General features: G+C 42.3%; 4 protein-coding genes, 2 long non-coding RNA genes and 1 pseudogene across 21 annotated transcripts in view; 3 read left to right on the forward strand and 4 right to left on the reverse strand.

The window, feature by feature from the left end:
• Positions 1 to 528: 528 nt before the first annotated feature.
• Positions 529 to 37,198, reverse strand: LOC105488925 (nuclear receptor subfamily 1 group D member 2). Of its 3 annotated transcripts, none has more exons than XM_011753438.3 (8): positions 36,889 to 37,198; positions 27,468 to 27,734; positions 26,178 to 26,266; positions 22,477 to 22,621; positions 18,811 to 19,439; positions 16,260 to 16,445; positions 13,420 to 13,630; positions 529 to 3,923 (listed from the first exon to the last, which is right to left on the reverse strand). In XM_011753438.3, exons 1-8 carry the CDS (start codon positions 36,902 to 36,904, stop codon positions 3,727 to 3,729), a joined length of 1,740 nt encoding a protein of 579 aa, XP_011751740.1. In that variant the 5' UTR covers positions 36,905 to 37,198; the 3' UTR covers positions 529 to 3,726. The 3 variants fall into 3 exon arrangements, with proteins under 3 accessions (XP_011751740.1, XP_070946924.1, XP_070946923.1); XM_071090823.1 differs by lacking the exon at positions 36,889 to 37,198 and adding an exon at positions 36,048 to 36,064; XM_071090822.1 differs by lacking the exon at positions 36,889 to 37,198 and adding an exon at positions 30,303 to 31,342.
• Positions 37,199 to 66,648: 29,450 nt separating this feature from the next.
• LOC105488924 (ribosomal protein L15) lies at positions 66,649 to 70,411 on the reverse strand. Of its 6 annotated transcripts, XM_011753437.3 has the most exons (5): positions 70,155 to 70,309; positions 69,424 to 69,605; positions 68,888 to 69,024; positions 67,967 to 68,277; positions 66,649 to 66,813 (listed from the first exon to the last, which is right to left on the reverse strand). In XM_011753437.3, exons 2-4 carry the CDS (start codon positions 69,593 to 69,595, stop codon positions 67,972 to 67,974), a joined length of 615 nt encoding a protein of 204 aa, XP_011751739.2. In that variant the 5' UTR covers positions 69,596 to 69,605; positions 70,155 to 70,309; the 3' UTR covers positions 66,649 to 66,813; positions 67,967 to 67,971. The 6 variants fall into 6 exon arrangements, with proteins under 6 accessions (XP_011751739.2, XP_011751736.2, XP_070946925.1 ...); XM_011753434.3 differs by lacking the exon at positions 66,649 to 66,813 and having other exon boundaries at positions 67,921 to 68,277; positions 70,277 to 70,411; XM_071090824.1 differs by lacking the exons at positions 66,649 to 66,813; positions 70,155 to 70,309 and adding an exon at positions 70,356 to 70,380 and having other exon boundaries at positions 67,921 to 68,277.
• LOC105488923 (NFKB inhibitor interacting Ras like 1) lies at positions 70,401 to 100,165 on the forward strand. Of its 6 annotated transcripts, none has more exons than XM_071090826.1 (4): positions 70,401 to 70,532; positions 80,038 to 80,148; positions 90,891 to 91,136; positions 98,906 to 100,165. In XM_071090826.1, exons 2-4 carry the CDS (start codon positions 80,055 to 80,057, stop codon positions 99,142 to 99,144), a joined length of 579 nt encoding a protein of 192 aa, XP_070946927.1. In that variant the 5' UTR covers positions 70,401 to 70,532; positions 80,038 to 80,054; the 3' UTR covers positions 99,145 to 100,165. The 6 variants fall into 6 exon arrangements, with proteins under 6 accessions (XP_070946927.1, XP_070946926.1, XP_070946928.1 ...); XM_071090825.1 differs by having other exon boundaries at positions 70,440 to 70,570; XM_071090827.1 differs by having other exon boundaries at positions 70,494 to 70,633.
• A 1,404-nt stretch (positions 100,166 to 101,569) lies between these two features.
• Positions 101,570 to 186,262, reverse strand: LOC105488921 (ubiquitin conjugating enzyme E2 E1). Of its 3 annotated transcripts, XM_011753424.2 has the most exons (6): positions 186,116 to 186,262; positions 184,779 to 184,963; positions 180,703 to 180,753; positions 104,945 to 105,077; positions 103,287 to 103,434; positions 101,570 to 101,690 (listed from the first exon to the last, which is right to left on the reverse strand). In XM_011753424.2, the coding sequence occupies exons 2-6, from the start codon at positions 184,928 to 184,930 to the stop codon at positions 101,593 to 101,595; spliced, it is 582 nt and encodes a 193-aa protein (XP_011751726.1). In that variant the 5' UTR covers positions 184,931 to 184,963; positions 186,116 to 186,262; the 3' UTR covers positions 101,570 to 101,592. The 3 variants fall into 3 exon arrangements, with proteins under 3 accessions (XP_011751726.1, XP_011751728.1, XP_011751727.2); XM_011753426.3 differs by lacking the exons at positions 184,779 to 184,963; positions 186,116 to 186,262 and adding an exon at positions 181,687 to 181,795; XM_011753425.3 differs by lacking the exons at positions 101,570 to 101,690; positions 184,779 to 184,963; positions 186,116 to 186,262 and adding an exon at positions 181,687 to 181,815 and having other exon boundaries at positions 102,299 to 103,434.
• Positions 108,132 to 115,282, forward strand: LOC139360780 (uncharacterized; annotated as a pseudogene).
• An 8,839-nt stretch (positions 186,263 to 195,101) lies between the features above and the next one.
• LOC105488920 (uncharacterized) lies at positions 195,102 to 255,207 on the forward strand. Of its 2 annotated transcripts, XR_011619326.1 has the most exons (6): positions 195,102 to 195,187; positions 210,324 to 210,387; positions 211,421 to 211,513; positions 237,688 to 237,747; positions 252,091 to 252,133; positions 255,023 to 255,207. It is a non-coding gene; the product is annotated as an uncharacterized lncRNA (long non-coding RNA). The 2 variants fall into 2 exon arrangements; XR_011619325.1 differs by lacking the exons at positions 195,102 to 195,187; positions 210,324 to 210,387; positions 211,421 to 211,513; positions 237,688 to 237,747 and adding exons at positions 242,674 to 242,854; positions 250,025 to 250,103; positions 251,109 to 251,204.
• Positions 255,208 to 284,351: 29,144 nt separating this feature from the next.
• LOC139361857 (uncharacterized) overlaps positions 284,352 to 288,358 on the reverse strand; it is a 19,613-nt gene continuing 15,606 nt past the window's right edge. Inside the window, exon 2 of the long non-coding RNA XR_011619639.1 lies at positions 284,352 to 284,867. This is a non-coding gene — a long non-coding RNA (uncharacterized lncRNA). The remainder of the gene's footprint in view (positions 284,868 to 288,358) is intronic.

A 288,358-nucleotide genomic window follows, 5' to 3' on the forward strand; every position in this document is an offset into this window, starting at 1 on the left:
ACTGCAGACAATGCAGATTTAAATAGTATCTTAATTTTGCCAACATGGGAACAGACAGGAAAGGAAAAAGAGGTTAGTAGTCTTGCTGAGGCACCCTACCCCATTCATGGCCAAGGGTGATTTCTGGTTCTATCAAGTACCCCATTCCTCTCTCACATCTCCTTCCTAGAAAGACTACCTTATTACACACAACGAACTGTTACTCAGTTGGCATTATAGAAAATAGCAACAGTCCTTGCTGGAATCTCTAAACCCTAAAATCTTTTTTTAAGCCCTTTGTGTGTGTATATACACATACATATATATACATATATGTATATGTGTATACACATACATATATATACATATATGTATATGTGTATACACATATATATACACACACATATATATCTATATATATACACACATTTCCCCAAGCTGAATCAGAGATTTACATAAAAGATCCTGCTATGCTCAGGGGATACTTGTAGTGAGTTAAATTATAGTTTTACAAAAATGGCAAGGTAGATTAGACACCAAACACCACAGTTGGTTAGAAATATTTATTATCCCCTCCCCCCACATACAGATCACTTCTCAGAAACATGAAGATATTATCCATGTCCTCATCAATTACAGTTTGTAGAAAATAAACTTAACTCATATCCCATCAACAATGTATTTCTATCATTTTTTAAACAATAGCCATTTCATTTTTCCATGTTAGTTCCAGAATAGCTTCAAGTTTTATCTTTTGGATCGAATCAAGTCAATCTTTTTTTATAGGTAATAGTTTCCTGACAGATCCCCTCCCCCCAACCCCTAAAAAAATTCTATATCCTAAGTGATAAACTCTTCTTGTACATTCAGCAAACTTTATATTGGAAAAGAAAAAGAGTAATTGAGATAGGTATTTACTTTCGTGCACAGTAATAAATCTAGCTGAGCTGCTACACCTTGCTTTGCAAAGATGTTTACATAAAATAAATCATCTCTTATCAAGTTTACAATGGTAATTTCTTGAAATGTAGATATGAAAGCTATACACTTAATCCACTGAAATTTCCTTCTAATTTTTAAATCTGTAATTAAACCATCACCATAAGAACAAGCTTCATCCCAAGATGTTTCCTCTTTTCCCCTCAGCTATTTCTATCAACTTGAATCCTCTCTCAGATCATGTAAAGAGATACATTAAAAGCACAAGAAAAAAAATGTTTTAGCTTGCTGACATAATGCCCTTAAGTTTGCTGACATAATGCCCACATTTTAACTTTAAAATGTAAAATCAAAGTTAAAGCATCACTTAATTCATACAGTACATTATTAATCAACAGTGTCCCACCAACTCGGAAGTTTCCTAAATTGGCTGTCTTCTCTGCATTTAGTACGTTTATAACCAATGACTCAATCAAAGAATGTGCTTGTAATAGGTTGCTGGTTTAATTTTAGAATCAGAAGTTTCATATTGGGCTACTTTCAAATATAGAAAAGCTATGAGTGACATATGAACTATTAATTTTGTTTCCCATTACCTACAGGAGGAATTTATTCAAATAAAATTTTACAAGACAAAATGCAAATCTATATACCTATATAGAGATGTATATATGTATATATTGAACCTAACTAAAGTTTTATAAGCAATACTAACATAGTTCTGGTTACACATTCCTAAAGACTTAATTGTTTTAAAGATACATGTTATAAAGAGGCTTATGCAAAAGGCAAAAATTAAGAATCAACATGATCTTTGAGGTTTTCAATATTACTTCAAAAAGCTGTTTCTATCCCCCATAGAAGAAAACTATGCATTTGTTTATCTTAGGAAAAAAAAATTATAAAAAGATAATGCTATCATGTAAAGATTCACAAAAACTATACTGTATATCCCATAAGAGTTATACCTACTTAAGGTAAATCACAATTATGGTTTATATTGTATTACAGACATCACCATTGCCTTTCCTCTTTAATAATGAGAGGGTTTAACTTTTTTTTAACTTACTTAACTAGTGCCACAGTAAATCAAGTCCCAGTAGCAACAAGTTAAACAAGATTACAAAATAAGGCATTCTGCTCACACGTCAGGAAAGTAACAGGCTTAGTACAGTAAAGCAGGCTCTTATCGTTTTTACAATTTTATATAATCCAAACATTATATAGAAGGCATTCTTTACTAAAAAATCCAATTAATTGCTGTTTTCCAGGGAAACAGAAAAACATACATAAAATCCTCAACTTTGGCTATTTCTCCTACTACCATAAACAGATGCTGATCTTATCTATTTAATCAAGTCCACTATTAGAAATGTGGATAAAATGTTTTTGACTATACCATTTCTAAGCCTGTAGGTCACACACTAGATGATTTTTCAAATTATAAGTTAAATCTAATATGACAAAATCCCTGTAGTGTTATTTAGGAAAAAAGAAGTGGACTCAGAACATACATACGCGCGCACACACACACGCCATCATATTAAACAGTTTCTTTAAACATTAAATAGTTCTTCTGAAAGAATAAAAATTCTTTAACATCAAGCTGCAGCATGTGTATAAGGGGCAGCAATGCAACCTTTTTCAGCACAAGATAAGAATATGAATCAACTTTTAAACAACTAGTACCCTGAACCAAAGATTTTGCCAAAGATGAACTAAAATACATGGGTTTTTTTTGTCGTGGAAATTTGGACTCAATTGCCTGTTGCACTTTTACATTAAGTGTTGCTTAAATAAACAAAAATAGAGCATAAATTCAATGTTCTACTGTCTAAACATTTTAAAGCAATGGTTATGCCATCATCAACAGGTAAAATGCACCTAATTTGGGTCTTTTGACACCTCTTGTTTTAAGTTTACTGTATGATAAAGTTCTTCACAGTTTAAAATATTGTGAAGAAACGTATTTAACTATATTCACATACATATTATGTACATGTACTATGTCTTTGTTATACCCATAAACTTCGAGTATGTGTGTATCAGTAGGATACCCCACACATATGCAGGAACCCTGAATAATATGGTTGGTGTGGACTGTGAAATGATTTCCCAGAAAGGCTTAGAAAGAAGAAAAGAATGTTGTTATGAATAATTATAATAACAAAAAATTTTACCTTATTTACATAGTGCCTATCTCCCAAGAGGTAAATATGCTTTACAGACATTTTTTAGTAACTCTGTGAGGTGGGGCATTGGGGACACTATCAATTCTCATTTTCCACAAGCAAGTAAACTACTCAGGACCACACACTTTAACAGTGGTAGAGTAAAATACAGACATGGAGATCTCCTAAATCCCAAAGTCTCCAATTACCAGATCAAATAGTCTTGTGGTAGTAATAAGATTTCCATCATTCAACAGAACTCCTACCACAAAGGATTAATTCCTAAGTCCTCATACACTTGTGATTGTGCGTCATATTTATACCACAGGGAGATCAAAATGGTTTTTGGTTTTGGCAGATGAAAAAGTCTAACATTCAGTGTGATTATACTTCAGTGTAACTTCTCCAGTTTAAGTGCGACACAGCTGATTGGTCTGTCAGGGAGATGCGGTCAACGTCTAATCATGGCTGAAGAGTTCTCAATCCAAACAGCTATTGCATGATTACAGAGATAGCCTACAATCTTTTATTGTCTTAAAGGTCTTTTCTATCTCCACATATGGTATACACATATAAATAAGCATTTTAGCACAAAATGTACAGTTACCATCAGTTCATGTTTAAATAAACAAAGGCCTTAAGGGTGAACTTTAAAGGCCAAGAGCTCCTCAGAGTGCATGTTGTTTAAAGATCGAAGATCTGGCAACTTTAGAAGCAGTTTTGTAAAAATAGAGGCCTCATTTGGATGGTTTTTCATTATTAAGGTCCTTAGTGCACGAATGAGAGTTTCCTGCAAAGCCTCCACAGAGTTGACGTTTTCTATTCCAGATCGATCTAAGAGAGATCAGGAATAGGGAAATATGAAAGACAGGATAAATTATTAACATTAAATATAAATAAAATTCTTGCTCATCAGTGTCACTAATGAATAGAAAACAAGGTTTTATACATTTGAATAAAGGCAAAAGTTGACACATTTCTCAGAATCTCAGTAACAAGTCGTTAGCTAGTTACTATATATTATAAAGCATATATATCACAAAAAACATTGATAAATCAAAATTCTTTACTGCTTAAGAATTTTTATTCACAAAAACAGAGGTTCTGACTTTTTAAAATTAGATGTCATCTGATTTCAACTGCTTCTAATTAGCAAAATAAAATAATGTAGTATATAAACATATTTTCAATACATATGGAATATACTTCCATTTGTATGTCACCACGTGTGGTAGGCAGTCCCTAAAATGGCCTCCAATGATCCCCTCATCCTGGTATTCACACCCTTGTGCAATCTCCTCCTATTAAGTGGACCGAGACTTACTAAATTCTAATGAAAAAAAGTATGGCAAGAGTGATAGGATGTCAGTTCTGAGATTAGCTTATGAGAAACTGTGGCCTCCATCTTAGGTACACTCTCGCTCACTTACTCTGAGAAAAACCGCTGCCATGCTGTGAGCCACCCTGTGGAGAGGCCCACCCACATGGCAAGGAACTAAGAGTGGGCTCTAGCCAACAGTCAGCAAGGAACTGAGGTGCTCAGTCCAACAGCTTGCAAGGAACTGAATCTTGCCGATAACTACATACAAGTGAAAGTAGATCCTTCCCTACTCAAGCCTTCATATGAGACCACAGCCCTGTCCTCAACTTAACCTCCTAAGAAACCCTGAGTCAGAGGCACGTATCATATCCTATCTCTCATATCATATCTTAACTCTCAAAAACTGTGAGATTAAATGTTTGCATTTGCAAGCCCCCGAATTTTGGGACAATTTGTGATGCAGTTATAGGTAACTAATACACTATGCAACTTTATTGCTATGTTACCCTACATTCACTTTCATTTAGCATATTGTGTTTATTAAATTTCTCATACAATATGTTAATAAACCAGTCATTTGGCATAAGCCTGCAATAAAGTATCTTAAAATTAGGCAAACCTATAAGTCACCCATAGACTTTTTCATCAGCAAAAGTATTTCTTTCCCTTTGTAACAGGAGGCAGGAGTACACAAAAATATTCAGTGGTCCCCCAGACGGGAGGTTGTAATTAACAAGAAAAAGACTTCTAACTTCTACAAGGAAGCAAAACTTCTGGCCATTCATTCCCTTTCGTTTTTTAACAAGGATATTGAGGAGGTCTTCCATTATAAGTGGTAGCTGAAAAAGGTCATTTGCAATGCAAGTATTTAAAACAAGGACTAAAATTTAATAGTAAAGGGCAAAAAAAGAAAGGTTTGATTAAATGCAGAAAAATGATAAAAAATAAGTTTATCTTTTTTTTTTTTTTTTTGAGATGGAGTCTTGCTCTGTTACCCAGGCTAGAGTGCAGTGGCGTGATCTCGGCTCACCACAACCTCCACCTCCCAAGTTCAAGCAATTCTCTGCCTCAGCCTCCTGAGTAGCTGGGATTACAGGCGCCCACCACCACACCCGGCTCATTTTTATATTTTTAGTTTCACCATCTTGGCTAGGCTGGCCTTCAACTCCTGACCTCATGATCCACCCGCCTTGGCCTCCCAAAGTGCTGGAATTACAGGCATGAGCCACTGCACCTGGCCAGTTTATCTTATATTTAACAAAATTTGATTATAACTATGTGCTAATTCTTTCTTGGAAAAAAAGGCCAGGCATGGTGGCTTACACCTGGAACTCCAGCACTTTGGAAGGCCGAGGCAGGAGAATGGCTTGAGCTTAGGAGTTTGAGATCAGCCTGAGCAACATAGTGAGACTTTAGTCTCTACTAAAAAAAAGTTAATTGAATGTGCATGATGACACATGCCTATAGTCCCAGCTACTTGGGTGGCTGAGGTGGAAGGATCACTTAAACCCAGGTCAAGGTTGCAGTGATCCATGATCATTCCACTGCACTCCAGTCTGGGTGACTCAAAAAACAAAAAGAATGTTGGGGCAGGACGTGGTGGCTCATTCCTGTAATCCTAGCACTTTGGGAGGCCAAGGCAGGTAGATCACCTGAAGTCAGGAGTTCGAGACCAGCATGGCCAACATGGTGAAACCTCGTCTCTACTAAAAATACAAAATTTAGCCAGGCATGGTGATTGGCATCTGTAATCCCAGCTACTTGGAAGGCTGAGGCACGAGAATCGCTTGAACCCAGGGGATAGAGGTTGCAGTGAGTCAAGATCATGCCACTGCACTCCAGCCTGGGTGACGGAGTAAGATCTTGTCTCAAAAAAAAAAAAAAAAAAAGTTGGATATTGGTTTGTGGGGGGAGGGGGAGGGTCACAATGTTTCAGACAAAACTACTGGCAGAGATCTCTTTCTCTTGACATTTAACTTTGGCCAATCATAAGTTATCTTTATAAAAATAAAGCCTTCAGTAATGCTTTGAAGAGTCTCTCTTGCCTTTGATAGTCAAGTAATTGTTTTTTTTAAATAACCTCCTTTCACTTGATGAAATCGTTTGCCCAACATTTATTAAATATATGTACTGGTTACTGTTCTAAGGTGCTTGAAAATCAGCAGTGAACAAAACCAGAAATCCTTTAAGGAGCTTACATTCTGACAGAACAAAATAGTCATGTGCCACATAACAACGTTTCAGTTAATGGCAGACCACATATAAAAGGGTGGTCCCATGAAATTATAACGTTGCTGAAAAATTCCTATCGCCTAGTGACATTGCAGCTTTTGTCATAACATCATAGCACAACACATAACTAACACGTTTATAGTGATGCTGGCGTAAGCAAACCTATTACACTTAATAATAGTAAACAACTATATTACTGATTTAAGTATTTACTATACTATACTTTTTATCATTATTTTACAGTATAGTCCTTCTGCTTTATTTTTTGTTTTTTTTTTTGAGAACTCCTGACCTCAAATGATCCACCAGCCTGGGCCTCCCCAAGTGCTGGGATTACAGACATGAGCCACCTCGCCCATCCCTTCTACTCAAAAAAAAAAAAAAGGTAACTGTAGAGCAGCCTCAGGCAGGTCCTTCAGGAGATATTCCTGAAGAATGCACTGTTATCATAGAAATACAGAAGGTGATAGATGGTGACAGCTCCATGCATATTACTGCTCCTGAAGACCTTCCAGCAGAACACCACATAGAGGTGGAAGACAGTGATACTGACGATGCTGAGCCTGTGTAGGGCTAAGCTAATGTGTGTGTCTGTCACAGGTTTTAACAATAACGTTTAAGAAGTAAAAAAATAAATTATAAATAGAAAAAAGCACACAGAATAAGGATATAAAGAAAATATTTTTGTATAGCTGTACTATGTATTGTTTTTAAGCCAAGTGTTATTACAAGACTCAAAAAGCTTTTAAAAATTTAAGTTTATAAACTAAAACGGAGTAAGCTAGGGTTAATTTATTACTGAAGAAAAAAACTTTCAATAAATGTAGTGTACCCTAAGTGTTCAGTATTTATTAGGTCTATAGTCATGTATGGTAATATCCTAGGCCCTCACATGCCCTCATCATTCACTCACTCATTCATCCAGAGCAACTTTCAGTCCTGTAAGCTGCATTCATGGTAAATGCCCTACACAAGTATACCAGCTTTTATCTTTCATATCTATTGTTACTGTACCTTTTCTTTGTTTAGATATGTTTAGACACACACATACTTATTATGTTACAAACTGCCTACAGTACTCAGCACAGTAACATGGTGTACAGGTTTGCAGCCTAGTAACAATAGGCTATACCATAAAACCTAGGTGTGTAGTAGGAAATACCATCTAGGTTTATATAAGTACACTCTATGATGTTCACACCATGACAAAATTGCCTAACAATGCGTTTCTCAGAACATATTTACGTCATTAAGTGACACGTAACTCTGGTTTCACTCATATGATTAGTAATTTATAATACCGAAAACTGAGAAAGAATGACAGTAATTCTCACAAACAAAATAATCTAGATGGGCAAAGAAAGAAACAACTGATAAGTGGCGAAGATACCTGAGTGGGAACTAGTATTATTAGTAGTTAGTTGGACAGGTGTAGGAAGTCACACAAAAAATTTAAAAATGTTTTTAAGTCGTTGGTCTTTCAGTGGCTATTTTGTGTTTACATGACCTATGCTTTGTTATACAACTCACAACTTCAGGGAAATCGATGCCTACATCTAAAACCATAGACTGTATTAAATTTTTCTAAAGTCTCAATTTCTAAAACCATGGTTTTTAAGATTTCCAGGCCAAAGAACCTAAGGTACATACCTGGTTGAATGGTAAATAATCTTCTGGAGACTATAATGTTAAGAGTACACATGTTGAAGTGGAAATTCATCTTCTAAATGGTGCACTAAATGCTACACTAGTACTGTAGAGTTTAACTTATTACATATCTATCTTCTCTCTCCTTTGCTGGTTCTTCATCACACTCCCAAGCTTGTACTCCTCACCAAATATTCTATTTATTTTCACTTCCTACACGATGAAAGTCAAACCTTCAACAAAAATCTCTATGAAGACAACTAAAATCTGTATGTAAATGAGCCTTGACCTCACACCTACATGCCAGTCCTTAACCTTCAACTGGAAGTAACTGCTGTTACTTTAAACAACCTGAAAAGAAACTTACCTTCCAGGTATAATCCCCCTTCCATGATATCGGGATTCTTCCAATCTTACAGGCAAACATCATGTTTGAGATTTTTCTCCCCCTTGGCAGCTAGAGCTATTCTGTTAACAAGTAGTATAATGGAAAGGCTTTGAAGCCAGACTAATGGGAGTTCAAATACTTGCTTAGCCAGTAATTAAAAATGGACGTTGGGTAAATTACTTAATCCCTCTCTTCCTCAAATCCCTTATCTGTATAACTGTGAATAACATGTCCCAGCTCACAGGGATCTACTGTGAGGATAAAATTATATAATGATACATAGAAATTAGCATTTCGTCTGACAACCCCAAAACAACAGAAGACAACTATACATTCCCAAAAAGAAAAAGCTATTTTAAAGATTAAAGCAAACTATGTTACTTAATTCTAAACAATTAATAGAGAACTGAAATAAACTATCCATTCATTCCCTGATACAAGGAACATCACCCTTCAAGGTGCAGAGGTTTGGAGAAGAGGTTTCCATTATTCTTTACCATTTCAACCTCACTGTGTGAACACTGTAAGCAGTATTTACACAATCATAATACTATAAATGCTGACTTCTGACTTTTCAACTTTGGGAATCAACTGATCAAACCACGACAAACAGTTATAGAACAAGATATAAATGTTTTAATTGACTATATAAAAGGAATGTTACAGCAAAGTCAGAGCACAGAGAAAAAACAGTGTCTCTGAACAATGAAGAGATTCTATCTAAACTATCCAAAAGATTATATATAAGGTCAAAAATTGTGAGTATATTAAAATTACAAATAAAATCATTAAAGTAAATTACAAAATAAAACATAAGAAAATTGAGAGGGAAAAGGATACTTTTATTTATAAGTTATACTTACTAAATAAAAAGAGGTATTGGCGTATTGGCTGGGCATGGTGGCTCACACCTGTAATCCAATACTTTGGAAGGCCAAGGAGGGTGGATCACCTGAGGTCAGGAGTTCAAGACCAGCTTGGCCAACATGGCAAACCCCCGTTTCTACTAAAAATGCAAAAATTAGCTGAGCATGGTGGTGGGCACCTGTAATCCCAGCTACCTGGGACGCGGAGGTTGCAGTGAGCTGAGATCATTGCACTCCAGCCTGGGCGACAAGAGTAAGACTCCGTCTCAAAAACAAAAAAAGAAAGATATACAGATATAAGCATTGTATTCAGAGTTGGGTGGTCAACAACCAGAAATTAAAAAGAAGGATGTTAAGAAATCCAGTTTTCTGAGGAATCAGGCTGGCAGTAGAGGAAAGCAGCAGAGACTTTTCATTTTAAACTCTTCTGTAGCTTTTGAATTTTATTTTCCTGCCTAGATACTGCTTAAAAACAGCTAGTAATTTATGCTGCTGTTTGGCTGGGCACAGTGGCTCATGCCTGTAACCCCAGCACTTTGGGAGGCCGAGGCGGGCAGATCACCTGAGGTTGGGAGTTCGAGACCAGCCTGACCAACATGGAGAAACCCCGTGTCTACTAAAAATACAAAATTAGCCAGGCGTGGTGGCACATGCCTGTAATCCCAGCTACTCTGGAGGCTGAGGCATGGGAACTGCTTGAACCTGGGAGTGGGAGGTTGTGGTGAGCAGAGATCAAGCCATTGCACTCCAGTCTGGGTTACAAGAGTGAAACTCCATCTCCAAAAAAAAAAAAACAAACAAACAACAACAACAAAAAAAGCTAGTAATTTTTAAGTGGTAAGGATTAAAATTTTACATGAAACTTCAAAAATGTGTACTTGTATATGTTCATATAGTGACCTAACAAAAGAGAGTTTTTTGCACTGTATTCTTTTACAATCACTCTTTTGCACTTAATATTTCCATTTTTAAAATATATCCTACATAAACAAATAGGTGAATGGATAGATGGATAGGTAAATGGATAAAGACGCCCAATATTAATAGTGATCTTTTCTGGTAGTGATATTATAACCTTTTTTTTCCCATTTTAATATTTTCTACACTTTCAAAGAACCCATATTAAATTTATAATCAGAAAAAAAAGGCTTTTTCAAAAACAGATTAAATCAAACTAAATATCATGCTCCTAGAGAAAATATAAATGAAATAACAAGGTTCCTGGCATAGAGAGTTTCCCTCTACCCCTCTGCTGTCATTTCTTTCTCTGAACTACCTCTGGGATGTTGGCCCTGCTACTTCATCTCACCTGCCTTAATTTATTTGAGAAGAGCTCACCCCACTGCCTCATACCTGGTGTCCTTTCAAAAGCTTCTCAACCTAACTCTCTAGCACTAATAACTTACCTATCTAATCCACCCACCACAGTAATAATGCAGAATTAATGCTAAACGTCACTTTGTTCAACCGGATCACTCTCCTACTTAAGAAGGTACACAGACTTTCTTCTGCCCCATATTTTGCTTAAAACCTCTCTGCTTAGTTCTCATAGCTGTTAGTCCATAAACTGGTGCTCCCCTAACTCTGAAGGCTTTTGTCCCCCTTCCTCCTTGATGTACACTCCAGGCTTTGGCCACCTAACCTTTCCCTGGCCCTATCTCGTACTCTCCCATGCATTTCCATCTCTTCTTCATTGGGAAAGCCTAATAATTCAACCTTCAAATTCCAGCTGCACTTCTATCTTTCCCCACACAGCCTTCCAAGATGATTTCATCTTCCTTTCTACAACTCCAACTTACCTCAGTCAGAACTACACGGTTTAGTAGCATAAAGCTCTTTGTGTAGTTCCATCTCTCCAAATAGAATGAAAACACTTAGCAAGCTTGTGCCTTAAAGCTTTTTGTCTCTCCCTGAGCACCTAGTAGGTAAGGCATATTCATCAGATAATTTAACAAGTATTGATTATCTTTGGTTTCAAAATAATCGATTTATTAATCTGATGTCAACTCAAACCAATACTAATGACTTATCAAGAGATTCTGCAAATGATAGGTAAAATGCAAGAAGCATTTTAAGTTAGCAATAAAACAGATATCCCTTATTGACATATTCTTTCATACTACTCCCATGTTATACACACATTTTCAGTTATCCAGGTAGAGCTGGTCAGAAAACGTAGCCAAATTATGTTACCAAATGGCATGTCTTTATTCTGCTGAGGTAAGGTCCTTAAAATTATACAAATAACTTGTTCTCTCTTTTTTTTTTTTTTTTTAAGACGGAGTCTCGTTCTGTCGCCCAAGCTGGAGTGCAGAGGCGTGATCTCAGCTCACTGCAACCTCCGCCTGCCGGGTTCAAGCGATTCTCCTCCTGAGTAGCTGGGATTACAGGCATGTTCCACCATGCCCAGCTAATTTTTGTATTTTTAGTAGAGATGGGGTTTCACCATGTAGGCCAGGCTGGTCTCAAATTCTTGACCTCAGGTGATCTACCCGCCTCAGCCTCCCAAAGTGCTGGGATTACAGGCGTGAGCACCCACGCCCAGCCACGAACTTGTTCTCTTTAAAAAGCTACTAATTTATGGTTTCGTCACATAATCAGAGGCCATAACTTATAACTCTCACAATGCCTAGCACCGTGCCCTTTACACAGTAGGAAGCAAATGGGAAACAAAGTCATAACCAAATACTAAAAAATTTCCAACAAATGTTGGAAATAAAACGATACCTAAAAATAGCTGGCACTTACTTAGACATACCCAGGAAAGTGTCTCAATTTCCAATTTGTTATTGGGAGTAACAATCTCTGCCTTAATGGGTACTGTCTGAATCAAAACACTTTAGGTCAGAAATAACTGTAATGTTAATGCAAGATGGCAGGGACATTGGGAAACATCATAAATGACTCATATAAATAAACATTTAAAAAGGCCGGGCGCGGTGGCTCAAGCCTGTAATCCCAGCACTTTGGGAGGCCGAGACGGGTGGATCACGAGGTCAGGAGATCGAGACCATCCTGGCTAACACGGTGAAACCCCGTCTCTACTAAAAAATACAAAAAACTAGCCGGGCGAGGTGGCGGGCGCCTGTAGTCCCAGCTACTCGGGAGGCTGAGGCAGGAGAATGGTCTAAACCCGGGAGGCGGAGCTTGCAGTGAGCTGAGATCCGGCCACTGCACCCCAGCCTGGGCGACAGAGCAAGACTCTGTCTCAAAAAAATAAATAAATAAATAAATAAATAAATAAACATTAAAAACTCAAAAATCTTGCTCACTCATTCAAATAGTGACTGAGTAGCTCTTCTATACCAGACACCATACTAGGCTCACATGGTACAACCCCTTCCTTTGACAGGATGAGGAAGGAATCCAAGACCCAAAAGAGTAAAGTTACTTACCCAAGTTACCCACAAAATTCAATGGCAGAGCTGGACTAAAGCCTAAAACTAATTCACATTTCTCTGCAACAAACCATACAAATACCTCTTGATACTTTTAATGTTTTCAAGTATCCCACATTGTATTTGAATAAAAACTGGAATTCATATTAGAACCACCTACCTGGAGATACATACTGTTCTAACAAATCCATGAAATAAAGATTTAGACTCATAAAAAAAATTATGAACAAAAAGCTAAAGACTAACAGTGGTAAATACAAGGTCTAGATATAAGTACTACTTTATTCCTATAGCACTTTGACATGTATTGTTATAATGAAAAAATTAGTTACATAAAAATAACAGGGCCATACAACTTAGCATCTTCCTTAAGGCCTTATTCCCTCCATATAACTTTCTGGAACCTGTTAAATGCCACCTTCTCCTGAGTTGGTCACTATATGCTAGGTGTGGCACAATTTTGAACCAGCTTGCTTACCTGCAGACACCAGGACAACAGCTGTAAACAAACTCATCTCTTCATCACTAAGTTGGAGGGCATTTAGCTTCTCACTAAATTCAAACATAGAGTTTAGCAGATCCCCTGCTCCCATTGAGTGTAAATCATCCACACTATATTTCTTTCCACTTAAAAAGGTGACAGTACGTTCCTTTGCATCAAATAATGATGCAAACCGTACCATTAAAACCTGTAAAAGGAAAAAGAAATGTATTTGGAGAAGTCTAACAGCAATAATAAATAACTTAGTATTCAAGTCAGTTATGAATCATCCCACACATATAAAAGAAAGTTATCAAAGAAAAACAGGGTTTACTTTTACTCAAAGCCATTTTATTTTTTTGTTTTATTTTTATTTTATTTTTAGACAGAGTTTCACTCTTGTGGACCGAGCAGGAGTGCAATGGCGTGATCTCGGCTCACTGCAACCTCCACCTCCCAAGTTCATGCAATTCTCCTGCCTCAGCCTCCCAAGTAGCTGGGATTACAGGTGCGTGCCACCACATCCAGCTAATTTTTGGTATTTTTAGTAGAAACAGGGTATCACCATGTCAGCAAGGCTGGTCTCAAACTCCTGACCTCAGGTGATCCACCGGCCTCGGCCTCCCAAAGTGCTGGGATTACAGGTGTGAGCCACCACGCCCAGTGATTTTATTTTTTGAGACGGAGTTTTCTTCTTGTCGCCCAGGCTGGAGTGCAGTGGTGCAATCTCGGCTCACTGCAACCTCTGCCTCCTGGGTTCAAGGATTCTCCTGCCTCAGTCTCCCAACAAGCTGGGATTACAGGCACGCACCACCACGCCCGCTAATTTATGTTTTTAGTAGAGATGGGGTTTCATCATGTTGACCAGGCTGGTCTCAAACTCGTGACCTTAGGTGATCCGCCTGCCTCAGCCTCCCAAAGTGCTGGAATTACAGGCATGCGCCACCACGCCCGGCCTATTTATTTATTTATTTATTGAGACAGGGTCTTGCTCTGTTTACCAGGTTGGAGGTGCCAACACAGCTCACTGCAACCTCAACCTCCCAGGCTCAAGTGATCCTTCCCACCTCAGCCTCCTGAATAGCTGAATACAGATAAACACCACCACACCCAGCTAATTTTTGTATTTTTTGGAGAGATAGGGTTTCACCATGTTGCCCAGGCTGGTCTCAAACTCCTGGACTCATGTGATTGGCCTGCCTTGGCCTCCCAAAGTGCTGGGATTACAAGGATGAGCCACCGCACCCGGTCCCAAATCCACTTTCTTAAGACAAATTCTCTACCAAAGCAATAAATACTCCAAGAAGAACATCAAAAGAAATTATAGCCACTGATGGCAAAGATACTCTGCCACTCTATTAACAAAGATTCTGAAATGCAATATAAAATTAGAGCAAGAAATAGTGCCAGTAAATTTAAAACTGGGCCCTGGCCAAAGGCATTAAAGAAACTCTTTAGGCTGCCAAGTATACCACATGGCCTCTATGCCTTAAGTAAAAAGAGCAAAATTCCAATGCAGCAACACTTCGAAACATCAACACATCAAATGCAGCCAAGGCAAAGGAAGCAGACGAAGTCTAACTAAACTGCTTCAAGAAACCATAACCCAAAGAGACTATCCACAAAGAAAGCTATCACAGTAAGTGTTCTAAGCGCCATGTTATAATTGACATCCAAGTTAAATCAGCTAACAATTATATTACTTAGTTACCTCACTCCCTCCGTTATACTAGATCCAGGGAGAAGAAGTGAAAATACAGCCCTGGCTCACTTCTCCCATCCATCAAAGGTTCAAAGATTTGGCCCACCGAACATCAACTTCCTCTCACCAACCCAATCTCAGAATTATCCTTAATTAGGTCCCAAGGCATCTCACACCTTGGCAGCAAAAGGGATGCCCTGGGGCAGACAGAAAGTGAAAGACACCTAATTAAGAACCAGGAGAGGCACTTCTGTAAGTTAAACAGTAGAGACTACCCCAAGCTCAGGCAGGATACAGTGTTGCAAGAGAAGCAGGACAGAAAAGTAGCCAAGGATCCTGAAGCAAGGTGAAGCCAGGAGGAGCTAAGGTGGCACACAAGAAAAGTCTGACATATCCCCCAAAATATTCTACAGTCTCTCAAAAAACAAAAACCACATTCTATTTGCCCTTCTTATTCTGTATCGAATACAATAAATGCTAGGCTAGGCTAGGCTTTCAGGAGGTGTCTAACACTGCAGAAACTTGTTAAGTCCACATCTGAAAGGAATACTAGAACTTAGGAGTTCATATGCTGGAGATACAGAATACCTATATTTCAAATCCTAAATAATAAGTAAAAAATAAACACAAAATCCTAAACAATTCTGGATTTACCAAGTCTCTTCCCAAAACCCTGAGATGATGATTATTTTGTTGATAGCTTCAGACTCTGGACTATAAATACTGACTTAGAAAAGAATGAAAACATCTGCCGGGCACAGTGGCTCACACCCGGAATCCCAGCACTTTAGGAGGCCAAAGTGCACAGATCGCTTTGAGCTCAGGAATTTGAGACCAGCCTGGGCAACATGGCAAAACCCTGTTTCTACAAAAAAAAAAAAAATACAAAAAAAAAATTAGCCAGGCGTGGTGGTTCACACCTGTAGTCCCAGCTACTCAGGAGGCTGAAGCTGGAGAATGCTTGAACCCAGGAAGCAGAGGTTGCAGTGAGCTGTGATCACGCTACTGCACTCCAGCCTGGGTGACAGAGCAAGATTCTCTCTCAAAAAAAAAAAAAAAAAAGAATTAAAACATCCATGAAAATAAAATACTACATGCCCTGCCTGCATCAATATTCAGGATAAATAAAACCTACCTCAAAAGTCCCAGCCTTTAAAAGGTTGACCTGGTCATGCTGAGAGAGATCTCTGAACCCAGGAATACGCTTTGCAAATTCCACCACTTCTTTCACCGCTGGAGTGAAGCTCATCGAAAATTCTTCCCAGATTTCATGTCCCGATTTATGAGGATCCACATAAGGAGACTTACTCATTGGACAAACCTGGTATACACAAAGCGGAAAAACTCTTAAATACTAAGAGGTGGTAAAGAAATGTCAAAAGCGGCATCTCAATTATCAGAAACCCCAACATGAATTTAACCCCCAAAACACAAGTAAAATCTACTGAAATATTAGCACTTTATCCATTTGCTGCCCACCACATTGTAGAAAGCCTCTTGGCAACCTAATATAAATAGCGATTAACTTATCATTAAAAAAACATAGCCTAAGCAAAAATACCATCTATATCAAGCTATTTCAAACACCTGTTGCACAGGTTTAAGAGTTTATTTTGTAACACTGCTGCCACCTTATGCTAGTATATGGTGTTTTATAATTTTGCAAACAAATTCACTTGTTTGATTCTCAATCTTTTATGGCAGACTGTAATTTCCATTTCTTAGGTGGAGAAATGAGACTCCGAGAGGTTCAGTGATTTGTCCAACACAGCTAGAAGTCACAGGTCTAGGCCCAAATTCACATTTAGTTAACATTTCAAAAATCCCTTATTTCTAAATAGGCAGAATTACAATGTTGTAATTTCCAAGAGGAAAAAACAGCAAGGTGTCTCGTTTTGTTAAAAAGGTCACTCACTGCCTGGCCGGGCGAAGTGGCTCACGCCTGTAATCCCAGTACTTTGGGAGGCCGAGGCAGGCGGATCACAAAGTCAGGAGTTCAAGACCAGTCTGGCCAACATGGTGAAACCCCGTCTCTACCAACAATTAAAAAAATTAGCCAGACATGGTGGCGTGCACCTGTAGTCCCAGCTACTCGGGAGACTGAGGCAGAAAAATCGCTTGAACCAGGAGACGGAGGTTGCAGTGAGCCAAGTTCATACCACTGCACTCCAGCCTAGGTGACAGAATGAGACTCAAAAAAAAAAGTCACTGCCCATTTGTTTCAAAAACAATGGTGTGATCACTGACTTCTACTTGTTCAATTAGGAAACAAAGACTGCACATACAGGTGCGCCTTCTAAATGAGGATTAGGTGAGGGAAAACAGGAAGCCAAGAAGTTATTTAAAAAACACCAAAAAGATGATGAAACACATTCTGTATATTCTATTAGTAAAATCAGCCTTTAAATTTTCACTAAATCCACACAAAATCTAGGAATGGGATGATTACAAAACCATGGAGAATATCATGAAATCATAACCCAAATGCCTACAGATTTTTCCTTCATTAAGGCAGCCACTTGGCTAGGCATGGTGGTTCAAGCCTGTAATCCCAGCACTTCTGGAGGCTGAGATGGGCGAATCACTTGAGGCCAGGAATTCAAGACCAGCCTGGCCAACATGGTGAAACCTGTCTCTACTGAAAATACAAGAATTAGCCAGGCATGGTGACACACGCCTGCAATCCCAACTACTCCGGGCATGAGAAGTGCTTGAACCCAAGAGGTAGAGCTTGCAATGAGCTGAGGTCGCACCACTGCACTCCAGCCTGGGCAACAGAGCAAGACTGTCTAAAAAAACAAAACAAAACAAAACAAAAAATAAAAAAGCAACTACTTAGCCTAACAAAAGGTCCACAGAATCAAATAACTGCAAATGACAACAAAAAATTTAATGAAGATTGAGGTAGAGTCAACTATTTTGAAAATGAAAAAGACGACTTTAATTACCTGTCAGTAGAAAATACCAAGTACTATCAAAGGACCTCATGGTTTAAACTGGAAATGGTGTGGTACTGTTGTTTTTGATGGAATTTTGGCTGAATATGAACACTGTACTTTCATGTAGAATGTCGTATTTGATGGAAAAATAGAAAAGCTTGAATGATATGACCAACATTAAGTCATCTCATAAGATGAAGTCTGAGAAAATCCTTAGAAACTAGCCTATGAAATTAAAATACTCCTAAATTTATCAAACAATAAAACATCTATGTTCTATACCCAAAGATCTTTTGGCATAAAAATGGTTTAAAAAAAAAAAAAAAAAAAAAAAAAAAAAAACCTCTTTCTATAGAAATCAAAGAATTTTTAACTATGGCAAGCGAAAAGTTCAGCCCTTTGAGAAAATTCCAAAGCTAGTAAGGTACTAATTAATCAGAATGCTTAAATTTTCAAAGGGATTTCCAAGAATTAAAGGACCAATTGTGCATGAATAATATTTTACATAAAATCCTAATCCCAATCCCAGATCAATCAAATCACATGCTTGTACCTAGCTGGGTGTGAAATTAGGTCATTCATCAAATGATGTTTATTAAAATTATTTGACCTAAAATACTGTACAAAATTAAGTCTGTAAATTCCTTAGGTTTTCTGACACCATCCCCCCAGGTTAGCGTATCTCCCAAATAAAATTTTCAAAGCTTTCCCTGATACAATGTAAGCAAAAAATTGATTTCACTATACCAGATGCATTCTCCCTCCAGTGTTGCACAGGTAACTATTCTTGTTCTCATTCTGAGAAAATCCATCTATCGGAACTCTATCACATACTCTTTGAGTATAAGCATTGGAGAAGTTCATACAATGTCCATTTGCAATACAAATGGCATGCCCATTTGGGTAATGCATTATGTTCCTCCCTTTAAACTGTCCATTGAGATGCTGCTGGCTCTCACTACAGGGAAAATGGCTGCTAAGCCCATTGCCACAATGATCATGATTTAAATTATATTGCTCCATGTTCTTGGGAATCCGTTCTCCTCTCTGGGGCTGCATGCTCTCAGCTGAGTTTTCTCGCTGCTCTTGATTATACATAAAGGTATCCTTGTGAGCTCTGGTCACCATGCCAATCACTTCTTCCTTTGCGAAATCAGAAGAGGGAGGAGAAGAGCTTTTGATGTTTTCTGGTTCCAGTTGGGGCTTGGGTCGCAGCTGATCCTGAGCTGGTAAGGCTGTCTGTTCATGATGTTCTACTAATGTGTCATTTTGCAAGTGACCACTGAATTGGCTGTTCATCATGGTCTTCATCGCACTTTGCATTTCAATTAGCATCCTCTGTTTTTCACGCTTAGGAATACGACCAAACCGAACAGCTATTGAAGAAAAAGATATTTAACATCTATATTCTAAATAAGACCTGTTTTGTATAAAAGAATAACACAAAATTATCCAATAGCTATGGCCTCTAGTCATACATATAAAGAATGAGTCTACACATTTCTGGTTCACATTTTTCTAAACTTGCTGGTCTTGATACACCAAAGGAAGTAGGAGAGGGAGAGAAAATTTTCCAGTTTCCCCCAAAACAAAGTTAAGGAAATGTATCTCCTACCTATTTTATAAGCAAAGTCTAAGAAAAGAAATAGGAAATTTGGACGGGCACAGTAGCTCATGCCTGTAATCTCAGTACTTTGGGAGGCTGAGGTGGGTGGACTGCCTGAGGTCAGGAATTTGAGACCAGTCTAGCCAACATGGTGAAACCCCGTCTCTACTAAAAATACAAAAAGTAGCCAGGTGTGATGGCGGTCGCCTATAGTCCCGGCTACTCTGGAGGCTGAGGCAGGAGAACTGCTTGAACCCAGGAGGCAGAGGTTGCAGTGAGCTGAGATGGTGCCAAAGCACTCCAGCCTAGGCGACAGAGCAATACTCCATCTCCATCTCAAAAAAAAAAAAAAAAAAAGAAAGAAAGAAAAAGAAAAAAGAAATAGGAAATTAGCTAATGAAAACCAGTTTGAAGCAGACCAGTATTACTACACAGCTCCTTACTAACAAAGCTGAGGACTGTTCCCAGGAAGGCATGTGATTCAGCTACATACATCCATTACCATTAATGGAATCTGGTAGGTACAAACATTCCCTGAACACCTGGCCCTTGTCAATTCATTTTTTGTAACTTTACTCTCAAGATTTAACTATTAAATTATCTGCTGTCTTCCAGCCTCTTTAAAAAAAAATCCTTAAAAAAAATTCCGCAACCAGTAGAAATGTACTTACTGAAAAATAAACTTGGTAGATTTTAATTAAAACCAGTGAAATAACTAAAAATGAGATAAGTCATCCTCTACTCTTTTAGAAGCTAGTCTTAGGTGTCTTGTCTCCAATAATCCTATTGGAGACTAGGAGAAACAAAAGCTTCCTTCTAGTCTAGTATTTATACAGAGACAATAAAAATTCAGTATACTTGCCCAGAAAGCCTTGTTAATCTAATCATAGGCTCTGACATTACTGCTTCCAAAAACAAACAACTTAATCATGTTTGATACTTTACCTCTACTCCTCCCTTCGCAAATGATTGTCAGTTTTATTCTTTTAGGACAATCACAATATCCATCGACTATTTTTATAGCACTAGTACTTTTAGCATTAAAAAAAACTTTTCAGGCAATTGAAAAAACATCAATTGCTGAAACTTGTTACTCAAGAAACCCTTGGCCAGGAGTGATGGCTCACACCTGTAATCCCAGCACTTTGGGAAGCCGAGGCAGGTGGATCACTTGAGGTTAGGAGTTCAAGACCAGCCTGGTCAACATAGTGAAACCCCGTCTCTACTAAAAACACAAAAATTAGCTGGGCGTGGTGGTGCATGCCTGTAGTCCCAGCTATTCGGGAGGCTGAGGCAGGAGAATCGCTTGAACCAGGTAGGCAGAGGAGGTAGCAGTGAGCTGAGTAGGCACCACTGCACTCCAGCCTGGGCAACAGAGCAATACTCCATCTCAAAAAAAAACACGAAACTCCTTATTGCAATATTCTATGTCTGTATCAGTAAGATACTAGAGTAACCTAAGGAATTGCTTAAGTGGGCCTTCCCTAGATAAATACGAAGTTCATTTTTAACAATTCTTAAATAACCCTCCTGGTCCCTCTGAAAACCTCATACCTGTTGTTACTTAAAACCACACACACACACACAAAAAAAAAATTATCCAAAAAATGAATAAGCATAATAGAAGAGTCCAATCTTACAATAATGTCATCCACAGATAATACTTATAGTCCCACAAATTACTCCAAATTTTATTTTGCATGAGAATAGATCATGCCAGAAGTGAGCAACTACCTCCACTCCAGACCCTAATGCTTCTTTCAATTTTGCATCTCTTTTCCATGTGTTCAGAATCTGTGCCCCAAAAGCACCTTACCATCTCAGAGCTAAGAAAGAGAGAGAATTCATGTAAGAAGAAATGAGATCCTCAGTAATGTTAAGAAATCAAAAACAAAGAGGAAATGATTGCTGTATCGAGAAAAGCTATGGTGAGGTTTGGGCTTCTGGTTAAAAACAAAATACAAGTTAAAAAACAATTTCTTTTTGGCCCAGCGCAGTGAGTGGCTCATGCCTGTAATCCCAGCACTTTCAGAGGCCAAGGCGGGCCGATCACGAGGTCAGGAGTTTGAGACCAGCCTAACCAACATGGTGAAACCCCGTCTCTCCTAAAAATACAAAAAAATTAGCCAGGTGTGGTGGCGGGCACCTGTAATCCCAGTTACTCAGAAGGCTGGGGCAGGAGAATCACTTGAACCCGGGAGATGGAGGCTGCAGTGAGACAGAGTCTCACTGTGTCACCCAGGTTAGAGTGCAGTGGCATGATCTCACCTCAGTGCAACCTCCACCTCCTGGGCTCAAGCTATTCTCCTGCCTTAGCCTCCCGAGTAACTGGGATTACAGGTATATGCCATCATGCTCAGCTAATTTTTTTTTGTATTTTTAGTAGGTATGGGGTTTCACCAGGGCTGGTCTGGAACTCCTGACCTAAAGTGACCCACACGCCTCAGCTTCCCGAAGTGTTGGGATTACAGGCATGAGCCACCATGCCCGGCCATACAAAAAATGTTTTTAAACTCCATTGTTTCTAGGAAAAAAATAAAAAGTAATCAAATTGCATAGAAAAAAAAAATGGCTCTTTTTAGAGGTAGTAACAACCACCAAAGTTTAGCCAAAAACTGTTTCTGGGATGATAATGCTAAAATATGACTTTAATCAATTTGGTGTCTTGTAAAGCATGAAAATGTGTTTTCTGCTTCACCTTAAACAAAAGAGGGTTCTTGGTAACCGGCTTATAGCTCTGGTTCATGCTGAGGAATAAAAGCCAAGCTCCACACACTTTAGGAACACTCTTTAAACTAGGTACATACCATCTCTCGACATTCCAACAGACAGACACTTTTTAAAGCGACACTGCTGACATCTGTTCCTATTCATTCTCATTATAGAACAGTTTTCATTCTTCAGGCACTTCTTGTACTGGATGTTTTGTTGAATACTTCTCCGAAAGAAACCCTAAGAACAAAGGAAGATTTACTTACCCATTTAAAAACACCCAAATGAACTTCTTATAAACACTGTTCCCATATCTATCTAATATACATGACGAACTACAGTCCATACCAGTGTATGACTCGCTATCTGGGAAACACTATGTCTTAGGATAGAGGGAAATACAATGTTGACACACAGAATTCAATTCCATTCTGATTGGCATGAGTAACCTAACACCTACCAACCAAACAAAATTCTTCTTCCCTTTAGAGATTCTTTGCCTTACCCAAAGCACCCCTTGCAACAACCACACTACCCTGTTAACAGACCCTGTCTGCAGTCTGCACATTTTCCATCTCATACTTTTATTCACTACAAATTCCAAAACTCTTGAAGTATGAATGACTTTTTTTTTTTTTTTTTTTTTTGAGATAAGATCTCGTTCTGTTGCCCAGGCTAGAGTGCAGTGGCATGATCACAGCTCCCTGCAACCCTGACCTCCCTGGCTCAATCAATTCTCCAACCACAGCCTGCCAAACAGCTGGGACTACAGGCATGCGCCACCACACCCAGCTAATTTTTGTATTTTTTGTAGAAATGGGGCTTTGCCATGTTGCCGAGGCCGGTCTTGAACTCCAGGGCTCAAGTGATCTGCTGGCCTTGGCCTCCCAAAGTGTGAGAATTACAGGGCATAAGCCACCACCACTCCCAATCTGATTTTTTGTTGGTTTGTTTGCTTTCTTGAGACAGACTCTTGCTCTGTAGCCCAGGCTGGAGTGCAGTGGCACAATCTCAGCTGACTGAAACCTCCATCTCCCAGGTTCAAGGGATTCTCCTGCCTCGGCCTCCCCAGTAGCTGGGATTACAGGCACCTGCCACCATGTCTGGCTAATTTTTTGTATTTTTAGTAGAGACAGGATTTCGTCATGTTGGCCAGGCTGGTCTTGAACCCCTGACCTCAACTGATCCACCCACCTTGGCCTCTCAAAGTGCTAGGATTACAGGTATGAGCCACCGCGCCCAGTCATTTTTTTTTTTTTTTTTTTAAAGAGATAGGGTCTCGCTCTGTCACCCAGACTGGAGTACAATGATGCAATAATAGTTCACTGCAACTTCGAACTCCCGGGCTCAAGCAATCCTCCTGCCTCAGCCTCCCAAGAGCTGGGACTACAGACATGTGCTACCACATCCAGCTTTTTCACTTTTTGTAGAGATGGGGTCTCCCTACGTTGCCCAGGTGGGTCTCACACTCCACCTCAAGCAATCCTCCAGCTTCGGCCTCCCAAAGAGGTAGAATTACAGGCCTGAGCCGCTGCACTCAGCCTGAATGACTGCTTAAAAGTTCACTGAGAAATATGTTTGATAACTACAATCCCCTCACTAGAATTGTGGATTACATTCATAGAAGTTGGTCTTCCTCGATCATTACCTGCTGACACTGGCAAGGCCTGTTATACATGTCAGAAGTCACTGACTACATGTCAGCAACAGGTAAGTGTTATACCACACACCAACAGAGTAGCTAACTATCCAAGGAAAGACAGTTCCCAACTAGATGGCTACAAACAGCTGCCTTTACTCCACAAACAATTCAAGTACATATTCTGTGATAGGTCTTCAAAGATCTCCAGTTTCATGGTACCAGGGAGGACAGAAAACTCAAGAATGCAATTACCAAAATTATTTTAAACTGCATTTTCCTGTTATATGACAACTAAACACATTTCCTGAATCTATGCTATGTAATCATGGGACACAACATTTTTATATTTTATTATTGTGTACTATACACTTGATTTAGATACAAGAGCTGAACTAGACACATTTAACTTTAAGAGTACTGCACAGATGTGTATTTATCAAGAATACACAATCAGCTCATTCAGTTTGTGCTTTTATTTTCTAGCTATAAAATAAGAATAATAATGCCTGCCCCAATATTACTTCACATTTTTGTTAAAAAAAAAAAAAAATATATATATATATAGAGAGAGAGAGAGAGAGAGAGAGAGAGAATTTTTTTTAAACAATGAAAAAAAATGCTACATCTATAAAAAATACTGACTCGTCTTACAAAGTTACCCAGCCATTAAAAGTTAGCAAACTTGGCAGGGCGCGTGGCTCACGCCTGTAATCCCAATACTTTGGGAAGCCGAGTCAGGCATATCACCTGAGGTCAGGAGTTCGAGACCAGCCTAATATGATGAAACCCCAACTCTACTAAAAATACAAAAAAGAGCCTTGAGTGGTGGCATGTGCCTGCAATCCCAGCTACTCGGGAGACTGAGACAGGAGAATCGTTTGAACCCAGGAGGCAGAGGTTGTAGTGAACCGAGATGGTGCCACTGCCCTCCAGCCTGGGCAATAAGAGCTAAACTCCCTTTCAAAAAAAAGAAAAACTGGCAAACTCACAATTCATTCAGAGCCACACTTGAAAATATTTCCTCTCCCATCATGTATATTCATTATCTTGTTTACTCATCATGTCTTGCCAAACTAGATTCCTGCTTGTGGCCTCAAGTCAGAGAACAGCAAGAACATGTGTCTTTGTCACGTTAATTTTTGATACTCAGGAGAAAAGATTGTGCCAAGTTTTTTAAAAAGAGAGAAAGACTCCCTGTATACAGGTAGGGAGGTAGAGACCATCTCACTTGGAATTATTTGACCAATACTCTAATAGCAATAACTAGAAAATAGTCAACTAAACTTACAAATAAACTAGCTTTCCCAAGGGCTCAACTTATATTCAGGATTATTTTACTCACTTGGCATTATTTCTTAAGATATCACATTTTTTTCAAGTATCTAGGAATTATTCCCAGCTCCCAGTACCTGATGTGTCATTAAGTCAAAGTATGTGATGAAACCTAATTCAAAGTTTGGTTTAAACTAAGTTCCAACAAGGCAGGAGTAGTGCCTGGTCTGTTTTGTTCCTTGTTATTTCACTACCACCTAGAACTGTGCTTGACACATTAATGAATGAGCATTTGGTGCACTTGGTTTAACACAATAAGTATGTTTAATTGAGACAGCAAATTTACTTTGTTCAAAATCTTAAAGAAAAAAGAAATACTTTCACTGAATTAAGACTATTTTTCAGGCCAGGTGCGGTGGCTCACACCTGTACAATCCCAGCACTTTGGGAGGCCGAGGCAGGCAGATCACAAGGTCAGGAGATCGAGACCATCCTGGCTAACACGGTGAAACCCCGTCTCTACTAAAAACACAAAAAATTAGCCGGGCATGGTGGCAGGTGCCTGTAGTCCCAGCTACTCAGGAGGCTGAGGCAGGAGAATCACTTGAACCTGGGAGGTGGAGGCTACAGAGAGCCGAGACCGTGCCACCTCACTGGGCAACAGAGACTCCATCTCAAAACACACACACACACACACACACACACACACACAAATATTTTTCAAAACAAGTTATGCTTATACACTACATAAAATGCTTAGAACTTAAAAAGAGCAGCTGACTTCTCACTCTCTCTCAGATTATCAATTGTGGAAATTGGTAAATCTAAACCCAACTTCTTATCCCAGAATCAGTTGCTTAAAGAAATAAAAGCATGCTTTACCTTACAGCCTTCGCAAGCATGAACTCCATAGTGGAATCCTGACGCCACATCCCCACAGACTTTACACAGTAGAACCATGCCACTAAATTCTAGGACACAAAAGGACATGAAGTAAAAAGCAAGAAGAAACACTGAGTCTGTTTTCTTTCCAATTAGATATTTTATTTCATTCAACTTGTAAGAGCTTTTAAAAGATATGTATCTACTTTCATAATGTAAAAGAAAAATATTTTCAAATCAAAAGTAATCATAATTTTCTTTTCTTTTTTTTTTTTTTAAGATAGAGTCTCCCGCTGTCGCCCAAGCTGGAGTGTAGTGGCGTGATCTCGGCTCACTGCAACCTACACACTTCCCAGGTTCAAGCAATTCTCATGCCTCAGCCCCCCAAGTAGCTGGGACTACAGGCACACACCACCATACCAAGCTTTTTTTGTATTTTTAGTAGAGATGGGGTTCTGCCATGTTGCCCAGGCTGGTCTTGAATTCCTGGGCTCTGCCCCACTCAGCCTCCAAAAATGCTGGGATTACAGGTGTGAGCCACCACACCCGGCCATAATTTTCTTTTAAACACAGCTTATGGCACTGACAAAAACACCTCACAGACCTGGATTTTTCCTTTCCTGATTTTAGAATTACACTGAAATTTTGTAAATTTATTTTTTTTCCAGACCTGTCAGCATGATATAAGAAATTTTGTAAATTTAGAGTTACTTTACATCAGACATGCAACCAGAACTAAGAAACCAATTCTCTGGATAACAATTAAGAATTCAGGCAGAGAAGTCAATCAATAAAAGGTGGAAAGGGATGTCTCTCCACAGGCAGCCGTGTCAGTTTACTTCACCTACAGGGGCCAGATAGGTCCAAATCCCACTACTCATTTGGTTATCCCAATCCAACATTTCCTAATCCCAAATGTTCCCAACTCCAGTTTCACTAATGTAACCCCTTCCCACAATGAGCAAGTACTCTGTTCTAGAAACAAGACTTAGTTCTAGTAGTCCAGAAGAAAAGTAACTGTGAAATGTAGTAAAAGAGGGTACCCTAGAGGGAGCAGGGCCAGGCAGAGTACATAACCACATATCTTGCTCTGAGGCAAGAATTTGACAGCCCCTAGGTTATAACTTCTAAAATCATCGCTGATTTCTTCCCTAACTACAGATGTATGATCACCCAGCAGGGAGCGAAAACTGTACCCAGAAATATAATGGCCCCCTATATGAAAAGCAGATAAAATAAGCCCCATTTGCAACTTATGGCAGCGAGCTTTAGAAAACTAAAGTAACTTACTTGTCACACCACTATGACTTTTTGTCATGCCAGGTGCACTCGATTTGCTTGTTTTCATAGAACAATCTATTCGATCATTCTTCAGGATGCCTTCAATATTGGAGAGATCACCATTCTTGGGATTACCATTGGTATCAGAATTAGAGCTATTTGGAGAAGATGGAACAGAAGAGGAGGAGGACTGGAAACTATTCTCAGAACCCTCACTGTGACAAGAGGCAGGGCTTGAGGCTGAGCTGGAAGAACTGATATAGGCAATCACACCTCCTAGAAAATAGGAGGAAAATCACATAATTAGATACAAGATAATATGTATTTTTTATTTTTGCAAATCTCAACAGCAAAGCCATTAACTTTAGAAATAGGATACTGATGATATGAAATGTTTGCTTACACCAAAAGCAAAAAGTAAAGTATTTCCTTATTTCCCATTATTCGTCCTGCTTCCACAAAGTTCAAAGCACGTGTGACTCCCACTGATTTAAAAAGGGAGATGGGCCCAGCACACTTGCTCATGCCTGTAATCATACCACTTTGGGGGCTGAGGCGGGAGGATTGTCGCTTGAGCCCAGGAATTTGAGACCAGCCTGGGCAACATAAGGTAATGCTGTTTCTACAAAAAAATTTAAAAACTTGCTGCGTGTGGTTTGCACCCAGCACCTCTAGTAGTCCCAGTTATTCAGAAGGCTAAGGCAAGAGGATCACTTGAGCCCAGGAGTTCGAGGCTGCAGTGAGCCATGATCATGCCACTGCACTCTAGCCTGGAGACAGGGCAAGACCCTGTCTCAAAGAAAGAAAAAATTGCTGGGCGCGGTGGCTCACGCCTGTAATCCCAGCACTTTGGGAGGCCGAGGCGGGCGGATCACAAGGTCAGGAGATCGAGACCACGGTGAAACCCCGTCTCTACTAAAAATACAAAAACTTAGCCAGGCGAGGTGGCGGGCGCCTGTAGTCCCAGCTGCTCGGGAGGCTGAGGCAGGAGAATGGCGTGAACCCGAGAGGCGGAGCTTGCAGTGAGCCGAGATGGCGCCACTGCACTCCAGCCTGGGAGACAGAGCGAGACTCCGTCTCAAAAAAAAAAAAAAAAAAAAGAAAGAAAAAATTAAAAGTGAGAAGGATTTCACTGGCTTGGATATTCTGAGCACATGCAGACCCCTCACACCTAAAGCTTTTCATTTTCCAATCTTTTCCTAAAAGGACTAAAACACGCTCCTAAGCAACTTCATTGCTTAAACAAACTGGTCACAAAGAAATCTGGTTCTGGTCTCTTCTTTGCATCCTCTGATCTGACACAATCCTAGAAACAATGAATTTATCATTTGCCTCCCCCAACACTTGGCTAAAAGCACAGGTTAATCCAGAACAGATGTAACATTTAGAATGGTAGATAAGGGATCCTTTCATAGCCCTTGCTCCCACACCTTTCTGTTTCGGTGTTCCCAGAAGACATAAGTGGCTCTACACTAACCAATCCCCAGTTAAATACTCTCCCTTCTCTACCCCATTCTGCCATTCATCTCTAAGCAGCTCTTAAGAAATCCAGACTCACTCCTTGTTCTTCTGACTCGCTCTTTATAAAGGTGTTAATAAAGATGCTGGAAGAATGTATGCTATACCAGAATAACAGTAAGGCTGAAGCTAATTCCCTCTACACAGACTTATTCTCAAAATGTGATTTGCAATTTTATATAACCTCTACAACCCCTCTGAAAACTGGCCTTGACCTTCCTTTTTTTTTTTTTTTGAGACCAAGTCTCACTCTGTCACCCGGGCTGGAGTGCAGTGTCACAATCTCGGCTTACAGCAACCTCCACCTCCTGGGTGCAAGCAATTTTCCTATCTCAGCCTCCTGAGTAGTTGGGACTATAGTCACATGCCACCACTCTCAGTCAATTTTTGTTTTTTTTTTTTTTTAGTAGAGACAGGGTTTCACCATGTTGGTCAGACTGGTCTCGAACTCCTGACCTCAGGTGATCCACCCACCTTGGCCTCCCCAGTGCTGGGATTACAGGCGTCAGCCACCATGTCCGGCCTATCAATCATTTTTAAACAAAAAATCCACATAGCAAAATGTTGAGGCCAAAACAATCCCAAAAAGATAAGACATTTCCATTTTCAGGCAATTAAAAAAAAAATTTAAAGTCATTTTCAGTTTGTTATGTATTAGATATCACATATGTATTTAAGCACAAATTATATATACTGAGGCTAAAGGAAAACACAATCACAGCTCTCAAGGGGTTTGAATGCAACCCAGAAGGGAAGATGAAACAGTTGCCTACTATGCCAAAAAACATACCATGTTTTTCATCAGACACAATTTTTTTTTTTTTTTTTTTTGAGACGGAGTTTCACTCTGTCACCCAGGATGGGAGTGCAGTGGTGCAACTTCAGCTCATTGCAACCTCCACCTCCTGGTTCACACAACTCTCCTCCCTCAGCCTCCTGAGTAGCTGGGACTACAAGCACCCACCACCTCGCTTGGTTAATTTTTTTTCTTTCTTTTTTTTTTTAAGTAGAGACACGGTTTCACCATGTTGCCCAGGCTGGTCACGAACTTCTGACCTCAGGTGATCCGCCCGCCTCCACCTCCCAAAGTGCTGAGATTACAGGTGTGAGCCACCATGCCCAGCCTAGACACAAATTTAACATGCATAAATTCAACGATATGCACTTGATTTGTAAAGACAAAAATATCACTAATGTAAACAATTCCATCCATTGTTTTATTCATGAAGCCTATGCCTGGAATCAATCACGAGGTGAGAGGTGCAAATCCGCTCTTCCCACAGTTAGACTCGCTGTCCATATGCTCTCTTGCTATGTGCATCTCACCTTAATTAATCCTGCAATTAATATTTTTCCTGCAGCGTGGTCCCTAACTAGAAACCAACGATCTCAAAGTGTGGGCCCTGGACCAGGGGCATCGGTATCACCCAGAATCTGCTGGAAATGCAAATTATCAAGCTCAGCTCCAGATCTACTGCATGAGAAACTTTAATAAGCCCTCTTGGTGATTCTGATGCACATCCAAGTTTGAAGAACACTGCCACAAGCCAACAACTTCATCTGTGCTCCCTGGAAGACAAAGTGACCAAGGGCAGTTTTCACCTACCGTTCATTTTAAAATCTAAAAACTCCAAAACTACCAACACAAGAAGAAAGATTCCCAACTTATTTTCATCACCCAGAGAAATTATGTAAAATACATATCCTCAAAACTAGCTGGTGCTTTTTCAGAATACATGTTTCCAAGGCCCTGCCCAGACTGGAGAACACATCCTCAGGAATGCGCATTTTTAACAAGCTCTCCAAGCAATTATTTGCACACTGAAGTTTAAAAATGGCTACAATCAGTGAATTCAAACCAAATTAGCCCAGTTTTAAAGACTGATATTTTCATCGACACAACCGCCAGAGTATCATTAATACCCTGTGAATCCAAAGAGAAACCAATTTAACCTGGAAACCTAGCCAGTGTCATGTTATTGGGTAAAACCATTGTGTTGTCTTTATAAAACTTTAGAGATCTTAAGTCCACATTAAAAATTCCAGGTATTAGCACACGGCTACTTTTTTCACAGTTGTCTCCACTCACAATAGGACACTTTACAAATATTCTTAGTCCTCAATGAAATTCCAAAAGATCTCACAGCTATTTGTCTTCTCTAAAATAATGTCTTAGGTACTAAATTCACACCTAACATCTCAGGAAAATAAAAGATAAGAAAGTGATGTTTTTGCTTGGAAGTAAGACTTTCCTGGGCCCGCATTTTCAGTCATTTATGTTCACAAGATCTGCTGACTACCTTAGCTAAGAAATTCACTTTTAGAAATTAGACCTGGCAGGGCACAGCGGCTCACGCCTTTAACCCCAGCACTTTGGGAGGCCGAGGCAGGCAGATCGCCTGAGGTCAGAAGTTAGAGACCAGCCTGACCAACATGGAGAAACCCCATCTCTACTAAAAATACAAAAACAGCAAGGCATGGTGGCACATGCCTGTCATCCCAGCTACTGAGGAGGCTGAGGCAGGAGAATCGCTTGAACCTGGGAAGTGGAGGTTGCGGTGAGCCAAGATGGCACCACTGCACTCCAGCCTGAGCAACAAGAGCAAAACTCTTCAAAAAAAAAAAAAAAAAAGGAAAAGAAAAGAAATTAGAGCTATGCAGATGGCTCAAAAATTGGTTGCAAGCATTGATGGTAATTAACTAAAAAACAATTTCCTTTGCAAAAGCTTCAATATCCAACCTAAAAGAAATTACTGGGCTATTATCAATCCAGTTAAGATCCAATTCCTGTCTTAAGAAAACAAGCATTTGTGCCAGGCACCAGAAAATCAAAGAGGATCCATCTAGAAACAGCTGCATTCTCCTCACAAGACCTTCAATATTGATTTAGTTGTCTTAGCATCTATTCTTGCTACTAGACACCCATCTATGAACCTGACTGATAGCAAACCAAATGGGTTAAATTTTAATTTCTTAGAAGATAAGGAGTACATCTAGTAGTTCCTCAACCTAATGAAGAAAGGAAAGTGAAACTATAAGTTACCAAGTACCTGCTGGATGTCAGGAATAAACGACACAATTTCATCCTCACAAGAACTCTGTGAATTAACTGTCATTAACTCATATTTGTAAACAAGGAGCTCAGAGAGGATAAGTCAGCCACTAAGTGGCAGGCCAGAGTTTAAAGTCAAGGTTGTCCAATTCCAGAGTACAAACTTATTTGGTCAGAAGAACTGAGCAAGCAAGTCACTTTCAATCTTTCTAAACCTAAGTCATCTTCTATAAAATTGGAACATCTGCCACTTACTACAAGACTAAAATGAAATGGTGTTCATAAGGATTATTAAAGTGCTTTTTTCATATACTGTTTTTGATGATAAAGTAAGAATAGTAAAAATCCCTGAACTAGCAAGTCCCAACACCTCCAAGAAACAGGCAGAATGTATGTACCTCTTTGAAACCTTGAGCTAAAATTAGCTGAGGCAGTCTTCTCTATTTTCAGTTGAAAGGGACCCTGGACCTGGGCCAGGTTCCCAGGCTAGGGCTTACCCAGTGGTCAACTTCAGACAAGCCAAAAGTCAATATCCAATTTTGTACTTCTAGGAAGCACTGATATTCCAGCAAATATTCGAGTCTTCTTACCCATCTTCTAGACTTGTCCATCATCTAAACCCTCCCACTCCCACTGTCCACCAACCTGGAGAGTATGTTTGACTTCAAGTCATGACTGTACTTTTTTGCCCTGTGGCTTAGAACAAAACATTTTATCACCAAGAAGCTTCAGTTTCCTCACTTTAAAAGTGTTACAAATAATTCCTACTCAAAGGGTGGTAGAGTAGATCTAATTGAGGCATTAAAATTCCAATTGTGTCCTGGGTGTCAGGGCTCCAGAGAACAGCACGGTCCTTTCCCTAAAATGCCTTATAAACCAACTGGGGAAACACCCATGTTATCAGGAGCAATGTTTCATACAAACAATTTATACAAACGATTGTGAACTGCCGAAGATCATACTAAAGAGGGCAGAGATCAACAGGGGTAAACACATCCAAGGTGGCAATATCTAAGTGGGGAATTGAAGGGTGTGTAAATTACCAAATGATGTTATCACATAAGAGACATTTTTTTAAATGGGGTGACACAAAAATAAATGGTGTGGGTGTTTTTTGATTTTTTGAGACAGAGTTTCACTCTGTTGCCTAGGCTGGAGTGCAATGGTATGGTCTCAGCTCACCGCAACCTCCGCCTCCTGGGTTCAAGCGATTCTCCTGCCTCGGTCTCCCAAGTAGCTGGGATTATGGGTACCCACCACACCCGGCTAATTTTTGTATTTTAGTAGAGACAGGGTTTCACATGTTGACCAGGCTGGTCTCGAACTCCTGACCTCAAGTGATCCGCCCACCTCAGCCTCCCACAGTGCTGGGATTACAGGTGTGAGCCACCGCGCCCAGCCAAATGGGTCTTATTTTATAAAACAGAGTTATTTTAATCTCCATGTAAATTACTGGAGAAGGAGGTCAAGGTGTAATCTGATGTCTGGAAATAAGCCAGCATGACTAAAGAAAGGACTGATGAAGGCCCTGCAGATGACTATCCTTTTCCACCAGCTATAACCTACATATATCACTGCAAATTGAGTGGGGATCCATACACATGCAGTATCTCCTTCACCCTCAAGAAGACAGGACACTAAGTTGTACATAAATCTTCAAATATTATGCAGGCTAAAATATATTATAGCACAGTAGTTAACAGTTTGTGTTCCCAAGTAAACTTCGTGGATTCAAATTCTGGCTCTACTACTTGCCTAGGTAAGTTATTTAGCTTCAATTTACTTAGCTCCTCATCATTAAGATGGTGGGAACAGCATCTTCCTTCATGGAATTAACGTGAGGAACACATGTAAAGGGCCTGGCACATAAGAAGAAGCTGATGATTTTTTTTTGTCATCATTATACTAGAAGAGGTCCATCAAAATGGTTCAAACCAAACTAACCCTCCCTACACATTCTTCACCTCATTTTTTAATGTGTCTTAAGGATCCAGTGGTTTCTTTTTGGTTATTTCCACACTCCTTTTTGAATCTCTTAACCGTACTGACCAGTCAAGCAACTTCTTACTTCAATTCTGGCTTTTCCTCACTCCAAGGAAAGATTTCTTTGCCCCACCTCTACAATTGTTTTCCAAGTTTTTCGCTCCATTGTTTTCACACATTACTCATGGGGCGAGCAGACATAGAGATGTCATGAAGGACAGTAAGATTACATGATCACTGGTTGAATGTTTGTCAAATGACACCAAACTAGACGGAAGGGTAGAGGTGTGCCACACAGCACTGAATCTGGCCCCACCTTGGTCAATGTTTACAAAAATTCAAAAGTTAAAAGGCTTTTTTTTTTTTTTTTTTTTTGAGACGGAGTCTCACTCTTGCCCAGGCTGGAGTGCAGTAGTGCGATCTCGACTCAACTGCAACCTCCACCTCCCAGGTTCAAGCTATTCTCCTGCCTCAGTCTCATTGAGTAGCTGGGATTACAGGAGCCCACCACCATACCCGGCTAATTTTGGTCCGTTTAGTAGAGAAGGACAAATGTTGGTCACACTGGTCTCGAACTCCTTACCTCAGGAGATCCGCCTGGCTCAGCCTCCCAAAGTGCTGGGCTTACAGGCGTGAGCCACTGCGCCCGGCCAGTTAAAGTGAATTCTTATTAGACCTCCCACTTACAGACAGATGGTAGAAACTGTAAATATGGTGGGTAGCAGCTTGTAACAGCTTTGAACTTAAGACCAAATGAACAAGAGTAATTTTAAGAACGATCACTGTAAATTCCTACACTTCAGGTCATGCAATTATCTGCACAATGAATGAAATCTAACTTCATAACAGTTCACATGAAAGGTCCTAGTTGATTGCAAGGTTACTGTGAGTCAGCAAAGCAATAGGCCAAAAAAACTAAGCCTGCCAGGGAATTCATTTGCAGCAGGATCCAAGACAAAGAGGGCAACTTGGAACTTGATAACTATCCAGCCACTTCCACAAGAGCCTGTTCACTTCTGGGTGCTCCATCCCAAAGGGCAACAAGGATGATGAGTGATCTGAAAAAACAACGCTGGGCAAGGACCAAGAGATGAGAACTGCAAATCCAGTAACTGAAGGGGGAAGGGGATGGTCAACACCCATCCGGAGGAATTTTTATAATGTGTAGCTCCACAAGGCAAGATTTTGAACAGCGAAGTACTGGAAAAGGGCTCAAACCAGAGAAAAACTTCCTAATTGAGCCAGCCCTCATGAGGCTACTAAAGCTACTAGAATTCATGCTAAAGGGTAGAAGAGGTTCACCCTGATCACCTCTAAATTCTAACACGTATAAGTTTAGTTCTATGATAAACTCGTAAAATTTTTAATAATGCCCTCAAAGACTAAGTAGGTCCGTTAGGTAATTAAAACACAATTAGATCCAGATTTTTGTGAGGCAGGTAAAAAAAATAAGTAAATTTTAAAAATAATTAAACAATTTGAAAATGACTATTTTTACTCTTGGTGAAAAGTTTACAATACACTTGTTATCGAGGCAAGATTCTTAGAGGCGCATTATAACTCAAAAAATAAAAGCTGGCTGTTTCCATAACCTCACTTACTTCAGCTCTGCTCCATCATTTGGGGCACACAAAAGGAAGGAAGGGCACCCTATTGTTCTGTTGCAATGTAACAAAATGTGACAAGAAAAGCATTTATAAAGCCAAATTCTCTTGATCAGATTCAGGAAAATTCAGCGACCCACAGGTTGTTTTGTTTTGTTTTTCTTAAATGAAGACTGGCCAGTTTTACATATAGTGTTGGAGTCACCTACCATCACCTGAGTCATCCTGACCATACGTGAGCTGCACGCTCAGCTCCGGGTATGACCCGTTTACAGGAAAATTTCAGCCCAAGGGGATCTGGAAGCAGTTTTTAAGACTGTGGGTGTGTGAGACAGGCCTAGAGGAAACGGGTTTTTTTGGTAAACAGTGAGGCGGCATCCTAACAAGGGCGGTGCTACCCAGTCTGCGGGGCATCGCTTGGGATCGAAGCACCTCGGAGCTCCTTCGAGCGTATCCCTCCGGGAAAGCCCCAAGCCTTCCCCGAGGCGCCTCCTCCGGCCTGCAGCACGCCCTCGCCCCGCACTTCCTCCTCAGAATCTGCAAAGTGTACAGCTACCAGCTCGTCAGGCGCCGGTTCGTTTGTTTCGCGCGGGGTCCGCGCCTTGGGGGTCACCTCGCGAAAAAAGCTTGCAGCGCCCGGCGCACTGCGGTGTCAGCGCCCGCGTCTGGGCCCCCTCGCCGCGGGGCTCAGCGGGTGCGCACGCGCGGCCTCCTCCGCAGTGTGCAACCCCGCGGGGGAGGAGGGAATCGCGGCGACGTCACTACCCCGAGGCTTCCAAAGGGGCGGAGCCTCCCGGGAGGCTGCGGCGCTCCCAGGCAGCGCGCGCGCGCGCGCGCGCCCGCCCCCACGTGTCCCTGCGGCCCCGGGGAATGTGGGTCAGGGAGCCGACCGGCCTCACGTGTCCCCGCCCGCCGCCGCCGCCTCAGCGCCCATTATGTAATGCCGCGTCACGCGCCCGCCCAGCCAACCGGCGCCCGGGCGCTGCCGAACGTAAACACAGGGCGCACGTGGCTCGCGAGGCCGGGCCATGTGAGGGGGGGGCCGGGTCGGGCGCCGCCGGGCCGCGCTGCGGCTTTGCAGGGAGACGGGAGGGCGGGCGCGGGGCGGCCAAAGGGGCGATGGAAACTGAGCCAGAGGCGGACACGCGGCGCGCAGCAGCCCACGCCGCCCCACTGACCCTGGGGACACCCCCTGCCGCCGCCCCCAGAAGTGCCCCGCGGGCTCCGAGCGCTCCCTCCGGCCATCCCCCACCCGCCGCAGTCCGGCTCTTACCCGCATTCACCTCCATGGTGCCCTCGCGGAGGGGGCCGGGGCCGCCCGCTTCCCGCAGAGGGGGCAGCGCCGCCGCCGCCGCCTCAGCGCCGCGCCGCCCCGGGCTGGAAGCAACGGTGGTCGCGGGGCCCCTTCATGGGCAGAGCGGGTGGGGCTCCCGGGCCCCAGGCCGCGCAGCGCACAGCAGGCTGCAGCCAGAGAGGGTGGCGGCGGCCGGCGAGCGGCGCTCCTCCCGGGGTCCCTGACAACAAAAGCGGCGGCGCGGCGGCTTCCTGCAGGCAGCGCACCGCGGCGGCGAGGGCGGCTGACGGGGAGGGCAGCAGCGACCATGTGACCCGCGCACACACCCCCTCCCTCCGCCCGCCCTCGGCCGGCCGCTGCGGCGACTCCGCCCCGCCGCTCCCCTCCCTTCCTCTCTCCCTCCCTCTCTCCCTCTTTCCCTCCCGCTCTCCCTCTCTCCCGCTTCCCGGCTCCCTTTTTCTCCTGCGCTTCCCCTTTCTCCCCTTTTACTTGCTTAGCCCCTCCTCTTCCTTCGTTTTTCCCCTCCGCGCCGTAAACCTCTTATCCGTTTCCCTCAGCCGCATATTCCTCCCCTCCTCCTCCTCATCTCCCCCCTTCTCCCGGCTGCTCTTCCCGCCTCTGGCCGCGGCCCCCTCCACGACCTGCTCCCCAGCCCTGCCCCCCAATCTGGTGGCTCCCAGGTCAGAGCGGTGGCTTGGCGCCGAGCAGAGGTGCTTCCCAGGAACCCGGCTGACTCGGGCTTGCTCAACCCCTGCGCCCCCCGGCCCCGCTCCCACCCGACCGACCTCCGAACGGTGGTCTTTGAGGGCACAGACCCTTCCCTTTCTCTCTCCACCCTGTACGTGATTTTATCCAATCTCATAGCTTAAGTAGACCTATGTTCTGGTGATTCCCAGATTTATATTTCAAGGCGAGACCTCTCCTAATCTCCAGATTCTTACATCCAGCAGCCCGTTTGATTATGCCCCTTTTTTGCATCTCAGATTTTAGACGGGTGTGTCCGAACTCAGCTAATGTGCAGTCAAGATCTGGGCATTTCACCTTGAATGTAAATTTCAGATCAAAAGAAAAAAGCTAGAAACAAATTGTATGCGTGCTGAGGTGAATTCTGAGGAAAGTGCATTGATGCCCGCAATTTAAACGCATTACTAAAGTAAGATGGGCTAATAGAAGCTTGAGTAGATGATATAGTAAGATGTTAAACTTAGGCAATGGGGATATGGATGTTCCTTGTAAAATTCTTTCGTTTTCTCTGAAATTTTTCAGTATAGAATGTGGGGGAAATGTCACGTGGAAGACGTAATTACATGTGCAACACCCTATTTCGCCACCCCCAGGTTTCTTCACCGTATCAATATTTACTATGTTGGTAAATCTGCACGTTCCTGAAGACAGCAAAATTATGTTTCTCTCCTAACACACTCTCTCACTGCCTTTTATTCTCCGTTCAATCCATTAGCAAGTCTGAGCTCTTCTACCTTCAAAATATGTTCAATCCGTGTTTCTCACCGTTGGGATTGCGAGAGCAAACCATTGTCTCTTCCCTCAGCTACTGCTCTGGTTCCCTAACTAGGAGAGTGCTCCTTGGGTCCTCCTACAGTCAGCGTGTTATTTTTAAAATGTAAATAAGATCTGATTACTCTGCTCAAAAGCCTCCAATGGCTTCGTGTTACACTTTGAAAAAATTCAGCCTCTTACCCTGACCTGCTTCGCCCTGCACAGATGTGGGTCCTGCTTCTCTTTCCAAGGCTTTCTTGATACCCAAACCCTTCTAAACACTGTTCCCTAACCACGTAGCCCTATATTCTTCCCTGCCTCTGGAATTTATCACCCTCATGTGATGCTGATGAAGGAGTTCCCCAAGGCCACACTTCGTAGCTTGCTTGCATTTTCATTTTCATGTATCAACCATCATCCACTTCTACACAGGTAAAATGAGGTTAATATGAACAGTCTAGAAGGCAGAAAAGAAATCATAAAAGAGGATACCACTCTAAAAAGGCTATGTAGTGTGTGATTGTAACTATACGACATTCTAGAAAAGGCAACTGGGCCGGGCGCGGTGGCTCAGGCCTGTAATCCCGGCACTTGGGGAGGTCGAGGCGGGTGGATCACCTGAGGTCGGGACTTCAAGACCAGCCTGACCAACATGGGGAAACCCCGTCTCTACTGAAAATACAAAATTAGCCGGGGTGGTGGCGCATGCCTGTGATCTCAGCTACTCCGGTGGCTGAGGCAGGAGAATCGCTTGAACCTGGAAGGCGGAGGTTATGATGAGCCGAGATCGCGCCATTGCATTCCAGGCTGGGCAAAAAGGGTGAAACTCCGTCTCGAAGAAAAAGAAGGAGGAAAAGAAGAAAGGGCAAAACTGGAGACAGTAAAAAGATCAGTGGTTACTAAAGGCTAGAGGGGAAGGAGGGATGAATAGAGCACAGAGGATTTTTAGGGCGGGGAAAGTATTCTGTATGATACTATAATGCTGAATACGTGTTTTTATACATTTCTCCAAACCTGTAGAACCTACAGTGTCAAGAGTGAGCCCTAGCTGGGCACAGTGGCTCACACCTGTAATCCCAGCACTTTGGGAGACTGATGTGGGAGGATCATTGAGCCCAGGTATTGGAGACTAGCCTAGGCAATATGGCAAAACTCCGTCTCTACAAAAAATACAAAAATTAGCCGGGTTTGGTGGTGTGCACCTGTAGTCCCAGCTACCCAAGAGGCTGATGCAGGAGGATCTCTTGAGATGGGAGGTTGAGGCTGCAGTGAGTCATGCTCTCCCCAGTGCATTCCAGCCTGGGTGACAGAGCGAGGAGACCCTGTCTAAAAAAAAAAAAAAAAAAAAAAAAAAAGTGTAAGCTATGGCTTTGAGGCCGGGCGCGGTGGCTCACGCCTGTAATTCCAGCACTTTGGGAGGCCGAGGAGGGCGGATCACCTAAGGTCAGGAGTTCGAGACCAGCCTGACCAACATCGAAAAAACTCTGTCTCTACTAAAAATACTAAATTAGCCGGGTGTGGCGGCACATGCCTGTAATCCCACCTACCAGGGAGGGTGAGGCAGGAGAATCGCTTGAACCTGGGAGGCCGAGGTTGCGGTGAGCCGAGATCGCGCCATTGCACTCCAGCCTGGGCAACAAGAGCGAAACTCCGTCTCAAAAAAGTAAAATAAAATAATAAACCATGAATGATATATCAGTGTAGGTTCATTAGTGATGACAAATGTACCACTGTGGTGCAGGATGTTTGATAGTGGGAGAAGCTGTGCGTTTGTGGAGGTAGGAGGTGCTTGAGAACTCTGAAGTTCACAGTTTTGCCATGAACTGCTCTAGGCCGGGCGCGGTGGCTCACGCTTGTAATCCCAGCACTTTGAGAGGTCAAGGCAGACGGATCTCTTGAGGCCAGGAGTTCAAGACCAGCCCGGCCAACATGGCAAAACCCCGTCTCTACTAAAAATACAAAAATTAGCCGGACGTGGTAGCGCACACCTGTAATCCCAGCCACTAGGGAGGCTGAGTCACAAAAATCCCTTGAACGCAGGAGGCAGAGTTTATTGTAAGCTGAGATCATGCCACTGCACTCCAGCCTAGGCAACAGAGTGAGACTCTGTCTCAAAAATAAGTAAATAAATAAATAAGACTATTTAAAAATGTGTAAGAGGTTACCACTATTTAAATTTGAAAAGAAGAATGTAAGTGAAAAACAGCCATTGCAAAGGATACAAGACCCTCTCTTCGATGATAATGCCTGTAAAATAATATCAGTGTCTATGAGCGTTTTTTAGAGGCTGTCTTCTTCCTATGAGACTTTGCAAGTAACTAGCAGAGGCTATAGAGCTATAACCCAAGTCAGTCACCAGCCACACCACTGGCCACTGGAAATTCGCTAGGCCCCCTAGTGCCAGAGGAGGATGCTCAGCAGCATCCTCTGGTTGGGCTGTACCCAGCGTGCTGTAGCTGCAGTGGAAATTGCATTGTGTTGCTGTCATTCCAAGGAGCCTCATTTATTAATCCTGTGGTGTCTATGGCTCAGTCTGTTCGGATTCTCAGAATATTCATAGTAGATTTCTGCCTACTCCACCTTCCTCATTCTGACCAAAATAACGTTGAATGAAGTGACTGTGTCTTCAAAAATTATCTGTTAAAAATGCAAATTACTTCCTGGGAAAGCTACCTCATTAGCCCTTACATACGATTAACAGAGCCTGCAAAACAACACAAGATAGGTCCATCTAGATGTGAACAAAAGGAAGAAGAGCCTAAATATTAGAGTCTTCTTATCCCAAACTCAATTAAGATAGGCCAAGTGGCGCACTGAAGTATGAGGACCTAGATGAAGGAGGGGCATTAGGAAAAAGAGAGAAAGACGAAGTCTATTAAAGATAAGGCCAATTAAAAACATTTAAGGTCATTCCTCATTTTAAAGTGTTCCAGTGAGTCCTGCTAGTTGCTAATACCGAAACATCATGCCGCTTAAACTGCCTTTTCTGTGCCCTAGAGCAGCAGTTCTCGAACTTTTGATCTCAGAACTCCTCTCCACTCTTAAAATTATTGAAGACCACAAAGTGCTTTTTTTGTGGACTATATCAAGATCTACTTATTAGAAATGAAAACAGAGACATTTAAAACACAAAAATTTCCAAGCATGTTTGTGTCAGAGCAGTGACGTCATCACATAGCAACAAATAGCTCTGGCAGTTTGCTCTGCCACAGCAAATTGCAGTTGCCATTCATCATGACATTTGTGCATACCTTCTTCCAGGCTATTTTTTTCTTTACCTTTCCATTCATGGTATTAGTTTCTATATTGCTCCACAATGCTGCATAATATGTCTTATTTTAAATTTAAAACTTTGTCTATACTTAATTTTTAACTAGAAAAGTGATTTTGTTATAACGAAATAATACAAATTTCTATTTATGATTTATGTATCACTATGTAAATTATGTTTTATTTGATGTCTTCATAAAATATTCAAATAAACATACTCCACTATTTCATCTGTGCATAGAAAAAACTCATTCAAACTGAATCAATCCATTGACACCAACAAGACCAGTGATGTGTTTATGGGCAATAGTGAAAACAGTGCACAACTCCAGCACACACACTACAATGCAGTAATAATAGGTTATGAGATGCAGTGCTTAAAGTTCAATACAGCCCAACCAAAACTGTCAAGTGGTGTTTAATGAAAAAAACAATTGCACGCTGTTGCAGTTTTTTTTTTTTTTTTTTTTAGAAACAGGTCTGGCTTTGTCGCCCAAGCTGTTGCAGTACAGTGGCATAATCATATAACTCATTACAGCTTCAAACTCATGGGCTCAAGAGATGCTCCCACCTCAGCCTCTCAATTAGCTAGGACCACAGGTGTTTGCCACCACACCCCAGCAATTTTTTTTTTTTTTTGTAGAGATGGGAGTCTCCCTATGTTGCCCAGGCTAGTCTTGAATTCATGGCCTCAAGCAGTCCTCCCACCTCAGCCTCCCAAAGTGCCAGGATTACAGGTGTGAGCCTACGCACCCTGTCGGTTTTTAAATTTAAATTTAAATTAGTTAAAATGAAATCAAATTCAAAATTTAATTCCTTAGTTGCTGTAGTCACATTTCAAGTGTCAATAGCCACATGTGACTAGTGGCAACCAAATTCGTCATTAAAGATTTTAGAGGCTTTCTTTGTCTTCCTGAATCAGTTTGATAAATTATTATTCTAGGATTTTGTCCATGTTGTATGAACTTTCACATTTAATGGAATAAAGTTGTATATATCCTCTTATGTCTTTGATTGATATCAACTCTGTAGTTTCCTTTTTTTTTTTTTTTTTTGAGACGGAGACTCGCTCTGTCGCCCAGGCTGGAGTGCAGTGGCACAATCTCGGCTCACTGCAACCTCCACCTCCCTCCGGTTCAAGCCATTCTCCTGCCTCAGGCTCCTGAGTAGCTGGGATTACAGGCACAAGCCACCATGCCCAGCTAATTTTTGTATTTTAATAGAGACAGGGTTCTACCATGTTGGTCAGGCTGGTCTTGAACTCCTGGCCTCATGATCTACCCACCTTGGCCTCCCAAAGTGCTGGGATTACAAGTCATGAGCCACTGTGCCCGGTCTAGTTTCCCATTCTTAGTTTTATTTATTTGTGCTTTTTCTTTCTTGATCAGTCCTACTAAACTTTTATCTACTTTATTAACTTTTTCAGTGGCCCAATGTTTTGCTCTATTGATTGACTAAATTTGTTTTGTTTCATTGATTTCTGCTCTTTATCTTGATCTCTATCCTTCCATTTTATTTTATTTTATTTTATTTTATTTTATTTTATTTTATTTTTTTTGAGACGGAGTCTCGCTCTGTCACCCAGGCTGGAGTGCGGTGGCCGGATCTCTGCTCACTGCAAGCTCCGCCTCCCGGGTTTACGCCATTCTCCTGGCTCAGCCTCCCGAGTAGCTGGGACTACAGGCGCTCGCCACCTCGCCCGGCTAGTTTTTTGTACTTTTTAGTAGAGACGGGGTTTCACCGTGTTAGCCAGGATGGTCTCGATCTCCTGACCTCGTGATCCGCCCGTCTCGGCCTCCCAAAGTGCTGGGATTACAGGCTTGAGCCACCGCGCCCGGCCCTTCCATTTTATTTTTATCTTATTTTTCTCATTTCTTGATTTGGACATTTATCGTATACATTTGTTCAATTAGACAGAGTCAGTTTCTTCTGTGTGTAACTAAGGAAACCTCACTGATAATAATTGTTTTGAATCATTCTCACCCGTTTTAGGGAACATTCCAGTCAACTACTGCAGTATAACAAATCACCTCATAACTTAGTGGCATATGATAACAGCATTATTTTGTTATCTCTGATGACATCTGTTGGTCAGGAAGCTAGGAAGCTCTTGGCTGGGCATTTCTGGCTCAGGGTCTCTTGGCCATCAGACAGTGGGTGGAGCTGGAACAGCAGGGGGATGGAGCTGCTAGGGGCTAGCTGGGCATTTCCCTCTTTAGGTAGTTACAGGGCTTGGCCACAGGCTCTCTACATGTGGGCTACTTTGGACTTCCTCACAACATGGCAGCCTCAGGGCAGTCAGACTGCTTACAGAGCTGCTTAGGGCTCCAATGCAAGTGTTTCATGGGATAAAGGAGAAGTTGCATCACGTTTTCTGATCATGCCTCAGAAGTCATGTGGCATGAATTTTGCTGCATTATTGGTTAAAAGGTAGTCACAAGCACACCCAGATCCAAGAGTAGGGGACATGGACCTCATCTCTTTTTTTTTTTTTTTTTTTTTCTCGGCTCACTGCAAGCTCCGCCTCCCGGGTTCACGCCATTCTCCCGCCTCAGCCTCCCAAGTAGCTGAGACTACAGGCGCCCGCCACCACCCCCGGCTAGTTTTTTGTATTTTTAGTAGAGACGGGGTTTCACCACGTTAGCCAGGATAGTCTCGATCTCCTGACCTCGTGATCCACCCGCCTCGGCCTCCCAAAGTGCTGGGATTACAGGCTTGAGCCACCGAGCCCGGCCGACCTCATCTCTTTATAACAGGAGCATCAAGGTCATATCTTGAATAGCATGAGAGATGGAATATATTCTTGCAACTATCATTTTCAAAAGGGAACAGTTTTAAAGAATCACACACATATACAGTGCACCCTGACTTGAGGACCACATTACTTTGTTAAAATTTTAAGATGGCTGGGCACGGTGGCTGACACCTGTAATCATAGCACTTTGGGAGGCTGAGGCTGGAGAATGGCTTAAGCCCAAGAGTTCAAGACCAGGCTGGGGAACATAGTGAGACCTCCGTCTCTATAAAAACTTAAAAAAATTGTTGAGTGTGGTGGCTCTCGCCTGAGGTACCAGCTACCCAGGCAACTGAGATGGGAGGATCCTTTGAGCCTGGGAGTTAGAGGCTACAGTGATTGGTGATTGTACTGCTGTACTCCATCCTGGGCAACAATATGAGACCCTGTCTCAAAAAAAAAAAAAAAAAAATACTGTACTTCTCAATGAGAGGTACCTGGAAGTATTTTTCTAAGTGTTAGGATAAGGAGAATGGATGCTCCAGAGAAAGGAATGAAAGTGAGATAAGAAGTAGGTACAGAAAAGGCCTCACTCCACATAATGGTTCCACTCTATTTTTGAGGAGCTTATTCTCTGTGGAGCTGAAGGTCAGCAAACTTATATTTCAGATATAGACCCAATCTCTTGCCTATTCTGAGTCTCTTATTGTCTAATCTTAATACTATCTAGTATCTTTTCATTCGTTTGGAGAAGAATCTAGTAGGAAAAAGGGTTATGTCTAAATGTAATGAGTACAGTCTACACAATAATGTATATATAAAAATCCAAAACAATCAACAACAGAAACCATCTGGCCAAGATGCTTCATTGAATAGAGTGGAAAAAATAATGCCATCTGGAAACCCCAGTTGAATTTTTTTAAGTGCTGCATTGATTTAATAACATACTAAACAGATATTTTTTTAAAAAGAAAGAAAATAAAGAAAAGTTGCATGACAGTTCAATAAATAAAAAATGCTATATGAAATGCCTGATTATTTTCAGTACTTTATTGGTCACAGTTAAAAAAGAAATCCTACTTTTTCACTGGGGTGAGGGAAAAAAAAAAAACCATCAAACACAAAACTTTCCCTAACAACAGGGCATGCTATCTAAAGGAACAATATATATTGCTGACTCACAGATTTTCCCATTCAATCTTCCTGTTTATTCTGTTGAAAACCCACTTCAATGAGAATTCCTCCCAGCTGTGCAATCTCTCCTAGTATGAGTTCATTAACTGACCATTCTCCTAAGTTTTCTTTTATTTATTTTTCTTTTCTTTTTTTCTTTTTCTTTTTTTTCCAGACAGAGTCTATGGCCCTCCATTCACTGCAACCTCCTACTCCCGAGTTCAGGCGACTGTCGTGCCTCAGTCTCCTGAGTAGCTGGGACTACAGGCACACACCTGGCAAATTTTTGTATTTTTTGTAGAGACAGGTTTTCGCCACGTTGGCCAGGCTGGTCTCAAACTCTAGCCTCAAGTGATCTGTCCACCTCAGCCTCCCAAAGTGCTGGGATTACACCGCCCCAGGCGTCTCCTAAATTTTCTATCCTACCTTGTCACCCATACTCAGAGGAGACTTAGAGACCCAGGTGGTTCCCTTTTCAACCATCAGCTCTTCACTCAGCTTCAGTTTATCAGCAACTCTCCTCCACTGGTGAATTCTCCAAGTGCAGTGCATTCTTCCCTCACTGGGAAAGTCACCTAGACCAAAAATTCTCCAAGTGTGGTCACTGGATCAGCACCAGTAGCATCACCTGAAAACTTGTTAGAAATGCAATTTTTCAGCCAGGTGCAGTGGCTCATGCCTGTAATCCCAGCACTTTGGGAGGCCAAGGGGGGCGGATCACAAGGTCAGGAGATCCAGACCATCCTGGCTAACACGGTGAAACCCCGTCTCTACTAAAAATACAGAAAATTAGCTGGGTGTAGTGGCACGTACCTGTGGTCCCAGCTACTCAGGAGGCTGAGGCAGGAGAATCGCTTGAACCCGGGAGGCAGAGGTTGCAGTGAGCCAATATCGTGCCACTGCACTCCAGCCTGGGCGACAGAGTGATACTCCGTCTCAAAAAAAAAAAAAAAAAAAAAAGCAATTTTTCGAGCTCTACCTCAGATTTAATGCATCAGAAACTCTAAGGGCGAGGCCAACAACTGGTATTTAACAAGCCCTCCAGGTGATTCTGAGGCACGCTCAAGCTTGGGAGAGCACCAGCTTAGAAAGCCAGTAGCCAGAAAATTGATCAGTCCTGTATTCCAGGGCTTACAGGCCAATGTGACTAAGTATATAAGATTAGTGGCTGCCTCCCTTCAGAATTTCTGCGCCACACATTCAAGCAACCGGTATTTCTGTCCCGTAATATGACAGGATAGAATTTTGAATGCAAAGAGCACATTGCTTGGGTTTGTGATTTCAGATCTTCTTCCAGGCCTGGATGGATTTCTGCCTATAGACTCTAGGACAAACCTGCTAGTCTCATAATAAATACTCCTATTACGCTCCCCAACCCCACAGTTTTTTGCTTTTTGTTTTTATACAGGGTCTCTCTGTCGCCCAGGCTAGAGTGCAGTGGTGTGATTATAGCTCACTGCGGCCTCAAATTCCTGGGCTCAAGCAATTCTCCCACTTGAACCTCTCAAAAAGCTAGAACTACAGGTGTACACCACCATACCAGGCTAATTTTTTAAAAATTATTTGTAAAGAGGAGGTTTCACTGTGTTGCCTGGGCTCGTCTTGAACTCCCGAGCTCAAGCGATCCTCTTGCCTTGGCCTCCCAAAGTGCTGGGATTACAGGCGTGAGCCATTGTGCCTGACCGTGAGCCTTTACTAATTATCTATCTATAGATGTATTTATCTACATTCTAGAAAACAAATTTACTTCCTAGGTGTGATGGCTCACACCTGTAATCCCAGCACTTTGGGAAGCCGAGGTGGGAGAGGATCACTGCAGCCCAGAAGTTCCAGACCAGTCTGGGTAACATTAGCGAGACCTCATCTCTGCAAATAATGTTTAAAAAATTAGCTGGACATGGTGACACGTCCCTATAGTGCCAGGTACTTGGGAGGCTGAGGTTGGAGGATTACTTGAGCCTAGGTGTTAGTGGTAGAGGCTCCAGTGAGCCCTGATCACACCACTGCACTCTGGCCTGGGAGACAGAACAAGACCCCATCTCAACAAAAAAAGAAAAAGAAAAAAGAGTTGATTCATTGATTTCTTTTTTTTTTTTTTTTTTTTTTTTTTTGCCAATCAGAGCCTCAGCCATTAACACCTTTCTTTCATGAACTAATTTCTTCCATCTGCCTTATCAAATTTTGCAGATTTTCCCTTGTGCTAAGATTTAATTTATTATTTTTGAGTTGGCAATAAATCTTACCATGTTTAGTTTTAGCCATTGTCAGGGGTTTTTTAACAATAATATTCATTATGAATTTGATATTCTTTTAAAGCCTGATGGTTTCTGCTGCTTTTTTATCCAATTCATGAAGCGGGAGGATCCATTGAGCCCGGGAGTTTGAGACCAGCCTGGGCAGCATAGCAAGGTCCTGTCTCAAAAATAAAAATAAAAACTGAAAAAGCATTAAGATCACCTTCAAGGTACAAAGGGAAAGAGAGGGTGGATTGTATTGGAGCAGGTCCTGCTGAGCAAACGTCACAGCCTTATTTTGCCATTCTTTCGGGATTTAGAAATCATTTATTGCATGGATCTCTTAGGCAATCTTCTATAGATTAAAAAAAAAAAACTCAGAGATAATAAGTCTTCTGATATTCTCTGAAAGTTCTTTTTTTCAAGAGAGCAAGAATGGATGCTTTCATTTAAAGGAGGGAAAAATACCTCTGAAAAAGGCTTTACTTTCTCAGAAGATGGGCAAGTTGTGAATAATCACCATTGTAGTTAGAGTTAATTCTTGCAGAGTTGGACCTTGTAGGTCAACCAGATCCCTTTCTTTTGCTTTATTAATTGAGTTGAAATAGTTCCTGCTGACCCGAGAGTGCTGCCAGCACGCCCAGAAGTGCCACCCCGGCAGGCACTGTATAATGAGACAATCCACAAGGCTGATCTCAGCATAAAGAAAAGTTCAAGCTGGGACTTAAATTTTTAACACATTTGCAGTATGAAAGCAAAATAGCCAGAGGAACTGCAACAGAATGACATCATTCAAATAACTGAATAATCAGTTTAATCATTCAAATTCCCAATATCACAAGAGACATATCATTATGACAGCATGGCCCACAGCTGCCTAAAATGTGTGCTTTTTTACTTTATACCCATGGCAAAGCATAAGGATACAATTATTTTTGGCTTTTGGTTTTGGTTTATTGGAGTGGTTTGTCTGGGGGTGAGGAAAGGTGAGATGACGTTTAGTTTTTCTTTATGGAAAAAAAAGTTTCCACATACATGTGAAGGAACAAAGGAAGGGAGGGATGAATGATAAACACATACAGAGAAACCTTCCCCTATTTCTTTTGAACTAATGTAAAGTTCAGTTCATTACTTTGCCATTCTTTGAGCTAAATTTAGAAACCTCTTGCTATGGTTTGAATGTGTTCCTCCAAATTAATATGTTGAAAGTTAATCACTATGTGATAGTATTAAGAGGTGGGTCATTAGGAGTTGATTAAGTCATGAATGATATATTTGTAAAAGATGTTGAAGTGTCCAGGCGCTTTTTGCTCTTCTGCCACGTGAGAATGCAGTGATCAAGGCGCCATATTGGAAGCCGAGACCAGGCCCCTCACCAGACACCCAACTTGCTGGTGTCTTGAACTGTCCAGCTCCAAAAGTGTGATAAATAAATGTTATTTTTTAAATTTTATTTATTTATTTATTTAGAGGCGGAGTCTCACTCTGTCGCCCAGCCTGGAGTGCATTGGTGTGATCTCGGCTCAGTGCAAGCTCCACCTCCCAGGTTCACACCACTTTCCTGCCTCGGCCTGCCGAGTAGCTGGGACAACAGGCGCCCGCCACCACGCCCGGCTAATTTTTTGTATTTTCAGTAGAGACGGGGTTTCACTGTGTTAGCCAGGGTGGTCTCGATCTCCTGACCTCGTGATCCGCCCGCCTCAGCCTCCCAAAGTGCTGGGATTACAGCCGTGAGCCTCCGCGCCCGGCCTAAATAAATGTTCTTTAAGCCACCTGGTCTACAGTAATTTGTTATTGCAGCACAAAGTGACGAAGACATCCCTCAAAAACCAATTTTTACCCCCTGAGGGGTGATGTTACCCCCTTGAGAATGCATGTATAAAAAAGCAGGACCAAAAAAAAAAAAAAAAAGGCGGAGGAGTGGGAGTTGGGGAGATAGGCACAGAAATTCTTTTCATGTAGACACTTATCCCCAAACTCCATGTGTTCTATAAGCTGATATATGCGTACAACAGGGTTTTCTCAACAGTGGTGCTATTGACATTTGGGGCTGGACAATTCTTTGCTGTCCTGTGCATTGTAGGATGTTTAGCAGCATCCTGGCCTCTATCCACTGGATGCCAGTAGCAATACCACCTACTTCCCAGTTGTGACAACCAAAAATGTCTCTGGACATTATCAAATGTCCCTAGGGGACAAAATTGTTCCCCTACACCATTGAGAACCACTGGGATAGGATAGAGTAATTTACAGGAAACCAGCAACAGTGAGGAAGAATTCTGGAGGCAGGAGGCAGAAGAGAAAATAACTTCTGTGTGTGAGATTAAATGACAAATGCAGACAGCAAAACAATATTGTATTTGTTTTCTATTACTGCTCTAACAAATTACCACAAACTTGGCACTTAACACAATACAGAGTATGATCTTAACAGTTCCCGTAGGTCAGAGTCTAACAAACTAAAATCAAGGTATGAGCAGGGCTACATTTCTTCCTTGAGGCTCTAGGGGAGAAGCTGTTTTCATACTCTTTGGAGCATCTAGAGGCTGCCCACATTTCTTGGCTTGTATTTGCCTCTCATCTTGAAAGTAATGTCAGTAAAGTCATCTCTCTCTGGCTCTCATGTTCTTCTGCCTCCCTCTTCCATACTCAAGGAGCCTTGTGATTACATTAGGCCTGAAGTCTCCTCATCTCAAAGTCAGCTGATTTGCAACCTTAATTCTTCTTTGTTTTATAATGTAACATATTGACAGATTTCCAGTATTAGGAGTGGACATCATCGGAAGGGCCATTATTCTGCATCCCACAAATACATATGGAGTGATTCTATTAATGTTAACATTGTTGACTCCCAGCATAGAGAAATCACCCAGATTTTGGAGGAAGAGGAAGAAGTAAAAGTGGAACACACTGCTAGTTTCTGCTCTTTCCTATGAGAGGCACCAGCGATCTCTGCCAGTTTTCTTTCTGAAACTATAGAAGTTAATTTTTTGTTTTTGTTTTTGTTTTTGTTTTGAGACGGAATTTCGCTCTTGTTGCCCAGGCTGGAGTGCAATGGTGCCATCTCAGCTCACCGCAACCTCCGCCTCCTGGGTTCAAGTGATTCTCCTGCCTCAGCCTCTCTAGTAGCTGGGATTACAGGCATGCACCACCACACCCGGCTAATTTTGTATTTTTATTAGAGACGGGGTTTCTCCATGTTGGTCAGGCTGGTCTTGAACTCCTGACCTCAGGTGACCTGCCTGTGTCAGCCTCCCAAAGTGCTGGGATTACAGGCCTGAGCCACAGAGCCCAGCCTAGAAGTTATTTTGTAGCAAACAATAGTAAATAGTCGTTATGCAAGATTAATTTGTTACAGAGGTACACTTCAGGTCATTACACCACAGGTTAAGTAAGGGACCTCTGCATATCATTTAGTATAGCAATTTATGCAAATCACTAGAATTTCATTATGTGATTTCTTTCTTTGTTGAGTCTCCTTTGATTGAGCCCTGTTTTCTAGGCAATCTCGCAATAACAGACGTTTAAAGGTTGCTTCCTGGGACTAACTCTAAACACCCCTGGCAAACTCTGTCACATCTATAATCACTTCTGACTTCCATTTAGTTGTGAGTTTTCAGTTCCATAATTATATACATCTCATTGGAAAGAGAATCAAACACTTCAAGTCACACTCCTTTCTAATCACTGGTAGTCAGTTGGCTTTGGGGTAGTATAGCTTACAGTTCTTCCCCATCTCTCCCCTCAAAATTAACCTCTCCATTTTAAAAACCAGCAGCAGGCCCTGCTGACTAATAATAAGCATCATTGCTCCAGACAGAGACTCGATAGAACACCCTGTCTCTGCCCAGTGCCCATAGAAAGGGGACAGCCCTTGGGGCAAGGAGCCGACAACCAATGCCAAGTTTCTGAAGTCACTGGGTGGTTGAAGGCAAGAAACCAAATTTGGGTCTCATGACCCTTTGCTACTTCCTGAAACCTGCCCTTCTTCTCCATCTTTCTTTTCTCTCTCTCTCTCTCTCTCTCTCCTTCCTTTCCATTTCTTTTTCCTCCCTTCCACTAATACCTATTGAGCGTATTGGTGGACAAAACAAACAAGAAAAGGGATGCATTAAACTTAAAACCTCTGGGGGTGGGAAGGTGGCTAGATAAACAGTAAGAAAACACAAGAGCATGTCAGATGGTGATGCTAAGGTGACAAATAAAGCAAGGAAGAGAGACAAGGAAGTGCCAAGAGCGAGGACGAGGAATTTTAAAATTTAAAGAATCCAGGAATATTTTACTGAGAAATGGATGTTTGAGGAAAGACCGAAACTAAGTGAGGGAGTGAGCCACGACTATATTTGGGAGAACAATGTTCCAGGTAGAACAGGCATTGAAAGAGCCTAAAGCTGAACATACTTAATCAAATTTGAGAGAGAGGAGGCCAGGATGGCTACAGAGGCAAAAGTAAAGAGAAATGTAGTAGGAGGCCGGGCGCGGTGGCTCACGCCTGTAATCCCAGCACTTTGGGAGGCCGAGGGGGGCGGATCACAAGGTCAGGAGATTGAGACCATCCTGGTGAACACGGTGAAACCCCGTCTCTACTAAAAATACAAAAAATTAGCAGGGCGTGGTGGCGGGCGCCTGTAGTCCCAGCTACTTGGGAGGCTGAGGCAGGAGAATGGCATGGACCCGGGAGGTGGAGGCTGCAGTGAGCCGAGATCGCGCCACTGCACTCCAGCCTGGACGACAGAGCAAGACTCTGTCTCAAAAAAAAAAAAAAGAAATGCAGTAGGAAATGAAATCAGAGACATAATCTTATGATTGAAGGGAAGATTGGTTGTTTTGTTTGAAACTTTACCAAGAGTTTCAAACCACTTCAGAAACCAGGTCAATGATGGAAACACTGTTTGTGGTATTAGAGCCACTGATAGCATACACAACTGTAAACAACTGTATCAGGCTGCATACGCAAAGATTCTGAATACTGGTATAAACACCATCTTACAACTTTATTATATGTTGTGATCGAATTGTATCCAGATATTTAAATACATACTGTTTTATCACAGGTTACCTTTATTTTGGCTGGGTGTGGTGGCTCACGCCTATAATCCCAGCACTTTGGAACGCCAAGGCAGGAGGATCAGCTGGGCAACATGTCAAAATTCTGTCTCTACAAAAAAAAAAAAAAAATAGCTGAACATGGTGGCATGCGCCTATAGTCCCAGCTACTCAGGAGGCAAAGGTGGGAGGATCACCTAAGCCCAGGAGGTGGAGGTTGCAATGAGCCATGATTGTGTCACTGCACAATTGTGCCTGGGTGACAGAGTAAGACCCTGTCTCAAAAAATAAAAACATTAAAGAGATTACTTTTATTTTTTTCTTCACATTACAATTTGGGCATCTTATTGACTTTTATGATCATTATAATTATGAAATTATATTTATAGATTAGTTATTGTCTATAAATTTAATTTCATAACAGTAAAGAGGTCATTGTAAATTTCTATTATGAAAAGGGAATGTTGGGTCATTTCAACCCCAAATAAGATTGAAAACTATTTGTATAGTGTAGACTTTTTGGCCTTTTTTGGGGGTCTTATTTATCTTTTATTCTGAGGTTCAAAATCAATGGAGGGTTTCAAGCAAAAGACTGCCATGATCTAACTAGCTTCAGAAACATCACCCTTGCTGCCTTTGGGAGAACAAATTGCAGGGAATCCAACCCAAAGTGTAGAGGGCTTAGCAGGACCTTCCCCCTGCACTGCTTATTCCACTACATTTTTATCCCTTTAGCCCACCAAGGCTGTCAGGGTGTTGCTCAGCCTCTCACATACTCAGCTACCCCTTCTAGAATCAGCAAATACCCTCCAGGATGAAGCAGCTGTGAATGTGACACTCTCTCTGGATTTCCCATGTTCTTCCAGCTCTGGGTTCTGTAATTCTTCATTGCTTATTAGCTCTCCAATGCCTTTAAGTAGACTCAATATATATGACATATTCTATATACTTATAATTCGACCTGCCTTTCTAGTTGTGCTTGGAGTGTTTGTTCAGATTATCCATTCCACAATGACTTATTCCATCATTATGAAAACTAGAAATCTTATCAGTTTTTTCCAATTAAAAAAAGAAAGACTGGAAGAAAATAAACCAAAATGATAATATGGTTCTCTCTGAGTAATGGGATTCAGGTAATTCTTTTTGTCTAGATTTTCCAAATTTCCTGTAATTCAAAACTAAAAGATCTCTTATGTGCTAGTATGTTTAAGAAGTCTGAGCATTCCACAAATTTTAAGTACATTGAAACATAGAGGTTGGGTGCAGAGGTTCATGTCTGTAATCCCAGCACTTTGAGAGGCTGAGGTAGGAGGATCACTTGAGCCCAGGAGTTTGATAGCAGCCTAGGCAACATGGGAAGACCCTTTCTCTAAAAAAAAAAAAAAAAAACAACAAAAAAGTTAGCCTGGTCTGGTGGCACACATCTCTAGTCCCTGCTACTCAGGAGGCTGTGGTGGGAGGATTGCTTGAGCCCGAGAGGCAGAGGTTGCAGTGAACTAAGATCACGCCACTGCTCTCCAGCCTGGGTGACAAAGCGAGACTCTCTCTCAAAAATAAATAAATAAATAAATAAATAAATAAATAAATAAATAAGCAAATAAATTTTTTCAGGTAGTCCAAAACATGGTTTTTATTTTTATTTTACTTATTTATTTTTTTGAGATGGAATCCTGCTCTGTGGCCCAAAGCTGGAATGCAATGGCGTGATCTTGGCTCACTGCAACCCCTGCCTCCTGGGTTCAAGCCATTCTTTTACCTTGGCCTCCCGAGTAGCTGAGATTACAGGCGCCTGCCACCACGCCCTGCTAATTTTTTTGTATTTTTAGTAGAGACGAGGTTTCACCATGTTGGCCGGGCTGGTCTCGAACTCCTGACCTCAAGTGGTCTGCCCATCTCAGCCTTCCAAAGTGCTGGGATTACAGGCATGAGCCACCACGCCCGGAACAAAACATGGTTTTTACAGTTAATTTTAATTTTTGTTTTAAATATATTTTCTTTTTTTCTTTCTTTTTTTATTTATTTATTTATTTATTTTTATTTTTTAGAGATGGAGTCTTGCTCTGTCACCCAGGCTGGAGTGCAGTGGCACGATATCGGCTCACTGCAACCTCTGCCTCCTGGGTTCTAGCAATTCTCCTGCCTCAGCCTCCCAAGTGGCTGGGACTACAGGCTCAGCACACACCACCAGGCCTGGCTAATTTTTTGTATTTCATTAGAAATGGGGCTTCACCGTGTTGCCCAGGCTGGTCTTGTACTCCTGAGCCCAGGCAATCCACCCTTCTCGGCCTCCCAAAGTGCTAGGATTACAGGTGTGAGCCACGGCGCCTGGCCTTTTTTTTTTTTTTTTTTTTTTTTTTTTTTGAGACAGAGTCTTGCTCTGTCCCCCAGGCTGGAGTGCAGTGGCGGTAGCGCGATCTCCGCTCACTGCAACCTCCGCTCACTGCAACCTCCACTCACCGCAACCTCTGCCTCTGGGGTTCAAGCTATTCTCCTGCCTCAGCCTCCTCAGTAGCTGAAGCTACAGGCACGTGCCGCCACACCCGGCTAATTTTTTGTATTTTTAGTAGAGACGGTTTCACTGTGTTAACTAGGATGGTCTCAATCTCCTGATCTTGTAATCTGCCCACCTAGGCCTCCCAAAGTGCTGGGATTGCAGGTGTGAGCCACCATGCCTGGCTTTTCTTTCTTTCTTTCTTTCTTTCTTTCTTTCTTTCTTTCTTTCTTTCTTTCTTTCTTTCTTTCTTTCTTTCTCTCTCTCTCTCTTTCTCTCTCTCTTTCTCTCTTTCTCTCTCTCTTTCTCTCTTTCTCTCTTTCTGTCTCTCTGTCTCTCTCTTTCTCTCTTTCTTTCTCTTTCTTTCTTTCTTTTCTTTCTTTCTTTCTTTTCTTTCTTTCTTTCTTTTCTTTCTCTCTCTCTTTCTCTCTCTCTTTCTCTCTCTCTTTCTCTCTTTCTCTCTCTCTTTCTCTCTTTCTCTCTTTCTCTCTTTCTGTCTCTCTTTCTGTCTCTCTCTTTCTCTCTTTCTTTCTCTTTCTTTCTTTTCTTTCTTTCTTTCTTTTCTTTCTTTCTTTCCTTTCGTCTTTCTTTCTTTCTTTCTTTTTTTTTGAGACAGACTCCACTCTGTTGCCCAGGCTGGAATGCAGTAGTACTATCACAGTTGTTGCATCCTCAACCTCCTGGGCTCAAGCGATCCTTGCACTTCAGCCCCCTGAGTAGCTGGGACTACAGGCGCACACTACCAAGCCCAGCTCATTTTTTAAAGTTTTTTCAAGAGACAGCATCGTGCCGTGTTGCCCAGGCTGGTCTTGAACTCCTGGGCTCAAGTCATCCTCCTCCCTCAGCCTCCCAAAGTATTGGAATTATAGGAATGAGCCACTTCACCCAGCCTGAATATTATCTTAAATAATGTTGTAGGCTGGGCACCGTGGCTTCCACCTGTAATGCCAGCAATTTGGGAGGCCAAGGCGGGTGGATCACCTGGTCAGAAGTTTGAGACCAGCCTGGCCAACATGGCAAAACACCGTCTCTACTAAAAATACAAGAAATTAGCTGGGCATGGTGGCAGGTGCCTGTAATCTCAGCTACTTGGGAGACTGAGGCAGGAGAATTGCTTGAACCCAGGAGGCGGAGGTTGCAGTGAGCCGAGATTGTGCCGTTGCACTCCAGCCTGGGTGACAGAGCAAGACTGTGTCTCAATAATAATAATAACAATAACAATAATAATAATGTTATGAAAAATTTAAAGCAACTTACTATTCCTTGGAATACTCTTCATACTTCATTAGGAAGTGAGCCAAACATATGTTTACTACTTTTTCAAAATTAAAACTGATTTAGGGCAAGCTTTGTTAAAAACATTCTCATGTATTTTAAGATATGTGAGAAGATTTTTTGGAACATCCTTGGCCTAGAATTTATAATATTTATTTGCTTATTAGAAAATCATTGTATGTAAGACAGACTATATGTGATTAAATAATTATGCCTCTGGTACAGGCACAAATGTGTTTTGAAATACCAAATTTAAATATTTACCTAAAACTGGTTAAGTTTTAATGACAGTTCTTTTTTTTGTTTGTTTGTTTGTTTGTTTTTTTTTTTTTTTTTTTGAGACGGAGTCTCGCTCTGTCGCCCAGGCTGGAGTGCAGTGGCCGGATCTCAGCTCACTGCAAGCTCCGCCTCCCGGGTTCACGCCATTCTCCGGCCTCAGCCTCCCGAGTAGCTGGGACTACAGGCGCCCGCCACCTCGCCCGGCTAGTTTTTTGTATTTCTTAATAGAGACGGGGTTTCACCGTGTTAGCCAGGATGGTCTCGATCTCCTGACCTCGTGATCCGCCCGTCTCGGCCTCCCATAGTGCTGGGATTACAGGCTTGAGCCACCGCGCCGGGCCTTTAATGACAGTTCTAAAACATCCAGTGAGATAAATAATGCAGAATTGTTCACTGGTTTTGTCATACTTGAAATGGCGGTTTATTGATAATAAAAATGCTTTCAGAAAAAAATCCCAACTAAGGTGAGGATAAAGAAATCACCCTGATTTTATGAGACAAACAGTGTTAATGCTCAGGCAGATCCCTTTGGATCTGTCTACTGTTTCTATGTTGCCCCCCTCAGCTTCTGTGCTTCTGTTCCTACTGGCCTTACTTGCAACTCTCCTGGGAGGCTTGCCCTTGAGCTATTGAAGCCACTACTGGAGCAAAGTGCCTGGGAGTTTACATTCTCCTCGGGTAGCCCCTCGGCCATGACCGACAGGTGCAAGAATATAAAAAACAGTATTCTTTTTGTCTGTTTGGGGTGTGTGTGTGTGTGTGTGTGTGTGTGTGTGTGTTTTGAGACGGAGTCTCGCTCTGTCACCCAGGCTGGAGTGCAGTGGCCCGATCTCAGCTCACTGCAACCTCCGCCTTCTGGGTTCAAGTCATTCTCCTGCCTCAGGCTCCCGAGTAGCTGGGATTACAGGTGCCTGCCACCACATCCTGCTAATTTTTTGTGTGTTTTTAGTAGAGATAAGGTTTTACCATGTTGGCTGGGCTGGTCTCGAACTACTGACCTCAAGTGATCCGCAAAAAACAGTATTCTTGCCATGAGTTGGTACAAACTCTGAGGCATAACTTCACTCCAGAGTTCTACTGTGGGGTCAGGAAGAAACAACTCCATGTAGGACTTTGACTGAAATCACAATCTGATTTGGCTTCTCTCTGTCTCTCTCTCTCTTTTTTTTTTTTTTAAGCCTAAATCATACTTTGAGGCTTCTGTTTTTTTGGTCTGACTTTCTCACACCCTTGTCAGTTTCCCCTAAAAGCACTTCAGTAATAAAAAACTAGCACACAAATCTTGACTTGGAGTCGGCTTCCACATATGGCATTATCTCAAATTACAGTGTTTCTAGGAAAAAAATTAGTATAAACATTTTTTTCTAGATCATATTCAAGATGCAACAGAATCTTTATTTTTCTGTACAAGTTAAACCTGACACACATTCTTAATTACATTAAGAATGTAAATTATATTTTATATATTTAGAAACTTAATGTCAGTTCATCAAGGAGTTATGGGGGATTGGAGGGTTACTGAGCACTAATGGTATTCAAATGATAACATTTATTTATTTATTTTATTATTTTTTTTTTTTTGAGATGGAGTCTGGCTCTGTCGTCCAGGCTGGAGTGCAGTGGCTGGATCTCAGCTCACTGCAAGCTCCGCCTCCTGGGTTTACGCCATTCTCCTGCCTCAGCCTCCCGAGTAGCTGGGACTACAGGCGCCTGCCACCTCGCCCGGCTAGTTTTTGTATTTTTTAGTAGAGACGGGGTTTCACCGTGTTAGCCAGGATGGTCTCGATCTCCTGACCTCGTGATTCGCCCGTCTCGGCCTCCCAAAGTGCTGGGATTACAGGCTTGAGCCACCGCGCCCGGCCTATTTATTTATTTTTGAGACAGAGTCTTGCTCTGTTGCCCAGGCTGGAGTGCAGTGGTGCAATCCTGCCTCACTGCAACCTCTGCCTCCCAGGTTCAAGCAATTCTCCTGCCTCAGCCTCTTGAGTAACTGAGACTACAGGTGCGGGCTACGATTCCTGGCTCAGATGATCTGTGTGTGTGTTTGTGTGTGTGTGTGTGTGTGTGTGTGTGTAGAGAGAGAAAGAGGAGAGAGTGTGTCTTGCTTTGTTGCCTAGGCTGGAGTGCAGTGGCACCAACATGGCTCACTGTAGCTTCCACCTCCCAGGCTCAAGCAATTCTCCCACCTCAGCCTCCCGCATATCTGGTACTACTAGCATGCACCACCAGACCAGGCTAATTTTGTAGAGACAGGGTCTCACCATGTTGCCCAGGCTGGTCTGGAACTCCTGTGCTCAAGCAGTCCTCTCAATTCGGCCTCCCAGATTTCTAGGATTACAGGTGCGAGTCACCATGCTCAGCCTTGGATGATCATTTTTTGAATCTTTCTTTTTGATAAGCAAAACATCCTAGCTTAGTTAATAATCAACCTCTGGAAGCTAAGTAGTATGTTTACATTCTCATAGAAAGAAGTTTCGTGATTTGATGACTGATAATTACATCATCCATCAGTTAATGTCTTTAACTAGGACTGCCAAATAATGAACTTCTCTCTAAATGACAATGAGAATTGCCAACAAATGAGTTCAGATGTTCACAGCATGCCAATTAAATCAAATGATTTCGTCAATTTTGGAGGAGTGAGTTGCCCTTTGCCAGGATTTCAGAGTGAGCTGAAGTGTGTGTTCCAGCTACAGCATTTCGTTAAGTTTGAATGCTGTGATTATGAGGTTTAATGGCACAGGCCAACTATAGCCCCTTTGCAGTAGATTTTTTTCTTTCTTCAATTAAAAAATATAGAGATGGAGGCCTCACTATGTTGACTGGACTGGTCTCGAACTCCTGGCCTCAAGTGATCCTCCCACCTTGGCCTCCCAAAGTGCTGGGATTACAGTCATGAGCCACTGCACCCTGCCTTGCAGCAGATTTTACTTTTTCTAAAGAAAATTTGAGTGGCATTTTATACTAAAAGGCTTTATTTTCAGGTTATTTTTCCTACATAAAAATAGGTTGGGCCGGGCGCGGTGGCTCAAGCCTGTAATCCCAGCACTTTGGGAGGCCAAGACGGGCGGATCACAAGGTCAGGAGATCGAGACCATCCTGGCGAACCCGGTGAAACCCCGTCTCTACTAAAAAATACAAAAAACTAGCTGGGCGAGGTGGCGGGCGCCTGTAGTCCCAGCTACTCGGGAGGCTGAGGCAGGAGAATGGCGTGAACCCGGGAGGCGGAGCTTGCAGTGAGCTGAGATCTGGCCACTGCACTCCAGCCTGGGTGACAGAGCAAGACCCCGTCTCAAAAAACAAACAAACAAAAAAAAATAGGTTGAAAACTATATGTATAGTGAAGACGTTCACTACATCAGTAAGAATAAAATCAATGGACAAGCTAAATGTCTAGCCAACCTTCCCAAGGCTGAACTGAAATGATGTTGGGGCTGTGGAGAGTGTTGCTGGGTTAAAAACTGCAACATGGACTTCATCCTGTTTGGGGCAGCTGATGGTCAAAGTGTAGCTTGTTGGTACATGTCACCCCCTATTGGTATTTCAGGCCAGCTTGATCCTTTTAAGACAAATCCAAAGAATTGTTTCTTCTCTGAATGATGAATATTTATAAAACTGATTTCAAAGATCTAACAGTTTGGCAAAAGATGCAGCCAAATTGCAGCCAATGGAAAACTAAAGGTCTTTTTAGACCAAAACCTTTTCTCTTAGAAAAGGTGTTGTAGTACGGTGAAACCCCGTCTCTACTAAAAAATACAAAAACCTAGCCGGGCGAGGTGGCGGGCGTCTGTAGTCCCAGCTACTCGGGAGGCTGAGGCAGGAGAATGGCGTGAACCCGGGAGGCGGAGCTTGCAGTGAGCTGAGATCCGGCCACTGCACTACAGTCTGGGTGACAAAGCGAGACTCTGTCTCAACAAAAAAAAAAAAAAAAAAAAAAAAAGAAAGGGTGTTGTAGTAGTTCATTCTTTTACAGTTTGTACCATTGGGATCAAATTCTTATCAAAAACTTCTAAAAACCTAAAATCGCCCTGACAAAGGAAGTGGTAATTATACAATTAAAATATCTATAGCAACAAATATTATTCTTATATGAAATCTATACATAAAACTTTTTATGGTAAAACTAGATTTCATATGCCTCATCTTCATCTACTAGAGAATGACAAAAAAAGAAGAGGAGGAAAAAGAGGAAGAGGAAAGAGGAGAAGGAGAGGAAGAGGAAGAAGAGAAAAAAGAAGAAGAGGAAGAGGAGGAGGAGGAGCAGGAGAAGGAGGAGCAAGAGAAGGAGGAGGAGGAAGGAGCAGGAGGAAGAAGAAAGAAGAAGAAATAAAGAAAAATTTCAAAGGTCTAAGTCGGTACTCTGGCCGAGCGCCACAGCTCATACCTATAATCCCAGAACTTTGGGAGTCCAAGGCAGGTGATCACCTAAGGTCAGGAGTTTGAGACCAGCCTGGCCAACATGGTGAAACCCTGTCTCTACTAAAAACACAAAAATTAGTCAGGCGTGGTGGCAGGTGCCTGTAGTCCCAGCTACTCAGGAGGCTGAGGCAGGGAGAATTGCTTGAACCCGGGAGACAGAGGTTACAGTGAGCCAAGATTGCGCCACTGCCCTCCAGCCTGGGCGACAGAGCAAGATGCCATCTTGAAAAATAATAATAATAATAATAAATAAAAAATACATAAATCGGCGCTATACAACAGAAATTTCTGTGACCATCGAAATGTTTTCTGTGCTGTCCATTATGGTGGCCAATGTGCCCATTGAGCATTTGAAGTGTAGCTAATGTGACTGGAGAACTGACTTTTAAATCCTATTTAAATTTTAAAAGTCACAGATGGCTAGTGGCTATCACATTGAACAGCATACAGCTAAAGTATTCTTCAGTGACCATTTGTGGGTATACAGCAAGGATGCTATTACATAATAAAGTGTCAAATGAATTGGTTGCAGTTGTATGCAGATAACCATATTTTACAAAATCAATCAACTCAATAAGGGAATGCATTGTCTGTAGGAGAATTGTAAAACAACAAAAACTGGGTAAAAGTATATATATATATTTGTTTATTTTTTTTTCTTTTTTGAGACAGGGTCTTACTCTGTCACCCAGGCTGGAGTGCAGTGGCGTAATCTTGGCTCACTGCAGCTTCAGCTTCCCAAGCTCAGGTGATTCTCCCACCTTAGCCTCCCAAGTAGCTGGAACCACAGGCACATGCCACTGTGCCCAGCTAATTTTTTGTATTTTTAGTAGAGATGGGTTTCACCATCTTGCCCAGGCTGGTCTCAAACTCTTGAGCTCAAGCGATCCACCTGCCTTGGCCTTCCAAAGTGCTAGGATTACAGGTGTGAGCCACCAAGCCCACTCTCAGTATATTCTTTTTTATCATCATCATACTCTGGCAATACTAGCAACGTCAGTGACAAAATATTCTCTCTACCAGTGTGAACTGCGCTGGTTCCTACTTCCACCTTGGTATACCAGCTGTTCTCCATAATACTTCAAATGTGTACAAAGACTAAAGACTAAAGAGAAACCAAGTGGATTAGTGTGTGTGGTAGACATTAGAGTTGTTCACAAATATTTGATTCTCTCTCTCTTTCCAAGCACTGGAAGATTTCCCCACCATTTGTACCCAGGCATAGCCATGGGACTTGCTTCGGACAACCTGAGCAGAAGCTCTACAAGTTAGGGTGTTCTATGCCATGCTCTTTGTCCTCTGTCATGGACACCTCGCAGTGTTCCAGATAGTGTCTGTTCTAACAATCTGGATTCTAGAGTGAGAACGATCTCTAAAAAACATGAAGTATGATCAAGAAACAAATCTTTTATTATTTTAAGCCACTAAAATTTGGAGGTTGTTACTGTTGCCTCATTTAGTCTGCCTGATACAATAGACCCACTAATTTGGTTTAGAAATTTCAGAACTTAAAGATGAACTCAGAACTCAGAATTGAAAGGCGAAAATGAACAGTTGAAATTTGAAGAATTTATTCTACATAAAGTTACCTTCAAGAATCTCATGAGCAGGGCCAGGTTTGGTGGCTTATTCCTGTAATTCCAGCACTTTGGGAGGCCGAGATGGGCACAGATCACCTGAGGTCAGGGGTAATAGACCAACCTGGCAAACATGGTGAAACCCTGCCTCTACTTAAAACACAAAGAAATTAGTAGTGGCGCGCACCTGTAATCCCAGCTACTCGGGAGGCTGAGGCATGAAAATCACTTGGACCTGGGAGGTGGAGGTTGCAGTGAGCTGAGATCGCGCTACTGCACTCCAGCCTGGGCGACAGAGACTCGTCTCAAAAAATAAGAATCTAATAAGCAGAAAAATAATGAAGCATAGCAGAAATGAGCTAGCAACTACCTTCCAATTTATTAATATAGCATGGTACATAAGGGAGGGGGGATTCTCTGATAGAAAAGTGGAAAGTCACTGTAAAGCAAACATCAACGCTCTTAAATGTACAAATGATGCTCAACTTTATTTATTGAATTAGTTAGGGCCAAGGTAGGCTATGCTGCCATAATAACAAAACACAACTAATGCAGTCGTTTGACACAATAAAATCTTACCACTCATGCTGTCTGATGGGGTTGAGCAGCTTTCTTCCATCTTGCATTAATAGCTATGCTATCTGGATCACTGGCTTCCACAGTTGTGGGAAGTGTGGAGGAGGCATACCAACTGTTGTTTGTCTTGGAGGGAAGTAATATGACCCCAACGTAAATGAATGAGAGGCCAGGAAAACAACGTAGTTTAGTTGTGTTTTCAGGTGGGAGAAAAAGCTATGGTATGCATGTAGCTTTGCCTCTGCCATACTCAGAATGCAAAATAAAAGTGGAGAACAATATCATTTCCCCCCTAACAGACTGGCAGTATCCCAAAATTGGATTTCATGCATTAAAGAGGGTGTGGATAAGCAAGTCCTCTCCTACTTTGCTGGTGGTAGTGTAAATTGGTTCAACTTTTATGGAAGATAATTTGTCAATATCTATAAAAAATAACATACATATGATTTTTAACTCTGCCATTCTACTTCTTAGAATTTATTCTACAGATGAATAAAGATGTATGCACACATTTTTCTTTTTGTAATAGCACCAGATTGGAAGAAATTTAAATAGCCATCAGTAGGGTCCATATCCAATGAATCATGGTACGTCCACCTGATGGGATACCGTGCAGTTATACCAAAAGAATGAAGTTCCAGCCGGGCGTGGTTGCTCACACCTGTAATCCCAGTACTTTGGGAGGCTGAGATGGGCAGATCACCTGAGGTCAGGAGTTCGAGACCAGCCTGGCCAAAATGGTGAAACCCTATCTCCACTGAAAATGCAAAAATAGCTGGATGTAGTGGCAGGCACCTGTAATCCCAGATACTCAGGAGGCTGAGGCGGGAGAATTGCTTGAACCTGGGAAGCAGAGGTTGCTGCGAGCCACGATCGCCTGGGCTACAAAAACAAAACTACGTCTCAAAAAAAAAAAAAAGTTTTTCATGAGCTGATAAAGAATAAGCTCTGAGATACATAACTAAACAAACAAAAAAATCAACAATGTGTATCATATCCTACAACTTGGGGGAAAAAAGGAAAAAATACATATGTAGGCCAGGCACAGTGGCTCACACCTGTAATCCCAGCATTTTGGGAAGCAGAGATGCAAAGATTGCTTGAGCCCAGGACTTTGAGATCAGCCTGAGCAACATGGTGAGACCCTGTTTCTACAAAAAATACAAAAATTAGCCTGGCATCGTGGTGTGCACCTGTGGTCCCAGCTACTCGAGAGGCTGAGGTGGGAGGATCGCTTGAGCCTAGGAGGTTGAGGCTACAGTAAGCTGTGAACGCACCACTACACTCCAGCCTGGGCAACAGTGAGACCCTGTCTCAAAATAAAAAAATATTGTTAAACTGATCACATTGCCTCCAAGGACGGGAACTAGGAGGCAGAAGAGTTTGTACTGTAGCGCCTATACTTTTGAATTTTTAACATTAATGTATTATCTAACAAAAACTTTAAGTTGGCTGGGCACAGTGGCCAACTGTAATCCTGGCACTTTGGGAGGCCGAGGCGGGAGGATCACCTGAGGTCAGGAGTTTGAGACCATCCTGGCCAACATGGCCTACATGGTGAAACCCCGTCTCTACTAAAAATACAAAAATTAGCTGGGTGTGGTGGTGTGCACCTGTAGTCCCAGCTACTCAGGAGACTGAGGTGGGAGAATCACTTGAACCCGGGAGGCGGAGGTTGCAGTGAGCTGAGATCGTGCCACTGTACTCCAGCCTTGCGAGAGTGAGACTCCATCTCAAAAAAAAAAAAAAAAAAAAAAAAAGAAAAATAAACTTTAAGTGTATAGGATTTGAATTCAGTCTGTCACTGTATGACTTTAAGCAAGTTGCTTCATCTTTGTGTTTCCTCATTGGCAAAAAAGGATTAATACTAGTAACTGTACCTTTTGGGATTATAAGAAACCATTATTTTTTTGAGACAAGTTCTGGCTCTGTCACCCAGGATGGAGTGCAGTGGTGTGATTTCGGAGGCTACAGGTGTGCAACACCATGCCCGGCTAATTTATTTATTTTATGTGAGATGGGCTCTCACCACGTTGCTCAGGCTGGTCTCTAACTCATGAGCTCAAGCCCACCTTGGTTTCCAAAAGTGTTGGGATTACAGGTGTGAGCCATCACGCCCAGCCAATTGTTGTTATTACTAAAGAAAATTTGGGCCCGGTGTGGTGGCTCATGCCTGTAATTCCAGCACTTTGGGAGGCCAAGGCAGGTGGATCACTTGAGGTCAGGAGTTCAAGACCAGTTTGGCCAACATGGTGAACCCCCGTCTCTACTAAAAATACAAAAGTTAGCTGGGCGTGGCGGTGTGTGCCTGTAGTCCTGGCTATTTGGGAAGCTGAGGCAGGAGAATCGCTCAAACCCAGGAGACAGAGGTTGCAGTGAGCCGTGATTGCCCCACTGCACTCACACCTGGGTGAGAGTGAGACTCCATCTGAAAACAAAAACAAAAACTGAATAATCAATGTTGCTGTGTGAATTACATGCCATTACAGAAATAGTAAAGCAAATGGGAACAGCTTGTGAGGTGGTCAGGGCATAGCTAATAAAGTGATCCTTAATATTGGAATAAAGTTTTCCCATCATAAAGGTATTAGAAGTGTTTGGTGTATTTGAAGAACAGCAAGGAGCCTGGGGTGAGGACAGCAATAGGACATAAGGTCACACATAGAAAGTGGAAAGATCATAAAAGCTATTGTGAGGACTTTTGATTTTTTTGCACAGGAGTGCCGTGATCAATTTAATAGAATCCCTTGGGCTACTGTGTGGAGATTAAACTGTAGGGTAGCAAGGACAGGAACAAGGTTTTCTTGTAGACAATGCTGACCTTTGGCCCGAACCCTTTCTCTTTCCCAAATTAGCCATGTGTAAGTTGTTTTTTGTTTTTAAATAGAGGTCTCACTATGCTGCCCAGGCTGGCCTCAACAAATCCTCCAGCCTGTCTCCCAAAGTGCTGGGATTACACGCCTGAGCCACCGCACCCAGCTGAACAGTTTTAGATAAAAACTTAATTCATGCAATGATCAAAGAACTGAGATAGTAAGTACATTTTATGCTACCTCAAATTATATTATTTCTACAATCACATTTTGATGCCTTTTTGCTGGCTAGGGTATTTGGTTTGCTTTAAAGTACATTAGCACTAGAAGATGACAAAAAATAACAGAAAGTCCATTTCTTTTAATAGACATTTATTCCTTTAGTTGAACAACTTCTACACAATAAAAATGTATGACTTAAGATCTTTTTTTGTGTGTGTGAAGAAATTTAGGTCTCAAGAACTTCTGTGAACTTGCTGAGTACTTCCTGGAATTCAATTAACTGAGCCTTTTGAAACCCCTAGAGAAGATCAGAGAAAATTGGTTCAGAGAAACAAGCATTTAGATTTAAGTCAGTAAAGTCAGAATTTAGAATTGGGCAATTCCTTGTCTACCTTTTCTTTATACTCAAATCCACCCTGGGAAACAGTCTAGTCTCCTGGAAGACATGATAGAAACAGAAATGCAATGTGGTGGTGTACTCAAAGTGGGAGCACAAGTGATGGCCCAACTTTGTGGAATGGTAAGGATTTTTAGGGTAGTTTGGCCAAGAACAAGAGAAGTAACTGCACAAAACACATACGGTTGCAAACCATGCGCTTATGACCTTTTCTGTAGCCTATGGGAGTGCACAGAATGGGTAACCCAAGATGTTTTTAAGACTGACTGGACTAAGAATGAGGTACTTATAGCCAACTACTTTCCCCTCTAATGTGACTGAAAGGATTCATAATGATCACAATTAGCATTACGGTTAAATATTTTAGGATTGACTTCTCACACTTGAAAGGTATTTATCTAACGGCCACTGGCTTACCAGCTTCCCACCCTAGCATTCATTGCTAGTTTACCAATCTTAAGGCTAATTTTATCTCACATTCAATTTCAAAACACACCAGTATTAATACCACTACCACGAATCATTGAATTACATGAAGCCACAGCACTTAACTAGGGAGCTTTCACCTTTTGTATGTGAATTTAAAATGGTACTATGAAGGCAGAAGCAATTTTCTTCAGGCTAACCCAGATTTTCTAAAGCCCAGTTAAAAAAGTCTGTACCTGTCAAACTAAAAAAACCCAGCCACTTGAAAGTAAACCAGCACAGCATTGCCATCACCAACAAAGCTGCAGGTTTCATCACATGCACCAGACAAATCTACAGGGCTAGTTTCAGTTCTCTTAAAGAATTTATTTTAAACCTATTATACCACAGTTAAGTTTTATACACTGACATACAACTCCCTAATAAGATAAAGACAAAAAAGTTTATCTTATTAGAAACAAGATACACCACCACTTATTGTCTTCAAACATTATTGCACTTTAACTTTCTTAATTTGACAAAGCATTCAAGAAACAATCTGCAGACTAGTTTTAACAGACAAATAACACCTGTAAGCAGACATGACTGTCCTAAATTGTTTATTAGGTATGAATTTTACAAACTTTACTTATATTAGCGGTAACGGTGGAGCTGGAGAGTATTGCGCCTTCTCCAAGCTGCCCTGCGAGAACCACCAATAGTGTGGTGGAACTTATGGCCCTTTCCAAGGCCACGGCTCTTTCGGCCCGCAGATGTCAGCCCACGCATCTCCCTGTGCTTGTGGACTGGTTTGGTGATCCATTGGGTGTCAGGATTTCTTCTGATAGCTTTATGGAATGGATCAATGAGGATAACCTCAAAAAATTTGTATGTGGAATCTTCTCCAACCCAGTAAGAATTCAGGACTCTCAGAGCCCCACAGTGGCGACCAGCTCGCTCCTAGAATAGGAAAAAAGGCTAAGGTCAGTCTCCCACATTGCCCATAGCAGCGAGTCAGAAAGAATTTTAATTCTCAACTCTAGTTCACCACCAGACAGGAGTCTTTTACTACTCAAGTATTTATGAAACATTTCTCCCTAGACTATCACAAGTATAACAAGATAAAGTAAACTTGCTAAAACAACACACATAAATATAGACTGAAACACATCATTCCCTCTTAATACTCCAGTCCTTACTAATACCTGGGTAACAAAATTTAGGGTTTGAGGACCTTATCTTTTTCCAATACAACTGAGAGCTCAGCAACGTTTAGCTTTAAAAATATCTAGTATATATTTTAGGCTGTGCAGGCCACATTTGGTCTCTTCTGCATATTCTTGCCTTTAAAGCTTAGGTTCCACAAGTACTTCCAGTATATACACACGCATTTGTAATAACGACTTACAAGTCTTTCAAGCAATTACTCTTTACCAAGATTAGTAAAAATCACAAACCCTATTTTATACACGAGACAGTTCACGTTAAGTACAATCAGAAGAGTTGCTTAAATGTCTCTCCCACAGTCCCCAGGCAGTATTCAATATAACTGCTACTCAAAACCATTTACCTCTGCAACGGACTGAAGGCTCCGAGCAAACTTTAGCTGGTTAACACCATGATGGACAGGCTTGCCATAAGTTGCACCCTTAGGAACTGGGCGTTTTCGGCCACCACGGCGAACACGAATCCTATATATAACGTAACCTACACACAAACACACACAAAATTAGTGATTTTATAGGAAGCCCATCAGGCTTAAGACTCAATGGCTTGTCATTAACACTCCACCAAAAATACTTCAACAGTAAGTTAATGCTATATAATGGAAAAAAATAAAACACATCCCAGTCTGTCAATGTACTTTAGGTTACTCACACAGGGAGACACACTGTTTGCTTTAGTCTGAACTCATCCAGATTTGCAACCTTTGACGCACTTGCCACTTTAGACAACAAGCGCATAAAGTTACTGACCAGTGTTGCTAGCTCTATTCTGCCAAAGCCCTATGAGAAGACACTGGGGCAGCAGTGTTTTCCTACCAGCTGGTTTCCAACTTTCCTGGAATATAATTTTATCCTAGCATCCAGGCAGTCGATCACGTACCTTGCTTGGCCTTGTAGCCCAGTCGGCGCGCTTTATCAGGCCGGGTGGGGCGGGGAGCTCTGTGGAGAGCAGAGAGCTGGCGGTACTGCCAGCAGCGGACCCTCAGAAGAAAGCGCATGACATCAGACTGCTTCTTTCTCCATAGCTCCTGAATGTACTTGTATGCACCCATCTTGGCTTACCTGTGAAATCAAACTGGGTATTAAATATCATCCGCTTGAAGTACAATAAGACGACCCTACTCGTCCATCTTAGTTCCCCAACAAGCACAAGGAAACCGCCGGGAATGAAAATGGCTCTGCACCAACTGCCGGGGACAGCTAGCCCAACCCCCACCAATGCGCCCACGGAGCCGCGTTCAGTCACCTCCGCAACCCCGGCGCGGTGCTCGGCACGTTTTGGTGGGGCGAATGAACAGAGCCAGAGGTGAGCACCAAGGGGGCGGGTGGCTGCGGCAGGCGGCGTCCCCAAGGGGAACCTGCAAGGAGATGCCGCTGACACAACAGGGCAACGTACTGCTGCGGCCGCCGAGGATTAACTCTCGAGGAAAATGCATCTACCCCACCCAACCAGCAGTCTCTCTTTAGGCTGCCTTGTCCCGGGCGCCCCATTCGTCAGCCCCACGCCTCCTCCAGGATCCGGGCCCAGCTCAAATTCGCGCCGCCATCACATCTTCGCTCAACCCGCCCCGGGGGCCGCCTCTCCACCCCTTCGCTGTCCCGCATCCTGACCAAACTCTGGCCGCACAGGAGAGAGACCTATCTCGGAGGACGCAGGGTCCCCGGGCCTGGATGGTTGAAGAGGAAGACGATCAACGGCGGATGGAAGAGCAAAGATCTCCAACGCAGCCTACCTGATGGCTGCCGCCAGACGGAAAGGAAAGAGCTGTACTCCCACAATCCCTTTTGGGCTCCTCCCCCACCTCAGCCAACCTCTTTCCGGTGGAAAACTGCGGCCTCCCAGAGCCTCATGGGACATGTAGTTCCAGCATCGCGCCTGGTGGGCGGAGTTCTGCCGAGTGGGGCGCAGCCGCCCCTATTGTCCCGCCCCCTGCCCCGCAGGATTCCAGCCTGAGCGGCCGGGGTGAGAGAGTTGGCGGCGAGGCCTCGGTAAGCGAGCGTCGGTGACTGTCCCGCCGCGAGAAGAGGCAAGTTGGGGTCCAGGTTCCAAAGCCGGTGACCGCGTACCGCGGTGAGCCGCTGTCTTTGAGGTCAGAGGAGAGAACAGGTTTATTTCACGCACCGCGGGCTCTCTTCCCGCGTAGTCTCTGCGTCTCCGCGCTGCGCTGTCGCTCTCTGGCCCCCGCACGACGGGCTCAGAAATCTGGGCCCCAGCGCTGCGCTGTCCCTCTCTGGCCCCCGCACGACGGGCGCAGAAATCTGGGCCCCAGCGCTGCGCTGAGAGACCCCCCGACGCTTCGCCAGCCCCCCAGGGAGGCCTTCACGGAGTAGGGGCGTCGCGGGTGGGGGCGCTCGCTGTGTCCCTTCAGCTCCAGACTGCGTGAAACTCCCGCAGGCCCCAGCTCCCAGGGGTTTTGTCCTAAAAAAGGGTCATGGACTGGGTGGATTGCGGGCGGCTTGGCGCTTTTTCTGCATACGGATTTCGTCCCAAAATTGCTAACATCAGAACCACAGTTTTTCAGAAAAGCAAATGTTTATTTGCCAAGACCTGTTTGGCAGGTGTGAATGTTTTAGGGAAGAAATGCCGAGAAAATGCTGGCATTTTGCGTTGCGGTTTTTTGTTTTTTGTTTTTTTAAATTAAGAAATAGGTTACTGGCTTATTTTGCTTCTCCAGAATATTTTCATTTTTGATATAGTCATGTGGTTTTAATTTCCTTCCAGATTCTGCGTTCGAATGTGGCAAAAGCTTAAAAGAATCGTTATCTCTTAATCGTAGCGGTTTTGATTATCTTTTTTCCTGCGTCATATTTTTCTTTCTTTTTAAATCACAGCTTTACGTTTTTAAGTGTCTCCATCTGGTACATTGATTGAGTCAACAAATATTTATTAAGTGTCTAATATGTGCCAGGCATAGTTGCTAGGGATGCAGCAGCAAACAACGCAGAAATTTTGGCCTTCTTGGAAACGGGCAGTAAGCAGAAGTAAGCTGTGTATTGGGTTTGGTGGTAAATGCTAAGGAAAAACGGTAAGGGGAGGGAAGTGATGAGGGAGTGTTAGGGGGTGGGGCTTGCAATTTGGGATGGAATGTCCAGGTTGTCTTTTAGAGAAGGTAACATTTAAGAAAGGACCTCAAGGATAGGAGTCTGGGAGTAAGAGTAGGGGTCTGATTCAGGCAGAGGGAAGAGTGCCAAGACTGGAGCATGCAAGGAGAATAGAGGAGCGGCAGGGAAGCAGTGTGGCTGAACTTCACAGTAGGAGAAAGTGGGAAATGATGTCAGAGAGGTGAAGGGTCTTACATGGACTTTGGATTTCATTGTAAGATTTTGAACGGAAGGATGACTTCGTATGGCGTACATTTTAAAAAGATAATTTGGATTGCTCCTTTTGAGGCTAAAGGGAGAGCAAAAATGGAAGCAGAGAGACTACTTAGGAAATTGTATTAGTCTTCCATTGCTCCTGTAACAAATTTCAGCAACTTTCTTGGTTGCTAACAATGCAAATTTACTGTCTTTTAGTCTGTAGATCAGACTAGGTCTGTAAATCTGTAAATCTCACTAGGCTAAAACCAAAGTGTCAGTAGGGTTGTGTTCTTTCTGGAGGTCTAGGGGAACATACGTTTATTCCTTGGCTTTTCCACCTTATGAAGCCTGCCTGAATTCCTTGGCTCTTGACTTCTTCCTTCATCTTCACAGCCAGCAAAACAGCATCTTCCAGTCACACCCTCTGCCCTCTCCAGCACTCCTGTGTCTTTCTTATAAAGACACTTGTGATTGCATTGGGCCCACCTAGATAATTCAGGACAATATCTTCATATGGAAGTTCTTAATTACACCCGCAAAATTCTTGTATGAGTATGTAAAGTAACATATTCACAGGTTTGGGGGATTACAATGTCTTTGAGAGACCAGGTGAGAGAACGCGGTGCCTCACCCAGACCACTTCAGTAGTGATGAAAATGGTAAGCAGTGCAGCCCTGTATGTATTTCAACAGTGAGGATGACCGACTAAAAAGTTGAATGCGCTACTCTAGGTGCACTGCCTAGGGGCGTAGTCCAGCTCGGTAAGGAGCAGTAAAAATAAAATTTAAAAAGTTGGATGAATCATTTGGAAAAAAAATTCTAGTAGTGTGAATAATCACTGCTAATTTATCAATCAGATTTGCAGTTTTGTTTCTCAATTTGTGGTTTCTCAGTTAACAGTTTTACAAGATTTGGATTTGTGTTTCCAGTTGATTTTGAGATTCCTGAGGACAAGGGATGATTTCTGTTTTTGCCTCCTAGTTTGTCCCTGATAGCTGGCGTGATGGTAGGCCCTCACTAAATGTTTGGTAAATGAATAAAAGAATGGTAAGCTAGAATCTGCTTATTACATTTTATTTTGTGCAATATTGTGTGCAAAACCTGTTGAATATATTTTTATGTATGCAAATATATTCATATATAGATAAGTGAAAGTATTCCACACCATGCATAATGTTGACATAAGTAAATACACAGTGTAGGTGGTTTCCCCACATGACAGTATTTTTAGAGATTTATGACATCTCTCCTGTGATGTTAACAGTGTTTTGGTATTGTTTTTCTGGTTGCGTCAGAAAGTTGTGTTTTACTTGTAACAGTAGAATGACCCACTTACATAGACGAACAGAAGCACCAGCAGTTTTGGGGAGCTGTTTCTGATGGCTTTTCAAAGAGAATGTTGACAAAGCATTTCACAGGAATGGACCAGGTCACATATTTATTCTGGTTTTTTTTTTTTTTTTTTAGCCTCATGTTGGAGAGAGGAAGTTGTATTTATTCTCTAGCAACGTTATTGATTAGCCTGGAAAATAAAGCAATAAGTATTTAAGACTGCCCTGGATCTTGCCTATTAAGCACGTTCTCTTAGTAATTTACATCAGATGAGGTATAATAGGTCACAGATTGAATTTTATTGCCCAGTTTCTTAGGGTAGGGATGTGACAAGTAGCTGTAACTACTGTTTTTTGTGTTCACCTCAGTGTTGGTGTGTTCTCTGGATAAGCAACTTCTAATATCATAGCATCACAGTGTTGAAAGGAACCTAAAGGTGATCCATGTACTACAGAGCCTTTCAAATTCTTGAAACCTAGATTTAAGTAAGAGGCTTGGTTACCCCAGGATCGGTTCATGGGATTCAGTGCCCATTCAGCGTACTGCAGATGACCACCTTTGTATATTTCACAGGAAGTGGTGTGCATTTATTGTGTTTAGGAATTATTATAAGTGCTTTAAGAACCAAACTTTTAGTAGTTTTTATTTGTAAATCTGAAAATATCTAAGCATGAGAACCAGTTATTTGTAATGTGAGTTCCTGCCATAGTGATCATATATAGAAAATATTTTTGTTTATGTGCTATTTATTCAAAATGTTAATTATTTTTTAAAGCATTCTTAGCTTTGTAATTGATGGTAGCAAGGCACTCATTTGCTTTATGTAGTAGTATTGTTTCCTATTTGGAAGGCAACCAGGAACCTACAGTATTCAGCCATGCTTTGATTAATCACACTTATCTTTTCATCTTTGTTTTCTTTTTGATAGTGTAAAATATTTAATAAGGTCTGTTCTATCTCTTTGCTTTCCTTCCAAAAAATGCTTAAAATCCTTAGCTAGTGTTTTGAGCTACCTTTATTCAGTTACTTTTACTGTTTGCCCATGATGACTTCTTTGGTGATATCAAAGTGAACTCCCCAATTTATTAATATACACACACAATACAAAACAATGTATAATTTTTAGCAAACGTTGTCTGTTAATCCTGTTATCCCGATAATTATATTATCCTGATAATCATCAATGAGTGATCAAAGTACATTTGTAGTGTACTACTTTCTTTTTTTTTTTGAGACAGAGTCTTGCTCTGTCTCCCAGGCTGGACTGCAGTGGCGTGATCTCGGCTCACTGCAAGCCCCGCCTAATTTTTTGTATTTTTGGTAGAGACAGGGTTTCACCATGTTAGCCAGGATGGTCTCGATCTCCTGACCTCGTGATCCACCTGCCTCAGCCTCCCAAAGTGCTGGGATAACAGGCGTGAGCCACCGCGCGCGGCCTGCAGTGTGCTACTTTTAAAGCAGATATAGTAACATTACTTCCAAAGGTACTTGGAAAGCTTGATATCTGAATGTCTCAGGTTTCTGTTGGTGTCAGATTTTTCCAGTTTGCTGTAGTCCCCAGCACTCATATTTGCCTCTTTTTTACAGAGGGCCTGTTGCTGTTAATCATTGGGCGTTTTTTTCCTTATAGCTGCCCGCTTCACTCAGCTACAGTATATGCCTGCCCTTTTGAGTTTATGCGTATATAAACTCAAAGAGACAGGGTCCCGATGTGGGGCCCAGGCCAGTCTCGAACTCCTGGCTCAAGCAGTCCACCCACCTTGGCCTTCCAAAGTGTAGAGATTACAGACGTGAGCCACTGCACCTGGCCTCTTTTGAGTGTTTTTGAACATTGGCATAATGTGTGGATAAAGGCGTATTTTTTCAGTTGAACAGGAAAGGGAGAGTAGTAAAAATTGATACTTAGAAATTCCACTGAGGGTAAGAGATTTTCAGAGAAATAGAAATAACAATAGAGAAATTTGGATTTAAATTCCAACAGCAGCCTTTTCTGACAGAATTATGCTGTGCTGTCATCATTTGTCCCATCCTCTAGGAGTTTATTTCTTTTTCAAACTCTTCTCATGTGCCTACATGGCAGTTTCTTTTAAAATTTAGCTATTATTAAAAAAAAAATCTTCCTAAACAAAGATACAGTGGTATCATAACTTGTAAAGAAATCACAATAGGCAAAGAGGAGAGTCCTTTGATCAATGAAGTGACATTAAATTTATCATAAATTCAGAGGTATCTGTAGAAAACCTTTTAAAATAGGCTGTTGTTGCAGATGAAGGAAATACCATACATACCGTAGATGATCAGTGTTACATAATGCTCTGCCCTTATAAATAAAGGCTAAGAATTTTTCTATTAAAGTTAGGTTGAAAATATATAAAGAAAAGAAAGTCCCCTAAAAAAAGTGGTTCTCATGGAAGCCAGTGGTTAATATTCTCAGAAGATTTAGAATCTGAAGCATGCCACCAAGGAAATAATGGTTGTATTATGTAAGTGATGGCTAGTTGTCTATTGGTAAAGTGCAGTGTACTACTCTGAAAATAAATACTGTGTTATTACTATGCTACAAAAATGGCAGCATTAAAATTTTTTATATGAGATTAGTGTTGTGGGTGATTTGGGTCATAAAAAAATTACAGATTGAGAAGATACAGTAGAGAAGACTTGAAATTTATTTGTGGCGTAATGTTTCCAGTGTTAGTAGAAGACAGTGTTGCTGTGCAACACACATGTGTGCAAGTACAACTACTATACTGCCACCATTAAGATATATTCTGCACTTTGGGAGGCTGAGGCCAGCGGATCACTTGAGGTCAGGAGTTCAAGACCAGCTTGGCCAATGTGGTGAAATCCCATCTCTACTAAAAATACAAAAATTAGCCAGCTGTGGTGGCATGTGCCTGTAATCCCAGCTACTTGGGAGGTTGAGGCAGGAGAATCGCTTGAACTCAGGAGGCGGAGGTTGCAGTGAGCCGAGACTGTGCCACTACACTTCAGCCTAGGTGACATACACACACACACACACACACACACACACACACACAGATATATTCTGTAGTTGATGTGGTGAACAGAGGAGGATCCCTTCAATCCAGGTGTTCTAGGTGGTAGTGTACTGTGATTATACCTGTGAATAGCCACTGCACTCTAGCCTGGGCCTCGTAGCAAGATCTGGTCTCTAAAAAACATGTGCGTTCCGTGTTGGGTTTTTATTGTCACAATCCAGTGAGCACGTGAGTGCAGATAGATACCTAGCATCCCTTTTGTCAGAATGCTTATTTGAACTTTCTTTTCTTTTTTTGTTTTTTTGAGACGGAGTCTCTGTCACCCAGGCTGGAGCGCAGTGGTGCCATCCCGGCTCACTGCAACCTCCGCCTCCCAGGTTCAAGCAATTCTCCTGCCTCAACCTCCCAAGTAGCTGGGATTACAGGTGCCCACCACCACACTGGCTAATTTTTTGTATTTTTAGTAGAGACAGGTTTTTACCATGTTGTCCAGGCTGGTCTTGAACTCCTCACCTCAAATGATCTACCCAACGTGGCCTCCCAAAGTGCTGGGATTATAGGCGTGAGCCACTGCACCTGGCCGTGAAGTTTATTGTTAGAGCTCTTTTTGTTTGTTTTTATTTTTATTTTTTTTTGAGACAGAGTTTCACTCTTGCTGCCCAAGTTGGAGTGTAGTGGCGTGATTTCGGCTCACTGAAATCTCTGCCTCCCGAGTTCAAGTGATTCTCCTGCCTCAGCCTCTCCAGTAGCTGGGATTACAGGCACCCACCACCACATTCGGCTATTTTTTGTATTTTTAATAGAGATGGGGTTTCATCATGTTGGCCAGGATGGTCTCCAACTCCTGACCTCAGGTGATCCACCCAACTCGGCCTCCCAAAGTGCTGGGATTACAGGCGTGAGCCACCATGACTGGCGTTACAGTTGTTTTTGACTGCAAGGAGTTATAGTGTCCCTTTTAGCCAGGTTTATAGCATGGTCACTTATAGGTGAGCAGAGAATTAGGGGAAAGAAGGAGGTAGTGGGAGATGACAAACAGCAATGTAGAAATTTGAATTCTTTGTCTGTTGTATTTAATGACCCCTTTTAACTTTCTGCCTTGACTTCTGGTACCTTGCCTTCTGGAAAGAAAAGCCTTGAGGAAAATTGAAGGAAATGTCACCTTACCTTGTTCTTACTTAGATATAAGTTGAGAAGCTAGGAGAGGTTAATTTTCCTTTTCTTTCCAGTTTTAAGTGCATGGGCAGTTTTTCTTTTTTTTTTTAATTTTAAAATTATACTTTAAGTTCTAGGGTACACGTGCACAACGTGCAGGTTTGTTACATATGTATACATGGGCCATGTTGGTGTGCTGCACCCATTAACTCATCATTTACATTAGGTGTATCTCCTAATGCTATCCCTCCCCGCTCCCCTGACCCCACAACAGGCCTCGGTGTGTGATGTTCCCCACCCTGTGTCCAAGTGATCTCATTATTCAGTTCTCACCTATGAGTGAGAACATGCGGTGTTTGGTTTTCTCTCTTTGCGATAGTTAGCTCAGAATGATGGTTTCCAGCTTCATCCATGTCCCTACAAAGGACATGAACTCATTGTTATGGCTGCATAGAATTCCATGGTGTATGTGTGCCACATTTTCTTAATCTAGTCTGTCATTGATGGACATTTGGGTTGGTTCCAAGTCTTTCCTCTTGTGAATACTGCTGTAAATAAACATACGTGTGCATGTGTCTTTATAGCAGCATGATTTATAATCCTTTGGGTATATACCCAGTAATGGGATGGCTGGGTCAAATGGTATTTCTAGTACTAGATCCTTGCGGAATCGCCACACTGTCTTCCACAATGGCTGAACTAGTTTACAGTCCCACCAACAGTGTAAAAGCTTTCCTATTTCTCCACGTCCTCTCCAACACCTGTTGTTTCCTGACTTTTTTTTTTTTTTTTTGAGACAGAGTCTCACTCTGCCGCCCAGGCTGGAGTGCAGTGGCCAGATCTCGGCTCACTGCAAGCTCTGCCTCCCGGGTTCACGCCATTCTCCTGCCTCAGCCTCCTGAGTAGCTGGGACTACAGGCGCCCGCCACCTCGCCCGGCTAGTTTTTTTTTTGTATTTTTTTAGTAGAGACGGGGTTTCACCGTGTCAGCCAGGATGGTCTCGATCTCCTGACCTCGTGATCCGCCCGTCTCAGCCTCCCAAAGTGCTGGGATTACAGGCTTGAGCCACCGCGCCCGGCTGTTTCCTGACTTTTTAATGATTGCCATTCTAACTGGTGTGAGATGGTATCTCATTGTGGTTTTGATTTGCATTTCTCTGATGGCCAGTGATGATGAGCATTTTTTCATGTGTCTGTTGGCTGCATAAATGTCTTCTTTTGAGAAGTGTCTGTTCATATCCTTCGCCCACTTTTTGATGGGTTTGGTTTTTTTCTTGTAAATTTGTCTGAGTTCTTTGTAGGTTCTGGATATTAGCCCTTTGTCAGATGAGTGGATTGCAAAAATTTTCTCCCATTCTGTATGTTGCCTGTTCACTCTGATGGTAGTTTCTTTTGCTGCGCAGAAGCTCTTTAGTTTAATTAGATCCCATTTGTCTATTTTGGTTTTTATTGCCATTGCTTTTGGTGTTTTAGTCATGAAGTCCTGTGCATGGGCAATTTTGCTAGTGTTGTCTGTTCTTCCTCAAAAAGAGGTATGACTAAGAAGGCCCACATGACAGGCGCAGTAGCTTATGCCTGTAATCACAGCACTTTGGGAGGCCGAGGCAGGCGGATCATTTGAGATCAGGAGTTTGAGACCATCCTGGCCAACATAGTGAAACCCCGTCTCTACTAAAAATACAAAAATTTCACCGGGCATGGTGGCAGGTGCCTGTAATCCCAGCTACTCGAGAGATTGAGGCAGGAGAATCGCTTGCCCTCAGGAAGCAGAGGTTGCAGTATACTGAGATCTCTCCACTGCACTCCAGCCTGAGTGACAGAACTACCCTCCATCTCAAAAAAAAAAAAAAAAAAACAACCACGTGACTATCAAAATCCAGTTTCTTCTCTTCCTGAGAAAAGACTGACATAAACATTCATGTTTCTTTGAAAAATCATGTCCATTTTCTAAAAATTTTATCCTCATGCCTCCTTAAATTTTTACTTAAATGTTTATTTTTCCAGGTAAATATTAATGAGTAGGCAGTCTCTTTCAAGGATTTAAGAGTCTGTTGGATTCCTATAGACTTAATCAGTATTGAAATATTCTTCATATAAAATATATTTATTCTTTTTGAAAACAAAGATGTATTCATATCTATCCATGTATTTTATTTATTTATTTATTTATTGTTGTTGAGACAGAGTCTGGCTCTTTCACCCAGGCTGGAGTGAAGTGGTGCAATCTCGGCTCAGTGCAACCTCCGCCCCCCGGGTTCAAGCGATTCTCCTGCCTCAGCCTACTGAGTAGCTGGGACTACAGGCATGTGCCATCATGCCTGGCTAATTTTTGTATTTTTAGTAGAGACGGGGTTTCACCATGTTGGCCAGGCTGGTCCCGAATTCTTGACCTCAGGTGATCCACCCGCCTCAGCCTCCCAAAGTGGTAGGATTACAGGCATGAGCCACTGTGCCCAGCCTGAAGTCTTATATTTATCTATATTGTCTCTGTCAGATATATAAGAAACTGATAATGCTTATTGCTCTAAGGGAGCAAATGGGAGACTGGGGAATGGGGTTTGGAAGGCTATACCTTATTCTGTATCTCCTTTACTGTATTTGAAAATTTCCCCTGTGCATGTGTTACATATTAAATTGAAATACTGAAATAAAAAGAAATGGTTAGTTTCAGCAGTATACAATTTAAAAGACCTTCTGTTCTCTCCACAGTGATATCCTGAGAGAAGATGGGAAAGGGCTGCAAGGTTGTGGTTTGTGGATTGCTATCTGTGGGGAAAACTGCAATTTTGGAGCAGCTCCTTTATGGAAATCATACTGTTGGTAAGATTGTTTTTCTCTAGTTTGTCTCTAGGTTCTGGGAGCTGTCAGGGGTCTTTTGTTGGTCATGCTGAAGATGGTTGATAGTACATAAAGGGGAGATATAATCCAGAGGGACCAAAAGAGATTAAGAGGGAGGAAAAGAAGAGGGAAAAAAGTCTTGATGTTGTTGAAATTCAAGAGTGCCTGCTGTAAGTTATCACAGGTAAGGAAAGAAATGGCCAATATAGACAGATCAATATGGATATATTTTGTATATATGTGATTTCCTGTGTATTTACATAATGAATGGTGGTCTACAACTCATAGAAACACTGATTTAAGAAAACATGACTTTCCACTGGGCGTGGTGGCGCAGGCCTGTAATCCCAGCACTTTGGGAGGCTGAGGCAGGTGGATCACCTGAGGTCAGGAGTTCAAGAACAGCGTGGCCAACATGGTGACACTCATCTCTAGTAAAAATACAACATTAGCCAGACATAGTAGCAGATGCCTGTAATCCTGCTACTTGTGGGGCTGAGGCAGGAGAATCTCTTGAACCTGGGAGGACGAGGTTGCAGTGAGCCAAGATGGTGTTACTGCACTCCAGCCTGGGCTACAGAGCGAGACTGTCTCAAAAAAAAAAAAAAAAAAAAAAAAGGCCAAGCTCGATGGCTTACGCCTGTAATCCAAGCACTTTGGGAGGCTGAGGCAGGCGGATCATGAGGTCAAGAGATCAAGACCATCCTGGCCAACATGGTGAAACCCTGTCTCTACTAAAAATACAAAAATTAGCTGAGTGTAGTGGTGCACGCCTGTAGTCCCAGTTACTTAGGAGGCTGAGATAGGAGAATCACTTGAACACGAGAGGCAGAGGTTGCGGTGAGCCGAGATTGCACCACTGCACTCCAGCCTGGTGACAGAGCAAGACTCCATCTCAAAGAAAAAAAAAAACAACACACGACTTCCCAGAGCTGCTGTATATAGATTTTTAAAAATGGAAGAAACAGCCGTTTAGTGAGTATGACTTCATTTTGTTAATTGGACTACCTCATTCATTTATTCATTTATTGAGTCAAATAATTCTTTATTAGTATTTGCTGTATGATACATGTAATCAGGCCTTGGGTTACAGAGGTGAAGATACCATCTCTGGAGGTCATGCTTAGTAAGGAAGATAGATATTACAGGTTAAAGTGAAGTGATGTTTGTGTTAGATAAGTAAATAGAGATCATCAAAGCATTTATTTCTGGCAAGTAACTTAAGCACATTTCCCTTTTTCTGAGATGGAGTCTCACTCTGTCTCCCAGACTTGAGTGCAGTGGTACAATCTTGGCTCACTGCAACTTCTGCCTCCCAGGTTCAACCAGTTCTCCTGTCTCACCCTCCCGAGTAGCTGGACTACAGGTGCATGCCACCACGTCTGGCTAATTTTTGTATTCTTTTTTTTTTTTTTTAGTGGAGACGGGGTTTCACCATGTTGGCCAGGCTGGTTTCGAACTCCTGACCTCAAGTGATCCGCCCACCTTGGCCTCCCAAAGTGCTGGGATTACAGGCGTGAGCCACTGCACCTGGCCCACCACACCTGGCCCACATTTCCATTTTTCATTAACCATTTCGATGTACTCTGCTTCTCTTCTATTTTTCTAAAATAATGTTTAACAATTGTGGTTAAATTCATTATGTAGTGTTTATTATAATACCTATATCAGTAGTTCTCAAATTTTTTGGTTTTAGACTCCGTTTGTCCTGCGAAAACTTGCTGAGGAGCCCAAACAGCTTTTGTTTATGTGGGCTATATCTTCCAACATTTACTGTATTAGAAATTAAAACTGGCCAGGCGTGATGGCTCAGTTTGGTAATCTCAGGACTTTGGGAGGCCAAGGTGGGAAGATCTCTTGGTCTCAGGAGTTTGAGACTAGCCTGAGACCTCATCTCCACTAAAAACAAAACAGAAAGAAAGAAAAAAGAAAAAAAAGAAAGGAATTAGCCAGGTGGTCATGGTGGCATGCGCCTGTGGTCCCAGTTACTTGAGATGCTGGGGTGGGAGAATCACATGGGAGGTGGAGGCTGCAGTGAGCCTTGAACACACCACTGCATTCCAGTTTAGGAGACCCTGTCTCAAAAAAGGAAAAAAAAGGAAAATGAAGACATTTGTAAACTACTTAATTTTTCTAAATGACACTAATAAACTCATTATATTCTAGAATAACTTTATGAAAAATTTTATTTTCAAAATAGAAAGCTGGCATTGATTTACTTTTTAGAAAATCGTTTCTGATGTCCAACTTAATAGAAGGCAATTATCATATCTATTAATACTTGCCTTTGTGATTAATCTGTTGTGTTGAGGAGTTTTAGTTGAAATGTATGAAGAAAATCCAGCCGCACACAGATGTGGAGTTGGAAGAGGTAGGAGGATACTTTAATAGCCTTTTCAGGTAATTATGGATATTTTACTTTGGTATTTCACTAAAACTCAACGAGTGATGGTTACTTAAAGGTTATTGCAGTGTAGAATCTGAAATCATATTTGTGAAGCTTTTTACTCTACTAAATTGAAATCTCATTGATTGGTCCTGCATTTTAAATGGATCTTTCACCCAAGCAGAGTTTTTTAGCATCATGAATTGGTCATTTGGGAAATTTTGGTTCACCGAGTTAAGCAAATCTTCCATATCACTTTTGTTAATATCACTACCAATTTCATCAGTATTGGGAATCTATCAAGTTCATGATGATGGATACAATTCTGATTTTTGCCGGAAAGCTCAAATTTTATTGACAACAAATACTGTTATAGTTACTTTCCTTGAAATGCTAGGCTTCCTTTATTAATTTTTGAGAAAATGTTTGTCACGTTTCATAAATACATAGTTTTTCTGTCATTTGTTATTTTTAAAAGTGACAGCTAGTTCAGCTTGCAATTCAAAACACACAAGAGATTTTCCTCGAGACAGTTACTGTAATTGTATGCTGAAATGCTTTATGCATAGTTCCCATTTAATCCCATAGAATATTGAAAAGATATATACTCAATGCTTGAGGTTTAATAAAATTAGTGATTTTTATTGCTTCATTAAGGACATTCTTAAGTAAAACTGGCTTTTTAATGTTTTAACCGCAAGCACAAGATGAAGAGAGGATCTAATGGCGACTATACATTTAATGCCACTGACTTGATTTGCACTAAGGTACCGGCAGTTTTACCCACCATTGCTTTTCTACATCAGTACAGATGTCAACACAGTGGAAAATGCAAATGTCTTAGTATTATTATGAATATAGTTTTGCCCATGTGGATCCCCTGAAAGGAGACCTCATGAGATCTGCAGACCACAGTTGGGGAGCTGCTGGCATATATAAATACAGTATAATTGACCCTTCAACAGTGCGGGGGTTACGGGTGCCAACACCGCCCCCCCCAGTCAGTTGAAAACCTGCATATAATTTTTGACTCCCCAGAAACTTAACTACTAATAGCTTACTGTTGACCAGAAGCCTTAAACCTGATAACATAAACAGTTGATTGCCATGTTTTATATGTTGTGTTATATACTGTACTCTTAACAATAAAGTAAGCTAGAGTTAAGAAAATGTTATTAAAATCATAAGGAAGAAGCTGGGCATGGTGGCTCACGCCTGTAATCCCAGCACTTTGGGAGGCTGAGGCAGGCAGATCACTTGAAGTCAGGAGATCAAGACCAGCATGGCCAACATGGCAAAACCCCATCTCTACTAAAAATATAAAAATTAGGCAGGCATGGTGGCATGTGCTTGTAATCTCAGCTACCTGGGAGGCTGAGTCATGAGAATCTCTTGAACCCGGGAGGCAGAGTTTGTCGTGAGCCGAGATCACGCCACTGCACTCTAGCCTGGGCAACAGAGCGAGACTCTCAATAAAAACAAAAAACAAAAAACCTGATTTAAAAAATAAAGGTTGTTTTGAAATGTATAAGAGATTACCATTATTTAAATTTGAAAAGAAGAATGTAAGTGAAAAATAGCCACTGCAAAGGATGTAAGACCCTCTCTTTGATGATAATGCCTATAAAATAAAATCAGTGTCTCCCAGGCTGGAGTATAGTGGTGCGATCTTGGCTCACTGCAACCTCCACCGCCTGGATTCAAGCGATTCTCCATCTCAAAAAAAAAAAAAAAAAAATCATAAGGAAGAGAACATATATTTACTATTTCGTAACTGGAAGTGGTGCATCGTAAAGGTCTTCATCCTCATTGTTTTTATGTGGAGTAGACTGAGGAGAAGGAGGAGGGTTTGGTCTTGCTGTCAAGTGGCAGAGGAGAAAGAAAATCCACATGTGAGACATGTGAAGTTCAAACCTGTGTTGTGTAAGGCTCAGCTGTATTCTCAGTTAAGCAGTTTAGTATACTGTGATTCTTTTTTTGTTGTTGTTTTCATGGAAACGAATACTTTATTTGTCATTTTTTTAGTTTTGTTTATACCTTTTGCTGTTTCTTTCCACGTAGTCCAGATGTTTCTCAGTTCTCCATGAGGTCAGCTCCATCAGATAATCTGTTTTGTTCTTGGCTGTGTCCTTCCAGGAGCTCTGTGTTCTTTTATCTACTGTGCCACCATGATCATGGAACTTCCCCTTTGTTTCTCCCTGTGATTTTTTTTTTTTTTTTTTTTTGAGACGGAGTCTCGCTCTGTCACCCAGGCTGGAGCGCAGTGGCACGATCTCGGCTCACTGCAACCTCCGCCTCCTAGTTTCAAGTGATTCTCCTGCCTCAGCCTCCCAAGTAGCTGGGATTACAGGCATGCACCACCATGCCTGGCTAATTTTTTTATTTTTAGTAGAGACAGGGTTTCACCATGTTGCCCAGGCTGGTGTCGAACTCCTGGCCTCAAGCAATCTGCCCACCTCGGCCTCCCAAAATACTAGAATTACAGGCGTGAGCCACTGCAGCCAGCCTCTCCCTGGTTTTGACTTCCTGTTTCCTAGATCTCTTGTCATCTTCTTTTGGCTTATACCTTTTTTTTTTTTTTTTTTGAAACACATTTTCCAGTACTTTTCTGGGGTTGAAAAGGTTGTACAGTAGAACAGAACGTTCAGTGATGGCGGCCTTCAACCTGCCCTCTGCCTGGCACCTAGTTGTGAAGCTGGGGCTTCCAAATTGAGGTATTTACTAATTGTGCTTGTGATTTCCTTTGCTTCATATCTGTGTTAGGTTCTGTTTCTTTCTGTTTCTATGATTACATGTTAACTGTTATGGAGGGTCTTCTCAAATAGTTTTCTGAGAAAATATACGTGATACATTTTTTGAGGCTTTGTATGTTTGAAACTGTCTTTATTTTGCACTAACATTTGAATTGTAATTTTGATGGGTATAGAACTCTAGGTCAAAAATAATATCCTTTCAGAATTTTGAAAGCATTGCATATATGATTTAATCAAGGTGCTGGAGAGGATGTGGAGAAATAGGAACACTTTTACACTGTTGGTGGGATTGTAAACTAGTTCAACCATTATGGAAAACAGTATGGCGATTCTTCAAGGATCTAGAACTAGATGTACCATATGACCCAGCCATCCCATTACTGGGTATATACCCAAAGGATTGTAAATCATGCTGCTATAAAGACACATGCACACGTATGTTTATTGCGGCACTATTCACAATAGCAAAGACTTGGAATCAACCCAAATGTCCATCAGTGATAGACTGGATTAAGAAAATGTGGCACATATACACCATGGAATACTATGCAGCCATAAAAAAGGATGAGTTTGTGTCCTTTGTAGGGACATGGATGCAGCTGGAAACCATCATTCTTAGCAAACTATCACAAGAACAGAAAACCAAACACCGCATGTTCTCACTTATAGGTGGGAACTGATCAGTGAGATCACTTGGACTCGGGAAGGGGAACATCACACACCGGGGCCTATCATGGGGAGGGGGGAGGGGGGAGAGGGGAGGGATTGCATTGTGAGTTATACCTGATGTAAATGACGAGTTGATGGGTGCTGACGAGTTGATGGGTGCAACACAGCAACATGGCACAAGTATACATATGTAACAAACCTGCACGTTATGCACATGTACCCTAGAACTTAAAGTATAATAATAATAAAAAATTAAATAATAATAATTATAAGACAGACCTTCACAAACTCTCCACATGGATCAAAAAGTACAACATTGAGGACAGGCCAGTGGCTCTCTTGTGTTCCTCTGTCCAGTTGCAACTCATTCCTTCCCTTGACTTTTAGTTAATCATTCTTTTTATTTTTAATTGCCACATATGTGTGTATCACTAAATGGTATAGTTTATTTTTGCCCTATGGATTTTATATGAATTAATCCATGTTTGGCTTCTTTTATTCAACATTGTATTTGTAAGACACATCAGGCCAGGCACGGTGGCTCACCACTGGAATCCCAACACTTTGGGAGGCCGAGGTGGGAAGATCACTTGATCCCAAGAGTTTGATATCAGCCTGGGCAACATCAGGAGACCCCATCTCTATTTAGAAAAAAATAAATAAAAGATTCATCCTTTTTTGCCGTAGCTGTGGTTCTTTACTTTTCATTGATGTAACATTTTATTGCATGAAACTACCTGTCTTCTGTCTTGATGAACATTTGGGTTATTTCCAGTTTGGAGCTATTGGAAATAATGCTACTCTGGAATATTATTGTACATGTATCCTGGCTATTACGTGATAAATTCTGGTATACATATCTAGGAATGAAATTGCTGATTCATAGAAGGTGTGTCTCTTTAACTTTACCAGCTTCTATTGTCTTCTTGCTTCTAGTGCTACTTTTGAGAATCTGGGAACCATTATGATTCTTGATGCTTTGTCCGTGGAAGCTTTTCTAGGCTTTCTTCTTTGTTCCCGGTCGCTGTAGTTTGAAGGATAGGATCTCCTCCACAATTGATGTTGAAACTTAATCTCCAATGCAACAGTATTAAGCAGTGTGGCCTATAAGAGATGATTAAGTCATGAGGGCGCCACCCTTCACCTTCATGAGGACTAATCCATCATGAAAGATTAGCATCCTTATAAAAGGGTTGAGGTTGAAGGGAGTGCTCTCTTGCCCTTCTGTCTCTCCCACCATGTGAGGACACAACATTTGACCGCTCCCAAGGATGCAGCAATAAGGCTCCATCTTGCAGTGGAGACTGGGCTGTAACAAGACACCAAACCTATTGGCACCTTGATCTTGGACTTCCCAGCCTCCAGAACTGTGAGAGATAAATTTTCTGTTTTTGAATTACCCAGTCTGTGGTATTTTGTTATAGAAGCACAAATGGACTAAGACACCAGTGTTCTGAAATTTCAGTGATGCGTCATAGAATTGATCTTTTCTTTTTCTTTCTTTTTTTTTAATGGAATCTCGCTCTGTTGCCCAGGTTGGAGTGCAGTGGCACGATCTCAGCTCACTGCAGCCTCCACCTCCTGAGTTCAAGCAATTCTCCCTGCTCAGCCTCCCGAGTGGCTGCGATTACAGGCACGCGCCACCATGCCTGGCTAATTTTTGTATTTATAGTAGAGACAGGGTTTCACCATGTTAGCCAGGCTGGTCTCAAACTCCTGACCTCAGGTGATCTGCCTGCCTCAGCCTCCCAAAGTGCTGGGATTATAAGTGTGAGCCCCCGTGCCTGGCCAGTCTGTTTTCATTTACTGTAGTGGACAGTTAGAGGGTCCCTTCTAGATGGAAATGCATGTTCTTCAGTTTTGAATTATTTTGTTGTTGCTTTCTTTCCTCTGTGTTCTCTGTTCTTTTTTTCTGGAACTATCTTTTTGGATGCTGGACCTTCTGGACTAGTCTTTGAATTTTCTTATTTCTCCTTTCCTGTTTCTCATCTCTCAATATTTTTGTGCCGCTTTTTGGGAGATATCCTCATCTTTATTTTCCAGCCCTTCTATTGAGTTTTTGTTTTTCAGTATCCTGTTCCTGTTTCATGGATGTGCTATCTTATTTTTTTGATAGATTAGGTAGTTTTTTGTTTGTTTTGTTTTTCTTTTCTTTGTATAGTTGGTGTCCTCTGTAGTGGTCTCTTCTTGTTAGTCTCTGTTTTCTTCAGGTGTCTACTAAACCTTGGTTATCTGTTCATAATTAAAAATGGACACCTAGGCCCAGTGCATTGGCTCACACCTGTAATTGTAGCACTTTGGGAGGCAGAGGCAGGCAGATAGCTTGAGCTCAGGAGTTCGAGACCAGCCTGGGCAACATGGTAAAACCCCATCTGTACAAAAAAATACAAGAATTAGTGGGGCTTGGTGGTGTGCACCTGTTGTCCCAGCCACTTGAAGGACTGAGGTGGGAGGATTGCTGGAGCCCAGGAGATCGAGGCTGCAATGAGCTGAGATTGTCCCAATGAACTCCAGTCTAGATGACAAAGTGAGACCCTGTCTCAAAAATAAATAAATAAATAAGACTTAAAAAACCAACTGGGGCGGGGCGCGGTGGCTCAAGCCTGTAATCCCAGCACTTTGGGAGGCCGAGACGGGCAGATCACGAGGTCAGAGATCGACACCATCCTGGCTAACACGGTGAAACCCCGTCTTTACTAAAAAATACAAAAAAACTAGCTGGGCGAGGTGGCGGGCGCCTGTAATCCCAGCTACTCCGGAGGCTGAGGCAGGAGAATGGCATAAACCTGGGAGGTGGAGCTTGCAGTGAGCCGAGATCCAGCCACTGCACTCCAGCCTGGGTGACAGAGCGAGACTCCATCTCAAAAAAAAACAAAAAAAAAAAACCAATTGGAAGCTCTAGGCATATGGATAGGGTTCATGACTTTGAGCTTCACTAAAGTGATCTGGCAGGGGCATTTGTTGGGGAAGCCTAGATGTCAGTATATTTAGGAGTTTCTCCTTTTCCATTGGCCAGATTCTCCAGATTCCTCTGGATGGGGATAAAGTCCTGGCTGCCAGTGTTTTGGGAGCAGAAAGGGAGAGCTGGAGGACTTCAACATTCAGTATGTGTGTGTGCAGGCATGTCACTTAATTGCCCCGTTTTCATGGTGGAACTCATTGCCTTTATCCCACAGGCCAGACAGCCTCTGTTTTACGCTCCCCAGAGATTGCACCCTTAAGCCGTCCCCTGGCATGTGAGATAGGTTGTTGCCCAGCAGCATGGAGTGGGAGAGGAGATCTAGAGAACTAGTGGAAGACTCTTGACTTCATTTGATCTTTAGAGTACCAAAATATCAAAAGGTCTAAGCTTTAGACCCCCTTTTGGAGAGGCAGGTAGGGGTGGGCTAACAGGACTGGCTTTTGGTGGATAAAACGTCACGTGACAAAACACTTGGTAGTTTTTGCTTTTAAATTAATTTGTAATCAAAGCCCAGTATGTTTGTGTCTTAATAGATAACCTTTAATTTCCTTAGGGCTTAATTTATGACAGGATGACACAGACATGTATATACATAATCAAATTTATGAATAATTTTACCTTTCTAAACACTGAATACATTCTTTATGAGTTATGTTGATGAAAGTAAATTTTTGGTTTCTCATGATGCAATCTATATATTACCATGTGATTATTCCTTTTAATCTAATACTTATGGAGATTTTATGTAATCTAATACTTACGGACATTTCATGTAAGGCATCTGGAACAAATCATTCTACAGTATATAGGTTGTTTAGGAAAACTGTAACTAGAGTTTTAAAAAAAACTATAACATAGTATGACTTGGGGGGATAAAGGATGTTACCCATGTGATTTTACCTCTGGATGTATCTCACATTTATTTATTTTTATTTTTTTAAATTATTTTTTAAGATGGAGTCTCGCTCTCTCGCCCAGGCTGGAGTGCAATGGCATGATCTCGGCTCACTGCAACCTCTGCCTCCCGGGTTCAAGCAATTCTCCCTGCCTCAACCTCCTGAGTAGCTGGGATTACAGGCGCCCGCCACCACACCCAGTGAATTTTTGTATTTTTAGTAGGGACGGGGTTTGACCATGTTGGCCAGACTGGTCTTGAACTCCTGACCTCAGGTGATCTGCCCACCTTGGCCTCCCAAAGTGCTGGGATTATAGGCGTGAGCTACCGCACCTGGCCTCATATTTAAATATGGAGGTGATTACTGGGACTATACCTTACCTGTCTTATCACATGTCTCTCCACTATTATTAAAATTCAGAGTGCTAATCTTCTCCCTTTAATTCCTTTATCAACAAGGGCTTATTGAATATTTACTGTGTATACAGAATGGTTCCTTTCACTCAGTAAACTTAGAGACTAGTTGAAGAGATAAAACTTGCAAAATGAAACAAAGTGGTAAAATGCATTTTTAAAATATCATAAACAAGAAGGGGATTTTTATTTTTATGCAGAATAAGTAATTTTTAAAAGAATTTTGTTTATGCCAGGTGCAGTGCCTCACACCTGTAATCCCAGCACTTTTAGAGGCCAAAGTGGGTAGATTGCTTGAGCCCAGGAGTTCGAGACCAGCCTGGGTCACATGGTGAAAGCCCGTCTCTACAAAAAGTAGCTGGGCATGATGGCACCTGTAGTCCCAGCTGGGAGGGACTACTTGGGAGGCTAAAGTGGGAGGATCCCTTGAGCCCAGGAAGCAGAGGTTGCAGTGAGCTGAGATTGAGCCACTGCACTTCAGCCTGGGCAACAGAACAGGACCCTGTTTCAAAAAAAAGTAAAATAGAAATGTGATTATTATATGTGGTAAATAGGAAACCTAGAAAGCCAGTTTCTAAGGGATAAGAAAATACTGAGCAGTTCACTGGCTTAGCCAAAAAGAGTAATTTCTTTTCTTAATCCCAGGAATGGAAGATTGCGAAACAATGGAAGATGTGTACATGGCTTCAGTGGAAACAGACCGAGGAGTAAAAGAACAGTTACATCTTTATGACACCAGAGGTCTACAGGAAGGCGTGGAGCTGCCAAAGCATTATTTTTCATTTGCTGATGGCTTTGTTCTTGTGTACAGTGTGAATAACCTTGAATCCTTTCAAAGAGTGGAGCTTCTGAAGAAAGAAATTGATAAGTTCAAAGACAAAAAAGAGGCAAGTGGATAAAAATGCCAAATGTGAATTATAATACCATTTAAATTATAGCACAGACTTTTGGGTAGTTTATTTTCAGATCATTACAATGTATTCTTAGTATCTGTAAAACCTTAACCCTTTACAGTTTTTTTCTTTTCTTTTCTTTTCTTTTTGTTTTTTGTTTTTGTTTTTGTTTTGTTTTTTGAAACGGAGTCTCGCTCTGTCTCCCAGGCAGGAGTGCAAAGTGCAATGGTATGATCTTGGCTCTCTGCAACCTCCGCCTCCCAGGTACAAGCGATTCTCCTCCCCAGAGGAGAACCAGCTACTGCTTCAGCCTCCCCAGTAGCTGGGATTACAGGTGTGTGCCACTACGCCCGGTTAATTTTTATATTTTTAGTGGAGACAGGGTATCACCATGTTGACCAGGCTGGTCTTGAACTCCTAACCTCAAATGCTCTGCTGGCCTTGGCCTTCCAAAGTGCTGGGATTACAGGTGTGAGCCACCATGCCCGGCCTAGAATTTTTTACTAACCCAAGAAATACAGGACTGACTGAATTTAGTCAGGACCAGAATTTGACTTTCTGCCTTTTGCTTGTTACTATGTACAAGTTGAATTTTAATGACTTCTTATCTCAAGTACTACATAATTCATTTTATGTTCTTTGGTATTGCTGTTTCCATGGGTTTTTAAAATTTGTTTGTTTGTTTTTGAGACAGAGTCTCTCTCTTTCCCCCAGGCTGGAGTGCAATGGCACGATCTTGGCTCACTGCAACCCCTGCCTCCCAGGTTCAAACGATTCTCCTGCCTCAGCCTCCCGAGTAGCTGGGACTACCGGCATGTGCTACCATGCCCACTAATTTTTTGTATTTTTAGTAGAAACAGGGTTTCACCGTGTTAGCCAGGATGGTCTCAATCTCCTGACCTTGTGATCCACCTGCCTCAGCCTCCCAAAGTGCTGAGATTACAGACGTGAGCCACTGTGCCCAGCCTCCTTGGGCTTTTTATTATCTCCTTGGGTACATAGGATTCTTGTCTTCAGGCTTACCGAGAAAAAAAAAAAAAAAAGCTATTAATTATTGGATTCTACCCATATACCACTTAAACATAAGATTCATATGCCTTACAGTGGTCTGTAAAGATTTAGATTACCTGGCCCACGCCTATCCTTTTCATCTCATCTTTATCATCTGCTTGTCTCTCACTATACTCCGGTGACACTGGTCTACTTTGTTTTTTCAACATGATAGTTTTGTTCTCCTATTAAACTTTCTCAATGGCTTGTTTCCCTGCCTGAAACTGTCTTACCTCAAATCTTTCTCCAGATCTTCACGTGGCAGACTCTTCATTGTCTAGGGAACCAGATAATATACTGATTAACAGTACTGGCTAGATGGTAGAAGAAAACCAAAAACCAAAACAAACAGCAACAACAAAAAGTACTGGCTAGATGTTCTTAACTTATATTTTCTTTTTTTTTTTTTTTTTTTTTTTTTTTTTTTTTTTTTTTTTTGAGACAGAGTCTAGCTCTGTCGCCCAGGCTGGAGTGCAGTGGCCGGATCTCAGCTCACTGTAGGCTCCGCCACCCGGGTTTAAGCCGTTCTCCTGCCTCAGCCTCCCAAGTAGCTGGGACTACAGGCGCCCACCACCTCGCCCGGCTAGTTTTTTTTTGTACTTTTTAGTAGAGACGGGGTTTCACCATGTTAGCCAGGATGGTCTCGATCTCCTGACCTCGTGATCTGCCCGTCTCGGCCTCCCAAAGTGCTGGCATTACAGGTTTGAGCCACCGCGCCCGGCCTTAACTTATATTTTCATATGCTTTTTTGTTAAGCTTTTATTTTGAGACAGTTGTTGAGTCACATGCAGTTTTAAGAAGTAACACAGAGAGGTCCCTTACCCGTTTGTCCCAGTGGTACCATCTTCATAACTGTAGTACATCATAACCACTGTATTTATGTTGATTGTCAAGACACAGAACATTTCCACCACCACAAAGATCCCTCATGTTACTCTTTTATAGCTGCCCACTTCCTTCCCATCTTTACCCCCACCTTAACCCTTGGTAACCACTAATCTGGTCTCCATTTCTATAATTGTGTCATTTCAAGATTGTTACATAAATCAGTGGTCCCCAGTCTTTTTGGCATCAGGGACCAGTTTTGTGGATGACCGTTTTTCCACAGATGGAGTTGGGGTGGTTTGGGGATGAAGCTGTTCCCCCTCAGATCATCAGCCATTGGATTCTCAGAAAGAGCGTGCAGCCTCGATCCCTCACGTGTGCAGTTCACAATTCGATTCTCGAGCTCCTGTGAGAATCTCGTGCCAGCACTGATCTGACAGGAGGCAGAGCTCAGGTGGTCATGCTTACTCGCTTCCTGCTCACCTCCTGTTGTGTGGCCCGGTTCCTAACAGGCCCTGCACTGGTACCGTGCATGACCTAGGGGTTGGGGACCCCTGACATAAAAGATATCATACAGGCCAGGCACAGTGGCTCACACCTGTAATCCCAGTACTTTGGGAGGCCGAGGTGGGTGGATCATGAGGTCAGGAGTTTGAGTCCAGCCTAACCAACATGGTGAAACTTTGTTTCTACTAAAAAAATACAAAAAGTAGCCTGGTGTGGTGGTGCGCACCTGTAACCCCAGCTACTCAGGAGGCTGAGGCAGGAGAATCGCTTGAAATCTGGGAGGCAGAGGTTGCAGCAGTGAGCTGAGATCACACCAGCCTGGGTGACAGAGCAAGACTCCATCTCAAAAAAATTAATAAATAAATAAAATAAATCATACAATATGTGATCTTTTGGGATTGGCTTTTTTCACTCACATATTCTCTGGAGATTCATCCAAGTCACTGCATGTATCAGTAGTTCATTTCTTTTTCTTGGTGAGTAGTATACCGTGGTATGTACCAAACTCTTTTTAACCATTATCTGTTGTAAGACATCTGGGTTATTGATATTTTATTTAGAATACTAATTTACTTTGTAAATAGATAACATATTCACAAGGTTTTGAAAAGATGTAAGAAGGCATGAAAGCTCCTCTCCCCCGTATTTTCCGTCTTTCCCACCAAAACAGGCAAATGCTGTAATTATTTGTTGGGTATCCTCCAGAGACCGCTCTCTGCCCCACAGAAGTTGAAAGGTCAATGAACACTCATGTACTAGATACTTACATCTTGGCTTTGGTTCTCAGCTTTTCTGCTTCAGTTTCCTTATCTGTAAAAGGAGAATAATAGTACCTTCCTCATATGCTTCTTCAATCCCCATAATCATATTAATTCAGTGAATGCTTATTGAGCAACTACTATGTGCCAGGCATTGTTCTAGGTACAGGAATGTGTTAGAGAACAAAACAGCCCATATCTCAGTAAATCTTCTATTTTTGGAGTGAGAGAGACAGTAAATAAATATATTTAATACATTACAAAGAGTGATGCTATGTAGAAAAGCAGAATGGGGAATGAGGGTGCTATTTTGTGTGACTGTAGCAGATACTTGAAGGAAGTAAGGATGGAGGGAGCAAAGCTGATGTCTGGAAGGAAGAGTGCTCCAGGTGGAGGGAATAGCTAGTGCCAAGGATCTGAGGTCGGAATTTGCTTGCCACGTTCAGGAATCAGCAGTGAAGCCAGAGTGGGCTAGCAGGTATGTTGTAGGTGATGAGGGCACTTTGCTTTTCACTTTTAGTGAGATCAGAAGGCACTGGTTTGGGGCAAAGGAATGACATGGTTTAAGTTGCATGTATTTATTTTCATGTTTGGTTTTAAAAATTGAGTAACGTTTGCACATGGTTCAGAAATGGGGACTGTGTTGAGTCTGGTTCCCACATCTGTCCTCAACCACCAAGATCCTATACATTAAGCATGCTTTTTAAAACATTTTCACCAGTTTTGAGGCAGTTGTCCAAAGTTTCTTTATATAAATACAAGCAAATAGGAGTCTACATTAAAAAGTATTTTTCCTCCTCTTTTTTTTTTTCCCCTTATTTCAGACAGGGTCTTACTCTGTGGCGGGGAGCTATGGCATGATCATAGCTCATTGCAGCCTAAAACTTCTGGGCTCCAGTGACCTTCTGCCTCAGTCTCCTAAAGTAGCTGGGACTACAGGCGTGCATCACCATGCTTGCCTAATTTTTATTTTAATTTTATTTTTTTTTGTAAAGACAAGGTCTTGCTATGTGGTCCAGGCTGGTCTCCAACTCCTGGCTTCAAGTGATCCTCCTGCCTTGGCCTCCCAAAGTGCTGGGATTACGAGTGTGAGCCACCATGTGCCTAGCCTTTTTTCCCCTTTCTTACACCAGGTACATACTATCTTGTACCTTCTATTTTTCATGTAGCATATCTTGGAGTTCTTTGCATATCAGTACCCAGACTTTTTTCTGTTTTTTTTTTTTTTTTTTTTTAATTGTAGAGGCAGGTCTTGTTATGTTGTTCAGGCTAGTCTCAAACTCCTGGTCTCAAACAGTCCTCCTTCTTCAGCCTCTCACACTGTTGGGATTACAGGTGTGAGCTACCCCACCTACCCGCCCCCTGCCTTTTTTTCTTGGTAACTGATGAATAATATTCATCCTGTGGCTATAGTTGTATCATCCTTGTTTTTTTGTTTTTTTGAGATGGAATCTCGCTGTTGCCCAGGCTAGTGCGCGGTGGCATGAACTCGGCCCACCGCAACCTCCGCCTCCCAGGTTCAAGTGATTTTCCTGCCTCAGCCTCCCAAGTAGCTGGGATTACAGGCATTTTCACCACCACGGCTGGCTAATTTTTGTATTTTTAGTAGAGATGGGGTTTCACCATGTTGGACAGGACAGGCTGGTCTTGAACCACTGACCTCAGGTGATCCACCCACCTCAGCCTCCCAAAGTGCTGGGATTACAGGTATGAGCCACCATGCCTGGCCGTTTGTTTTATTTAGATAACACTGTGTTTGTATGCTAATGGGAGAAAACTGATGATGAGGGGACTAAGTGCAGGAGTGACATCCTTGTCCAGGTAAAGGAGGATGGGTTTTAGGGCAGAGCGAATGGGCTTGGAAGATGGTAGGTTGTTAGATGTGGCGGAAGGATGTGGAAACACTCTTTTTTTTTTTGAGATGGGGTCTCGCTCTGTGGCCCAGGCTGGAGTGCAGTGGCACGATCTCAGCTCACTGCAAGCTCCGTCTCCCGGGTTCACGCCGTTCTCCTGCCTCAGCCTCCTGGGTAGCTGGAACTACAGGCGCCCGCCACCACGCCCGGCTAATTTTTTTGTATTTTTAGTAGAGATGGGGTTTCACCATGTTAGCCAGGATGGTCTCGATCTCCTGACCTCGTGATCCATCCGCCTCTGCCTCCCAAAGTCCTGGGATTACAGGCGTGAGCCACCGCGCCCGGCTGAAATTCTCTTCTAATTGCGTATCTTACTGAAACAATATGGTCATCCGGTGAAAGGAAAGTGGGGAAGAGTAGATACTGGAACTTGTAGAAGGGCACCAAGGTATGCGATGTCTCATTACAGAGTAAATGGAGAAAATGTAATACATTTGCCGGAGAACGCCAGTTCATTTGAGGTCTGTGGTGTGATCTGGGCCAGCAGGGTTGTATGTTTTTCTCCGGCCATATTCAGCTAAATGGTGTAGGCAGAGTCTGGTTAACAGTTAAATTTAACAAGGGAGGGGTTTTGCCAGGTGAATATGGTGGGATAATGGGGGCGAGGGAGTGAATAAAAATAATCTAAGCTGGGTAGGAGGAATTAAGGACATGAGTAGGGTGGAAGGACAGTGATAAAGGTAGTAGAGCCAGTAGGTTGTATGTCCTTGTGGTGGTTGGAATTCTTGCACTGGGGGCATTAGGCACGACTGGGAAGGCAGGAGTCAGAGTGGGATGCCTGGAGCTGAGATCAGAGAGAGCAGTTACAATGTCAAGGTCTAGGCTGGGTGTGGTGGTTCATGCCTGTAATCCCAGCACTTTGTGGAGCTGAGGCAGGAGGATTGCTTGAAGCAAGGAGTTTGAGACCAGCTCCAGCAACAAAGTAAGACCCCATCTCTAAAAATTAAAAAAATAGCTGGGCATGATGGCGCATGCCTGTGGTCACAGCTGCTTGGTAGGCTGAGGAGGAGGATCAGGATCGCTTGAGCCCAGAAACCCAAGGCTGCAAAGAGAGAGAGAGAGAGAGAGAGAGAGAGAGAGAGGAGAGAGAGACTGGTGGATGGCTGAGGTAAGGATGATGAGACCACTGGAGAAGTCAAAGAATGAGAGACCAGGTTACTTGGAAGCAGCATCCGCATGGCTAGTGAAATCAGTAAGAATTATGACCAGAGTAACGGCGAGGACGGGTTGACCATGAGCCAGCTCTGTGATGAGCAGTTGGGTGGCCAGCCCAGGGTTAGTAGGTACAACAGACTGATAGCATCAGCCTTCTGCAGGGGTTTTAGAGGACACCATTGGAGGTAGCATTGAGGGGCAAGGAGGACGTCTTACCTGAACCTCGTGGTAGTGGTAGGAGGGGAATGATAGGGGAAGCAGGACTGCAAGGCCACTAGGAAAGGTGAAGGGAACATTCAAAGCTGAGGTGGAGGACGCAGTGGGGGTGAGTCTTGCTGAATTCCAAGGGGTAAAGTGAACGAGTTTCTGCAGTTGGGAGGAGAGGGAGATGGAAGTCACAGTAGGGGATGTACACGAAGATGAAAATTTGGGTGATGAAGAATGACAGGAGGGCTTGAAGGGTGAGATAGAGTATGTGATCCTCCTAGAAAACCGGAGCTCTGGGCCCACTTTCATCCTGCCAGCAAGGCATGGCCTTACCTGGAGCACAAGGAGCTCAAGCTCAACGTACAGACAGGAAGGAAGACGGTAGTGGTTCCAAGGTCTGATGAGTTCACTGCTGCTCCTCAGAGGGACCTTCTTATGACAGTTCTTGCTGCCCCTCCTCTACTGTCACAGCATCCCGTGTAATCTTTATGGGCACTATCTGAAAATCTGGTTTGGGGTCTCTTCTCCTTCCCCCAAGCTTTGACTGCTGTATTCTGGTCACTTTTAGTGCCTGGTGTATAGTAAGCATTCGTGTAAAATGTTCCTGTTGGCACATACTTGTTTTTTTGGCCCATACATTTAACAGATCCTTAGCAGTCTAGTATTGGGAATAATGTGAACATAACAATCCCTGTTCTCATGGATACAGAACTCCCACAGCTTCAGTTGTCTTATTTTGAAGTACTATGTTGCAAATCTGTCATACATCAAGTATAGCCAAACTGAAATGCAGACTCATTGAAACCAGTCTGTATCCTAGATGCCTATTTCCCAAGTCTATCTTCCATTCATACCTAATTTTTTTTTTTTTTTTTTTTTTGAGATGGAGTTTTGTGCAGTCACCCAGGCTGGAGTGCAGTAGTGCCATCTCGGCTTACTGCAACCTCTGCCTCCCAGGTTCAAGTGATTCTCCTGCGTCAGCCTCCCAAGTAGAGGGGACTACAGGCGTATGCCACCATGCCCGGCTAATTTTCTTATTTTCAGTAGAGATGGGGTTTCACCCTGTTGGCCAGGGTGGTCTCGAACTCCTGACCTCAAGAGATCCATGAGCCTCGGCCTCCCAAAATGCTGGGAATACAGGCATGAGTCACTGCACCCAGCCGAGCATCTGCATTTTTAACAAAAACGCATTAAGGAGTAAGGTGATACCCTAATATCCAGTCACACTTGAGAATGAGTTTAATGAAGCAGGTTTGTTAAGTGGAACAGTTTTCCCTATGTCTCCATTTTGCCCAGGAACTGATGTTGGCAAGTACTAGTATGATCTTTTCAATCCGTTTTCTTTCAGGTAGCAATTGTTGTATTAGGAAACAAAATCGACCTTTCTGAGCAGAGACAAGTGGACGCTGAAGTGGCACAGCAGTGGGCAAAAAGTGAGAAAGTGAGACTGTGGGAGGTGACTGTTACGGATCGGAAAACTCTGATTGAACCATTCACTTTATTAGCCAGTAAACTTTCTCAACCCCAGAGCAAATCAAGCTTTCCTTTGCCTGGGAGGAAAAACAAAGGTAACTCTAGTTCTGAGAACTAAAAATCAGTAATTTCACAATTGTATGTTGAATAGCGACTGCCTTTAAGTATCTGTGAACATGGAGTAATATCACTATTTAAAATAGGCCATTTGTATCTACCTTTGGTCCTTAGGAAAATTCCCAAGGAAGTCATTTAATGCACTTTAGATGTTAAAAGTATTTGGGCTAAGGTTATTATTGCCTGTTATGAAATAATATATTCTTATTCTCATTGTTTGAAACCTGTCTTTGAAATTAGCACCTTTGTTATTTATGTTGTACTTGTGAAAACAGTAAAATAAAGTTTGGACAGTTATGCAGATGCACCTATGTGTAACTTCCCCCTATCCCCAAGCTGTTTCAGAAGATACCATAAATCATTGTTACATTATGCAAACTTCTAAGCTCAGACATGACTTTGTTTTTAAAAAGTTCATTTATCTAACGTCTAGGATTATAGAACACTTTTTATGTCTAAATTGGACCCAAAACATTGAACAGTTTGGGGTAGTAAGCTAAATTTCATCTTGTGGAGATTGTGCTAAACAGACTAAGACCCATGATTTAGGGTCAAATCAGAATGTTTCGCATGATTTGAGGTGCCAGGTAGCGTAAGTAGGTTCATCACACTCTAAGGCCGTTTTTTCTTCAGCCAGATCCCTGTTGATAGACCAGATACTTGAGGGCAAACTGTTTGCTCCTCCTCTTGAAAATGATTAGGCACTTAAGGACAGTAAAGCTGTATTTTCTGGAAGGAAGACTGTATCTTCTGGAATAGTTTTCTAGAAAACTAGTCATATACAATGAAAGTATCAAAAATACTGGACTCTAGATGGTCTAACTTAGATGTATGAATTTGTGTTGTTTCTCTAAAGATTTTGGCAAGACTTGAGCAGTGTGGCTGATTGTAACTTTATTAATTTAAAAGGAAGTAAGCAAGCTAGTGGTTTCATCTGTGAAATAACTATTTTGATTGAAATGTAAAATAAGCTATTCAGCAAAGAACATATTAAAACATCAAGTAATTTGTAACATCTTAAATGGAATACTTTTTTTCATGAGCTCAAGTGAAGAACTACTACATATAAAAGACAATACTTATAAATCAGCTATTGCTGCTACAGTAGAATTCTTCAAAATTTCTCATCATAAATTCATTTTTTTGGTCAAAAAATTACCACTCAGACACTAACTCACCCCTTACCTTTTCCCCCAGTTATTGAATATTAATCTAGCTTTTCCCTCCATACATGTTACATAGATGGACAAATGCTTTCATAATGATTTTTAAATAAGTACCTTCCAGTTTGTTTTGTTTCCTGCTAATGCAACTTAGTCTATATTAGTACAGACAGAGTTACCAATTCTTTTTAAATTCTGTAATGAAAGACACACAGAAACAGCACTGCTGGGTCATGCCATGTGTATACTTAGGTACTGCCAAAATGCCCCCTACGGCAGTGTACCAGTTTATCCCTGACAGAACCCATTTCCCATGTACTTGCTACTACAGCATCTGCAAGTCAGAAAACGCTTTAAAAAAAAATGCAGTAGGGTTCGTCTTTGAAGCCTAAATGGGGTAGATTATTTAACCTTGTCTAGGATACCTCAACATCTACAGCTGTGTAAAGTACAGATCCTAATACGGGTAAATAATACCTACTAAATATGCATTATTTTTAGCTTGTTTTAGAAGCAGATACCTATCGATTTCAGAAGAATCTGCAAACAGCAACCAAAAGGCAAAATAAAAGTAAATGAACACAGCAGTATTAGGCGGTTTTTAATATTGTTTATTAGCACAGTAACAAATGCAGACTTAAGTAGTCCACAACATATAACCAATCCACTGAGCAACTCCTATTCCACGCCTTACAGTTAACAGCTTAAGGTATTTCACTACAGGTTTTCACAAGTCCTGATTTAAACCTTTTTTAAACAAAGTAGATTGGCATATAAAATAAAACACATTACTCATCTCCTATATGGTGTCTTACAGCCACGTGTCCATTTTATATATATGAGATGACAGTCTCTAAAAACTCTGTTAAATATCAATGTTCCCTTCCAAGAAGGGAAAACAAATTCCAATTTTGTTTTAAACAAAAAGTATGTAGTCTTAGAGGGACTTTACATAAATGGCCATATGTGTAACCTGTACAAAATTAAGCTGTTTTAAATTTACAGACTACAAGCAACTGAACCCAAATGTCTAAATGTACATTCTTTTCTGTACTACATTTCAGCTAATATTGCAGAACTAATGACAATTTTAAAAGTTGCTATTACCAATTCTGTCTACTGTAGCAAGATACCTTAAGTTACAACAAAATCTTAGGAAATAAGACTGAATAATATCTGTTATAGAAATACCCTACTCTTTACCAACTCCCACCCTCCCTGACCCCTTCAGAATCATAAGCAGCTCTCTTCTGTGACAAATAATGTAAGAATTGTGAAAACCCAGTTTATGTAGCGTATCTCTTGGTCCACTGTCTGGCCATTCTGTCATGTTCTGCTCTGTTGGTCATATACTGAGTGGCAATACTTCCCACCAAGGGGTCGGCTGGAAGAAAAGAATGTAGATTACTTTGGAGAAAGGAAAAGAACATTTTAAACTTTAGCAAATACATTAGTGACAGCTTGGGCAGACATGTACAACCAAGTATGTGTGATCAAACCCATCTTCGAAACACCACTCCACTATGCCGGATATTTTTCCATCAAAAATTTAAAAATCGTAACATGGTAGGAAGAGGGAATGCTCAGGCTTTAGTTTACTGGTCTGTCTGTATCTTAGTTCATTCCATTTTTCTCCCAATAAACAACACCCGATTGGAGTTTCTTTACTCTTATGTGTTAGGCTGAGTTCAGTGGAGACTGGAACGGTCAAGGCTCCAGACTACAATGAACATCCAACTGTGTTGATGTGACCCTTAGCTCAGTGTCACCAGTTATGGCATTGTGAATACTGTGAAGTCTTCGGGGCTGTTGCAATGCAACACTATTTACCTTTACACTGGTTAAAGAGCCAGGTTGCCAGGCAAAACCTGGACCTCCAATTAAGTATAGTATTTCTCTGAATCTTAGGATCTTTAATAACTAAATTTATATTTGGTTTACCTAGAAAATAAATAATATATGTGTGTATAGACACACATATATATATTTATATATATATACACACTTTTTTTTTTTTTTTTTTTTGAGACAGGGTCTCACTTTGCCACCCAGGCTGGAGTTCTGTGCAGCGGCATGCTCATGGCTCACTGCAGCCTTGACCTTCTGGGTTCAAACAATCCTGCCACCTCAGCCACCCTAGTAGCTGGGACTACAGAAAAATATTTTTTAAATGAAATGAAGTCCCAAAAAAGTCACAATTCAATAGTCACTAAGTATTTAACAAATACCATTTTCAAAACTGAGTGCCATCTCAGTGACCAGCTATGGGCACATGCCCACTGAACCCCACAGGCAAGGTGAGGCTTGCCAGGCAGATGACTTGGCATTTAGAAGTGTATGATTTGTTTTATAAGAACTATATGGGAAATTAAGCAACAGGAAAAAAAAAATAGAGGGAAGAATAACTGAAACTGTAAAAGCCCAAGGCAAACTTCGTCTTCAGTTTAAAATACCTTGTTGCTAGAATATACTGATTAATGAAGTTGTATGTCTCAACTAGTAGACTGAACTTCTCGATTAAAACTTTCTTTGAGGCCGGGCGTGGTGGCTCAAGCCTGTAATCCCAGCACTTTGGGAGGCCGAGACGGGCGGATCACGAGGTCAGGAGATCGAGACCATCCTGGCTGACACGGTGAAACCCCGTCTCTACTAAAAAAATACAAAAAACTAGCCGGGCGAGGTGGCGGGCGCCTGTACTCCCAGCTACTCGGGAGGCTGAGGCAGGAGAATGGTGTGAACCCGGGAGGCGGAGCTTGCAGTGAGCTGAGATCCGGCCACTGCACTCCAGCCTGGGCGACAGAGCGAGACTCCATCTCAAAAAAAAAAAAAAAAAAAAAAAAAAACTTTCTTTGAAAAGCAGATTAGTTTTTATATTTATAAAGTTTTGCAGAAAAATTAGTTTTGTCCTTTGAAAGCTTTTGGAAACAAGTACTTTTCAGGTGAGGAAGAATAAAACAAGGTAAAGAATTATTAACCTTACCAGGATTACAGTCTGTAAGAAGTGAGCAGATAGAAAGGAGGACTTTAGAAATTGTTAGTGCTGGACTCCAATTATCTTTCAATATGTCCAAGCAAATAACACCTTGACTGTTAATATTACAATGATAGATTCTTGTCCGAAATGTAACCTAAGGAAAACAAGGAAGTGTCAAACAATAGTTAAAAAGCAAACAAACTTTTTACTAAATACTCAACTGAATGACCCTAATTAGAAAGAAAGAAAAAAAAAAAAAACTCCCAGATAGGTAGTTTTTAAAAAGGTGAATAAAAGCAGTTTTAATTAAAGCTGTCAAGAAGATAGACTTGTTTAATAAATTTGATTAGAAAGTGTTCACTGACCATCTCAGGGACTGTGTCAATTTCATTTAAAATGTTACGTCCCCTGATGGTAAGTTCGGTACTTCCTAATTTTATCTTTAGCAATTTTAAATCTTTTAAATATTAACATTTCCAAGTCTGAATAGGTAATTGTTTGCTGACCTCTTGTGCTAGCTGGTAGTACTACACTGCCTCAAAGTAAGCTTTAAAATACTTAAAAGCTTTAAAATATTTAAAATCGTAAGTCTCTCTTAAAAACTGAAGTGCAACATAATAGGTACCTAAAGATAATTAAACAACATACTTAGCAAACAATGACTACACCCAAAAAGCTGAACAAAATTTGAAGAGAAGTCTACTTCTGCTTTTTTCTGACCTTTACATCAGGTCCCGCAGACATCCTGTCTACCTAAATCACAGAATTTACTATCTATGTAATCGAGTGTCCATGGATGCAGAGCCAGTAATGGGCAAGGACCACAGCAGAACACAAGCCACATGAGCAGGTGTTATTTGGGTCTCTTAATTTTTATTTGTGAAATATACCAAAACACAAAGTAAAAATTACCTGTAATTTTACCAGTTTTTTAAAAAAGTGACTTTCAATTACTTCTTGTTGCTGCAACTGTACTTTTATCTGGCAGTCTACCTAATCCCCAAAGACTGCGTTTTATTTCTGACTGAATGAGAATCACAGATTGAGTACAAGAGATGGGTGACTTGGGTGAGTACAACAGCTGGGTGACTTGGGCAATCCCCACCTCTCCTAGAAAGAAAACTGAGGCCTGGAGGTAAGGAATTGAGCAAGACCAAAACATGACAGGGAGCAGAACAGAATCCAAAACTTTGGTAAGAGATTCTGATTCTCTAGTTGTTTGACCCCCTGACCTGTCCTGCCTCCTTTTTTTGGGGTCTCGCTTTGTTGCCCAGACTGGACTCAAACTCTTGAGCTCAAACAGTCCTCCCAAGTAGCCGGACTACAGGTGCACACCACTGCACCTGGCTTGACACCATTTTTAACTGTTTAAAACCCTTCTCTATGGGCTGGAAAACGGGGGATTAATTCTAGGTTGATGACAATATTACTATAAATAGCGCAATTTTAAGCACCATCAAAACAAAGCACTTACACCTAGAATGGTCTCTGCCAGATAAGGCAAAATCAACCTAAAGAAGTGTTTTGTATATGTTAAAATACTCAGATCTATTAGGACATAAGATAAATCTAGGTTTTGTGATTAAAAATTAAATTTAGAAAAACCTCAACAGTTGCTCTCTTGTGGGAATTAGTAAACTTGAGCATACAGGGAGATTTCTTACCTTTGGAGGCTTGAAGGGATATTCTGGTGTAAAAGTGATATCGAGAAAGAATACACCACCCTCATACACGGATCCTGGAGGCCCTAGAATGGTTGATCTCCATTCATAGATGTTATCACCTTTGGGACCAGCACTGTGAATAATACATCAACAAATAAGCAGATGGTGGCACTATCCCAATTTTTACAGTGTACTAAAAAGGATGGAAAGATTACCTCTCTCCTCTCTTGTTTACTGTGTGGATTCTCTTTACAAAACAAGTACAGAAATGGATGCAGTACTGCCACAAACCCATAGCCATTGGTCAAGTAAGTAAAGTGGATGATAAAAGAATGTTAAAACCATTCTAAGCCTACCTAGCTACGAAGAAGCAGGAAACTTGCCTCAATTCTCAAACCTCTCCTTGACACGTAGGAAAGTGTAAACAATATTTAAATGAGAAACACATCTCAGCACCTAGAAGCTAAATTAGTGACAAATGACAGCAGTTTCTGCTCAGAGCTACATCATTTATGACCATCTTAAGCACAGAAGTTTCATTTTCTGACCCACTAACTGGTTCTTCCTTGCTCTTGTATCTCTATAATCTCACCTTAAAAAGAATCTAATAGATGGCCATACTTTTTACATTATAAACCATGTTAGGTGGGAGAGGGAGAAGAATGGTAAGTATCCAGTTACAGGTTATTCAATTTTCATTTCAATATGTATTCCGTAATTGGGTTCTCTAAATTTAATACTTAAAGACATTCCTCCAACCCCGTTAGCTGTTACTATAAATCACTGTTACATGGGTACACCATAATTTGGCCACCATTCTAAAGCATTGTGTTGGCTTCTGGAGTGCCACTGCGCCCAGCAAAACTACTCTTTTAACTAAATATACGATGTGAATTGGATTTATTCACTCATTTACTGAATGCCCATGTACTAGGCAGAGGGTTAAATGTCAGGAGTTTTGATACTGAACAAGACCAACTCCTTCAAGATGCCCTCTGCTAACTGGTTACAAAGTCTGATGCCTCCATTTAAGAGAAAGAAGAGATGAAGAGGGAGGGAATAAAAAGCCTACCCATGGGCCTGTACTTGCCCCAAACCCATCACGTTTTTCTCTTGGTCTGAAATTTGGTGTGAGAGATGCAACAGGTTAGGGGAATGAGCTATTACAAAGGAAAAGCAGAGGAGAATACAAGCTGAGGAAGAAAACATGACATGGCAAAAAAGGTGGGAGAAAGTATGGGCAACCGAATAGCGGGTAATGGGAAGAACAGGGCCCAGACTGGCCAAGAGGCAGAAAGAGCTCGGACACTGTCTACCTCACAGGAATGTTTTCAGAATTAAGTGAGAGAAAGAAGGAAACTATAGAGCAACACACACCCACGAGTATTCTCTCATTAAACAGCAGTGAGATCACCATTATTAATCCTTTAATATCTCTTTGTGATGGGTATTACCAAAAACTATTAAAAACTTGCTTTACTTTTTATTTTTGAAATGGTCTTGATCCACTACCCAGCCTGGAATGCAGTGAGTGGCACGATCTCGGGTCACTGTAGCCTTGACTTCTAGGCTCCAGTGATCCTCCCACCTTAGCCACCTGAGTAGCTGGGACTACAGGCATACAGCACCACACCTGGCTAATGTTTTCTGTTTCATTTGTATAGACTGAGGTCTCACTAGGTTGCCCAGGCTGGTCTTGAACTCCTAGGCTCAAGCAATCCTCCTACCTCAGCCTCCCAGAGTGCTGGGATTATAAGTGTAAGCCACCAAAAAATTTGTTTTAGATTAGATACAGAGAGAGATTTTCTTTCTTTTTTTTTTTTTAAAGGCGGAGTTTTGCTCTTGTTGCCCAGGCTAGAGTGCAATGGCACGATCTCGGCTCACTGCAACCTCCGCCTCCCGGGTTCAAGCGAGTCTCCTGCCTCAGCCTCCTGAGTAACTGGGATTACAGGCATGCGCCATTATGCCTGGCTAATTTTGTGTTTTGGTAGACACAGGGTTTCACCATGTTTGTCAGGCTGGTCTTGAACTCCCTATCTCAGGTGATCCACTGGCCTCGGCCTCCCAAAGTACTGGGATTACAGGCATGAGCCACTGCACCCGGCCAGAGATTTTTTAATATTGTCTACACCATGAAGTCATACTCTGTGTTTAAAAAAGATGACTTCATACTTTTACATGATATCTGATGGCAGTTTTCCCAAGGTGGAATGTCGGGAGAGCTCGTAATCAGCGATCTCCCTCTAGAAACAGGCAGTAACTTCTCCAGTGAAATGATACTACTGTTACTGCTTCATTTCCTGAGGTTAGAACCGGTTCTTGGTCATCATACGTTTGCCTACCTGCCTACATGTTTGCATCCCCTCAAAACGTTTATGTTGAAATCCTAACCCTCAATGTGATGGTATTAGGAGGTGGAGTCTTTGAAGGTATTGGGTTGGGGGTAGAAATCCTCATGAAAAGGATTAGTGTCCTTAAAGAGAACCTCAAAAGCTCTTTTCTCTACCATATGAGGATACAGCAAGAAGACAGTTGTCTGGAAACCAAGAAATGCATCCTCACCAGACCTGAAGCTGCCAGTACCTTGATCTCATATTTCTAGCCTCCAGAACTGTGAGACACAAACTTCTGTTGTTTATAAGCCATCCAATTTATGGTACTTTGTTACAGCAAACTGAAGGAAGAAAGTCTAGAGACGCTGGCTGATACAGCTATGACACCTGGAGTGCAGTTAATGAAAAGTGGACTATGTATGGAAATAACACTAATATAGGGGTTGCAAATAAAGAGGAATGCTTTTTTATCTAGTTTATGGTAAACACTTAAAGGCAAAAGGCTACTCTAAAATCTTTTTACAGATGAGGAACCAAGGCCAAGAGTTCACTCAGAGAAGCCAGGCTCTCTAAAATCCAGTACTGACAATATTCCAAGCTGCCTCCTAAAAAGACACTAGAGCTCAGGAGTCACACCGTTCATGTTCAAGTTGGTAGTGCTAAGAAACTAACCTAGAAAAAACGAACGTGAGGGCAGTCTAACCCTAGAGGTGACATGCTGGCATAGGCCCAATGCTGCTGGCCCTTCAGTGCACAAAAAAGATAAAGGTTTACCAGTATGTCACTACATGCAGACATATGGGTTGTACAGAAACTTGGTGGTTCCCAAATTTCACTGTGCATCAAAATAACCGATGGAACTTTCAAGGTTTCTAGACCCCACCCCAGGCCCAGTGAGTCTAGAATATCTAGAGGGGGACCGAAGAATCTATATATTTCAGTGCCCCACCCACAACCACGGCCTTGAAGCAGGGAGTCTGCATTTGGGAGCCGCTGCTACAGGTTACGAGTGGACAACCAGTCAGGAGCATAAGCTGTAACATTTCACAGTCTGTCACCTGTGACGGCTTATCACCTGTGATATGACCAGAAATCCAATTAAGATTGTTATGTTTCTCTAATCTGCTTGCAGTTTAGGTGTTAATTTTTTTTTGAAAGTTCAGAAAAAAGTAGAGAAAACAGAGAAAAGTTAAGGAGTCAAGTACACAACAATTACATAACGACAAAAAACGTATTACACTTGTGTTAAACTTCAAAACTGGAGAATAAAGGTGCAATATGAAAAATAATTAAATGTTAAGTGAAATAATATCAAATGTAGTTGACCCTGAAGAAAACTCAATAGTGAGGGATCCCTAACCTGTGGGCCCTCAGGAATTACTGTGAATGGTCTGAGAATCCACTGGAAAAGACCAAGCATTGTTACTGAATATCAAACTTTTTTTTTTTTTGAGATGGAGTCTTGCTGTGTCACCCAGGTTGGAGTATAGTGGTGTGATCTTGGCTCACTGCAACCTCCGCCTCGCGGGTTCAAGCGATTCTCCTGCCTCAGTCTCCCAAGCTGGGACTACAGGCGTGTGCCACCATGCCCAGTTAATTTCTGTAATTTTAGTAGAGCTGGAGTTTCACCATATTGGCTAGACTGGTCTCAAACTCCTGACCTTGTGATCCCACCCGCCTCAGCCTCCCACAAGTGCTGGGATTACAGGTGTGAGCCACCATGCTCGGCCCTGAATATCAAGCTTTAGATAGTCACTTAAAGCTGCTATTGGATGAATTCAGGTAGCTTTTTGTCATGTGTACTTTATCAGAGAATAAAACAGAAAAATTCTGATATGAGGGCCTACAATTTCATTTTTTTACTAAGTTCTCATTGGGAAAGTTAGGATCTGCTGGCCTACAAAGTGGGCAGCCAGTGCCATCCCCAGGGGTAGAGGACAATGTTAACAACTCTCAGAAGGCCAGTGTCAGGAGAACAGGGAATAAGAGAAGCTTTACTTGAGGCTGTTCAAGCATCCCACCTATTTCTCAATAAAATGACTGAGCGGGTTTGCCCTCAGGTCACCTAAGTACACCCTTTACTAATCTCCTGTCTCCTCCAGAAGATGCTTTTGGTTCCACAACAAGAAATACAAGTTTAATTTTAAACACTGGTTCAAGTGTACCTTAGAATGGTATGTAATTTAAATTATTAATCCAAATGATTAGAGAGTAGGGAAAATCCTGAATTGGGAAAAGAGGGGTTGAAATTAAGGTATTAAAGATAGATAGGAGCGGAAAAGTACATTTCCTAATTTTGCATGAAGTCTACCCGTCTGTCTTCACCTGGGCACTTATTTTAATTGAGATTTTCGAAACTGGGTCATCTCAGTTTTGTGTAATAAGATTTTTTAAAACCAGCCAACCAAACTATCAGTGGGGTTATAGAAATAACTATAAGACTTTGCCTCCTTTAAAAAACCCACTTATCCCTGTTTGAAGACATTGAAATTTAACTGTGATCAGAACCTTTGCATGAGAGGATGTAACTGAGAAAGTGAAGAGACTATGCCTATACTTTTCACATGTTCCTACACAGAGGTTTAAAGTTTATTTGTAACTAAAAACACTTTTCAAAATGTAAGTGGAATACATACAAGGCAAAAAGAAAAAAGATAACATAGTTTTTTCTTGTAACCAAAATAAATATTACTCTGATACGGATTTTAAGAAAAAGGAGTCATTTCTACTTTAACACCATATTTTCTTCTTTCTATAAAGGCCTCTGACTTCATACAGGTATGTAAACATTAGGAGCAGGGATGGCCATGAGCCACAACACTTCCGTCATACAGGAAGCTGTGTCTGTTAACTGATAGGAAACTCTCCATTGAATAAACACAATTAACAAGGACTCACTTCTGACAGCTTTTCCTACAATCCTGGAGACATTTTCTCTCTAATGACCACTGGACAGCGTGGCTATGTATCTTATGCCTCAATATTATATTGATAAGTACACAAAGTAAAAAACTATCAACTGGTAGTAACTTTTGCTTTACACATATACAGTCTTAAACAGTATTTGCACAGTATAAAATGTACTACAAATCACTGGAGGTATTAACCAACTGTCAAAGCCTGTCATTAGCACAGTCTTATTAGAATCTGTTGTGTTCCCTGGATTGACTTAAAACCTTCCAGGATAACTCCATGAAGTAACATTCATGTTTCCTTTTTGTTTTAAAATCATGTTTTTGTGAGTCTTTCCCCATTCCCATTCTCAGTACAGACTTACTACAGATTACTCTGCTGTTCTTCCATTTCAATGGTCAGAAACCAAATCTGCATTTCAATTTTCAAATGACATTACTGATTTCTTTTAAAGAATAACCTGAAGCAAAGTGAAATTTAGAATATTTTTTGAGTCACAGTCTCACTGTGTCACCCAGGCTGGAGCACTGTGTGTGATCTAGGCTCACAGTAGCCTTGACTTCCTGGGCTCAAGTGATCCTCCCACCTCAGCCTCCCTGGTAGCTGGGACTAAAGGCACATGCCATCATGCCCAGCTAATTTTTTAAAAAATTTATTATTATTTTTAAGATGGAGTTTCACTCGTGTCACCCAGGCTGGAGTGCAGTGGTGCCATCTTGGCTCACTGCAACCTCTGCCTCCCAGGTTCAAGCAATTCTCCTGCCTCAGCCTCCTGAGTAGCTGGGATTACAAGCATCCGCCACCACACCAGGCTAATTTTTGTATTTTTAGTAGAGATGGGGTTTCACCATGTTGGCCAGGCTGGTCTCGAAATCCTGACTTCAGGTGATCTGCCCACCTCAGCGTCCCAAAGTGCTGGGATTACAGGTGTGAGCCACCGCACCCAGCCTAATTTTTAAATTTTTTGTAGAGACAGGCTCTCACCAGGTTGCACAGGCTGTTCTCAAATTCTTGGGCTCAAGTGATCCTCCCACCTGGGCCTCCCAAAGTGCTGAGATTCACAGGCGTGAGCCACAGTGCCTGGCCAGAATCAATTTTTTAAAGGTATCTTTCTATCAAATGAATTTTGACATTTTTTATTGGGAGAGAGGACCCTTGCCTACAAACACATAAACCATAATTCGGATATTATTCTAGGCACAATTTCAGAAGCCTTAGTTATCTGCAGTCATACCCTAGAAACAAGTGAGAGGATGAGAGGCTGGGAAGATGGGAAGATAAGCATGCTAGAAACAGAATTGCGGGCTGCTGGGCGAGCACTGTTAGAGCAGCCAGGCACACAGCGCCCACCTGGTGCCCTGTCCTCCGCCGCTGCCCAGGCCTCCCTGGTGCCCACAGACAGGTATCAGCGCACCTCCCCAGATGCTAGGAGAGACGCTGAGTGAAGAGAAGGGAAGGATGATTAGTCTTATAGCTGGATCACCTATGAAGAGAAGTTCTAAAGCAAGAAGAAAGCATTTCAATTTGGGACACTTACTTGCAGTGGGAAATTGGGAAAAGGACTATCAGACCAGACTTCTATCCTGTCCAGTCGGCCTTCATTTCAGTCCTTCCACACTGTTATTCTGGGTTGGTACTGTGCTAGAAAGACAACTGTCTCATACAGGCGGCAGCTGATGAATTTGTAAATACTGTACCTACCAAAAGATTTCACACTGAGAAAAATTAAGGTAACCTTGGCAAATTCTAGAACAGTCCCTTTTCACTTCTGGGATGTAGGTGTTCAGGAGAAACTAAGACCACTGTGGGAGTTATATGCCAGATGCACAGATGGCACTGTATTTGTTGTGGACTCTGCAGATGTGGAAGGATGGAAGAAACTAAAACTTCATAAAATCACTAAGATGTAGAAAATCAAGCAGTCCCTGTACTTACAGTTGCTAACACCAATACTTCAGGAACTCATTCTCTCAGGAATTGATTCATTGTTGGCAAGGAGTGAACTGAGCTCATCAAGTCCTTGGCATTTGCAGCCTACCTGTGCAATCATAGGAGATGGACTAAAGCAGCAGTCCACAACTTTTCTGGCACCAGGGGCTGCTTTTGTGGAAGACAATTTTTCCACAGATGGGGGGTGGGGGCTGGGACGGTTTGGGATGATTCAAGTGCATTGCATTTATTGTGCACTCTATTTCTGTTGCTATTACATTGTGATATAGAATGAAATAATTATACAACTCACCACATAATGTAGAATCAGTGGGGAGCCCCTGAGCTTGTTTTCTTGCAACTAGACAGTCCCATGTGGGGGTGATGGGAGACAGTGACAGATCATCAGGCATTAGATTCTCATAAGGAGCACGCAGCCTAGATCCCTCACATGAGCAGTTCACAATAGGGTTTGTGCTCCTATGAGAATCTAATGCCGCTGCTGATCCGATCTGACACGAGGCGGAGCTCAGGCTGTAATGTAAGCAATGGGCAGTGGCTGTAAATACAGAGGGAGCTTTGATCAGCTGGCTGGCCTGCCCACCCACCCACTGCTCATCTGTTATGCGCATGGTTCCTAATGGGCCAGGGACCAGTACGGTATCTGTGGCCCAGACGCTGGGGAACCCTGGACTAAAGGAAGGACTTGAGACAACTACATAATAATAATTAAAAGAAGAAAAATGTTGTGGCAACAGTAAAGAAATGGTGACTATCGCTACCTTTTAATCTGTGGGGGGTAGATTTTCTTTGGTCTGATTTTGACAAATGCAGAGTGTCTACAGCCTGGTTTGCCTGTCTGCTCTCCTGGGTGCTACTGAAGCCTTGTTTTGTTGAATAATCAGATGCCCAACTCTGTTGCCTTGTGGAAGATGAGTAAATGCAGTGCTTCTTAAAGTGGTCTCTTCTCCCTATCCCACAAATCTTTTGGTACTAGCATTTGGAGAAGCCAAGCAAGGACAGGAAATTGACCAGAACACAGTTGTGATATTTGACCTGAAGTTAGTGAGATAAAACTTTAAAGAGTAGGGGGGAAAAAAGAGACATGCGGACAGCAGCAGGAAGTAAGAATGAAGAAAGGGGCAGGGGCAGGGTAGCAACAGCGCCAGCATATTTCAAAAAAGGGCAGAGGCTTGGGATCAACTGAATTAGAAACTCAGTTCTACCTATTTAAAAATCTCAAGTAATTCCTGATATTATCTCATAGTACAATGACTAATGTTTCGTAAAAATAAAGAACTGGCACTTGGAGTAAGCTTTATCATCCTCCTCAGAAAGCCAGACGTGGCACAGACTGCTTATTAGCTACTGCACGCCTATTCTCCTTTTGTCTGTGGAAGCTTCATGATAAGCTTCTATGTCACTTATATAAAGTACATCATTCATATCACAAACCCCTCCAAACACCCATATTTCAACAGTAGCCTTAGAGCAGTGGTTCTCGACTGGAAGTAATTTTGCCTCCTACCCTACCCCCTGACATTTGGCAATGCTTGCAGTCATTCTGAATGTCACAAATGGGAGGGAGGGTGCTAATGGCATCTGGTGGGTAGAGACTAGGGATGCTGCTAAACATCCTACAATGCACCAGACAGCCCCCACAAAGAATGATCTCAGCCTAAAATGTCAATAGTGCCAAGGTTGAGAAACCCTGCCTTAGAGAAAATTTGTTCAAGGTTAAGCTAGTAAAGGGAAGAGATCAATCTGAATCCCAGTTGTTAGACTCCAATACCCAGACTTATTTTATTTTTCCTGTGCCTGGTACGCCAAAAAAAGATCAATATACATGGTTGTTATTATTACTAAAAGTTAGATTTGCATATACCCTGAATGTTCTATAGACTGATACTCAGAGTGCTGCCTCTGGACAAGCAACATCGGCATCCGATATGCCCTGGGAGTTTGTTAGAAATGCAGACATCAGACTCTACCTCAGACCCAATCGATGTGCATGTGCACACATGATTCTTATGCACATTAAAGTTTGAGAAGCCAGATATAGAGGATTATTAAGAGCAACGAATACCAACTGTTTCTTTTTTTTTTTTCAGCTGTTGCCCAAGCTGGAGTGCAGTGGCTCAATCACAGCTGGCTCAAGTAATCCTTCCATCTCAGCCTCCTGAGTTGCTGGGACTACAGGCGTGCATCACCACACCTGGCTAATTTTTAAATTTTTTGTAGAGACAGGGTCTTGCTAGGTTACCCAGACTGGTCTTGCACTCCTGGGCTCAAGCAATGCTTCTGCTTGGCCTCTGAAAGCACTGACATTACAGTAGTGAGCCACAGTTCTGATTTTCTAGATTTAAACGACCACTGATATTATTTAGCTCCCTCCTCCCTTGTCTACAACTCTTTGCAGTAACAAATATGCATCAACCCTGGTAATGCCTAGCTCTATTAAGACAAAAAACAAAACCAAAAACCCAAAACTGAATTTACAAAATGCTTATATGAAAAAACATCCAATTACGTCTATATTCCCTATGACAAACACACTACTAAAAATCCATTCCCAATTTAATCTTCTATTGCTAAGAAATTCATACAGAAGAAGATAAGCTATGAAGGTAGCAATCTACCAGAGATACCGGGTAAAAGCTGCCTTCTCCATGAGATCTACTTGGTACAATCTTACCCTCAGCATCCCTTCATAAAACTAACCATTTGTAACCTAGAAGTGAGTGGCAGAAGGAACTTGAAAAATGAGAAAACCTTACTAAGGGTAATAGGGTAGTGACACGATTTTGTAAGTGCTATTAAAAAGCAGGACAACCACTGCCATACTCCCAACAACAAAGTTAGAAGGCCTCCTCACATAAGGTGAAGGGAAGAGGAAAGGAAGAGGCTCTGGTACTGTGAGGAGTGTACCATTCAGGTAACTAGCCCTTAGAAAGAACTTGCAGACCTAGAGCCAACCTAAAGGGCTCCCCAGAAAAAAACTAGTACCCACACACAAGAATACACAAATTTGGCTGGGCACAGTGGCTCACGCCTGTAATCCCAGCACTTTGGGAGGCCAAGGCGGGCAGATCACGAGGTCAAGAGATCGAGACCATCCTGGCCAACATAGTGAAACCCCATCTCTACTAAAAATACAAAAATTAGCCGGGCGTGGTGGCGGGCACCTGTAATCCCAGCTACTCGGAAGGCTGAGGCAGGAGAATCGCTCGAACCCAGGAGGCGGAGGTTGCAGTGAGATGAGATCATACCACTGCACTCCGGCCTGGGCGACAGAGTGAGACTCCATCTCAAAAAATAAAAAAATAAAAAAAAAAGAATTCACATTAGTGGTATCCACTATATCTAGGAAGTTATACTGGGGCACGGTGGGGCTAAATAGGGGGTGTATCTTCCTAACTATGAGAAGGAGACTATCCCAGGCACTTAAGATCTGAAACAGTGTGGCCATTTAATGGCCTAGTTCTAACAAAGCCCTTCAAAAATCTTATGACACCAACACTGAGGAAAAGGTGCCTACTGTCTTCCTCCAGCATAAAGTAGGTAAACTTTCAAAGGAAGTTTTGACGTAACTTTTTGTGGCGCACAAGGATGATTTGTGGCCTATGGAAGCTATAGAGTTCATTTTTAAAATCTGTTCCCAACCAGGAAGAGAACAGATTTGTCTGGGTATTTACACAGAATGCTACAGTCATTTGGATACAATCTTTTGTACATCAGAATTTAAGTCTCTAGAGAGTAGTAATTTCCCACACACTACAGGGCTTGGCACACTGACAGTTACCAATATTTAATTAGATGATCAAATATGTACTACTGTTTGGGATTACACAACAGTGTTTCCAAATGAGGTAAAATAAGTAAAACATCACAAAAGCTCAATCTTGCCCAGTCAGTCATTCAGTCATAGGTTTTACTGTACATGTTGCTGCTCTAGTGACAGTCTAGCACATCTGGAAATTTACATTCCAATATTGAAAAAAAATTAGATGCACATAGAGTAAGGACACTAGTTTTAAAAGAAAACTACTTCCAAGTAACCTGTAAGTAAAGGGTTAAGATACTCCGGTAGGGATGACAAAAGAAGAGCAGACCTAAAAAAATGTGGACATTGGGGGGTCAGTCTTAACTAGGGATGGCTGGATAAGGAGTTATTAGTACAGTGAGCTAAGGAACTGCACTTTCCCTTCTGGCCTGTCAGGATAGTAGTGGGGGTAGGTAGCAAGCAAGTAAAATGACAAAACTAGTTCAATGCCAAGCACCTGAAAGAAGCAGGGGCTGGGGGTACAGCAGTGATTATAATTAAAGTAAGATCAGTATCCCTTGTGTCATGAAAGACATTTTCCTCTGTAAGATTAAACATGTAGGTAAGTCAGGATAAAGGTGGATCCGACAATAGGTCTTTTCTGCAGGAATTACACAAACCTGACTTGGAACAATGCTCATCTGCCCTTTCCCCCAAGAAGTTAGAAAAAATGAGTCAGGACAGAATCCAGGGCGGTGTGGTGACTACTCCTCTACTCCCACTAAAGAATCCAGAGCTTGGTATCTGGTATCTGCCTGATGGTCGAGTCCAGATTCTTCAGTTGCAATGCTTATGCTACCATATAGAAAACTGCCATTTAAATGAGTCAATACCAACGGGTTGTTACTCCTGGTTCTTTGGTTCACAGGGCACGACCGACTCTTCTATTGGGATGATTAACTATGTTGTGGGTAAGTGAGAGTCAGCTGGGGGAAAAGCAGAGCATCTTGTTCAGACTTTTTGAGGGGAGAACGTATTGTTAACTAAACCTCTACCCTCCACACATTTAGTGCTGATCCCCAAAAGCAACAGTGTCACAAAGAAAGTTTTTTTTAAAAGGATACCAAGATTCTCTTAGAGGAGCTTATCAGGTTTTACTCAATTCTAAGAAAAGATTCTGGCACACATCTTGGATAATGAAATTAATTTTAGCTAAAGGTTTCCCATTCCACTCACACTCAGCTCCTCTGCAGCTTCCACACTGCAACTGCTGCCAATATCAAACTCCAGGTAGGGCAGTCAGGGGGATGCCAGGTCAGTGGGAAGCATGGGAAGTGACACAGGTATAACGTTCAAGAAACAGACTTCAATAACTTGCTACAAAGCAGAGTTGTGTGAACTGTCTTGCACAGTGATTTTCTGGTCACTGTGTGATGTGAATCTATGATTATTTTATTGTTTGGCAAAGTCTTCATCTGGTAATAATCATTTTCAGTTTTTTATTGCCCACTTTTGCTTTCAAAAGTGTTCTAACTTGCATATTATATGGTTACCCTATTTAGGAAGGAATCAGAACACCTCCCTGCACTGGTCAATCAGCCTGAAACTCTCCTGCCTCTTTTTTTTTTTTGAGACAGAGTCTCGCTCTGTTGCCCAGGATGGAGTGCAGTGGCGCCATGTCAGCTCACTGCAAACCTCCGCCTCCCAGGTTCAAGTGATTCTCCTGCCTCAGCCTCCCGAGAAGCTGGGATTACAGGCGCACGCCACCATGCCTGGCTAATTTTTGTATTTTTAGTAGAGATGGGGTGTCACCATGTTGGTCAGGCTGGTCTCGAACTCCTGACCTCATGATCTGCCCACCTCAGCCCTCCCCAAAGTGTTGGGATTACAGGCATGAGCCACCGCACGACTGCCTAATTCTGACAATTTTGCTGCTGCTTCAGCCTCCACCTGCACCCTCCCAGGACTATGGGTTTCTCATCCTAGGTCCAGCTCCCTGTACCTTCCCTCAGTACAGAGCTCATGTGAATTTGGAGGATAAAAATGCCTTCAGCTGAAGGTAGCATTTACACCATCAGGGAAAAATTAGGCAGTTCTCCCAAGACCCTTTCAAGGAAGCCCCATGAAGTCAAAACTATTTTCATGAATCTAAAACATGACTTACCGTTTGTACTCCCATTTTCTCACATTTGTACTGTGAGATTTTCCTGAATCTACACCAGGTGTGAGAGGGCCACAGACTGAATGCAGAAGCAGATATGAAAATCTACCTGTCTGCTAATAAGTCAGACATTAAAGTTATTTGCAAATATGTGAACTAGTACCACTCTTCTAGTTAATTTTTGTTTGTTTGTTTGTTTTTTGAGATAGAGTCTCGCTCTGTTGCCCAGGCTGGAGTGCAGTGGTGTGATCTCGGTTCACTGCAACCTCCGCCTCCCGGGTTCAAGTGATTCTCCTGCCTCAGCCTCCTGAGTAGCTGGGACTATAGGCATGCGCCACCACACCTGGCTAATTTTTGCATTTTTAGTAGAGACCGGGTGTCACCGTGTTAGCCAGGATGGTCTCGATCTCCTGACCTCGTGATCGCCTGCCTTGGCCTCCCAAAGTGGTGGGATTACAGGCATGAGCCACTGCGCCCAGACTAGGCTGTTTAATTTTGAAAAACAGTTTTCATTTAAAATGTTATTTATATTAATATTTTTTGTTATTTTAAAATCAATCATAGATGTTTTAAATAATTCTGTTTTAATTTTGAATATGGTAAAAATCCTTAACTGTTAACCATATAATCAAAAGCTGCTGGGGTCTGAAATAAATTTTAAGAGTGTAATGGGGTCCTGAAACCAAAGAGTTTGAGAACCACTGGGCAGATTATTTTTAAATTATTTTGGTGCAACTGGCTAACCATAAAAATAAGTGCTTGATTCTTACTCCCAGACATTAAAAAACAAAAGTTAAACTAATAATTTTAAATAAGAACTAAGAATTTTAAATAGTGAACAGTTTTATAGTTTTGGAAATGAGAGAAGCCACTTGAACTCCTGAGCTCACTGACAAAAACTACAGCAGAAGCGGTCAGTGCCTCACCACCACATCCCTTAGGATTCTGGTATATGCTATGGTCAAGTTCTAGCCACCCCCATCTATCTGCGCCGCTGTGCTTAAGGCTGCTCTGCCCATAGCAGTAGGCAGGAGGACAGGTAAATGAACTCCCTGTGGCAGTTTTAAAACACTGTCCACAAATTGTTTGAAACTGCTCAAAGAGGTAGAGTCTAATTCCCCTCCCTCTGAATATGGGCTGGTGATATTTCGGTCTAAAGTGATGTAAGTGTGACTTCACAACTGGCTCCTTTTTTAAAAAAAAAAGAGCTATGGTCCCTTCTGCCCCCCAACTCATCCTGCAGCTGTCTGTCTCCCTTTCTATGTGCCTTGGAAACTCTAAACATCACATAAGAAGCCTAGTACTGCAGAGACCATGTGGAGAGACCACATCAAGAATGAGAATTAGCCAAGAAGCCGAGGTGTTCCAGCCCTCAGCTATGTGAGCCTTCCCAGCCCAGGTGGAAGACTAGACATGTGAGGGAGAAAGCCTTCAGATGACTCCAGTCCTAGCCCCTGTAACTGCATTAGAAAGCTTCAGTAGCGGCCGGGCGCGGTGGCTCAAGCCTGTAATCCCAGCAGTTTGGGAGGCCGAGGTGGGCGGATCACAAGGTCAGGAGATCGAGACCATCCTGGCTAACACGGTGAAACCCCGTCTCTACTAAAAATACAAAAAACTAGCCGGGCGAGGTGGCGGGCGCCTGTAGTCCCAGCTACTCGGGAGGCTGAGGCAGGAGAATGGCGTAAACCCGGGAGGCGGAGCTTGCAGTGAGCTGAGATCGCGCCACTGCACTCCAGCCTGGGCGACAAAGCAAGACTCCGTCTCAAAAAAAAAAAAAAAAAAGGAAGCTTCAGTAGGAACCAGCCCCAAACTCTGTATCTATGAAAGATTATAATAATAATAAATGGTGGTTGTTGTTTAGATTATTTCGTTATGTAGCAATAAATAACTGGAACACTCCCCCCAAGAGCAGACTTCAACGAATAACTGATAATTTGGGTGGGATCATTCTCAGGCAAGTGTTCTACCCAATTTCCCAGTTTCCGCAGAGGCAATTTTCCCTGTGGGGGCTGGCTTAATAAGACATCTTTTTTTTTTTTTTTTTTTTGAGACAGGGTCTCACTATATTGCCTGGGCAGGTCTCGAACTCCTGAGCTCAAGCGATCCCTGCCTGCCTCAGCCTCCCAAAGTGCTGGGATTATAGGCATGAGCCACTGAGCCCAGATGAGACATCTTTTATTGACTATCTTTTCTTCCTTAGCTTCCCTTTGTTCTTTGTACCTGGAAATAAACTACTTGTATTTGAACTCTCATCTCAATAGTCACACAGGGGTGAGGGGGCAGGCGGGAGTGTGGGAATGACCAAAACCGAGACATCACTGAAGTTAAAACACACACACACAAAGGAAAAGACCGACAGATCTGACTACATAAAAATTGAAAATCCTTTCAAAAAAAAAAAAAAAGATACCATAAAGTTTATAAAAAGGTGGGGGGGCATTTTTAGGTCATGACTAAGGGTTAATATCTTGACTAATTTAAATAATAACAATGGATAAAGTACACAGGCAGTTCTCAAAAGTGGAAAATAAACATATGGCAAATAAACAGATTCACAATCTTACTTAGACTCAAAGAAATACAAGTTAAACACTCTGATACTTTTACCTATCAGAATGGCAAAAATTTCCAGTAAACACTTGGATATAGAAATTCTGCTTCTTGGAACTTACCCTAAGGAAATAACTGGACATGTGCATGTGACTAGAGTATAAGGATATTTTGGAGACTCTTACTTATATATGATGAAAAAAATTTGGAATGAGCTAACTTACTGACAGGAGATAGGTTCACTGGAGTACAACCATATGATGGTATACTGTGCAGCTCTTAAATAAGATGAGGTATACATACTGAACAAGGAAAGAAATCCAGAAGGATTGAAAGAAACAAGTTCCACAACAGTATGCAAAGCAAACATTTTTGTAAGATATAAATATACCCAAACTTAACAGTGGTTGTACCTGCAGGATGAGATGCAGGCGATTTTCTCCTTCAAACAGATTCCAATTATTGAGATAAAAAACAAAAAACAAAAAAAACCCACTGTGTTTACTTCCCAATTTCTATTCTGAAGGACAAAATAAAGGCAGAAGAGATGGAATCTAATCTGCCTATTAATATAGAAAGTAATAAGAGAAAGTAAAAGTGGCCGGGCGCGGTGACTCACAGCTGTAATCCCAGCACTTTGGGAGGCTGAGGCAGGAGGATCACAAGGTCAGGAGATTGTGTCCAGCCTGGCCAATATGGTGAAACCCCGTCTCTAATAAAAATACAAAAATTAGCCGGGTGTGGTAGCAGGCACCTGTAGTCCCAGTACTCAGGAGGCTGAGGCAGGAGAATAGCTTGAACCCGGGAGGCGGGGGTTGCAGTGAGTGAGATTGTGTCACTGCACTCCAGCCTGGGAGACAGAGGGAGACTCCATCTCAAAAAACTAAATAAATAAAAATAAAAAATAAAAGTAACTATGGTCACCCTAGGGTAAGTAGCGTTTCTGACTAGAAGGCCAATGCTTTACGGACTTGGAGAGGTGGGGGGGATACCGAGTCTGGGCTATCACTATTCTTACTCCAGCCATTGGAACCTGTGTTTCATTGAAGCCCAGTTTTCACAGTTATTTTTACAACAAAGTTGCTTAGGAACTGAGGGGAGATCTTTTGACTCATTTCTGCTTCATTCCAAACATGTTTTCAATAGTGACCCACTGATATGCCACATCTTTGGGTAAAAAATACCTAGAACACTCATTCATAGGAAATATTTATGACTGCTGCCATTCGCATCCATAGCCCAGTGAACATCATCAGGGACTACAAGGGGTTCGGGTCTCCTGTGGCTCTGTGGTCACACTGAAGGACAGATTTTTGGCCCTATGATAAAAGCTTCCACTGACATTTTATTGGAAAATTTGGAAATACTCAGACTAACTGGACACTATCTCACTGTTGTCCCTTCTCTGCTCCCTCCTCTATTCAATTCAGGTGCTCTTTCCTACCCTCTTCCTTCTCCTATGCTCTCAGACATGGGACTGAGATACTGAGTCTCCAAGAGACTACAGTAAAACCTGCACCAGTATAAGTGAAAGGGCTCAAGTTTACTCCACCAGCAGGATGCAAATCGGCTTTGGAAATGAGACAGGGGGACCAGAGAGCCCACACAGGAGAAACTTCTACCAAAAGAGGGTGCTCTTTCTCCCTTCTTTAATGTAGAAATACCAACTGTTAGCTAAGATAACTATTTGTCAATTTATCTAAACAGTCAAAACACATGGAAGACTTGAAATGGGTGAATTTAATTGTGTGTAAATTACATCTCAACAAAGTTGATGATAATTTATCCAAATATAAGCAAAATAAAGTTTGAACTCAATTCTCCACAATTTATTACATACAGGTTTGTTCTGACCTCCTATTTATACATCTAAAATATCACTCCAAGAACCAACACAAATCAAAGACAGAAAAGTACCCTAACACTTGCAGATAAATATATAATTTTCAAAGTTCCTTCGTAAACTTTGACTTCTTCTGATCTTTGCCCAGAATCTTTGAACAGGAAAGGTAACATTTATCCATTTTAAAGATGAGGAAAATAAAATAAATAAAATATTAAAAAGACAATAAGAAAATAATACAAAATAAATATATTTAAAAAAAAAAAGATGAGGAGAAGGATTCAGGATTAAGTGATGTGTTTGTACAAAGTCAGAAAGCCTGGAAGTCAGTCCTGGCTAATGGTGATTTTTTTTTTACTACACCCATGAAGCTTAAAATAAAGTTACGTGTCTTTGGACTCAACACAAAAGTTGTTTAATCACATTTACTGGTCAGCTTTTCCTACCTTATTATTTCATTTCTCTTTCACATTTGGATGGAAGCTGGGATTAAATAAGAACAAGAAAATCTTGTGATCTGCCAAAAAGTGTTATTAAAATTTCTTAATACCAAAAATTAAATCACTTTATTTGCAGAAATGAATTAGGTGAAAATAAACACATACCACACAGAGTAGTTAGTGTGGAGGACAGGGATTTCGATAATAATGTGACAACTCCAAAAATGCAGAGAATCCCCCACCTTAATGAAAACCAAAGACATTTTGGGGAAACAAGCATCAGTTCAATTACAGTCCAAATGTTATGCCCCTAAGCTGCAAAGAGAACAAGAAAGATTCACAATTCTTTCTTTCCCCCTAGAGCTAAAAAAAGCAGGTATAGAACATGAGACCTACTTTCTCCAGCTCAGAAGTTAGGTTGGTCCCAGGCATAGTCCAGGAATTCAGATCCACTTCACTCTATTCCATTCTAGTTCACAGTGGCACTGGGAGGTCCAGCAGTCATTAGAATGACCTGCACTGAAATGTGAGGTCAACCCCTGCCTGAGGATACAATATCACCCACTGCTCAATGCTCTGTGAAGCTGAGGCCTCTGCAACTTCTTTGTTCCCTCCCTCTCCACTGCAGGATCCACAACTCAGAACTACCAGGAAATAACAGGGTCAGGAGGTGAGGAGAGCTATTTACTGCACTTGGGGGAATCACTGGCTTCTTTCTTGGCCCCAGCTGGCCTGGAGAGACAAGAGGAAGGCTGTTTATATTTGCATAGGGCTAAGAGACTGAATGAGTGAGGTTATGCCCTGCATGTCAAATACAGGGCTGGGCTTGGAGGGGAGGGTCTGGTTGCTTTCTCACTGCCAACTCTTTCACCCAAGCGAATCCTTGGTCCTGCTATCTACACACCCCCTTCTAGCTGAGCAGTAGACAATAGCTTTCAAAAAGCTACATGCTGCAGCAGCAGCTAAAGAGGCCCACAGATGGAGGGCTGATGAGGGACATTTCACAGCCATCTAAATGTAACGAGCCTAGAATGACTGGTAAGCAAATACTGGTGGCCACTAGTCAGGCACGAAACTGGCTTGTAAGTTAACAGATGGCAGAGTCATATGCTACCTTATGTTGGTATCAGTTGCCTTCTAAAATGATTCGAATAGTCATTTAATACCAAGGAGTGCAAAGCATTATCCCCAAACAGAGAAGGGTGCTGACTAACAAACATGTCCCATTCCAGCCAAGTGCAGTGGCTCACACCTGTAATCCCAGCACTTTGGAAGTCCAAGGCAGGCAGACTGCTTGAGCCCAGGAGTTAGGGACCAGCATAGGCAACACTGTGAAACCTCATCTCTAAAAAAATACAAAACACAGCCGGGCATGGTGGCACGCACCTGTCATACCAGTTACTTGGGAGGCTAAGGTGGGAGGATCACCTGAGCCTGGGGAAGTTGAGGCTGCAGTGAGCCAAGACTGCACCACTGCACTCCGGCCTGGGTGAGTGACAAGAGTGAGACCCCATCTCAAAAAAAGGACTAAGTCTTAACTGCTGAAGAGTCTCCTGCTAGCCTTGAAGAAGCAAGCTCCTCTGATATAAACTACCTAAGAAGAGGGCTAGAGAACTATGAGTGGCCTCTAGAAGTTGCCTGGGCCTCAGTCCTACAGCTGCAAGGAACTGAATTTTATAAACAACCGTGTGACCTTGTAAGAGCTACAGATGAGGACACAGGCCAGCTGACTCCTTGACTGCAGACAAGGGAGACCCTGAGCAGAGGGCTCAGCTAAGGTATGCCTGGATTCCTGACCCACAGTAACTGTGAGATACTAAATGTGTGTATTGTTTTGGGCTGCTAAATTTGCAGTCATTTGTTACAAAGAAAGAGAAATCCTGACAGTCTGAAGTTTATTTTCAGAAGAAGTTACAACAGAGGGTCTCTGCACCAGGGGTCATTAACACGGATGAGGGCAGAGGTGCTGTACTGAAAACGAGCTTACGCATGCAGGACAGTAAGACCCCAGTTTTCTTTCTCCACTCAGCTCCCAAAACACAGGCCAGCCTTCACCTTCCAGGCAATCTCTTCTGGGGAATATGAGCAACTCAGAGGAAAGACTTTCCTAACTAAGGAACAGATAACTGAGGAACACGGTTCTTATCTAACACAAAAATCAAAAATCAAAACAAACTAGAAGATAGCCAACTATAGAAAACAGAAATTATGGGAGAATTTCAAAATAAACTTATTAACATCCAGGGAGACTGAATGCATTGCACTTATGAAAAAAGAATAAAGCCAAAACAAAATAACATTCCGAGGAGAAAAAGTAGCTTTTGGAAATTAAAAACAAAAGCAAGCAAACAAACAAAAGATTTCAAAAACTCAATAAAAGATAAAAGTTGAAATCTCCCAAGACAGTAGAAGAAAGACAGGCTGCAAACAGGAGAGAAAAGATACAACAATTAGAGGATCATAGGAAGGCCAAAGATTTGAATAGTGAGAGTGATCCAGAAAAGGTAAACAGAGAGGAGGTCCAAAATATCTTAAAACTCACCAGGCCATGAGTTTCCACATTGAAAAAGCACAGTACATTGGAGGAAAACTGACCTATACAAGATGGCACATCCAGGTTCCAGGGAGAAATAAAGAAGTAATGTGTAAGAAACCCCAAATCAGCTGGCTTCAGATTTCAAAAGCAATAGTGGGAGTAAGCTGGCACTGAAACAATGTCTTCAAAATGATTTCCAATACAAATTCCACACCAGACAAACTCTCAGTCAAGTGCTAGAGAAGAATAGGGATCTTTTCAGATACTTGAGGTCTCTAAAAAATTATCTCCCAAGAAACCTTTTTCAGGAAGTTACTGAGGGATGTACTCTGCAAAACAAGGGCATAAACAAGAAAAAGAAAGATAAAGGAAAAAAAAACTTCTATGTAAAATAGTAAAGAGAATTCCCCAAAAGACAGTAACAAGAGAATCCGGTATGACAGCTATAAACAGAATTAGCAGGTAGCCTGTTAAAACCAGAACAGGTCAGATGGCTCTGGGGAGAGATTTCTTCAAAAAAGATAAAATTCAGGCTGGGTGCAGGGGTTCACGCCTGTAATCCCAGCACTTTGGGAGGCTAGGTGAGTGGATGATCTGAGGTTGGGAGTTTGAGACCAGCCTAGCCAACATGGAGAAACCCCATCTCTACTAAAAATACAAAATTAGCCAGGCGTGGTGGCGCATGCCTGTAATCTCAGCTACTCGGGAGGCTGAGGCAGGAGAATCTCTTGAACCCAGGAGGTGGAGGTTGCGGTGAGTTGAGATCGTGCCACTGCACTCCAGCCTGGGCAACAAGAGCGAAATTCCTTCTCAAAAAAAAAAAAAAAAAGATAAAATTTATATAAAACTCAATGCATCTGAATGTCTTTTGAGGACATTTAGATAATTGTGAAGGCATTTGGGGTTGAATTTGTGACAAGTATATATATGAAGTGGGTAGGGAAGGGGGCAGAAGGTTGAGAAAGGGAGAGGAGAAAAGGTGAGAGAATAATTAACTTGGGGAGGGGAGTAGTCAAGCAGGGAAGGAAAAATAACCAGTCTGCTACATGTGAATAATGCTTACATAATATAAACAGTGAACATTTTATCAACATTGATCCAAGCAAACCAGGATAAAGGAAGAGTGTGACTGGGGAGGAAAGAACTAAGTTGTCATCATCCATTGTCATGAATCAATAGTTACTGGTAAAAATTGAAATATAAAGTAATGAGTATATATCTAAAAACAGGATATAAACAAAGTAATCGGCTCAACGAGGTACAAGTAGTTGCCACTAGAGAGCAAAATGCTGGAATAGTTTTTTTTTAACAAAGAAATATTAAAGTCTTTAAACTATGTTCGTGTATAATTTCAATAAAAATGAAAACTATTGGGAGGCCAAGGTGGGAGGATTGCTTGAGGTCACAAGTTCAAGACCATCCTAGGCAACATAGGGAGACGCTGTCTCTACAAAAAATTAAAAAATTAGCTGAGTGTGATGGTGCATGCCTGTAGCCCCAGCTACTTGGAAGGCTGAGGTGGGAGAAATGCCTGAGCCCAGGAGTTTGAGGCTGCAGTAAGCTGTGATGGCACCACTGCATGCCAGCCTAGGTGACATAGCAAGACTCTGTCTCAAAAAATAAATGATAAGTAAATAAGAAAGATAAGATGGAAGGAAAGGAAAAAGATAGTATCTTACAACCTATAACCATGTGACACAACTCTTTACCAATTCAAGTTCCTCTGCCATGCACAATGGTGGTATATTTTTCCAAATGATCATCTACTTGGTTTCCAGAAATCAAGCATAACATATTAGCTTAATATTATAGGTTCACCACATATAGTTCAGGGATAACTATATGCCAGGGACATATAGTTCACTGCACACTATACCATATATAGTACAATACAAACTAAAAAATGTTTTTCAAAGGAACAGACAGAACACAGATATGTATTCTATGGAAAACTGAGAAGGTTTCATAGTGTAATGGTATCTGAGTTATGCTTACAGAGCTTAACAGGTATTTTTCAGGGGAAAGGGTGACCAAACCGAAGAACTTTTGGTACAGGGATGTGTTTCTCCTGCAGAAATGAAGGTGAACATGGAACCTGAAAGACTAAAGGAGACCAGATCAGACAGGACCTTACATGCCTACTAAGCGATTCAGATTTTAATAGCTTTGCACTGTCTATAGGAGTGAAATGGGAAAGGTTCCCTTGTCCCCCTCGCAGGGTGTGCAATGGGGGTGTGGCTCACTTCTTCAGTGTCCTGCTGCTCAAACCTCTAGGAGAGCATACAGACAGGCAGGCTGTGAGGCTCCAACCCCACGGCAGTGTCTAGGGGCGAATGTTTACAACTGAAGCCCAATGGGCATGTGTTACAGGATGTTCTTTTAGTTTAGCCGTCCATCGGCGGCTTCTGTTGACCAGCTCAATTAGACCCTGCCTTATGGCAAGGACAGAGGGCTTTCTGTATCCTGGGGTTCTCACCTTGGCATACCGGAAGAATAGGATCACATGTGGGCGTGGAGAATGAGTGCAAGGTTTTGTTGAGTGGAAGTAGCTCTTAGCAGATGGGGCAGCCAGAAGGGAAATGGTGTTCCCCTGGAGTCTGGCCGCTTGGTGGCCCAACTCTTCTCCAACTGCCCCAGCCAAACTGTGCGTCATTCTGCCGGTCGCTGGCCTGCTGGCGTCTCCCAGGGTGCTCCCACCCAGTGCATTCCTCTTGACGTCCAGCCACTTGTGTGTTCCTTCGCCCATGTGTTTCTCTTGGCGTCCAGCTTGTGTGTCTGTCTGCTAGGGTCTTGGGGTTTTTATAGGCACAGAATGGGGGCACAGCGGGCCAGGGTGGTCTTGGGAAATGCAACATTTGGGCATGAAAGGCAGGAGTTCCTGTCTTCACCTAGGTCTGTGGGCACAGGCCCGGGGATGGAGCCCTCGCCAGGGACCCGCCCTTCTCCTCCCAGCACTTCCCTGTCTCCCTTCCATATCAGGAGTGAGGTAACAGAAAACCAGTCACTGTCTTCAGAAATAGGTAAACCCAAACACTGAAAACATCAAACTATTCAGAAACAGGAAGCTACTTAGAGCCTTCAATAAGTGAAGCAGAGAGCCTAATTAAAGAGGCTATAGAGGTCTAACAACCTGGACAAGAGCACTGGCAATGGAAACAAAATTGTCTCTGGGGAAATCATAACTACTTCACAGTAACAATCCTGAAGAGTTATCAATAAACCACAGATCCTCTGAAGGCATCAACACATACACAAATAAGCTGTCTGCACTCTAAGGAGCAGAAGGGAATGTAAACTGTCTCTTTCTGGCCTGTGCAGACTCCCCACGGTATTGTTAAACAGACATCCCAAGCATCATTCCAAGCATGGCTGTGCAGCATTTAGTGAAGTCATCATTTACTAAATAAATATAATGTGACTTTACATATATCTCTCTATATATCCCTGTCTGTTTATATATTAACATTTCAAAAAACAATCAAATCATGTACCTTCGTTTTAGTTTGAAGAATGTTCACCATTAATTACATGCTTAATGGATTCATTTACTATTATATGCAATAGTTTAAATATAGTGTACATGCTATTTTAGATACTACCTAGTTTTATTTCAAGAAGTTAAAAAATAAGGCTTCACATTCTTTAACAACACCATTTCAATGTTTATGGCTTATAGCAAATAAAGGGGTAAGTATATGGGAAAGAAACACATTTAAGCAAAATGTGTTAATTCACTTGATAGCTTGCGTGGGTTGTGCTTCTTGTAAGAGCCAGGACCCACAGCTTTAGACACAAGGCACATTCAACACCACATAAGCATGAGGTAAGATGAGTATCAAGATAAACTCACAGGAGAGCCACTTGAATACAGTCCATTTCTGGCTACTAATTGTACCTCTCCCAGAATTTTGTTAACTAAAGTCATGGTTAATGTTTGGCCATTTCAGTGTTTTGTTAATGTGTGCTTCCATTAACAATGAGTCCCACACAAAGCCACAAGGAAGCACACCAGCAAAAACATTGCTGAAAGGTAAAACCAGAGCGCTACAGATTTGTCTAGCCAAACAGCTAACTGAGTGAGGTGCAGTCACCAGCATCAAAGGAGCAGTAGTGGCAGCAGGGTCTCAACCCTACAGAAGCCTGAGTGGGTCAGAACGTCCATCTTCATCTAGCCAAGGTGAAAGCATCCAGATGCCAAAGGCAGACAGCTGTGAGAGCAAGCTGGCAGCAAAGGGCCGAGCTCTGAATTTCAGTCTGGTAGAGCAAAATGATTTTCTCCTTCAGCAATGTCAGAAGAACCATCCCTTACTTCAAGACATCCTTACACATCTGCTGTGTGCAAAACCTGCACACAGGCCCTGGTTCTGAACTGCTTCTTCAAAGCGAAGTAAATGAAAATTTCAGTGGCCCCAGCAGTTGGGACTGTTAGGCATGAAATAATGAGAGTATGAAATAAAATAAATCCTAATGTGCTTCATAATAATATAATAAACCAATAAAAATACCTATTCAGACTTAGTATTTGTTCAACATTATGCTAGGTACCAAAGAATTTTGCCTGCTGGATGGGCAGGTTGAGGCCAAATCATTAAGGGCTTTAAAAACCAGGGAAGACAGTTTACCCTTAATGAACTGGGTAAGGCAAAGTCACAGCAGGTTCTTCAATACCATTTTGGAGAGAATATCCCCGTTTTGCATTAGAGGAAACCAAGGCCCAGAGACTTTAAGTAATTAACCTTAACCTAAGGTCATTCAGCTACTAACTGGCAAAGACTGGACTCAAATCTCTGTATTACAAAGGCCATTCCATTTGCTATGGCATGGCCAAATGTTGTTCGGGTGCATGAAGCTGCATTTGGGCTAATGTTTCTGGATGAAGAGCCTGGTAAGTGGACACTGGTAAGAGATAGATATGGGTCATCCACGTGGATATCAAAGTCACAAGGGTGGGAGCAGATAATATGGACAGTCACGAGGCATGTGCTCAGGTGGAGAGTGAGGAGTAGTAGCATTGGAGACGGAGGAAAATTTCCATGCCTCATAGCTCCCTTAAGGAGTAAAAGAAAGCAAGAATTTAACGAGAGTGAAAGAACAGCTGCAGGCACATTACTCTCTGGGAAGATGAAAAGTAGGTCAAGGATTAAACATCACTTCCTCTCAACCAGCTTCCATGGGCAGAGCAGAAGGATCTGGCCTCAGGCAAAGGCAGGCTGAACTAGAGCCGGCACCAGGTATTGTTTGGCCAGGAGTGTTGAGTGAGGTAACTGGTAGTAAGTTTAGACTAGCAATCAGTTCCATTTAATGAATATGGCAAAATTCTACTAAGATACACAAAAATGATAATTAAAAAAAAAAATTAATGCCTTCTCTCACAAAACTACCAGCCAAATTGGGGGTAGGGGAGTATCCAACAATAAATGATTAAAATACGAGGTATTTAATATGAGGTAAACTGTTACAGATGAAATTAAGTGAGGGTGGCTTAGAAATGGGCCCAATATAAAAATTTCCTATGGGCAACCCCCCTCTCCCTCACATGTACGCAGATAGCACACCAGCTTTCAAGCTCCCTTTTACTTGTGAGAAAGTGGGGAGGAGGGAGGACAAGTATTAAGGCAAGTTTCTCAAAAACGAACAGCTTCAGTGCTGCAGGTCAGTTGTTCTTACACACGAGTGGTAAGAATAAGGGGAAAGCATTACATTTTTTTCATAAATTGTAATTTATTCAATATAAAGGTTTGTCTTTCATTCTCATAAAATTCCTGGCTGGGCGCAGTGGGTCATTCCTGTAATCCTAGCACTTTAGGAGGCCGAGGTGGGCGGATCATCTGAGGTCAGGAGTTCAAGACCAGACTGACCAACATGGCGAAATCCCACCTCTATAAAAAATACAAAAATTAGCTGGGCGTGGTGGTACACGCCTGTAATCCCAGCTACTCGGGAGACTGAGGCAGGAGAACTGCTTGAACTCAGGAGGCAGAGGTTGCAGTGGGCCGAGATTGTGCCATTGCACTCCAGCCTGGATGACAGAGCGAGATTCCATCTCAAAAAATAATAATAATAAAAATTAACTTCTTCATATTTTGTGATTAAAAAGTATCCTCCCTTTTATAAAATGTTGACAGTAAACAATGACTTTTTTTCAATGTCTTTGCAAAAAAAATTAGTAGCCCTATGTCTGCCCTCTGCATTGAAATCCAGAATTTACACTGTAGGTAACAGCTTCTATAGCCCCAAGTGGTATCTGCCACAGAGCCTTCGCAGGGAAAGGGCCTGAGGTTTAACTAGCCCAGTACCTCTCAACTGTCCTCAGGCTCCCAGCCTCTTAAGAAAGACTAGCTAAGGTCAGCCAGGCCAATATGGTGAAACCCCGTCTCTAATAAAAATACAAAAATTAGCCAGGCATGGTGGCAGGCGCCTGTAGTCCCAGCTACTCGGGAGGCTGAGGCAGGAGAATGGTGTGAACCCGGGAGGCAGAGCTTGCAGTGAGCTGAGATCGCACCACTGCACTCCAGCCTGGGCAACAGCGAGACTCTGTCTCAAAACAAAAACAAAACAAAACAAAAAGACTAGCTAAGGTCATTGCTACCATTTTATAGCCTACTGGCACCTCTGTCACTCAGACTCATTCCTGAGGAGCACACGCTGGGAACCATTTCCATAAGCACAAACGGTTCACAAAGAGGCAGAGCACAACAGCTCTTGGAGCTGCCCACAGACAGCTTCCAAACCACAAGCGAGTCCTATCTCACCAGGCTGACACCACACCAATGAGACAAATCCTTCACAAGTGGCAGGAGAAGTGAAACTTCTGTGTGTCAAACTATTTCCTAAATAAATTCAGTGTAACGTGACTTGACAGGCATACATCTCCAGTCTGAAGGGCAATCCAAAAGTGTACGTTTTGGAAAATAACATCTTAAAGTACTGAATGTGTTCTTTATAAGGACTTCTCAGTTGTCTTGATACTCCTTGCTCCCTCAACTTCTGTTCTCCCCACATGAAAATTTCTATTTTCACTCCTCTCTTCTCCTTTCATTTCACAAAAATGTGTGCTTCTTTCTAAGATTAACATGTGGTCTTTACCTAATTCCTCTTTTACTTTATCAGTGAATAGAACACTTGGCTACAAAAAGTTCAAACTTTCCCAAGCAGAAAGAAAGAAAGAAAAAAAAAAAACCCCACCAGACTCTAAAACATACTCCTAAACACCTCTACCCCTCCAGGCTGCTGGGCCAGCTTTCCCCTGCCCTTCAGTGCCAATTTCCTGATGCTTCCAAATACACACAAACCCCTCTACACGCGATTCAGTCCTACTTTATCTCAACATTCCACAGTAAACTAGTCTCAAAGGTCGCCAAAGACCTGCCAGGCTCAAATAAAGACCTGCCAGGCTCAAATAAATGGCATTTCTCATTCTCTCTCTCTCTCTTTTTTTTTTTTTTTTTTTTTTAAAGAGAGAGTCTAGCTCTGTCACCCAGGCCGGAGTGCAGTGTTGTGATCATAGCGCACTGCAACCTCAAAATCCAGGACTTAACTGATCCTCCTGCCTCAGCCTGCCAAAGTGCTAGGATTATAGAGGTGAGCGGCTGCATTTTTTTTCATCAGCCTTTTTGTCAAGGACTGATGAGCCCAGCCTTCTGGAAACATTCTTGATAATCGCGACATTAATTTTCTGATTCCCCTCTAACCTCTGAACTCCCCTCTCACTTTTCTAAAGCCCTTTCTTTTCCTGCTAATCTGTCAGGGCCTAGAAACAAATCCAACAGGAGTTCCCATTGGAGTGGTATGAAAAGAGAGATGCATTTCAGGGAAGGGTTTAGATATGTGAGGTCCAGAATGGCTTTACTAAGGACTATTTCATCAATGGGTGACGAAAGGGAGAAAGCAAAGTCACAATCCGATGCGAATTTAGAAGAAAATCTTAGCTTGTTGATTTAACAGTTGTTGGTCCTTGGCAATGTACTAGGAAAATAATGCCTTACTACAAAGCAATGACTTCCAAACCATACTCTAGATGGGGAGAGAAGCATAATGTTTTAAATGTCTGTCTTCCCTGAAATCTGTTTTGAGAAAGGGTTAACACTGCTTTTTAAAGCTTTAAAAGTACACTTAACATTATGATATAAGAAACCACGGCTGGGCTCACGCCTGTAATCCCAGCACTCTGGGAGGCCGAGGTGGGTGGATCACAAGGTCAGGAGTTTGAGACCAGTCTGGCCAATATGGTGAAACTCCGTCTCTACTAAAAATACAAAAAAATTTAGCAAGGCCTGGGGGTACCCGCCTGTAATCCCAGCTACTTGGGAGGCTGAGGCAGGAGAATTGCTTGAACCCAGGAGGTGGAGGTTGCAGTGAGCCGAGATCGCGCCACTGCACTCCAGCCTGGGCTACAGAGTGAGACTCTGTCTCAAAAAAAAGAAAAGAAAAACCACAAAGGGAACTTAAAAAATCTGAACAGCATGCAAATTCCAGTTCAGTCCTCAGTTTCCTCATCTGGAAAATATGGCTAATGCTATCCTACATACCACACCTCACTGAACTGAACCTTGAAGGAAATAAGCTATGTAAGTGCCTTTAAGCCCTAAAGCACTATTTCTTTATTTTTATTTTTTATTTTTATTTTTTTGAGACTGAGTCTTGCTCTGTCACCCCAGGCTGGAGTGCAGTGGCGCCATCTCGGCTCACTGCAAGCTCTGCCTCCCAGGTTCACGCCATTCTCCTGCCTCAGCCTCCAGAGTAGCTGGGACTACAGGCACCCAACCACCATGCCCAGCTAATTTTTTTGTATTTTTAGTAGAGACGGGGTTTCACCGTGTTAGCCAGGATGGTCTCGATCTCCTGACCTCGTGATCCGCCTGCCTCAGCCTCCCAAAGTGCTGGGATTACAGGCGTAAGCCAGCGCACCCGGTCTAAAGCACTATTTCTATGCATACAATTATTTTTAAGGAACAAGTACTAACTCTTCCAAAGAAATAATGACTGCTTAACTACATATTAATAACGGCTGTCACAAAAATCTAAAGCTATATTTTTAGCCGGGCGCGGTGGCTCAAGCCTGTAATCCCAGCACTTTGGGAGGCCGAGACGGGCGGATCACGAGGTCAGGAGATCGAGACCATCCTGGCTAACACGGTGAAACCCCGTCTCTACTAAAAAATACAAAAAACTAGCCGGGCGAGGTGGCGGGCGTCTGTAGTCCCAGCTACTTGGGAGGCTGAGGCAGGAGAATGGCGTGAACCCGGGAGGCGGAGCTTGCAGTGAGCCGAGATCCGGCCACTGCACTCCAGCCTGGGCGACAGAGCAAGACTCCATCTCAAAAAAAAATAAAATAAAATAAAAAAATAAAAAATAAATAAAAAAATAAAGCTATATTTTTGCTTTCCAATAATCAACAGTCTTTTCACTTTAAAGATTAAAATTAACATAGTAAAATCCCATATAACTAATGAAGGTATTATAATGACATGAAACAATATGAAAATTAACATAGCAAGATGTACTAATTTAATAAAATTGAAAAATTAAAACATAACTTAGTAAGAATAGTGGAAGTGTTTACTAGAGAAGGTTGCATATTTGTGTCCCTTAGTTAACCAAATAAGAAGGAAGAAGACACTTTTGAGATCTACCTATTTAAACCCAAAGATGGCTTTTAATATGTTTTAATTTCACCACTACATAATGAACTCTACATTTTTGGATTAAACACATCCCTAAAACGAGTTGAATCTGTAAGTTGAAAATTATTTCTCATTTTAATTCAAAGATACTGTCTCTCACAAAATAATTACAGTTCTAAAGTAATAAAAAATTACACTTGAGAATCATAACCTATCAGTGGACAATCTGCGTTCACAATCTAACTTTTGAAGCCTCTATATGCACTGAATTCTCCCACAAAATACCAACAAGTTGGCCAAGTGAATAATTAATCCATATATTCATTAAAAGTAGACATTTAAAGATATGCTTCTCAGTGAATTCTCATGTAACCGTAGGACTTAAATTCAGTCTTCCACAAAGCAGTATCATAATCCTAGGTACTTAACAGAATTTTGTAGCTTTTGTAAAAGCCACAAGGAGCTACTACTACTTACAATAGCACAAACAAAAGTTACTGTCCTCTTACTGTCTATTAATAAGACAGAGCCTAATGTATTTGTAACTCCTACATATTAAAAATTTATTCAAGAAGACTAATAGCTTACTAGTTAGGGCTTTTTCTGTTACAAGTGTAGATACCTAACTCAAAAGAGCCTGGGCCAAAAGATAAACTGATTGGCCCACATAATCAAAAAGGCCATGAGAGAGCTTCCGGCCAAGGATGGACCCAAAGGGATAGACAGTGTCATTAACAGTTTCTCACTAACCCCTCAATTTTGGGTTGACTTCATTTTGAGACTGGCTATCCACATAGGATAGCTTGGAAAAGATAATATACCTCAGGAAAAGAGGTAAGCTTTAAAAACATCCCTCCTGAATACTGTGGTATATCTCTCATCAGTTAAGATTAGGTCAAATACCCTCTCTGAACCAATCACTGTGGGTAGAAGGACAAGCTTTTTTTTTTTTTTTTTTTTTTTTTTGAGATTGAGTCTCTCTCTGTTGCCCAGGTGTGATTTTGGCTCACTGCAACCTCTGCCTCTCCGGTTCAAGTGATTCTCCTCCCTCCGCCTCCCGCGTAGCTAGGACTTACAGGCATGCGCTACCACACCAGGCTAATTTTTCTATTTTTAGTAGACACGGGGTTTCGCCATGTTGGCCAGACTGGTCTCAAACTCATGACCTCAGGTGATCCACCCACCTTGGCCTCCTAAAGTGCTGGGATTACAGGCATGAATCACCATGCCTGGCCAAGATAAAGCATTCTGATGGGCTGGGCTTGGGTCATGTATCACCACTGGAGGGTAGAAGAAGACCCACTTGAACCACGTGGATGAAATGAATTATTATAAAATGAGGAGTGTTGGTACCCCAGGGGGATGTTAGGTGAACAAATAACATATGACCACCACAGATGGTCACTGGGGGTGGTATCCCTGAAAAACCACCACCAGGAATTTTTGAGTACTGGCAGACTACCAAATGCAAAACCTGCATAAAGCAAGACTATAGGTGTACATGGAGTTATTTTCACCAATTCACTCACTACCAAGAAACAGGTTAAGAGGGACAAGTGCCTCCTCTCCCCTCCAACTCTCCTATATGCATTTAAAGACTGAATTGTGAACAGAAATGAAGAGACCTAAATTTAACAGCTAAAACCATAAAACTTCTTAAAAAAAAATTTAAAAAACCACAGAAGAAAAATCTTTGTAATCTTTGGGTAGGGAGATTTCTGAGGAGACGAAAGCATGAATCACACAAGAAAAAACTGATAATTGGGCTTCATCAAAATTAAAATGCTTGGCTCTTAGACACTAATGATAAACCCACAGCCAACATCATACTTAATGGTGATGACAAATTGCTTTCCAATGACTAAGATGAGGAACAAGACAAACATGTCCACCCTCACTACTACTTATTTTATTTTATTTTTTTTTTTCAGAGCAAAAGAACTTGATACCCTTACTACTTCTATTCAATATTTTACTGGAAGTTGTAGCCAGGTGAATTACAGCAAGAAAAAGAAATAAGGCAGCCGGGCATGGTGGCTCACACCTGTAATCCCAGCACTTTGGGAGGCCAAGGTGGGCGGATCACCTGAGGTTGGGAGTTCGAGCCCAGCCTGACCAACATGGAGAAACCCCATTTCTACTAAAAAAAACAAACAAAAAAACAAAATTAGCCGGGGTGGTTCCGCATGCCTGTAATCCCAGCTACTGGGGAGGCTGAGGCAGGAGAATCACTTGAACCCAGGAGGCGGAGGTTGTGGTGAGCCGAGATCATGCCACTGCACTGGTAACAAGAGCGAAACTCCATAAAAAAAAAAACAAAACAAAACAAAAAATGAAATAAGGGTGGGCATGGTGGCTCATGCCTAATAATCCTAGCACTCTGGGAGGCCAAGGTGGGAGGATCACTTGAACCCAGGAGTTCCTGACCAGCCTGGGCAACATGGTGAGACCCCTGCTCTACAAAAATACAAAAAACCAGCTGGGTGTGCTGGGTGCAGTGGCATGTGCCTGTAAGTCCCAGCTACTGGGGAGGCTGAAGTGGGAGGACTGCTTGAGCCCAGAAGGTCATGGCTGCACTGAGCCGAGACTGCACCACTGCACTCCAGCCTGGATGACAAAGTGAGACCCTGTCTCAAAGAAAGAAAAAAGAGAAATAAAAAGTATTCAGATTGGAAAAGAAGTAGCATGATCTGTAATTGCAGATGACATAATCTTGTAGAGAGAAAACTCAAATCCACTAAAAAAGCCCTGAGGACCAATAAACAAGCTGAACAAAGCTGTAGGATACAAAATTAATATACAAAGCCAACCATCTCTATATACTACCAGTGAGTAATCAGAAAATGTAATTTTTTAAAATTCAGTTTATAATAGTATCTGAGTAAAATACATAGGAATAAATGTAACAAAAGAAGTGTAAAATATGTACACTGCAAACTAAAAACCATCGAAATAAATTATGGGAAATATAAATAACTGAAAAGACATTTAACGTTCATGAATCATATGTTAGTCCATTTTGTGTTGCTATAAAGGAGTATCTGAGGCTAGGTAATTTGTAAAGAAAAAAGGTTTATTTAGCTCATGGTTCTCCAGGTTGTACAAGAAGCATAGTGCCAGCATCTGCTTTTGGTGAGGCTTCAGGAAGCTTCCACTCATGGCAGAAGATGAAGGGAGAGCAAGCATGTGACATGACAGGAGAAGGAGCATGAGAAAGCAGGGAGGTCCCAGACATTGTTTAAAACAATGAGATCTTGCATGAACAAAGCAAGTAAAAACTCACTCATTACTGTTAGAGCAGCACCAAGCCACATATGAAGGCTCTGTCCCTTTGATCCAAACACCTCCTCCCAGGCCGCACCTCCAAAAGCTGGGGGATCACATTTCAACACAGGATTTGGAGGGGACCAACATCCAAACTGTACAGATCTGAATTTTAATTATTTTTATTTTTTAGAGACAGGGTCTCCGTCACCCAGGCTGAAGTGCAGTGGTGCAATCACTGCAGCCTCGAACTCCTGGGATCAACTCATTTTCCCATCTCAGCCTCTTGACTGGCTGGCAGTACAGATGTGTACCACCATGGCTGGCTTATTTTATTTTTTATAGAGAAGAGGGTCTCATTTTGTTAATCAAGCTCGTCTCAAACTCCTGGCCTCAACTGATCTTTCCACCTTGGCCTCTCAAAGTGCTGGGAATAAAATAGGCACGAGCCACTGTACCCAGCCTAAAATTAATACGGGAATATTTCTCAAACTGGTATACAGGTTCAACATAAACCCTGTAAAAACCCCAGCTGGACAGTTTGTTTAAAAAGAAAAAAAAAAGAAAGAAAGAAATTGACAAGTAGATTCTAAAATTCACACAGAAATGCAAGAAACATAGAATAGTCAAACAATCTTTAAAAAGAATGAAGCTAGAGGACTTCCTTCTCAATTTCAAAACTTACTATGAAGCCACAGAAATTAAGACACTGTAGTACCAGCTAAAGGATAGATACAAGGATCAATGGAAACTAATTAAGAGCCCAGAAATAAACTCTTACATTTACAGGTCAATTGATTTTTGATAAGAGTGCCAAATCAGCTCAATGGAGACAGAATAGTCTTTTTACCAAATGGTGTTGGGAACAAAAGAATAGCCACAAGCAAAAAAATGAAACTGAACCCTTCTTCACACTACATACAAAAATTAACCCAAAATGGATTACTGATCCAAATGGAAAAACTAAAAGTATAAAACTCTTAGAAGAAAATATAGGAATAGGCTGGGCATGGTGGCTCATGCCTATAATCCCAGCACTTTGGCAGGCTGAGGCAGGTAAACTGCTTGGGTCCAGGAATTCAAGACCAATCTGGGCAACATGGCAAAATCCCGTCTCCAAAAAAAAAAAAAAAAAAAAATTCACTGGGTGTGGTGGCGCACATCTGTAGTCCCCGCTACTGGAAAGGTTGAGGTGGGAGGATTGCTTGAGCCTGAGGCTGCAGTGAGCCATGATCGTGCCACAGCTCCCGCCTGGGTGACAGAAAGAGACCTATCTCCAAAAAAAAAAAAAACCCAAACCAAAAAACAATCAGGTGTGCCGGATGCAGTGGGGCATGCCTGTAGTCCCAGCTACTTGGTCAAGGCTGCAGTGAGCTAGGATGTTACCACTGCTCCGGTGACTGAACAAGACCCTGGCTCAAAAAAAAAAAAAAAAAAAAAAAAAAGAAGAGTAGATAATGGTTTCTTAAATACAATTCCAAAAGCACATGCAACAGAAGAAAAAATAGGTAAACTAGACTTCACTGAAACCACAAACTTTTATACTGCAAGCAATACCATCAAGAAAATAAAAAGACAACCCACAGACTGGGTAGAAAACACTTGTAAATCATCTATCTAATAAAGGACTTTTATCTGGAATAAAAATAATTTTTAATGGCCAGGCACAGTGGCTCACATGTGTAATCCCAGCACTCTGGGAGGCTGAGGCAGGTGAATCACTTGAGGCCAGGAGTTCAATACCAGCCTGGGCAATATAGTGAAATCTTGTCTTAAGAGATTGATAGATTAGATAGATAAATAAGAACTTTTAAAGTTCAGCCATCAAAAGACAGCCTGAGTGTTATTAATAAAACAGGCAAAGGATCTAAAATAGACATTTTTCCAATGAGAATATGCCAATTTTGATCCAATGAAGATACCCAATAATCACATGAAAAAGATGCTCAACATCATTTGCTATCAGAAAAATACAAATGTCATTTTTAAAAAATGAAAATCAAAGACACACCATTGTGGAAGACAGTGTGACAATTCCTCAAGGATCTAGAGCCAGAAATATCATTTGACCCAGCAATCCCATTACTAGGTATATACCCAAAGGATTATAAATAATTCTGCTATAAAGACACTGCACACATATGTTTACTGCAGCACTATTTACAATACCAAAGGCTTGGAACCAACCCAAAATCCCATCAATGATAGACTGGATAAGGAAAACATAGCACATATACTCCATGGAATACTATGCAGCCATAAAAAGAATCAGTTCATGTTCTTTGCAGGAACATGTATGAAGCTGGAAACCATCATCCTCTGCAAACTAACACAGGAACAGAAAACCAAACACCACATGTTCTCACTAATAAGTGGGAGATGAGCAATGAGAACACATGGACAGAGGGAGGGGAACATCACACACCAGGGCCTGTCAGGGGATGAGGGGTAAGGGGAGGGAGAGCATTAGGACAAATACCTAATGTATGTGGGGCTTAAAACCTAGTTGACAGGTATGAACCTCTCAACTCAGGTGCCAGCAAACCACCATGGCACATGTATACCTATGCAACAAACCTGCACGTTCTGCACATGTATCCCAGAACTTAAAGTAAAAATTTTTAAAAAATAAAAAAAATTTTTTAAAAAGAAAGAAAATCAAAGACACAATGAAACAACACTTCACACTCACTAGGCTAACTACAATAAGAAACATGGATAATAGCAAGATGGGAACTGGCTAGATGGGAATGCAAAATAATGCACTTAGGAAAACAGGTTTGCAGCTCCTCAAAATGTTAAACACAATCATCATCATTTGACCCAGCAAAACCACTTTCAGGTTCCTAAAAAAATAAAATAAAATATAGCCATGAAAAAACTTGCACATGAATGTTCATGACAACATTATTCTAACAGCCGAAGGTGGAAACAACCAAATGTCCACCATATGGATAAACAAAATATGGCATATCCCTACAATTAAACATGTATTATTCAGCCATAAAAAGAAATTAAGTACCAATACATGACACAACATAGATGAACCTTGAGAACACTGTACTAAGTGAAAGAAGCCACTCACTAAAGACCACATGAACTCATGGTCTTCACTGCTTATTAGGCCCCCTTGGCTTACCAACACCTCTCCCTCTTCGGTTCCAGTTAGGACTTTCTTGCTAATGCTATCCCCTCTTCCTTTCTTAGATGTCCTCCCTTTTGGCCTCCTGTTTAAATTCTTTCCTAATCTCTCATATTCTTCTATGAAGTTTTCCCCAACCAAACCACTTGATTTCTCCCATATCTGAACTGTCAAGGTACTTACTGATTGTATCACATTATGTGGGCATTTAAATATATTGTCTCATTTTTTTCTAAAGTTGTGATTATCTTCCTCCAAGCTGATTAAGCATAAGGTGTATTTGGGCAAGAGAACGTTATGGAAACTAACATTTACTAAGTACCTGCTTCCTGCTTACAGTTTTGTGTTTTTTTTTGTTTGTTTTTTTGAGACAGAGTCTCACTGTGCTATCCAGGCTGGAGTGCAGGGGCACGATCTCAGCTCACTGCAACCTCCATCTTCCGAGTTCAGGTGATTCTCTTGCCTCAGCCTCCCAAGAAGGTGGGATTACAGGCATGTGGCCACCACACCGGGCTAATTTTTGTGTTTTTAGTAGAGACAAGGTTTCATCATGTTGACCAGGCTGGTCTCATACTCCTGACCTCAAGTGATCCATCCACCTTGGCCTCCCAAAGTGCTGGGATTACAGGCATCAGCTATCACCCCCAGCCTAGATATTTAATATATGTTTTTCCTTAAAGCAAGTTACTTTAAACTCTGAGTCTGACTTTCTTCATTTGTAAATAAGGAAATTACTGCATAGGTTTATTGTGAAAACAGGGGGGAAAGTCCAAGATACCTAGAGTTAAAAAACCAATGTACAGAACAATGTTTATAGCAAGTTACCACTTGCGTTTATCTAAAAAAGGAGGTAGGGGAAAGGGGTGTGTGTGTGCACACATGCGCATGGGTGCATGCGTGTACTATTATAAATTAAGTATACCTAAAGTAACTCACACAGGATGCACAAGAAACTGGTAACAGCTATTGCCTTTGGGGCTGGAAAAGGGAAAGCTTACTTTTTCTATATACCCTTTTCTACTGTTTGAGTTGTCTATCACGTGCATTATTTCCAAACAACAATTTTAAGACCGGGCGCGGTGGCTCACGCCTGTAATCCCAGCACTTTGGGAGGCCGAGGCGGGTGGACCATGAGGTCAGGAGATCGAGACCATCCTGGCTAACACGGTGAAACCCTGTCTCTACTAAAAAATAGAAAAAATTAGCCAGGTATGGTGGCAGGCGCCTGAAGCCCCAGCTACTCGGGAGGTTGAGGCAGGAGAATGATGTGAACCCGGGAGGCGGAGCTTGCAATGAGCCGATATCTCACCACTGCACTCCAGCCTGGGTGACAGACTGAGACTCCATCTCAAAAAAAATAAAAATAAAAAAAATTTAAAAAGTACACGTACACACACGGATATGAAATATATTTTTAAAAATATTAATACCACAGGGTATTTCTACCTTTAAGGGTGTAAAAATAAGCTTCATTTCAGTCATAGTTTTCATACTAATGTTTCACCTTTTTTCTTTGAAAATGCTCATTTCACTACGTTCTACTGATGTCATGACATTAATGGATGTCTTCTTTTCATCTAGGAAGTTAAAAGACTGATCCACCCTTTATATTAAAAGTACTATATGTGACTGGTATATAAGACCACTACAAGTCCTGGTTTGCCCAAGACAATCTTGGTTTATGCCTACTGCCCTGATGTAATGATATTATACTAATTATATTAGTAATTACATAATTGTCCTACTGATGAACCAAAGGGAAAAGAAGTCTATTCTTATAACATCAAAGACCATTCCATCAAATTTAGGGATAAAGTATATTCTTTTGTATAATGAATTCCTCTTTTGTGAGTTTCAAGAATTAGCTTATTATCTTCTTAAAACGTGTAATAACATGATTAACATATTGACCTCGTACGGCCTACCTGGCCCCTGCTCTTAGAATATTTCAAGATAGCAGCTATTTATTCATCTTGATAAATCGATTTAAAAAGGAAAAAAAAAGTAGCTAAACACCTAGCTATGGTGTTACTACAGGCAGTTAAAAAAAAAAGACTGTTTCTCTAAGTCCCATCTTTAACAATTCCATCTCAAATGGTATACTCCAAGACTTATTAAATACAGCTTAAACATTCCATTTTCCATCTCTATGACCCACTGTTTTTTTTTTTTGGATGAGATGGAGTCTCGCTCTGTCACCCAGGCTGGAGTGCAGTGGCATGATCTCAGCTCAATGCAGTCTCTGCCCCCTGGGTTCAAGTGATTGTCGGGCCTCAGCCTCCCGAGTAGCTGGGACCATAGGCATGCGCCACTATGCCCAGATAAATTTTATATTTTTAGTAGAGACGGGGTTTCACCATGTTGACCAGCTGGTTTCAAACCCCTGACCTCAGGTGATCTGCCTGCCTCGGCCTCCCAAAGTGCTGGGATTACAGGTGCAAGCCACCGCACCAGGCCCCATTCTTTTTTTTTTTTTTTTTTTTAAAGAGACTGGGGCCTTGCTATGTTGCCCGGGCTGACCTCAAACTCCTAGCCTCAAGCGATCCTCTCACCTCAAGCCTCCCAAGTAGCTAGGACTACAGGAATGGGCCACTGCACCCAGCTCCATTACCCACTCTTGAATAGGCTTAAAAGCAATTTAAAAAACCAAATGTTTCAACATTAGATTTACCTTAGACATTTAATTATCCCTTCCTGACCATTAAGAACTATGGTTTCTTTCTCTCACAGGTACTGAAAATTCATGTTACTGACATAAGAATTTTCCCCAAATAATACAGAGAATGACAGTTAACTATCAGATAAACTAGGGTACTGGTTTGAAAACCTTAGTTGCCTAAGGAGCAAGAGTTGGCAAACTATGATTCACTCGGGCCAAATCAGGCCCTCAACCTGTTTCTGTTTGGTCTACTAGCTAAGAATGGTTTTTACATTTTTAAGTGATTTAAAAAATCTAAAGAAAACTAGTATTTTATGACATGTGAAAACTATTAAGAATACATTTTATATTGAATTATCAAATTGAAATCAGTATCCGTAATCAAGTTGTATTGGAACACAACCACATTTTTTTCATTTATGAATTGTATATGGCTGCTTCTGTACTATGGGTAGAGTTGAACGGTTCTAACAGAGATCAAATGGCCTATGACGCCTAGAATACTTACCACTTGGACTTCCGCTAAATAACTTTGCCAACCTCCATTCTAGAGAGGTTTTGTTTAAAAAAAAAATTACACACACACGCACACACACACACACACACACACAGAGAGAGAGAGAGACAGAGAGAGAACCAAAACAGTGGGGAGATGGAAAAAAGAGGAATTTCCATTTTTAACAACTGCCTCAAGTAATTCTGATATAGACAATATATTCAGAAAACACGGATCTGCACTCTACTCCTCTATACACTTAGAAAAAGAGAATTGTCATGTGGCTTACAAACTTCATTGCTAAATAAAATGAGGGCAACTTGGTAAACAGAGGCTTGCTTTCTTCTATCAAGACAGTATATATGTGCATAGCCAATTCAGCCTCGTCACTCCTGAAGAGTGGGCAATGCATTTCGCCAGACACTCAGATCTTGAGCTAAAGAGAATAAAATATCCTGTCCATTAAGAAGAAAATTTTAATTTCATACAAATTTTGCTTTAGTTTATTGTCAAGATTTGTAATTTTGAAGCTATTAGGAAATCCTTCCTGGCCTGTGGGTCACATTTTCTTTTTTCATTGTATAGTTTTAAAATTTCACATGTAAGCCTTTAATCCACCTAGTCTACCTTTATATATGGTATTAAGTAGGAATCCAGTTTTATTTGCCTCCTTGTGGTGAGTCAATTTCCCTATACCATCTATGAACAATCCCATCGTGTCCTCAGTGTTTGGTGTCACCATAAATTATATATTATATATTAAAATCCTACATATACACGTGTTCATCTCTGGGTGCTCCAAGTCAGCTTCATTGGTCTGTTTATCTTACCACAAGGCTACGGTAATAAATACAGTGTAGTATTATTGGAGCACGTCTTCATATCTGGTAGAGCAACAACCCACACATCACACCTAAAACTGACCTAAATGTTCATGAATATATTCTCCATATATAAGTGTAGAGTATAATTGGCAAAGATTAGAAAATCAGAACGCACCTAAGAGGACACAGGAATCCTCATGCTCTGCTACTGGTGGGCATGGAGATGAGTACAGCCATTCTGGGAAACAATCTGGCACAACTTAAGTCAAATCAAATTTAAGTAAGCTTTATGATCCCCCTGCAGTTCTGCTTAATTCTTACAGAGGTCCAAAAAAGATTATAGACCAGAATGCTCACTGTTAGTGGGGATGGAGAGCTGGAAGCAATCTGGGCTTCTGCAAGATAAAACAAGTATACCCCTTGGAATACTATGTGGCTGTTCAAAGCAATGCGTTAGATGCTTGCATAGCAACAGGGAGAAAGCTTAAAACATTGTGCTTAGAAAAACTAAGAAAGAGAATTAGGCATCATTTATGTAAGTTAAAAATACAAACATACTAAATACATTTTACAAGAATACAAACAATATAGTGAAAGGCATCAGAATGGGTGCTTTTGGGGCAGAAGTTGAAAATAAGGATAAAATGGAATAAAATAAACAAGTAGGAAAGAGGAGAAAAAGGAATCAACCTTTACTGGGGGAAAGGGGAGGGCTCACTAACACCAGGCTAGCTAGCTGTAGCCTGTGCCTTAGAGACTACTCACAAACCCCACCCACATGGCTCTGCCACAAATCATTTTTACATACTCCAATTTTACATATAAGTTGCCTTCATTAAAGGAGCCCTAAGAGCATAAAAAATTACATATGGTGAAAGAAATATCAAGAAGATACCTTAAGTCAGTACAATTGCAGGATAAAGATGGCAATATCTATAACTTGGGCAACCAGAAAAAAATACATTAAAGAGATAAAAATATAAAAACACAGGAACAGCATTTGGGCGAAAAAAGAATTAAGTTTTAAGTTTTGGACACAGTTTGTTGTTAAGTTCCACTGTCTGGCTGAAAATACTGACTCCAGAAGGCAGTCAAGAATAGCTGGAATACATCTGAGGGTCATTTGGATTGTCAATTGTCCAAATTGCCACACAGTTATTAAAGATGATGCCGGTATGGAAGATGCTCGTGAAGCTAATGATGTGGGATGCTCTGGGGGAGTTGGAAGGGTGCTGGTTCAAAACAAAATAACCAATAGGAAGCAGGGGAGAAATGACTGTGGAAGGTGAGAGTGGAGTAGGTAAATTATTATAGATCTCATTTATTGAAAGTTGATGATGTGTAATATAAGCTAAATACATAATTTTGTGTTCAAATACCATTATATTCTAATAGCAGTAGGCACCAAAGACTTACGACATTTATGCAGCAAACTCAGAATTGAGAAAATCTATATTATCATTATGTGAATGGTGTGCCACAGTTGTGCAACTCAATGGTCCTGACTCATAAAACATTGTGCATGATGTCAACAAATATTTAACACATATTATATGCTAAGCAATATGTTAGGAACTGTATGTCCTGCAGTCAACAAGACTGGCATTAACCTCATAATTATACAAACTAAGTCCAGGTACTATGGTAACCTAATGGCCTTGCCTCTGTCCCTCTCACTACTCTCAACAAAACTTAGTCTGGGAGGACAGATGGCTTCCCAAAGAAAGTCCATTTTAATCTGAAAAAAATTGTCCTTGAACTAACCTCCTGCTAAAAAAACAGCTTTAAACCAAATAATCATACTATCTACTACTATAATATATATTTTATATGTACCTTTAACATATATAGCATATATGCCATTATATATTATATATAGCATGTATATACTATATATAGCATGTATACTATAGTATACATGTTATAGTATAGTATAGATGTTATAGTATATATGCTATATATAATAGATATATATGCTATATATAATAGAATATATACAGTATGTATACTATATATTATATATGCTACTATATAATAGTATGTGGGATATTTTATGGTATAAAGTTACACCATAACTACCATAATCATGCTACTATAGGGTTCTTTATTTAAATAAAATAAGCCCTTGCCCTCAGAGGTTACAGTTAGATTACAGAGATATGGAAAATTTGATCTTTTGAACATCTATTCCAGAAGACTCAAAGTTATAATTGTTTATTCCATTTACTGTTGTACAATGAGAAATCTTTATCCCTCAAAAAGTATAAAATCTTATGTGTGACTTCAAGAACCAAAATTAAAATTTTAAAAAAACCTAATAGCGCACTTGTAATTTGTGATAATGAGATTTTATGTCACAAAAAACGCTGTTTGGTGTTGACATAGAAGTGTATGAGACTCCAACTTATTTCCTCAAGCTATGAATTCAGCTTACATAACAAAAGGAGGCCCTGAAATATCTTGCCTTATTATCTCACTTAGGATGACAAAGTTTAGTGATATTTATAGCAAATGATAATAAAATAAAAAGGTATATTCTTCACAGAAAAACGAACAACAACAGGCTGGGCAATATGGCGCGACTCCGTCTCCACAAAAAATACAAAAATTAGCTGGGCGTGGTGGCACGTGCCTGTCGTCCCAGCTACTCAGGACGCAAGGTGGGAGGACTGCCTGAGCCCACTGAGGCTGCAGTGAGTCGTGACTGCACCACTGCATCCCAGCCTAAGCGACGAATTGAGACCCTGCAGCCAACCACACCACCACCACCACACACACACACATACCCTCACTTAGTGGGTCATGAAATAGTTCAATCTTTCTTCTTATCTAATCCTAACATCTGAGATTCCACTGCCCATTACAGTCAAACCAAAAATCACACTACATTTACTTTCACCTAGTTACAAGAAAGGTTTTAAGGTAAATGCATTTTCTGATCCAGTCTAACAATCACTAGAATAATCAAAGTACTAAATCATATACCTCAAGTTTTTTGTAAAAGATTATTCCGTTTTGTCCTCTAACAGCAGTTAGTCACTCAACACCCACCTAGAATACCTTCATCTCTCTCCTAATAGAACTCTAAACCATCTACCCCCAAACATACGTCCACAAAACAAAAAGATCTAGGACAGTCACATAAAAACTGTGACTCTCAGCTGCAGTGACTTTTTCACTCAGCAACCCATAGGATTTCAAATTTCTGCATCAGAATAATACAGAACAATACTGAATTCAAAGGTAATGTCATGTGGGATTGTTTTTGCTTTGGTTAATGGTGGCAACAAATGTGGCTCCAGAATCCTAGAACTGTGAATGGCATGATACATGAAAAAGTGTGAGAGAGGAATGTATGATATTTACATTTTCTCCCTATTAGATGGAAGACATTTTATCTGCAAATCCAACAGAATTCATGGGAAGTAGAAATGTAATCTCTAACAATGTGGCCATTGTAAGTCCAACTCTAATCAACACATATAATATAAATATTCTTGTGGTATGGCTTGACCTGTAATCGTATTAGAATTAATATGTGCTCAAAGCACATCTAATCCTAAGTGAATAAGAATAGAGAGAGAGAAAAAAAATCAATCATCTATTCTTTTTTTAAAAAAAAAGTCTAAAACAATTAAAAATTCTAATAACACAGTTCAACTGATATGGCCAGAAACAGTATCAGTCTCTAAATGCCAAGATGAATTTTAAATAAAATCTAACTCTTACCCATTTATAGCAGATAAAATTGAAACACAGCCATTTAAGATGAGCTTAATTTTTTTTCCTCACTCATTATGGAAAGAATCCAATAACTCTTTATATCTTTTCAATCTTTTCAAATAGTTCACCCGCATCTCTAAAAGTAACTAGTATCATTAGAGATGTATAAAAGCTGAAACAGCATGAAAGTATTGTTTTCTAACGACTAATCTTTATTTACAAAAAGTATCATGGGCCGTAAAGTCACTTCGGCTTCTAACCAAGATGGTGTAACAAACAGGTACTAAATTTGCCCTACCACTTAAACAACAAAAAAACTGACAAAATACGTAAAACAACAGTTTCCATACACTGGACATCAGGTAGTGCAAGGCAGTGATCTCTGAGAAAGGAAAAATAAACACACTGAGACCTACAATTGCCTGTGGTGCAGGAAGGAATAACCTAAGCGGTCAGAGTGCACAAGTACCAGAGCTGCACAGAGAGAGAACTCCGGAGATCTGCAGAGGGTCCCCGTCAAGCATTCATCTAAGTACGAATGAGCACATGCATGAGAGGCCACTACGCAATGCCAGGGAAAGAATAACCCAGAGGAACAGGGAGAACACTCCCAGAGTCCACACAGGGCTGAGAATGGTCTGCACTGCCACCTAGTCAGAAAGAAAAAAACCTGGTAACTTATGGGGCATCCAGGAGAATACTCCAGAATGGTGCTGCCTCAGTGGATGGTAAAAATTAGCCTTAATAGCCGTTCTGGTCATTCTCAAAAGCAGGCCTCAAAAGGAGGCCTTAAAAGCTTAAAAGCAGGCCTCAAAAGGATCAGACTAAGTTCCCACTTAACTGCACCTTAGGACAAAGCTCAAGAATATTTTTAAGAATACAAAAATATCCAGCACTCAAAAAGGCAAAATTCACCATGTCTGGTATCCAACAAAAAATTATCAGGCATGTACACAAGCTTGAAAATATAAGGTGAAAAACCAATCAATAGAAATTGATCCAGAAATGACCCAGATAATGAAATTAGTGGACAACAGTAAACCCTTGTTATAACCATATCCATAAAATAAAAATGATAAATACCTGACCATGGTAAGTGAACTCACGGCAATTACAGAAAGATCCAAATCAAACTTCTAGATATGAAGAAACACAACATCTGAGATTAAACACACACTGAAATTAACAGCGTATTAGACTATGCAAAGGAAAAACGATAAACTTGAAGTCGGCCATAAAAATTACTCAAAATGAAACACAGAAAACAAACTTTCTTTCCAAGTATGATGAAACTATAAGCTCATAGATCCAAGAAGCTGAACGAACACCAAGCACAAGAAATATGAAAAATAAAAAAACTACATCAAAAGGTGTATCATAATCTAACCATGTAAAACCACTGATAAAGAGTAATTCTTAAAAGTAGCCAGACAAGGGCTGGGCGCGGTGGTTCACGCCTATAATCCCAGCACTTTGGGAGGCCGAGGTGGGTGGATCACAAGGCCAGGGGTTCGAGACCAGCCTGACCAACATGCTGAAACCCTGACTCTACTAAAAATACAAAAATTAGCTGGGCGCAGTGGCAAGCGCCTGTAATCCCAGCTACTCAGGAGGCTGAGGCTGGAGAATTGCTTGAACCCGGGAGGCAAAGGTTGCAGTGAGCCGAGATCACGCCACTGCACTCCAGCCTGGGCAACAGAGCGAGACTCCATCTAAAAAAAAGAAAAAAAAAAAGTAGCCAGACAAAAAGACGACACATTATATGGAGAAACAAACTAAGGATTACAGAGTTCTCACTGGAAACAATGCAAGTCTGTCGAAGACAGTTACACAGCATCTTTAAGTAAAAAACAAAACTGTCAGCCTAAAATCCTGTATCCAACAAGAACATTTCCAAAAAAAAAAAGACAAAGATTTTTTTCAGACATAATAAAACAAAGGATTTGTCGCTAACAGACCTGACTGCAAGAAATTTTAAAGGAAGTCTCAGGCAGAAGGAGATGACAGTGAGTGAATACCTGAAACCATACAAAGAAAAATATAACACCACAAATCGTAATAAATGTGTGGGAAATACACAATTTTAAATTATTATTATTATTTTTTTTTTGAGACAGACTCTCGCTCTGTCACCAAGGCTGGAGTACAGTGGCACGATCTTGGCTCACTGTAACCTCTGCCTCCTGGGTTCAAGTGATTCTCCTGTCTCAGTCTCCCAAGTAGCTGAGACTACAGGTGCGTGCCACCATGCCTAATTTTTTTGTATTTTTAGTAGACACGGGGTTTCACTGTGTTAGCCAGGACGGTCTCGATTTCCTGACCTCGTGATCCACCCACCTCAGCTTCCCAAAGTGCCGGGATTACAGGCATGAGCCACTGCGCCCGACTACATTATTTTTTATATCTCTTTAAAAGATAATGTTTAAAGCAAAAATAGTAACAATATATTTTGGGGTTTATAACATGCAGAATAAAACATATGACAGTAACAGCACTAATGCTGGGAGAAGGATTGTTGAGGGGTCACTGTGGGTGAAGGGGTATAATTATCGTGAAGGCAGTCTGTGATAAGCTAAAGATGTATTCTATAAAGATGTATACTAAAGCAACCATTAAAAAAAAAAAACAAAAAAAACAGAGTTATAGCTAGTAATCCAACAGAGAAATTAATTAATATAAGATCATAAAAAAAAAACTCAACCCAAAAGCAAGCATGAAAAAAGGAAATACAAATAGGACAAATTGAAAATTAATTTAAATCTAATTATATCAGGCCTGGCCTGGTGATGGCTCACACCTGTAATCCCAGCACGCTGGGAGGCCGAGGTGGGCAGATCCCTTGAGCTCAGGAGTTTAAGAACAGCCTGGCCAACATGGCGAAAATCTGTCTCTACTAAAAATACAAAATTTAGCCAGGAGTGCTGGTGCATGCCTGTAATCCCAGCTACTTGGGAGGCTGAGGCAGGAGAATCTCCTGAACTCTGGAGGGCGGAGGTTGCAGTGAGCTGAGATCAGGCCACTGCACTCCAGCCTGGGTGACAGGGCAAGACTCCATCTCAAAAAATAAAAACAAATAAATAAATCCAGTCATCAACAACAACATTAAATGTAAATGGTCTAACCATTCCAATTTAAAAGCAAAGATTGTCAGATTTGAAAAACAAGCAAGTCCCAATCATATGCTGTTTAAAAGAAACCGCCAGTCCAGGCATGGTGGTTCACGCCTGTAATCCCAGCACTTTGGAAGGCCAAGGAGGGAGGATCACTTGAGCCCAGGAGTTCAAGACTAACTTGGGCAACATGGCGAAACATTCTCTACAAAAAGTTCAAAAATTAACCAGGTGTGGTGGCTCACATTTACAGTCCCAGCTACTTAGGAGGCTGAGGTAGGAGGATTACTTGAGCCCAGGAGGTTGAGGCTGCAGTGAGCTGTAATTGTGCCACTGCACTCTAGCCTGGGCAACAGAACAAGAGCTTGTCTTGAAAAAATAATAAAAATGAAGAAAAGAAACCCCTATTATATATTTTTAAAGTCCTGTACCAGCTATCACTTATTAGATACTAACCAATGAAAAAAACTTCTTTGCAGAGCCTTAAAAGTATCAACTTGTTTTAATAAGCAATGCAGATTAGTGGACAAGCAGAAAGAAAGGGAAATTCCCAACAGCATGGTAAAGATTTCTCATTCTCAATTCTCCATATTACCTGTCTACCTTCTATTAAAAGTTTGTAGTATTTAATTTTCCACATGCCAAAAGTTCCTCAAAAGATTGAAGGTGGTAAAAATGCTGCTTCTCAAACAAAACTTTCTTACTCAAACCAGATGTAGGCTGGTCCTCTAAAAAACAAAACACCAAAACCAATCAGCCAACCAAAGAAAACCTATCTCCAACTCTTCATAAAATGCAGCAAGAAGCTAGTAATTTTTAAAACATATCACATAATACATCACAAATCCTCTGAATTTCAAATTGGAATCAGCCAATGGCTAAAAATAAAAACACACAGCAAGTTGGACTGGGATGGTGCGGGCAACAGTTCCAAAATTCAGTCCCTCCTCTCTGCAGAAGAAAGCAAATATATCACTAAATAGCTTACAGTTAACACATTACTATCTTTGTGAGACACCAGTATCCTGGGGATACTTAGAATTTTGAGAGCTTCTCAAGTATTAGTGGTGGGTTTGGAACACACTCCCTGGCTTAGGTCCTAAATCGAAACAGAGCACTCCTGTGTTTTAATTCTGGCTCCCAAACTTTCTAGCTGTACGATCACAGGCAAGTTACTTAACTTCTTTATGTTTCAACTTCCTCACCTATATAACTGAGGGAACAATAACAGTATAACTTTTTTGTTAGTATTAGTGCTTACTGTGAGCCAGGCACTGTACCAAGTGCTTTATATACATTTTTTAAATCCTAAAAACTCTATGAGGTAGGCATTATTATCCTTATCTTACAGATAAGGAAACAGAGTAGAGATTTATGTTCCTTCTCCCAAATCACATAGCTATTATGTGAGAGCTATGATTTTAACTCAGTCTGGTTCCAGAAGCTGCCATCTTACTCAACAGGCCAAACAAGTAACAAGCCACAGATTTCCCAAATTGCCCATCTTTTCATGATAGACCATAAACTACTTAACAAGAGCTTTATCTTCATCATGAGTGATCCCACCATCTAGCGCAAAGAGAGCATAAACATCAATCATAGTCTGCTGAATGAATAGATTCCTGGGCATGATTCTGTCTGTCATATGTCGTTTACTTTCACATGCCCCTAAGGGACAGGGTAGAGAGTGTACAATGGTTAAGAATCAGAAGAGCGATGTTCTATACCAACCATACCAGTCCTCGGCTGAGCCATTTTAGGAAAGTCACCTCACTTCCCTAGATCTGAGTGTGTTCATTTGTAAAATGAGGAACTGAACTAGATCTAAGTTCTCTTTCAGCTCTAAAATTTCCAAGAAAGCCAATGTCACTCTTCTGGAAAAAGAACAGCTGCCTCACTGAAATACCTTGCAGTTTTCAGAGGAACATGCACACCTCTTCTACTGCTTACTTAAAATCCCTTACTCTAAGGGAGACTAAGGGCTCCAACAGAGTCTGAACCTAGTCTCTCCTGTTTATGTCTTCCCCAATACAGCACATGGCATGTGGAAGACAGCTGACATTTAATGAGTAAATACATTATAGGTGAAAACTTGTGAGCACTACGTGAAAAGAGAAACTCTTTTTTTATACAGCATTCTAAAGCAGTTATTTCCTAAACTCATGAATGGACAGCTAATTTTACTAGCGGAATGTTCATTTTAGATATTCCTATTAACTTTAGTTATAAAAACTATCTTATAAAGATTTATTCACAAGGCTTTTTAAAATGCTTTAACTTCTTGCTGTTTCAATGTATTTCATCTATAGCCTAAACAGTTCTTGTTCCAAATGTCCTATTTAACAGAAAAATCGTAATCTTGACATCAACAGCGAAAGCTCAAAAAATTTTTTCTGAAACATATATCTTATTTGTGCCATAAACGAGATCATAAAAGCAGCAGCTGAGAAGAAGTTATTAGAAATAGCTTAAAAATCACAGGAAACAGACACTAACTTTCCCTCCCTGCCTCCCCCTTTCCTAATGCCTTTAAATATAAAGCTACTACACGCTGAAATGAACATTTTGAGGATTATTTATTAAGAAGATCCAGAGAAATCTAATGCAGTCTCAATTCACCAGAGTTTTTCCAACAATAATGTACAAATTGATACAGGCAAACCCCTGAGGTTTAACTTCTAATGTCTAAAAAAAGGCAGAGGAGGGGAGTTTCTAAAATTGATCCACTTTTTATTTTGAATAATTGATTTTATGTCATAAAAGCTTAGAAATTATTACCAGAGGTACACTGTATGTAAATTTTAAAATGTATACATTACTTTAAAAGTATACATTTAAAAGTATACATTACTTCCTTGGTTCTTACCTCTGACTTGAGTTTCGTTTTAATGCAGGTGTGGGAACCTGCCCTAGAGATGATTCCAACGGGATGGGGCCCTGGTGTGACTGTTTTTTGTTTTGGATTTTATTTTGAGGCAGGTTTTGCTCTGTGGCTCAGGCTGGAGTGTACTGGCATGATCCTAGCTCACTCAGCCTCAACCTCCTGGGCTCAAGTGATCTTCCCACCTCAGCCTCCTGAGTAGCTAGGACCACAGGTGTGCATCAGCACATCTAGCTAATTTTCCAATTTTTTGTAGACAGGACCTTGCTATATTGCCCAGGCTGCCCTTAAGCTCCTGGGCTCAAGCATTCCTCCTGCCTCAACTTCCCAAAGTGCTGGGATTACAAACATGACCTACCCAACCTGGCCTGCATTTTTAAAAATATTACATGTAACTGAGAGAGCAGCCAAGGTTGAGAACTACTTCATTAAACATTTAAGAGTTAATGCTAGATTGCCTCAAGTAGCTGCTTAGCTTAACTCAATATGTAAAACCTTAAAATGTTAAAATATTATACAATTAGTCCTGTATTTTTGTTCTATGCTCTTATTCTCTATTTTAAACATTATCAATTTGAGCAGTGGTTCCTCACATTGCTTTTTATGCATTGCAGGGAATACCACAAGTCTTAAAACAAAATTTAGAATGAATTCATTTTAGTTTTAAACTTCCTCCAAAGTAGTTTCTCTCATTACATTAATATTTTAAGTTTAAAAAATCAATAGAACAAAACTGTAAGAAAAACCATTAGCTAATTTCTCATCTCAAAGAGCTTTCCTATTTATTAAAGAGAGCAGTATAAGGTTTTTTTTTTCCTTTTTTATTTTTAGACATGGGGTCTCACTCTGTCATCCAGGATGGAGTGCAGTGATGCAATCATAGCTCACTGCAGCCTCAAACTCCTGGGGTCAAGCAATGCTCCCATCTCAGCTCCCCAAAGCACTAAGATTACAGGCTTGAACCATGGCACCTGGCCTTTTTTTCATTTTTTAAATAAAAAGCTGCCAGGAGCATCTAGCGGTGCTGTTCAGGGAATAGAACTTGGAAAAAGCACAGGAGGAAGGGAGGTTAGAGGCAAACATAGAAAAGCTACAGAGTAATGAGACATGCTACAGAGGTATGTGAGGAAGATGGGGGAGTTTTAAGTGGGCAAGTAGAACAATTAGACATATTTTAGAAAAATCATCCTAAATGGTGACAAACATTTGTCCTCTGAAGGAGAATTTGATGGGGGTTATTAGCTCTGATTTATGGATGAGAAAATAAAGCTGCTAGAGGTTAAGTGATCTGCCCAAGATTATAGTGCCATCAAGAGGCAGAGTTAAGATTTGAACTCACACTGGTGAGACTAAAAACCAAGCTTTTATTACAGCAAAGAAAACTGTATGACTATCAAAAATGAGCTGTAAAAGGCCTTGTCCAAAGACACTTCAAAAAATGTTTTAAATAATGGACCAAGAGTTAACCTGTTGAAGTTTTATTTTATTTATTTTTATTTATTTTTTACCACAAGGCTTTTTTGCACTGTTGAAATTTTCTGATACAAAACTTCTGGCATCTTTTTATTTGTATTTTTGAGACAGGGCTGGAGTGCAGTGGTACAAACGCGGCTCACTGCAGTGTCAACTTGTCGGGCTCAAGTGATCCTCCCACCTCAGCCTCTTGAGTAGCTGGGACTACAGGCACATGCCACCATGCGCAGCTAATTTCCTAAATTTTCTGCAGAGATAGGGTCTCGCTGTGTTGCTCAGGTTTGTCCTGAACTTCTAGCCCCAAGAAATCCTCCTGCCTTGGGCTCCCAAAGCGCTGGGATTACAGGCATAAGCCATCACGTCCAGCCACTTTTGGCATTTTAAATAAATCTCATTTCTTCACAGTCGTGCGTATAATTTTCTTTACATAGACAAGAAAATTTGCTGTAAAATACAAGAAATTATCTTCTCTCTAGCTTTGCTAACATTACCACTGCTTTCCAACATCCTGTTCATCTGCATTTAATACTCTGTTTAACTACTGCTATGACATGGCTTTCAGACCCTCATGTGGCTTTCTGAGTCAGTGTTTATTTGTATCTTCCAACCTGACTCTATTAATATTCTAAAAATGGGGGAAAACAATTTATCTAAAATAATAAAACAAATCAAATTCATTAATGTAGCGGCTTCCAAAGGTGCCTAGGAAACAAATGCTTCCCTAGTGGGAAAGTCTATTAAATTCTTACTTTCAAATATATGACTACCAAATAGTTCACTGTCAAGAAAGGCACATACCACATACCAATCATTTTCTAAGGTTAGGAACAAGCAACGCAAACTCATATTTTTAAAATGCAAAATAAAAAATATCTCCATTTTATACTCTATTGAGAGGTAAGTTAATGGAAAATAAAAGGAAGTGCTAAGAGACAACTATATAGAGACTGAGGAAAAATGGGAGAAAAGGGACAAAAATTGAAAATTTGACCAAAAGGTGTGGTGTTATATAGTTAAAATTAACTTGAATACTTTTCTTTTTCTCCCTCTTTTTGAGACAGGGTCTCACTCTGTCGCCCAGGCTGGAGTACAATGGCACAAACACAGCTCACTGCAGCCTCAGTCTCCTGGGCTCAAGCAATCTTCCTGCCTCAGCCTCCCAAGTACGTGGGATTATAGGCACACCACCACACCTGGATTATTTTTTAAAATTTGTTTCGTAGAGATGGGGTTTCACCATGTTGCTCAGGTTGGTCTCGAACTCCTGGACTCAAGCAATCCACCTGCCTTAGCCTACCAAAGTGCTAAGATTACAGGTGTGAGTCACCACATCCCTGTATTTTTCTTTTTTTGAGACAAAGTCTCACTCTGTTATCCAGCCTGGAGCACAGTGGCAAGATCTTGGCTCACTGCAACCTTAGTCTCCTGGGTTCAAGTGATTCTCTCTCGCCTTACTACAACCTCCACCCGCTGAGTTTGACTCTCTCGGCCGACTGCAACCTCTGCCTCCCGGGTTCAAGCGATTCTCCTGCCTCAGCCTCCTGAGTAGCTAGGATTACAGGTGCCCACCACCACGCTTGGCTAATTTTTGTACTTTTAGTAAAGATGGGGTTTTGCCATGGTGACCAGGCTGGTCTCGAACTCCTGAGCTCAGGTGATCTGTCCACCTCGGCCTCCCAAAGTGCTGGGATTACAGGCATGAGCCACTGTGCCCAGCCCCCAACACCTCTATATTTTTCTTTACAGGTCTCTTCCCTCTGGGAAAAACACAGTCCCTTCTCCTTTATTAAAAATGCATATTATCGGCTGGGCGTGGTGGCTCATGCCTGTAATCACACCACTTTGGGAGGTCAAGGTGGGCGGATCACGAGGTCAGGAGATCAAGACCATCCTGGCTAACATGGTGAAACCCTGTCTCTACTAAAAAGAAAAAACAAAAAATTAGCCAGGCATGGTGGCGGGCGCCTGTAGTCCCAGCTACTCAGGAGGCTGAGGCAAGAGAATGGCGTGAACCCAGGAGGTGGAGCTTGCAGTGAGCTGAGATCGCGCCACTGCACTCCAACCTGGGTGACATAGCGAGATTCCGTCTCAAAAAAAAAAAAAAAAAAGTATATTCTCTTCCAACAGGTCAACTATTTGTATCCAAGCCATTCCCTGAACAATGATCAGAAGCTGAATTCTATTTTTAGTTCTCTTTTGGGAAAATTATTCATTTGCTCCTTCATTCATTCACAGCAAAAAACATTTGCGCAGTTACTGTTTTCTAAGCCCTGTGCTAGATGGCTGACACGATCCGTATGCTCACAGAGCTTAGAGTATTGAACAAACTCAAAAAACCAATTATTAAAGGTAAATAAATGACTAAGTTTTCTTCCTTTAGAAAAAAGTATTTGGCTGGGCATGGTGGCTCATGCCTGTAACCTCAGCACTTTGGGAGGCTGAGGCAGGCGGATCACCTGAGCTCAGGCATTCGAGACCAGTCTGGCCAACATAGTGAAACCCTGTCTCTACAAAAAAAATACAAAAATTATCCAGGCATAGTGGCGGGCGCCTGTAATTTCAGCATTTGGGAGGCTGAGGCAAGAGAATGGCTTCAAGCTGGCAGGCAGAGGTTGCAGTGAGCTGAGATCGCACCACTGCATTCCAGCCTGGGCAACAGAGTGAGACTCTGTCTCACGAAAAAAAAAAAAAAAAAAAGAAAAGAAAAAAAAGAAATACAAAACCTAGCTGGGTGTGGTAGCACGTGCCTGTAGTCCTATCCACTTAGGAGACTAAGGTGGGAGGGGATCACCTGAGTCTGGGACATCAAGGCTGCAGTGAGCCATGATCATACCACTGCACTCCAGGCTGGGCAACAGAGTGAGACCCTGTCTCAAAAAAAAAAAAAAAAAAAGAAAAGAAAAGAAAAAAAAAGTATTCATTTTGTTAAATATTTTGTTAAACTCGCTCCCAATTAGTGTCATCTGGAACCTTTCACTTTGATTAACAAAATAGCTGACTGATCCAGAACTCAATCAAGTCTGACTAACCGGTCCCTCACCCAAGAGTTTTACAACTGGCCAAAAGTAAGTTTCTCTCTGGGTGCCTGTGGTCATGTTCTTCAGGCAGGCTGTGGGCAGCCAGCAGCAATCTGCAATGTAAGAAAAAATAAAGCACACTTGCAGAGAGAAGCAGAGATGTGAGTTGGAAAGAATTCCTGGTTTCTGTTGTTTCCGATATCCAGAACATTTCAGTTCTTGGATTATCAGACACACACTCAAATATCCCTACAATATTATCTTTTTATTTAAATGAATTAATTAGACTGCTATTACTTGCAACATAAAGAGTCTTAGCTAATAACAAACAGTGGTACCAGAATGACTAATTCTTTCCAAAGTACAGTGGTTGAGTACAGGCCCTGAAAACAGACCACGTGGGTGCTTCTGGCTTCTCCAATTACTAAGCTGCATATAACCTTAACGTTGATTTCATAATCTGTGAAATGGGAATACGTGACCACCAACAGGAATGGTTTAAGTTTTAAATGAGTCTCTAACGTTCAAAGTCCTCAGAACAAAGCCTGACCCATATAGTTAAGAGCGCAACAGAAGTTAGCTATCACCACCACCTCCAAGGGGGATCTATATTCTACCATATACTGATTTGCTGATGTTTCAATGAGACCACTCATCTGGCTTGACACATTCCCTACTGCATAGAGAGCATCGACAAGGCCACTCTTAAACAGGGACAGGTTCCACATCCAGGTGAATCAAGAAGAGTAATAAGGGAGAGAGACAAAAAGTAGTGCTGGATTCTCCACAGCTCCAAGCATCACACTGTTCTCTTGTAAGGAGCTTCTACACAACCAAAACCCCAAACCTGCCCCCACCCCAATATTGAGTCACACTGCTCTTCTTTTGATGCTGTTGGTTTATAAGCCTAAGGATTTTAATGCATTTTTAGATCCAACAGATGACTTCAGCTTCTCAAAAAACAAAAACAAAAACAAAAAACAACCCACTCCTGACTGGTATAACTCTTCAAATCCTTTATTATTTGTAATTTTTATTTTTGTGTGTGATGGGGGTAGGGCAAAAGATGAAGGCTGCTCACCTTTGTGAACCCTGAATCTATTTATAATACATAATGTCTGAGACTCCCTCTACCTACCCCATGGTCTTGTCGGGGGATATTATAAAGGGCCAGAATAAATTAAACACCATCCTGAAAGGCTACTTAACTAGAAGCAAGCATGGCCCAGAGATCAAGCACATGCATGTAAGAATTAGAGGATCCTAAAGAACCAGGAAGTAGTTTAAAATAAAAAGGAAAAATAATATATGCATGATTTTTCCAAAGATATTTTCTTGACAAAGTATATTTTAAATTATTCTAGAGCCAAAATTCCAGGTGTAGTTAGCTAGGTAATAAGAAGGAGTGGAGGGAAGGGGGAGGAAGGGAAATATGTGGCATACCCATATCCTGACAATGCCAGGGCTTCTCTATAGAAATTCTGAAATAGCAGCTTAACTCAAGCCAAACAGAGTCAATCAATCCATGCTCATCAGCTCACAAATGTGCTGAAGGCTTTCTCCTTTTCTTTTATCTGCTTCTCTTTCAGACATCTCTTATTTATAGAAAACAGCGAGCTAAGCCTGAGGGGAAAACCAAAGTCCCCATGTCTAACCTCTCTTCTAGACCCCTTTCCTTTCTCAGTTCCTCTTTCCCTTCTCCTTCTCTTATTAGCTCGACCTCAGCCTTCTCCTTGGACTCCCTAAATCTGTAAACTTTCCCACTTCAGCACTTTTCTGGGAGAGGGACAGGTATGGGGACTCAGGCTACTGGTAAACCCAGTGCTTTGGGAGAAGGACTGCTTGAGACCAGGAGTTTGAGACCAGCCCAGGCAACACAGCAAGATCCCACCTCTCCAAAAAATTTAGAAAACAGCTGGGGCTGAGTGTGGTGATTCACACCTGTAATCCCAGCACTTTGGAAGGCTGAAGCAGGAGGATCATTTGAGTTTACGAGTTCCCGACCAGCCTGGGCAACATAGTGAGATCCTGTCTCTAAAGAAATTTAAAAAGCTGGACTTTGTGGAGTATACCTGTTGTCCCAGCTACTTAGGAGGCTGAGGTGGGAGGATTGCTTGACCCCAGGAGTTCAAGGCTGCAGTGAGCTATGATCACGCCACTGCACTCCAGTCTAGGCAACAAAGCGAGGCCCTGTCTTTTTTTTTTTTTTGAGGCCCTGTCTAAAAAAAAAAAAAAAAAAAAAAAAAAAAAAAAATCCTCCATCTTATCAAAAATAAGAACTTATTTTCAAGAATCAAAGAAAAAAATTAGAAATACAAAACGGAGAAACTGCCCCTTCTGCAACTACCACCCTCCAGCTACAGCTTGTCGGAACCACTGGAGGGCTTTTATTTTTCACCCCAAATTTGCTAATCTCTCCTTCCATCCACCCTGTCTACTGAAAGTAAACCCCTGTTACTTATTGATGGGCATTTTCCCTCTTCCTTAGGTGTGCTGGGACAGGGACAAGCCTGGAAATCACCACACTAGAATGTTTGACAAATCTAAGGAAAACACTGAAATCACATAAGGTTTAGATGAAATGGAATTATGATAAAAATTATAAACAAATTTACATCTTAGGTCATTAACGAACTTTCATATAATGTCTTGTTCAGTAGCTATGTAATGTTTATTTTATGTTGACAGCATCTATCACACTTTTGTATCTCCAGATGATCTAATTCAGTGTTATGCACACACAGACACACATAAATGCTCAGCTTGTAATTTGAGTCAAATAAAATTTTTCCTTTATTTTTGGAATATTTACCAGTGCTAGTTGAAGCAGTTGCTGGTAAAGGCACTGGAGTTGATACATATAGATAGAAGTTACTTTTGCAATAAAATATTAGAGTCACCATCAGAATAGAAGACTTGAAAAATTTTATTTGACTCAAAACAAAGTCTCACTCTGTTGCCAGGCTAAAGTGCAGTGGTGTAATCCTGGCTTACTGCAACCTCTGCCTCCCGGGTTCAAGCGATTCTCCTGCCTCAGCCTCCTGAGTAGCTGAGATTACAGGCGCAAAGCCACCACGCCCAGCTAATTTTTGTGTTTATAGTAGAGACGGGGTTTCACCATGTTGGTCAGGATGGTCTCGATCTCTTGACCTTGTGATCCACCTGTCTTGGCCTCCCAAAGTGCTGGGATTACAGGTACGAGCCACCACGCCCAGCCTGAGTCAAATAAAATGTTTCAAGTCTTCTATTTTGATGGTGACTCTAAGGTTTTACTGCAAAAGTAACTTCTATCTATATGCATCAACTCCAATGCCTTTACCAGCAATTGCTTCAACTAGCACTGGTAAATATTCAAACAATGATCCCATTTTCCCATAGATTTAAATATCTTACTTTTTAATCACTGTGTATACTGTGTATCTTCTCAGAAATTAAGCCTATATTTAAAATGTTATCAATATGACATTTACATACAATATAGAAATTCATCTTTTTACACAATGAAAGATTAAAACACACTGTATTATTTCATTGCTTCAGCCTACATATTTCTGTGATTGATGGTAACATCTAAATGAATTAACTGGTAACATTTATACAACTACTACTAAATGCTGTACTTTATTTCAGTAAGCATTCATACTTTTTAGGCATCTGCTGGTGTTAGGTACAAGAAACAAAAATAATCATATTTTTAAAAAACTCAGTCTTGACAGAGTGACAAACACAAATGACCGTAACTGAATGTGATACATGTTTTAAAGAGGTATGTATTTACAGTGCCCTGGGACACAGATGGGAGCTGTGTGGAGTGAGTCATTTTTATCTGAGCTTTGAAAAATGAAAAGGAAAGAAGTTGGGAGAGAGAACTTCCTAGGGGGCATACTGAAAACAGCAAGTTACAGAGAGAGGAAATAAGATGAGAATATAAAAGCTGGGATCAGGTTGTAAGGGATCTGAATACTACATAAAGATTTTGGGCACTTAAGTCTAAGGGCAGTTGGGACCTTAGATTTTTAAACAAAAGAATATAATAATTAAATCTACACTGGAGAACAAGTAGAGGTAGACGGCAATTCCAATGAAAAATATCAGCGGCAATGTTATAAAATAAGCCTCTTTTTAAATTTAAATACAGCTCTGCATATGAGTAAAATTTAACATCAACAACTCAAAGGAAGGTCTGTAATTCATAAAGCCACTATAAGAGGCAGTAGAGCATAATAGTTAGGCTTTGAAGGCTAGGGCCTAAATACCAGCTTCTCCACTTGAGAGCCTAGTGACCTTGGGCAAGGTACTTAAGTATTTTAACGCTCTCTTTCCTCATTTATAAAATGAGAATAACAATCATATTGACATACTTAATAAAGTTAGCTGTTATTATTAAAGCTTTTATCCTATTTTTAAAATCTCCAAAGCACAGTGTGAAGCAAAAAGAAACTAAGCTAAAATTTGTATAGTAAATCTGAAGAGCTGTCCAGAATATAATAAATCAGGCTTTCTACTGTTCCTTCATTATTTTGTATAAAGTGAAAGAACACCCAGAATACTGGATATATTCATGCATTCATATCATTTTAGAATTACCAAAATTCACCCCAAAGCCAAATACAAAATACAGGATTTGTGTGTGTGTGTTGTGTTTTGTTTTTTATTATTTGGTGGTTTTTCCCTTTGGGCAAATAGCCATGTTTTGTCTGCACTGAAATTTTGTCCCTTTAAGAATTGTGAATAACTTTTTATAATGGATAAGTGAAAAAAAAATTCCTAGGGGCCCTTTTCTTAGCTGTTTATTAGCAGGGAGGGGGGAGTCATGAGAAACTGGTCCTTTAGCAAGACAAATGACCCTTCTGCAAGAAATCATGTAATTTCTTATCAGTGCACCCAAAAACCTCCTGGCAACAGTTTAAGATATGCTAGAATTACATTTCATTTTATAAGTCATTTTTATAGCATATATATCAAAAAGGGATTTAGTACCTAACGTTTAAAATACATGTCAAAGAATGATTACACTGCTACTCCAATCTCTTCATTAGCTTTATTATCTGTGTTTAAACCTCCCCTTCAGAACAAATATTTCAGCTATCATAACAAAAAACTACGAAAAAATTACAACTCCACAAAAGTATCTACCAAATCAAGACAATTGGAAAGCATTCTCCCTCCATAGTCATATCACAGGTTTGGGGCTTCACACCGTAGAGATAAATCTTTTCGATATCACAGATAACCAAGTGAGGGCTGGGAGGAGTTCTGGCCAGCTGCCTCCCAGACTGCTGAGGTTCCCTGTTTCCAAGGTGCCCAACTCTCCTAGCTTCCCTGCTGTGTCATTTGCTGCTGTTGGTCTGAAGAAGGAGGAAGCCAAACTCTCGATGCTTCCCTATTGCCAGACTCAGGCTGTCTTCACTTCAGGTGAACAGCCAGGAACCAAAGCAAGTATGCTACAAAGACAACTAAGTTGTTTCTGTTAGCTTTAAATACTACGTACGCATTACAAACATTCACACTTCATCCAACCTTTATGGCAAGACCAGGTGAGTAATGCTGTACCTCCTTTCACTGGTTGAGACACCAATTTTTGGTAACATGTCTTCAGCTTTTGCAAAATGTCTAGATTTGTTAAAAACACAGATATCTAGATATAATAGAACTGTTACATAACAGTCAGTAAAACTGCATATAATGCCAAAAAAAGTTTTACATAGTATCTGCATAACCTCTATTTTTTTTTTTTTTTTGAGGCGGGGTCTCGCTCTGTCGCCCAGGCTGGAGTGCAGTGGCGCGATCTCGGCTTACTGCAAGCTCCGCCTCCCAGGCCATTCTCCTGCCTCAGCCTCCCAAGTAGCTGGGACTACAGGCGCCTGCCACCATGCCCAGCTAATTTTTTGTATTTTTAGTAGAGATGGGGTTTCACCGTGTTAGCCAGGATGGTCTCGATCTCCTGACCTCGTGATCCACCCGCCTCGGCCTCCCAAAGTGCTGGGATTACAGGCATGAGCCACCGCGCCCGGCCAACCTCTATTTTTTAATATGATTTTTTCAAAACACTGAACAGAATCCTAATTTTTTTTTTTAAATGAGGCTCTCACTATGTTGCCCAGGTTGGAGTGCAGTGGCTACTCACAGGTGCAATCACAGTACACACTACAGCTTCAAACTCCCAGCCTTGAGTGATCCTCCAGCCTCAGTCTCCTAACAGCTGGGAATATAGGCATGCCCGACTGCACCCGCCTTCTCTCTTTTCATGAGTAGGAAATTTCATGTGAGGTATTCTCCAAATACCTAGTATTTCACTCCTCCATTTAAAGCTCTCCCATGGCTTTCTACTGAAATTTGAATAAAATCTGACCCCTGCCTACCTCATTGCCTACCACTCTCATCCTCATTCACTATGTCCAGCCACACTGGCCTACCCTACTCAGCACCTTTCTATCTGCTGTCCTTCAGCCTAAAATGCCCTTCTCATGGTTGGGTCCTTGTCATCATTCAGGGTTATTTCCCCAATGTAGCACCAACCAATGTCCCAACCTGCCCAGTCACTCACTAAACCATTTTACTCTATTTTAATTTCTTGGTACTGTTTTCTGAAATTACTTTTGTACATTTGTTTCTTTTACTGTACCTCCCTCTACATGAACAAAACTTCCATGAGTGCAGAGACAGTCTCTTTTCTGCTGCTGTATCTTTAGTACCTGGCACAACAGTAAACGTCCAATAAATATTAGAACGAATGACTGAACATAGTGAGGAGCCACTGGTTGTAACTGCATCTTAAATCAAAGGGCCAAAAAGTGGAGTAAGCCAGGGCAGGCACAGACCAAAGCACTGCCAGTGTTGTCAATGATTTGTACTGCTCAGCCTAGGTCACAAGTAAACAGGCAGAGAAACACAGGTGGGGCAGGTTGGAGGCTGCCCTGCCCACTCCAGCTGAGTCACTGACAACCATGCCAGGTCTGAATACACTTGCAAAACTAGGAGTAAGATTTAACTGGAACAAACAAAAATCTCATTAGTATGGACAATCCTCATGATGCAAATGACGTGTGTGTAGTATGTTACACATTTTTAAAATTAATTCAAGAAATGTAAGTACTAATCCTACGAGGTTCAGCATATGACTTGTTGGGGAATTAGTCACACTTTCGAAGTTCAGTCCCATAATAACTGATACATACAGTCTGGGTACACAAAATCTTATCTCCTCCTTGAAAAGTCAAGTGTCACAAACTGTTTTCTGGCTTAAGTTAGCACTGTCCACAGAAATTTCTGAGAAAACTTCCCCGAACTGACTAACCGTTTTTTTCTTTTTCTTAAGGGAGGAGGAAGGGGAGGAAGCACACCAGAACGGGACGAAGTAAGAAATGCACAAGTAAACTGACAAGATTTCAACCAGAAAGGAAAATGCAAATTCAGCCTGCAGGATTGCTATTAGGTATACTGAGATCCAACATAGCATTTCTTTCTAGGCATATTCAGGTCAAAGGACAATGAGTAAATGCTATCATCCTCAAACCTAGTGCTCCTTGAGGGGCTTGAAGGGTATGAGAGGAGCTTCAGAACTGAAAGATGACTGCTTTTGGAGGGGGGCTTACATTCAGATAGAAAGTTCAAATCTTGGAAAGCAATAAAAATTGGACTATAACAAACCATTAACTAGAAAGATTTTAAGAGTGGCTCTGGAGAAATGAAAAGAGGAGAAAGTAAAACATAGTACCAGTCATCTGGAGACAGGATGCATAAAATTACTATCACTTTTTTTCTCTGCTAAGTCATCAAAGAATGCCTTTCTTCACAAATTCGTTATCAATATACACCTCAGAAGAAACAGGACACAGGGACAGAGAAGGGAGCATCCAGTCCTTCCTAGGTCCAAATCATAACAAATAAGTTTGGGCTCCAAGATCTTAACAAGTTTTTACTTTTTTACCAAAATCATGTGTCTTAACTTGCTACAACATATAATTTCTTCCCAATACAGGTACATGTAAACAGTTACAGTAAAATGTAGAAGGAGAAATCCTCACATCTACATAGAATCCAGTAGTGTGGATGCAGAGAATGGCAACAACTTCAAATTTCAGTTTTAACAAGAACTGTGTCCTCAATATATGATTTACTTTAGGAATGGTCCAAATCACTTGACAATGTTTACTTTGGATGTGAGAACATCTCAGAATACCAAGCTACAAAAAATAAATGTCTTTTCGGGGGTTACCAATCTCCCTGAAGGATGAAGTTAGGCATTCTGAGGACTTTCAGAGAGAGGGTTACTCAGAAAAAGGCCAAAGCAGTGTCATATACTAGCAAGTAGTATATGATGCTGCTAACTTTACTGCCAGTCTCTGCACACACATTACTATAATCACTTAACATACATTTGTTCTGAAATATTTACTTAGGTTAGAGGAAAGGTATCTTTCATGTTTACAAAAAATCCTCCTGGGTGCTTGTAATAAAACAAATGTTTTCTTTTAGGGTCTTTTTCTCTGCTAAGTCAACAATCTCCTTTTATTTAGGATAAATGTGTTGTAGTAAAGTCTGCTAAGAAATAAATTTTTGTAACACCAATTCTAATAAATTACCTTAAAAATTGAGATGTACTCCCACAGAGGAGGAAAGGCTGTAAGTGGTAGTAGCAACAATTTAAATTACTTGTGCAGCAAAATTCCTATGTAGCCAAAACATCTGTGGTTCCACATATTATTTGTTGCTTTTCTCTGGCAGTAACCTAACGCTTTTGTGATTCCAACTAATTACTCTCTGAATTAGAAGAATGATTCATAATCCTAAAACTTTCTTAATTCTACCCTCAATTATCAAGTTAAGCAGGACCAAGAGTATTTGGCATAATCTGAAACAAATTATTAAGACACAGTCAGTGGACAATTAAAAAGATAATGCTTATATGATGCTTTAAGAGTTCTAGGTTATTCAATGTAAAGCATTAACATAACAGCCCATATTAAAAGGACGAGAAACAGGCTGGGCGCAGAGGCTCATGCCTGTAATCCCAGCACTTTGGGAGGCCAAGGCAGGTGGATCACAAGGTCAGGAGTTTGAGACCAGCCTGGCCAACATGGTGAAACCTCATCTCCACTAAAAATACAAAAATTAAGCGGGCATGGTGGCACATGCCTGTAACCCCAGCTACTCAGGAGGCTGAGACGGGAGAATCGCTAGAACCCAGGAGGCAGAGGTTACAGTGAGCCAAGGCACTACTGCACTCCAGCCTAGGCGACAGAGCAAGGCTTCGTCTGTGGAAGGGAGGCAGTGACGGCGGGGGTGGGGTGGCGGCAGGATGAAAAACATTAAATATGATGAATAACTTATGCTGTGTTAAAAGTATATACATATACCCAACTCATTCTAGTGCATTCTCCAGCTTGAACAGAATACAAAAGGTCAACGCAAATCAAAGCATGTAAAACATTTTTAAGGATGGCAGCAGCAATTTACTGATTTTCCAATTTATCCAGTAGTTTCAAACCAAGTCTTGTAAAAGAGATTCATCAAGATGTACTACATGAACCTGACACTATTTACTTGTAACATCCATGGTACAACATTAACCTAAAGATTACAAAGGACTTGAATCTCGTAAAGTAGAAATTAACTTTTTTTGGTGAGGAAAGAGGGGAGATCAGAAAAAAAAATCCTTTGAGAATTCACTGAAAATGGCAGTAGGCCCTTTCCCCATCCTCCCCCCAAAATTATATATACCGTGTTAAGAAATTCTGCCCGAAAGCGTAGAAAGTAGATAATACCACATCACTTTTCTGGATAAATACAATGAAATATTTTAACTAGGAAGAGTAATACAAACAGATTTTCATTCTTGAATATCATTCCTCCTTTTCCATTGTCTCTCCTCTAAACAAGGTTTGACATGTGAAGGTCACCAACAAACCTGAGGTAAAATCCAGTCGTCACGTGCTGGTCTTCATCTTTTTCTACTGCACAGCACCATTTCCCACTTGATCACTCTACCTCAAAACTTTCTGCTCACTGCTTTCTAATACCACGCTCTCTTATTTTCCTTCTGTCTCCTTTGCTGGCTTTTCCTACTGTACACTTATAAATGCCAGATGCCTGAGTCTCCACCCTGGGCACTCTTCTCATGATGTCTTTCCTTTCTAAGAGAGATAAAGGCATTCCCAAGACACTTAAGAGCCTCTATTTAGTAAGGTCTCCTTTGCAAATGTGTATGTATCTCAAGTTCACAATATTCCTCAGAGCTCCAATTACCTATGTCTCACTTATTTTTGACACCTGCATTTGGATGCCTCATGGGAATAATTTCAAACCTATCAAGTCCAAAAAGGAGTCATTTCCACCCTGCCCTCATCTCCCCCGCCACCCACCACATGCACACCCTACAGCCCTACTCTAGGCCTAGGAGTCTACCTCTCAGCAAAACATCACCATCATCTAGCCAACTGCAAAAAAACACAGAAGCTTGGAGTCATTCTTGTTCCTGTCCCTCATCTGTCACATGCAATCCATCAACAGGTCCTTGTGTTCTACCGTATCTCCACTGCCACCACCTTAATCCTAGCCACCTGCACCAGCTAGCTTGAAACAGAGCAATACCCTCTTTTCTGGTTTCCCCTCCTCCGCTAGTGTCTTCCTTCCAGCTATTTTCCATGCAGCAGGGAGGGTGGGAAAAGCCTTTTAAAGCATTACTGAGAAAAATCCAAACTCTCTACTTACCACGGTTTACATAATCAGCACCACCTGACTTGTCCCTGCCTCAGGGCCTGTTTTTACCTTCCCTCTGTCCCAGATGTCTTGTGGTACTTTTCACAAGGCCATTTCCTTTCCTATCTTTTAGGTCTTTGACTACATGTCTTTGTAAGCCTTCTCTAGGTAACCCTCATACCTTCCCCAATCATTCTCCATCACTGCACTCTGTCAATTTCTTTCCTACTAGTCATTACAAATTGTACTAATCCTTTTGCTTAGTTGCTGTTTGTATTGTCTACTAAAATTCAGGTTTCACAAGCCAGAGGCCAGGTCTGTTTTAGTCACCTACAGAACAATGCCTAGCACACAGCAGACACGCTAATGTTTTAAATGATTACAATCTGATCTACTCATGCTGCTGTCACATGTATAACAGTGCTTCATAATAATGCTGACTTTTTGAGCTGCATCACATCTGAAACTTTTCTCCAAGTAAGATCATCCCAAGTTACTCTACTTACTCTCATCTGTTTGAAAATGTGCCTCAATGCCTTTTTCTGTAGAATTTACTAGAGGCCCATCCCACATCAATTTTCCATCAATCAATTTAAATAAATACAAATGGCCAATGTACTGGCAGTACGGATAATGATCATCATTTCAATGCTAATAGACCCTACTAAGACTTCCCCGTCGTATTACTATTTAAAATTTAATAATGACTCAAATCACTACAGACAAGTCAGACATGGCACCTGTGGCAAATCTGCCTTTGAATGCTATATAAGAGGGCTATGCATTCACTTTGTCATATTCGGGTCAGCATGTACTTTGGAAAGCAGACAGAATTCAGTTTTTAACTACTCTGTTAAAAGTTATTAGTGAACAATACACTGCCCCAATGGTTTGCTGTCTGTCACTGTAGCAAAAACCCAGTGACAACTTAAGTATGTTCTGTATGTGAAAACCTTTGGCTTTGTAAGATTTCCTGAGTGGGATGGGACATCAACTTGGCCTTCCAAAGGTTGATCATCTATGTAATGTGGCATGGACTCTACAAAGCAATCCATAATCAGTGCATATATATTTCAAGAAAAGAGCCATTAGCATACAGCAGAGTTCCTGGATTACGGTTCTCAAGCAGAGGCTTTGATGAGCTTTTAGCCTATAAAGGAGGAGGTTTCCCAGAGGATTAGAAGCATATTCTGACACCAGTTACCAGGTCTTTTGTTTCACTTTAGAGCATGGCTGCATAAAAGAGGCTGAATAAGAATGGGCTTATTATGAAACTCAGTTTCACTTCACTGGTGACAGGGAATGTGTCAGATGTCTCAGGCGGGTGCCAACATCTCTAACATAACCAACTATCTGGAATAACTGTAGGACTTGGGGGACCATCTCTAGGAACTCAATGTATTTAGCAGCCCTAGACTCTTGCTCACTTGTTAGCAAATGGTAACTTTTTTTTTTTTTTTTAATTTTTTTTGAGACGGAGTCTCGCTCTGTTGCCCAGGCTGGAGTGCAGAGCATATGGTAACTTTATAATAAGGTTACCATTTGTACCTCTGTAGGCTAAGAGTCCACGCCACATTACACAGATGATAAACCTTACATAAAGTCAAAACAAGCAATTCAAAGGTGTTATATTTTCTCCAATACATCTTTTCTCAATCGAGCCTGCAGTAGAGATCACGTCTTTTTTTTGCCACACTGACGTCCAGAGCTTATCTGTGATTGCAGGAAGGTCAAAATTGCTAAAACTGCTTGGGAGCCAACTCAGAAAGACTGCCAGCAATGGACAGCTGTAAAATGTGACAGCAATTTCCCCAGCAATTTCCATTATTTTCTGAAGAGGGTAATGAAGATGTTCTATTAAACCATCAGACCAAATTAGGTTTTTGTGTTTTGTGTTTTAACAAATATGTATTGTTTATCTGCCCTTTCTTGGACACTGTAGGGATATAAAGACATAATAATCCCTGCTCTCAAGGAACTTCAAGTCTGCTGGGAAAGAACACAAACCAAGTAACACCAGAAAGATGCTGCTGCTTTTCAGTTCTATACAAGTACCTAGAGTGCTATTCAAGCACCAAAAATGCTTCCAGTCCTCTAGAAAATTCCAGGCTACCAGCCTTTCTAAGTATACATTCTCCCACTTATGGCCTAAATTCTCTAGGGCCATCACTTTCTCTATAATTAGTTATAAAACATTACATCTGCCTCTCTAGCAATTTAATTAATTAATTAATTAATTAATTTTTTTGAGACTGAGTCTCGCTCAGTCGCCCAGGCTGGAGCACAGTGGCGCGATCTTGGCTTAACAGCAACCCCTGCCTCCCGGGTTCAGGCAATTCTTCTGCCTCAGCCTCCTGAGTAGCTGGGACTACAGGCACGTGCCACCGCGCCTGGCTGATTTTTTGTATTTTTAATAAAGATGGGGTTTCACCATGTTAGCCAGGATGGTCTCAGTCTCCCAACCTCGTGATCCCCCCCGCCTCTTCCTCCCCAAGTGCTGGGATTACAGGCGTGAGCCACGGTGCCCAGCCTCTCTAGCAATTTTTACTCTTTTCGTCTCTGTATTTGCTTCTTCCTCTCAGCCTACAAAACATACACCGAAGTTCTTATACTTAGAGCCCCAAGAGAAAATCTCCTTGATCTCCCTCTAGGGACTTTTGCAACCTTGTGGCTTTCCTCCTATTCCTTTCTCCAAGTCCTCTTCATTTCCCATCCTCCATCCATAGACATCCCTCAGAGCACAATTCTTTCCTCCTCCAATCTCGGCAATCTTGTGCACTTTACCATCACTCAAACTTGCAAATCTAATGTGGACTACTAAAACCAGTTCCAGCCTCAGTTCCACTGTCAGGCCACCTCAGATTCAATGTGCGCAAAGCTAAACACACGGAAGACTCATAATGCCTACAGCTCACTTTCAAATGGCTCCACAAAATTAACATATAGAGATAAGAGAGAGACAGAGCAAACATGGTGAAATTTTGCTGAGGAATCAGGGTGAAGGGTGAGAGTTTGGTGTACCATTCTTTTAACTTTTCCTGTAGCTGTGAAAATGGTCAAACTAAAGCAGCTGGGAAAAACATGTAGGGTCAGAATCAAACACAGAAATCATTGTCCTTGCCTTTTAGGAAGTTTATAATCTATTTAATTTGTCTAATCTAATCTAATCTAAAAGTTAACCATGTAGATCTGGGAGTTCAATAACTGATTTAGTAAAAAACTCAAATATATAATCAAACTGCAAATATTTACTGAAGACCTACTAAGTGGCAGCAACATGCTAAGCATTGTATGTGATCAACAAAGCAAATAACAAAACCTTTTCTTAACCCTGCGGACAGGGTCTATACATCTCTGCCTCCCTCAAGCCAGTTCATCCTCCTGCCTTATTTATTTCTGTTAATGCACCACCAACTTTCCCAACACCCAGAAGAACCTGACTCCTTTTCAAGTCCTCCATATCGAAATCAGTGGCTAAGTCCTATGGATTCTACTGTCTTCTACCTCTCCTTCCTCTCCACTTTGATGGCCACCACTTATACCCCAGACCATCTTGACCTTCCACCTGAACTACTGCAGCAATCTCCAAGTCTCTTGGTTCCTACTGAGCTCCACTCAATCCTTGCTCTGTCTCTACCCAGATAGCCAACTCTATCTGAATGACAGCCCCTACTCAAAAGGGTTTTAATGATTCTCCAGCATTTACAAAATAAAATTTAAAGCCTTAGCCTGACACTGAAGAACACAAGCTTTATCTATTACTATTTATTCTCCCATTAATGTTTCTTACTCTCCAGACACAGCTTTTACTCACTTCTGCCCAATAGTGTCCTTTTTCTGTCTTCCCTCTGCTGTCCTGGCTTACACTGTTTCCTCCATCAGGAATATCTCTTATTCTTCCCCACCCCATATCTCACCTCCTCCATGAAGCCTTCCCAGATCACTAAGTTCTCCAGCCACAATCCCTCAAACTCAAGTCAAAGTAATCTCTCACTCCTCTGAAACTTTATAACATGATATCTGCATTTTATTATTTGCCAAATAATATTTATATTTCCAAGTACCATTCAAAATCTGAGTGTGCATGTCTTATCATCCTGACTAGATTATGAACTCCTTGAAAGTAGTGCCTTTTCTTTTTTCTTTTATTTTTTGAGACAGGGTCTCACTCTGTCGCCCAGGCCGGAGTGCAGTGGTGTGATCTCGGCTCACTGCAACCTCTGCCTCCAGGGCTCAAGTGATTCTCCCTCCTCAGCCTCGAGAGTAGCTGGGATTATGGGCGCACATCACCACGCCCGGCTAATTTTTGTATTTTTGGGAGAGACGAGGTTTCACCACGTTGGCCAGGCTGGTCTCAAACTCCTGACCTCAGGTGATCCACCCACCTCGGCCTCCCAAAGTGCTGGGATTACAGGCGTGAGCCACCATGCCCAGCTTGTGCCTTTTCATTTATAACAGGCCCTCAAAGTTTGTGACAGAAATTTAACATCAGTGTTCTTAACAAGAATGCCCAAAAACTGTGAGTGCTGCCTTCTAAGCTATAAGCATTTTTCTCAAAATACTGATTAATATTTTAACAGTGGTATAGCTGTTTATTGTGATAAAATATATATAACATGAAATTTGCCATTTAACCATTTCAAGTGTACAATTTAGTGTCATTAATTACATTCACAATATTGTGCAACCATCACCATTATTTCCAAAATTTTTACCACCTCAGAAAGAAACTCTGTATTCATTAAGAAATAACTCCCCTGGCCGGGCGCGGTGGCTCACGCCTGTAATCCCAGCACTTTGGAAGGCTGAGGCGGGCGGATCACAAGGTCAGGAAATCAAGACCACGGTGAAACCCCGTCTCTACTAAAAATACAAAAAATTAGCCGGGCGCGGTTGTGGGCGCCTGTAGTCCCAGCTACTCAGGAGGCTGAGGCGGGAGAATGGCGTGAACTTGGGAGACGGAGCTTGCAGTGAGCAGAGGTCGTGCCACTGCACTCCAGCCTGGGCGACAGAGTGAGACCCCGTCTTAAAAAAAAAAAAAGGTTATACTAAGTGAAATAAACTAGACCCAAAAAGACAAATAGTGTATGATTCCACTTATATGAAATACCTAGAATAGGCAAACTCGTAAGGACAGACAGTAGATTAGAGGTTTTCAGGGACTGAGGGGGAGGGGAGAATGGGGAGTTCTTTCTTTTTTTTTTTTTTTTTTTTGAGACGGAGTCTTGCTCTGTCCCCCTGCCTGGAGTGCAGTGGCGCCATCTCGGCTCACTGCAAGCTCCGCCTCCCGGGATCACGCCATTCTCCTGCCTCAGCTTGCCGAGTAGCTGGGACTACAGGCGCCCGCCACAGCGCCCGGCTAATTTTTTGTATTTTTAGTAGAGAAGGGGTTTCACCGTGGTCTCGATTTCCTGACCTTGTGATCCGCCCACCTCAGCCTCCCAAGGTGCTGGGATTACAGGCGTGAGCCACCGCGCCCGGCCAGGGGAGTTATTTCTTAACGAATACAGAGTTTCTTTTAAGAGACGGGCTTTCACCGTGTTCGCCAGGATGGTCTGGATCTACTGACCTGGTGATCTGCCCGCCTCAGGCAGGCCACTTGAGGTGGCTTACAGGCGTGAGCCACCACACCCGGCCCACTTAGTATAACATTTTTAAGGTTCATCCATGTTGTATCCATGCATCAGAACTTCATTCCTTTTTATAAACGAATATTCCATTTTATGTATTAACCACATTTTGTTTACCCACTCATCTATTGACAGACACTTGGGTTTTTTCCACTTTTTGCCTACTATGAATAATGCTATGAATACTGACATACAAGTTTGAGCCTCTGTTTTTAATTATTCAGGGTACATAGCTAGGCGTAAAATTACTGGGTCATACGGTAATTCTGTTTAGCTTTCTGAGGAATAACAATAGTATAGTTTTACAATCCAGATACAGTCTTTTGGTAAACACAACCACCACAAGACTTCCTACTCATCTGAAAGGCAATTCATTTCCAGATAGGTTTCTTTCCTCCCTAATAGGAAAGGACCCTGGTGTTGATCTAATTCCCAACAGCCTGACCCTAGTATGGGTGCTATTTTGATTGTGCTGAAACCCCAGTCTCCTGGTTGTCACAATTTTTCAACACTGCCTCTACATGCATAAAGGTATACACAGTGCAATGATGAAACTAAACATCATTCAGATGTCTAAGTCACACTTCTATCCTTAACGCATTTAGTAACATCAGATAAATGAAAGATACTAAAAGGAAGAATACTTTTCAGCACATAAGATACAGGGTTTTGTCAAGGATGACTTCTGCTGAACCTATTTCTTATACCCAAACAACCATTTAAAACATGATGAACCTGGACAAGGTATGTAACACTCCACCGTTGCAAGAAAAGGATCTCTTTTTCATTCTGAACCATGATGAGCAGCCTGGGACTTCTGAACTGACATCTCATTACCATTACCACCAATTCAAGGAGGTAGTGGAATGTCACAAAAATACAATATAAATTCACAGAAACTAGGTGGAAGTATACAAAGTGCTAACTTGGAGCATCTGGGTGCAATGAGCAGGATCAGAAGAAGTCATCAGGACTATCTTTTGCTTTTTACTCCGCAAACCTCTGTATTTGAATTTTTCAAAAACACGTATTCTTGCATAATACAATGGCTTAAAACTATTTAAAATATAGGCCGTGTTAGGAAAAAAAAAAAAAAAGCTATCAAAAGAAGGCTAAATGGAAATTCTGTCACATACAGAAAAACTAGTATCAGGGCCAGTCACCACGGCTCATGCCTGTAATCCCAGTACTTTGGAAGGGCAAAGTGGGTGGACCACTTGAGGCCAGGAGTTTAAGATCAGCCTGGCCAACAGGTGAAACCCGGTCTCTACAAAAAATACAATGAATTAACCAAGCGTAGTGTCGAGCGCCTGTAGTTTCTGCTACTTGGGGGCCTGAGGCAGGAGGATAGCTTGAGCCCGTGCTTGAAGTGTTTAATGACTTTTCAGGCATTTTATCCTAAAATAGCACCCCATCTGAATTTTTAGGTTAAGTCACCACTGAGACATTTACTCATGATACAAATGTATTCATTAAATAAAATCTGAAGTTTAAAGGACTTAGGCAAACTATGCCATTTAGTTGTACAGACATACTGTCTACAGACATTCATGTCTACAGGCTAGTTATAACCAGTGAATTTAGCAAAGTTTGAGCCCTGGGTTATAAATAACGGCTGCAAAACTGACTCTAGCGGCCCAGACTTCATCAGCTATCTAAAAGGCATAATTTTACAATCTATGATCTGGCACACTTTAGGGAATCATTACAAAGTTAACATATTTTTTCCCCTAAAAGAATAGAGCCAAATGATACGGGAATAAAAGCCTAACTAAAATGAAGAGTGAGTTGGGAAACTATTTTGTGTGTGCGCGCACACACACACACACAAATAGTTCAGAGATACTAAATTAAGTTCAGAGATACTAAAATTAAGAATTTGATTTCTACGGCAACATAAAGCAGTTTGAAAATACTTACTTAAAATTACTTTCGACTGGGTCATTGAACACAATCTGTACTGTGTTCTAAAAAATATCCACCCAACATAATATACAACATTAAGAATTTAATTTTATGTTTTCACACATTATAATATATTGAGCAACTGCATTTCACATAAGTTTTGATGCTCAGTAACTTCAAATATTTTTGCCAAGTGCTAAAATTAGTGAACACAATCAGTGCACCTTCCTTCAAGAGGTGCAATTCTTCTGATTTGCAATAATCAACTGTTTACTGAGAAGTTACTATGTGCCAAGTGCCATACTTTAATAACATGTTTAAAACTACATACTGAATGCTGACTGAAGAAAGGAAGTATAGCAAAGGGTAGAAATATAAGACAGACTAATGAAAACCAATTATGTAACTCATTCAAATCTCATGCTTTCATGCTGAGGGTAATTTTAAACATGTATGCACTTAATATATCGCTTAATTCATAGATTTTCATTGGATGCTGACTTCAAAAAGTATCACCAAGGCCGGGCGTGGTGGCTCACACCTGTAATCCCAGCACTCTGGGAGGCAGAGGCAGGTGGATGACAAGGTCGGGAGTTCAAGACCAGCCTGGCCAATATGGTGAAACCCCCGTCTCTACCCAAAATACAAAAACTAGCTGGGCATGGTGGCACATGCCTGTAATCCTAGCTACTCAGGAGGCTGAGGCAGGAGAATTGCTTGAACCGGGACCCGGGAGGTGGAGGTTGCAGTGAGCTGAGATCACGCCACTGCACTCCAGCCTGGGCTACAGAGTGAGACTCCGTCTCAAAAAGAAAAAAATAAATAAATAAAATAAATAAATAATCTATCTTTATCTCCAATAAAGTACATTAAAATATTAAATAATTAAATCCCAAAAGGTAACAGCACAAAACGTAAAACCAAACTCATTTAAGAGAGCTAAATACTGGGACTACTATATAACATTAAGACAGCACCATTAGTAAGCCAACCAAAAGTAAAAATTTTAATTCACATTACTCAAACGGCCCCAATGGAAAATAAAGTCATCTTTATTGTTAAAAGACAATGTCATAGACATTCTCTTGCAAAATGAAGATGCCTCGTATTTTCTCTGAAATCAGAGATTTTTCTAAAAATTTAGTATTTTGAGCTTTGTCTCCCTAACACCAATCACCCAACGGGCACCCAGTTTGGAGCATCCCCTGACCACAGGTAATGCCCAAACATTTCACTTAAAGAGGTAATTGGGAGGGTTTCCCAAAGATAAAAAAGTTCCACATGCCTCAGGAGCATAAATCTCTCACACATAAACTCAGTTAAAATGATGTGAAACTTAAGTGTACTTATGCTGTTTTTTAAAATGATTAATCCCATGAAAATCTTCAAATGGTTTATAATTTTAGATTTGATCGTGCTTATTCAGAAGAAAGCCATTATATGTTTTAATCAATGTTATCAATAACACACATATAAGAGACCACAATACCGCAGGAGCAATAACTAGACAGCACAGATCTACCTTGGGGAATGTACACGGATTCCACACAAACAACCAAGGGAAGCTACAGGCTTCCATTTGAACCACCACCATCAAAACAATGAGTTAGGCCTAAGTCTTATTGTTTCTCCACTTCTCAACCATCTTGAGAGATTATTGGCCATGAAAGAATTCCCCAGAATGATTAAGTGCTTCAATTATAAACTATAGTTTAAGACCATATCAAACTCAAAACGACTTTCCTTACAAAACAGGACAAAGTTTCACCGAAAAGCATCCCACACCTAATCACCATTAAGAACGAATGTAACCAAAATGGCAATAGTTTTATATTTAATCCACTAATTTTTTTACAAAGTTCACTGTTAATAAACAAAATATTTCATTTAGCTTTTCAACCTATTCCCACACACTCATCTTAAAAATTGTGTACAGCCACTGAATACTTTGTTGTCAGTAACTTCTACTCCTACCAATAAGTTTAGAGTATTTCTGAAATCTCACATTCCTTTCCAACGCCGATCCTGAGAACTAGGTTAAATGTTATACTTAATTTTTAAAGTATGGGAGTTATAGGACCTCCATTAAATGAATGGCTCTACTCTAATACATAGTTGTAAGTCACCCCTCACTTCACTGTTGATCTAGTAAAGTCATCAAGTCTTCCAGCTTGACTCAACAGTAGCAAAATGGCTTCTCTAAATAAAGTTGCAATCAACAAACCCTTAGAAAGCTGGTTTCAATTTGTTTTGAAACTGAAACACACGTATGTACATAGTCTGAATAAAGCAAGTGAAAAAAACACCCCCATGAAAAAGTTTAAACTCACAATATAAAAGAAAACCTTTATCAAAGCTAGAAATTGTTTCCTGAATTGCTCTGTCAAAAGTCTAATAAAAAATCTATATGCTACGGAGTGTTTGAAGATCCAGTGTTTAACTCTACGTTCTCTTAGCTTAGCACAGATTGAGTAAGAGATTACTATAGCAAAGCAGTTTTCCAAACCAAAATGTCCTTCGCATCTAAAAGGTTTTGCATCATCCTTAATGGCATACCAAAGACCCATGATTAGGCAAGGATACACCTTTAAATTTACTTTAGTTTTGTTTCATATATGTAAAACTCCATTCCAAATAAATCCATTACTTCTCAACAGTACTGAGCTTGTCAGAGGCTCATCAAAACATTATACTCAGATTAATAAATTTCAGCTGTTACGTGATGTTAGCGCCATAACAAGCATTAGCCAAAGAATAAAAGAAAAAGTATATAATAAAAAGAAAAACCCAAGACAATGGTTATAAGAATTTAAAAATGAAAAAAATCTGAAAAGCAACTCACCTGCAGTTAGGTGGAGGATCTAAAGTGATGTCCGCCAGCTCCTTCTGAATTCTGGAGTGGGGGAAATGAGAAAGACAAACACAAGAAACATTAAGGCGTGGAAGCCTCCCACCTGTAACGTGCAGGTCTGCAGAGAAACCTAAGCGCGATCACTGGATTCTACTGGGCAAAGAGGAAACTACACATCAAGAGCTTCAGGTCCCTAGTTTAGGAAGAAACTTTTCACGGAGGCAGTGAGGCGGCCTGGACTCATCTACGAAGTTTGACTTCCAACCTTGCCTCGCAAACCAGGGCAGTTCTATTCCTCGGTGTTTTCTATTTAGGACCTAATTTTAAAGTTTCTCACTTGCGGACCGGTTTCCTCAGTCCCTCCCCTGCACCTCCTCTCCCCAGGCCGGAGAGATCACAGCCATCGGTCCGTGGGAAGGACGCCAGCCTCCAGCCTTCCTTGCCCCTTGGGGCCCTTTCACCCCTCAGATGCCCCCATGCCCACCCCGGCAGGGCGCCCCCCACAGGTCAAAGGTCCGAAGCCTCGCCCGACGCCAGACCCGCCCGGAGTCCTCAGTGACGACGCCAACATGGCCGCTCCCCACGAGGCCCCTCGGGCCCGAGTGACCTGCCAGCCGTCGCGGGGTGCCCGGGAGGCCCAGACTGCAGGTCGCTCCCTAGCGGTGGGCTGCCACCGCCCGGCCACCCCGCCCCCACCCCGCGCGCGCCCCCGACGGCTCGCGCCTCGCCGGTGAAGTTGCGGGCGGGGGAGGGGAACAGGGTGCCCGCACGGGGGCTGTTCCACGCCGCCCCAGCTCACCTCTCCCAGCGCCCAGAACCTCGGCCCGAGGCCGCGCGCGAAAGCAGGGCGCGAACACCCCCGCCTGCCCCTCGGGCACCACCGACCCCCAGTGGCCGGCCCGCGGCCGCACAGGTGCACCGGACCCTGCCTCCGCCCCGCACGCTCGCCCGGACTCTCGGCCCACCTCCCCGGACCTGCTTTTCCCAGGGCGTCCTCTAACTTCCCGGGGTCTGCCCACTTCCTTTTCCATGGTCCGCTCTCTAGCTCACACTGGGCACAGACCGGGGACCTGCAGTTTTCTCCCTCCGCAGCAACCCTCGACTTCACAAAGGGCCCCATCCCCCACTCGTAGGCCGAAGCCACCAGGCAGTTCACACCAAGCCCTGGCCTTTGTCTTTTGCTTACCTAGGCACTTAGAGCATCAATTAATACGACAAAGTTTGGGGACTCTAAGCTTCTTCACCTTCTAAACGGTGCCTAATTTTATAACCTTTCCTCCTCCTATCATATAAAGCTCAGTGGAGCTATGTTACAACTTAAAAATCTCACCGAGGCAGCACTGTAGTTAAAAAAAATTTAAACACACACACATACACAGAGCAATCGAATTCACAAAGGATGCGTTTCCCTTTCCAAAGGTTTTCTGCGGGTAGGAGGACGGGCTAGCTATATGTAATGAGGAATAGGTTTTAAGGACGACGACTGGGGGAGGTTCTATAAACCTTCCTACTGGAGGACATTTCCTGTCCCTACAAATCTGTCAACTTTAGAAAGGGGTTTGTTTACAATCTCAATTGACACGTATTTGTGTCCTGCTAAATTCTACTGCTACCAAAAAGCGCTTCATTTCTGAGACATTCATACTCCTGCTGTTTGACTCATGACTGTACATTAGACTCAAAGTTTGGAACATTGGTTTCCTGATTCTTTACCTGCATCTTTTCGAATAACTGTATTTTAAGACCTTCACACGTAGGCAAAAATTTCCTCCCCGGAGCACAACGCATATAAAAATACATATTGACTTGTCTTCCTTGCCAACCCAACTCCCACTATAAAATAGTCACGAAAAAGGTAGTTGTTTCTTTAATACCTAAGAAGTGTTAATACCAAAAAGCTTTATCAACTTCATCTTGACAGACAGCATTTGCAATTCCAAAAAACTGGCAAGAGATTTGCAGGACTAACTCATACCTATTTCCAGAGAGTCATTCTTGTTCAGACCACTTGCAATGGGGGGCTTTCCTCTACCCACGATTTAGAAACCACTTTCCAACATGCAGTTAGCAGCCTGTTAGTCTGCCAATTCAGGCTTCTTTTTCACTCCTTCTCCTGGTGAATGTGCCCCTTCCAATTCTATGGGCAACACCTACCTTTCAAATCAATATACTTCACAGAACAGCCTCTATAGGGTCCCACTAACATCAATTTTCCCCATTCTCTTTCCTGGATACACTGTCCCTCTCCTTTTTTTTTTTTTTTTTTTTTTTTTTTTTTACCTTTTGCTATTAACCTTAGGTCTGCTTTAACACTAATAGCTACTCTTTCAGCAAGATTATCAAGGAGCTAAATTCATTGCAAAAACAAAACAAAAGCACTGATGTTAATTTATAGGTAAAATTACTATTTGTAGCTTCCCACCTTTCATTTTTCTACACCTACCATCTCTTTTCCAGAACTTCCAGATAAATTTTTAACTTGTTTAAAATAAAAGGACAAAGTACGTCTAGTGAAAAAAATCCCCCTCTCTGTAATTCACTCACAATAAAAGCAGAGTATTTTCTAGTTGATAACTGGGTCTTTACCCCCAAATATATTCATGTACACCAGGGATATCCAGCAAAATATAAAAATGCAAATTACCAAAAGCAAGTATCCCGGCTTGAGCACGTGAGGCCAAAAAGTGAATGAGGATCAAAGAGCCTACAGGATTGAGGTGGGGGGCAGTGTTAAGGAAGGGCCTGTCCCAAGTGGGCAGAGTAGATGCCAGGTTCCAGGAAAACCGCACAGGGCTAATCAGTGAGGGTCAGTTAGGCCTCCTGAGAAGCTGTACAATCAAACCAAACCTATAAAAATGAGAACAATCTTGCAGAGGCACCTTGCCACTTAAGACCTCCACACTATTTTTAAAAAGTCACTCATTCATCAGCTCATGGTTAGGTCACCAAAACACTGCCAAGTTTTCAAATTACAAGTCAGGCAAAATGACAGAACAAACTCTCAAACCCTGACTTTCAGGCTCACTACTCAGTGGAGAGATCTAAAGTCTCATGTTCCACTTTATTTTAAAAATTTTTAAGACGGGTATCCCTATCTAACCCATCATTTGGACTTCTTACTATCTTCCTGGTTTGCCACCTTTTTAACAACTGCCTAACTCTGATAGCAGAAGGATTTATGAAAGGGTGTCTCAGGGCTCCTAGGAATCCACTAAAGATTATTTTAAGGGTCATGGCGATCAGAGGATATTACTGAAGGATGGCAGGAGTAACAAGTAGCTACCTCCAGAGCCTTAAGAGGAAAAGAATAAAGAAAAAGAGAGACTGCTTAAATTGAAAAAATAAAGCAACGTAACATTTTCACAGCATGAGGACAGCAAATAGCATGAAAAAAAAGACAAGTTTCCCTGAAATTTGGTAAACTGAAGTTTTTAAAGAGAACAAAAGAGAACCACAAAAATAACCTAGAATAACTATTTTATAATCACTTACTGATTCATTCATTTGCCTCAACTCTCAGAAAAATCTCTTTAAATTCCACCATAAAACACGTCTTCACCTACTCAATTTTGTACCTGCTAATACGAGTTTTATTCCTTATGCAATTTGTGAAGAAAGCTCTATTTAGAAAAGATCATCCATGCAACAGGTGAGGAGAAGGTAAAATGGTCACAGAATTCATTTTGATGCAGTTGTCTGGGCTGGTATTAGTAATTAAGAAATGGGATGATGGCCTTGGGGAAGGTCACAGATCGACCATTAGTAGGACAAGAAATCTGAAATCAGATTTGGGGGTCACTAATAAAAGTAATGAAGATTCTTACAAACTTCAGCAAGAAATGCGAGAGGCAAGCCACAACAGCTGCATGTGAGCAATGATTAAAAAAAAAAACAGAAGCAGCAATAGAGAAAATAATTAGGGCTTCCAAGGCCCTTCTTTCATTTTTAAGAACACATAAACCATGAGGAGCGTTTAAGCTATCCTCATTGGGAGGCAGACCAAATGCAGCAAGAGGCAGTTCGGAAAATAGGAAGCCTATGGAAAAAAAAAAAAAAGAGTACGGTACCTCTTGGCGCTGGTGGAGAGGAGTTTGGAGTTTTTGCTCATGCTGACTTTACTCTCCTTCTTCTTGGGGGTGTTTGTTTCTTTCTCGGTTTGCTGGTTGGAAGACGAAGATGAGGAGGAGCTGGTGCTGGCCCTCGAATCGTCATCCGACATAGCGAACCCCCCACCCCACCCCGCAAACAGCCCCTGCAGGGGGAGGGAAACAAAACAGAAACACACAAACCATGCAGCCAGTGTAAATAAGGAACTCGGGTGCTGTCAGGAGGGCATTGACCAGGGGCGCACGCGGCCGCCCACCGCCCTCCACTCGCTTTTCAAAGTCTGCAGGCCCATTAAGGCTTTTGCAAATCGGACGCGGCTTGTTTATTTTTGGCCCCAAGTGGGGAACGCTGTGGGAAAACGGTCTAGAGCTAGGAGAGCGGCCCCTCCCTCGCCCCCCGGGGCTCTCCGCTGGGCAGGGAGGGAGTAGCCCGGGAGGCGAAGGAGGGCAGGGCGGGGGCGCGGGGCGCCACGGCGGGGCAGGGAGGGAAGGTCCCGGCAGCCGGCCGGCCTCGGGGCTGTTTTTATCCGCTTTCCGGGGGTCGTGGGGTGGGGGGCCGGTGGCCCGGGTGAGAGACTGTGGGGCCACGAGAGGAGTTTGGCGAGGTCGGGAAGAGAGGAGGGGCGGGAAGGAGTAAGAGAGGAAGCCGAAACAGGGGGACGGAGGCGGGGAGCGGGTGCCCGGGTGGGGGAAGGGAGAGGCCGGCGGGGGGCACGGGCGACAAGGCCCGAGGCCCCCCCGCGCCGCGCCCCGACGCCCCTCCCGGCCTGCCTGCCTCTGGGCCGCCCCGCTCACGGCTGCGCGGCCGGGAGGGGGTCCGAAGCACACGCCCGATCGCCACTCCTGGAGGGGGATAGGGGCTGCGGCGGGGAGTGGGGGGGGGTCGGCCTCCGCAGCGAAGAAATAACAATGAGCCCTTCCGCCCCGGAGGGGTTAATCCCCGTGAGCCCCCGCCCCTGGGGAAAACGGGGCTCCCCCAACTCCCCCCCACCCCCGCTCCCGGCCCCCTCGGTGGCCAGTGGGGGGCTCTTGGGGCAGCGCTGACAGTTCGAGCCACAATGACCCCCGCCCCCGATGCGGGCGGCCCCCGCACCCCAAGCGGCCCGGGGTCCTGCCCATCCCCCGCGGGCGGGCCCCGGACCCCTGGGGCTCCCCAGCCCCTCTCCGCTCCCCCCTCCGACCCCGTGCCCGGCGGCCCGGCGGCCCCGGCGGCGCGAGTCGGGGGAGGCGGCGAGGGGTGTCCCCGAGGCCCGGCGGCGCGGCCGGGGGGCGGCGGGCCGCTGGGGGGATCCCCGTACCTCTCTTTGTGTCTGGCTCCTCCGTGCCGCCGCGGCGGCTGCTGCTGCGGCTGCGGCTGGGCCTGGCCACTCGTGTCTCTCTCGCTGGGAGAGAAGCGGAAGTGCAGCAACAGCAACTATTAAACAGGCAATGGCTTCCCCCAGCCACACACGCTCGCACACACACCACTCCTCCGCCGCCGCCGCCTCCTCCTCCTCCTCCTCCTCGCCCTCACCCCTCCCCCACCCGGCCCGGTCCCACCCACCCTCGCTCCCCTCCCCCTGCAACACCTCCTGGGGGTGCGCGAGGAAGACCCAGGAGACCCCAGGAAACCGTGCCCCCCCCCCACCCCCACCCCAGCGCCTCCTCCGGACGCCCGGGAAGGGGGCGAGGGGTGTGAATTTTCTCTTAAGTGGTTTGGGAACCTGGATTCTGGGCGGGAGAGGGGAAGCCAATGGAGATGGGGTCGCTGGGAGTGATTGGAACTGGATGGAATAGGGGGGTCACGAGAGAAAGTTCTTTCCAGTGAGGGCTTTTGGAAAGGAGAGGGGTAGGGAGGTGGCAAATTGGTGGAAAAGATGGTAATCTGGTGGTGGCAAAGACTTTAGAGAATGCAGCGGGAACTCCACCTAAAAAGCGATTAAAGAGAATAAAAAAATCACACAACAGGGGTTTTCTTTGGACTGACACTTGCTTCTCCTTCTAGCAATTTACCTGCTAGGAGCAGAGGTCAGTTTAGGCACGCCTGTGAGAAAATCCCAAACCAGGAATTTTCTGCTCAGGTCACGCGAGGCACGTGCAGTTTTACAATATTAGATTCTTCCAGTCACTTTTTATAGAAAGTGATGTGGTTTTATAAGAGTGATACAAAGGTTTTGGTGACAGGTAAAACCAACGTGTAACGGGGCTTGCGAATGTGAGAAATCACTGGGTATAAGCTATATACTACTGAATTAGACTGGATTTAGAATTTTTGGTGTCATTTTACATTAGATACAAGGTTTGGTTTTTGGAAATTGGATGGAAAGTTCTGGGGATCGCAGTGCTTTCGTTAGCTACATATAAATGCTATTCAAATAATATTTTTGAAATGATCAGCAGTTCTTCTGAATTGTTCCTTATGTAGCATTTTTGCCAAATTTGTTTTTTTAATATTAATCTGTCAAATTACGATTTAGTTTCTCACGTATTTGTCATTTCAGTTGAAGGGAACTGAAGAGATGTGTGCCATTCAGATACACCAGTGCCACACATACAAGGTCTTGTACATTAAGGAGACAGCCTCAGATTTCCATAGCTCACTCTAAATTATCTCATTCAAACTGCCATCATTTTCCGCGCAACACTGGCTTCAGTTACTACAGGACAACACAACATATACGCCCATGGCATATCCAGTAACCAGGAAAACAAGCATTCTCACGACCCAGCCGAACTGCTTCTTACCATCAACCTGAAACTCCAGCTTTATCAAGACTCATAAAGTAATTGTGCATGCTTCTTGCTCAATCCCTACCAGGAAACCTGTATCTGCCAGGAGTTGTCACAGAATAAGAAGTTCAAAAGCTGGGCGATATCTTCAGGGTCATAATTGCAGCCTCCTGCTTCCAGACAGAACTATTTCTCCACCACTGAAATGCATATAGATTTTGAAAAAGTCTCCAGACATAACCTTTCTTAAGTGTTTGGTTCCAGGAGTCGTGGTAGAGTATATAAAAATGATGACGTCTCCGCTGTGTATTTGAAAAATTTTTTAAACTTCTGAAAAACCGATTGTATTTTTGTTCTGATGAAAAGGTGTAAATTCAGGAGAAAACAATAAGCAGATGAAATAAACTCAGGATGAAGAAAATAATCTAAAAATAGTTATTAAAATTGAAATTTCCTCCTATGAAAAATCTGGATTTCTGATACTTAAAAATATATATCTACATGATGAATACAACCAGTAAAGTCATGTGTTATAAAGACAAGAACTAGCAGAGATCACAGGAAAATAAAAGGCTTGATTTGCTGAAGTGATCAAGACAGTAGCTGAATTTTTTCTTTAATATTGGTTTGCATAAATTGAATACCAGCTATAATAATAATTCTTTTGAAACAGAACATGATATTGATATTTTGTGTTGCGTTACTGATGCTTGGGTTGGACTGATTCCTTGTGAAAGAAATCATGAAATCTAACGGCTCCTCCTATATGGAAAAGTGGTTTCCCAACCACCTGTCTGGAAGGTTTCTGGCCCTCTTTTGTGTACCATTCCCTCTAATCTCCAATACCAGCTAGCTTAATTTAGTGCTTTATGGTTTTGGCATGACCTGATGAGAGGGAATAAAAACTTTAAAATGTTTAGAAAAGAATCCAGTCCTCTCAGAAGACTAATCTTTATGTCAAATTATTTTTAAGACCTGTATACAGCTGTCTTAGAGGAAAAAAAATTCATACACAACTTTCTATCTCTCCTTGTTATTAACTACAAGGCCTAGAAAGCTAAATTGACCTCCCTGAGCCTCAGTTCCCTCATCCATAAAAGGCAGGAATACCTGTGCTCTACTGACTGGCAGGGTCAAATGTGTATCTGTAAATAAGGTGATTTATTAGCTGTTATGCAGAGTAAATTATTAATAATTCCACTCGAGTGGAATTTTCTTAGGACATGGATTTGGGTTTTTTTTGTTGTTGTTGTTGCTTTTATGTTTGTTTTTTTTTTGTCACCAGGGTAGAAAAGAAGACATGGGATTTTTATAACCTAAAATTGGTGAAAATATAAGAAACCTTCCAGGAGAAACATACAGTCAATCACAGGATTTTATGCCTAGAAGGGGTCACAGGAATCACAGGATTTTATGCCTAGAAGGGGTCTAAGATATCTTCTAGTTCATACTCTTCACGTTACAGATAAAGAAATCAAGGCAAAGAAAGCCAGTATGTCGGCCGGGCGCGGTGGCTCATGCCTGTAATCCCAGCACTTTGAGAGGCCGAAGCAGGTGGATCACGAGGTCAGGAAATCGAGACCATCCTGGCCAAGATGGCGAAACCCCGTCTCTATTAAAAATACAAAAATTATCTGGGCTTGATGGCGCATGCCTGGAATCCCAGCTACTCGGGAAGCTCAAGCAAGAGAATCTCTTGAACCAGTGAGTCTTGATCGGAGGTTGCAGTGAGCCAAGATCGCGCCACTGCGCTCCAGCCTGACTACAGAGTGAGACTCCGTCTCAAAAAAAAAAAAAAGCCAGAAAGCTGGTATGTCTTATCCAAGGTCATGCAGTAAATTGGTGGCAAAATTGTTGTTATGACCCATGCTATCCACAGATGATCTTGTCAGTTCTGGCAATATTGGAGTGGGAGAAGAACCTCAATTACATTGCAGAAAAATATATTAAATATAAAAGGGCTGGGTACAGTGGCTCACGCCTGTAATTCCAGCACTTTGGGAGGCCAAGGCAGGCAGATTGCTTGAGCCCAGGAATTCGAGACCAGCCTGGGCAACATGGAAGACCCTGTCTCCACAAAAAATGCAAAAATTAGCCAGGCTTGGTGGCTCATGCCTGTGGTCCCAGATACTTGGGAGGTTGAGGTGGGAGAATCACCTGAGTCCCAGAGGTTGAGGCTGCAGTGAGCTGTGATTGTGCCACTGCACTCCAACCTGGGTGGTGGGAGTGAGACCCTGTCTCAAAATAAGTAAATAAATTAAATATAATATTCTCTGATAATATTTTCGAGAATATGTTAACAATCAAGACAGTTGGGAAAGTGGGAACATGGAAGCAAGCTAAGGGAATCACTGAATTTGTAACATTTGCTTGAACTAATGACTGCTATTGAAGTTCCCCACCCCCACCCTCATCCTAAGAATCGTCCCATTATTTATTTATTTTGCCTCTGTGGTTATCTTTTAAATAGATAATACATTTTCGTGCTATATTATTCTAAAGAAACCAGAGAATATGCCATGAAAATATCTTTCTGCCCCTTCCCCCACCCCTCATTTCCTTTGGAGAAAGCAGTTTTCTGTTGTAGTCTATGCATGTGTAAGCAAATGCATACATATGCATTGAATGCTTTGATAGTAATGCTCAATTTACTATCAATTTTACTCAATTTACTCAGTTTTAAAAAGCACATCCAGTCACAGAAGCCCGAGTAGTTACACTGTGACGTCTTGTGGACTTTGAGAAAGTGGGCTCCAGTTTTTATTAGTACCTATTCCTGGTTTTCAGAATGACCCAACTCTCCTTCAAGTCATCTTTAGAGTATCAAGTACATTTAAGTAGAAGCACTTGAAGATCAAGGTGCTAGTTGATCCCTAGGAGGTGAAATATTATAGTTGAAAGAAGGAGACTTGATTTAACTTTTTGACTTGTTGCTTACGCTGAAATTCAAGTATTCCATAAAGATTCTCTTTGGCCAGTTTCATGTCCAAAGAATTGTAAAGCAAGTTAACGTTTGTTAATATAGTTTTTTAACTTACCTTACGGCTGAATAGAAAGGATTTTCTTTGGCAGGCTTGGTGGCTCACGCTGATAATCCCAGCACTTTGGGAGGCTGAGGTGGGCGGATCAACTGAGGTCAGGAGTTTGAGACCACCCTGGCCAACATGGTGAAACCCTGTCTCTACTAAAAATATAAAAATTAGCTGGGTATGGTGGTACGTGCCTGTAATCCCAGTTACTCAGGAGGCTGCGGTAGGAGAATCTCTTGAACCCAGGAGACAGAGGTTGCAGTGAGCCGAGATCATGCCATTGCACTCCAGCCTTGGTGACAGAGTAAGACTCCATCAAAAAAAAAAAAAAAGAAAAGAAAAGATTTCCTTTTTCCGTCCAAAGAAAATAATTCTTGTGTTTGTAACTTATAAAGAATTTATGTAAAGCCTTTCTGGGAAAAATGGACTCACTGGATTTCACTCGGCTTCTTTCATTTTGTAATTCTCCTTTGGCTGAAAAATCTATTCCTTGTAAGAAAGATAAGGAAAGTTCAAAAAGAAGGGTCGATTCCATAAAGATGAATGTGATCTGGGGCATTTACCTTCAATTTGGGTCATTTTTCCATAGGCCTTTAAAAAAGAAATAGCACTGATCCCATTGAAGGACCCTAAGTACTATTATACTTTATTGGCCTGAGTATTGCTATCACAGGAAGGTAGGACAGAGCTAAATTATTTTTTCTACCACATGGAGGCATTGAACAACCATGTGATTTTCAAAATTTATCAAGACTTAGTAAGAGTCTAATGTCTCAGGCAAGGGCAAAATGGTTGATTTGATGTCCACAAAAGGATAGTGATTATTATGGAAGTACTCTTTCACATGAAAGTACCTATTTTTTAAACAAACTAGCCTTCTTCAACTTTCTATACATTGATCACACAAGAATAGATTATATTAGAATATGTAGGATTATAATTTGAGCAGTTTGGTTCATTAGTCTCTGAAACCTTTGCCTGAATCGAACAGTCTTCCAGTTTACTGAGATTTGGAGGAATAAAAGAGTAGGGAATAAATATTTTTATTTCATGCTCTCAATTATCTATCGTGAAACTTTTAAAAAATATCAACTTCTCCACAGTCCCATGGTGTGGCAAATCTATAGTCAGGGATCCAATTTGAATCGAAAATTTACCTCAATAATTATAAACCCCAGAAGCAATTGGCAGCAAAGATACCAATCTCGACTTGCCTACAGGACACGTTCTGTCTTTGCCACCGATTGTACTCATGGCTGTGCCTCAAATAAATTAATCAACAAATATTTATTAATTAGTCTGCGTAGGCTAAGTACAGTGCTAAGTGCTATGACAGATGTAAAAAGTTGTTTTTTTTTTTTTTTCTTTTTAGAGACAGGGTCTTGCTCTGTCACCCAGGCTGAAGGGAAGTGGCTCAATCATAGCTCGCTGTAACCTCAAATTCCTGGGATCAAGAAATCTTCTTGCTTTGGCTTCCCCAGGGGAGTCACTGGGATTACAGGCATGAGCTACCACACTGAACCCAAGATGTAAAGAGTTCCAAGAAATACCCTCTGGCCTCCAGTAAAGACTAGAGGAAAAGGGATTAGAGCTGAGCCTAGAAGGACAAGTAGGGCTTGGGAAGATGAAGAGACATTCTCAGGTATTGAAATGACGTTGAAAATGATGTGGAAAAACATCAGACCTGAAATAGACTATTATTAAAATATAAAATTACATATATATAAATTATAAACTGTAAAATATTATATTATCAAAATAATATTTTATTAGAAACAAAAAGAAACTGGTCTTTATTCTTTAAAAGCATCACTGGCATGAAAGACAAGGAAAAATTGAGACTCTAGATTAAAGGAGACTAAAGAAGCACAAGAACTAAATATAATATGTGATCCTGATCAGACCCTGTACTGAACGGCAAAAAAATTACAAAGAACAATGGGTCAATTGAAAAAATTAGAGTATGGAAGTTAGATGAAAGTATTGTATCAGTGCTAAATATCCTGAAGTTGATAACTATATGAAGAATATTTTTGCTTTTAGGAAATAGACACTGAGCTATGAAGGTGTAAAGGCACGTGATGTCTGCAAACTATTTCAAATAGTTAAGGAAAAATGTTACTAATTGATAAATCTGGGTAAATGGTATATGGATGTTTTCTGTATTATTTTTGTGACTTTTCCATAAATTTGAAACTTAAAAATATATATATATGTAGTTACCTCAGAGGAAATGAAATGGAGTGGAATGAAGGAGAGATTGCTAATTCATTACATATTTCTGTATCATTTCTTAAAATAAATGTGATCCAACCACTGAGTCTTTAAAGAACAAAAAATATCTATGGAAGTAGGAAAATGCAGAAAGCGATCGGAAAGACCATTAATAGACTAATTTGGTTGAGAGATTCAGAAAACTAAGTGAATGGAGAGGAAGAAGGATGAAAAGTAGGTACTAAGAGCTTGTGGAGGGGCTCAACAGTGAGCTAAGAAGCCTGGATTTCATTACAGGATAAAAAGTACAAGGGAAAAACATTACAGGCATTTTAGCCTCTGGGTATTTTAAGAAGATTAGTTTGATAGAAAAGCCAGAAAGGAGTCAAGGAAACCAAGGAAGACGCCATTGAGAAAGACTAGGCTTAGGGAAGCAGCTCCTAATTCCTAATTCTCTGTGCTTAGTTTAATTAATCACTGTTTAATGTTGAAGCTCTGGGAATCTAAGTGCCATGTTAGAGCATTTGTCTGCTTAGAACTGTTTTTTAAAACACTGCTTGGCCCTTAGTAGGCATGCAAGAAAAAGTTAACCAAGGTAGGGAATGAAAGCCATCCTTGCTTTTAGTACTATTCCTTTCTTTCCCTTTTCCCCATCTCTTCTGATGTTCCATGATTCATGCATACATGATTACACCATCAAGCAGTTGGCAGTTGACAAGGAACGCGTGGGTGGGTGTTGTTCACTGAAAGAGGGTGAGTGACCCCAAGGGGAGGCCTAAAGCGACCGCCACCCTCCAGCCCCCCGAGCATTGTGAGGAATTCAAGCCTTGACATCAGAGTCACAGAATTCCAAACCGGAAGAGCTCTAGAGACCAGCAAGTGTTCCCCGTTCCATTGACAGATGAAGACACTAAGGTGCAGGGAGAAAGGATGAGTTTTCTGAGGTCAGGCAAGTAGGTAGCAGCAGAACCGAAACTTTTCCCTTGACGGAATCAAAGTTGACTATGGGGATTTGTGGAATCCACATCTCTGTACCTCAAGCATGGAGCAGCGGGCAGGGACTACAGAAGCAAGAGGAAACCTCCATGGAGGCAGGCATGTTCTCATTCTATCTACCCAGCTACTACTGCTTTTCAGGATCTGGGCTGTCTCATAGTCTTTGATATCCACCCAGCAGTGAGCATGGGGCTGGACACACACACACACACACACACACACACACACACACACAAAAACACCCCTTGTTTCCTGAATTACTTAATTGGAAGCTAACCTAAGGATGGGCACGGTGGCTCACGCCTGTAATCCCAGCACTTTGGGAGGTTGAGGCAAGCAGATCACAAGTTCAGGAGTTCGAGACCAGCCTGGCCAATATGGTGAAACCTCGTCTCTACTAAAAATACAAAAATTAGCTGGGCATGGTTGTGCGTGCCTATAGTCCCAGCTACTCGGGAGGCTGAGGCAGGAGAATGGTTTGAACCCGCGAAGCAGAGGTTGCAGTAAGCCGAGATCACACCGCTGCACTCCAGCCTGGGCAACAGAACAAGATTTCGCCTCAAAAAAAAAAAAAAAAAAAAAAAAGAGGCCCAGACAGATACGTTCCCAACGTGATTGACAGGATAGAAGCAAAGATTCCTACATCCCCTTTTCATCTCTGACTTTAGTTATCTTGAAAAGTCTCTTCAGATCTTGGTGAAGTAGTAGGAAACAGGAAAATGGTGAGCATAATCACCTTGGTTTTGTGGCTGAAACTACACACATCACCACTGGGTTCCCCACAGATTGTCAGGGGCTGAAAGCTGGGGAGTATCCTTACTCCTTTTCCCCATTGCTTCCTTTTTTTCCACTCCTCCATCCCAGTGAAGAGTCCAGCTCAGGGTAGTTATGAGAAGGAACAGACCTGAGTTTTCACACCTACCTTGCCGCTTATTGGCTACACATCATTGGAAAGTTGTAAAATCTGCCTGAAACTTTGTTGCTGCATATGTAAAATTGGGAAAATAAAACTCACTTCATAAGGTTTTTTTGAAGGTTAAATGAGAAACATCTGTAAAATGCTTAGTCCTATTCTTGGCATGGCCTGAGTACCCAATAAACAGTAGCTGTTATCAGTCGAGTCTAACATGTCTCCTGGCCTAACGTATTGTTTCAATGCTCAATTTAGCGACCTTTCTTTGGCTGATCCAGAGTTGCTAAGAATGAAAGCTTTAGTTACTAGAAGAATGCATGCAACCGAACCTCACTTATATACTATTTTGTGTTGTTTCCTGCAGGTCAAGAAGCTGCAAGCAAAGGGAGACCAGGACCCCTGCTGTATTCCAGCTCCACCCCAGTGCCAAGCTCATTCCAGGAGCTGAGTAACCACCTGTTGATTGATTATTACACTGACAAGAGCCCTGAAAGAGCATGAGCAAACAGGTAGGTCAGAAAACATCTGGGGTTTGCCCAGAAATGTTCCTCTCTAAATGAATGAATCAGAATGGCCCACGGATGTGATGCTTCTGCTTAAATTGTTCTGGAAAACTATCAAGAGAAGGATGTTTTCAAATGATTTGTGTCCATTACTGGAATTAATTCTCTTTCTCTTTAGATGGAAAGGCAGTCCAGCCTCTTAGAAATGTTAAATCAAGAGATCTAAAAAAACAGCTGGCTGCGAGCGAGTTAGGATTTTCAAAGTTTAAAACACAAAAAAACTTCCCTGGGAAGTTTGTCAATCACGAGGTGGGCAAGTATGGAAAATGTTGGTGAAAATATGTAGGTTTCTAAACAGGCTAATTCCCCCCTGTAAGATTTGCTCTTTTATTCTTGGAAGCAATACACCTGTCATAATCAGCGCTTTTTGTTTGAAAAGGCCATTCTCAGAAACATTTGTGAGTTATTCAGGTTCTTATGTCTAAATCTAGAAGAGAGACTTAAGACTGGATAATTTGAGGAAACATTTGCTCTCTTCTTAGGCTCTTAATTTTTACTATATTGAGGGCTTGAGAGCCACGACTTTTTTTGAAAACATTTTTTCTCAAAATTATAAAAAGTTAAGATTTCTATTCAGAAACCCTCAAATAATAAAAAAACCCAGCTACCCACAATTTCTCAATCACTCCTTGGTACCAGTGTATCTGTGGCTAGTATAGGAAGATAGATGAGAATTCTTTCTAACACTGAGATTTATGTTCCAATGCTGAGAGTTTACTTGCTTCCAGTTGCGTCTTAGCTTAAAATAAATCTTTGGGGTGGTGGGTTGGTCTATGAGGTATATATTTAAGATGTTATTTTGGGAAACTGCTGGAGAATAAAATGAAAACTTGTGATTTTTCTCGAACTTGGCTTGAAAGTAAAATAAAGATTTTATGAACTGGGAAGGTGGATACATTTACTCTCCCCAAACTTTCTCACTTGTAAATGAGTGGCTTAGTGCAGATCCCAGAGTTGGGAATTCAAATGCTATAGATTTTTCTTAGCTTTGTCTCTGCTTGTGAATCAATCTTTGCCCAAACTATTAACCATGCTCTGACTTATTTTTTAAAAAGTACTTACAGTTCCAGTGTGTTTATATTATAAACCCATATTATTAATTTTATCCTATCATTTATTTATTGCACATCTAAGTTCTAAGTGCTACACAGGCCCCCAAACCGGAGAATTTAGGTTTGACCCTTTGTAGGAATGGCTAAAGAAGTTTTCCTTAGGAGTATCAGGTGGGGTGATTTTTCCCCCTTAAATGTAGGATTTTTGCGTCCTCTCCTCATGAAATGTACATGAACTCCTAATTGTGTAAGATGTGGAAGGCAGAGCTGTGCCGTGTGTCACCATCACTGAATGGACATTTGGATATGGTACTGTGCTTGGTCATGTCCTGAACAATTTTGACACAAAGCTTCTGCTTTCTGAAATGGTACTTTTAAAATTTGTTTACTTTTTATTATCAAAAAATTTCAAATCATTTTTTTGCTAAATCATTTTAATGTGAATTATAGATATCAAGATAATTTACCCAGCCAGGCGCAGTGGCTCATGCCCGTAATCCCAGCACTTTGGGAGGCCGAGGTGGGCGGATCACCTGAGGTCAGGAGTTTGAGACCAGCCTGACCAACATGGTGAAACCCAGTCTCTACTACGTACACAAAAATGAGCCAGGCACGGTGGCATGAGCCTGTAATCCCAGCTACTCAGGAGGATGAGGCAGGAGAATTGCTTGAACCTGGGAGGTGGAGGTTGCGGTGAGCCGAGATTGTGCCACTGCACTCCAGTTGGGCAACAGAGCAAGACTCTGTCTCAAAATAATAATAATAATAATAATAATAATAATAATAATAATAATAATAATAATTTACCCTTAAATTCTTCAACATGATTTTTCAAAAGCTAGACACATACTATTATCACATTTGACAAAACTAGCAATAGGTCCCTGGTATTGTATAAATATTCCGTCCATATTTAATTCTCTAATTTTCTTTTAGATTCAAATCACTATTCTATTAAAGATCATGAACATTGCTTTTGTTTGTTTTGTCTCTCTCTCACTCTGTTGCCCAGGCTGGAATGCAGCGGCACAAACATGGTCATTGCAGACTCTATCTTCCAGGCTCAAGGGATCCTTCCACCTCAGCCTCCCAAATAGCTGGGACTACACATGTGAGCCCAGCTACACCATGCCCAGCTAATTATTTGTATTTTTTTATAGAGATGGGATCTTGCCATGTTGCCCAGGCTGGTCTCAAACTCCTGGCTTCAAGCAATCCACCTACCTCGGCCTCCCAAAGTGCTGGAATTGCAGGCATGAGCCACTACACTGGGCCTGTTATGTTTCTTTTAATCTCGAACAATCCCCTAATTATTCCACCTCTTCTGTCTTTCTTTTATTTGTAGCATTGACTTGTTGAAAAGATGTATGGCCAGTTTGCATTGCAGAATGTCCCACATTGTGGATTACCTTGATTGTTTTCCACACGGTACCATTTAACATGACCCCTCTCTCTCTCTCTCTCTCTCTCTCTCTTTCTTTTTTCTTGTTTTTTTTTCCTTGTTTTTTTCTGTGATCTTCTCTTTTGAGGAACTCTATGTCTTCTATGTCTTATAATTTGAGGTTTCACAGTAAGGCATGATTCAATGCCACTTACACATTTTTGGCAAGACAGTCAAGTCATAGCATAGTTGACACTGTGTACGTCCCATTGTATCACATCAGGAAGTGATGACTGCTTGCCCCTTAAAAAGTGGCTCTTGAGAAGGAGCAGTATCTACCATTTCTTATTTGTCTTAACACCACTGGACCTGAAGCCAGAACTGTGAACATCATTTAGCCTCTTTTATCAGTTTTCTGTGAGAGACAAAACTAATACTAGTCTCTCTAACTTCACAAGGTATGATAAAAACCACCGGAGACAATGACAGCAACATAATAACACCACCACCAGCAATACCTATCATTTTTTGAGCAATCACTATGTCAAGCCCTGTGCAAGAGCTTGCCACTCATGATTTCAGCTAATCCCCACAATAACCATGAGAGATGGGTACTATTATCACCTCCATTGTATAGGTAAGGAAACTGAGTCACAGAGAGTTTAAGCAACTTGGCCAAGGTCAAACAGCTGGTAAGAGGGGGAGGTGGGATGGAAAGCCAGCCAGCCTGGCTGCAGAGCCTCTGTAGGAAATCATACGTATCATACAAAAGTAAAGCAATGACACAGAAATACCAGTTGTTGTGTTAGGGGATGGAGAAGACATTTTTCTTTTGTTTTTTTCTCTATTTTTCAGACTTCCATTGCTGCTACTCTATTACTTTAATAACCATAAAACAAATAGGTACTTAAAGTGAGACATGCAATATGAATATAAAGTAACAATCAGAATCATTTATTAAGTACCTGCTCTAGTGGTACTGACAACAGAATAAAAGGAATCACATCAACAATAATAAAAAAAAACTTTGCCTAGAGGCAAATAGACATAGGAACTAACACCATAAACAGTTATTCTATATTTTCTTCTTTACAATTTTACTCCTTTTGTCCTGTTTTATTTGACATATGGCTCACTTCATAAAAATGTTTCCATAATAGCTTTAGTTGGTCCTAAAACAACATTAAGAGACCATGTGGTTCTGGAAGGCTCCATTCTGCTGTTCCTGTTTAAAAAAAAAAAAAAAAAAAAGCCCCTTTTTTTTAAAAAAGGATTTTTGAATCAAGATAGTTGGTTGGTCAATTATACCCAAACAAGGTGACCATGCAATTTCTTTTTTATTTTTATTTTATTATTTATTTATTTAATGTTTTATAATTATTTTTTGAGACACAGTCTCACTGTGTCTCCCAGGCTGGAGTGCAGTGGCGCAATCTCAGCTCACTGCAACCTACGCCTCCCAGGTTCAAGCCATTCTCCTGCCTCAGCCTCCCTAGTAGCTGGGACTACAGGGGCACACCACCATGCCCCACTAATTTTTGTATTTTTAGTAGAGACAGGGTTTCACCATGTTGGCCAGGCTGGTTTCAAACTCCTAACCTCAGGTGATCCACCCACCTTGGCCTCCCAAAGTGCTGGGATTACAGGCGTGAGCCCCCACACCCGGCCGCACTTTCTTTTTTAAAGGTTATATTTACGATATTTAAAGAGACACTGCCCAGTGCATCCTCTGTGCTAACCTCTTAGATGAGCATCTGTCTTCTCCAAGGTGTGAAATCATACTTGGCAAACAGTATCTGAGCCCCTAGAAACCTAAGCCAAAGCCATCACGTTTTATGCCCACACACGGTAAAGATAGCTGTGAACACTGTGTGCATTCCCCAGAAGCTCTTTGCCACTGAAGTCACTAGGAGGTTTTTTTCTCCTGCCTTCCCCTTCTGCTTCAACTATTAGAAATATAAAATATTTAATTTGGTAGCTTTAATAGTCCTAATCCTGGAAATATTTATTATGACTTTATGTGAAAGACATTAAGACCTTTGAAGTCAGTTTAAAAATGTATTAATGATATGACAAAATTTAAAAATCAGAATTGTCTTTTATCATGCCTAAATGACTATAAAAGAAAAAACATGGTTTTGTGAAATTTCACATAGCTTATTTCTACTCAAAAGCTTTTTTTTTTTTTCTTCCTTTTTGTGGAGAATGGGGTCTCACTATATTGCCCAGGTAGGTCTCGAACTCCTGGGCTCAAGCTATCCTCCCGCCTCTGCCCCCCTGAGGGCTGGGATTACAGGTGTGAGCCACCATGCCCGGCCTCTACTCAAAAGCTTCTAAACCTTATCTTTGGGTGTGGGTTTGTACAGTGTTAATACTAGCTGATATATATTATTTTCTTACTAGTTCTGAGCACTTCACCTGCATGGTTTCACTTAATCAGCCCTGTAAGGTAGCTGCATTTATTATCCCTTATTTACAAATGAGAAGACCGAGGCTTAGAGAGGTTAAGTAGCTAAACTGAGTCACATGGAGGTTAGGCAGCAGAGTCAAGACTACCTGACTCCAGGGCCCAACCTCCCAGCTGTGCAGAGATGACAATAAATAATGAAAACAATTTTCATCAACTGAATTTCAAACTCAAAAAATATGCAGACTCAAAACCTAATAGAATGCCTTTTGCTGAACCTAGAACTACACAACACGAGGAACTGAGTTATAAAATGCAGTTTTAGAAGCTGGAACTCAAACTCCCATTTCCTGCATCAGCAGTGGAAGATAATTCTTGCCACTCCCAGACATTTTCTCTCCTTCTCACTCCCCTGGGTAGTCTGTGGGCATTATTCACGAAGATGCTCACAGCTGCCCTGGTGTCTGCAGCTGCTCTGCACCCCCACTGCCCTTCCCGCCTCCCCGCTCAAGGCTCTGGCAGGCATTGTGTCTTCTTTCCCGTCCCCTTGAGTTTCACCCAGAAGTAAATCAATAAATATTTGTTGAATGAATAAATGAATGAATGAGTGAATGAATAAACAGCTGTCAAACTAGCCACAGATGAAAAAGTCAGCAGAGGTACATGAATAGTCAGCTGGTTGCCTAAAATAGCCTGACCAGAATGTAAATTCCACCAGACTTCATCTTAAGTTGGGGAACATTTATTCTATACAAGATATTGTGTTATCTTTTTCATGTTTCAAACTTGGTTTCCTCAATAGTATTCAACTCTTCACTTTCTGTGTGATTGGGTTGAGTAACTTCATCTCCCTGGGCCTTGTTTCCTTGGTTATAAAATGATGCTATGAAGCTATACCTCCCGGGCTGCACTAAGGATCAAATCAGGTCATGTTGGGGGTGGGAGGTGTTCTCTGTAAACTATACAGTGCCTTTGGATGCGGTCATCATCATGCATTTATTGGCACCTGATATTTGTAGTCTTTGTACATCTAGTTGGGCAGGCCTAAATGCATTGTTGAAGGAGAGTATCAGGCCAGGCTTGGTGGCTCACGCCTGTAATCCCAGCACTTTGGGAGGCCAAGGCGGGTGGATCACCTGACGTCGGGAGTTTGAGACCAGCCTGACCAACACGGAGAAACCTCATCTCCGCTAAAAATACAAAAAAAAAAAAAAAAAAAAAAATTAGCCAGGTGTGGCGGCACATGCCTGTAATCCCAGCTACTCAGGAGGCTGAGGCAAAAGAATCGCTTGAACCTGGGAGGCGGAGTTTGCGATGAGCCGAGATCGCGCCATTGCACTCCAGCCTGGAAAACAAGAGTGAAAGTCCATCTCAAAAAAAAAAAAAAAAAAAAAAATTGGAGAGTATTGTGGAAAAAATTCAGGGGTCCCTGATGCCACTCACAGGAACGAAACAAAACAAACTATAGCCTGAGAAGGACTTTCATGAAACCAGGCTGCGGCAGGTGGCCCACAGAGCGAGGAAGACCAGCAGCTGCGCTGCACCTTAAGAAAATCTGAGAAAAGCCCCAGAAAATTTTTGAAATCATCTTGCTCTTCCTTGTCTCCATCTCAGCCATAACCACCCTTCAGTCAAGGCTCTGACTGACAGCTGACAACTTGATTGTGTAATTAAGCCATGCAATTGCCCTTGAGACAGTCATCCTGGAGGAAAATGCTGGGCTTGAGCCACAGCACCTGCCTAGGTGAGCATGTTCCTGTCATCAGAAGGCAGAGCCCACCTTCCCCTCTCCATCCATCCTCCTCCACTGATGGCGGGTGGGGAGAAAGGCAGGGGGCATGGGGACCAAAACTCAGGTGAACTTTTATTTGATTCATTCTAATTTGCTTCTTCCTCCTTGTTAAGATTTACCTGAGCAAATGAGACAATTAACATCTGCTCAGGAAGCTCTATTCCCCAGTCAGATCTTGGAGAAAAGACATCATGAGCCAGAAAGTTTGTAAATGGATGCTCCCTCTCTGTAGGGTCTTCCTTACTTCCCCCTTTCTTTGTCCTCTCCACTTTCTCCCAGTCACCACCTGCTCTGTGGAAGAGGAAACTCTCTGACATTATCTGTGAAACAAACAAAAAGTTTCTTCGTTTCTTCCTCCAAGTTTCTTTGCACTAGTTTTTAAAACACATTTTCACAGCAGATTGTTTTGGTGGGTTCAGGAACGTACTTTTTAGTTCTCAGCCCCCAAGCTAACATTTCAACCAGGGATTCCTTACCTTCTTAAAAAAAATAAAAGTGCAAAGTAAATTTCTCCAATAAAGAAAGACTTAGTATTTTCCCGGTCCTTCGTGCAAACAGAGGCCTCTTAGACAATATTTACATCTACATGTGGGTGAGTTGGGACTGTGCTTGGGGCAGTTGGAATAAGAGAGGCATTGATATATTCCAGTAAGGTTTGTGGGTATTGAAGAAGAGTAAGGATGGTGTAACTTGGGGGACAGGCACTGGATTTGTGAAAAATGTCTAACATTTATAGAATATTCATGTGAACCTGGCATTGTGTGAAATGTTCTACAGATACCATCTTCTTGTTTTATCTTCGTAACCACCCCACAAGGTAGAAACTAACATTCCTGATTTACAGATGAGGAAACTGGGATGCAGAGAGGTGAGGAATCTGAAATCACAGCTGATGAGTTTTAGAGTTGAGATTCTAACGCAAGCCCTCTGACTCCCTGCCCTGCCGCTCCTGTGTCCAGGCACTAGCAGCATCCGGAGCTTGTTAGAAATGCAAAATCTCAAGACCTGTCCTAGACCTTTTGAGTCAGAGTCTGCACCTTAACAAGCCCCTAGACAATCAGTGTACACATTCTAGTGCTGTTCTTGATTGCTAAGTATATTGGCTGCCCTGAGCATAGGTTTTTATTCTGATGCTCCTGGGGCCCTGTTTTTCACATATCTGAGGTGAAAATTTTGAGTAAATGGCTCCTATGTAAACGGTAGCAATATGTAAAACAATTTTTTTTTTTTTTTTTTTTAAAGAACAGAGTCTCATTCTGTTGCCCAGGCTGGAGTGCAGTGGTGCAATCACAGCTCACTGCAGCCTCGACCTTCCAGACTCAAGCAATCTTCCCACCTCAGCCTCCCTAGTAGCTGGGACTACAGGCATGTGCTACCATGCTGTGCTAATTTTTTAAATTTTTAGTAAAGACGGTGCCTCCCTATGTTGCCCAGGCTGGTCTTGAATCCTGAGCTCAAGTGATTCCCCTAACTCAGCCTTCCAAAGTGCTGGGATTACAGATGTGAGCCACCATGCCCGACCCTACAATTTTTTTTTTTTTTAATTAGTCAGGTATGGTGGCACATGTCAGTAGTCCCAGCTGCTTGGGAAGCTGAAGCAGGTGGATTGCTTGAGCCCAGGAGTTCGAGGTTACAATGAGCTATGATTGTGCTACTGCACTCCAGTGTGGGCAACAGTGAGACCCCATCTCTTTAAAAAAATTCCTTTTCAAGAGTAATAGAAATAATACACACTTAATACAGGAAACTTAGAAAATGAAGAAAACATAAAAGTTCCCTTATAAAAACACTATCCTGAAGGCCGGATGCGGTGGCTCAAGCCTGTAATCCCAGCACTTTGGGAGGCTAGAGGCAGGTGGGTTAGTTGAGGTTAGGAGTTTGAGACTAGCCTGGATAACATGGTGAAACCCTGTCTCTACTACAAATACAAAAAAATAGCTGGGTGTGGTGGTGCATGCCTGTAATCCCAGTTACTCAGGAGGCTGAGGCAGGAGAATCATTCGAACCCGGGGGGCAGAGGTTGCAGTGAGTCGACATCGCGCCATTGCACTCCAGCCTGTGCGACAGAGCAAGGCTCTGTCTCAAAAAAAAAAAAAAAAAAAAAAAAAAGGCAGGGTGTGGTGATGTTGACTCATGCCTGTAATCCCAGCACTTTGGGAGGCCAAGGCGCGTGGATCACGAGGTCAGGAGTTCGAGACCAGTCTGGCCAATATGACGAAACCCTCTCTTTACTAAAAGTACAAACATTAGCTGGGCGTGGTGGCACACACCTTTAGTCCCAGCTGCTCAGGAGGCTGAGGCAGGAGAATCACTTGAACCCGGGAGGTGGAGCTTGCAGTGAGCAGAGATCACACCACTGCACGCCAGCCTGGGTGACAGAGCGAGACTCCATCTAAAAAAAAACAAAACGAGAAAACCATCCTGAGATAACCTCGGAAGCATTTAGTTGTGTTTCCTTCCAATATTTTCTCTACACATATGTGCCTATGTGTGTGAGTGTGTGTGTGTGTGTGTGTATATATATATGGGGATCATTTTGTATGTATACATTTACATCCTGAAATTTTTTCTCTTCATATTTTCAGGATGAGCATTTTTGAAATAGTTAAACTGATGAATACACAAGCTGCTTTTTAAGGCTCAGACTCTGGATCAAAAAGTTCTTTCCATCTAGTTTTTATTCCTTCATCTACAGTTTTAGAATTCAGATGGGGGCCGGATACGGTGGATCATGCCTGTAATCTCAGAATTTTGGAAGGCCAAGGAGGGTGGATCACTTGAGCTCAGGAGTTCGAGACCAGCTTTGGCAGCATGGCAAGACCCCATCTCTACAAAAAATACAGCTGGGCATGGTGGCTCATGTCTGTAGTCTCAGATACTCAAGAGGCTGAAGCAATGGATTCATTGAACCTGGGAGGTCCAGGTTGCAGTGAGCTGTGATTGCACCACTGCACTCCAACCTGGGCTACAGAGCTAGACCCTGTCTCAATAAAATAATTTTAAAAATAAATACATAAATAGAAACAACAGTAAAACAACAACAACGACAACAATAATTCAGATGGGAACTTCCCTGTGTTTGAGTATTTCAGTGGTGGACCCCGTGCTTAGAGAAAGAACTGCATGGGGGTTGGACTGAAGGCTGACCCAGGAGACTTTGGGGTTCAGCAGTTCTAAGGCTCTGCAGAGGACCCATGTTTGTTCTGGGTATTGCAACTCCTTTCTTAACAGTAGCTTTGACCTTAGGGACACAGAATGAGAAGTGACATTCCAACTCTGCAAGCTCCTTCAAAACAGGAATTTTTTGTTTGTTTGTTTTTGCTGTTGTTGTTACATCTCTATGCCCCAGTGCTCAGAACTTGGCCTGGCACATAGTAGGTATCAATAAAGTTGATGGATGAAGGTCGAGTGCGGTGGCTCATGCCTGTAATCCCAGCTACTTGGGAGGCTGAGGTAGGAGAATCACTTGAGCCTGGGAGGTGGAGGTTGCGGCAAGCTGAGATTGTGCCACTGCACTCCAGCCTGGGCAACAAGAGCATTTCAAAAAAAAAAAAGTTGATGGATGAATGAATCAATAAATGAATTAGTGAGTGAATGGATGAATGAATGAAGTGGAGAAGCCTATTGACGTGAATTAGACATCTTCTTCCAATCCCACTTTGGCCTCAAACAGCTCCTTTCCATGCCTCAAGTTCCACCATGAGATTATTTTTTCCAGGCAGTCTTTTTTACAGTTTTTTTTTGGCACCGAAAGCAAGCATCCCTCGGGGGGTTACCTGTTTCAGTTAAACAGCCTTTGCGAATACATCGATGCTGGGATTTTAGGAAGAGGATTTCCTACAGTTTGGCATAGTCAATACTGTTCTAGGTAAACCAGCTTCCTAAGCCAAGTTCTCTGTCCTTTTAAATATTTATAAAGCAATTGTGTGCCCATCAAGGGTGTTTTCCGCAGGAGCAAGCAGACTTTGCCATTAAAAGCTCAGGGAATGGAGAGCAGAGAGGTCAGTCAATGGACTCTTTCCAATAAAAATTCTTTATGAGTGACATTGTTCCTCCTGGCAAAGATGCAATAATCTGGCATGGGGAAGAGTGTAACCCTACAACTTGGAGACTTTCTCTTAGAAGACTGGTAAAGAGCAGAACTTGCTTCCTCTTGGTTGTCACCAAAATAGCTGACTTAGAAAAGATTTCTCCATAAGGGCATAGCTTAGAGCGAGCCCAGGTTTACTGAACCACCTTTCTGTTTAAGTGTCCCCTCTACCTTGTTCAATTCTCCCTAACCCTGCCTTATCTTTCTTCACAGCATCTCTCAACACATGATATTATATATATTTGTGTATTTATCTCCTTTCCAACTAGAGTAAGACTTCCACAAGAACAAGGATGGTTGTTTAGTTTTATTCACTGCTGTTGTTGAGTGCGTAGAATGTTGCCTGGATCCTATTTTTTTTAAGTGAATATTGAATGAATCTTAAACAATAACAATGGTATAATTTATTTTGATTTTCTTATCATTTCATTATCAGTCTTCCAACACAGTATCCCTCTCTTTTATTTTTTGTCACAGGGCTTTTTATTTCAAAGGAAAATCCAAACTCAGAATGACTATGTGGTTGTAAATAGATGCTGAAGGGTAATAAAACATGTAATGATTTTTTCATTTGCTCCACAAACAAGGCTATGTAATAGCTGGGATCCGATTCTGCCTTGTGTGCCTAAATTTCCTGGTTTATTTTAAGAAAAGCAAAATATCATGTGTGTGCGTGTGTGTGTGTGTGTGTGTGTGTATGGGAGAACATCTGGCATTGTCATTTCAGGTTTAGCCTCTGGATTTGGGGACAGAGTACGAGGATCTAAAGGTTAAACACCAGAGTTCAGAGCACTCAGGAATTTGAGAGATGACTTTTCTTAACTTTTAGAAAATATTTGAAGTAAAACTCAACAGATACATCCTGTTTCAATTTAGCTTACATTAATTTTTTTTGGTCTAACTTCAAAACAATGCAACAACTTTGTCCCGATAATTTTCTTTACTTCTTTATGTTTAAGTATATAACTTAATAAATGGCACTTGTCAAACTACATGCCCAGGAAGGAGGAAAGCAGACTTTATGAACTGCACAAATGCTGACAATTATGCCCCTGAAATGACCCTTCACAACCTTAGTCCAGCCCCTACATCAACATTTCTCAAACTTCACTGTGCAGAAGAGTCACCTAGGGAATCTTGTTAAAAGTGTAGATTCCTGAGCCCCACGCATAGTGATCTGGATTCAGAACATTTTGGGGAGGGGCTAGAGAGCAACATTGAAATGCTAGCATTCTGGTGGTGTCTGGCACAGCCTCCTCCCGAGAAGCCTGATAGATTGTAAACCACCTGCAGGCAGGAACCATACTCAACCTAAACCACAAATGCTGCTGGTGAGACAGCTCTACACAGGGAGATGGCTCCTGAAAGATGTTCATCATTAAGACAGTTCTTTCTCTTGGACTGTTCTGCTGGGGCCCAATAAAGGTATCTCCCCAGAAAGGAAGACAGAGGATTGCAGAGACACCCAATGATATTGTACTTTAAGAGAGACAGATTCAGAAGCATCCAACATCTCACAATTCTCCTTTTTTGATTATAGCTTTGAAAAGATAATTCTTTCAATTCTCCTTTTTTGATTATAGCTTCAAAAGATAATTCTTTTTCACTTTATCAAGTTAAGTTTTAGGATGATAGATTCATAGTGACACTTTTCTTTTAAAACTTGAGAATGGTCATGGCGGCTCACACCTGTAATCCCAACACTTTGGGAGGCTGAGTCAGGCAGATCACGTAACACCGCGAGTTCCAGACCGGCCTGGGCAACATAGTACACCATCTCTAAAAACAAGGAAGACTTAGCTGGGTGTAGTTGTGCACACCTGTAATCCCAGCTACTTGGGAGGCTGAGGTGAAAGGATCACTTGAGCCTGGGAGGTTGAGGCAGTGAGCTATGATCACTGCAGACCAGCCTGGGAGACAGAGTGAGACCTTTCTCAAAAAAAATAAAAATAAAAATAAAAAACTTGAGAATGTCTTGATACCCAATCAGTTATTAAATAGGCCCCCAGTGTTTATTTTTGGCATTAGAACAAGGACCAGGAACATGAAGGTAGCTCCTCCATCAAAGGAGTCTAGTTGGTGATTTTATAGGATTGGAGGAACCCAGTAATGAGAACTCATATACTCCAAAACTCATTATTCTCTGTGAAAATTATTCTGTTAATAGTCTTCACAGGGGTGGTGTAATGTTACGTTGGCTTCCCCCACCATTAATCCTATCCTCCATTTTTATTGTTTTAAAAAGGCGCAAGTCATGCATATCCATTCATTGTTTTAAAAAAAAACAACCAAACAGAAACATAGAGTCAAAAGAGAAAACCCCCTTCAATCCCTTTCCACTTCTAGCTCCACACCCAGAGTATCCATGGTTACTAGACTGGTGCATATCATTTCAGGCCATTTTCTATGCATTAAAAAAGGTGTGGGGTGGCATTAGGAACAGGAAGAGAGTTGATGTCCACTTTGATCCCCAGAGCTATTGCTAAACCATGCCACCTCCTTCCTCTTGCAAATACCTAAACAACTTTGAAAGGGCTTGATAGCTCACTCTACCCGCTGGCATCGCCCCACACAGCCCTCCTACCAGCTGCCTTCTCATTGCACTTGCTTCATGGAGTATTTAATCTCCCGGCTTACTGTTTTCCTTACATTTGAGTCCTGTCCTCATTGTTGGTAATGTTGACACCCACATCAGGGATCTTCAGTACTCAGCCTATCAGTGTCTTGTCCCCACCCCAGTGCCTGCTCCGGTGCTTGCAACTTTGACTTAGTTGCACCAGCCATTTCACCACACATTCTACTGTCAGGCTGTCCCCTCTCTTCTGCAGCCTCCTCACACCATGTCTGCCGTCACTCTGTTGCTCCTTTCTCTTGCTTGAACACGCCAAGCTCTTTCCCTCTTCCAGGCCTTGGTGCTTATTTTCCCTCTGCCCAAGAGGGTCTCTGTATAGCTCTGCACTCAGCTGGATTATTCTAATCCTTTAATGTCTCCTAAAAATGTCACCTTTTAGAGCAGCCTTCCCAGCCAGCCCTAGAGTAGTTTCCCCAATCACTCCCTTTCTTTGCCCACTTTATTGTCTCATAAAGCTGATCACAAGCCGTGGTTGTCTTGTGATGTATTCATTGATTTGTTTGTTGTCTAGCACTCCCACTGGAACATTACCTTCACTGCCGAATCCCCAGCCTCTACCCCAGGGTCCACCACATAGCCATAAGTCAATACATTTGTTGAATGAATGAAAGAAGTGGGATCACACTAGATGTGACTTTTTTGTTTTCCTCTAAATACAGTTAGAGGTCTTTCTATGTCAGAATATGTAGATCTGTCACTTTTAAAAAGCGACTGCATTGTTGCAGACACTGCACGTGTATTACCACATGTAGTTAATCATGTCTGAATTATTGAACGTTTGGGTTGTTTACATTTTGTTTTTTACTGTTGAAAAAAACTAAGGCAATAAATTTCCTCCTACATGTATCTTTGTGCATGAGTGTAATTATTTCTGTAAATTAGATTACTTGAAGTAGAATTGCTAGGTCAGAGAATGTGAACATTTAACATTTTGATAGGCATTGCCAAATTGGCTTCCCAAAACAGTTTGCTACCTTATATCATCAAGAGCATATGAAAGTTCCTCCTTACCTACATCTTTACCAATGTATTTTATCAACCTTTTAAACTTACCAATTTGATGAGCAAAATTATCTCATTTAATTTGTACCTCCCTAATTGCCAGTGAAACTAAGTGTTTCCTTTCATAGGTTGCTTGCATTTCTTTTTCCTATTAATTCCCTATTCTTACTCTTTGCTCGGTTTTTGTTGTTATTTTTGTTTTGTTTTGTCTTTTGAGAGACAGGGTCTCACTCTGTTGCCCAGGCTGGAGTGCAGTGACATGATTATAGCTCACTGTACTGTCAATCTTCTGGGATCAGGGAATCCTCCCACCTCAGCCTCCCAAGTAATTAGGACTACAAGCACATGCCACCATACCTGGCTTTTTTTGTTGCTGTTTTTAGTGGCGATGGGGTCTTGCTATGTTGCCCAGGTATCTATCAGGAAACTGATAGAAAACTCAGTTTTGCTCAGTTTTGCTCAGTTTTCTATCAGGATGTTTGTTTTTCATTTATTGACTTGTAGCCTCTCTTTGTACATTATGGATAATAGTCCTTTCTTTATATAACTTGTGAATGTGTTCTCCAGGTCTATTATGGGTCTTTTAACTTTGACTTTCTCTGAGGAGACTCACGATACGTAATTTAAGGCTTTCTTCTTTCTTGTATTAATTTAGATGACTCTCTTCCATGCTATTGGCTTTCCTCAAGTATCCGATAATGTTTGGGTGTCTGTTTCTATTTGTAGATGATGGTCTAGATGGAATGGTACACTCCTTGTTCCCCTGACAGCCGACGCATGTTCTTACGAGGTGAGCCTTTGCTCCAGAAAGAGGTGAAGGGACAGGAAGCAGCATATGCAACCAAGTGGTCTCTCCTCTCCAGTGTCTCCTAAATATGGAGCTACCGGGTCCTGGTGGCAGTAAAGGTTACCTAAGGCACTATACAGGGAGTAGTACACCCAATACCACTCAGGGAGTTTCCTGAGGGGAATTTTCTTTTTATAACTAGGTCCTCACAGCATTTCCCAAGGGGTGTATTCCAGAGTTAGCCTCTGAGGGGGAGGGCCTAGTTTTGCTGCGCTTTCATTAATGATCTACTCGACTACCCATTGCTCACTCCTTCCCCTGGCTCTACCTCCTCTTTCTTAGGGTTTTTCCTTGGTTCTGCTGGGAAATTTTACTGTTGTGGGAAGCACTTTCTCTGTGTTATATAAGGCTGAGTCCTTCAGTTTCATAAGATTTTGCTGCTCATTCCACCTCTGTTCCTCACTGTTCTCTCACCTCTTGGTGGCATTCCACCCAGCTCCCAGCACTGCTGTTGGTTAGTGTTATTGTTATATTTCTTCTGCCATTTCAGAAAGATTAAGGAAGGAAGAGATATACACACATGTTTAGGCAGCCGTCTGGAACCAAAAGCCCCTAGAAAATGTTGACATTTTTTAATTAACCGTTTTTACCTAAAGTAGAATAGGGGATATTTGAAAGTACTACTATGGGGAAGTATAACCATAGCTAAATTTTTAAGTTAAAAAAAAAAATCCAGCTTCAGGAATAAGATGGAATTACTTAATAGGAATCCCTTTTGGCATTTTCCAAACAGTTGTGCCACCCAAACCCTTGTCTACATGACAGTCTTCCGGCCTCGCCATGGGTTCTCAAGTCTGTGGAAGTATAGTCACTGATGCTACCTGGATTCACAAGCAATCCTTGAGGCGTGACCTTCCCGAGGAGCAGAATGGCTGACATGGGGGGCAAAGCTGGCAACTCCATGAGAAGATTCCTACCAGATTCTTGTTTCCCTCAAGGCTGGGATTCTAAATCTGCTTCATTTCTATGTCCACAGAACCTGCATAGTGCCTGGCACTGAATAGGTACACAAACTGCCTCTCACATTTGGCCATTGAATTTATGCCCAAGTTGCAGATTTGTGAACAAAGTAAGTGTTGTTGTTTTAAGTCACTAAATTTGGGGGTTATGTTTATGTAGTAATAGATAACTGGAATAGACACATTCCATTAGCTTAACGGTAGAAAGCAGGTCTCTCAGAGAAAAGAACAGGGGTAGAGGAGATTACTGGGTCTGAGGAGGAGTGTGGGGCTGTTCTGGGAGGCAGGAACTGGTGACTGGACAGTTTGGGTCTGGGGCAGCCAAGAGGGTGCATGAGGGTGCTGGGCATGAGGAAAGATTGTTGACAAGAGGAGGAAGTGCCCATTTCAGGCTCATAGACCCAGGAAGCAGTTATTCACTTACCTTGAGCAGAGACATGATGCCCAGTCCTTTCTATGAGAACAACCAGCATTTATTAAGCCTTTTTTATGTGCCAACCACTTGATAGGCCTCCACATACAAGATCTCTCATCCTTGCAACCACTCTAACAGTAGGTATTATTTTATCTCATTTACTCCAGTTAGGGGGACATTGAGGTTAAGGGACTTGAAACAACCTCCTTAAGGTTATGAAAGTAGGAAGTGGGCTGGGCACGGTGGCTAATGTCTGTAATCCTAGCGCTTTGGGAGGCCGAGGAGGGCAGATCACTTGAGGTCAGGAGTTCGAGACCAGCTCGGTCAACATGGTGAATCCATCTCTACTAAAAATATAAAATTAGCCAGCTGTGGTGGCAGGCAGCTATAATCCCAGTTACTCAGGAGGATGAGGCAGGAGAATCGCTTGAACTTGGGAGGCGGAGGTTGCAGTGAGCCAAAATCACGTCACTGCACTCCAGTCTGGGCGACAGAGCGAGACTCCATCTCAAAAAAAGAAAAAGAAAGTAGTAAGTGGTAAAACCAGGATTCAAATAGGACTCTGTTTAATAAAACCACTGTTCATTACTGATCACTTTTGACAAGTAACTTACCTGATCCTAGCCTCAGTTTCCCTGTTTATAAAATGGCAATAGTAATAGTTCTCATCTTGTGGGGAGGATTAAATGTTAGGCCTGTGCTGTCTGGTATGACACCTACTATCCATATGTAGCTGTAGAGCACTTGAAGTGTGGCTGGTCCAAATTGAGACATGCTCTACAAGTTCATAAGGCCAGGAGTGGTGGCTCACGCCTATAATCCCAGCATTTTGGGAAGCCACGGCAGGCAGATCACCTGAGGTCAGGAAGGAGTTCGAGACCAGCCTGGCCAATATGGTGAAACCCCGTCCCTACTAAAAATGCAAAAATTAGCTGGGCATGGTGGTGGGCACCTGTAATCCCAGCTACTCGGGAGGCAAAGGCAGGAGAATTGCTTGAACACAGGAGGCAGAGGTTGCAGTGAGTCAAGACAGTGCCATTGCACTCCAGCCTGGACGACAGAGCAAAACTCCATCTCAAAAAAAAAAAAAAAAAAAAAAAAAGTATTCATAGACTAGAACAAGCAAAACACAAATAAAAAGAAAAAAGATAAAGAAAAAAAAAAAGAGTTCATAGACTTAGTATGAAAAAAAGATTGCAGCTGGGCATAGTGGCCTGAGCCTATAGTATAGTCCCAACTACGCGGGAGGCTCAGGCGGGAGGATTGCTTGAGCCCAGGAGTTCAAGGCTGCAATAAGCTATGATTGTGCCACTGTACGCCAGCCTGAGTGACAGAGCAAGACCTTCTCTTAAAAAAAAAAAATTGCAAGTCTGTTTTCTGCTGCTATAATAGAATACCACCGAATGGGTAATTTGTGTAATTTATGAACAATAGAAGTTTATTTGGCTCACAGTTCTGGAGGCTGAGAAGGCCAAGATTGAGGGATCACATCTGGTGAAATTCTTCTTGCTGAATCGTATCATGGCAGAAAGGAAAGCAAGCACATGGGAGAGAAATGGGGGCTGAACTTCATCCTTTTATCAGGAGCCCACTTCCAAAATAACTAAACCACTTCCACAATAACTGCATTGATCCTAGGGCAGAGCCTCGAAACCCAGTCACCTCTTAAAATCCCCACCTTCCAATGCCATTACATTGGCAATTAAATTTTAACATGAGTTTTGGAGGGGACATTCGAACCATAGCATAAACTATCTTATTAACTTTTTATATTGATTACATATTGAAATGATCATTTCTGGTTAAATAAGACATGTTGTTAAAATAAATTTTACCTGTGTCTTTTTACTTTTTAAAAACGTGGCTGCTCGAAAGTTTTATTACATATGTGGTTGGAATTGTATTTCTATTGCACAGTGGTGAGTTAGACACTTGGAGTGTGAACACTGTAAGGTGGCCATTATTACTGAGACAGCTCAGCTTAGTATGTCCCACACTAGGACTTCCTTTTGCAATTCTACCCTTTTTTTTTTTTTTTTTTTTTTTTGAGACAAGGTCTGGCTCTATTGCCCAGGCTGGGGTGCAGTGGCAAGATTTTGGCTCACTGCCACCTCTGCCTCCTGGGCTCAAGCAGTCCTCCCATCTTAGCCTCCCGAGTAGCTGGGACCACAGGCATGCACTACCACACCTGGCTAGTTTTGTTTTTGTTTTTGTTTTTGTATTTTTTGTAGAGACAGGGTTTCACCATGTTGCCCAGGCTGGTCTTGAACTCATGAGTTCAAGCGATCCACCCACCTCAGCCACCCAAAGTGCTGGGATTACCGGCATGAGCCACCATGCCTGGCTCTACCAATTATTTTATTTCCTTGGGTTGGAAACTTTTTCTATATGACCTCATTTCATTCTTATCGTCATCATTCTGCAATTTTAAGATTTTTAAAAATCTTTTTTCCCATATTTGTTAATTTTCTTTCTCCTAGTCAGTCTGCAGTCAGTGGTAAAAATATTACATAGAAAGGGCTCATAGGCTTTTGTACAAGGACAATAAAGAAAGGTAAGCTGGGGAAGGTAGCACTAGGCTTGAGAGGAGGAGAGAGAGTTGGAGATAGTGTGTTCAAACCAGGTTGCAAAAAAAAAAAAAAAAAAAAAGAGCTGGGGAGGATTGTGCTAGGGGAGAGAGGAAAGGAAAGTGGCCTAACTTTGTGGGACTTGGGGCGAGGTAATGAAGACATGGCCTCTTCCCAAGAGGAGGGCCTAGGTACCCTTCGGTTAAAGTTTATCCTAAAGACCTGTTGTCTCAGAACTTCCCAGGTGGCATCCTGGCCTTTGGGTAGAGGGCAGCTGACTGCCCTATGCTGACCTGGCTCCTTCCTGCGAATCCAGATGAGCCACTGTGAAAAATAAATGAAGCTACCTTCTGCTCACACCAGGCTCACGTTCGGCACAACAGATTTTAAGTAAGGACCTATGGATTCAGGATGAGGGCTAACGTGAGATTGTAATATAAAATGGAATAATGGCTCTTTCCAAATCTGAGCTAATAATGTTAAAACTCAGCAACAATGTATTGCCATTTTAGAATGAATATAAATCTGACTTTTAAGCATCAAGTTGACATTATGTTAAGCAACATTAAAATATTTAAAAGAGTCTGCATCGGGAAACTCTGAACATCATTACTCCCTCCTATTTCACAAAGTTGTTAAAGATATGGGCTCTTTTTTTTTTTTTTTTTTTTTTTTTCCAGTGTGATAGTAGGGGACATTGCTCTGGTTTATATGTTCAAGCTGCTCATTCTAATTCCCTGACACTAGCAGAACAAAGTAGACTTTTCTGAAATGAATCATTCCTTACAGAAAGAAATCACATGCTTTCCTTGGGAAATTTGCGACCTCACACTCAGTCCCAGAGGGACAAAGGATAATGATTTCATGTTGTCTGGCTACTTACTCCCTCGTGGTTCCGAAACATGGGTTTCCTTTGAAAGGAAAGATGCCTCGTCCTTTTAAAAAGATATCACAAGGCTCTGTGTGGCACAGTTCAGTCCTGGCGTCCACCACAAAGACATTTGTGTGTCCTTCTGGGGCTTTGAGCCAGGCATACAGTCTGCCCAAACTTTCTGCCCATCTGCCACATGGAGGGCAAGGTGCTTCTGCCAGGCTACAGCAATAGAAACGCCGCTCAGGAACAAAGACAGCCATTGCTAGTGTCCCAAGCTGTGGGTGAGCTGCCTAGGTACAAGCCTCCAACCACCCCATGCCCGAGCCTGGGCATTTATATACAGCAGAGTGAGGTTTGAAAAGCCAGGATAGCCAACTTAGTTTGACAGATGGAAGGACAGTGTGTGGTCTGACACGTGTGTGACATGGGGGCTGAGGAGGAATGTCTCCTTTGCTGGAGTAGCCATGAAAATGGTGGTGAGCTTTATGGGCTCAGCAGAGGAACCTTTGTAACGGTACCTGAGAAAGTGACTTCCTTCTCCCCGACTTCTTTGAATCCCTGCCAGCCCAAAGTTCAGGATCCCCATGGGAGCTCTCAAATCAGGGAAGGTTATTCCTCTTAGAAGTTATGAGAATTGGCTTTGGAAAGAGATTTCACAGTTCCAACTTAGGCGTAGCTATTTACTGCCTGTGTGGTCAAATTGCAAGTTGCTCAACATTTCTTTTAGTTGAACCTCTGACAGATTCCTACCCTAAGATGAGGATTTAGTGCAATTGATTATTTGGGAGGTGATGGAATGGATTAGGGAAGGTGGGGGGAAGGAAGCTAATTAAGGGTGCATTTTAAATTCAGCTACCACAATGGGCAGCTGAAGCTGAAACCTGCAGGAAAACTCTAGGAAACAGAGTAGAACACACAGCTCACAATCATTCCAGCCAAGTGGTGAGGGAACTGGGATATATATACCCCCACACCTGGCAGGCACATGTTAAGGGCTTCCTGAAAGGGCAGTGAAGACCCAGACACTTCTAGCCTGTCATGTTCATGGACAAAGCCCAAAGGCAGCTCTCACAGAGATGCAGGGGATGGCCATTGGGAGCCAGGCTGGGGTGCACCAAAATGGTAAAGGGATGTGGGCAGAACAATGGCAGCATCTGCTACACTCTTGAAGCTTCATGTACTGTTTTGAAAAGTGAGAGTCATCATAATTTTTATCTCGTAGGGAGGTATATATATATATATGTATATATATAAAGTGTATATATATATATAAAGTATATATATGTAAAGTGTGTATATATATAAAGTGTGTGTGTGTATATATATATAAAGTATATATATATGGCCTGCTAAGTCCTCAGCATAAGGAGCAGCTTGTAGCAGCACTTGTTAAATGTTGGTTATTATTACTGGAACCACTCAGCAGTTTTTGCCCTAGGATTTTGTTTACGGTTTTGCCATTTCTTTTATTTTCTTGGGAGTTCCTGACTTTTTGCACTACAGCACAAATATATAGGTCCAAAGAAAGAGGCTTGTGGCTTGTTTTCATTTGTCCAGAGGATGTTGAGATATCACTGTCACCTTTTAAGTTGAGATGCAGCAAGTCAAAGATGCAGGGTAGGAACCGGCAAGATGTGTCTTCTGCCTTGGCACCCTTCCACCTGCCCAGGAGTTGAGTTGTGAGAGGGTGCTGCTTAGGGGCCAGTGGGACCAGTCCCTCATTTATACACCGGGAAATCAAAGAGTAGGAAAAGCTGTTTTTGCTTGAAAACAAGAGAGCACACCAGTAGTTGTGTCTCAAATAACCTGCAAAGAGGTTTGACCAGGGGAGGGATGGAGGTGACTTTACATTTGCCGTGGGGATTCGCAGTTTCTTCACAGTAGAGTTTACAAATACTTGGCTTAAATGTCATGTGTGTGTGCATACACACGTGTGTATTATACTGTATACAGATTCTCCTTGACTTATGATGGAGTTACGTTCTGACAAATCCATGGTAAATTAAAAATGTAAGCCAAAAATGCAAGTCAAAATGCATTTTTTTTTTTTTTTTTTTTTTGAGACGGAGTCTCGCTGTGTCGCCCAGGCTGGAGTGCAGTGGCGCCATCTCCACTCACTGCAAGCTCCGCCTCCCAGGTTCACGCCATTCTCCTGCCTCAACCTCCCGAGTAGCTGGGACTACAGGCACCCGCCACCGTGCCTGGCTAATTTTTTTTTTTTGTATTTTTAGATGGGGTTTCACCGTGTTAGCCAGGATGCTCTCGATCTCCTGACCTCATGATCCGCCCGTCTCGGCCCCCCAAAGTGCTGGGATTACAGGCTTGAGCCACCGCGCCCGGCCCAAGTCAAAAAGCATTTAATACACCAAACTTACTGAACATCATAGCTTAGCCTACCCTGCCTTAAATGTGCTCAGAACACTTACATTAGCCTACTGTTAGGCAAAATCATCTCACACAAAGCCTATTTTATTTTATTATTTACTTATTTATTTATTTTTAGAAACAGAGTCTTGCTCTGTCACCCAGGCAAGTGAAGTGCTATAATCATAGTTCACTGCAGCCTCAGATTTCTGTGCTCAGGTGATCCTTCTGCCTTAGCCTGTCAAAGTAGCTAGAACTACAAACATGTGCTACCATGCCTGGCTACTTTTTGTAGAGATAGGGTCTCCCTGTGTTACCCAGCCTAGTCTTGAACTCCTTGGCTCAAGCAATCTTCCCTCTTCAGCCTCCCCAAATGCTGGGATTACAGGCATAAGCCACTATGCCTGGTCAAAACCTATTTTATAGTAGTGTTGAATATTTCACGTAATTTTTTTTTTTTTTTTTAATTTTGAGATGGGATCTTGCTCTGTCTCCCAGGCTGGAGTGCAGTTGTATGATCTTGGCTCACTGCCACATCTGCCTCCCGAGTTCAAGCAATTCTCCTACCTTAGCCTCTCGAGTAGCTGGGATTTACAGATGCATGCTACCACACCCAGCTAATTTTTGTACTTTTAGTAGAGATGGGGTTTCATGATGTTGGCCAGGCTGGTCTCAAACTCCTGACCTCAGGTAATCCGCCCACCTCGGCCTCCCAAAGTGCTGGGATTACAGGCGTGAGCCACCGTGCCCAGCCCCCATGTAATTTATTGCATAGTGCACTGAAAGTGAAAAACAGAATGGTTTTTGGATTTGTATGGGTACTTGAAGTATGGTTTCTACTGAATGCACATTGTTTTCACACCATCCTGAAGTCAAAAATCCAGTGAGTGGGCCGTGCCCGGTGGCTCAAGCCTATAATCTCAGCACTTCGGGAGACTGAGGCAGAAGGAATACTTGAGCCCAGACTGGTCTGGGCAACATAGTGAGATCCTGTCTCTACAAAAAATGAAAATAGGCAGGCATGGTGATATGCGCCTGTAGTCCCAGCTACACAGGATGCTAAGGTTGGAGGATTGCTTAAGCCCAGGCAGTCAAGGCTACAGTGAACCATGATCATGTCATTGTACTCCAGCCTGGGTGACAGAGTGAGACCCTTTCTCAAAAAAAAAAAAAGGGGGAACCATTGTAAGTCAGGGACCATCTGCATATATTTTATCATATGAAAGGGACCTCATCATGTCTTAACGTTTTGTATATAGAGTTATTTACATATAATTGTTTCTGGATGGGATTTATGAGTAATTTTTTTCTTTTAATGTGCTGCAGTCTACATTTTCTATGATAAACATGCATTACTTAAGCAAAACAAAATGATGGCTTTTTTTTTGGAGACAGACAAGATCTTGCTCTGTCACCCAAACTGGAATACAGTGGCACAATCATAGCTCACTGCAGCCCCAAACTCCTAGCCTCCAGCCATCCCCTCACCTCAGCCTCCTGAGTAGCTGGGATTATAGGCACAAGCCACCATGCCTAGCTCAATAATTACTATTTAAAAAAAAACAACATCACAACTAACAGATCTAGAAATGTAACCAGGCCTTGGGAGTGCAAAAGGCTTATTTTTTTAAATGAAGTGTTAAAATTTTTGTTTTATCTAAAAAAAAAAAAAAAAGGTAACCAGGCCTGAGAGAAGGCAGGTTGAGACAAAGAAGAAGCTTTTTTTTTTTTTTTTTTTTTTTTTTTTTTTTTAGTTTAAAAAGCAATGACAGCTGGGCTTGGTGGCTCACGCCTGTAATCCCGGCACTTTGGGAGGCTGAGGTGGGTGGATCACGAGGTCGGGAGTTCAAGACCAGCCTGGCCAACACAGTGAAACCCTGTCTCTACTAAAAATACAAAAATCAGCTGGGCGTTGGGGTGGGTACCTGTAATCCCAGCTACTCAGGAGGCTGAGGCAGGAGAATCGCTTGAAACTGGAAGGTGGAGGTTGCAGTGAGCCGAGATCACACCACTGCACTCCGGCCTGGGCAATAAGAGTGAAACTATGTTTAATAAAAAAAAAAAAGCAACGACTTGGCTGGTCGCAGTGACTCACACCTGTCATCTTAGCACTTTGGGAGGCCGAGGCAGGCAGCTCACTTGAGGCCAGGAGTTCGAGAGAAGCCTGGCCAACCTGGTGAAACCCCATCTCTCCTAAAAATACAAAAAATTAGCCGTGCTTGGTGGTGTGTGCCTATAGTCCCAGCTACTCAGGAGGCTGAGGTAGGAGAATGCCTTGAACCCGGGAGACAGAGGTTCCAATGAGCCAAGATTATGCCACTGCACTCCAGCCTGGATGACAGAGCAAGACTCCATCTCAAAAAAAAAAAAAAAAAAAAGCAATGACTTAAAATATCCACTGACCACTCTCCTCTGAGCTGCCTGCTCTTGTGTCTTCGTCAGGTACGTGGTGGTGAGGATGCAGGTCTCTTCTAGATAAGGCACTGAAACGATGATGGTGCAGTGCATTTATTAGAAACTGCTGCAACATTGTTAGAAACTGAGCCTATAATCTTTTCAAATATCTGAGATTTTACACATGTGTATGTTATTCTTTAATTCTACACTGTAGTTTTACCATTTTCCCACCACTCAAAATTAATAAAGCAACACAGTATGATAAATACTTAGGAGTCGCACAAGAAATATATTTTTGTCGGTATGCTTTCCCCCCTCCTTTTGACAATTCACACTGGGAACAATAAAGATTAATCACACAAGGGAAAATGATAAGTGAAAACAAGTACATTGGCAGTCATGTAACAGCAGCTTAACTGTGCCTCCAGGTTGGGCACTTATCATTTATCATTACTCTCTCAGTATCCCTTTTAATTCAAGTTTTATTCCAACAGTTCAAACAATCAGTGTATTAAAAATATTAAACTAAAAGAAACAGTAATTATTATGCCAAAGGCGCAAAATATTGAAACAGGTTTTACAACAAAAGTAGGTGCATGAGCCTATGTGTTATTATTTCAGCTCTTTGCTCAATTCAGGGGAATATTCTACACTCATTAGCTCTAGTGTTTATAAGAGTTTAACAACTGCTTGGTTTTCATGGCCAACATGATTATGCTGTGACCTTGGTTCTCATACAGCTGTCTTTTACATTCAGCTTACAGAATTTATTTATTTATTTATTTATTTATTTATTTATTTATTTATTTATTTAAAGAAGGAGTCTCACTCTGTCACCCAGGCTGGAGTGCAGTGGCACGATCTTGGCTCACTGCAGCCTCTGCCTCCCGGGTTCAAGAAACTCCCCTGTCTCAGCCTCCCGAGTAGCTGGAATTACAGCCACCCACCACCACACCTGGCTAATTCTTGTATTTTTGGCAGAGAGGGGGTTTTGCCATGTTAGCCAGGCTGATCTTGAGTTCTTGACCTCGGGTGATCCTCCATGTTGGTCAGGCTGATCTTGAGTTCCTGACCCCGGGTAATCCTTCCGCCTCGGCCTCCCAAAGTGCCAGGATTACAGGTGTGAGCCACCTTGCCTGGCCAGAATTGACTTAAAAACATAGCTAATATAAAGAACAGACTTGATACTCCAGAGTTTGGGGGCTTTAGAACCTGTCTCCCTGACAGAGCAATGAGTCCTTTGAAGGCAAGGACTATTCTATGCACTATAGCTTTATGTCCACCCGGGACTAAGTAGAGATTGAATGAGTGGCTGAATGATAAAAATAGCAGCTGGCACCAAAAAAATGATTTTATGAATTAGTTTTGTTAGGCCTTAGAAATAGCATACAGTATTGTTAAGTACAAAGAGAAAAATAGCTTTGTAGTGGAGAAACCTGGCAGACACCACCTAATCCAAGTGATTAAAGTGGACATAATCAGTAGTGGGACAAACGGATGTGATGCATGAAGAAGGACAGTGTCACTTCAGGGGTGTTCCTACGAAAGATGCATAACCTGACTCTACTCATGAGGAAACAGTAGACAGACCCCAAACAAGAGACAGTCTGCAAAGCAACAGGCCTGTACCCTTCAAAATGGCAATGTCAGGAAAGAACAAAAGATAAATCAATAAAAAACGTTTAAACACTGAGGGGTGCTTCCAGATTAAAGAATAGTAAAGAGACTTGGCACCTAAATGTATTTTATGATCTTGGATTCTAAATTGGCCAGAAAATTGCTGTAAATAACATCATTGAGAAACTGGCAAAATTTGAATGTGGACTGTAGCTTAAATCATAGCATTGCATGAATGTTAAATTTTCTGAATTTGATCATTTTCCCAGAATCATATAGGATAATGTATTTGTTTTTAGGGTATACATGCTGAAATATTTGGTTGGCATAAATGGTTCAAACAAACATAGAATACCACAAGTCTAAGTGCAGTTTTACTTTTTGAGATAGAGTCTTGCTCTGTCGCCTAAGCTAGAGTGCAGTGATCTTGGCTCACTGCAATCTCCACTTCCTGGGTTCAGGCGATTCTCCTGTCTCAGCCTCCCGAGTAGCTGGGATTACAGGTGCCCGCCACCATGCCTGGCTAATTTTTGTATTTTTGGTAGAGACAGGTTTCACTATGTTGACCGGACTGGTCTTGAACTCCTGACCTTGTGATTCACCCGCTTCAGCCTCCCAAAGTGTGGGGATTACAGGCATGAGCCACCATACCTGGCCCTATGTGCAGTTTTAAGAAATTGAGGTGAAATTCACATAAGATAAAAATTAATTATTTTATTTTATTTTTTAGAGACAAAGTCTTGCTCTGCGGCCCAGGCTAGAGTACAGTGGCATGATCATGGTTGACTGGGACCCTTGTATGTAAAAAGAGGATAAGATCTATTTCATACAATAGTTTTGATGGTTGAAAGACAATATGAATGTGAACCTCAAACTCCTGGGCTCAAGTGATCCTGCTACCTCAGTCTCCTAAGTAACTGGGACTACAGGTGCCTGCCACCACACCTGGCAAATTTTTATATTTTTATTTTATGTAGAGAGGGAGTATTGCTGTGTTGCCTAGGTTGAACTCAAACTCCTGGCCCCAAGCAACCCTCCCACCTGAGCCTCCCAGAGTACAGGGATATAGGCTTGAGCCACCATGCCTGGTCAGATGAACCATTTTAAAGTGTACAATTCAGTGACCTTTAATACATTCTCGGCCGGGCGCGGTGGCTCACGCCTGTAATCCCAGCACTTTGGGAGGCCGAGACGGGCGGATCATGAGGTCAGGAGATCGAGACTATCCTGGCTAACACGGTGAAACCCCGTCTCTACTAAAAATACAAAATAACTAGCAGGGCATAGTGGCAGGCGCCTGTAGTCCCAGCTACTTGGGAGGCTGAGGCAGGAGAATGGCGTGAACCTGGGAGGCGGAGCTTGCAGTGAGCCGAGATCGTGCCACCGCACTCCAGCCTGGGAGACGAAGCAAGACTCCGTCTCAAAAAAAAAAAAAAGAAAAAGAAAAAATCATGTCCCATTTCCCCTTCCCATGAGTCCCTAGCAACCGCCAAGCTATCTTCTATCTCTATGGATGTACCTATTCTGAGTATTTCATATAAATGGAATCATGCAATATGGGGCCTTTTGTGTCTGGCTTTTTTTACTTAACATGTTTTTGAGTTCCATCCTCACTGTAGCATGCTTCAGTACTTCATTCCTTTTTATAGTTGAATAATATTTCATTGTACAAATAGACCTATTTTGTTTTTTCATTCATCTGTTGATGGGCACTTGGGTTGTTTCTACTTTTTAGCTGTTATGAACAGTGCTACTATGAACATTCACGTACAAGAATTTGTTTGAGCACCTGTTTTTAATTCTTTGGGTATGTAGCTAGGAGTGAAATTGCTGTATCATATGGTAAAGGTATATTTAACTTTTAAAGAAACTACCAAATTGTTTTCTAAAGTGGCTGCATCATTTTACTGTTTATACTGTTCTTACGACTCTCCTAAAAGTCTGAAATTATTTCAAAGTAGGAAAAAAAAAAATAACTAGTGTGTGCACACTCAGGCAGAAGGACACCTAAGTGCACAAAAGTAGGGAAGTGATGAGTGAGCTTCATCCAACAGGCCAGACCTGCGTGTGAACTCAGATGGTTAGAATGACTGGCATAGGCAGCTTAATGGAAGATTCCAGAGTGAAAATTTTTGTAAAGGATGACACAGTTTAAAAGTGCTATCAAAGCACTTCCATAACAAGAAACCCAGCCCCAGGCAGGTGGAGAGAACCCATGTGCCCAGCCTTTCTCTTCCCCTTTGGGGGCATCATTAGCAGTTCTGTGGGTGCACAATCCATTTGTTGACTACATGCATGAGTGAGCATGGTCTCCCTTTTATAAATGGGCATCTATGGGAAACTGCAATTTTCCTTACAGAAGTCTGCCTGATTGCCAGTTTCGATGGTTAAAAGAGGATATGAATGTGAAAGTTCTGCAAAGTCATAAAGCACTGATAGACAATGAATCAGGATTATAACTAAGGCCTCTACATCCAGTTCACACCATGGTTAGTTCCTCTTCCTCCTGAGAATATGGTCCCCCAGCCAGCCACTTGGTGCTCCCTGGGAGCTTGTGAGAAATGCAGACTCTCAGGCCAACCTAGAAGTCTGAACCAGAATCTGTAGTTCAACAAGATCCCCAGGCGACTGGCAGGCCCATTAAAATTTGGGTAATGCTGCTTTAATGCAGAGATACCTAAACTTTTCTAACTATAACAATCAGCTGGGACTACTTATTAAATAATTCCAGTTCCCTCGCTTCCCTTAGTGGAGATTAATTCAATGACTCTAGGGTGAGGCTCTGGAATGTGAATTTTCCAGGTGAGTCTCCTGATCAGAAAAGTTTGTTAAGCAATACTTCAAATGCATAGCTTTAAAGGAAAAGGGGAGCCTGGTGTGGTGGCACATGCCTGTAATCCCAGTGATTTGGGAGGCTGAGGCAGGAGGATCCTTTGAACTCAGGAGTTTGGGGCCGCAGTGAGCTATGATTGCACCACTGCACTCCAGTCTGAGCAACAGATGAAGAAAATCTCTTAAAAAAAATAAATAAATAAAGTAAAATAAAGACAAAGGGGGAGGCCGGGCACGGTGGCTCACACCTGTAATCCCAGCACTTTGGGAGGCCAAGGCGGCAGATCACCTGAGGTCAGGAGTTTGAGACCAGCCAGGCCACCGTGGTGAAACCCGGTCTCTACTAAAAAAAAAAAAAAAGTACAAAAATTAGCTGGGCCTGGGGGCGCATCCCTGTAATCCCAGCTACTGGAGAGGCTGAGACAGAAGAATTGCTTGAACCGAGGAGGCGGAGGTTGCAGTGAGCCTAGATCATGCCATTGTACTCCAGCCTGGGCAAGAGAGCAAGACTCCATCTCAGAAAGAAAAGAAAAGAAAAGAAAAGAAAAGAAAAGAAAAGAAAAGGAAGGAAGGAAGGAAAGGAAGGGAAGGAAGGGAAGGAAGGGAAGGAAGGGAAGGAAGGGAAGGAAGGGAAGGAAGGGAAGGAAGGGAAGGAAGGGAAGGAAAGGAAGGAAAGGAAGAAAGAAAGACAAAGGGGAAGTCTACCTCCTGGAGAGAGAGATGAGAGACTATAAGATATCGTTTTGCATGACTGGATGTTAGTTCAAGGATCTCTGAAATGCACTGTTTCTGGAGGGACTGCCAGGCTCAGGGTCAGTCTTTCTCTCATCTCAGACAAAGTCTTGGCCTGTGGGATGCCTATAATCTCAGCACTTTAAAGGGTCAAGGCAGGAGGATAGCTTCAGCCCAAGAGTTCGGGACCAGCCTAGGCAACATGATGAGACCCCGTCTCTACTAAAAAAAAAAGGAAAAAAAATTAGCCAGGAGTGGGGCTGCACACCTGTAGTCCCAGCTACTTTGGGAGGCTGAGGTGGGAGGATTGCTTGAGCCTGGAGACAGAAGCTGCAGTGAGCAAGTGATTGCGCTACTGCACTCTAGCCTGAGCAACAGAGTGAGACTGTCTCAAAAAGAAGAGGAAAAAGAAAGCTAAAGCTTTACTGATCCTCTGCTTTATGCCAAACACAGTGTTCATCTTTCATCTGCCTTCTTTCCTGGGTCTCTCCGTGTTTTCTCCTTTTCTGTGTCTCTGAGAACACTTGTGATTGGATTTAGGGGCCACCCAGATAATCCAAGATGATCTCACTTCAAGAGCCTTAATTAATTACATTTGTAAAAATGGTTTTTCCAAATAAGGTCACATTCACAGGTTTCAGGGGTTAAGATGTGGACATGTCTTTTTGGGGCCACTCTGTGAGGCATGAAGGGCTCCTTATTTCCTCTGCCCCAGGAGAAAGGCGATTTGTGCTAAGAAGACAGGTGGACAGAAGGGAGAACTAGAGAACAGGCCTGCTCTGTCATTCTTCCTCTAGCCGTTCTTGCTTGCCAGGATTTCTCTTTACTCCCAACTGCATGACCCTCAGCTTTGGACCCCACTGTTATGGGGAGGTCTTTCCAGGTTTCCCAATTCAAATTCCCAAGTATTCAAAGGTTGCTGGCCCGCCTGAGAAAGTGCTGGTATTAGATTAGGCATCTCTCCCTGATCTGATACGTTGGTGTCTTGGAAAGGTGGGAAGGTTGGGTAGCGCCACATAATTCAAAACCTGTCCTCCCAGCCCTGTTCCTTCAGTGTCTCTAGTGAGCTGGTGCAGAAGGGGGATATTTGAACAGACCTCTCTTGCCCAGGTCCTTGGAGGAGAATGCAGTGGAATCCTGGGTTTCACATTGTATCCAAGCCTGTGTTCCACTTATCAAAGTGGCCAAACTCCCTGTAAGGCAGTCACACTTTTAAGGGGACATACAGCATGAATACTGGGGTCACATTCTAAGGAGGCTCTGGCAATGATTTAATCATGGTAGCAGTCCTATTCATTGAGCACCACTTTCATTTTCTCCTTTAATTTTTTTTTTTTTTTTCTAGATGGAGTCTTGCTCTGTCGCCCAGGCTGGAGTGCAGTGGCACAATCTCAGCTCACTGCAACCTCCGCCTCCTGAGTTCAAACATTTCTCCTGCCTCGGTCTCCCAAGTAGCTGGGATTACAGGCTTGCACCACCATATCTGGCTAATTGTTTTGCATTTTTTTAAAGTAGAGATGGGGCTTTGCCATGTTGGCTATGCTGGTCTGGAACTCCTGACCTCAGGTGATCTGCCCACTTTGGCCTCCCAAAGTGCTGGCATTACCAGCATGAGCCACTGCGCCCAGCCGTCTCCTTTAATCTTTATAACAAAGCTGCAAAGGAGTCCATTCCATGGAGGAGGAAGTCGGGGCTAATAGAGGCTAAATTACTTGCCTAAGGTCACCTGGTTCCTATGTGCAACAGCAATGAGTCCAGCCTCCTCCACTGCAATTGCTCTGTATTGGCTGTTCCCATTGATGCCACGCATTAGTCACTCCCTATGGAAATCACGTCAGAATTTATTGAAAGCCAAGGCCACTGGGAGAAAAGGGAGGCCTGGATTTTGTGGAGCCCTGATTTGGAATGATAATACACATAAGTACAGGGAAATGGATGTGTGGAACAAGTGCTGAGGAAAGTTACCCACTCCAGCAGAAGCATTTAGCATCTTATATTCTTTTGCACAGTATTTTCTTCTCTCTGGTATCACTGAGGGTTTTTTGGCTATAAACATGTGCGGGAAATTAATTAAAAGTATTTATGGCCGGGCGCGGTGGCTCAAGCCTGTAATCCCAGCACTTTGGGAGGCCGAGACGGGCGGATCACGAGGTCAGGAGATCAAGACCATCCTGGCTAACACGGTGAAACCCCGTCTCTACTAAAAAATACACACACACACACAAAAAAAAACTAGCCGGGCGAGGTGGCGGGCGCCTGTAGTCCCAGCTACTCGGGAGGCTGAGGCAGGAGAATGGCGGGAACCCGGGAGGCGGAGCTTGCAGTGAGCTGAGATCCGGCCACTGCACTCCAGCCTGGGCGGCAGAGCGAGACTCCGTCTCAAAAAAAAAAAAAAAAAAGTATTTATTTTGCCCCAGTTAGAGATGAACTGTGGCGGGGGGGGGTGTCTAGCAGAGAATAGAAAAGATCCCTGTGGAACGATGAGATCCCTGTAAATATTCTGAGATGCAACTACATAGCTTCAGACCCTGGAATGGGAGGGAAACCCCTGCACAGGGAGCAGTAAATCACCAACTTCTCCAGTAAATGAGAAGGTGACTCTGCTGGCGACTGGGAGAGGGGCTGCAGAAGCCCCTCTGAGGTTTTCTGGAGGAATCCTGCTTCCGTTGCTTCCCATTTCCCAGGTTTGGCTCCACACCGTGATCCGTGCTTACTGGGACCCTCAGGAAACGGCTGCTGTGGGAGCCTGCTCTTTTCCCAATCCACCATGCATACTCTTAATTTTCAGGCAAACATTAATTTTGAAAGTAATGATGTAATCTTTAAAAGAATTGTATTTCCAATGGGCAGCACTCGCTTGATACAGAGCAGCAGGGCCATGTAACCTGGCTTCTAAATCATCACATCTTTGGGTCCGCACGTTTTTTTTTTTTTTTTTTTTTTTTCATGCTTCAAATGCACCTTTGCAGCAGGAGATGAACTGGGGGACATGTTAGCGCTTCCTCGGGCCTGCTGAGCTCTGTTGGCTGGGTGTGCTAAAAATAACTGGAGAGGTTAAAAAAATGTTGAAGCAGATTTAGGGGCTCTTCTGGAAAATGAAACACAGAAGCTGGGCGCTGGGTGGTTCTATTTAAAGCCGATCATCATCTATCCTTTCCTGTGGATTAACACGCGAAGACTCCACTCCCCAGCGGCTGGCTGAGGGAAGGAGGGTCTGATCTGCGTGAGGGCTCACCTCCTCCCACGACCCTCTGCCAAGCAGCAGCTGTCCAGAGAAAAAGGAGTGTGCTGGCTCTGGCAAGCAGCTCAGTTCTTTCCTTCCACAATTGTCCCTTTGAATTGAGGAAAGTGAAAATAAAGTTTTCAAGGCCAATTTCACAATTTCATCTTCTGTGAAAAGCAAAATCAACGAGGCTATGAAAAATTACAAGCAGTTAAAACACTTTCATGTCGTCTTTCCCAGAGAGAGAGAGAGAAAGAGAGAGGAAATCAGACTGCTTTGTTCAAAGCAACGGCCAACGCAAGCCCTTTTTTTTCTTTCTTTCTTTTCCGTTTTTTTTTTTTTTTTAAACACATCTGGTCCCAATCTTTATACACCAGTGGACAAAAGCAATTAGACAGCTCTGCTTTCATGTCATAATAATGAAAGTCATATATTTTCCATGGCTGTCTCATTTGGTTACCCAGCTCTGCAGAAAGAGACTAAATGGAATTTAAAATGTGGGTTTTTGCTTGACAGTGCTGTTAGTGACCTGAGGGATAAGTGCTCCAGCATCTTCTAGAACCACGAGAAGAGAAAGAATAGATATTGCAAGTGTGTGCAAATAAACCTCAACATAATTTACATGCCTGTGGGACAGGCCCTTCACGACCCAATCTTTCCAACAAGCCCGGGGATAGGGATGCCTTATTAGAATTGTTTCAGATTTGGAAAGATCTCTTGACAAATCTGCTAGAGGATGCTAGAGGAGCTTTCATTTAAAGTGAAACTTTGGCTTTCTCATTGTATTGGCCAAAATTCTTTTGGTTGCCAGGGACAGAGTCAACCTAACCCAGCCTGAGTAAAACAGAGAATTGGTTCATATAACTAAACGTAAGAGGATGAATCTGATCAGACTCAGCTGGTTCCGAGGCTTTTTGAAATGCTGTCTTCTTTTCTGCTTCCTCCACCTCTCCCAAGATTAGCAACTCCAAGAAAAGGGTTGGCTCGGTATCAACAGTTCCAGCAATAATTCTATAGTTATTCTCACTAAGTCAGGTGCCCATCCTTAAACTGGCTACAGGCTTGGGTCACTGGTCCATTCCTGAAGATGACAGTGGGGTCTGCTCCATCAAACCACAGGACTGACGTTGGGTAGGGGTTGACTCCATGAAAGAAAATTGTGTTTCAGCTTCAAAAGAAGAAGGGATGGATGCAAGATGCCATAGCTAGCCTGTGTGGGACCCTTGTGAGCTGGAAACAGGCACCCCTCCAGGCTGATGCAGACCTATGCCCCCACGTCTTAGGGAGTAGACGGCACCTTTGGCCTGCCTTCCTCTGGGAAGAAGCAAACCCACACCTAGGACAGATAGTTGAGTGAGCAAAACTAAAGGTGGCTATTGACCCACTTGACTCCTTGGCAGGACAACATTGTGCTGTGTGACAGACATCTGAACACTGTAAGTGGTGGCACTGGTGGGCAGGAAAACCAACATATGTCCTCCACATTCACCCCCAACCATTCTAAAATAGATGCCTTACCCCCAGGTTTCTTGCCTGACATGCTTAAACTGCGGCTTCTTCATTAGAATGTGTACATTAGCCGTTTTACAACTAAACGGTTTGCTCAAACTGGGTGTGTGATGTTAACCCATAGAGGGAGCACTGAGATGGAAAAGTCCAGACCTGGGGCTGATTGCAGCTCTGTGTTTTACTAAGAGGGCATTCTTCCTATAGTCCCGAGGCTTCTTTAGATATCAGCTTCCTCATTTGTAGGATAAAGGGACTCTTCCCAAAACCCTTCCTTCCTAGTCAAGGTCCAGATTAGAAGGAGGCCTGTGGTTTGGGGGTCTTTCTTTTCTCCCAGTTTCCTACTGTTTGTGCCAACAAGTATAATTCTACCTCCGGCCCCCTGCCCCCAGCTGGTCTCCTCAGATGTGTGAAGTTGGTGGTTTTACCGCATTTAGTCACATTTGATCACCTCCAGCTCCCGCTTCAGCAGGTTGTAATTTCCCTCCCAAAAGACATTGGTGACACACAAACCCGCTTTTGCCTGTTAGGCAAATTAGCACCCACTCACCAACCTGGGCTCCTGCAGAAGCTGGCTGGGAACAAACACAATGCATCTGAAAGACCTGAAAATGCAAAGCACAGCAGTGGCGGACTTCTGTCCCATGAGGGTCAGGCCCTCTCAGCCTGAGCAGAGGGAGGACCATTAAACAGGGGTGTCTGCAGCAGAGGAAGGGACCCTGGCCCTGTAAACCCAACTTCTCCTGCTGTAGGGAGCCCCTGGGAGTGCTGAGAATAGGCTTACAGGGCAGAAGCATTCTTCATCATCTTATATGCACTTAACCTCTTTGCATTTGCCAACCACAAATTCTAGCGCCAAGCACAGAACCCCACAAATATCCTATCTCCTCTGTTAATCTATCAGAACCAAATTTCCTTTTAGGTCCTTGTGCCTGGCCCCTGCCACTTTGGCCTGCAAAAGTGAGGGCAGAGTGACCTAGGTTCATCTCTGCCAGAGCTGCTGGGAGAGGGCTTGGGGACCATGTAAAATGTTCCTTGGGGTGAATTAGTCTGCTTCTATTTTACCACTCACAGTCAAATGGTCTTCCAAGGCCTAGAGATTCTGAGTGGGGTTAATCAATGCCTATGGGTGCCACTGGGTGCCACTAGTGGAATATTTTGGGGTCCAAACAACCAGTCATACACATAAAAAAGATCTGTTAATAATTTCTTCTTTATCATTCAGTGTCTTTGGGAGTTCAGAGCATACACAGGGAAATATAATAATACTGATGCCTATATTTATAGAACAACATTCTGTCCTCATATGCTCTTTTATAGCCTGGATAATTTAGTAGTTAAATGCTTGAACTACTACTGGATTCAAACCTTGACTCCTCCAAAGACTAAGAAACTTCATACTTAACATTCTGGAACCTCTGTTTGCTTCTCTATAAAATGCAAGATAATAACAGCCTCTACCTTTACAAGTTTGGGGAGAGTTAATTGCAGTGGTCTATGTTAAGCTCTCAACACATGGTCAGACATAGAATGATGGTTCAATACATGGTAGTGACTACTTTTTTTTTTGAGGCAAAGTTTTGCTCTTGTTGCCCAGGTTGGAGTGCAGTGGCAAGATCTCAGCTCACCAAAACCTCCGCCTCCCGGGTTCAAGCGATTTTCCTACCTCAGCCTCCCTGGTAGCTGGGATTACAGGCACCCACAACCAAGCCCAGCTAATTTTTGTATTTTTAGTAGAGACAGGGTTTTGCCATGTTGGCCAGGCTGGTCTTGAACTCCTGACCTCGGGCGATCCACCTACCTCAGCCTCCCAAAGTGCTGGGATTACAGGTGTGAGCCACCGCACCTGGCCATGACTACTGTTATTATCCATGAACTCATTTGACTATAAGAATGACTTGTTGTGAAGTTGGTTGGACCGGGATATTTTTCTCTTTTGATAAGTGAGGAAAGTGAGATCTGAAAGTAAAAAGCAAGCATGGGGCCAGAGGAGGCGAGGCGGAGAGAGAGGGGCTCATAGGATTGGGAGACGGCTAACTGGAGCAAGGAGCAGCATCTAAGGGGACAGGCCCACCCTCTTGCCACAGTGGCTTTAAGTTTCCTACTGTATGCAAGGGAGGGGTCCTGACCTGCGGGATACTGACAGTAAGATAAAATCATTTACATTGAACCTACTTACTGAAGGGACTGAAACTTTACAGTAAATAGAGGGGAAAAAAATAGATTAGCATTTTGCCTTGAAAAAAAAGGACACCTTGGCCAGGCGCAGTGGCTCACAACTGTATTCCCAGCACTTTGGGAGGTCGAGGTGGGTGGATCACTTGAGGTCAGGAGTTCAAGACCAGCCTAGCCAACATGGTGAAACCCTGTCTCAACCAAAAATACAAAAAAATTGGCCGGGCGTGGTGACGGGCACCTGTAATCCCAGCTACTAGGGAGTCTGAGGCAGGAGAATCGCTTGAACCCTGGAGGCGGAGGTTGCTGTGAGTCGAGATGGCACCACTGCACTCCAGCCTGGGTGACAGAGTGAGACTCTGTCTCAAAATAAATAAGTTAATTTTTTATAAAAAAAGGACACAAAAAATTTTGAAAATGACTTCACCTTTTAACAACATTTAGATTATGATTTAGGCTATGTGCTAATTATTAGAACAAAGAATCTAAACTTTCTTTTTCTGATAAAATTGAATGGTATCCTTCACTTCATTTTTGATTTTTATATCACATTTATAAAGGAGGTAATTTTTATTCCCCACAAAAGTATTTGACGGCCTTATCAATTTTTAAAGGAGTTTTCTGAACCCTTGTCATTTACATTGTCTTCTCCCCCTGATCTGTTTTCTCCTGGGTAGCTGTTATCTGGTCTCACTCAAGGCTTTGAGCAGTCCTGCTATGTTACTTTCATGAATTCCATGAAACCCTGAGACTTTGCAAGATCTGCAAGTTCGCTTTGTGAGCCAATTTGCATTGAATTTGAATGGTAATTTTGGAGGTTGCTACAAACCACAGAGGTGTCGATGAGATGGGTGAGAATGGCTGTGGAATAGGATGATACTTTGTGTATAGCCTGTGTTATGGTCCCTTAGCAAATAGTTTCATGTTATAATAAGTTTTGCTTCATAAGCAAGTCATAACTCTAGGCACTTGGGTAACAAATACTCAGATAACAACCATCCCCTGTATAGGAACGCAGCACTTTTTTTTTTTTTTAAATAAACACAGATTTCTGTGGATAGAAATGTGGTTAAAAACCTTTTCCATCAGTGGGATGGCTGAGATACCAGAGAACAAAAAGTAATGATAGTAACACATTATATATAACACAATTAATAAAATAAGAAACCATAGGCCAGGCGTGGTGGCTCAAGCCTGTAACCCCAGCACTTTGGGAGGCTGAGGTGGGAGGATCATGTGAGGTCAGGAGTTTGAGACCAGCCTGGCCAACATGGTGAAACCCTGTCTCTACTAAAAATACAAAAATTAGCCGGGTGTGGTGGTGTGCACCTGTAGTTAGTCCCAGCTACTCTGGAGGCTGAGGCAGGAGAATTGCTTGAACTAGGGAAGCAGAAGTTACAGTGAGCCAAGATGGTGCCACTGCACTCCAGCCTGGGAAACAGAGTGACACTGTGTCCCCCCCCCCCCCAAAAAAAAAAAGAAAGAAAAAGAAAAGAAAAGAAAAAAAAGGAAACCACCAGCTCGTTCTGATATAAATAAAAATTAAATGTTTGATGGGGAATGAAATATTTACATAGTTTCAAGTATTTCCACAAAATACTTATTAAAGGGAAAAGAGTAGGGCTGGGCACGGTGGCTCACGCCTATAATCCCAGCACTTTGGGAGGCTGAGGCGGGCGGATTACCTGAGGTCGGGAGTTTGAGACCAGTCTGACCAATATGGAGAAACTCCATCTCTACTAAAAATACAAAATTTGCTGGGCGTGGTGGCACATGCCTGTAATCCCAGCTACTAGGGAGGCTGAGGCAGGAGAATCGCTTGAACGCGGGAGGTGGAGGTTTCGGTGAGCCGAGATCATGCCATTGCACTCCAGCCTGGGCAACAAGAGCGAGACTCTGTCTCAAAAAAAAAAAAAAAAAAAAAAAAGAAAAGAAAAGGAAAAGAGTCACTTCGTAGCAATGAGTCTGGCAGACACCACTTTATCAAGGGGTCTAAGTGAGCATCCCCCCGAATAGGATGAATGGAAACTGTACACCACACAATAAGAAGAATCCAGCATATTCTGCAATATTCCTATCTAAATCTAAACAAAAGGAAACCAAAATTGAGGGCATTCTACATGTTTGGCCTATAGTCTTTAAAAATGTCAAAGACAGGCTGGGTGTGGTGGCTCATGCCTATAATCCCAGCACTTTGGGAGGCGGAGGTGGGTAGATCACTTGAGGCCAGGAGTTTGAGACCAGCCTGGCCAATAGGGCGAAACCCCATCTCTACTAAAAATACAAAAAAAAATTAGCCAGGCCTGGCGGCGGGTGCCTGTAATCCCAGCCACTTTAGGAGGCTGAGGCAGGAGGATGGCTTGAACCCGGGAGGCAGAGGTTGCAGTGAGCTGAGATCATGCCATTGCACTCCAGCCTGGGTGACAGAGCAAGATTCTGTCTTAGAAAAATTACAAAAAAAACAGCTGGGTGTGGTGGCACACGCCTGTAATTCCAGCTACTCGGGAAGCTGAGGTGGCAGAATCACTTGAACCCGGGAGCGGGAGGTTGCAGTGAGCCGAGATCGTGCCACTGCACTCCAGCCTGGGTGACAGAGTAAGACTCAATCTCAAAAAAAGCTATGGCAGCTGGGTGCAACATGGGATTCTGAACTGAATCCACTTGCTATAAAAATGACATTATGGGGATTGCTGGCAAAACTTGAATGGGGCCCAAGGATTTGTAGTAATGTATCAGTGTTAATTTCCTAACTTTAAAAATGGTTGTATTGTGTATATAGAAGGATGTCCTTGTTCGTAGGAAATGTATAGTAGAATTTTCAGGGCACCAGGTCAGGTCTGCAACTTACTCTCAAATGGTTTGGGAACAAAACCATTGTTTGTACTGTACTTGCAACTTTCCTGTAAGTTTCAGTTTTTTTGGGTTTTTTTTTTTTAAGAGCAAAGAAGGAGGTCATTTTCACTGAGCAGTTGGCAGATTCACCCAAGGTCCAGAGATGGAGTTGAGAGGCAGTGCCAAGGAGTGATGTGGGCTGATCTGTTTGAGAGAATGCCTTTCAGCTGTGTGTAGGGGTGGGTGTAGGAGGGAAGGCAGATGAGGGTCAGGGAGACTGGAGGCAGGTGGGGAGGGCTGGAGCTTAGACAATGACAACATGTAAAGCAGAAGACAGATTTGAGACCAGTTGAGGAGGGAGACTCCTTCGGATATGGAGAAAGAGAGGAGGAAAAGATAATGAAGGTTTCAAGCCTCATAGAGAGGATGACAGGGGTCAGGAATGAGATGGGGCCTGTGGCAGTGATCTTGGGAGGGGCAGGTGGCGGGTCCTGTTTGGGGTGTGCTGAATATAAGAAAAGTCTGACTGTGACATTGGGCTCCTCATCTCTAGGGTATCAGCCAATGTGGTTCATCTTCCCAGACGTAGAATTTGAGATCTTGTTGTGACATTTTTGCTGAGACATCAGGAAGCAATGAATTATAATTTTGACCCAGGAAGAAAGATCACAGCAAGCAACATGGATTTGGGATTTTTCTGTTTGGAAGCCAAGAAAACAAGTGAGATTAGAGAGGGAGGAAAGAAAGCCTTTGGAGAAGGCTAAGGGGAAAGAGCCTGTGAAAGAGGAAGAGGAGGTGTGTTTAGGAAGGGAGGAGGAAAACCAGTCCGAGTATTTGAGTCCAAGTATTTAATACTGTGGGCACGGACCCCATATTTTCTTCTGCCCTACTGAGAAAAAAATCCACCATGTCACAAGGGTTTCCCACTTACTTTCTGACATTCTAGCTTCTGTTGTTTTTCCTTACATATAAACTAATGTCTATGGTTAAATGTAGGTCCCTCCCATAACACACCCACAATCTGCATAACTCCTTATAGTTCAATTTCAACAAGAAGACTTGGTCAAGCAATTGCCAAAGAGGAGGCACAGTGTAGCTCCTGGGTTCAAATCCCAGCTCCACCATTCACCAGCCACATCACCTTGTGCAAGTTACTTAACCTGCCTGTGCCTTAGTTTCCACATCTGTAAACCAGGGATTAAAAATATTCCTACTCCTGGAATTGTTATGAGGGTTAAAGGTGTTAATATTCCATAACTACTTGGAGTCATGACTGGCACTATGTAAGTGTATGTATTATTAAGTTAGCGGAAACCTAAATGAGGTACTAACTCTATATAGTCCAGCTACAGATACCTATTTGCCAGTGGTATTGAGTGATTTACAAGTTATACTTTGGCAAGCAGGTCCCCTGTAGGCCTCAAACTTTTGATGCTCAGAGGCCAGTTTAGCCATTCATTTTTTGACAGATTGGAGCCCACATGGTTGATCTCAGGAAACCAAAATTGCTCCACAAATATGACCATGGAAATCGTCCCCAAGTGGTGTCCCTAGGAGTAAGGAAACCTGAGTTTCTTCCAGGACTGTTTTATTACACTTTCTTATCTCCCCATATTGGTCCCAGTAATCTAGTAGAGCTGTGCTTCTCAAACGGTAGTGGGCATACACACAATCTGAAGGTGTTGTTAAAATGCAGATTCTAGCTGGGTGTCATGGCTCATGCCTGTAATCCCAGCACTTTGGAAGGCTGAGGTGGGCGGATTGCTTGAGGTCAGGGGTTTGAGACTAGCCTGGGCCACATGGTGAAAACCCTCTACAAAAAAATACAAAAAAATTAGCCAGGTATGGTGGTTTGCTCCTGTAGTCCCAGCTAGTGGGGGTGAGGGGAGTAGGGGGCTGGGGAGCTGAGGTGGGAGAATCACTCGAACCCAGAAGGTCAAGGCTACAGTGAGCCAAGATGGTGCCACTGCACTGCACTGCAGCTTGAGTGACAAATGAGACCCTGTCTCAGGAGGAAAAAAAAAGAAGCTTCTGCTACAATACGAATGAAACTTGAGGACATTATCATGTGAAATAAGCCAGTCACAAAAGGACAAATGCTGTATGATTCTGCTCATATGAGGTACCTAGAATGGTCAAATTCATAGAGGCAGAAAGTAAAATAGTGGTTGCCAGGGGCTGAAGGGAAAAGAGAACGAGAGTGATTGTTTAATGGGTATGGGGTTTCAGTTTCACAAGATAGAAAGAGGTTTTTTTTTGTTGTTTTTTTGTTTTTTTTTTTTTGAGACAAGGTCTTACTCTATCGCCCAGGCCGGAGTGGCAGCAGCAGATCTCAGTTCGCTGCAACCTCTGCCTCCCAGGCTCAAGCGATTCTCCTGCCTCAGCCTCCCAAGTAACAGGGACTACATGCACGCCCCACCACATCTGGCTAATTTTTATACTTTTAGCAGAGACGAGGTTTCACCATGTTGACCAGGCTGATCTTGAACTCCTGGCCTCAGGTGATCTGCCTGTCTCAGCCTAGGTAATCCCAAAGTGCTGGGATTAGAGGCATGAGCCACCATGCTCTGCCAACATGAAAACAGTTTTATGGATGGACGGTGAAGATGGTTGCACCACAATGTGAAAATACTTAACGTCACCGTACACTTAAAAATAGTTAAGGTGGTAAATTTTATGTTTATTTTACCACAATTTAATTAATCAATTATTTATTTATTTATTTATTTATTTATTTATTTTCACTGCAGATTCTGATTCAGTAATTCAGAGGTGAGGCCTGAGAGTCTGCATTTCTATGGAACTCCCAGGTGAGCTCACTGACGTTCATTTTGTGCCAAGGACCGCACCTTGAGGTGCAAGATGCTAGAAAGCTGGCGTAGGTGCCTTTAGTTCTTTTTAAACAAGCCCAGCAGCTGCTTTGCATTAAAGCTATAGTAACTGCTTGAATGAAATAGAATTGGACTCTAAGCCCTTTGAGAACTCTTGCCTCCTTATTCTACTTTCAGAGAAGCTGCCAGGAAAAGCCCTGTCGCAACAGACACAATCACAGCAAAACACTTTTAAGCCAGAATTCTTTTCTGGTTCTCTAGGACTGGCCTACTCACTAGAAAATTACCTCCAGCCAGGCCGGGCACAGTGGCTCATGCCTGTAATCCCAGCACTTTGGGAGGCCGAGGTGGGTGGATCATGAGGTCAGGAGTTTGAGACCAGCATGACAAAGATGGTGAAACCCCGTCTCTACTGAAAATACAAAAATTAGCTGGGCGTGGTGGTGTGCACCTGTAATCCCAGCTACTCAGGAGGCTGAGGCAGGAGAATTGCTTGAACCTGGGAGGCAGAGGTTGCAGTGAGCCAAGATTGCGCCACTGCACTCTAGCCTAGGTGACAGAGACTCCATCTCGAAAAAAAAAAAAAAAAAGAAAGAAAAAAAGAAAATTACCTCCAGCCCAATAGCTCACCTGGTCAGTTACTAAAGGGTCCTTATATTGGATTTTAGCCTGCAGTTTTTCTTTGGTTAGCCCATTAAGACAGGGATCAACTCTCCGATGTTCATTGCTATATCTCCAGTCCTAGCAGTAACTGGTGTGTAGTAGGTTTTTAATAAATATTTGTTGAATGAAAATAACTAATGAGTATATAGTGCTTACGAAACAATGTTCTAGCCGGGTGCAGTGGCTCATGCCTGTAATCCATCCTTCCATCCATCCTGCTGAGGTGGGAAGACCGCTTGAGCCCAGGAGCTTGAGACCAGTCTGGCCAACATGGCGAAACCCCGTCTCTACAAAAAATACAAAAATTAGCCAGGTGAAGTGGTGTGCACCTGTAGTCCCAGCTACTTGGTGGGATTGAGACAGGAGGGTCACTTGAGCCCAGGAGGTCAAGGATGCAGTGAGCCATGATTACGCCACTGCATGCCAGCCTGGGTGACAGAATGAGAAATTGTCTCAAAAAGGAAAAGAAAAGAAAACAATGTTCTGAGAATTTGATATGGTAGATTATATTTTCTAAGGAGGGCCATAAAATATCTCCTAGCCTACATGCTCTTCTTATAATGTGTCCTTGATATTCCTCCCATTGAGGAAGGGGTTCGATGTCCCCTCCCACTGAAACTGGGTGGACTCTCTATGGACCAAATGGGTGACTTGAAGGGAAGAGTAAAGTACTATTTGCAAAAGTTTGTGTATGCTTTATCACTGGAGAAAATATCTTTCTAGTATTGGAGGGTACTTTCCTCCTGTATTCATCAGTTATTGCCACTGAAATGCTGCATAACAAACCCGCTATCAGTTGGGTTTACAATACTTTATTCCCATTCATCTGTGGGTTTGCTAGGGGTTGGCTGAACGATGTTGTTCTCAGCTGGGGTGGTTTGGTTTGGCTGCATTTGTCTCTCAGCCTTCCCTAGAACCAGGGGGCTAGCCTGGGTACGCTTTCCTGATTGCCTTTTGCAATGGCAAAGGCTCAAGAGAGCAAACCAAATCATGCACCTGCTTGTTAATCTTCTCCTTGCACCACTTGTGTCTATTCCAGTGGTCAAAGCAAATTTCTTGGCTGAAACCAGATTGAAAAGATGCGGAAGAGAGTGAATATTTTCAGTAATAGTCGCACCTCTTTCCATACGTTAGCAACATATTTCAAAGTGTTTAGAGGTCTCACAAATATATGCTCACCATTTTCTCATGCCATTCAATACACTTAGCACATCATTTTCAAAGGCTGCTTAGTACTCAGTCATAGAAATGGTTGAACCAGGTTGTGCTGTTTGTAATGTATTTCATCACTCCCCAGTGTTTGAACATCTAGGTTGCTTCTTTTTATTGCTGCTGTAATTAATATATCACAATGAGCAACTATAGACATAAGTCTTGGTTCACAGTCCCTGATTATTTTCTTAGGACAAATGCCTAGAAGTGGGATTTCAGGAATTTAAGAAAGAGACTAAACAATTTAAGGCTGTGAATAGAGTATCAATGGCAGAGAGCTTTTTTTACACTCCTTCCTGGAAAGAGAACACACTAACTGGTCTATACAAATGAAAACTTGGCCAGGTATGGTGGCTTATGCCTGTAACCTCAGCACTTTGGGAGGCCGAGGCGAGTGGATCACCTGAGGTCAGGAGTTTGAGGTCAGCCTGGCCAACATGGTGAAACCCTGTCTCTACTAAAAATAGAAAAATTAGCCAGGCATGGTGGCAGGTGCCTGTAATGCCAGGTACTTGGGAGGCTGAGGTAGGAGAATGGCTTGAACCCGGGAGGCAGAGGTTGCAGTGAGCTGAGATCGTGCCATTGCACTCCAGCCTGGGTGACAGAGCAAGACTCCATCTCAAACAAAACAAAACAAAATAAAACAAAACAAAAACCAATAAATGAAAACTCACTTGCCAATTAAGCTTGTCATTGCAAAACATTAAAGTGGCTTTGCTGGGCAGGGCACGGTGGCTCATGCCTGTAATCCCAGTACTTTGGGAGACTGAGGTGGGTGGATCACGAGGTCAGGAGGTCAAGACCATCCTAGCTAACATGGTGAAATCCTGTCTCTACTAAAAATACAAAAAAAAATAGCCTGGCGCGGTGGCGGGCGCCTGTAGTCCCAGCTACTCGGGAGGCTGAGGCAGGAGAATGGCGTGAACCCGGGAGGCGGAGCCTGCAGTGAGCTGAGATCACGCCACTGCACTCCAGCCTGGGGGACAGAGTAAGAATCCGTCTCAAAAAAAAAAAAATAATAATAAAGTGACTTTGCTTTAATTTGACTTTGGGCTATACAAGCCAGTTTTGACTAGGACTGATCATAACAGGAAAATGGAAAAAATTAAGTTTTACTAGGGAGAGAGATTCAGTTCGGTGTTCAGATTTACATTCAGAGTTAACACATTCATTTTTCAAAACACTGTGGAGGAGTATAGAAGTACAAAATATTCTTTCTGTCTTTGAGAAGTATGTATTTTTATGAAAATTCGATTAATAAACTTACTTGAGGAGTAAGATATATTAATTTATTTTTAACAATTAAAGTTCTAGACCCCCATTCTCGGTGTTGTTGAGAAGTTTAAATCAGTCCATTTGAGAGGCTTTAAACACATACACACACAAACACACACACACACAGTATGCCCAGTCAGGGCCACTAGATGTATGGCACTCAGGTTGTGTACTGCACAACTGCAGGAGAAATTATACCAAAGACTGTGAAACAAATGGCCCCTTCTGGAATCACTGTAATGCAACGTAATGCCCTTCACCACACTCTGCTTAAGCCGTAGAAGAGCTGTGGTGGCTCATGCCTATAATCCCAGCACTTTCGGAGGCTGAGGTGGGCGGATCACCTGAGGTCAGGAGTTTGAGCCCAGCCTGGCCAACATAGTGAAACCCTGTCTCTGCTAAAAGTACAAAAATTAGCCAGGAGTGGTGGCAGGCACCTGTAGTCCCAGCTGCTCAGGAGGCTGAGGCTGGAGAATTGCTTGAACCCGGGAGGCAAAGGTTACAGTGAGCTGAGACTGCGCCACTGCACTCCAGCCTGGGCAACAAGAGCATGACTTGGTCTCAAAAAGAAAGAACTGTGGGGTTTATGCCAGGCAGGGAATGGAGGTAGGCCTGGTCTTTGGTTGGTGTGGTCCCTGATGCTGTTACTCCTGGCCCACTCTTCTTTGAAGATAGGTATCCCTGTGGTCAGTTCTGGGCGTAGACCCAGTTCCTCTGGGCCCAGCTCAGCTGTGGAGGTTTTCCCTGACATTCTCAAGGTGAAAGCACTCACAGCCTAGTCCTTGCAGGCACCCAGCCAACCATCTCTACCCCTGGTCCTGCCCCCTAAGGAGGGTAGTTTAGAGCAGGCTCCCGTTCTCAAAACCTATAGGGCTATAGGGCAGCCACACTCTCTTTCACTCTTAAAGCTCATGGCCACCATCTCCTTTCTATTAAATGTCCCAGATTAACCATTTGATGCATCTAAGCAGAGGTTGAAAACTCCAACACATATAAGAACAGGCAGGTACACAAATCAATGTTGCAGGTGTTAGGCTTTAGGGGGTGGTGGGGACTGTGGTGAATGGAAAGTACATAGCCTGCCTAACGGCGCCAGCTGGACTTGGATCCTTCCAATTTAGATTTTCATGGGAAATTTCTCACCTTTAGAAAATTGCGACTAATATTTTAAATTTATATAAAATAATTCGCGGGTCAAATCAAAGATGTCCTGAGCCACACCAACTTTCCATCTCAGAAAGCAAAGGGGGAGTCCATCTCACCAGGAAGCTTCCCTTTCTCCCCAAGAAAAAAAAAAGAAAAAAGAAAAAACAAAAAAACCCACACACACACAAAGGCTGTTAACTCTCCTTGGGGCTAAGGGAAGTCAGACTTACAGGACACAAAGGCCCGGCCACCTTCTCTCAGGGGAGGGAAATGGGAGGGGGTGGGAGAAATACTTTTCATTCTTTTTGTTGGAGCCAAGGAGAAACAACTCCTTTCTCAGCCAGTGCGGTTAATGGAGTACATTACAGTCTTGATAATTTGGATAGCTATTAGCTGGGGAGTCAGACATAAATAACAGCGTGCAATAATTACATGGTAGCATTCAGACAGGCCCAGAGCACAGGCCTGCCAGAGGAGGGGTACGGAGCGTGCAAGGCCCCGAGGTGGGGACGCTGGCTGCGGTGAGAGGCAGGGGCACAGCGGATGCAGCTGCACCAGAGGCTGGGGGCCAGATTGAGCACAGGGACCTGAGGGTTAGGCCAAGACACCTTTGGTGTTTACCCTTAAGGAATGAAGAGCCAGCCAAGGCTTTCTATCAGGGGCGTGGCATGACCAAAGCTGCAGTTTTGAGAGTCATTTTGCGATCGGTTCTTGTGTGAGGGTGGATCAGGAGGGAAAAGAAGGGGACTGATGTGGGAAGACCGGTTCGGAGACTGTGGAAACTGTCCAGGTATGAGCTAAGGGCTGATTCGGGTGTGGGTAGGGAGAGAGGAAGGGGCAGTCACGGGCACTGTTACAAAAGAAGAATTGGCAGGAAGTGAGGCACCAGGGAGGGGAAGCAATCAAGATAGCAATCTGGGCAGCTGAGCTCTACCTTCCTATCCCAGATCTTTTGGAAAGTGCAGGGGAGAAAGTGGTGATTTCAAAGGAAGAGGTTTATAAATTGCTATGTCCACCATCACCAAAGCATAGAGAATGGACTCTCCCCCTTCCAAACCAGCACATCTTTTATCAGTTCTGAGATCCAGTTACTTACTTTTTTGTTTGTCTGTTTTTGAGATAGGGTTGCACTCTGTCCCCGAGGCTGAAGTGCGGTGGGGTGATCATGGCTCACTGCAACCCCAGCTTCCAAGGCTCAAGAGTTCCTCCCACTTCAACCTCCCCGAGTAGCTGGGACCACAGGCACATGCACCACTATGCCCGGCTTATTTATTATTATTATTATTATTTTTGTTAGAGATGAAGTCTCACTACTTCGTCCAGGCTGGTCTGGAACTCCTGGGCTCAAGCAATCCTCCCACCTGGACTTCCGAAAGTGCTGGGTTAATAGATGTGAGCCACCATTCTCAGCCCATCATTTACATTTTAATCTTCTGACATCAGGGTACATCTAACAATCCATGGCATGTCAGAGTTGATTAGTGGGTGTTATATCCCTACAAAATTCATATATATATATTAGAGATGAGTGGTCTCACTCTAGCCCAGGCTGGAGTGCAGTGATGCACTGTAACCTTGAACTCCCGGGCTCAATCGATCCTTTCTTTTTTTTTTTTTTTTTTTTTGAGACAGAGTCTGGCTCTGTCGCCCAGGCTGGAGTGCAGTGGCGCAATCTCGGCTCACTGCAAGCTCCGCCTCCCGGGTTCACGCCGTTCTCCTGCCTCAGCCTCCTGAGTAGCTGGGACTACAGGCGCCCGCCACCGCGCCCGGCTAATTTTTTGTATTTTTAGTAGAAACGGGGTTTCACCGTGGTCTCGATCTCCTGACCTTGTGATCCACCCGCCTCGGCCTCCCAAAGTGCTGGGATTACAGGCGTGAGCCACCGTGCCCGGCTCAATCGATCCTTTCACCTCAGCCTCCCAAGTAGCTGGGACTATAAGCTCATGCCACCACACCTAGCTTTTTTTTTTTTTTTTTTTTTTTTAGAGGTGAGTTATCGCTGTAGTGCCCAGGAGGCTAGTCTCAAAACTCCTGGCCTCAAGTGATCCTCCTGCCTTGGCCTACCAAAGGGCTGGGATTATAGGCATGAGCCATCACATACCCGGCCAATAAAATTCATCGGTTGAAGTCATAATGCCCAGTACTTCATAATATGGCAGTTTTTGGAGACAGGGTCTTTAAAGAGGTACTTAAGTTAAAATGAGGTCCTTGGAGTGGGCCCTAACCTGATGTGACTGATGTCCCTAGAAGAAGCGGAGTTTAGGACACAGACAGGCAGAGGGAAGACCATGTGAAGACACAGCAGGAGGGTGCCATCTACAAGCCACGGGAAAGGCCCCTGAGGAAACAACCGTGCTGACACCTTCATTTCATACATCTAGCCTCCAGGACTGTGGACAAATAATTTTTTTTTTTTTTTTTGAGACGGAGTGTCCCTTTGTCCCCCAGGCTGGAGTGCAATGACGTGATCTCGGCTCACTGCAACCTCCATCTCCAGGGTTCAAGCGATTCTCCTGCCTCAGCCTCCTGAGTGGCTAGGATTATAGGTGCCCACCACCATGCCCTGCTAATTTAAATTTCTATGCCAGTCTGAGGTACTTTGTTATGAGAATCTTAACAAATACGGTGGGTCTGTTTCTTTCTTAATGGTGTGTGACTTGGTAGTGCCTCTTATAATTGATGAAATCTAAGCATCTGAGAGCCTATGAATTGGGAACTTTCTTATTTTCCTTTTTGTGACTTATCCTTATTCATATAAACATCATTCTGAATTATTTACTATAAAGTCTAGTTAAAAAAAGTAAACTTAATTAATAAAAAATTCTGATTAAGGTATTTCTTTAATTTTTTTTCATTTTTGCTCAGTTTTCCCATAGAACAGATTATTAAGGTATTTCTTTTCTTTTCTTTCTTTTTTTTTTTTTTTTTGAGACGGAGTCTCGCTCTGTCGCCCAGGCTGGAGTGCAATGGCGCAATCTTGGCTCACTGCAAGCTCCGCCTCCTGGGTTCACGCCGTTCTCCTGCCTCAGCCTCCCAAGTAGCTGGGACTACAGGCGCCCACCACACCTGGCTAATTTTCTGCATTTTTAGTAGAGACGGGGTTTCACCATGTTAGCCAGGATGGTCTCAATCTTCTGACCTTGTGATCCACCTGCCTCGGCCTCCCAAAGTGCTGGGATTACAGGTGTGAGCCACTGTGCCCGGCCGACTAAGGCATTTCTATAATTTATCATTCAAACTAGTATAATTTTAGGAGTAAAAAGGGAGGTACTGTTAACAATTACTCAGGGACAACAGGGATAGGCAGGCACTGTCCCAGGCAAACAAAAACCTCTAGCCACCCTAACACTGACCCACTTGAGAATGTTAAGAGAAGAGCAGGTCATTCCTCTTAGACCTCATTCCTGGATTTCTCTTAGTGCCAAGTCCCAGGCCACCATCTGCTCTAATAACAGCACAAACAATGTTGTCACCAACAGAAAAAGAGAGACCGGGAGTTTTTGGGTGACACAGAAGGCCCTAGATTCAGAGTGGATCTCATTTTAAATACTGCACCAGAAGAAATACCTTGGCGGCATGACTGGATAAATTCCCTGAAGGCCCTGATGCCACAAACACATCTTTTACAATTGATCTGCCACAATGTAGGAAATTCTCACCGGGATTCCTCTTTTGAGTTAAAGCACCAGACATTCTTATGAAAATGTGAGAGCAAAAAATTACCCATGAGAAGTGACAACGCGTTGAGCTGTAAACCTTAACTTAAGTGGGCTAATCAGCGAAAACTGTCTATCGAGCCCTAACCGTGTGCTTTCCATATAACACACGCAGTGGGGTAAATACTCCTGGTCCATTTCTTCAGATGAGGAAACAGAGACTCAGAGAGATTAAGTGGCTTGTCCCAGGCCATACACCTATTGAATGGGGCAGCTAGGATTCTCATGCAGGCTCATGGACCCTGAAACTATTTCTCCTCTGCCATTTGATGTCTTTTTTTTTTTTCCTTCCATACTTTCTTTTCTTATTCTTTCCTTTCACCCTTAACTAGTTTTGTAATGTTTACCCAGCTTGCAGATATTTTACATATTTGTCATATTTAGTGCTTCATAATAAACAAGGAAGGGTTGAGAAGGAAAGTGGAGATGAAGGGTCACATTTCCTGGTTAACACATTTCCTGACTAACACTGGCCCTGTATTTCTCTCTGCTATCACGTTCTACTAGAATTAGATCTTCTTCATCTGATAGTCTAAGTGGTAGGTGTACAAAATATAATGTTAACTGAAAATCCCAGAACCTACTTCCAATACTGTTCTTTGGTACTGAATTGAAGAAGACAAGCAAACACTCCCCACATTTTCCTTTCCTTTCGGAAGGCAATTATCTGACATTTAATGGTTTAAATGTTATTAGGGTTACGAGAGGCCAGAAAAAGACATTCAGAGTAGTAATCAATCTCTTTAATACAGCTTCAGCTTATAAAACTGGACAGAATTACTTTTTTTTTCTTCTGCTCTGGTGAAGCAAGTTTTTATTCTGTTTAAGCAAAACATCACTCTAACACATTTTCAGAGTTACAGCTGCTGATAATAAAATGCTAGAGTGGAAGTCAAAATAGATATCTGGGAATGCAAAACATAGGTTTTTCTACAGCAAGGCAAATTTCCCATTATTCCCACATGTGAACTCAGGAGCAAAATTACCACATGCCTCTTGTATCATATGCATTATATAGTTCTGCACTTTCTAACTTACTCAAGTATAGGGGCCCTTCAACTTATGTCACCTGAAGAAATCTGCATTTAATGTTCTCTCTCTTATTTACTGAGTTTTGTTTTTAAAGAAAATACTTATTGGAAAAGCAGTTACATTTTGTTCATTCTTTACCGACTATAATGAAAAAGACAAGGTTGGCCAGGTGTGGTGATGCATGCCTGTAGTCCCAGCAACTTAGGAGGCTGAAGTGAGAGGCTCTCTTGAGCCCAGGAGTTCAAGGTTGCAGTGAGCCATGATTGCATCACTGCACTCCAGCCTAGGTGACAGAGTGAGACCCTGTCTCAAAAGACAAGGTCAAGCTTTCAAATGGACATAATATAAGAATTCTTATTCTTATACATAAAACATTACATATGGGACCATGTGCGGTGGCTCACGCCTGTCATCCCAGCACTTTGGGAGGTCAAGGAGGGAGGATCACTTGAAGTCAGGAGTTCGAGACCAGCCTAGCCAACATGGTGAAACCTCATCTCCACTAAAAAATACAAAAATTAGCCCGGCATGGTAGCGAGCACCTGTTATCCCAGCTACTTGGAAGGCTGAGGCAGGAGGATTGCTTGAACCCGGGAGCTGGAGGTTGCAGTGAGCCAAGATTGAACCCTTGCACTCCAGGCTAGGTGACAGAGCGAGACCCCCTCTCAAAAAAAAAACAATAAAAAATAAAAGAGCCCCCCAAAATTACACATATAGAATATATATATATACACACACACATATATATACACAACAAATATATGAATACATAAAATAGCTATAAACAAAGAGAATTAGCCCAGTTTTGAGATATCTTTTCCTCCTGGAATTTAGTTAGAGGCCACAGCTCAATTATTTGATGGCAGCCTTGGAAAAACTGTCAGTTTCATATCTACTTTCAGGCCCCTGACATTGCAATGTAAAACCGGTGGTGTGGTGTGACGGGCACTTTATAAATGCTCAACAATGCTGCTGGGAGGGAGGGAAGGAAGGAAGAAAGGCAGGAAGGAAGGGGAGGCGGAGAAGGGAGGGCTGGAGAGAGGGGAAGCGGGGAAATGTTTTCTGGAGGAATCTAACTAATTTGCATTTCTAATGGCTAATGAAATCTGGATAAGTAAAACCTAAACAGATTTGGTTAAAAGTCCAGGCAACTTTGAGTCACCAAGGGCTGGCCCCTGTGGTGCTCTTGTCCCTCTCCTCCTTCCCCTAATTTCTTCCTTCCTGTGGGGCACATCATTGCTCATTAGCACCTTCACCAGATGGTAGACTGTGAGAAGTGAAGCTCAGTGATTTATTTCTTGGTGTTTCGCAGCTCTCCACTCTCCCAGTGAGGGAGTAGTCTGAAATTAATGGCTAGAATTAGTTATTTGGATTATCTCAGGTTTCCACATGGACTTTTTTTCTTTTATTATTAGCTGGGTGGGCTACTGAGAGTTGGAGTCTTATGAATAAAGTTCCCGTATTTTAAATGACTTTAGGGAAGCGAGGCTTGGTTAAGATAAGAAAAGGCTGGTGCTGGGCAGGTGGCTCACGCCTGTAATTCCAATACTTTGGGAGACCTAGGCGGGAGGAGGATCTTTTGAGTTTAGGGGTTTGAGACCAGCCTGGGCAACAAGGTGGGACTCGTCTGTCCAAAAAAATTTTTTTAAATAGCCGGCATGGTGGCACGCACCTGTGATCCCAGCTACTCAAGAAGCTGGGGTAGGAGGATCACATGAGCCCTGGTGGAGGCTGCAGTGAGCTGTGATCATGCCACTGCACTCCAGTTTGGGGAACAGGGTAAGATCTTGTCTCAAAAAAAAAAAAAAAAAAAAAAAGAGGGAAAAGGCTAGTGTCAGAGTGGAAATGAACAAGAATTAATGCTGGGAACTTGCAATTTCCAATCACCTCCACTACCGGGAGATGGGTCAATTTGACAACATTTTATGTCAGATTTGCACCAGCTCCATACCACATTTTTCTTCATGTCTTGACTTGAGTCTTTTAACAACTGAGGGGTATCATGAACAGAGGTGGGAGGCTAGCAGCTGTATAGTTAATGGAGAATGACCTAGGCAAAATCTGAAATTTAAGACCTTTGGGTTTTAAAGCATTCTTTCCTCTTCAAAGAAAAGCAGTCTACCCAAATATATCTGTTGAGTACTGGATTTTAGTTAAACTATATTATTAATTCTGGGATTCGGTTTCTTCCTTTTTTTTTTTTTTGAGATGGAGTCTTGTTCTGTTGCCCAGGCTGGAGCGCAGCGGTGCGATCCCGGCTCACTGTAACTTCCGCCTCCCGAGTTCAAGCAATTTTCCTGCCTCAGCCTCTCCAGTAGCTGGGACTACAGGCACACGCCGCCACGCCTGGCTAATTTTTTTTTCTTCTTTTTTTTTTTTTTTAGTGGAGACGGGGTTTTACCCTGTTGCCCAGGTTGGTCTCGAATTCCTGAGCTCAGGCAACCCACCTGCCTCGGCCTCCCAAAGTGCTAGGATTACAGGCGTGAGCCACTGCGCCCGGCTCAGTTTCCTATTCTTGTAAAAAGATGAACTTACTCTGTGTAACTCTGATACTTTGTTAAGGTATGGGTGTGGGTGCATGGTTTTTATTACTTTTGTAGAATAAAGAGGAATAATTTGGTTAAAGACGGGGCAAATTAAACCTTTCTTCTCTCATCTGCCCTATTTATTGCCACTAGAAACTTGAAGAAAACAAAGGATTCGGAACCTGGGTAAAGGGCAAAAGGCAGAAGATTTTCCCATTCACCTTCTTTTGGCTTCAGTTATTCCTGTATACACTTGCATCCAAATATTGGTCCAAGCTGGAGAGTCAGTTGTGCTTTTCTGGTCCTCCTCAAGGTCATTTATGGTTGGTCTTTGGGATTAAGTCCTTGACATCAGCCTACCCTGCCTTTATCCTAAGCCCCAGGTTTAGATTGACACTGACTGCTGAGAGGTGGGCTCTCGGCATTTAGGGAAGGATGCACTTGACTTCTAAGAGGGCAAGGGTTTCATCTAGTTGGGATGATGGGCGGGAAGTAGTTGAAGTGGGTGATGAGATGGGGGAAGGGAACTCTGGAAGTTCCAGCTTGTGCTCTAAGGCAAGGCCACCCGTGGTTCCCCTTATCCGCAGGTGGTGGGTAGGAATCTCATACCATAACTTTGATGGAAAATAAACACAACTTAATTTTTAAAAGAAAAATTTTAAAACAACTCACCAATTTCTATTTTAGGTTTCCAATCTTCCTAGTGTGGTGGAACCTCAATCTAAGTCATTTCTCGTTTTCCTCAGGGGGCGTATGTATTGTCAAGGTATGAGGGGCTCAGGGAGTCCTTGGTCATAACCCTACTCAGGTCATCAGAGACACCAAATTGCCACGCTGGGTCCTGTGTTGGAGTGGAGGCCCCATTCGGCTGTTTCTGTGCCTTCCCATGGGGTGGAAATCTTCGAGAAACTAAGACTGCTCTGCCTGGATGCACCACAGAGCTGATTCCTCTGTGGGGTCTCCCGCCTGTGTGCGGCTCCAGGGGAAGCAGGACACCAGTGCCCTCAGCTCCTAAATTTCACCAACCTGTTTAGGGCTTTGTGCCTACCCGGGGTTCTACTAGGAAGCAAAGCCCATGACTTCTTTCCTCCCATTCACCCCTTTCTCCCCTCTCTCTGGCCCTAGAAAAACTCTCCCCCAAACGTCAGTCCCTCTAACATCTTGCTTCTGCAAACATTTTGTCAGCTCCAGCGGTTTCAGCTGCGAAGGTGCCTTTGTTTCTGCTCTGCCCAGGCGCATCCCTCCCCTGGGGCTATGGGCTGGTAGGAGCCTAACACGCCTGCATTGGAAGTGAGGAGTGGGATGAGGGGAAAAGTGAACACCCAGGGTGCTGGCAGGAGGCTGCTAACTCAGAAATAGTAACAACCCACTCCAATAGTGGTGAAATTGGCCTGTTTGATTCCTCCATGTGTCCATCTTTGCATCTATCCTTGGTATCTCCCTGACACTTGGATATTGACTCATCTACCCCCAAAATAACTGGTTTTTGGGGGTAGATGAGTCAATAAATCCCTGGACACAAAAATAACCCCGAATCCCAGAGGGCTCATAACTGTACCCTACTGTCTTAGGGAACGGGAGGGAAGGTCTCTTAGCTCTGGGGAACTGCCAGCCCAACCACCACTCTTCAAAGGCAGGTGAAAAGGTATTTCCACCGGAGCCTGCAGGGTGCCGAGGGCAGACAGCGACACTTGGCGGCGCGGGGGTGGGGTCATGGATGGCGGCGCACCACCGGCCTGCATTTAATAAGCGCTCCCTACCAATTTTTTAGGATCTTAGTGACAGCTTTATTACACCGAGGATAGGAAATTTCAGTGGACACGAGCTCTCCCGAGGAAAGGTCTCACAGTTGTCCACTGAAAACCAAGTGAGTGAAAGAACTAAAATGTGCCTGAATTCCATTCTTTAAGCCTGTCGGCAGCAGCGGCAGCAGCGCAGCGCAAGCGTTCAGTGGTATTCATCAGGTATTTTATGAAATGGAATCTTCAAAGTTCTGTACATTTACTTAAATATAAGCTACAGTAAGACAAAATAAATAAAAATTTAAAAAACGGAATGAATAAATATAACTCAAATAACAAGCGTCTGCTTTTGCCTGGGAAGACGGCCAAGTGGTGTGCATTTTGGATTAATTTTTTACAAGGAAAACAAATTAATTGCTTAGTAAATATAGTTTGCTAGACAAAATCTCTCAAAACATGGGACAAAAATGATTAAAAATGGTAATTAGTGATTCACTCAGTCTGTTTATTGTTTAAAAGTTGGCTACTTTAGCACAAGAGGCAAATATTTCTCTTTATGTTGGCCTTCATAGTATTGATATATTTGAATAAAGATTAGGCTGACAATCAGTGTTAACATCCAAGGTTTGCTTGAAGCTGGAATTAACTGAAGTCACTAAACTCTGGTGCAGAATCCAAAGTCTGATTCTTGGCAAAATTATTGAAAGATTTAGGGTGTTACAGTATTGGTAGGTGTTTCCGGTACTGGATTTCTATGCCGGGGACCTCTGAGAAACTTCTCAGCCTCTGGGTTAGCAGAGGGGGTAGCACTCAGTTACCCCGCTCTTTGATTTTACCTAAATGTGTTTTTGAAATATTTAAGGAGAGCACGTTTCCAGATTGAAACTGCTTTCCTAGATTCTCTTGAAATTCCACTTAAAAGGTTGTTCTTGATCTGCAGCCAAATATAAGAGAAACAAGTTGGGCTGGCATATTTGTATACTAAGGTTGTTGTTTTTCTTTTTCTCCTAGGACCCAGCAGGGGAGGATGGTCACCAGTGAAAGAAAGACAGAGGTGAGTTACAGAGCACTCGCGTCTTATACCTGGAAGGGTCCTTAGCCTTCATCTGATCCAAATCCTTCTATGTACAGATCTGGGAACAGAGTGAATAAGAGTGCTGAGTCCTATTACTCCTGAACAGGCTTAGAATCCAAGTCCCCATCCTAAATCCAGTGCTCAGTCTACTCCATCATGGTTTCCCTAACGCAGTTTCTCAGAATACCACTTCTGTACGGCATTAACAGATGTCCCCCATCTCAAGCGGTTCTGTGTTCAAATGCTGGTTACAACAAATTTAAACAAACTGCTTTTTCCTCTTCCAGGAATTCTCAGAATCTTCTGTTTTTGTTTTTGAGACAGCATCACGCTCTGTGGCCCAGGCAGGAGTGCAGTGGCATGATCATAGCTCACCGCAGCCTTGAGCTCCCAGGCTCCAGCAGTCCTCCCACCTCAGCCTCCTGAGAAGCTGGCACTACAGGTGCTCACCACCATGCTCAACTAATTTTTAAATTTTTTGTAGAGACAAGGTCTCTTTATATTGCCTAGGCTAGTCTCAAACTCCTGGGCTCAAGGATCCTCCTGCCTAGGTCTTCCAAGGTGTTGGGATTACAGGCGTGAGTCACTGTGCCCAGCCTTGAAATTTTCCTATAATCAATATATATTAAAAATCTCTAACAGGAAAAACAGGAAACCCTAGAAATGTCAGATGATTTCATGATTTTACACATATTTAGCATGCAATTTCCCTCCAAATAGTTTATAGAAATGCTGCTAAGAAACAGTTCATATGTTAAAAATGAATTCATTTCCAATGCTGAGGAGTCCATTCTGTCAGTTCCAAAGATACAATTTTTAGGAAATAGAAGAAGAGTTCCTTGCACAGTATGGTGGGAAAGGAGGCCCTTGTACCCACTTTAAAGTAATCGTTCACTTTAACTCCCCTCTCTACAAGACTGTTGCTTGATATTTCAGTAAAACCTGCTTACAAGTTGAGGGCTGGAAAAGCTGGACTGAATAAGTTAGGGCTCAGGTAAGAAGGGCACCAAATTTAAGGAAGCACTCACTCTCTGAATTACACAACTACTAACCCTAAACTTACATGAATCCAAGAGTGAGTGCCTCCTTAAATGACGCACCCGAGGCTCCTGGCATAAGTGGTGTGTACACAGGGGCATTGGGTGTGGTCCCCAGGGAAGTGAGTTCATTTGGGACTAGGTAATCCAGGACGTGCTGAATCAATCACATTTCAGTGAATAAAGAAAAATCTGGCATTAGGTCAATGCTGTGGGACACACAGGACTGGAAACATCGCGACAATAGCAGGTTGCTGAGAAAACAGGCTTGTCTGGGGCAGAATACCATCTATAAGAAGGTGACGGCCGGGTACAGTGACTCATGACTGTAATCCCAGCACTGTGGAAGGCTGAGGTGAGAGAATTGCTTGAGTCCAGGAGTTTGAGACCAGCCTGGACAACATGGTGAAACCCCACCTCTACCAAAATAATACAAAATATTAGCCAGGTATGGTCGCAGCAATTAGGGAGGCTGAGGTGGGAGGATCACTTGAGCCCAGGAGGTGGAGGCTGCAGTGAGCCATGATTGTGCCATTGTACTACTACAGCCTGGGTGACAGAGTGAGACCCTGTCTCAAAACACAAACAAACAAACAAAACAAACAAACAAAAAAACCAAACTGAAAAAAAAGAAGGTGACAGTGTTTTGAAAGATGCTGGTTTTACTTTGTGGCTTAGAGGACTCATTATCAGAAAGGGGCATGTGAATAAATACCTGAGTCATCAAGGAAGAGGAGGGGTGAACGGAAAGAATGACTGCCAGGTGGGGAGAGAGGGTGGACAATACCAGGCTTCCTGAGGCAGAAAAATCCACTCACGGAAGGAGCACAGTGTCTCTTTTTTAACGAAGCAATATAAGGAATCTCCTCTACTTCTTAGATGATTTAGAAGCAGGCACTGTGGGTAGATTTTATTAGATATCCTCAAAGGTTTATTTTTATAAACTAGAATTTAGCACTTTGCATTTGTAAAGCAATTAATAGTGTATATGTTAGTTAATATCCCATTTTTGGTTCAAGAGCAATATTTTGTTACTTAAAAATTAATAGCAATATCACAAAGGGCTTATAAAAAGAGATATATTACTCCGATAGGCAATTCCATATAATGCTAAGTTTTTATTTGCCATTACTTTAATTACTTAGATATTATTTTATATGTTTTCATTATTTTAAAGTGCCTTGGGAGTATGAAAGATGTCTTACAGATAATGTATTCCATTTTAGCCAGAACAGCCTAATCATAAGTAGCTGTAGATTAATGCATTTATCACATAAAATTTCTTTTTAATGTTCTGTAAGCAAGTAAAATTGATGTCTCGGAGAAGACTGATACCTCCCAGGCCATAGAGCTCTTCCTCAATGAATATTTCTTCATTAGATTATGAATATTTCTGAAAAAGGAAAAGAATAAACCTAACAATAAGTAAAAAGAGCCATACAGCAGCATGACGAACATTAGTAAGAGCTTGTGCTTAAAAAACAGTTCACAGCCTCTGGACATGAAATATCTATTTTAAACTAAATTGGGTCCTCAAATTCCACATGCACAAATTCTTCTCCATTTCCTCATGGATGGGTGGATGGGACTGTTTGTTCTGCAGAGGTGGCTGTGTTTCAGGGAGGGTTTAAATGTCCGCAGAACCATGTGGTTTTCCTTTAGCAGGCAAACTCTGGAGATAAATGTGACTCATGGTCATGATCCCTCGATGAGGGTTTTTAAAAATAACCTAAAGCCTCTATTTTTAGAGAACCTGCCAAGCTGGAGTGCTGCGGGCTCCTTTTTTTTTTTTTTTTCAACTGAAAGTAATTAACAATCTCTAATCCCTCAGGAGAATGGATATCACTGAAATTCCTGATATGGAAACAAAAATGCACTGTCTTAACCAGAGGACACGGCTCCTGAGCAAAGAGGGCTACCCTTCTCCCATTGCCTGTCCTGGAAGAAGACAGCTAAATCCAAGGATCAAATCAGAGAAAAGCAAATCGTTTTAAACTTCTAAGAGGTGTGATAAATAAGTGGGGGCTGAAGCAAAACTGTTTAAAAGCAGCTGAGTCCTTTATTTTTAAACAAGACTTTCTTTCCCTGATGACTTGGGTTCATTTGTTATTCAATCACTTCCCAGTCAATGCTAAAGGTCTGAAAGCTTTTGGCTGGTTTCAGTGGAATAATTTAAGTTGCTCTAATAGAAAGACCAGAAGGGTGAATTATACAAATTTATTCTGAGTCAACCAAAAACTTCACAAAATAAGAGAACCTGTGGTTTGAGAAGAGAGAGTGCATATCAGTGGGTGTGTATGCCATTCTATACACGGGATGCCATTCCAATGGACAAAGATCTTTAGTCCAGATGACAAACATCTCAGGTGTGTGGCTCCACCCAGACCCTAATTTCACAGTTTCATACTAATTGAGTCACATATCATGACTGTGGTGGACCTGTCTCTTGTGCATTTTCCAATTTTCAGTGAAGTTCATTAAAAAATTACAGAGGTTATCCATTTGAAAATGTTCCTTGGTTCACACTTTCTTTGAAGATCATCATAAGCAAAGTTACTGTTTGTCGCACGCACACATTGTAAGTGTTCACACAGTGGTTTCTTGTTTTTTGTTTGTTTTGGTTTTTGAGACAAAGTCTCACTCTGTTGCCCAGGTTGGAGTGCAGTGCCACGATCTCCTCGGCTCACTGCAACCTCTGCCTCCCAGGTTCAAGAGATTCCCTCCCTCAGCTTCCTGAGTAATTGGGACTACAGGCGCATGCCACCACGTCTGGCTCATTTTTATAATTTCGGTAGAGACGAGGTTTCACCATGTTGGCCAGGATGGTCTTGATCTCCTGACCTTGTGATCCACCTGCCTCCGCCTCCCAAAGTGCTGGGATTACAGGCGTGAGCCACCATGCCTGGCCCACACAGTATTTAATAAATGGGAATCCCAGTTAATATTGGTTTTCCTTTTCCTTTTTTCTCTTTTTTGTTTGTTTTGAGATGGAGTCTTGCTCTGTCATCCAGGCTGGAATGCAATGGTGCGATCTCAGCTCACTGCAACCTCTGCCTCTCAGGTTCAAGTGATTCTCCTGCCTCAGCCTCCCGAGTAGCTGGGATTACAGGCATGTGCCACTGCACCTGGCTAATTTTTGTATTTTTTAGTAGAGACAGGGTTTCACCATGTTGGCCAGGCTGGTCTCAAACTGTTGACCTCAGGTGATCCACCCGCCTCGGCCTCCCAAAGTGGTGGGATTACAGGTGTGAGCCACAGCGCCTGGCCTTGTTTTCCTTTTTTAGAGATAGGGTCTTGCTTTGATGTTTAGGTTGGGGTGCAGTGGCATGATCATATCTCTCTGCAGCCTCGAGCTCCTGGGCTCAAATGGTCCTCCCACCTCAGCCTCCTGAGTAGCTGGGATTATAGGCATACACCACCATGTCCAGCTTTATTTATTTATTTATTTTTAATTGTAGAGACAGGGGTCTTGCTATGCTGCCCAGGCTGGTCTCAAACTCCTGACCTCAAGCAATCCTCCTGCCTTGGCCTCCCAAAGTGCTGGGATCACAGGCATAAGCCACCACACCTGGTCTGCTTTTTTCAACATTACAGTCTACCAATTTATTTCCTCATTACCATTTTCTATTGCTTCTCCGTGCTGTTACTCTTCTTAAATTTTGTCCTTTTGTTAGAATACATTCTTTCAAAATCCTTTCAAACAAGATTTGTGAATGGTGTATTTTCTGAACTCTTGCTTTTCTGAAATGCTTGTATTTGTTCCCAGGCAACTAATATTTGTATTTAAAGTTTATGTTGACAAACTTTTCCCATCAGAATGTTAAAGATCTAGCTTCGCTATCTCCCATCAACTATTGATGAGAAGTGTGAGGTCAGTGCGCCATTCTCCCTCTCTGTTTCTCTTGCCTGTGCACGATCTGCTTTTCTCGCAGAAAGCTTTAGGACTTTCTCTTTGTCCTTGGTGTTCTGAAATTTTACTACAATGTTACCACTATTTATGCAGCATTTTTCATTTGTTCTGCTTGGTTTTGTTGGAGACTTTAATTGACTCATATATTTCACTAACTTGGTACATTTTTCTTGTTATCTTTTAAAGTACTTTCTCTCGGCCGGGCGCGGTGGCTCACGCCTGTAATCCCATCATTTTGGGAGGCCGAAGCGGGCGGACCACCTGAGGTCAGGGATTCGAGACCAGCCTGGCCAACATGGTGAAACCCCATCTCTACTTAAAACACAAAAAATTAGCTGGGCATGGTGGTACGCACCTGTAATCCCAGCTACTCGGGAGGCTGAGGCAGGAAAATCACTTGAACCCGGGAGGTGGATGTTGCAGTGAGCTGAGATCGTGCCACTGCACTCTCTCTCTCTCTCTTTTTTTTTTTTTTTTTTTGGAGACAGGGTCTCACTCTGTCACCCAGGCTGGAATGCAGTGGTGCAATCTCAGTTCACTGCAAGCTCCTGGGTTCAAGTGATTCTCATGCCTCAGCCTCTGAGTAGCTGGAATTACAGACCTGCACCACCACGCCCATCTAATTTTTGTATTTTTAGTAGAGATGGGATTTAAACCTGTTGGCCAGGCTGGTCTCCAACTCCTGATATCAGGTGATCCACCCGCCTCAGCCTCCCAAAGTTCTGGGATTACAGGCATGAGCCACTACGCCCAGCCCAAAGTATTTTCTCTTATCTATCCTCTTTGTTCTCTCGTCCTGGAAATATTAGCTGAATATGGGAATTTATGAAATTATTTTCCATGTTCCTAACTTTTCTTTCATACTTTTTATCTTTTTCCAGGGAGGTCTTTAGTCAATCTTCTAGCGCACTATTTTGTTCTCTCATTCTATTTAGTCCATCTACTTAAAAAAAATGTCTATGATCAAAGACTTAATTTAAAAAAAAAAAGTCTATTATCAAATACTTAATTTTCAGATCTCTGATTCAGCAGATGTAATATCTGCTTCTCTGTCCATGAAGATATAGGTTAAACTTACTCTAGAGTCATTTTCTATATTTTTCAATTAACTCTATTTTCTCAGAGCTTGTTCTTTCATTTGTTAAATTTGGTGTCTCCTTTCATGGGGTTAGTTTTCACGGTGGTTCCTGTTGTGAGCTTGAAGCAGGAGCTGGCAGGGCTCCAGCCACCTGCCCCCAAATCCTTTTACTGTTTTAGTCTAAACAGGCTCCCTGAACGCTTTTACTCCAACAGCCAGCATCTGTGCCTCTGTCGAGGTCCAGGCCTCAGCCTGATGGATGGGCACTTTGCCAGTGTACACCAAGAGCCAGAAGGGCCTGGGAGCTTACGTCCCTGGGGACAGTTTATGTACTGATGGGCACAGGAGATGTGGATCCTCCAGGCCCCTCACCGCTCGATAGGGGCACCTCTGTGGTGTGACCTGTACTATCTCCAGAGCTCCTTGTATGAAGCCAGGGTTATCCTCTGAGGGGTCTGTTTGCCATCACACCTCGGATGGCCTCTTCCCTTCCTGGTCCCAATTCCCCACATCCCTACCCATTCTTATTGTGAATATTTTCTAATAAGTCAGCTTCCTACAAGTCATCTCAGAAGCTATCTATAAGAACCCAGCCTAAAGCTGTGCTCATCTCTGTGGGTACTGGATTTGTTTACTATGGCCTGGATCCACTGGCTGGGGGAAGGGGCTGGGTGGGATGTGTGAACACACACGTATAAATGGATCTATCACAGGAGAATATGTACCTTTTAAGTGCTTTCTAGGAATTGGAGGGGGAGGCTTAAACATATGCTCAGCCTGCCTTCTCGGTCGAATCTCCATAAACATCTATTTTGTTTTTGTTCTTTTAATCACAAGCCAAAGCTACAAAAGCAGAGTAATGTAAAATGTTTCCTCCTGCCTAGCAAATTTCTCTCCCTTGGAGCACAACAACAAATTTAGCTGCAAATCAATCTTGAGCTGCAAAACTTGAACTTACTCTTACCGTGTGCCAGGCACTGCATATACAACAATAAGCAAGAGACCAGGATATCCTTCCCTACCTCCACAGAGCATCATGGTTCATATTTTTGCCTACTCATATTCCAGCTCCCCACGCTGAGGCCCTGCCATCTCTCTGTCTCTCTACCACTATCTCTTTCCCTACCTATTTTGGAGAAAGATTTGGCAACTTGTATCACAACCTCTGAGATTAAGTGTTCCCTTTGACACAGAAATCTCCCACTTCAGGAAGTTTATCTTAAGAAAGTTATACAAAAGCAGAGGAAAAATATGTGTATGTAAAGATGCCTATGCTCAAATGCATCAATTTGTACAACGACCTAAATGTGCAATATGGAAAAGGTTAATTCCTGTATGTCAGAGCCACTGGATGGACGATAATGAAGAAATGGAAAATTATAATGGTGGGGAATATAATGGTTGTCACAAAAAATGCTTATAATTTTGAGTGAAAAGAGCTAACTACTGTATATACAGTTGATTATGATAAATGATACAAAAAACATATGCATGCAGGCCCAGATTAAAGGGAATACACTCTGACTAAAAATAGAAGTGGTGTTAAGGTGGTAAGATCGTAGGTGAATTTTCTCTCTTCTGTTTTCAAATGCTATTTGTTTTCCTATTTAGATTTTAAGTTTGGCTATAAACACTATTGAATGATTCTGAGGGTTAAGAACCTGGAATGCTGTTTTTCTAGAATCTGAATCATACAACTACCTCCTTCTCAACATTCAGGTCCAGGTTAAATACTACCTTTGCTGAGGAGCTACCTAATTACCTCTTGATTCCCAGCTCTAAACCACTCCCCCAACATTCTGGTTTCCGTTTCTTCAAGGCTGAAGAATTCTATCCAGAATTTTATCTTTTTTTTTTTTTTTTTTTTTTTTTCCCAGACAGATTTTCGTTCTTGTTGCCCAGGCTGGAGTGCAACGGTGCGATCTCGGCTCACTGCAACCTCCACCTCCCGGGTTCAAGCGATTCTGCCTCAGCCTCCTGAGAAGCTGGGACTACAGGCGCCCGCCACCACGCCCGACTAATTTTTTGTATTTTTAGTAGAGATGGGGTTTCACCATGTTGGTCAGGCTCGTCTCAAACTCCTGATCTCGTGATCCGCCCGCCTCGGCCTCCCAAAGTGCTGGGATTACAGGTGTGAGCTGGTGCACCCGGCCCAAGTTTTTTTTTTTTTTTTTTTTGGGACAAGGTCTCATGCTGTCACCCAGGGTGGAGTGCAGTGGCACCATCTTGGCTCACTGCAGTCCAGCCATCCTCCTGCCTCAGCCTCTGAAGTAGGTGGTGGGGTCATAGGTACACACCACCACATTTGGCTAATTTTTGTATTTTTGGTAAAGACAGGATTTTGGTATGTTGCCCAGGCTGTTCTCGAACTCCTGGGCTCAAGCAATCTGCCTGCCTTGGCCTTCCAAACTGCTGAGATTACAGACGTGAGCCACTGTGCCCAGCCATTTTTTTTTTTTTTTTTTAAATAGAGACGGGGTCTTGCTTTGTTGCCCAGGCTGGAATGCAGTGGTACAATCATAGCTCACTGCAGCCTTGAACTCTTGGGCTCAGCTGACTCCCCCTCCTTAGCCTCAAGTAGCTAGGACTACAGGCTCATGCTACTGTGCCCAGGTTAGAATTCTATCTTATTTTTGCACTTATTTACTTGTTTATCATTTTTATCTCCCAGCTAGAACATAAACCCCATGAGAAGAAAACTCTACAATTTGTGTTACCTGTAGTTCCAGTGTCTTCAATGCCGAGCTTTGGAGAATATTTGTTGAATGAATGTATTCATCTATTCATTCATTTCATGGTCTTGATAAGCCAGAGATAAAACACCCTTCACATCATAGACTATAATACCTTCTATGAGCTCACCCTTCTTTCCTCCCTACTTGCACCTCCTATTACTTCTGGCCTCAATTTTTTTTTTTTTTTTTTTTTTTTTTTTTTTTTTTTTGAGACAGAGTCTCGCTCTTGTTGCCTGGGCTGCAGTACAGTGGCCTGATCTTAGCTCAATGCAATCTCCACCTCCCAGGTTCAAGTGATTCTCCTGCCTCAGCCTCCCAAGTAGCTGGGATTACAGGTGCCTGCCACCATATCCCACTAATTTTTGTCTTTTTAGTAGAGACAGGGTTTCACCAGGCTGACCAGGCTGGTCTCGAACTCCTGACCTCAAGTGATCTGCCCGTCTCAGCCTCTCAAAGTGCTGGGATTACAGTTGTGAGCCACCGCGTCTGGCCATTCTGGCCTCAAATTTTAAGCTCTAGTCACACTGACTGCTTGAGGTTTCCCTCATATACCATGCTGTGCACATAGACACACCTCCCCTCTGACCCAGCAGTGCCTCTGCCCAATATGCTCTTTCCATCTCACTTCACCCAAGCAACTCTTACGCAAGGTTCAGCTCAGTTGCCATTTTTCTCCTCCCTCAATTGCCCAACTGGAGCCAAGTGCCATCCTGACTCCCCAGACGCTTGGTGCCTTGATCTCCATCACCCTACTTTACAAGGAACTTTGTGTGGTATCTTGGTCAGAATGGGAGCCTGTGAGAACAAGGAGGCACTTTAGTCATTCTTATAATGATATGCTTCCTGGTCAGTGCTTGGCATGCAGTAGGTGCTCAATAAATATTTGTTGAACTGAGATGAATTTTACTACTGGGGAGGGAGGTCTAATATGTACGAGGCACAGTGCTGGATAGTGTGGCATATGAGCAAGAGTAACTAGGAATGAAGCAGATCATAAGAGGTTAATTAGCGTGTGCCAATTCTTCTAGAGCAGAGATTACGAATCTTTGGCTAATGTTTAAATATTATGATATTTTGCATAAACCCCCACACATCTGGCATATTCTGAAAAATGAATAATTCTGGCAACAGGGCAATGATTGATTGGAACTAACTGGAAGTGTTTTTCTAATTACATGGACATGCAATTGTCAGTTTTCCACAGGCCCCACCACTCCCCATACTTTGCTCATCTGAGGTCTGCTGTTAATGTGTTAAGAAAAATTATGAAAACTTGAAAATAAGGCAACAGCATATTTTTCAATATTATATCCAAGCATGTCTATTAGGTCCTGGTATGGATTATTTAAATCTATAGGAACACACCTTCCCATACTGTAGCCACTATCTAGCTACCTGTAGCTATCTATTTTTCTTTCTTTATTATTATTCTTTTTTGAGACAGATCTCACTCTGTTACCCAGGCTGGAGTGCAAGTGGTGCAATCATGGCTCACTGTAGCCTTGACCTTCCCAGGCTCAAGTGATCCTCCCACCTCAGCCTCCTGAGTAGTTTGGACTACACGCACATACCATCATACCCTGCTAATTAAAATTTTTTTTTTGTAGAGTTGGAGTCTCACTATATTGTCCAGGCGAGTCTGCAACTCTTGCACTCAAGTGAGCCTCCATTTTGGCTACCCAAAGTGCTGGGATTGCAGGTGAAAGCTACCATGCCTGGTGCTATTTATATTTAAATCTAAATTAATTAAAACTAAATAAAATTTAAAATTCAGTTTCTCAGTCATACTAACTACATTTCAAGAGCTCCTTAGCCACATATGAGCCCTGGAAATGTGGCTAATGTATTGGACAGCGCAGATAATAGAACATTCCACCATTGCAGAAAGTTCTATTGAGGAATGTTGATCTAGCAAATGTACCTTGTTTGATTTACCATTGATTAGGGCCCAGAATCTGTGAAGTCACATGTTAACTTATAGATTTTTGCCCAAATAGGTTTCTGTCTGTGGGAAAAGATAACCCCAAAGGTTACAGTTTAATTACCCCGTGAGACAGTAACCATTCAATTTGTGCAAAGTTATTTCAGCACGCCTTTGCTGACTGACTAGATAAACTCCTATTCCTCAAATTTTCCCTTGAATTAACTTTACCATCCTGCTGGTTTCCTCGTTAACGAGTGTAGTAGGTTAAATGGTGGTCCCTCAAAATTATGTCTACGTGCACATCTTTGAAATGTCACCTTATTTGGAAAAAGGGTCTTTGCAGATACAACTAAATTAAGGATCTTGAGATAAGAGCATCCTGGATTTACCCATGTGGGCCTTAAATTCAATGCTAAGTGTCCTTATAAGAGACGTGGCCACATGCCAAGGAGGCCAGAGAATGCTGGCAGCCACCAGAAACTGGAAGAAGCTGGGGAAAGTTTCTGCCTTAGAGCCTTCGGAGGGAGTGAGGCCTGCTGACATCTTGATCTTGGACTTCTGGATCAAGAAGTCCAAGGACTTCTCCAGGACTGTGAGATAATTTGCTTCTGTTGTTTTGAGCCACCTGCTGGGTAATGGTTTGTTGCAGCAGCCCTAGGGAGCTATAGGATCGGTTAAATGTTTGGTATGTGTCCATCTTATGAGTCATATTTTTAACTTTGAAACATTTTAACTTGGCCTGGTGTGGTGGCTCATGCCTGTAATCCCAGCACTTTGGGGGGTCGAGGCAGGTGGATCACCTGAGGTCACAAGTTCAAGACCAGCCTGGCCAATGTGGTGAAACCCCCTCTCTACAAAATACAAAAATTAACTAGGTGTGGTGGCGGGCATCTGGAGTCCCAGCTACTCGGGAGGCTGAGGCAGGAGAATCGCTTGAACCTGGGAGGTGGAGGTTTCAGTGAGCCGAGATGGTACCACTGCCCTCCAGCCTGAGTAACAGAGAGAGACTCTGTCTCAAAACAAATTTTTTTTTTTACTTTGAGATTTGCCATTTATATTCAAGTTCATGCTATTCCTTTCTCTCATATTCTTAGACTTATTTTTGTCCTCCTGCCCCTGACAATGTTTAAGACTGAGACACAATCCTTGACCTCATGGCTCAGCCTGGTAGGTAGAAACAGCCCAGAGATGTAGAGCGATGGCAGGCAGGTGAGTAGAGCCCTGTGAGCGCAGATTCAGGAACCAACCTGCCTGGGGTCACATCCTGGCTCCGCCGTAGGATGGCTCACGTTGGGCAAGTTATTTTTCCTGTCTGTTATTTGGTTGGCTCTCCTGTAAAAGAGGATAATAGTGGCCGGGTACAGTGGCTCACACCTGTAATCCCAACACTTTGGGAAGCTGAGGCAGGAAGATAGCTTGAGACCAGTAGTTATAGACCAGGCTGGGCAACATAGTGAATACTTGTCTCTACAAGAAATTAAAAAAAAAAAAAAAAATTAGTAGGTGTGGTGACATGTGCCTGTAGTCCCAGAAACTTGGGAGGCTGAGGTGGGAGGATCACTTGAGCCCAGTTCAAGGCTGCGGTGAGCCATGATCATGCCACTGCATTCCAGCCTGTAGGACACAGTGAGAAACTGTCTGCAAAAAAAAAAAAAAAAAAAAAAGGATAATGGTAACTAATTCATATAACTTTTTATCACTAAATGCTACACGCAGTGATACGCACCAAGTATTGAAAAATTCATTGATGTCACACACAGTGAATCAGCATTAGAAAAATAATAATTATCATGTAAAAGTACAGACTATTGCATTGCATGTTTATGTATTAGGACTGTTATAGAAGCCAATGGAGTCAGCAGACAAGATACTTGTTAGGGACCACCCTTGGATTACCAGCCATGGAGTGGGGCAAAAGGCAGCAGGAGTGGGCAGGGTGAGAAGTGGGCTGGGATGTGGCCCAGTGGCAGCCTGTGCTGTGCTCACAGGGAGTTTTAAATGGCCTTTCAGGGTTGTCCTCAGCTGAGCTGATAGGACCAGGCTTTTTTTCTCTTGCGGTCCTTGTCACCTGGTTGAAGTGGCTCCCTGCGGCAGAGGCAATATCTGAAAACGCTATTGGCTGAGGCTGGCCTCCACAGGCCTCCTCCCAGCAGCTGGGTGCCAGTTCCTTCGTGGATAGGGATCCAGACAGCATTTCACTTGCCTCCTAGAGTCTGTAATCCTCCTCTAGGGTGCCTTCATGTTTCAATATCCAGGGAACCTTGAAAAGTGAGAGGTTGGCTGGGTGCAGTGGCTCATGCCTGTAATCCTAGCACTTTGGGAGGCTGAGGCAGGCGAATCACTTGAGGTCAGGAGTTTGAGACTAGCCTGGCCAACATGGTGAAACCCCATCTCTACTAAAAATACAAAAAAAAAAAAGGCTGGGTGTAGTGGTGCATGCCTGTAATCCCAGCTACTTGGGAGGCTGAGGCAGGGGAATCACTTGAACTCAGGAGGTGGAGGTTGCAGTGAGCTGAGACTGCGCCACTGTACTCCAGCCTGGGCTACAGAGCTGGACTCCGTCTCAACAACAACAACAAAAAAGAAAGGTGAGATGCTGTCCAGGGGTGGGCCAACTGTGGCATCACCCTCCTCCTCCCTGGCTGCACGTGACAAGTCAGAGTTATCTTCTCCCCACTCCTCCCCTCCTGCTGACAGCCTCCCCCAATCCCTCCCTCTCCTGTTTCAGGGTTGCCCTTGGTGCAGACCGGTCTAGACATGGAGGAAAGCTGGGGGAGGGGGAGGCCAGATAGGAGCTGAGAACTCCCTTCCCCAGGACTGCCTGAGCTTGTCTTCAGGTCTGTGTCCCCACACCGCTCTGGGCCAGCCACACCCCCTCCTGCAAGGAGGAGATCTGTGTGCAAAGGAGCAGCCCCTAGGCTGCCTTTCAAATAACACAAGGAGCTACTCTTTAAAAGCTTAAATTCCAAAGGGATTATTCCTGTCAGGGGAAAGGAATAAAAAGAATCCACTTCTGTAAACATGAAACAAAGATCAGAATAAGGATTTAAGAGTAATGCTCAGCTAAGCCACAGAAAAAGGCATGGAAGCCCATGCGCTGGGCTGGGTTCTTGTTTCTGCTCTGAAGAAGAGAGAAATGGTTAAGTGAGTGGGTTACGTGAAGGATTCAGCTGGTTGGAGGGGAGAGATTTTGAGATGGCAAAATCTCAAGCTCCCTGTTTGGCCTGCTGGGAGAAGCAGAGAGCTGTGAAAGGGATCTGTGCATTTCTCCTCGTGGCAGCATGCCCATGTTGTCCCCTGGGTGCAAAAGGATGGGGACAAAGTCACAGTGCTGGAGTGAGGCCAGGGTTATCAATGTCAGTTGTGATGTTGCCTCTCCCTTTGCATGGAGTAAGGTTGACTGGCTCTAATCTCTCTCTCTCTCTTTTTTTTCTTGAGACAGGGTCTTACTCTGTCTCCCAGGCTGGAGTGCAGTGGTGCAATCTTGGCTCACTGCAGCTTCCACCTCCCACACTCAGGTGATCCTCTCATCTTAGCCTCCCAAGTAGCTGGAATTACAGCCATACACCACCTTGCCCAGCTAATTTTTGTATTTTTAATAGAAACACGGTTTTGCCATGTTGCCCAGGCTGGTCTCAAACTCCTGTGCTCAAGCTATCCTCCTGTCTCGTCCTCCCAAAGTGCTGGGATTACAGGCGTGAGTCACCATGTCCGGCCTGGTTCTAATCCTTATCCTGCCACCTAGTAGCTTGTGTGACCCCAGGAGAGTCACTGACCACACTGACCCTGGGCTTTGTTTTAGTTTTTAGTCTGTACAATGGGGATAATACCTAGTATATCAGTAATGACCTTGTGTGCAAGTACAGTAACCAAGTCTGCCTACATTAAACAAAAAGGGAGGCTGGGTGCGGTGGCTCACACCTGTAATCCCAGCACTTTGGGAGGCCGAGGTGGGTGGATCACAAAGTTAGGAGTTCAAGACCAACCCGGCCAACATGGCGAAACCCTGTGTCTACTAAAAATACAAAAATTAGCCTGGTGTGGTGGTGCATGCCTATAATCCCAGCTACTCAGGAGGCTAAGGCAGGAGAATTGCTTGAACCCGGGAGACAGAGATTACAGTAAGCTGAGATCATGCCACTGCACTCCAGCCTGGGTGACAGAGAGATACTCTGTTTCAAAAAAATACAATACAATACAATAATAAAAAAAACAAAAACAAAAAGGGAAATTATTGGAACTGAGGGAAGCCTGGAGGCGTGGAAAACTGGCAGGAAGCTAGGATGCTCAGAAGGCTAGGCAGGAGTCATGGCAGAGGCCACGCGGCGGGAGGAATCTTCTCTGTGCCCTGCAGATCCCCCCTACATTGGGTCCTTATGTCACTCACTCAGCTTCCAGAGTTCCTGAAGACAGCATCAGATTGGGTAGGCCAAGGTCACCCCCATCAAGAAGGAGGATCTAATTTCTTGCATTTTACTTCGCACCAAAACCACACAGGAAGACAGATCCAGCTGCTAATAAGACTGAGATCTGACACTGAACAGAAGAAGGCAAACCCCCACAAAGGGCCATCACAATACCTTTCCTCTGGTGGTTTTGAGACATTGGGAAGTGCTTAACACAGTGTCTGGCAAGAGTGAAGTTTCAATACACGCAAGGCACTATTTATGGGTTAACAAGTTGTGGTGTGTTCATACAATGAAATTTTACTCAGCAATCAAAACAAAAATCAACTACTCATATAGAAACATGAATGATCCTCAAAAACATTCAGTTGAATGAAAAAAACTGAAACCAAAAGAGTTTGGTGAGGCTGGGTGTGGTGGTGCATGCCTGAAGTCTCAGGTACTCCAGAGGACAGATCCCTTGAGCTAGGAGTTCCAGTCCAGTTTGGACAACATAGTGACACCCCCATCTTTCAAAAGAAAGAAAAAAAGAGTTTGGTGATTCCAAACTGCAATTTTACTTATATGAAATTCTAGAGAAGTACTAGAGGTTCTGGAAAAAGTCTGAGCAAGCCACGGCAACAGAATTGAGAACAGTGGCTGCCTCTGGCTGCCTCAGGAGCAGAGACACAGGTTCAGGAGAGATGCCTAAAGAGGGACATCAAGGTGCTTTCTGGGGTGATGGAGTATTCCCTATCTCTTTTTGGCAAGTGATCTATTATATACTCCTTAGCAGATTCTGGCTATCATGGCCACCATTCTGCTTCCCCTTCCTCCCTCCCTCCCTCCCTCCCTCCCTTCCTTCTTTTTCTTTCTTTTAGACAGAGTCTCGCTGTGTCTTCCAGGCTGGTGTACAGTGTCGTGACCTCAGTTCACTGCAAGCTCTGCCTCCTGGGTTCACGCCATTCTCCCGCCTCAGCCTCTGGAGTAGCTGGGACTACAGGTGCGTGCCACCACGCCCGGCTAATTTTGTTTTTGCATTTTTAGTCGAGATGGGGTTTCACCGTGTTAGCCAGGATGGTCTTGATCTCCTGACCTCGTGATCCGCCTGCCTTGGCCTCCCAAAGTGCTGGGATTACAGACGTGAGCCACCGTGCCCGGTCTCTCTCTCCTTCCTTCCTTGCTCCCTCCCTCCTCTTTCCTTCTCTCCTCTCCTCTCCTCTCCTCTTTTCTTTTCTCTTTTCTTTTCTTGACACAGTCTTACCGTGTCTCCCAGGCATGACTTCAGTTCACTACAAGCTCTGCCTCCTGGGTTCACGCCATTCTCCCACCTAAGCCTCCGGAGTAGCTGGGACTACAGGTGCGTGCCACCATGCCCAGCTAATTTTATTTTTGCATTTTTAGTAGAGACGGGGTTTCACCATGTTAGCCAGGATGGTCTTGATCTCCTGACCTCATGTTTGGTCTGCCTCGGCCTCTCAAAGTGCTGGGATTACAGTCGTAAGCCACTGCGCCCAGCTTTCGTCTTTTCTTTTCTTTCTTTTTCTTTTTCTCTCTTTCCCTCTCTCCTCCCTCCCTCCCTCCTTCCCTCCCTCCCTCCCTCCCTCTCCTTCCTTCCTTCCTTCCTCCCTCCCTCCCTCCCTCCCTCCCTCCCTCCCTCCCTCCCTTCCTTCCTTCCTTCCTTCCTTCCTTCCTTCCTTCCTTCCTTCCTTCCTTCCTTCCTTCCTTCCTTCCTCTCTCCCTCTCTCTCTTTCAGAGTCTCGCTGTGTCTCTCAGGCTGGTGTGCAGTGGCGTGACCTCGGTTCACTGCAAGCTCTGCCTCCCGGGTTCACACCATTCTCCTGCCTCAGCCTCCGGAGTAGCTGGGACTACAGGTGCATGCCACCCTGCCTGGCTAATTTTGTTTTTGTATTTTTAGTAGAGATGGGGTTTCACCGTGTTAGCCAGGATGGTCTTGATCTCCTGACCTCGTGATCCACCTGCCTCAGCCTCCCAAAGTGCTGGGATTACAGGTGTCAGCCACCGTGCCCGGCCTCCCTCCCTCCCTCCCTCCCTCCCTTCCTTCCTTCCCTCCCTTCCTTTCCTTCCTTCCCTTCCTTCTTCCTTTCCTTCCTTCCCTCCTTCCTTCTTCCTTTCCTTCCTTCTTCCTTTCCTTCCTTCCTTCCTTCTTCCTTTCCTTCCTTTCCTTCCTTTCCTTCCTTCTTCCTTTCCTTCCTTCCCTCCCTCCCTCCCTCCCTCCCTCCCTCCTTCCTTCCTTCCTTCCTTCCTTCCCTCCTTCCTTCCTTCCTTCCTTCCTTCCTTCCTTCTTGATGGAGTTTCACTCTGTCACCCAGGCTGGAATGCAGTGGCACAATCTCAGCTCACTGCAAGCTCTGCCACCCAGGTTCAAGCAATTCTCCTGCCTCAGCCTCCTAACTAGCTGGGATTACAGGCATGCACCACAATGCCCAACAAATTTTTGTATTTTTAGTAGAGATGGGGTTTCACCATGTTGGTCAGGCTGGTCTTGAACTCCTGACCTCATAATTCACCCGCCTCAGCCCCCCAAAAGTGCTGGGATTACAGGTGTGAGCCACTGTGCCTGGCCTGGTCTTCCTTTCCGTTTCCGTCCCCCTCCCCTCCCCTCCCCTCCCCTCCCCTCCCCTCCCTTTCCCTTTCCCTTTCCCTTTCCCTTTCCCTTCCCTTCCCTTCCCTTCCCTTCCCTTCCCTTCCCTTCCCTTCCCTTCCCTTCCCTTCCCCTCTTTCTCTCCCTCCCTCCCTCCCTTCTCTCTCTCTCTCTTTCTTTCCTTTCTCTCTTTTTGAAAATTTTTTTCAAGAAGGAGTCTTGCTCCGTTGCCTAGGTTGGAGGGCAGTGGTGTGATCTCGGCTCACTGAAACCTCCACCTCCCAGGTTCAAGCAATTCTCCTGCCTCAACCTCCCGAGTATCTGGGATTGCAGGTGTGCACCACCATGCCTGGCTAATTTTTGTATTTTTAGTAGAAATGGGGTTTCACCATGTTGACCAGGCTGGTCTCGAACTCGTAACCTGGTGATCCGCCCGCCTCGGCCTCCGAAAGTGATGGGATAACAGGCGTGAGCCACCGTGCCCGACCTTTTTCTTTCTTTTTTAGAGACAGGGTCTCGCTCCCTCACCCAGGCTGGAATACAGTGTCACAATCAAGTTCATTGTAACCTCAAACTCTTGGGCTCAAGTAATCCCCCCACCTCAACCTTCTGAGCAGCTAAAACTAAAGATGAGCACCACCACCACCTGGCTAATTTTTAAGCATTTTTGTAGAGACAGGATCTCACTATGTTGCCCAGGCTTGTCTTTAATGCCTGGCCTCAAACAATCTTCCTGCCTCAGCCCTTCAAAGTGCTGGGTAACAGGCGTGAGCTCCCAGCCCGTCCTTGCTTACCTGTCTTGATTAAGGAGATGATTACTCAAGCATATATATCAAAAGTCACCAAAATATACATTCAAAAGGTATGCATTTTAGTATATGTAAATTATACCTCAATTAAACTTTTTTTAAATGTGATTTTTTTCTTATCATCAATTGATGTACAGTGTCTTCCCACCAATATCATTATAATAAAAACATATCTGTATAACAAATTGACTTCAGGCTCCACCTGACACCCACAAGTCTTGAACATCATTTGAAACCACAAGTGAAAAGTTAGAAAAGTTTGAGGAGTTTGTTTTAATGAGCGCTGTGGTCTGAATGTCCTCCCCGAAAAATTCATATGTTGAAACCTAATCCCCATTGCAATAACATTAAAAAGTGAGGCCTTTAAGAGGTGATTAGATCCCCAAAGGCAGAGTCCTTATGAAGGGAGTAGTGCCCTCGACATAGTGAGACCCCCTTCTTCCCCGGGAGGACGCAGGGAGAAGACGCCATCTATGATCGAGACACCGAGATCTGCCAGTACGTTGATCTTGGACTCCCAACCTCCAGAACTGTGAGCAATACATATTGTTTATAAGCCACTCAGTTTATAGTATTTTTGTTATAGCCGCCCAAATGGACGAAGATGATCCTTTCCCCCAAGAAACTGAGAACAGGCATATAGAACATATATACATATGTATATATTGCAAGTTGACATTGTGACACCCAAGTGTATGATTAGAGGACTCATCTTTTTGAACAAGAAATAGACGAGGCTGGGTATTGCTGAACTCCTGTGGTTATCACAGTAGGAACACGTAGTGGTGTGCTATAAATTGGAAGAAAGTAGTTTGAGAAACATGGTTCTAAGCTACCCTCTCAGTTTGCAAGCCACTCAGGAAAGAGCTTGCCATCCCCCTGGCTCCACTGTTACGACTACATTGGTGCAGCCCACGTGAAGTGTGCGCCCGTGGATCCTTGTGCATTTTTATTGATTTGGGGCCTGAGGCTTCTGGACAAATAAACACAGTTGTGAGAACGAGGCTATTCCAGTCCTTAGGGTTGTCCTCTACACAACAAAAGCCTAAGCAGAGCAGAAAAGCCTAGTTGAAGCAAGCATTCTTTTAAGGGCCTAGAAAAACTTGAGCCCCAGGGGTTGTTCCAAGACTAGTCCTGCCTTTATGTCTTGCCAGATGCAGAGATGGTTAGTGGCTATTTCCAGTATCGTTCTTTACTTCTCCTTACTTCCTCTTTACTTGCTAGCCACATTGTGACCAAAAATAAAATAGTAATCTCCCAGCCTCCCTTGCTGCTAGATATGACCACGTGACTTGTGTTCCAAAAAGCTGAATTCAGTGGGCCTTTCAGGAAGGCAGTCTAAAGAGAGCTCACTTAGCAGGAAGGGCCTCTTTTTATCTTTGTTTTCCTTCTTTTTCTGGCTTGTAACTCTAGAAGCCCGTTTTGGACCAGGAAGCAATCTTAAGGATGTAAGCCATATGCTAGAATGTAGCAGGAGAAAGATTGATGAAACCTAGGTCCCACCAAACCTGAATGCCTGCCTCCAAACTCTCTTTTTTCTTTGAGACAGAGTCTCTTGTTGCCCAGGCTGGAGTGCAGTGGTGCGATCTCGGCTCACTACAACCTCCGCCTTCCGGGTTCAAGCGATTCTCCTGCCTCAGCCTCCCAAGTAGCTGGGATTACAGGCACCCGCCACCATATCCAGCTAATTTTTGTATTTTTAGTAGAGAAAGGGTTTCCCCATGTTGGTCAGGCTGGTCTCGGACTCCCGACTTCTGGTGATCCACGTGCTTCAGCCTCCCAAAGTGCTGGGATTACAGGCATGAGCCACCGATCTCGGCATGCCTGCCTCGAAACTTTCTTTAGAGAAGGAAGAAAGAGACTTCTATTATTTTTGGTAATTCTTATCTTAGGTTTTCCTGTTTCATGCAGCCAAATCTAATCCCAGTTGATTCATAAGCCGAAGTTTGCCTTTTCTCCTTCGTTCACTGACAATAATCCATGAAGCAGTGAGGCCCTGTCCATCTGTCATCCTGGACATTGCTAAGGAAAGCAAACTGGTAGGACAGCAATCTGCTTACACAGGCTCTCAGGCGTATTTGCACTTCTAAGAAGACCACCAGAAAAAGCACTGTTTCACCCAAAAGAAGCTTTTTGGTATTATGTGGAAATACAATTTGGAATCGTTCGATTTTTCTGTGTAGATCTAAATACACGTAGACTCTGAGAAATGTATGAAGTGCATCCTCCGGCCATTGGTAGCCACATGTAGGGATTTTGTCACAGTTATGAGAGGAAAAATAAAAGTTAACCAGTTACTTTTAAGATCCAGACAAACGTGTTTGGAAAGGCTGTAAATTAATGACTTGTTGGATGGAAACATTATGCAAGTTAATTTTCCAGTCTTCAGAAAACATTTTCAGAGGGAAATTATATTCTCCGACATATATTTGCAGGTTCACAAAACAACAATTTCCCATATCAAACATTTTAAAGAAATGTTGCTCTTCTCCAGAGTAATTGCATATAAGATTGAACTCTTCTCTGAAAACAATTGAATGTTTTTCAGAGTTAATAAAGAAATTGTTTCTGAATACAGAAGTCAACAGTTCTGAGACTTAAAAATGATTAGAGGAGTTTACTTACTGAGAAGTGTCACACAACTAGTATAACAAATGTCATAGTTCCCCTAAACACTGTAATTTGTACACTGCATATAGGCATAGTATCTAGAAACTAATTTTGAACACCTTGGAAAAATTAATGGAACATATTAACAATTGGAAAACAGTGCTGCAGACTTCCCCAGCACCTCACCGTTTAATTTTTTTTTTTTTTTTTTTTTTGAGACAGGATCTCATTCTGTCTCCCAGGCTGGAGTGCAATGGTGTGATCTCAGCTCACTGCAACCTCCAGCCTCCTAGGTTCAAGTGATTCTCCCACCTCAGTCTCCCAAGTAGCTGGCACTACAAGGTGCACGTCACGATGTCCAACTAATTTTTGTGTTTTTCTTTTTTGTAGAGACGGGGTTTCACCATGTTGACCAGAATAGTCTAAAACTCCTGGGCTCAGGTCATCTGCCTGCCTTGGCCTACCAAAGTGCTAGGATTACAGATGTGAGCCACTGTGCGTGGCCTTCACCCACCCTTTAATTTAATGGGCCAATGTATGAACCCCTACTTAGAAGTGAAGTCCTTCCATTTGAAGAATGAGGGTTATCTTAAAGAAAGGAACAGGCCAGGCGCAGTGGCTCATGCCTGTAATCCCAGTACTTTGGGAGGCTGAGGTGGGCAGATTACCTGAGGTCAGGAGTTCGAGACCAGCCTGGCCAAGATGGTGAAACCCTGTGTCTACCAAAAATACAAAAATTAGCCAGGCATGGTGGCACATGCCTGTAATCCCAGCTACTCGGGAGGCTGAGGCAGAAGAATTGCTTGAGCCCAGGAGACGGAGGTGGCAGTGAGCCAAGATCGCGCCACTGCACCCCAGCCTGGCCGACAGAGTGAGACTCTGTCTCCTCCCCCATAAAAAGAAATAACTAAAAAGAAAGGAACAAAGAAAATAATTTTTGACAAAATGCTCGGTAGAACCACTTGTGGCAACATTAATTTATTTACATTCAACTTTCCAAATGCATTTATGAAATATCTTTTGGTGGATGTGGTTTTCTCTTGAGCTTGAGATTCCTTATAGCCTATCTCCATTAGGAAAGAGGGAGTGATATAACAGGTTAAATGCCTCAAAGAAGCATTGTATATTCAATGACAGTTGCCTAAGAGAACACTGAGAAAATAGTTTCTTTTTTCTGTTTTTCTTTTCTCTGATAGGTGCTTTTGGTTCTGTGAGCTGACATGCTTGCAGCCCAGCCAAGAACATAAGGCCAAGTCTTCAATTGCTAATCAAATAAATAAGCCTAAATCCTGAATGTAAACTTCATGCCTTTTATTATAATTACAGTTGAATAGGCTTGGCTGGACTTCAGTCATCTATCACTTGCATTTGGGAGTGTTTCACAGACCCAGTTCCACTATCCTCTTCCCAGCCCAAGCCCAGCCCTCGGCACGTCCTCTTCACAGACTGTGGTCAGTACAGTGAGTCTGTGGCCTACGCTTGCTTTGGCTACCACACCCGCAGCTGGAGTGACAAGGCTGGCAGAATGAGGCAGAATGAGTGGATGAGCTGTTGGCAATGATTACAGGGTTCTTTCCAACAAACGCCTTCTATTCTTGCCCTTTACTGCTTTTTAAACACTTTATATATTGTTATTGTTTTGTTGGAATGTTAACTTGCAGAAATAATACATGCAATATAAGATTATATTCTATTTGTAAAAAATTAAAACCTCTAAACTCAATGGCATCATGAATCAACTGGATATAGTTGACATCTATAGACTACTTCATCTCACAACAGAAGACTGCACATTCTTCTCAAGCTCACACGGAACATGCAAGATAGGCCATATTCTGAGCTATAAAACACACTTTAACCAATTTAAAAGCATAGCAATCAGGCCGGGCATGGTTGCTCAGCTCATGCCTGTAATTCCAGTACTTCGGGAGGCCGAGACAGGCGGATCATTTGAGGTCAGGAGTTTGAGACCAGCCTGGCCAACATGGTGAAGCCTTGTCTCTACCAGGAAAGAAAGAAAGAAAAGAAAGAAAGAAAAGAAAGAAAGAAAAGAAACAAGAAAGAAAGAGAGAAAGAGAGAGAGAGAGAAAGAGAGAAAGAGAGAGAGAGAGAAAGAGAGAAAGAGAGAAAGAGAGAGAGGAGAGAAAGAAAGAGAAGGAAGGAAGGAAGGAAGGGAGGGAGGGAGGAAAGAAGGAGGGAAGGAAGGAATCATACCATGTGTACTACTAGGCCACAGTGGAATTAAACTAGAGATCAATAACCAAAAAAAAAAAAAAAAAAACCCTGAAAAACCCCCAAATTTTTGAAGATAAACAACACACTTCTAAATAATACACGGGTCAGAGAAGAAATCTCAAGAGAAATTTAAAAATATTTGGAAAAATGTTTGGAAAATGAAAATTCAACTTGTTAAAATTTGTGACTTACAGCAAAAGCAGTGCCTAAAGGGCAATTTATAGCATTGAAAGCATGTATTAGAAAAGAGGAAGATCTAAAATCACTAATATAAGCTTCTACCTTAGGAAACTAGAAAAAAAAAGAGTAATTTAAATTCAAAGAAAGTAGAAGAAAAAACAATAAAAATTGGAGCAGACTTCAGTGAAATTGAAAACGGGAAATCAATAGAGAAAATCAGTGCAACCAAAATTGTCTTTTAAAAAAGGTCAAGGCCAGGTGTGGTAGCTCACGCCGTAATCCCAGCACTTTGGGAGGCCAAGGCAGGTGGATCATGAGGTCAGGAGTTTGAGACCAGCCTGGTCAAAATAGTGAAACCCCGTCTCTACTAAAAAGACAAAAATTAGCTGGGTGTGGTGGCATACACCTGTAGTCCCAGCTACTTGGGAGGCTGAGGCAGGATAATCACTTGAACCTGGGAGGCGGAGGTTGCACTGAGCCGAGACTGTGCCATTGCAATCCAACCTGGGTGACAGAGCGAGACTCCATCTCAAAAAAAAAAAAAAAAAAAAAGTCAATAACATTGATAAGCCTCTAGTCAGACTAAGAAAAAAAGAGAGATGACAAAAATAACTAATATCAGAAATGAAAGACAGGACATCACTATAGATCTCTTGAAAATTAAAGGTATAATAAAGGAATACTACGAACAACTCCATGGCCACAAAGTTTACAAACTGGATGAAATGGACTGATTTCGTGAAAGATACAATCTGCCAAAACTCACGCAAGAAAATAGACAATTTAAATAGGCTTATATCTATTGTCTGGGCATGGTGACTTATATCTATAGTCCCAAAGCTTTGGGAGGCCAAGGTGGGAGGATCACTTGAGGCCAGGAGGTTGAGACCAGCCTGAGCAATTTAGCAATACCTCATCTCATTAAAAAAAAAAAAAATTAAAAACTAGCTGAGCATGGTGGCATGTACCTGTAGTCCCCAGCTACTCAGGAGGCTGAGGCAGGAGGATTGCCTGAGCCCAGGAGTTTGAGATTGCAGTGAGCTGTGATTGTGCCACTACACTCCAGCCTGGGCAACAGAGTGTGACTCTGTCTCTAAAATAAATAAACAAACAATAGGCATATATCTAGTAGAGAAATTAATTCAATAATTAGTAATCTCCCAAAATAGAAAGCACCATTCCCAAATTTGTTCACAGGTGAGTTCTACCAATTTTTTTTTTTTTTTTTTGAGACAGAGTTTCACTCTTGTTGCCCAGGATGGAGTGCAACGGCACAATCTCGGCTCACTGCAACCTCCACCTCCTGGGTTCAAGCGATTCTCCTGCCTTAGCCTTCCGAGTGGCTGGGATTACAGGCATGTGCCACATGCCCATGGCTAATTTTGTATTTTTAGTAGAAATGAAGTTTCTCCATGTTGGTCAGGCTGGTCTTGAACTCCTAACCTCAGGTAATCCGCCCGCCTCGTCCTTCCAAAGTGCTAGGATTACAGGTGTTAGCCACTATGCCTGGCCTTAGTTCTACCAAACATTTAAGGAAGAAATTATACCGATGCTGTACAATCTCTTCCAGAAGAGAGAAGCAGAGGAAATACTTCCTAACTCATTCAATGAGGCCAGCATTACCCTAATACCAAACCAAGACAAAGACATTATAAGGAAAGAAGACTACAGACAAATATCTCTCGTGAATATAGAGGCAAAAATGCTCAACAAAATACTAGCAAATTGATTTTATTTGCTTTATGTTATTTGTATTGTAGAGATGAGGTCTCACTATGTTCCTTAGGCTGGTTTTGGACTCCTAAGCTCAAGCAATCCTCCTGCCTCAGCCTCCCAAAGTGTTAGGATTATAGGCATGAGTCACCACACCTGGTCAATACTAGCAAATTGAATCAAACAATGTATAACAAGAATTTTACAACACAACCAAGTGGAATTTATTCTAGGCATTCAAGCTTGGTTCAGCATTCAAAAGTCAATGAAATCAAACAGGCTAAAAAAGAAAAATCACACGTTCCTAACAATAAATGCGGAAATACATTTTACAAAATCTAACATTCATCTGTGATAAAAACTGAGTAAACAAGGATTAGCGGGGAAGTTCCTTAACTGGATAAAGAAGATTTACAAAAAGCCTGCAGCTAATATGGTACAGCTACAGCTTCTAGTTTCTCACCTTAATGGTCCCATGAAGATCAAGAAGAAAGCAAGGATGTCCCCTCTTACCACCCCTTACAATATCATTACAGAAGGTCCTACCCAATGCATTAAGACAAGAAAAGGACATAAAAGGCATATTGACTGGGAAAAAGTAAATAAAATGTCTTTGTTCACTGTTGACATGATCAACTATACAGAAAATCTGAAAGAATCAACCAAAAACTCCTGACACTAAAAGTGATTATAGGAAGGTTGTAGAAAACAAGATTAGTAAATATAGAAGTCAATTGCTGTCCTATATGCCAGCTACTAGAAAGGGGAATTTGAAATTAAAAATGCAGTACCATTTACATTAGTATACTTAAAAAGTTAAAAACTTAAGTATGAATCTAACAAAATATGTGTAAGATCTGTATATCAGAAAACTACTGATATGGTTTGGCTCTGTGTCCCCATCCCAAATCGTTTTTTTTTTTTTTTTTTTGAGACAGAGCAAGACTCTGTCTTGAGTGCAGTGGCACGATTTCAGCTCACTGCAACCTCCACTTCCCGGGTTCAAGTGATTCTCTTGCCCCAACCTCCTGAGTAGCTGGGACTACTGGCGCTCGCCACCAAGCCCAGCTAATTTTTGTATTTTTAGTAGAGACGGAGTTTCACTGTGTTAGCCAGGATGGTGTCGATCTCCTGACCTTGTGATCCACCCACCTCAGCCTCCCAAAGTGCTGGGATTACAGGCATGAGCCACCGCGCCCAGCTGTCCCCATTCAAATCTTATCTCGAAATGTAATCCCCACATGTTGAGGGAGGAACCAGGTGGAGGTGATTGAATCATGAGGGCGGTTTTCTCCATGCTGCTCTCAGGGGATCTAATAGTTTTATAAGGGGCTCTTTTCCTTCTTCACTCTGCTGCTCTTCTGTCTCTTGCCGCCTTCTGAAGAGGTGCCTTCCACAATGATTGTAAGTTTCCTCAGGCCTCCTCAGCCATGAGAACTGTGATTCAATTAAACTGCTTTATAAATTACCCAGTCTCGGGCAGTTTTTTTTCTTTTTTTCTTTTTTGAGATGGAGTCTCGCTGTGTTGCACAGGTTGGAGTGCAGTGGTGCGATCTCAGCTCACTGCAACCTCCACCTCCATGTTCTAGCAATTCTCCTGCTTCAACCTCTGAAATAGCTGGGACTACAGGCATGCGCCACCATGCCCAGCTAATTTTTTTTGTATTAGTAGAGACAGGGTTTTGCCATGTTGGCCAGGCTGGTCTCAAACTCCTGACCTCGGGTGATTCGTCATGCAGTTCTTTATAGCAATGTGAGAACAGACTAATACAACTACAACACTCTGATATAAGAAATCAAAGAGGAACTAAATAAATCAAGAAATATTTTACATTCATGGAGAGGAAGACTTAATATTGTCAAGATATCAGTTCTTCCCAGCTTGATCTATAGATTCAGTGCAATCCCAATCAAATCCCAGCAAGTAATTTGTAGATATTGAACAACTGATTCCAAGATTTATATAGAGAAGAAAAAGATCCAGAATTGCCAACACAAAATTGAAAGAAAATAACAAAGTAAGAGGACTGACACTACCTGACTTCAAGAACTACTATAAAGTTGTAGTAATCGATACAGTGTGGTATTGGTCAAAGAATACACAGATATATGGAACAGAAGAGAGAGTCAAGAAGTAGATCTATATAGTCAACTGACCTTTGACAAAAAAGCAAAGGCAATACAATGAAGCAAATATAGTATTTTCAACAAATGGTACTGGAACAATTGGACATCCATGTGCAGAAGAAGAAAAAAAGAATTTAGACACAGACCTTACATTCTTTACAAAATTTAACTCTAAATGAATTGTATACCTAAATGTAAAATGCAAAACTGTAAAACTCTCAGAAGATAACATAGAGAAAATCTAGGTCATCTTGGGTATGCCAATGACTTTTTAGATACAGTATCAAAGGCATGAATTGTGAAAGACAGAATTGATAAACAGGACTTCATTAAAGTTAAAGACTTCTGCTCTGTGAAAGACACTGTCAAGATGGTAGATAATACACAGACTGGGAGAAAATATTTACAAAAGATATACCTGATAAAGGAATGTTAACCAAAATTTAACAATGAACCCTTAAAACCCAATAATAAGAAAACATACAATCTAATTTAAAAATGGGAAAAAGACCTGAATAGACACATCACCAAAGAAGATATTAAGATGGCAAATAAGCATATGATATTCAACATCATATGTAATTAGGGAATTGCAACATAAAACAACAAGGCTGGGTGCAGTGGTTCATTCCTGTAATCCCAACACTTTGGGATGCCACAGTGGGCAGATCACTTGAGCCTAGGAGTTCAAGATCAGTCTGGACAACATGGTGAAACCCCGTCTCTACAAAAAAAATTAGCCAGGCATGGTGGTGCATGCCTGTAGTGCCAGCTACTTGGGAGGTTGAGGTGGGAGGATCATCTGAGTCCAGGGTTGCAATGAGCTGTGATTGTGCCACTGCACTCCAGCCTGGGTGACAGAGTGAGACTCTGTCTCAAAGAACAAAGAAACAAACAAACAAACAAAGAAGCCCAATGAGATAGCATTACACACTTATTAGAATAGAAAATCTAAAACTTTGACAACATCAAATGTTGACAAGGATGTAGAACAACAGGAACTCTCATTCATTGGTGGTGGGAGTGCAAAATGGTGCAGCCACTTTGGAAGACAGTTTTGCAGTTTCTTATGAAGTTGAACATACTCTTGCCATATGATCTATCAATTGTGTGCCTTGGTATTTACCCAAAGGAGTTGAAACCCACCCACACAAAAATCTGCCTGTAGATGTTTATAGATTTATTCATAATTGTCAAAACTATGGAAGAGGGAATCTGTATGTCTAATTTCATATCAATTAAACTTCCAATCAAATCTTGGTTTTAGCCCTCACCCTACACTAGCATTTAGAAGTATTTGGTCCCTCAAATTCTGAGATTTTCTAGTTCTGCTGAGCAAATTCGTCCTCAATTCATAGGAAGTACGTTTCAGTTTCTCAGTTCTGCTAAGTCAGCTATTGTTTTTCCATGTTCTTTCGCTTTTCCACAATTTTATTAACATCGCTCATCTGCTGCCAACTCTTCTCATTCTCTTTGTCCTCATGGGTTTAAATTTCCTCATGGGTTGAAATTTGTTGTCATTTGTCCTCATGGGTTTAAATTTGCTGTCGTTTTAGTAGGGTGTGGGGAGAGAGCAAAGTTAATATGTGTGTTCAATCTGCCACATTTAGTCAGAAGTCAGAGGTGATCATCACCATTTGGAAATCCTCCTTGGCTGCTAGAGACTGTGGCCACAGACACTCCATTTTTTGAAGGTTGGTTGTGTAGCCAAACAGTGTTTGAAGGGCACACGAGGAACTTCTGTGTGCCCTTAGTGCTGCAGTGCAGGTGGTGGCTTAGGGAAGGTAGAGGAAGGAGAGGTCTCAGCCCTTTGAAGAGGAGCCTCAATTATTAATAAATCTATAAACTGTAAACCTCACCACAGCCCTATTTTCTGGATAAGGAAACAGTGGTTCAGAGAGATGATGTGACTTTTCAAAGGTCTCTTATCTGGTTGATGGCAAAGTGGGGTGAGACCCTAGGCTTGTCTGGCTTTCCACAGTGGTCTTTTCCCAGTGTGAGAAATTATTTGGTTCCATTCTCTACCTCTCCTTGTATCCCACCCTTTACAGTTTTGTGTCCTGGTTTTGCGTTTGACCCTGTGACTCTGTTGGGCTAATGGAATGTTAGCTTGTGTGATGTCGCCAAAGGCTTGAAAAGTGCTTGTGCATTGGGTCTGCCTCCGCTGCACTACAGGGCTCAGAAGAGGAAGGGAGACACGTAGACCAGAGATGCCCAAGCCCAACCAGCCTATGCTACCAGCTGACTTTCAGCCAGCCCACAAATCCCCAAGAATAAATAATTATTGTTTTAAGGCAGTGAATTTTGGGGTGGTTGGTTACACAGCATTTTTGTGGAAAGAGCTGATACAACATGTCAGAGAAACTCCTGCCATCAAGATAAATTAACAGACGACTGCTGGTGGGGAGTAATAAAAAGGCCCAGCATCTGCCTGGCTGGAATTGCCAGATTTAGCAAATAAAAATACAGAACCCAGATCAATTTACATTTTAGATAAACATCAAATGATTTCTTAGCATAAGTATGTCTCATGTAATATTTGGGAAGTACTTAAAAAATGATTGTTTCTTTGCATGACACATTTCACTGGGCATACTGTTTTTTATCTGGCAACCTCATTCTGGCAGATCTGCAGAGTCAAACTATGCAGAAAGCACCTGTGTATAAAAGTGGGCCTGGGCTAGAAAAGAAGATATATTAAAACAAGTCATTTTCTCCACTCCTCACTAGGCAGTAAGTGTATTTATAGGGCAGGCTTAATTTAGGTCTCTCAGGTAGCTTCTCATAGAGGGACTGAGTCAGAGAAACCTGCCTGAAATACTAAGAATGGGCCGGTGACTGGGAGACGTTCCTTTCAGCTTTATTATTCAACCACACTAAAATCGGGGATCCATCAGGGAGGCTCTGACTTGCCTGCCTTCAGCAGCCTGTGGCTCCAGCATCCTTCTAAACAATCTGAAACCTACATCCCTTTAGCTTGGATCCAAGAAGTGTTTCCCGGGGCTACTGCGCCATCTGTCTCCCAGGTGCCTGCAAGGAAAACGTTCTGTGGGGGTGGGGGAGAGAAGGGCTGCAGCCCCGGGCTCTGAAAGCAACTGGCTAAGAACTGTTTGTCAAGAGGTCAGTCCTGCTCCCCAGTGGCCAGTGAAACCAAGAGGCTGGATGAAACCTGAATAAACCAAACACTGCAAGAGGTCAGAATGCTCAAACAGCCATGATGTGGGAACTCGGTCTATCCTCTGCCTCATCTCTCTCTTTAACAGATTCCGGCAAGCCACTGTTTTTGGCTTTGCACAGCCTAATTGGCCATTTTCATGAGTAGTCGCCAACCCAATCCAGGAGGAAATTCCACGCTGTCAGCCAGCAGCACAGATTGTTGCAGGAAAAATGACATAACTCATCCTCTGGGCAAACTTGCAAATGATTACAAATTTCCCCATCTCTCCTCCACTCACACAGCTGGCTGGAGAAGAGTGTAAATTTTTCCATGGAAATAGGAGACTTTTCCTCCATGTAATTTCTTGTGATCAAACAAATCTCTATGGCTATTGATTCGCTTTCATTTCTGATTTCATTCCCCCTGACATTCAAATAGAACGTATGTAGCTGCTCGTGGACACTTCCCAGGACTCGGATATACCAAGCTCTCCTATGAATACATACAATGTTAGGTTCCCAAAAGGGACGATGGCCAGCTAAAATTCTGCACTTCTAGATAAATGACACCATGAAAACCAAAGAGGCACAATGTGGTCATTGGGGTGCAGAACAGCTTGGCATAAACCACAGCTCACTCATCTGAGGACCAAGGTTGACTAATTCTGCCCCTGACAGTACTCTATCTTCTCCTGACCCAGGCTGTCACTCAGATGTTGCTTGTAGATTTCATAGACTCTTCCACTTGGATTCAATTCAGAATAATTATTGAGCCCCAAGCCATGCTCATCTTACCGAGCGAGGCTCCAGGGGAATACAATAATCAATCATGCACAGGATCTGGCTTCAGGAAGTTTGCTGTTTAGAAGGAAAGGAGATCTACAAATTGCTATTATGTAAGAAGAGACCGATAAAGGAATAGCATGGAAGTAGTGGCAGTTGGAGGAGGGATTTGGAGAGATGCTGCTTGGCAGCAAAGACCTGGGGATGTCTCATGGAGGAGGCAACATTTGAGGTGGACCATACAGGGCTTCAGTGATGGCCCCTAGGAGGCCCGGAAAATGTAGGCACCAGGACAAGCAAAGTTGAGTGAGAGTCATCCCAAAGAATAGGGCTTGTAGGGAGAGAGAAGTCAGGTTTTAGTGTGAGACGAGAAGTTGAGCCTCAGAAGCACTTCCTTGGGGGATAAATCAGACTTTGTTTTGTGTTCCCAACAAAGTCCCAAGATGCTGAGGAATCTTCATCCTATAGTGCACAGTTCAATGCTTGCACATTCCCCTCTCCTTTACAAGGCCAGATCTAAAATATTTTACCCTGGTGGCTTAAAGGATTAATCTTATGCATATCAATGTTAAGTTATAATAATAATTTCTTAGGTTGTTTCTTTAGAAGACCTCAAATAGCTCTGAGCTCCAGCTTCTCTGTGGATAAAGAGAAAGTAAATGCCCCTTGTTGCAAAAACTTTTGGAGCAGCGAGAAACCAACCTGTCAACTGAAATTGATTTATTCACTCAACTGCAATGACCCGACCCACTTAATACATCCCCTGAGAGGGAGCAGTTTGCTTCATTCAACCCATAGGATCAAGCTGATTATCATATAATAGTGTTACATCTTCATGAGTAAGTCAGGGTAGAAATTACCATCCCCACTTAATAAATGGAGAAAATTAAACACAACTTTCACTGTCACACAAGAGAGATACTTGCCTATAATATGTTCACCAGATCATCCTAACACATAGTTGCCTTAGGTATAGGATGAATCCTAGACTTCCTTTGCACCTCTATGTGTATATTTTCCTTAACAAGAAAGCCAGATGCTATAGCACTTCTTTATCATCATAGGAAAAGAGAAATCTAGTTTTGCACTTTCTTCCCCCACTTATTTCGAAATACCTGGTAGTCTCTGTTTTCTTCCCTATACGGCAGTTCCTTCCAACCTTTCTTGATCTTGTTTAGAATAATTCTTTGTCAGTCCTTTCCGTGTCTACAGCCTGCAGGCTGAAGAAGAGCTCAGAGTTCCGACAAGCAAAGTTTGATTCTGTGACAAGCTGGCTCTGGGCATTTGGTCCACGAGGAAATGACGTGTGTAGCAGTGTCAGCCTCCAAAACTTCCACCTGGCCTTGATCACCCCAGGTCTCCAGACACTTATGCGTATTCATCTCGGGATGCAACACAGCTGCTGGCCTCTGAGGCCTCTCAGTAACTATGGAGACAGGAATATAAACATCAGTGAGTAGGGCAGGAAGCAGGCGGCCAGTCTTCGGAGTTAAAGCATTGGTGGGATTCATTCTGCATTGTGATGTGTTGCAAATGATCAAAGCAGAACTACTAGGTCTTACTTATAACAAATGGGATGACGGTAGTTTTATGGTGAGACTCCTCAGTTATGTCTCCATTTTTATCTAGCTGCTTAGTCATTCACTCATTTATTCCACAAATACGTACTGAGGTGTTACTACGTGCTAGGTACTGTTTAGGGACCAGAGACAGAGGTGAATAAGGCAAATCCCTGACCTCAGAGAACTTACACTCGAGTAGGGTGACCAGAACTACCCCAGTTTGCCTGGAACTGAAGGGAGTCCTAGCACATGGGAGCTAAAACTGGAAAAGTTTTGGGCATATTGGGACAAATTGGTCACCTGCGGGGGAAACACACAGTTAATAAGTACTTAAATAAATATGATAACTTCAAACAGTGATAAGCGCAATGAAGGAAGTAACACTGAGTGAGGTGCTACTGAGCGGCTGGAGGTGGGAGGAGGCAGGGTTTGGTTGATAGCTGGGGAAAGAGGAGGTGACTGAACTGAAGCCTGAGGGGCCCTGGAGGAGCATTGCAGGTTGGAGGAACAGGGACAAACTTGACAAGTTCGAGGTAAAGAAGGAAGGCCAGTCCAGCAGGAGTGCAATGAGAAGAGAGGAGAGGAAGTTGGGGCCTGGGCAGGCCATGTCTTTTAGGTGTGATAAGGATTTGGGGATCCTGTAAGTATTAATCCCGCAAACTCACACATACTGTGGCCCAGTGTTCTTCCAGGACTTTACATATGCCGACTCTTTTCATCTTCATAATAAAGGCAGGCTGGTATCACTATCCTCTTCTTGTTACAGATGAAGAAACTGAGGCACAGGAGGAGAACTGTCCCACATCCACATAGCATCAGTGGCAGAAAGCCAGGCTTCCAGCTCAGGTGGTCTAGCCCTGCATCTGCCCCCTTAACTGCTTCCCCACACAGCCTGGGTTTCAGGCAGAAGGGCACCAGGATCTGAGCCAGACCCCAGCTGTGGCCTCCCTCTTTGTCTCACTTGCTCCCAACCTATCAGATCCCAGTACCTGGTGGACTGTGTGAAAGTCTCTGATTATCCATGGGCTATGCCACTTGGATATTTTCTTTTCTTTCTTTTTTGAGACGGAGTCTCGCTCTGTCGCCCAGGCTAGAGTGCAGTGGTGCAATCTCGGTTCACTGCAACCTCCGCCTCCTGGGATCAAGCAGTTCTCTGCCTCAGCCTCCTGAGTAGCTGGGATTACAAGCGCCCACCACCACGCCCTACCAAGTTTTGTATTTTTAGTAGAGACGGGGTTTCACCATCTTAGCCAGGCTGGTCTTGAACTCCTGACCTCATGATCCGCCTGCCTCAGCCTCCCGAAGTGCCGGGATTACAGGCATGAGCCACTGCGTCCGGCCACCACTTGGATATTTTCATGATGGGGTTCAAATTGAAGAAACCAGGGAGGTAAAAATATTATGGCATATTGCTTTTTTAACTTCCACTTTGCTTCTTTGTAACCACCCTCAATATGTTATTCTTGCCTCTTGTTCAATATAGAAAACAACATAACCATCCAACTGCAAAGGCTGTTTTATCAGCAACCAAATGACTTTATCAGGTATGGTTAACAGTGGGTTTTCTTTCCTCTACCATTTCTGATAAAATGTTTGCACAGCATTATGTGAGGAAATATAGAGCTACAGCAATAAAAAATGAACAAGGATAATTTGTGTGTTGGCATTTCCACAATAGAATGTCAAATATTTCATACCCCAGTGATATTAAGCCTTTCTACGCTTACTGCTACTTTCTTTTAAAAAATGCTTTATGTTCATTTTATGATTAATCTTAAACTGCACATATATATTTTATATACTCTTTTTATACGATATGTTTCTCAAACAATATTTTAAAGTCTGTCATAAAAATAAATATGTCTTGAGCATTGAAAATGATACCATGTCAGGTAAACTAACAGGCATTTGCAACTGAGAGGGAACATTCTTTCTAAAGATTATTCAGCCTTCGTTTTATGTAATACCCCGTATTTTTCCAGAATTCCTTGCAAAGATCTACATAGGGAGTTTGTTGCTTTTCGTAGAACATGGTGATTAATCAATGTAGACTCATTTCTTCTCATTATTCTTAGAATTCTTCACACAGAAACTTTCCAGGTGGTAGATATGGATAATCAGATCCCAAATTTAACTAGACGTTATCACATTTTAAGAGTACTTACAAATCACAAATTGTGAAATGAGTTGAAAAATAGTCTATATGCATCATTTGAATTTTAGGGATTTTTCATTCTTAAGAAATAACCTTTAAATTAAACCACAATAAATATTGAATTAATTATTAATTAACTATTAATTTTTTTTTTTTGAGATGGAGTCTCACTCTATCGCCCAGGCTGGAGTGCAGTGGCGTGATCCCGGCTCACTGGAGCCTCTGCCCCCTGGGTTCAAACGATTCTCCTGCCTCAGCCTCCTGAGTTACTGGAATAACAGGCATGCACAACCACTTTCAGCTAATCTTTGTACTTTTTTTTTTTTTCAGTAGTTACAGGGTTTCACCATGTTGGCCAGGCTGGTCTCAAACTCCTGACATCAAGTGATCTACCTGCCTCGACCTCCCAAAGTGCTGGGATTGGGCGAGCCACTGCACTCGGCCCACAATGAATATTTTAGATTAAAAAGTATCAAATGCAAAAAAAAAAAAAAAAAAAAGGCAGGGGAGACCTGTAGCTAGCTCTGGTTTCACATTTCAAAACAAACAAACAAAAACAACAACAACAACAAAAAGCAACCCTCAAAACAGAAGGGTCTAGTCCTCAAGCCTCCCTGTGGTATCCAGGAACCTGGCGAAGACCTTGCTTGCATGGTCTATGCAGACATTTGGTCTCCAGGTTCAAAGCTGGTCTGAAGGAGAGAAGATAAGAGGTTCACAAAGCTCTCCCAAACGGGAGAGTTTTGGAGCCCAAGGTGATTTGTCTTTGGGAATTGCAAGGATTGGGTAGTTACATAAGTAAGTACAGATGTCACATTTGGTATCAAATAAATTTTTTATTTCTTTTTTATGGCAACGAGAGAAACACAGCCTCTTCAGCATCCCGGAGTGGGCAACAGGGAAAGATATCACAGACACTTGCCATCTGACAACTGGATACTGGTACCCAGATTATGGGAGTGGGGAATGGTAGGTGTGGTAGGTTAAAAACTGGCCACCAAAAGATACGTCCCTCTGCAAATCCCCAGAACCTGTAACTATTACCTTGTATGGCAAACAATATTACATTATACAGCAAAAGATGCAGTTAAGGATCTTGAGAGGAGCTTATCTTGGATTATGAAGATGAGCCCTAGTGCAATCACGTGTATCTTTATAGCAGAGAAGCAGAGGGAGTTTGGGCAGAGACCTACACAAAGG

The sequence above is a fragment of the Macaca nemestrina genome, chromosome 2 (assembly GCF_043159975.1).
Source record: "Macaca nemestrina isolate mMacNem1 chromosome 2, mMacNem.hap1, whole genome shotgun sequence".
Lineage (NCBI taxonomy): Eukaryota > Metazoa > Chordata > Mammalia > Primates > Cercopithecidae > Macaca > Macaca nemestrina.

Coding starts and splice junctions, on each gene's coding strand:
- LOC105488925 (XM_011753438.3), bottom strand. Junction 13,631..16,259: donor TAAAGGCTGGGACTTTTGAG/GTAGGTTTTATT, acceptor TTCCTTTTACAG/GTTTTAATGGTACGGTTTGC. Junction 3,924..13,419: donor TGTTGTCCTGGTGTCTGCAG/GTAAGCAAGCTG, acceptor GATCTCTCTTAG/ATCGATCTGGAATAGAAAAC.
- LOC105488924 (XM_011753437.3), bottom strand. CDS start 69,595: ATGGGTGCATACAAGTACATTCAGGAGCTATGGAGAAAGAAGCAGTCT. Junction 69,025..69,423: donor GGGCTACAAGGCCAAGCAAG/GTACGTGATCGA, acceptor GTTTGTGTGTAG/GTTACGTTATATATAGGATT. Junction 68,278..68,887: donor GCCTTCAGTCCGTTGCAGAG/GTAAATGGTTTT, acceptor TTCCTATTCTAG/GAGCGAGCTGGTCGCCACTG.
- LOC105488921 (XM_011753424.2), bottom strand. CDS start 184,930: ATGTCGGATGACGATTCGAGGGCCAGCACCAGCTCCTCCTCATCTTCG. Junction 105,078..180,702: donor GATCCTCCACCTAACTGCAG/GTGAGTTGCTTT, acceptor TATTATTCACAG/TGCTGGTCCCAAAGGTGATA. Junction 103,435..104,944: donor ATCCCTTCAAGCCTCCAAAG/GTAAGAAATCTC, acceptor TGTTTTCCTTAG/GTTACATTTCGGACAAGAAT.
- LOC105488923 (XM_071090826.1), top strand. CDS start 80,055: ATGGGAAAGGGCTGCAAGGTTGTGGTTTGTGGATTGCTATCTGTGGGG. Junction 80,149..90,890: donor TTATGGAAATCATACTGTTG/GTAAGATTGTTT, acceptor TCTTAATCCCAG/GAATGGAAGATTGCGAAACA. Junction 91,137..98,905: donor CAAAGACAAAAAAGAGGCAA/GTGGATAAAAAT, acceptor TCTTTCAGGTAG/CAATTGTTGTATTAGGAAAC.